General features: G+C 40.6%; 5 protein-coding genes and 1 long non-coding RNA gene across 8 annotated transcripts; 2 read left to right on the top strand and 4 right to left on the bottom strand.

Moving 5' to 3' along the window:
• Positions 1–31,885: 31,885 nt before the first annotated feature.
• On the top strand, positions 31,886–89,880 carry LEF1 (lymphoid enhancer binding factor 1). The gene is made up of 11 exons (XM_062574129.1): positions 31,886–32,119; positions 32,761–32,824; positions 34,147–34,280; positions 60,894–61,026; positions 64,463–64,553; positions 68,673–68,795; positions 69,533–69,695; positions 73,006–73,113; positions 77,285–77,333; positions 77,994–78,034; positions 89,798–89,880. Exons 1-10 carry the CDS (start codon positions 31,886–31,888, stop codon positions 78,026–78,028), a joined length of 1,134 nt encoding a protein of 377 aa, XP_062430113.1. The 3' UTR covers positions 78,029–78,034; positions 89,798–89,880.
• LOC134139568 (uncharacterized) lies at positions 84,953–94,409 on the bottom strand. Its single transcript, XR_009958209.1, has 3 exons — positions 94,287–94,409; positions 88,730–88,831; positions 84,953–87,042 (listed from the first exon to the last, which is right to left on the bottom strand). It is a non-coding gene; the product is annotated as an uncharacterized LOC134139568 (long non-coding RNA).
• Positions 94,410–103,523: 9,114 nt separating this feature from the next.
• On the bottom strand, positions 103,524–125,651 carry HADH (hydroxyacyl-CoA dehydrogenase). The gene is made up of 8 exons (XM_062574131.1): positions 125,465–125,651; positions 121,739–121,867; positions 120,079–120,236; positions 114,858–114,984; positions 111,825–111,914; positions 110,182–110,254; positions 107,235–107,351; positions 103,524–104,813 (listed from the first exon to the last, which is right to left on the bottom strand). The coding sequence occupies exons 1-8, from the start codon at positions 125,600–125,602 to the stop codon at positions 104,695–104,697; spliced, it is 951 nt and encodes a 316-aa protein (XP_062430115.1). The 5' UTR covers positions 125,603–125,651; the 3' UTR covers positions 103,524–104,694.
• A 327-nt stretch (positions 125,652–125,978) lies between these two features.
• On the bottom strand, positions 125,979–140,774 carry LOC134139570 (cytochrome P450 2U1). Its single transcript, XM_062574132.1, has 5 exons — positions 140,329–140,774; positions 133,434–134,063; positions 129,260–129,421; positions 128,024–128,191; positions 125,979–127,600 (listed from the first exon to the last, which is right to left on the bottom strand). Exons 1-5 carry the CDS (start codon positions 140,768–140,770, stop codon positions 127,422–127,424), a joined length of 1,581 nt encoding a protein of 526 aa, XP_062430116.1. The 5' UTR covers positions 140,771–140,774; the 3' UTR covers positions 125,979–127,421.
• An 8,933-nt stretch (positions 140,775–149,707) lies between these two features.
• Positions 149,708–184,984, bottom strand: SGMS2 (sphingomyelin synthase 2). 3 transcript variants are annotated; one of them, XM_062574135.1, is made up of 7 exons: positions 184,950–184,984; positions 184,428–184,664; positions 158,793–159,453; positions 157,786–157,903; positions 156,360–156,513; positions 153,771–153,937; positions 149,708–153,002 (listed from the first exon to the last, which is right to left on the bottom strand). In XM_062574135.1, exons 3-7 carry the CDS (start codon positions 159,245–159,247, stop codon positions 152,799–152,801), a joined length of 1,098 nt encoding a protein of 365 aa, XP_062430119.1. In that variant the 5' UTR covers positions 159,248–159,453; positions 184,428–184,664; positions 184,950–184,984; the 3' UTR covers positions 149,708–152,798. The 3 variants fall into 3 exon arrangements, with proteins under 3 accessions (XP_062430119.1, XP_062430117.1, XP_062430118.1); XM_062574133.1 differs by lacking the exons at positions 184,428–184,664; positions 184,950–184,984 and adding an exon at positions 184,279–184,393; XM_062574134.1 differs by lacking the exons at positions 184,428–184,664; positions 184,950–184,984 and adding an exon at positions 180,725–180,776.
• A 39,227-nt stretch (positions 184,985–224,211) lies between these two features.
• On the top strand, positions 224,212–269,876 carry PAPSS1 (3'-phosphoadenosine 5'-phosphosulfate synthase 1). The gene is made up of 12 exons (XM_062574136.1): positions 224,212–224,430; positions 230,689–230,803; positions 233,335–233,570; positions 234,025–234,163; positions 236,040–236,158; positions 243,102–243,215; positions 243,997–244,108; positions 246,561–246,766; positions 248,998–249,133; positions 250,579–250,847; positions 256,930–257,159; positions 266,427–269,876. The coding sequence occupies exons 1-12, from the start codon at positions 224,371–224,373 to the stop codon at positions 266,563–266,565; spliced, it is 1,875 nt and encodes a 624-aa protein (XP_062430120.1). The 5' UTR covers positions 224,212–224,370; the 3' UTR covers positions 266,566–269,876.
• Positions 269,877–288,358: the final 18,482 nt, after the last annotated feature.

Raw genomic sequence — 288,358 nt, forward strand, 5'->3', positions numbered from 1 at the left:
CATGACAGTCCAAAGGTAAAACATACAGCTGAATTCTGCTCAATTTCAGGGGGAGCAGATGCAAGGCTTTCATCTTGACCCAAGCATAAGGGTTTTGCAAATCTCTGTCCAGGGCCTATGTTGCTATTTCTTCAGAGTAGAGCATTTCTACAATGACTCTTCTCAGTACAGCTGCTACTGAGTTTTAGCAGGGTAGCCAAGATCAGAACTTGCCCTTGGGTATTTAGAAATGAAATTCCTTTACTGATACTTTCTCATTCTATATGAGGAATACAAAACACGCCTCCCATTTCACACACCGCCTTTGTGACAGTACTACTGTTCCCATGCTTTAGCACCAATTAAAATGCTGCTACCAAAAAGAAACACCTGCTCACTTCTTTTATTTGTGTGCCATAGATGGATGCTTTACTGATTCTCATCTCCCTTCACATTAAATATCCTGTTAACTTGCATTGATCTTTGCACAGATTTAAGTTACTGTCCAAAGGAATGACGCAATGTTTGCTAAGGCTGGAGACAAAATGGTTTCAGTCTCTGAGACACAGGAACCTCACTAGCATATCCACACGAGCAGCTGACAGCACCTTGTGCTAGGAAAACCCTGGAACATATCATCCCCGGGACAAGAGCTGGACTCAGAATGACACAATTCAGGAAAGCATATGAGCAGATACAAGCTGCAAGCCCTTCCCCCTACAGAAAAATTGGTTCACAGTTTAATGTCTTCCTTATTAGCCACCATTCTCTACATACTCAGAGACAATATACATGACTTCTCTGGATTAAATTAAGGCCTTTAACAACGTAGTTAAACATTACCAAAATCCTTGATTAGAATTAAGATTAAAAAATAGAAATCCAGGGATGCGGGGAGGAAAAGGCAGACAATGACGTTCAGTGGAAGTTCCCAAACTTCCTTACTATTCTCTGTTTTTCACAACTTATCAGCTGCCTTTTTCTCTCTTCTTCTCTTTAAATTGAAAACGCTAGCTCTTTCATTCATTTCTCAAACAAGAGTTTTTCATGTCTTAATATCCTTCGGAGGTATGTTACAGACACTGTAATCTTCAAACTCAGGGAGAAATATTTTTGAGAGAGGCAGACTTCCAGTTTAGGTGCTCTGAATCCCTCCTCTGAGGAGTCTGCCTCTGTATTCACTATGGGGAGCTTGAACTCCTAATCAAAGCTCTTTAGATGCCTGAAGCCAGAGGATGCAAAAGCTGCCCACTCCAGCACCGCCCCTGCCTCGAGCGCATCCTGTGTGCAGCGCTTCACATGCCATCTTGGAAGGTCGCGAGCGAGACCTTCAGCTCTCCTCCAAAGAGGCGATTTAAAGCAACACTAAGCACTTGCTAACTTGCATCTCTGAAGGCAAGGCAGAGGGACTGCTGAAGATCATTCTAACACAAAATTATAGAAAAAGCCTTTAACATGGCGCTGATGCAACTGCATCTTGCAGACAGCAAATGACACCACCAAGTTCATATTGTTACAGCTGCCTGGTGGGTAATGCAGAAACCACATCTCCCACCAAAGCCAATGGCAACAGCTCTTCTGCAAGACAACAGAGCTCATGCAAGGAGACAGCCTTGGGTTGCTTTTAATTTGTTTAATATACAGCTTGCCCTAGTTTACACACACTGCAGCATTAGACAATTAGACATGCTGAAGTATCATTATTCGCCTGATTCACAACTGAGCATCCTGTGTCTTGGCTTCCCTTCTCTCCCCTGAGTGTGGACCATTATCCTCATTTTTGCAACTCATGTAGAATAGCTGCCCCACAACTATAATTAGTCCACTGTTTCTCTTTTTTTTAATGGCTATGTATTCTAGACTAAAATTGGTATTTTTTTTCCATAACCTTGATCATTTGCAAATTTTTGCCCAAGATATTTCTTTCAATCAGTTTTCCTTTATTTTCACACCTTTGTGAGGGAAGGGAACAGGCTTAATGGAAGTTAAAATTGCCAAACTTAACTTCTGATCTTAGGTGCATTATAGGAGTATGATGTTCGCATTTTCAAAAATTACTGATCTTTTGCGGAAAGTATCAAAAAACAGAGGAAAAAAACAGTTTGGAGAAAAGGTATTTGCAGTTGTTGTTTTATAAAGCAAATCTATTGATAGTAAGGCTTACAACTCTTTCCCAAGGTATACAAACATTGCTTCCCCAGTGACCTTGAGCAGTATTAATAGAATGGATGCATGACCAACACTAATGTATATGCAGCCAGATACTTGTAAAATGTCTAACTGTTGGTAAGTTTTGCCAGAGAGATGGCACAGGTAAAATGCAGTACAAACATGGATGGAATACTTGAGGATGTGCATTGGAAAATATTTTTATGACATTATTTTGAACACTATCATACTTTAAGGTAAAGATAGTATCCCAAACTCATGCCCAAAAAATCAGTTCATATGATTATATATTCCTGTTTATTTACAATATCAGATAATGTTTGAGAGACTTTTAAAATTGCTTGCTGGGACTACTTTTTTGTCTAAACCTACACTGCATTAGTTACCATTAATCCTGCTGTGTAGCTCCCAAATGGCAAGAAAAATAGCCATTTATTTTGAAAAATGTCTAAAAATGACTCTACTTTAACATCCATCATCCTACTTCTTTCCAGCCCTAAGGAGTTCTTGTGCAGTCCTTTGGTAAGCTTGGAATACCTATCACTAACAATATAAAGATCCTATTTTTAGACCTATACGCTTGTGAGATATAATTCCTTAAACCTAGCTTCAGTTTATCCCTAAATATTTTCCTTCTGCACATCAGGCCTTTGTAATATTTAAAGAGGCAGGGAGAGGAGAAAATACTCAGGCTACAGTTTTTTAGCTAGTTGCCTAAATTCTTTTCTGAAGATTTGCTAGTAAGTTCTGGAGACTTTATTAATGAGAGGGCCAAAATAAAGCAAGTACAAATAAAATTTAATATATAATAAAATATAAATGGAATTTATCAAATGGAATTTACCATGACAAGCACTGGAATCTATGCTGCATTAAAACAGAGAAATAATTTAGCCTGCAAATTTACTATCTTTCCCTGCTCACAGAATAGTATTAACCTGCAACTACACTCTCCTCATGTGAGGGTAAACATAACTTTGTACACCTTTTCTGAGATGACCTATGTGTGAAGGCACTATCACTTCTGAGGATCAGTGTTCCTAAAACTGGAATTGATCTAAGTTTCCAAGCCACTGAAAGTGGCAAGAGTAAAGAGTAATTCAGGGTATCTGATCCAGATAACTTCTTCAAGAGCTGCTCAGGATGTATTCAGGAATGTAGGACTGAATTAATTTGTGGATCTGTTTAGGTAGTTAAGAGTTTTTCTGTCCAGAGGGAGACTGTATAACTCATGCTCTGCATAGCCTGAGAGAGGACACCTTGTCAGGTAAAAGCTGCTGTGCTTGCTGCAGCTGAGCTTAACAGTTCAGAGCCTCCTTATTTCTCAGAACCTCCTCAAGCAGGACACGAGTATAGGGTGTTAAAATATGCAGGGGTTGCTTTTTTCAGCTGAACCACTGAGTTGCTCTGAAGACCCATGCCATTTTTATTAGTGTATGCTCTATGCTCTTCTGTCACATTTTAACAGTAAAATGATCACCGGGGTATATTTTTCCCTGAATTCAAGGCAGAAGATTTTCAAACTGGGGACTAACATGGTCAGCCTCAGAAAACTGCAACACTTGGTTAAAAAGCAGTCAGGTTCACCAATGTTGCAAGCGTCTGCGAAGCAGCAGGAGCTACAGGCAGCCGTTCCCAGTTTCTGAGAGCTCTGCACTGTGCTGCTACCACTAGCAGCACAGCAGAAGTGGGCAGGCCGACCAGCCTCGCGCTCCGAGTTGCCTTGGTGGGGGCTGACACGCTGTGGTGCATCCATGCGCTCATTAATCCTACGTGGACTTCCTGTAGCAGAAGGGAACAGGCTGTTCCTCATCACAGTGGGTTACCATCTGTAGCTAAAACATCAGATGGCAACAAAATAAGAGAAGGGAGTTGCTATTCTCTCCTAACCCTTTTTTTTCAGCAAGATGGAGTCAATGTCTGAGACTTGACATGAAAGGAAACAGGATGACTGTGTCAGAGTGGAATTGCAATCTAGAAATTCAGGTGGCCAAACCTTCTTGAATCATTGGTCAGCCTTTTTTTCAGATTCAAAGACCTCTCAATATTCATGTACATCCACTTTCAACTGGTGGAGCAGGACACCAGTGCTGGCCTGTTTGATGACACAGTACCATAATTTGCAAATTGGCTTCACCCTAGTTAGTACAAAGATAACAACAAAAGTAAACTTTGAAGAATTGTGTTAGCTCCAGACTTACACCAGACTGGACAACTGGGAAGAGCTACATTATCAATGAAACTTAGAGACAAGAGAGACCTTTCTGAGTATTTAATTTATTCCTTTACACTTTTCATATTTTTGAATGTTATCGTTAAACTAGTTTAAATATCTCAGGCCATGTGTACATTTTTTATGCATTTAATGTGTTTAATGCAGCTCATTTAGAGTTATCTCTATCATGTCTATACTGTGCTGCAGTGTAAACTAACCTGGAGATAATCCAGCTCTTTCACATTCTTGGGAATGTAGAATAAAGCTAAGATGTTTTCAGGAAGCCTTTTAGGAAAGCCATTCCACAAACGAGCTGATTAGACTATGGGAAATCATGAGTATTGCTCTCAGTTGTACCTTTTGGTCTATCTCAAATATTTTTTTCATTCTCTTCACTGAACTAGTAGATGTTTATCAAGTGTAAAAGGAAGAATCATTAGAATTCTGTTATAATGATTAGGATTATACATATATGCAAAATTACAGATGAATGAAATAGAAAAATTAACATTGAGCAGATACTGTATGTAGCATCTAAAAATATCTCACTGCCAAATTGCAATGGAGATGAATAAAGATAGAGCTTTATACAGTATTTAGCTATGGATAAATAATGCAATTAATCATGTGCATGTAAATTCGAAGAAGAGAGAAAGAGAATATTATCGCTTCATATTCTGTTACACTGTCAGCCTTAGGTTAAATATCATTTCAAAGTGTTCCTTGGCTGAGCCTAGTATTCCACTCTTTTGAGGAAAGTTGTTGGATCCCACTTAAAAGACTGATAATCCTGCAAAGAGGAAGACCACATTACCACAAGTGACTAAGAAACCCTCTGACTATCAATTATTAGACAACATTCACCAACATTAGACAATGTTCACTGACAGGCTCTAAAATAAGTTAACATTCTCTTCTAGTAATTGCAGGATATGCTGCTGCTTAAATACACACTAAATATGAGAGATCAATTCTCAGTAACAAAAATCTCTTAGGTGCAAACTGCAAATCCTTCACTCACTATAATGAGAAGCTTCATGATCTGTCCCATACAAGCTGATATTATGTCTGAAGCTGCACTATGCAAATAACTGATCTTCCAGGTCACGACAACCAAGAAAAACATTTCATTGGCCACAAAAGATTTTTTTCAATATGAAATATTTAATTTGTGGGTGCTTAGAGGAAAAGCCGATGAAGCAAAGGGCCAAGCCCACAAAACTGCAGAAGACCAGCAGTGGCTGTAGGTGCTGCCATATCCAATTGCTAAATAAAAGTGATTAGAGCACTCATTTGGGATGCAGGAGAACCAGCCCCAAATCCCTTTTCTGTCCGAGGGGACATGAACACTCATCACTTACCTCTCATTACAGTATGGCAGTGAGAGGCCTTTAAGGACACCCCAGCAATACAGGAGACAGGACCCTGGAAGATGGTCCTGGTGGGTGCTGCTCCATCTAATATAAATATGGTACCATTCAGTGAGGCCAAGAACAGACCTCGCAGCTGTGTGTCCTACTTACAGGCTTGCAGGATTTGAAAGTGGGGGTAACTCTGCCCCTGAAGTGCTTTGCTTGCAGCTTTCCACAAATCACAAGTCACAGGAAAAATTACAAATTACATGAAAAGCTGTATAATAAACTCTACCTGAGATATCAAAAAATGTAATTTGGGGGGGGGGAGCCTTTTCTTTGCAATTCTCCCAGCCTCTTATGAAGGAAAAGTAAAGTGGCTTCAGTTGTTCCATTCTGTGAAGATGCAGTTGGGCTAACAAAGTGTGACTAATTTGGAGGCCTGTTCAGCCCAGGGAACCTGTGCTGCAGGTTTGCCCTCAGGGAAGCTGCTGCCATTGCCTTCAAGAGCAAACTGTCTGGAGGCTTGCCTGCTCACACAGTCTGTCTGTATTTCTGGGGTCTTTCGCTTCTGTTCTCACGGGAGAGTAGGGATCGACCCACTTGCAACACTGGGAGATTAAGCCTTAAGGGTTAAGACTGTTACATTATTGAAAATACCATCTTTCCAGCTGTGTCGCTCATTACACTAAAATACTCCCATTCTGGAGTTCCAGCGAGTTTTCTGTGATCTTCCTTTGGCAGCTCTGCTCTCCGGTACTCTGCTCCCACCAGATAGCATTGATGTCCACTAATGAAAACAAGCCCTTCTTTTTCCTGACTGTGAGGCAGACTCTGTGTCTTAGCAGAAGCTACTGTGTGAATAAACATGGTGGGCTAGATTCTCCTTGTCATTCATGGCCCTATCACACCCTTCTGTCAATGCCAAAGGGCCCTTGATTTGATTGTGAATGTGCTTTATGTCCACTTTAAGGTCTTGTTGCAGTGCCACGGATGTGTAAAGAAGCCTCAGAATAAATGAAATCAGGCCCTGTAAGGACAGAAATGCTACAATGACATTTCTATGGGAACTTTCCCAAAAGTCATCTCCCACTGAAACTCTACTCTAGACTGATGCTCATTCTGTTGGTCACATGTGGCTCCCAGATCTTTTTAGTTCATCAGCCTCTGAACATATGTGATGGCGTCTCTGTGTGGTGGAAAAAAAAAAAAAAAAAGGTGGCTCTGCTTCCAGCTCCACAAAGGATATGAGCAAGCTGTGTATGCTTCTGCACTCCATGTCAGTCAGTAAAATTAGATCCTTATAGCCCTCTCTCTTGAAGACTTGTAACTAGTTACACATCAGGCTGTACAGAGCTGTATTTGTGGCATGACAGCAGCAGCAGAATGGGAAGAAGAATGCTGAACTGGTTTCTGGCATTGCCAGGATCTTTCCATTAGCTGGTAATCTCAATGAGAAAGCAGCATTGAACAGACTGCAAGGACTGTGTGCAGGAGTAATAGACACTTCTCAAATTATTACCCTTTTTCATGTAATGCTTTCATTTTATTGTGACTTTCTGATGACCTCATTTTAAGAACAATGCAATAAAACAGCTGCACATTCATAATTATTTAAAATTACAGATTCATGGCTTTGTTTTTTCTTGCTTGCTTTTGTTTGAGATGAAAGTAAACAGTCCAAGATTATCCTGAAGAAAACCTAGGTATATGAAACCCTTGTTAATTTTGTCAATAGGGAAAAATATGTTGCTTCTCTTCAGACCTTCAAAATAATGTTTCATACTGCTATGAATGGAAAATAATGAACTGATTGATGATTTGGAAAGGAGAGGCCAGTTTTGCACAGCGATGGCCAGTACTGCTGATGGTGCAATACAGTACCTTTGAAATGCGGAACATTATACTCACAAGCCTTTTGCAGTACTGCTGCTATTCCATGCAAATTCTCTTGCTAACTTTATATTAGAAATATTCACAGTGATTTCTGTAATCTCTGTCTATGTATCCCCAGCAAAAGAGAGGGTGACTGAAAATGCAAAGAGACCAAAAAGCAATCTATGAAATTTAAGCTCCTAGGATACCCAAAGATGTATTTGTCACTTTGGACATTTGCTGACTTTTTTCCTTTAAATTACAAAAGTCAAGAGCTTTAAAGAAAAGATAAGAAATTAGGAAAAGGATTCCCAAAAGGGTTAAACTTTTCCCCTACAGCTTCTCTAAGCGGAACTGATATTCTTAGTCTGACTTAAGGATATGAAATAGAAAGGCTGCCAACATCTGTTGTGGTCAGAGACAGATAAAAGAGACTAATTCATAGCTGGAAGAACCCATGTACAGCATTCTGTGTTGCATTACCCTTTTCACAAAAGCACGCAAAATAGCATTTGATAGTATGGAAGATAGATGCTCACCTAAACTTCTTCTCTGTAGGGACCTAGGAGTTTCACATGTGTATATGCACCTTCCTCACTACACTGCAACACAGAGAGAGAATACAACATGAAATATTTAGCTTCTAGCTGGGGAATTCCACAGTTAAGAATATTTCAGAAACACTGAGTATATAACCACATTGCTATGTAATAGGAATGAATGAAAGAAACAAACAAAAAGAGAGAGATAAGAAAAAGGTGATTTGGGAGCTTAAAACTATTGGGAGCAATACCGAGTTAGCTTGCTGATTGTGGGAAAGTTAGCACAGAATAAATTAATATGTTAATTAATCTTGGAAGTGGATTAAATCCAAACTCCATGAAGACACTCAGAATAGGAGTGTCCATATAGAGACTTGAAGAAGAGTTAATGTGATTTACTTTCACACCCCAATTCAGTTGTTACAAAATGCTTCATGTAGACAAGCCTTTAAATTACTGTAATCAGCAATTACTTCCAAGAAGTCAATTGCATTACGTCAGTGAAGAATAAGCAGACAGTGAAAATCAGGTTTACTGAGTACAAATGGCATAACAATTGCGTTATTCTATATTTACTTTTGCCAGGACTGATCTCGCTATGGGAAGGGAACTTTGTTATCTGAAGTAGATTTTGAATGACAGTCATTTTACTGTAGGAAGGGAATATTTTACAGGCAGGCAGCTTAATTACATTACAAGTGAGACTACAAGTGACACCAAATGTGTAATGTTTAAATGTTCTTCTGCTGTCCTTATTCCAACCAAGCATCCAGGGAAGTCATTAGGAATTCTGCCTGAGAAAGGGCAGCTGACTTCCCTGTTTTGTAGTAAGGCAAGAATTATACCTCATCATTATATGTATGCATCAGCAGAAAGAACACAGGCACAAGAACTAAAACTCCCTGGCAATAGGATCATGGTGTGCTCTGCACTCAAGGGTTCAGGAGAGGCCATACAGACAGGGTCTAGTGGCCCAGCTTCTGAGAGAGCAAAACCTACAGAAGTCTTACCCTAATTTCTTCTTCCAGGAGGTGGTCCAGTCCTTACTCCATTGGATGACTGAGCTTAACAGTGCCACCTCTTACCCTCTGACATGCCCCTAAAAACATTTGCCTTAGTTTTTGACAAAGACATAGAGTGTCACTGACATATATAGTAACGTCAGTAAAAATTCCGCCAGTTTAGAGAAATTCTCCTTTAGCTACCTCCATACATTTTAAAAGTCACCTTGGACTTCTTAGTTTTCATACCCTAGAGAGTCTGGCCAAACATTTCTCACTTGATATAACGAAAGAAAAACAGATTAGGAAGTACTAGTTTGATTCTGCACTGGATCAGTAATCAGGGATTCTTTAACATAAACACCACTTTCTTCTCACGTGTGAGAGGCATGTGTATGCTTTTCACAAAACAGGTGTAAACTTAAAAGCTGTTTTTGTGAACTCATTCCCTATTGCTTAACTTAAAATTAAATCTGTTTTTCCAACTCAACAGGATGTTTATGCGTTAAATATCCAAAGAATTATTAAAACATATTTATTGAGGTTTTGCTGCTGTTACACACATATATTTTGCACCATTAAAAGCCTCTAAATATGTTTTAAATTATTTGTAAGTATTTATTTTGTCATACTGTTATTTCTTGAAAATATAAATATGTTTTGAATAACTGATTTTTACTTTACATGCATGGAAATCAATTATTTAAAACATTTTTGAGGTTTAAACAACTACATCATGATTACCTCTTCCATTATCTCAGGCTACATATATCAAAATCAGGATGCATGTTGCCACTTATTTGAAGGAGATCTTGCTACAGCTAAATGAAGTATCTGATATAGCTCTCAGATCCCCACTGCACATCCCCCAGTTATTAAATAATGTGCCTAGAAAGCTAATAGCAGTCTTTGTGTAAATCTGATCCTGTGAAATTTTGTCATCCAGCCTCTATATAGCGCCTGCCAGCCTCTATATCCATATTTCTGTAACTATGCTAGCAGCTCCCTGTAAAGAGACAAGGTTTGGGCAGGAAGTAGGAAGATTTAGTACACCACACAAGTTCTTCATGTTCCACTGTCCAAAACAGACTTATCTGGAGCCAATTTACTGAGTGTAATTTATATCAGACCCTTGTTGGAATGACTTGCACTCTTGTGGCTCTTCAGATGTATACCCAATAGGGAGCTGTCACTCTACAGGAGTTTTAATTCAGAGGTCCAAGTACAAAATCCAGTACCTGGAGACACCACGTGGCTTCATAGCTCTCCTTGAGAGAAGCTAAGCCAATAGCTCAACAGCTAGGTTACACACATCCATAGTTTTCTTACTTGTGACAGGTAAAACGTGGATTATTTTCTTCCTTTTAACATTTGACAGTGTTCTTGAATGAATAATTAAGCTCAAAAATTATAATCAGTGTTTCAATATAAGAAGTTTCTGTTTTTTAACTTAGCTGTTATTTCAGGACAGGCAAGGTCCTTAGAAATACTCAGCATTGACTACGTTCATTGGAATAAATGCATAAGGAATAAATAATTGCCTTTTGAATCTATAAGGCTCTAGTAGCATAGATATTTATGAGCATGAAGTTCAAAAGGTACTCTAAAATAATCTTCTTTATATTTCATGTCCAATGTTATGTATTACATGCATGTAACCTGAATCACAGCTTGTACATGATTAATTAAAGCAAATCTGGAATCTCTTCACTACGAACAGGTCACCTGCACATAATCTGGAACAACACACAGTAATCTATCAAACATAAATAGAATAAATTGTACTCACTGACAGGAGCTGAGTGTTCTTAGTATTTATTCCTTAACACAATACAAGCTACTTCAACGCTGATCCATCCTGCAGCTGAAAATAAGAAAGTGAGAAATCAGTTTTCATTTAAGTGACCAACATGAAGCCAATAGTAATCACTAAGGCCTATCTGCTATATTTGAATAAGTAATGACTTATAATAAGCAGACTTTAATGCAGACTTTGTTGCAATTACAGTATCTGGAAATCTTCAATTAAAAAGTAGGCTGACACTTTTGTTATTTTTTTCATCAAAATGGAAGAAACAGCTTTTGGACAACATACTGCGAAGTTTTCCAAGTACCAATATACAAAAACTAAATTATATTCACCTATATGCATACTTTAGAACATGCCATTGGTGTAATATCAAAATATAATTCTTAGCAGTCTCACAACACCAATGTGTCCTCACTCCATCCCTATTTTACAACAGGTGGATGAGGCAGCACAGGGAGGCTAAGCCTAATTGTCACATGGGCAGTCAGTAAAGGAGTAAGCACCTGCCAGGTTTTAGATCAACACCTTCATTTCTAAAACATTCTTTTTCCTTGAATACATGGGAAAAAAATGCCTTGCACTGTGTGGCACACTGTTCCTAAATCCTAAAGCAACACCTGGAGCCCGTGAGGCAGTGCAGTGCTGGGAATTTCACTTCACTGAAATTGAAACAAGAAATTTTTCCTTGGTTAAATACCCAAATGGATCACACAGTCAACACGGCAGGGTCTTAGTCATTCACTTTAACAGGCCTATTGCCCACTGGGAAAGTACTAGAGATATTTCCTGGATATTTGTGCTAAAATAGCTGAAACTGTTATAACACCAGTATTTCAGGTCCTCATATTGCAAACACTCGCACACGTACTGCAGACCCTTGTTGGAATGACTTGCACTCTTGCAGCCATACAGCAGTCTCACCTGCCTTGATACTTAGCAATGATAAGAAAGTTCTTTTAAATTCTCCAAATTCTTGTTAATTTTCTAAACTTTCAGGCAAAACAGGGTAATTATCCTGAAGTCTGGGAAGTGCAGTAACTGAAGAGCAGCAGCCCGAGAACACACAAGCCATCTGAGGACTTTGAGGATTTATCTCAAAGACACCAAGACACCAGAAAGGCTTTTTTAGCTAACCTTGCGATGGTTTTCTTGAACACATCGACACCTCGCTTTAGCACCCCGTCTGGCAAAAAAAGTTCACTGGGGATGTGTCTTATTTGCATTTTTCTGCCAGCAAACTCCATCCTCCAGAGATTGCTGCAAGCGGCGGGGGGAAAAAAATTACAACACGGGCCCTCTCCTCTGAGTGTCCAGGAACTAATTTCGTGTTTTGAATCCCATCCGGCTGGGTCCGCGCCCCGAGGGCCCCACTGGCCCCCTCAGCGGTGGGTCACAAGATGGCTGGGTCGCGAGACGGCCAGGTCACGAAATGGCCGCCGCCGAGGCAGCCCCGTGCCGGTCTTGGCCGGTTCCGGCCGGTTCCGGCCGGTGGTGAGGAGCGGCGGAGAAGCCTTGCGGCTCGCCGAAACCCAGCCAGCCACGGAGCGCTAGCCAGCGGGGTTTTGCATTAACCAGCAAAAAATAAAGTAAAATTCCCTGGCCCGAGACGGCTCTGCCTGTGACGCTGCCAGCCAGCCCCCAGGAGCTGCCGCCTGGGAGACCGGTTTGCCAGCCACAGCCACCGCAGCGCGCTGCCACCTCACACACCGTTCACCGAGCGTCTGAGCGCTGCTTACAACAGCGTGATGCAAGAACAGCCCTCCTGGCCGCCGAGTTTGACATCTCGCTAGCCTAGAGACAAATGTCACACTTGAAGCGCTCTTTTCACACGTCTACCTTAAATCAGGCGTTGATCGATTTTTTTAGAGCAGACCTTGCCTTCTGCTAGACATTTTTTGGGCAGCGACTCAGAAATGGTCGCCACATCCTGCACAAGGGAGGCTAAGCGAGCAGCGTGGCACATTACATCCCGGGTGAGGGTGTTTGAATTTGCTGTGCTGATGACGTACCCGGTGCTCCTTGATTTTAAGCGACGAGGGAGGCAAATGCCTGTGCCTGGGCACCCGGACAGCGAGGCACTCGGGCACGAAGGTGCTGAGTTTCGAGCGCATGTTGAAATGCATTTCCGAATGCAGATGGGTGTTAAGCTTGTGCTGAATCGGACAAAAACCAGAGCAGGCCTGAAGGATACGGAGAAAAGAGGATGAGGCTGGATTCGTTATTACTTTAATGGGCCACTCTTTCAAAGTAGTTGATACTTCTGAAAGCTGTTCAAGTGGTAGAACTGTTTCTAGGCTATTAAGTTGGTGTAACTATTTACTTTGAATAGTATTTTGTGATTCAGCTGCCAAATCTCTTTCATCTGTAGCAATTTCCAGTTAGTAGGTGTCATTTGCACGTTGCTTTACATATATTTAAGACTTTATGGATTAGCCGTGTGCTTCCCAGCTTTCTAGCAGCCTTCCTTTTATGACTTCCAAGCCTCTTGCAGCAATGGATACAGCAGGAGGACACGACAGGTGATGATATCACCAAACGCATCTTGGGCGACGGATACACACTGGCTTTATTCCTCACACTGCATCTGAGGTGTTTAAATTACTAGGAATGATAGCTATAGGAAAATAGCAGATACTGTTGTTCTTGTAAGGTCACGCATTTAATGTACGGGTCAGTAATGGAAAACATATCTACTGTTGTCTGTGAACTGTGAACATTTTAAGCAATTAAAATGAAGGCGTGCCTTTTAATTCTGTAGTCTTTTGATCCAGTGATTTTAAAGCATTTGTTACAGTCTGTCTCTAATGCCACCTCTGCTTGGCACCAAGCAATCACAGAAGATAAGGACCCTGCCTCAGGCTTACAGTTAAAAACATGAGAAAAATAAACTGATTTAAAAACACTTTGCAAGACCAATAACTAGTATGCTCCCATTTCATAGACGGATAAACCTCTCTGTGCTATCTTTAATAGACATATATGAGGCCTGCACAGTAAAACAGCACAAATGCTAACAAGGCTGGGTATTAGAGTGAGTCAGAAAATACGAAGCATTTGCCTGAGTTTTTCATCTAAGTATTTTAGCAAAAAAAAATAGTATTTCTATTCATAACAGACTTAAACCAGCTTAGATATCTCCTACTCCCTCCTCCTTTATAGCCTCAACTTTCTCCGTGGTGCAACACATTCTCCCTTTACCGATGAAAGCAATTCCTGGCTGTAGCACAGCAGGGAGACAGGGATTCTCATGCCCAGATTCCCAGCCCCTTTTCACAGAATCACAGAATGGTTGAGGTTGGCAGGGACCTCTGGAGAACATCTAGTCCAACCCCCCTGCTCAGCAGGGTCACCTAGAGCATGTTAGACAGGGTTGCATCCAGGCGGGCCTTGACCATCTACAGAGAAGGAGACTCCACAACCTCTCTGGGCAACCTGTTCCAGTGCTCTGTCACTCTCACAGTGAAGAAACTCCTCCTCATCTTCAGGCAGAACTTCCTGTGGTTCAGTTTGTGCCCACTGCCCCTAGTCCTTTTGCATGGGACAACAGGAAAGAGTTTATCAGCTGATATGTGACAAAACCAGGATCAATCTTCCAAAATTACTCCACCCCAAAAAATTAGCCTGTGTAATTCATGCAGGCCTCATGACTGTCAGATTGGGAGCAAGAGTCAGTCAATCCTGCCATGCAGCAGCAATTTGGCCCGTGAAATGGAGTAACTCTTAAAGAAGGCCCAGAAGAAAAGCTTAGCAAGCCCCTTGCAAGCTTCCTGCAGGAATCTTTTTTATCTTCTTCCCTCTCCTCCATTAGAAACACCTTCATAATTATGTGCTGCTCACAGTCAAAATGATACTGGTACACTGTTTAACACTGATCTTTCATGAACAAAGATCATAAAAATATTTGTCAGATGATAGGGAAGTGCGAACATTTCCTCATGGCAAGAGAAAAAGCAATCAGCAGTAGCCTAAGAAGAAAAGGGTAATTTTTGTTTACAATACTTGCATGTGAGAGCAAACTGGGCCACCCATTTAGAGCTGGATTCTGCTCCTAGATTGCACAGCTATTTTTAACTTCTATGTCTTTATAACAAGTCTGGCTACAAACTTTGCTACAGTCCCTCACACAAAGAGAATTCATAGACTTTCAGCAAGACTGCCTCATTTTAGATTAGATGGCAATTTTATTTGAAAAGTGACAAGAAAAAAAAAGTGGCTTCTCTTACTTGGCAGATCTGCTCCCTGTGTGTATGCAGTTATAATTTATTCATGCTGGTGATGAAATACATTCCCTTAGTTTTCACTCGCTCAGTCCTGCAGAGCTGGTAGAGCTCACAGAGAGAAAGGGATAAACCCTCTTCAGGGCTTCCCAGAACACAACCCCTGTCCTGTCCAGCCATTTTATCTATGTGAAACTTGTAACATTTGTGACTGGGTTTTTTTAGGGGGTGGGAGTGGGTATTTTTTGCTAGAATTTCTGTAGGTAGCACAAGTGCAGGTGAGGCTCCCCCACAGCAGCCCAAAAGAGCTACTATGCGTCCAGATGTTTCTGCCATCCAGACTTCACAAGCTCAGCACTTCCTAGGATTGTGGCATGGACTGCAAAAGCTCTGCACAACTCATGAACAACCTCTGAGCTCCCTGGGAGGCTCCAGACAGAGCAGTTCAGTGGGTACAAATCCACCAGGCAGAGGAGGTACTGCACCATCAACGTACTGTGGTGAGGATGTCGTCAACCTAGCGTCCCTCAGAAGGGTGGGCCTACTTCTAACCCTTGGGATGTATGCCAGTTATCTTTCCAAGGCTTTTTTCCTGCAAACCTGAAGGCTAGAAATTTACTCTTTTTTTAAGGAAAACCTCTTCAGCCAGCAGTAGGTAAAACATGAGATTCACCAATGAGTAAAAACTGTGAGATTTTCACATAAATCACTTGTCTCCAACAGCTAAGTCTTCAAACAAAACTTGTAAGATTTATGATAAAAATCACCAGGGTTGTCAACAAGGCATATAAAAATGCCACTGAGCTTAAGCAAAACTTTTACAGGCGGCGAGCTTGCAAATGTAGCCAAGGGTATATTTTGGCCATAGTACCACCTCTGTCATTCAGGCCACAACGGTCAGCTTTGCCTCCTCCTCCTCCTCGCTTGTAAAGCCCAGTGCAAGCAAATGTGTCACAAAGTCACCATTTTCATCAGCTACCAGGTATACTGCATAATCCTTAGGCCTCCCCCATTTCCCACAATGCAGGTCTGTTTCTCCATCTGTTGCATCAGGGGAAAAGGCCCATTTACTCAAGCAAGCAAAGTCTAAACACGTCTGCAAGAAAAGCTGTAAGAGGTGGTAAGTCTGGTCCCAAATTTTAGAAGTATGGCTATGAAAGGACACATATGGAGGAAAGGGGCCCTCCCTGTCTAAAGATGTGTGAGACAGGCTGTTTTGAAGAGAAACAAAACTTCTGCTACATTTGTTAAATGTATTCGGTGGTACCTTAAAGTGGTATTCTGCAAAGGCAGCCATCAGGTAAACAGCACTGATGACAAAGACGCAGCTGAAAAAGTTATGGTGGCTCCCTCCAGAGCCTAGAGTTTAGCTTCCTGAACTTTAGGAGGAAGCTTTATTCCGAAGTGGGTGTTGATTGTTTTTTTCATTTCTACATAATTTCAGCAGATTCCCTAAGACAGAAAACTTTGGAAATCAATCAGCCAAATATATAAATAAAAGGAGAGAAAAAAGAAAAAAAAAATGATGTCACCCTCAAGCAGTTCCATCAAGGGATGACATTTTAAATCACATCATGTCTCACACCCATTTCTTAGTGCAAAATAAATCACTTGAACAGAGTGCAGGCCAATTTTTACTTTAAAAAATGTTGTGTCCTAAGGCTCTCTTCTTGAACTTCAAAAGCATACTTCATAATTACTCTACCTATCAAAGGAAACTCAATATTTCACCTCCAACCTCCCTCTGCTTGTGTTATAATTTTTAATTGTTAATAAATTATATTAATTTTAAACTGGTTATTCTCTCTTGAAATTACATCTTTCAAATGAGTAAGGAAACTTATTTTAAATTAACATATTTACCTTAAAATTGTATTTTAATAATTTGTTTATGACATTTCTTCTCTATTAATTCTTCTATTAGTAATTTAATCTTGGGATACCCCATGTAATTTGATTTGAGTACTACTGTCTTGATGTAAGAGTCAAAATCTATTTTATAGAGCTTGAGATTTCTAGAAAGCAAATATTTTTCTTTTTTTAGCACGTTTTAGATATTTAGTTTGGAGGCATCATTATACACTGCACAAGCTTTTATCATTTGCAAGCTTAAAACACAGGAGAGAAATGTGGAGGCCATATTTACAATCTGAAAACTGCCCTTACAGGTGCATACACGCACTATGAAAGAATATACCACATTAGGGTTTCTGATGGGACTACATTATTTTCTTTAGCTAGCATGTGTATTGATTAACACTCAGTCCTTGCAAATACATTCAAGGTGGCTAGACACAGCCAGCTTCACGTATTATATCTTCTGTAAGGGTAAGAGTGCTTGTGGAACTGGGAAGCAAGGTGCTTGTGCATATTCAGGTTTGATAACTAAGGCACCGTTCTTCATAGTGTGCAACGTTCAGCATTTAAACATTCTCAGTGACTTTTCAAGGCCGGTCACATGCCTAAGTGAGTAACTAACCATTGCAAACAGTAGAAAAATGCTAGTACACTGCCACTAGAACATAAATCAACGCTCTTAAAACTCTTGCTTGCAAGAACAACCCTTATGGCAGAAGCAACTGAAACAGGTTGCAAGTCTTGTGCCAGAGGGGAAAGAGTCTGCAAGTCTTGTGCAGAGAAGTTCAGACCCAAGCAACACCCAGGTTGCTTCTGAGGCTCCAAGGGTGAATCAAGGTGTAATAGAGAGAACTGCAAAGAGAAAAAAGAAATGCATCCAGTTGGTGAACTCAACTACGTGGCTGAACAAACAATTCCCCCATTGAAAGAAAAACCTTCCCAGAGATGCCTCTGGGATTCCTGGGCAGCACACAGGGAAGAAAAACAAAGCAGAGACTGTCCTGGAGGGTGTGCTGCAAATGTTACATTAAGCACAGTGCCTACAGACTCTAGTCAGTGCCAGATGGATACTCCTGTAGTCTGCAGTTTCTTTAAAAAAAAGGAAGGCCAGGACTATTTCAAGATCCCAGTAAGTTGTACAAACGCAGACAGAATCTTTTTTTTTTTTCCATAGTATTAGTAGACATCTGCAAATTGCCCATTTTAAAAGAACTCTGGCTACCAAAGGTGTGAGGCAAATAGCCATGTATGCTATGCATGAAACCTGCCACATTTTGTCATCTTGCCTTCATTACTCTGTCATGCACAACAGTCCTCTTGAATGAGACAAATCTGGGTCTTCTGGTCTTCTTTCAGCCAGCTCTCTGCACAAAATCAAAGTCATGGAGTCAACAGCTTTCTGTGAATCCTGACAACATCCATTGCTGGCAGATCACAGGAAGACATTTAAATCACAGGAAGATGGAAGAAGTACAAGCAGAATAAAGAAGAATACTTTCAGACCAAATTCAGTCTTGCATAAATCTCAGTGCACACTCCCAAGTCCCAGCTCACCAAGATGAGAATGTAGCTCCTAATTATTTCCATATGATTTAAACAAAATGTTATGAATGAAACATGGATCTTCTTCCCAGTCATTCCCTTGCAGCGCAACCCACCCAGCTCTGCATTAACCCGCTTAGGTCTAGTTTAATCCCCCTTGCTTTGTCAGAGGCGTACCATGGAGTACACGGCACTTTTCCTTGCAAATGGAAGGGGCGCTGAGGTAGAAAGCAGCATACGTTGGAGAACTCAGATGTCAAAACACGTGTTTCTCTCCAGCGAAAAGAAAGAGGGAGGGGATGTGTGAAACGGGGCAATCGGTCTAGGCCGTCTCTTTCACGCTGCGAGGGCTTCCAAAAGAGAAGTTCTTTCAAACAAAAGTGCGGTGCAGTCACTCGCCGAATGTTCTAATTTATTTCTAATAGTTGTCTTCATTTAAGGAGCAACGTGTTTTCTCTTGTGTCTGGCATAGCCACTGGCTGAAGCAACAGATGTAGCTCGCTGATGATCCTGAAGAAGGGAAAAACATCTGTCTGCAGTAGCTTTTTTTGGACTCTGAGGACTCAGTGTATAAGCCTATGGGAACTTCACAGACACTTGAAATCCTAATTTATTCATTGTTGATTTATTTATATACCTTTATGCAAAAGCCTTGGTGATGCACAGTAATGCATATAGAGAAGTTTTAGCATATAAATTAAATTTGTTCCTCATTTTAAGATGTTGAGCCAAAAAAAAAAAAAAAGGCTTTAGGTATCTGTGAAGTGGCATGTTACTAGGTATTTGCGTATTGAAGCGGGCATCTAACGTTTTATAGTATACACAATGGACACATGTGGGAAAATGCACACCCTGCCAGCTGAAATGCCTCCTCTCTTCTTTAGCACATCTGTGGTTCAATTACAAAACCTAGCGAACAATTAAAATTCAGGTCAGCACACAGCAGCAATACCATCCTTTGATGTGGGGTCAGTATTGGTCACAGTCCTGTACTCATTACACAGGTTAATCAACTTAGTGAAGTAAATATGACAGGACTGACCAAAAAATCTATGTAATTACCATTGCTCTGGGAGCGTTGGCAAGCAGGCCCGTTTTATTTGTGGGCTACACAAGTAGTATTTCTTCTAAATAAATCACAACTAAAGATCACAGGTCCAGAGCTGTAATTGCAAAGCAGATTTGTATGTTCCAGAAACAACCGCTTTTGCTATTGCTGCCTGTCTGCATGTATGTGCACAGCTGGGTGGGCGCACGCACGCACACACACCCACACACACGCTCCTGCAAGCACAAGCCCACGTGCGCTAGCCTTAGTCTTGTAATCAGGCTTGTAGCAGTGACTACTTCTGCCCCTGCAGCATCCCGCTGACCGCAGCTGGTTATGGTCCACACTGATTTGCAAAGCCACCGCGCTGATCTAGTTGCAGTAATTTAGTATGAAACAACACACGCGTTATTTTTCGTCTCAGAAAAAGAAAGGCTTCCGTGTGACAGTGACACCGACACGGATTCACGGCAACGTCCTGGCAAGTGCCCCAGCCACTTCACCCACTCGTCCAGCTCACGAAACCTACTTTTTGTCATTGCAAATTTGGGGCCAATTTTGGAACAGTAACAATTAGTAGAAACTTAGTGCTACACCCAGATTGAATATTGCTGCCTAAATGTAGATACTCCTTGATCCCTGAATACTGTAAACTCGAACCCCAGACAGGTAAGATTCAGTCCAGCCTGAAAGACATAATTAAGGCCAAAATGTCAAAACCCTCTGCACTAGGAAAAGGAGATTCCTGCTGGCTCTCGGATATGATGCACAGAGCTTGCCTCTCGGCCCAGAAAGCCAGGAGTTATCAGGCTGTTGAGCCTGGGATTTCCGCAATAGGCACCCAATTCCCCCTGAAGCGAGAGTGACAGTTAGGAGGGTTGAGCTGGGATTTTTGCAACAGTTACCAAACTCCCAGGGAAATTCAGTGAGAGCTGAGAGTTTTGATCCCTCCCATGAAAGTTGATAGGAAATTAATATGCATTGCGAGGGGGGTAGGAGTTGGTCCTGGGTGCCATGCTCCCATAAGCTCTGTTGAGAATCACAGCCTTAAATGGTAATATGCTGATATTTTGAATATGTGAGGCTAGATAATTTTTTCTAATTCTTAAAAATGTATTAGTTATAATTTTCTTTTGCCTTTCAGTCCCTATGAGATAAAAGGAGCCGGGTTTTATGAGCAGCAAGATTTACCAAAATAGCCTCAGAGAAATTTTAACCCATTTTCTAAGATATTTCCAAATTATTTTCCAGTTTTTCTTCCTGAAAAAGGTGTGCTACACAGGCTCTGGGACTGAGCCCGCTGTCCCGGTTCAGCGTCTGCCCGGGCCGGTGGAGGTCTGCTTGTGATGAGCACCAGCCCAGCGCTCTTGATGCCTTCGTGGCAACCTCACTAAGAGCTGCGAGTCAAACAAAAGCGACAACTAACAAGCCGAGGAGTCTACAGAAACACGCTGGAGGACACACACGGCCATAAAACACATGCCAGCCCAGCACGGCACGGCCTTGTAATGGCACGCTGTGCTTTCGTTAGGGTGTGTCAAAATATTAAAGCAGGACAATAAAGACGACAATGTTATTGCAGTAATCCATGGGTCATCCTTTTTTTAAAGCAAAAGTTTAATTGCTGTGGAGGCAAGGACTGGGTTTTATTATGTTTTTATCTGGTGTCCATCTCAAAGGCCTCTTTATGTACTATTGAAATAGCAATAAATAACAGAAGCCTTTAAGTGTTGCCACAGTGCTAATATTTACAGCTAGAAAGAGGCACTGATGAACAGACCTTCACTGCTCATCTTCTGCTTGAGCCCTGCTCCCCAAGACGCTCCGCTCGCTCACTCTCCCCACCCACTGCATTTAAACTAACAAACCAGGTTTCCTTTCTGTCAGCCCCACCATCCCCAGAGCTTTGATCACCAAAGGGAACATGCCAGAGCTGGCTCAAACGCAGTGTTCGCATTCTAGGGGAAACGCTGATGTATCGAACTTGTTTTTGTTGTGTAGCTGAATGCCAGCAAACAACTTCAGTCGCTCCAGGCTTCCAGGAAAACGAAAATTCTGGCCAGGAGAGCTTATTTAAATTAAATTTAACACATCATTTACATTTTGCCTTTTTTGTTTTTAAAAATGACTTTTTAACTGTTTTCTAAAAAAATATAAAATAAGCCTGGAACAGAAAATTGCTTGGAAACAAAACATCAAAGCTGCTTGTTGTGGCAGCAATAAACACAACTTATTGGCATTTTGCTTTTATACTTTGAAAAGAAATTCACCGAAATGGACACCAACCCACCAAATGTTCACTTTTTTTTATATATATATATTTATATATAAATGGCATTTTTGGTGGAAAAACAAGATTTTTCATTGACTGTTTGAAACTACCATGCAGAAGCACAATGTCTTAGTGCTGTTTCTCACCTCACTGTTACCAGTTTTACGGCCAGCTGTTTTGTGGACATCAGCTGTGTCAGCCGGGGTCACTGTGGACATCTGGGAGCTCTGTAAGATGCTCCTGAACTGAGCTAGTGGAGTAACAGTACTCCACTATGGATTACACACACGCGTTTGCAGCAGATTGGGTAGCGACAGTCAGCAGGGCCATCCCTCTCACCACTCACAGCAGCACAGCCAGGCCTGCTCAGGTTATTTTCCTCTGTATTTTAGGAAACCCCCTTGGCTTGCTTGTTATTCCCAGGTCTGAAAACCATGAAGAGCAGTCCATGGGCAGTGCTGTGCAGAGCCAGCAGGAGGTGCTCCTATAGCAAGGAAAGCTGTCCAACAAAACAAATCATTGATACGAGACACCAAATTTCTCTTCTATACATAAAAAGAGGGTTTTGTAACAAAAAGAGGGCATAAATAAAAGGAGGGTTTCAGTATAGCAGGGAAAGTGGCTTAAGCTTTCGTACTGCAGAAACCTAGAGAGATGCAAAATTTCTCTCATTTTTAAGCTATTGTCATCAAGCATATTGCAAAAGAGGAAAAAAATAAATGAAAATACGTTATTTAGTCCTAGAAGACTGGCAATTTGTGAATTTCTTTTACAAATGCCCATAGAATATTCTGTCTTTATCCTCCCAAGTCACTGAGAATAACACATCAAAGAGCATGTTTGCATTTCTATAATAGATAACAGCATTGACATAAGCTTCAGGGTTCATACAAACTATAAACTGAATTACCAATCTCCTATCTCACATATTTATAAACTGTAAGTTGAGCCTGGAGAAAAAAAAATCCAACGCCAGGTGAAATAATTATTCTGGAGCTTTAAAAGAGTCACTTTTTCTTGAGCTAAAATCTGGACACCAGCGGACAACAAATTACCGTTTTGGTTGGCACCAGCCCCTGCTCGAGCAGCGGGAGTCGGACGGTAACCCGGACTCTGCTGGTTATGGCAGCAGCAAGGTTGGGATCTTCATCTGACCACGAGGTTTTTGCGACTGAGCGCTTGCTAAACGTTTGTACGCAAGCGAAAACAGTCACAGCTCAGAGGCAGCTGAGGAGTTTCTGGGCAACAAGGAGGCGAGGAGCGCCGAGCGGCAGGACCACGGCTGGAAAAGCCGCAGGTCTCTAACTCTTCCCCGGCCGACTGAGGAAGGAAGCGATCTGCGGCTGCGGCGCATCGCGTTGCCTCCGGCGCTGCCGTCCTGCAGGGGCTGGCGCTCCCCCCAGGGTGCCGCCAGGCTCCCAGCCCGAGCAGAGGAAGCTCCTGTGGCCCAGAGCTCCTGCTTACGAACCTCACAACATTTTAAAACGTGACAGCTTTCTCCTCGCACCTTAAGGAGGAAGAATATCGTTCCCTGTATTTGGACAAACCAGAAAGCTCAGGAACAGAGAAGGGGCCTGTTTCGGTCAACTCCACATGCAGGAGGCCCCGGAGAACATAGCAGGCAGACCTGGCAGTCCCAGCAAGGGACCACGGACAGCCCAGCGGTACATGCGGCAGCCCAAGGCTGGCCTGGCGTCACCTCAAGGGCCACAGCAGACAAAGCGGGCGAAGGCTGCCTTTCTCCCATTGCCAGGTGCTGGGTCAAGCGTGACTCACCCAAGCAAGCCCCAGGGCCGAGACCGCGTTGTCTGGGTGAGGCAGGCTTGAGTGCAACACAGGGTCTAGGGACAACGGGAGTCGTTCACGCAGCAGCTCTCCGTAGAACCACGCTGAGCTCTTGGGCGCTGTATTGTCAAGAAGAAAAACGAGGCTAAAAGGCAAACCCTCATAAAAAAAAGGTTATCATACTGTCTCATGCAATTACTTTAAAAGAGAAATCAAACACCTTAAGCCAGCAACACTTATGGAACACAAATACTGATCTGAGCCATCAGTTCCCAGCCATTACTCCCCAAAACACCCCCTTCTGATGTTGCTACTGTTTAACACGTACAAAAACAGAGGAAAGAAAGGGTGCTCGAGGAAATAACGTCGTGGTATCTGAGACAGGATGTTCTTTTACTGGGCCTTACAACAAAGAACAACTGGATCTAAACAGACAGCTCTGTGCTACACCTCATACCAGAACAGCACGCCCACCTTTTAATGTGAACTTCTCAGAAGGACACGAGTGCACTGAGCGTGTAACAGCGTCTAGGCCCTTAAGACATACAAAATCAGGCGTCCTTAATCACTACGGTTTTGTTTTGAGAATTCAAACCTGACCTCTCGAGGTCCTTAGGGAACCACTTTGTCAGAAACAGCTGCTATTTTTCACCTTGAAGACTTTGCATTGTAGCAGCCCCATAGAAACAACCATCTTCCTTGCAGCATCACCTCTTGTATTATCAGAGCACCAGAAACCCATTAAATCCCACATTATTAACTCATTGGCCACTGAGATTGTTAAATACTTTAATTTCAGCTGTAGGATAAAAAAAAAAAAAAAGAAATCTCTCTCACATGTTGCTGGCTTACTGAGCTTGAATTTAAATGAAAGCCTTTTCCTGAAGGATAGGGCTGCGGCTTCCAAACCAGACCGGACATCACCTGCCCAATGTTTTGCTGCTCGGTGACAAAACCCACCTATTAAACAATTTTTTGGAGACTCCCTTAGCCTTGTGAGCCCAATCAATTCCTGTTCACTTACTACTGCAGCAATGAGCCCAAAGTTGGCCGTAGGATTTGAGGTGGGAGGGGAGCCACAGTAGGATTCCCGCGCCGCTGGCAGCATTCACGAGGTCTGTCAACGCCGCACGGTTTATTTAATTCAGCAAACACTTGGCTTTGGCGGCAGCGAAAGGCAAAGCAATGCAGACAGAAATATTAAGGTAGACGGGCAGAGAAATTTTCTGCTGGCTAGACCAGGTCTGGATTCAAAGGAAAACTGAGGGAGGGAGAAGGCAAGGGATTGGATTTTTTTTGTTGTTTTTTCTGGGTTGTTTTGCTGAAACAGAGGCCCGTTCTTGTGCAGAAACAGGAGCATTAAGCGATGAAGGCTCTGCGGCCGACGGGGTGCGGGGACGGACTCAGCTGGTCCTCTTCGGCTTTTCTCCCCTGCAAACCCAGACACCGTTTTAGCTTTCTCTTTGGGGACGTTATCTAAGGGGATCGATACATTAGAGAGAAGCAAGTTCACCCTCCTCAGAGACAGCGAAGCAGCCCTGAAAAGACACTCAAGAAGGCAGTGAGAAGTACTTGACTCTTGAATAGGTTAGTATGTAAAAAACTGGATGGTGTAAGAGGAAGATGAAAAACGGCTCCCACAGAATATGCAGCAACGCTCCGAGATGGACGTTTACAAACAAGAGCCCCTTTGTCCGGCGGCGCCGTTTTGGCTTTGGAGGCTTTTTTGTTCGTTTCTGGCTCCAATTTGCCTCGAAAGAAGCTGAAAATAAATCTTGCTCCAAAATCGTGCCGAAAAGAATATTTCTAGGTTAAAATACGCAACAAAGCGCCCGAATGTGCTGAGATGGAGGTGTCTGAGCAGCTCTCCTCGCTTGCTGCAAGGCTGCTCCATCTTCCTTCGCAGCCCTTCCCAGGACAGCGCCGTCACAGCCGGTTCCCTCTCCCGACACACCACGAGGGATACATATATATATACGTGTGTGTGTGTGTGTGTGTATATATATATGTATATGTATGTATAGGCTGCAGTCAGCAGCAGCGGGTTTCTGAGACAGAAGCTGGACTTCGAGTCACGCAAGTAATTTCGAGGCCTTCTAATAGCTTAGTTTGGCTAAGGGATTTATGCCAAAAGGCCCTACAGACTTAGGGAGAGCTGCTCTCCCTGCAGGTTTTTTTTGGGGGGGGGTGCAAATGACCCGGTGCGCTCGGACACGCAGCACCAAGCCCGCGAGCACGGGTCAGGGACGCACAGGAAACAAAACCAGGTCGCTGCAAGCCTGCACAGCAGCTCCCCTGAAGCGACCAGTCTAACACCCTCCCCCCCGCCAAAAGCTGCGTTGCGTCTTCCCCGTGAATCCGCCCCTGCGAGCTACGGGAGCGGCTCTTCCCAACATCTGCAACAGTTCCTAAAATATCAGCATTTCACTATCCTCATACAAAAACTCCTGATGCGTTGGGTTTCGGCGAGCCACAAGCTACCTTAAGAGTGCACCGTAAATTTAAACAATTAGCGATTCACAGCTCCCAGCAGGGAATCCAGTAATTAATATACGGCTTAATCTACGACTTCTGCTATCCTTATACAGCTGGAGCACTTTGGCCTGCAGCCCCTTTGTTTTAATTGCTCTCGCTAACGATAGAGCTCGTCTAATGCAAAATAATCTGGTGAATTCTGCGCCTGTACAGGGCTACTGGAGGGCTCGTAAGAGGAAAAGAAAGCAGCTCCACACACCGAGGTGTTTGCTTGCATTCAAGGGAAAACAGAAAGGTTTGCTGAAAATAATGTATTAAAAAGGAAATTAAATCTCATTAAAAACTACTTTTTCTAGTTACTGAAGATTACTTTTGTTACGGTGAGGCACTTCACGGGAGATCCTTTGCTAACACACAGTTCTGAGGCACAACCTGTTTGCATGCTGCATGTTACTTTCTTTAAAGAGATATAAATACCCAGCAACTCCTATGGTCTTTCTGTATCAAGATTTTTTTATGAAACACTATTTAGATGCTTCATGACCATCAAACATAAATAAGTGTTATCAAAAGCAGTTTTGGCTGAGAGAGAGGTCTGAAAGACTGAATTCTTTGAGGAGGAAACAAATGTAAAAGGGACAGTTTTATTTATTTCACTATCAGCGTAACAGTGCCATATACATATCAGCTGGTATTGATCTTGGTTATAGCTTGAGGCTAGTGACCGACGGCATGCTGTAAATTCAAATTCTGAAGGGGAAAAAAGTGATCTTGTCAATTAATATATTAAATATTACCCTAAGTGAGATTGGATTGCAGACGTCTTGACTTTTACATCGCAAAAAGCCCCTGGATCAGTTTCTGCAGTTTTCATGTTTCCGCTCTGGGTTCTCCTGCCCCGTTGCCTGCCTTGGGTAAGGAGAGGAGGGAAGAAACCTGCAATTGCAGGGTTGGGGACTTTTGAAGCCGGAGCTTGTATCTAGACTGTCACGTTTTGCAGCCAAAATGACTTTGCCTAACCCTTTTCCTGAATCCATTTATAATTTCGGCCTCCGTAACATCCTATGGCAAGGCACTTCACGGTTTAATTACCCACTCTGTAAAAGGCTACTGAGCTTACTGAAGGTTATCCAAGCCTTCCAGCCGAGAAGAGTATCATGCCCCCTGTTTCGCTGAAAAGCCTTGCTTGGTGGGGAAGAAAGGTTGGCTTTGCTGTTGGAGGTCTACCCAGATACACAAGTTTTGCTGCTGCTCTTGCTTTTGGTGGTGCCAAGCAGGAGACCTTTAGGTCCTGGCTCCAGCGAAATCCAGGAAACGCCCGCCAGCAGCCCCGCGGCTCTTCACGTGCCCGTCGCCACGAGGACGCGCGTGCTCGGGAGTCTCCTAGACCTGACACCACAGGCTCCTGGGCGTCTTCTGCAGGCGCTGCCCTGCCGAGCGGCGCCGTGCTCACCTGGCGTTCATCACCTCGGCCAAGGCAACGAAAGGTCGGGAAGCGAGAGATGGCGCTTTCAACGCAGAAGCCCACCTCCAGGTCACCTCCTCGGGCAGCAGGAAGACTCGCCAGCTCGCCGCGAGCGGACCGCGCCGCTTCTCCCGTATTTTACACGGCGCTTAAACGACTCTGGAGAAAGCAGCTCCTGAACGCCGAACTCTTTTAATCTTGCAATAAGATAACCTAAAGCACTTGGGAGGTGTAAGCCACCAAAGCCTTCATCTAAACAAAAGTTCTTACCGCAAAACTACTCCGGTGAGATTTGCCCGTTCAAATCTCGCAAAGCCCACGGTGCCACCCGGGCTAAGGAAACAGCTCTTTAATATATAGTAATTCCTGCCTAAGAACATTAGTGGCGTCCCAGAACTGGAAAGCGGGATGTGTAAATTAAAAAGCAAAAATCGCATATACACTCTTAATATCCTAATACCTATTGCATGTGATCGCTTTCAAAGCGGCTTTAAATGAGAAGCGCGGTTACGCTTTGGCGTAGTTGCTAGAAACTGAGCCAGAATGCCCTCTATTACAATTTTAAAAAACAAAGGTTTCATAAAGAATCATAATAACAGAATTGTTAAAAACAGCACAGATTACTCCACGTTTGGGTTGTTTTCTTTTTCTCCTTTTTCTTCCTAAAGCACAGATCTGGGGCATGTATGGACCTTTCCTGAACAGCATCCCCCTGACCCATCACCCATGTGCAGGGTTTCTGTAGAGGGGAAAAAAAAGAAAAAGAAAAAAGAAAAAAGCCATTTTGGCCAGGACCGGGCAAGGCCCGGTGGTCAGGTCAGGTCAGCACCGCGCATACCCCCGGGGCCGGCAGCCCTGTGGCGCAGGCAGGGGGGCTGTGGTGCAAACCTGGCTCCCCAAACCTCCCTGCTGCCAGCGGCACCGAGACAGCTGGGGTGGCCTCTCGGCAGCTGCGTGCTCCCTCGGTATGCAGGTACAGGTTATTTTCTCCCCACCCCGGGGGGCCGGAGGCCTCCCTGAGCCCACAGACCTTTTCCAAGCAGAGCCCGCTTGGCTCCACAGACCGGTGGTTTATACAAAAGATATTTTTTTCGTTTTCCTCAGAAAAATCACTGCAAACAAAGTATATATATGTGTGTGTGTATGTGTATATATATATATATATATATATATTTTTTTTTCCTCCCAGAGAAAACTGGCTCCTTCGCACCGGTCCCTGTCCCTCCTCACCATGTGTGTAGCACTCCCCCTGTGCCTCCAGGCTGGCATGCAGCCAGGCACAATTATTTTTATTTATTTATATATATATGTATATATATATATATACACACACACATATATATATATATTTTTTTATTTCCACTGCATACTTCGGCTCCGGCTCCCCAAACTCTTTGATCCCCCCCCCCCGGGTGTCTCCTTACCCGGAAGAAAACCCGGGCGCGCTCAGCTGGGAGCTGGGCGCACACGTGGGCGCCCTGGCGCGCCTCCAGCCGCCTCCGGAGGGGCCGGGGGGGGGGGGGGGGGGATCAAAGGGGCCGCCGCCGCCGCCGGCACATCAAAGCCGCCGCCGCCGCCCCGCCCCTGCACCCGCACTGTCCCGTGTCTCCCCCTCCCCACACACACACTCAGCCCGGGACCCCCCCTCGGGCTGCGCTGTGCAGCCGCCCCGGCTGCGAAAGTGGGTTTCCCCTCTCTGCTAGCCGCGGGCTCCCCGTCGGGGAAAGCTCCGCTCGGGGACAGACCCCCCCCCTCCCCACCCACCCCTTCCTCCGCGCTAAAATGCAAAAGGGGGGGGGGAAGCCAAATGCAAAAAAAAAAAAAAAAAAAAAGTGAAAACGCGCACACCCGCTGAAATGCAAAAAAAAAAAAAAAAAAAAAAAAAAAAAAAAAAAAAAAGAGGCAAAATAAGCAAGCCGAAGAGCACAGGCGCCGCGCTAGGTGCCGGCCCCGGCGGCGCGGGGCTGCGGCGGCCGCCGCGGCGCCCCCGGGCCGGCCCGGCGCTGGCGTCCGGGGCAGTGGGGGGGTCCCAGGGCGGCGCCCCCGGCCGCCCCCTGCCCGCCCAGCGCCGCGGGCTGCGAGCAGCCCGGCAGCTTTGTGTTGTCTCCAGTCAAATCTGGCGCTGGAGCTGAGGTTTCCTGAGTTTATCCTCTTGTCATAAATCATTACGGTCTCCACCTCCCCGCCGCCACCGCCCCCACCCCGGCCCTTTACGGCCTCCAAAATACTTCTACACACACACACAAAAAAAAAAAAAAAAAAAAAAAAAAAGACACGGAGCTGGGAAAAACTCCAGCCCACATAAAGGGGACGATCCCGGGCCGGCGGTGAGGGTGCTCTTAAAGCGGGTCCCGGCTCCTCTCGCTTTAATTAAAACACACAGCTGCCCCCGGCGCAGGGCTCCTTGGGCGCCCAGCGCTCCCGGCCCGGCCCGGCCCGGCGGCAGCGCGGCGCCCCGCAACCCGCCCGCGGGAGGAAACGGGGCGCCGCGGGGGCGGCTCCGACACCCTCGTCCCGCTCCCCATTTCCCAGCAGCCGCTCCTTAACTGCTCTTCTCGAACCGCCTTCAGGAAGGACAGCTGGGGCTCTTCCCCCTTTTTTTATGTCCCCCTTTTTTTCCTTTTTTTTTTTTTTCCTTTTTTCCCCCTTTTTTCGCACCCGGGGAGCACCGACAATTCAGCGCCCGCCGGGGCCGCCCGCCTCCCGTTCCTCTCCTCCCCGGTTATTTCCTTCACGCACTTGCTCGCCTTGTCCAGCCTGGCGCCCGTTTCCCGCTACCTGCTTCCTTCTCAGCGTTTGCGGGTCTCGGCTTCCCAGCTGGAATTTAATTACTCGCTCATGGGGAATGAGGCAAAGAAATCACGGAGCGTTTGGCCGTTTCGGCTCGACTTGCCGCAGACAGCAGCGCGTCGGGGCCGGCGACCCTCGCACCGCGCTCGGACCAGCATCTCCCTAAAACGGATCGAGCACCCTCCCGCTCCCGGCCCTCCCTCCCCTCCCGCCTCAGCGTTTAGCAATTTCGCAGGCCACGTGCAAAGCACGGACCGCACTTTTCCGATGCCGAAATGCTGGGAAGTTGTTTCCTGCAAAATGCACCTCCAGCGCACCGCATGCACAAGATAAAATAAATTGCGGATCCCTGGCGTTCCCCAAATATACCGCCCGCTTTTCCTTTTTTTTTTTTTTTTTTTTTTGGGGGGGGGGGTGGGAGGTATCTGAAGCCCCCTGCCCCGGGGAGATGCTACTCCGGGCTGACAAAGCCGCGCGACTTCCAAACTAATGGGACGGGCAGGAGCCCGCTGCTCCAAGCTGTTATTAAGCCGGAGCTTTAATCCCTCAAACGGGGGCTCACCCCGACCTGCTGTTCCCACCGGCCACAAACCTCCCCTCCGCGCCCGCACCCCCCGCCAAAATAAAACAAATAGAACAAAACTAATAAAGTAAATAAAAAAATAGATAAGAAGGGGGGGGACTCTTAACAAAGCGGCCCCCAAAACGACCCAACGCCCGCGGCCAAACTTCGCCGCGGGGCTGCGCGGCCCCGCGGTGTCAATCACGGCGGCGGCTCCGCTTTCATCCCCCCGCCCCGGGGGGCGGCGGCGGCGGCGGGGGGCGGGCGCGATGCCGAAGTTGCGCCGCCGCCCCGCTGCGCGCCGGCCCCGCCGCACCCGCGCAGCGCAGCGCAGCCCCCGCGCACCGCGCCCTGAGCGCGGAGCCGCCGCGGCAGCAACTTTTCGCCCTGCTCCTGTGTTGCTTCGCCCTCAATACACACACACACACACACACACATATATATATATATATATGTAATTTATTTTTTTAATTCAGTTTCTCCCCCCCCCGACAGGCAGCGCGAGGAGGAGGGAGGACGAAGGCGGGAGCCGCGGTGGGCTGCGCGCTGCTGCGCGGGCCGCGCCCCCCCCCCGCCCCCGCTTTAACCGGGGGCCGCCGCGGCGCCCCGCGACTTGGGACGGCGCCGCTGCGCGCCCCCCCGAGCACCCCCGAGCCCGGGGCTGCGCCGGGCCCCGCTGCCGCGGGGGCGGCGCGGCCGGTGCCGCGGGCCGGTGCCGGGGGTGGGTTTCCTCTCCTTTTTTTTTTTTTTTTTTTTTTTTTTTTTTTAGTTTTCCCTCCCTTTTTTCCCCTCCCTCCCTTGCTCGCTCGCTCCCTCCCGCCCTCCCTCCGCCCGTCCCTCCTCTCCTCTCCTCCTTTTTTCTCCTCCTGCCTCTTCCCGCGCCCGGCGCGGCGCGGCGCGGCGGCCGGAGCAGACGCGGCGCCGCGGCGATGCCTCAGCTCGGCGGGGCCGGCGGCGGCGGCGGGGCCGGCGGCGGCGGCGGCGGGGGGGACCCGGAGCTGTGCGCCACGGACGAGATGATCCCCTTCAAGGACGAGGGCGACCCGCAGAAGGAGAAGATCTTCGCCGAGATCAGCCACCCCGAGGAGGAGGGCGACCTGGCCGACATCAAGTCCTCCCTCGTCAACGAGTCGGAGATCGCCCCCGGCGCCGGCGGGCACGAGGTGCGGGCCGGGGGAAAGCCCCCGCTTCCCCTCAGAAAACACACTCCGGAAAATACCCACCCCTAAAAAAAAAAAAAACACCCACCCCCAAGCTGCCCCCGGGCGGCCCGGGGCTGCGGCGGGGAAGGCGCGAGCGGGGCTGTGCGGGCAGCGGCGCGGGAGGCGCTTCCCGGCGCTGCGGTCCGTCGTGCCGCGTTTTGCTGCGTTTCCTTCCCCCCCTCCCCGCCCCGAGACCTGGTAGCGAGGGCAGCCCGGGGCTCAGTATCGCCCTCGGTGTCACTTGAGCAAAAAGTGGTTTCGATCGCTGGAGCGCAAAGTGTTTTCCAGAAATAAGCGCCCCCCCCCCCCCCCCCCCCGCCAAACGCAGGGCGCTGCTGCTGGAAAGGCTTCGCAAGAGCCACGTAGTTGTTAACGCCGCAATAAAACGGCCGCTTGCACGAGCAAACTGGTACAGTTGCCTTCAAAATGACTAAGAGGAAAAACAGAGATGCTTATCTCTGGCTGTAAACCCCCCCCCCCAAGAAGATCTAGTGTTATTAACAGCAAACGAACGTCCATAAAATGACTCTCCTGCTTTTGTTTTGTTTTGTTTTTCTTTTCCTGCTTGCTTGCTTGCTTAACGCTGGATTCTTTGTGGTTAGGTTTCCAGGCAGACCCAGGCGCAGGACTCCTACCACGATAAAGGCAGAGAGCATCCCGAGGAAGGTGAGAGCCGCGCGCCGCGGCCGGCCGGCTGCCGCCGCCGCCCCGGCAGCGCCCTGGGACGCCTCCGCGCAGCGTCCGGACCCGGCTGCGGTTTCTCTGGGAAAGGACAAATCCAGTCTCTCTTTGGGAGTGGGGGGGCGGGGGGGCGTGCAGTGCTTTCAGAGCCGGCTCAAAAAGGAGACGGACACCCAGCGCGTTTATCTTGAGTAACCAAATGGTATTTTTGTTGTTTAGAAACTGATAAGTAGGCCAAATGGATCTTTTGCTGAAGAAATAACTATTTTTAGGATATCAGCTTAAGCACATCTGTGTCTTCGCTCGTACAGCGCAGCTGAGTTGTGGCAGTCAGAAGTGGTGTGCTTTTTTTTTTCCCCCCATAATCAAAGTTAAGATTTTTAACTATGTCATATCATAAATCCCATATAAAGACAGACCCTTGCAATTCGGTCCTGCTGCTCGCCAGGACTCTCTGGTGGTCTTTCTCAAAATTTGCCATTAAACTGCCTAAAAGCAATAATGTCCGCATATTTTGGCAGGCGGGGAGGGAGGAGATCAGCTTTGTTTAGCTGTGTTTTCATCCTTGCATCTTCTTAGAGGCTCATCTGGGAGTTGTAAACGACTAGTAGAGCATGTGGGTGGGGGACCTGTTCGCCCCCGTCCCTGCCTCTCTCTGCGCAGAAAGCAGAGCCAAATTACTTGTTTTCCTGCAAGATAGCATTCCTCCCTGGGCTCCCCAAGGGTGGCCACGCGTGGTCACCAGCCTCTGCCCCAAATCCTGGCCGCTCACTGTCCCCGTGGCCAGAGCAAACCTCTGCTAGCGATTGTTGCCCAGGTCCTCCCCTTCCTGACGGCGCTGTCGAAAATCCATGCTGGCAGTGCTTCTGAATCCGCAGGTCCTGGGGGAATATATAAAATGGGGGAAAACTGCTACTTGAGAAACGTGATGTCATTGCTGATGCTGCTGCCCCTTTGAACAGAGGCTAGCAAAATAAATGGGTTGCTCTGAGGTTTTTCCACATTTGAAGTGTAAACTCCTTGCTAAGCACGCTTACTCCTCTAAGAATTAGCTCGTGTTTAAAAAAAAGAAAATAGAAAAAACTTTTTTTTAAAAAAAAACTTTTTTTAAAAAGTTTAAAACTTTTAAAAAAAAGTTTTTATATATTGCTGTGGACCGCTTTCTGTCAGAAGCAGTTGCCCTGTGAAAGGCGGCGTTTGCATGCAGAACATTTCTGGGAATGCCCCATGCCTGTGTGAGCGCTCCGGCTCGCGAGAAACACGTTATATGCAGGGAATAACGTGATCCTTGTTTCCTCTTCCCCTAGGAAAGCATCCAGACGGTGGCTTATACAGCAAGGGACCATCGTACTCTGGTTATTCTGGGTATATCATGATGCCAAACATGAACACCGACCCCTACATGCCGAACGGATCCCTGTCGCCGCCCATGCCCAGGACAGTGAGTTATCTGCCGCGGGGCCCCGCTGGGGCTCCTGCCCTCCCTGGGGTTGGTTTGGTTTTGGGGTTTTTTTTAGGTAGCTTTGGGGTCTTCAGAGCCTCCGTCCTGTGGCAGTTTAGGGCTGTCAGAGGCGTTGGCCGCGATGGTGGTGGAAAAGCAGCAGCCTGCGCTTCGCTGTGGGGTCTCTGAGCAGGGCGGGGGGCGGCAGCAGGGGGAAGGCCCTGCTCTGCGCCGGGGGATAACGCGCCGCGGGATAATGTAAATGCCGGCTTTGCAGGGACGAGGGCAGGTGCGAGCTTGCGGGCTTTAATTCTTCTGCTTGTGGAGGAAAATAGGGGACTGGATGTAGAGCTGCTAAAGTTGCTTGTCGGCAAGGTGAAAAGATTTGGTGCTTTTTTTTTGCCTTCGGATGTGGCATTGCTCTTTGCTGACTGCTGTTTATTTGTGTCATCGGCGGCTCTGTGTAAAGGCCGTGGGTATCTGCGGGTACAGCTTTGAAACGTGCCCTGTAACTTCGTCCACAAACTGTTTTGGGCAACTTGCTGCCAAGCCTGGGGCAGAGTCGCAGTCGCCGCTTTGCTTTACTTCGCGGCGGGCGCTGAGCCTTCCAGGTTGGTGCCTCTATCTGCAGTGGGGTGGATGCACGTCCGGGAGGATCTTAAGGGATTTTTGGTTTTGGAGAGTCAACTCCCCTTTGTTTTTGTAGACCTTTTGGTATACGGATGGGGTGATGGAGAGGCAACGCTAAAATTAGCCGTGGAAATCGCATTGGTAGAATTGGAGTGGAGCAGGAAACACATTTGCTTGTGGATGTCCTCTGGCAAAGGTGTCCCCACAGCTGCCTATGCTGGGATATCAGAAGTTGCGTACAGGTATTTGCTGGTGATAAGTTGCTTTCCCTCTTATTGGCTCTTAGATAGCGACTACCAAATAAAAAAAACTAACAACTGGCTTCATTTTGCTCTGCTGTAGCCTTGATTTTTCTGCAAGGTTGTGGCTTTTGGTTTTAGGAATAAAAAGACGAGGCCTAGTCTGTGCTGGTGATTTAACAGCAGTAAAGCGTGTTAAAACGCTGGATGTTGGGATTCAGAGCGATGCTGCAGTGTGGTTTTCTGAAGGCGGGGGTTCAGTGCCAGACCAGTGGTTTTTCTGTGTCGCTGCCTGCGTTTCAGAGAGCCCAGCCCGACGCAGCGCATTGCTCTCAGCAGCTCTGCTGTTAAGAGAGGTCTCGTTAGCGTGTAAATGGCCGCGCGGAGACCTGCGCTCGTTTGGCATGGCGTGTCTGCGCCGTAGCACGCGTGGTGCTCGCGGGTGACGGCCCCGGGCCGTTGAAACCCGCCGCTGCGGACGCTGCTCTTCAGAAACCTTCGGCGCAGATGTTTTGGGGGCAAAAGCGTGCAGCAGCTGCAGCAGCACCGAGGCTCAAATCCCTCCTTTTTGGAGACTGGGGAACTTGATAAGACCTTTTTTATTACTATTATTTTTAATCCCCCCCCCCCGCCCCGGCTTTCCTGCTGGCTGTTCCCAAGGAAGTGGCTCGTGCAGGGCTTTGCACCGCGAAACCGGCTCCAGCTGTGTGCCCGAGGAGACAGCCCGAGCGGCTGGCCGGCTCTCCCGCTGCCACGGGACGCCCCCAGCACGCGGGGACGGGTCCGCTGCGCCGGTGTTCGCCCCTCGGCACCCACCTGGAGCCCTCTCCGAGTAACCCCAAGGCTGCACGCGCGAGTTGTTAAATACTTTCATTTATTTATTTATTTTTCTTCTTTAATTGCGCTGTAATCTCTGCTGGGCTCCTAGCTGACAGCTGTGCCTCTTCCTCCTCCTCCTCCTCTTGCTCCTCCCACCCCTCCTCGTGGGGGTTGGGATGGGAGCCGGGGGTCTCGGGGGTCTGGCCGCCCGCGGAGGGAGGAGCAGCAGCCCCGTGGCACTGTACCTGCGCCTTTTTCAGCACAAAGCCATCGCTGCTTTGCTGCCTCTCTCACGTTGCTTCGAGGTGCTGGGCAGGATTAAAACACTGCCCCGGGGCACCAAGGCCTTTTCCTTCCCTTCCCTTCCCCCCTCCCCTCCCCTCCCACTCCACGCTGTGCAAACCATTTCAATGAGGCTGGTACGTGCAAACAGCACCGGCAGCACCGCAGCTGGTAAAACACGGTGAAACGGAGGGCACGTGCCCTTCCCGATGGGCACAGCTGTGCCTGCCTGCGTACGTGTGTGTGTGCATGTGTATATACGTGTTTGAATGTATGTATGTATGTGTATTGCTACGGTAAAGCACTGCTTTTTGGGACAAGCACATGGGGCCCGGTGCTGGGACTGTCACATCAAATGGCACATGAGGCCTTTCTTTTTTTTTTTTTCTTTTTGCTAATCGAAGCTGCTCTGTGCAGGTCAAGCTTGTAGCTGGGGTGGTGGGAAGGCTTTGCTAGAATGGGAAAAAGTTACTTCCAACAACACATTTGGAGAAAAAAAACCCCACCCTTTTCTGTTTTTAAAGGGCAAATGCTTTAAGTTCTTGCTCTGTAAACTAAATACAAAAATGTATGTGTGTAGTCAGGCCTGGTCTATCTAAAAAAGCCTGAAAGAAGAAAGCCAAAGTGTAGTTCTGGTGCAGCTCTCTTGTGGGAAGGATGGATGAGGAAGAGTTCAAATTGCCCTGAATTCACTCTTGTTACAGCAGTCTCATCCACCTTCCCCTCTCTCTTTTTTCCTTTTGACTTTACTGGTAACTGATTTGCCTTTTCCAAGTTGGATTTGTAGGAGCGGGAGAGTGTTAGTTACAGGTTTATGTGGGAGCCTTGCGTAGCAGCGTGCGCCCTTATCTGATAGCCGGGCGAGTAGGAGAGCAAAGCAGCTGGGTTAGGTAGCTGCAGGAAAAGTGGCATGTGATAGTACTAAAGCCACAGCAACACCTGGCAAACGTGCACCCTGTGTGCCTGAGATAGCTCTTGGTGGTTTTTCAGCATCGTGTGGGTACTGAAGATGGGAGCAGGAGGCAGCTGTTTGTTTTCTAACTTGTGGGAGTTTTTCATACTTTTTTTTTTAGCACGGGTTTTGGGTAGCAAACCTTTCTCATCTGTGCGGTGGGAACGTGGGGACAGCAGAGGAGACAGAAGAATCGTTTTTGTTTCTCAGATTCGTCCAGAGAATTATTTTGTCTCTGCTCCTCACTCTTCTCCATGAATGAGACTTTCCATTGTAAGACACGGGATTTCTGCGACCTCCCTTTTGTCCGTTCTCATTTGTTCATGGGGTCTGAGATTATTTCTTAGTGGTTAAACTGTTTCTGTGTTAGCTGCTGGAGTTGTTGTTAAATAGGTTGGAGGATACAACCCATACAGGAGTACCTTACAGGTACTTGCAAAATACAGTGTATCTATTTGGAAACGGTAAGAAATTCTGCTACAAAAATCTGAATGCAAGGAAGAATTGTAGTAAGCAAACTGCCTCCCCTCACCCCCCAGGTTTGGATGTTATTTGCATGCATCTGCATGGTGAAAGCCACGCATGGATACAGTTCCTGTCTTGAAGAGCTAGCCTCCCAGGAAAAACTGCGTGGGTAAAATGAATAGGAGGAAGGATGAGGGTAGAAGTAGCAAGCGTGCATGGATACAGCGTCTGAGTCGGAGGGTTTTATTTCCCTGGCTGAAAGTTCTGCAAGCAGGATGGTTGACTTGCTCGTGGGAAATCTTCGGGAGCATGACTGGACCCTAGCGAGAGCCTCAGCCTTCCCAGCCTGGAAACTGTGTCTGGCTACGCCGCAGGCGGCCGCGAAGCCGGTTTTGAATAAATGCTCTCTTTGCGTGGGACTTGGCTCGTGCCGCGTGTGCGAACGCCGGCGCTGGCGCAGAGGCTCGGCCTGCTGAAAGCCACCTGGCACCTCGTGGCTCCGGTGCTGGGGCTCCCCTCCTGCTCCCGTCGCTCCTCAGGACGCTCTGCACTAGTTTCTCTGTTGACTTCAAAGCGGGGAAGCGCCAGGGCCGACGAGCATCCCGGTCCTGCTGCCTTACCCCGAGCCACACGCACCTCCGTGGAGGCGAGCGGCGCGGATTAGCCCGTGAGATGGCTCGGCAGCAAGGTGGGGAGGAGCAGAAGACTTCCCAACCCTGTCGGTGTTTTCCTGCAAGAGCAGGACTCGTCCGGGTTCCTGGAGGCGCGCGTGCGACCGCCGGGAGCTGCGGCAGCGTCTGCCCGGCAGCTGAGCGAGGGGCGCTGAGCGCCGGCGCTGGCGGAGGAGAGCGGTCCGTTCGGCACGGGCAAGCGAGCCGGGCTGCTGCAAACACGTCCGGGTCCCGCCGGTCGCGGGCATGAGCGAGGTTTCCTCTGAGGTGCCAGCGCCAGGCCAGGAGCCACCGTGGGTGCCCTCTTGTTTCACCAAGGGGGAAAAAAAGAAATATGCATATATGTATACATGTGTGTGTATATATACGTATCATCTGCTTGGAAAAGGAGGGGCCAATAAATCTGGCAAATTGTGGACGGGCAAGAGAGAGAGCAAATGCTCCTCTCCTTGAGGCTCGGTGCAGAGGCGAGGATGACGTGCGCGTGACTTCAGCCGCGGCGTGCCCAGAAACCCCTCCCCTGGCAGATCGCCGCGGCTGGGGCTTCACTGCACAAACGTGTGCGTGTGCGTGCACGCACGCGTGCCCTCAGTCTCCTTTCCCTGCATAGCTATTTCGTTATCACCCTTAAAAGGTGGAGCTGCTGCTTGGCTTTGGAGGCAGCTCCAGAGGGAGGGCAATGCCGTTCCTCCCGCTTCGGTGCCGCGCCGCCTCTTCTCCGGCCTTGAAGCAGGTTAATAAGAGCAGCTTGGCGCGGGCCTGCCGTGCCGGCGAGGGCACGGCTCGAGGAGGAGCCCCCAGCCCCGCAGGCTCCGGCGTCCTCCGAGGAGGACGAGGCCTTCTGCAGGCCGGCGCGGGGCTGCGGGGGAGGAAACAGCCCCCACAAACGCGTTTCACTGCTTCTGTCGTATTTCTGAAGTCCTGTTAGAGACACGTGCCTGTTTTTTTGGCGTAAAATATTCCGTCTTCTCTGGCTTAGGAAAAGACGTTTATAAAAGGGGCTGGCTTAACTAAGAAAGTAAGTGTGCTGTTGACACCAGCTCCGGCACCGAAGCTTAAAACCGAGAGTCCTTCTGGCCGGGATTTACTCGGCGAGCCGGCTGGCAGCGGCGCCCGCGCGTCCGCGGCTCCGGCTGCGCCCAGCCGCCGCGTCCGCCCGGGGCAGCGGGCGAGCGCCGCGGGCTGCCTCGCTGCACAGCCGCTTGCTCCCCTCGGGCACCGTTGCCCTTTCCCGGCCCCGAGGCTCGTGGCGGCTCGTTTCCCGCAGCCCTCTGCTAGCGAGGAGCGCCGAGGGCGTCCCGAGGGAAGGAGCCGGGCGTCGCAGCCGCAGAGCCGCGCTTTGGAAAGCGTAAGCACGGAAAATATTTTGCTCTAAGAACACCCCTAGGGCTGTTTCCCTGGCCTCCAGCCGTTGAATATTGAGTTATATTTGTGGTGGTCTTTCCAGCCTGGTTCTTGCCTTCTCACATGAGTGTAATTTAACTTAAAAAAAAAAAAAAAGAAAAATCTGTGTTTGGAGAGCTGGACTGAGCGTGCTGTGTTTGAGAATTTTGTTACTCAAAATCCTCTTTCTCTGTCACATCATTTCATGTCTTATAATACTCCCATGTGCAGGGAGAAAAGAAAGCTGTACTGGATTTAAAGGAAAAAAGAAAGAAATGGGAGGAAAAAAAAAACCCCAAAGCTTAGCTCTTCAGTGTGTGGAGCTCTCTGGTTGTGTTGTGACTTTTTTTTTTCCTCCTTCAGTTGTTTTGAGAATAATTTCTAAGAAAGTAGTACAGAGACACTGCTTGAGATGTAAATCTTCAGAAGGAAAACTCAGAACAGGGGAAAAATTAGCAAAAAAATGCTAATTTTTTAGGCCACTTCATACACTTTGACAGCATTATTACAGACATGCTTTTTAAACTGGCAACTACTAAGCTTCTTATCAGAGTGACCTGTAAAAGATGACTTCATACTTTGTAATAAGGAAATACCAAGAGATTCTGGGAGAGCTGATCAAAACGGTGTTTTGTTCAAAACTTTTTTGGTTAAAGGGCCTTCCCAAAACAATTCCTATTTTTCCCTGAGTCAGATGAACTTTAAATTCTTCCTTTTTTTTTTTTTTTTTTGTTTTTTTTTCTCTTCAGGAGTAGGTGTGCTTGAGTGTGTGTATAGGGGAAACAAGAATGTTAGAGACTAATGGGACAGAGTAGCAAATGTAATTGAATCGGCAAATACTGTGTAACCAGAGCCATTTGAAAGACTCTTGAATCTGGGGCAGAAGGGAGACTTTTTAGGAGAAGGAGATTTCCAAGGGGTTTTGCGAAGCTCGTCTCCCAGCTCTGGCTCCAAAATTGTAAGTAGGTCTGTTCTGTTAGTTAAACAGTTGCAGTGGCTGTAGAGAAAAAGCCTGGCTCCATTAAATGAATCCTTCTGGGCAGCGTCTTCTGGACAAAACTTTTCGCCAAATTCAGGCAGCGGAGCAGCCCGCGCGATTCCTCTGGGGTCTCGCGTTGTGCTTCTGGAGGCAGCGTTTCGCCACCAAGAAGCCCCAGCTCGGAAGGGAGCTGCGGGCCGACTTCTGTCACCCCATCCCGTCCCCTGCATCCTGCGTTGTTTTCGGCGCCGGCTGCTTCGTCTTGGCCGGGGTCGGAGCGCGGGGGGTTAAGCCGGGGCCGCGAGAGCCGCCTGCCGCGGGGTAGCACCGCCTGGATATCGCGTTCCCCGGTGGGGGGGCGGCGGCGAGGGTTTGCGCCGGTGCAATTTGTCGTGAAATAGGTAAATTCCGCGCGTGGTCAGAGGACGCGGACCCCGGCGCGAGGACGTGACCCGTGGCGATGGCCGCGAGCGCGCCGCGGCAGGCTCGGCCGCCCACGGCCGCCGCCGCCGCCTCTTCTCCCGCCGCGGCCGCGCCGCGCTCGCCCCCCTCCCCGAGGGTGCTTCTGCGGGCTGGGCGCCGATGAGCAAACCTCGCTCGGGGGCTGTGGGGAAGGTGGCGGCACAGCTGGGGCCAAAACCCACATTTCCTGAGTTCGCTTCAGGAACTCACTGCAAAGACAGCTCAGGGATGAAGATACAGGGTTTTTTTTTTCCGGAAAACAAACCAAAAGTTGCCCTTCTTCGGTGTATTTGTCTTATTTGTATTATCAGGCTATCGTGCGTGTGTGTAACTCCAGCAACGCTGTGGTTCAGCAGTCACTGTGGCTGTTTCACACGCTGCTGTCCAGTTACAGACCAAAGACCCGTACTGAAGATTTTGGGTAGAAGCAGGAAGGAGCACAGGCTGCAGCCGGTATGTCCTGTGTATCCCGGCCGCCACTGGTTTTTTCAGGTCCCCCAGCCCGCTCAGATACAAAGTCACCGCACAGTTCGATGCGAGGAGAGGGCTGCTGTCTGCCGGGACACCGAAAACCGCTGTTTGGGTGGCGTGATGAGTTATGTGGGATGGAAAGCCGGCCCGTAGCCTCCATGGGCTTCCCGTGGGCCAAAAGCCATCTCTGAAATTCCAGTGAATACCTGCAAGTACCTATCAAGTTTGATAGTCTCGGATTCATGAGTCCTCCGTAAATGGAAAAAAAAAAAAGAAACAGGAAGGGAAAATAAGCAATAATTCACAGCGGAAAGCCCCTCTTTCCTCACGGCCATGGTCTGAGCCTCGCAGGTAGGATGGCCAAGCTTGCAGCCTCTTACAGAAGTGACTTCTGCCCCTGTGCTGCATGGTGGAGGGTGCTGGAGACCCTTGCAGCCCGGCACATTTTGCCTGCAGCTTGCAGGCTGGTGTCCGCTTCCGCAGGCACCGGGGGCTCCTGGTGGCACAGGCAGAAGCCGGAGTAGGGTCCGCCAGCACGGCAGGAGGTGCATTGGCTTGTAGTGACTGCCCTGGCTCCCTCTCCAGGTCTCTTCCCTCTTTTCTTGGTGTCGCTCTATGGGGATCCAGGTTCCAGCAGGTCTCCGAGGGACCGGCTGTCAGAGCGGGCAGCAGCCCCACTAAGAGCTGCTCCTTCTTCAGGAAAGCCAGGCTTGCAGAGCAGGCAGTAAATTTGCTGTGGGGAGGAGGATCGGGGCAGTGGGGGGGAATATATTAGAGCAGGAGAGACTTCTTTCTTAATGCTACTGAGAAAAATCAGCTTTTGCTTCTTGGTGAAGAGCGTGCTGCGTTTGGCACCGGTTTCAGCCTCAGTACGGCGTGTGTGTGTGTGCATGTGTGTGTTAAGGAACAGTCAAAGTAAAACCAGGATGGTTTTGCAGCCTTGAAGTGACAGGGACATAAGCGCTGGGTCCGCAGGGAGGGAGGGCAGATCCCGCCGCTGTGCTCTTTGAGCTGGGGTTTTAATGACTTCAGGGGAAAAAAGGAGTGGTAGAACAGCAGAAGAAAAATGCAATGGCTAAGAGGAAATTATTTTTATTGCTAATACATGGGTGCTCATAATGTTTAATTCTTTGCAGCTTACAGCGTTTATTTTTTTTACAGCTTGTGCTTTATTTGCACATTCTTCGTTCCTCGCTGTTCTGTGCGTTGTAAGTGGCAGCGACCATATCGCTGTTCTTAAAGGCTCCTTTTCCGGGGTCTTAATTTAAGTAAACGTATTTGCTGAAGCACCCGTGGTGCTCGTGTTGGTCAGGGCACAGGCAGAGAGCGGTTCAGCTGCTGCTTCTTCCTTGCCTCTTCTTCCTGCGCTTGTTACGGCCCCTTCCCTTTCCACCGTTAAGTTTTGAAAGTCGTCCAGGAATTTTTCTCAGGACAGAAGAGACGCACATTTAAAGTTCAGGATGGGCTTTCTCGCTAGAGCTTCGCTTTTGTTCTGACTTGCGAAGGCAGGTGGGGAGGGAGGAGGGCTGCGGGGGCGTTGGACCCCCCCGTAAAGAAGGCTGCGGCAGGGGCGGTTTCAAGGCAGCGTGAGAGTTGCCTGTGTGGCTGGAGATCGGGGGATCGTGGAGGAAGCCTTGTGATTTTGATTTTGATTTTTTTTTTAATCTTTTTATATCATTAGCTGCCTTTTCAGATAACTAACGGGAATTTAATGTTGGTTTGCAACGTGTCGTGCGTCCGTTTTCGAGAGAGCAAACTGCTGCCTATTTATTATAAGGAGCTGCAGAGGGGAGGCGACTCCCGGGCATCTCTGTTATTTTGCCTTGCATCAGGTGCTAAAAGTCACTAACCGCACCGCGAGTCACAGTATTTTTCCCAATTTGACTCGCTTACCCAATCATATTTTTACTTCAGCCTTGAGGCTTGAAAAAGCATGTGCATAATCAGTTCATTTTGTGTGGTCTAGGCTATAAAAATGCCCCCTCTGTTCTTCCCATATGAAAAACGTGTTTTTAATTTTGGGGAACTTATATAATTTTCTGTGCTCTCTTTTGTATTGCAGATTAGAAACAAATGCCGCCTTCCCCTAACTTTGCATGTTCCAATTACTGAGTTGTGAAAATAAGTCGTCCCTCAGCTTTTGTTACTTTAAAGCAGCTATCGGTGATGTCAGAGTCAATACTAAAAGCATTAAGAATGCTGGCAGAATGTAATGCAGCTGCAATCCAACATGATGTTGGAAATGGGGTTGCGAGCATAAAGGCTTTCCATATTCCCAGGGCGCACAACTGCTCGCGGCCTTGGCTTTGATCTCTTCAAAGGCGGCTGCCTCCTCCTCCTCCTCCTCCTCCTCCTCCTCCTCCTCCTCCTCCTCCTCGGCGGAGAGACTTGGCTGCCGCTCGCTTGCGCTGGAGAGGGAAAAAAAAAAAAAAAAGGCAGAGGTCTGTATTCAGGCAGAAATCAATCACAGTGCAGGAACAATTATGTGTAATTCAACCATCATGGCAACGGGGCGAGATTATGGGTTTGTTACCTGAGTGACTGCGCGGAGCCGGGCGGCGGCGGCCGGGTTCCCGCGGCCCTGCCCCGGCGCGGGGGCCGCGGGGTGACGAATGCCGCTCGCGCCGTCCCGCAGAGCAGAAAACGAGGTTACAATCGGCAGATAATGTTGGCGTATGTAACCATATTTCGGCGGGGAGCCGGGCGACTCCGGGGAAGAGGGGCCGGAGCGGGCTTGCGCCGGGGCCGCTGGCTTCCGCAGAGAGTTCGGGTGCCGTTTGCGAGGAATTGGTTGTTTAAAGCAGCCTGGCAGCGTTTGCAGCATGTAACGGCAGGGTTTGGGTGAGGGGAATTACCGGATTTAAGGAGAAATCCCAGGGGTGGGGACGGGTGGCCGAGCAGTGGCGTGAGCGCCTCCCTGCCCTCGCGAAGGGGTTTGGGGTCGGGCTGGCGGCGGGGCGGCTCGAGGGCTGGCGGGGCGGCTCAAGGTGCTCTCTGTACCGCGACACCCTTCGCAAAATATCCTCCGAGGTGCAACGGCCTCCTCTCGCTAGGGACTTGGGTCTTTTTTCCCCTCTCCGAGTAGTGAGCAGTAGCTTACTGTCCTTAAAAAGAGAAGGAGACGGGGCGTATGTAGCATCAGCCAGGAGAAGATGTATTTAAAGCATCATTGCCCGTAAAGCCTTAAAATAGTTTTCCTCCCCAAAAGGCAAAATAAAACGCAGATGACTGATTATAAAGTGGTATCCCTGCTCGGGCTGGTACGCGGGGTGAGCGTTACCTTTTATACTGCTCAGGCTTAGATATCAGAGGCGCAAGAAGCTGCTTTGAGTTACAGATCTTCAAACAATAAGTCAAAACAAAAAATCAATCCCTCCAGTCCCTGGGTGCAGTTAGCTAAAGATAAAAGAGAAAAATAAAGTTATGCTAAAGCGGCGAGAGGCGAGGAACGGAGATGCCAAGGAAACGCGGAGGACAAGTGCAGAGTTGAAGTGGGCCTAGCGTGAGCCAACATCAATGAATTTGTGTCTTATCAAAAAGTTTTTGGGTTGCTAGTTCTTTCCAAACTGCATCCACTCTGCTCCAGGGCTGCCTGAAGCGTCGTCTTCAATAAAAGTTGTTTCTTTCCCCCAACTCCGCACACCTTCTTGCTCTTAAATACAGTCGCATAGGGATTGGGCTGCACCTCGCTCGAGGTATGGAGCTCCACTGCAGACTTCAACAGTTAATTAAGTCTCTGATAATCCCTTGTTATTACAAATATGTTTGATGAAAGATGTGTCATCTCAAAAAAACCCAAAACAAAACAAAACAAAACAAAAAACCCAAAGCTGGTTGCTTCTAGTGTTTCCCCCTCCACCTCCCAACAGATATAAATTACAAAGAATTCTTTTTTTAATGCAGGTAAAAAAGGGGAGTGATCTTATTTACCCCTTTTGTCGGCTGATTCGTGCAATTTTTAATGCTGATTAACTATTTTGATTGATGGAAGTACGTGACTTAAGCCCCAACCTGCCAAGAAGCGAGCAGCGTGCACGGAGCCGCCGCGTGCGGGCTAAGCGCAGCCCTCCCGCTCTTCAGGACGGACAACTTGGGCTGCAGGCGCACCGAGAGGCCTTTCCCTGCACCCGGCTCTGCCGCCTTGCAGGGTCTTCCAGGCTGACTGCAGATTTTTTTTTTTTTTAAGAAGTAAAAATCTGCAGCTTGATAATTATTCCCATTTATCTCTGGCTTGATTGCACCTTAAAGATAATTTTTTTAATTGCTTTAATAGTTCTCCTTAGTGTCGTCCTCTTTGAAGTGAAGAGCAGCATGGCACGAAACCTTTCATCAGGAGCAGTTTGGGTAAAACCAAGGAGCTGAGCTGAAGCTGGAGGCTGCCCAGCTAAGCCAACGGTGGTGGTGCCGGGCAGCTTTTGTGGCTGCACCTCTTGGTTTCCTCCACTCCTCGCTGCAGGGAAGGTCTTGTCGTTGGTAGCTGTTGGTCTCTGGGAAGAAACAGCTTGTATATTGGAGAAGCAGCTGTGCGTCCAGGGCTTAGTGTGCATAACGCTCGGTATGGGACATGCGACCTTCTCGTCTGGGTTTGCTCAGGTTGGTGGGGCTGAGACGGGTAGCGCGTTGTGAAAGCTGATGCAAAGGAGAGAAACATGAAATTACTGAAACATGAGAAGTCCTGTACAGAGACGGGAGGCACATGAGACTTGCAATACACTGGGGTCTTTTCTGTTTTCTTCCTGGAGGATGCTAAGCGCAAGCTCCAAAATCCATTGGTTTGCATGAGGATGAACTAGGAAGCTTATTATGAAGTGCAGGGCTGGAGCAGCCAAATGGGAAGTGGAAAGTGCCTTACCTGAACTTTCAGTATATTTTGCTTTGTGAGTCTGAAGTTGTGTTGAATGGGAACACAGAAATGAGCAAACACGAGTGTGAGCCGTAGCCAGGCCAGTCCTCTCCGCTGCTCCTCCTCACGCCACAGGAGAGCGAGTCCATGCGGAGCTGTTTTGGGAGGCACCAGCAATGATCTTCTTGTGTTTCAGGAGTGATGAATGAAGGGATGGAGATAAATGTGTTGACTAGACCTTGTTCCTCTCAGTATGAGACTTTTATTCCTTTGCTGGTTTTTGATCTGGTCCAGCTGAGCATCCCAGCGATGGCAGCGAATGGATTTAGCCTGTGTCAGCTCCCTGCGGTAAGGGGAGTCAGTTATTGTAGCTCTTCCAGGACGGCAGGCAGGAAACAGTAACCAGACCACAGGCTGGGACTGGATGGGGCTTCCAATGAAGAGGCCAAACTCAAGTGAAGGGCCTGACCAGGGAGCTGTCTCGCGCCGCAAGCGTGGCACGGGGAGGAGCTGGTGCACCGGGGCAGCCTGCAGGAGCCGACCGGGAGCTGGAGCCGGCGCGATGGCAGGGCCGGCATGGGTTGTGCAAGCTGGCTTCCTTGCACGTTAAAGTAAAGACCAATTTGTGGTCTTTTAGTAGGTTGTGAGCAGTTCCGTAATGGTGGGATAACTTTCTTGCCAGCAAGGCTCTTCGTTTAGAGTAGCATTTAACATAATCTAATTGGGGCGCTCCACGTTTCGACAGCTGGCTTGCAAAAATGGTAGAAAAGCTGAATGTGCCGTGTGCTTTGTTAGGTGCCTGATGCTACCCATCCTTTATCTCTCTGGAAAAGATAACCCCTCCCTGGGTCCTCCTAAGGGCAACAGAGGCTCTAAAAGCTGCTTTTTTTTGTATGAGCAGGTACTTTTTGCATGGGCTGGCAGGGGAAGGTAAGAGACTTTCCATGCCGTGAGTGGGAGCATTAGCACTGTGCAACACCCGGAGAAAAGCGTGAAGCTGGTTGTGGCCCTAGCAGCAAGGGGCGAAGCTCTTGAAAAACACGTTTCTCCCTGCCTTAGCTGCAGTAGAAGGAAACCCTGCGTAGACCTGCTGGCTCAGAGATCTGCCCTGTTCAACTTCTGTCCTGGTGGAGCAGAGTTTTAAATAGCAGGCAGATGTTTGCAGAGCATGTGTTATGGAAATCAGACCAGTCATAACTTGACTGGTTGAAAATAATGCATGTTTCTTTAGAAGAAGAGTGGTGACTTAGCTTTTCTTGGCTAGAGGACGAGACAAATGTGTGTGTGCTAGGCGGTGGCATGCACGCTGCGGGCAGGGCTTGTGCTCGATGGGAGGGCTGTGCTCCTTCCCACTCCTCCTGGCTTTCCCCGTGGCTCTTCCCTCCGTGCCGGGAGCAGCCGGCCCAGTGGCGAGGGCAAGGCTGCCAGTGTGGCTGAGCAGCTGCTGATTTACATGTCTGCCTACTTGGGGCAATTTTTGCGTCACTGTGCTGTCCTCCCCTGGGGACGCCAGCGCGTGGCTGTCCCCGTGAGCTCCTACCTACGCCCCGGTGGGCATTTTTGGGCATGCATGTGACACGACTTCTTCCTCCTGTGCCCTGCAGAGGTGGGTGCAGAGCAGCTACAGTTGGCCTTGCTTTATGGGGTAGTTCAACACATGCTGGATCTGAAACCTGCTGCTGTGTTAGAGGATATCGCTTCTCCTGGTCCCCACGAGTAGTTCCAGGCAGAGCGGCTTCATCATTAGTGACTTGAGCGCTGTCACTTCGAGAGTAATTCAGTTGTAGAAGTAAGCCTTAATCTCGTTATTGGAAACTGTTTTTTTTTTTCCAACACATTTCCTCCCTTTCTAGCCAACCCAGGTCCTGCAGCTCTTCCCCTCGCCTCCTCTCCCAGAGCAGTTAGTGACGCCGAGGAGGCCGTCGCCTGTCCTCCCGCGGAACAGTCTGATCAGCCGGACCCAGCGCAGTATTGAATTAGCTGTATTATGCTGCTGATTTGAAGTCATTACTGGTGTAAGCCGATGCAGTTCCATTATCGTTGATGGGATTGCGGCTCTTCGTGCCGCAGGTGGATTGGACTCAATTAACTGCAGCCATGGCCTTAATTAGAAACTCGGCTTTTGACGGTCCCTACCGAGCGCCGGCGGTGGGACACCCCCTGGCTTTGCCTGGCCGCCCTGGAGGACCCCGAGCTTGAAGGTAGCAAAGGCCACTGCACTGGGCTGCCTCGCGGTCCCAGTAGCGGCCAGTGCTGGGTCCTCTCTCCTTTTTCTGTGCTGGGGCTCGCTGGTGCAAGGAAACCTGGAAGGAGCCACAGGAAGCGCGGAGGAGCTGCCTGTTGCTCCTCAGCTCGCCGCCACGCATGGTGGGACGTGCTGCAGGCTCCCCAGCTGCCCCCATGGTCCAAACGGATCAAGCCAGGGATGTTTTGCTGCTTACTTGGGCAACTGGTAGCCATGGGTTTTGGCAGATGCTTGGCTTGAGAAGCTAAGAGGGAGGTTTCATGTTTTTCCTAGCTGATGAAGTCACTTCTGTGGACAGAAAAACCTGGGCATAGGGGTGGAAACCACTCGCCTGACGCTGTGTGAGAGGCCAGGAGCACAAGCGCCAGCGAAGGCCGGGCCGCCCGGTCCCGCTCGCCTGCTCTGCGGGCGAAGCCTGGTGAGTCAGCTCTCGCACCTGCCTTCTCTCCCGGCACCTTTTCAGAAGAAAACAGACTTTTGGAAATACACTTTTCCAAGCCAGTTGCGCCCGTCCTGCCTGCCACTGTGTGCTGGGTTCGTTTCTTTGGCAGCCCGAGCACGACGTCCCGGTGGGACCGACGCGTGGGATGTCCCAGCCCGTCTCGGCGCGGTGGGCAGGCTCCGTGCTGCGCTGCTCCCCGAGAGCGCCGGCGCTTCCCAAAGGCAGCAGCTGCGCCGGCTGTATTTTTAGCACTGGTTTCAAGCGCGCTTCTCACCGGGAGCCTTGAAGGACCTGTCGTGCACGCCGCGGCGTGAGAAGCACTGCTGCCAGGGCTTCGTTTCCGGCGGGTCTGTGTCCTTTCCTGGCCAGGAAGGATGTGCCGGGGACGGGCAGCTCGCTCGGCGCTGGCCCCGCGCGCCCGGCCGGCTGCTGCGGAGCAGACTGCGTGACAGCTGGTTTCTGCTTCCTCTTCCCCTCGGCGGCCGCTCGCTAGGAGCTCCTTCCTCTGCCTGGTCGCTGGGTCTTTTTTTTTTTTTTTTCCTCCCCTCGGAAAGCTGCTAGGAAATCAGTTATTTGGGGACTTCTGTGAGGCTGGGCTGCCGCTGGCCGGTGGGCTCAAAGGGCAGAGAGGAACCAAGCTCTGAGCAGAGGTTAGTTTAGTGCAGAACGTCTGTTCCAGGTCTCTTGCCCCATTTAAGCTGGGATTTCACGCGGCCGTGGTTGCAGCCCATCACACATCTACCCGGGGACTGCAGCGTGGTCCATGGTGCCTGCGGGGACTCGGTGGGACCCACTGCAGGAGGCTTGTTTTGAGCCCTTGCCGCAGGCACTAAGCCGAGCGCAGCAGGTCCTAGGCTGAAGAGCACCTGCAGGAGGTCTCTGTGCACCTTTCCCATAAATTTTCTCCTACCTTTTCAGAGGCTTTTTGTGGGATTACCACGTGGTGGTGGTCTAGGCAGCACCCAGACTGGGGGGTAGGGGATGGTCCTGTCGAGCCGTGCCCCTGCCCGGCTGCACTTCCAGGCCTGACTCTGACCTTGATGAAGGTTTTCCCATTTTCCCTAGTGGAAGCTGGGTATAAGCTAACGACCAAGAGCTCGGTGCTCTGCGCCCGAGCGTTTGGGATAGGCAAAACGCGCTTCTTGCCGTTTGACAGGCCCGTACTGGCAGTCCCGTCCTGCCTGGGGCCGGTGCTCGGGGGCAGGAACGGGAGGAAAAGCTGCTCCTGTTTGCCTTCCCGTGGTGGTGGTTGGCGATGCCTGCCTCATCGCCTAGGTAGCCTGCGGTGGGTGGTATTCACATCAGAGGCTGCCCCACACCCGAAAAAACCCAAAACAAACAAAAACTGAGATAAGCAGTACTTTAAGGGAGATCAAAAACGCGTCTGCGCGTTGCTTCTCCGTGGGCGAACCTGGAGCCCTCCTAGCGCGCGTGTGTAGGCAGGGCTCCCGGCGGGCTCCCTTGCTGCCCTTCGAGAGCGGCAGGTGAGCGCTATTCCCACGGGATGCGGCGCGTTTGGGGTTAATCGCCGCGTACGCTCGCGGGGAACGCGCTCGCTGGGAGGGTTACTTCGGCCTTGCTGCCTGTGCCCTCGCGGGCTCGTGGGGACGGTGCCCTGCTCGGCGGCGCCGGGGGCCTAGCTGCCCGCCCGCCGGCGCTAAGCGCGCGGAGCGGGCTCCTCGTCGCTCCCCTCCCTCGTCCGGACGGCGAGGGCGCACCCTTGCCGGTGCATCGCGCTCCGTCTCGCCGGGCGCGCGGCCAGGCACGCGTTAGGTATTTAACTCGCATCTTGGCGTCGAAGATCTTCTCGCGCCGCTCCCGAGCGTCTGCCTCGCTCTGCCTGTTGGTGCGGGCGGCGCGGGGGCCCGCGGCGGCGCGGGGGGCTGCGAGGCCGACCCCCCCCGGCCGAGCGCGGCCCCGTGCCGGCTGGGCGGTGGGGCAGAGCCCTTCTGCCCCCCGCTAGCGGTCCTGCGGGTCGGGACGCTCCCGGGACGCGCCTCTCGTGCTTTGCCAACCTGCTGCTACGGCCGCTTGTCAAAGTTACCTGTTGTGAACCGTCCTGAGAGAGATCCCCTGCCCCCCTTGGAACGACAAAAAGCAGCCAAAAACACCCGAGGGAGGCAGCCCTTTACGGAGAGGGCCACGCGTTCAGGCGGGAGCTGGGGATAAAGGCTTTCGGCCCCTTCTGCTCTCGGTTTTACTGTCTTATTTGTGTAAGATGCAAAATTTCCCCTCCTCCTCCTCTACTTAGAGCTTAATTGCGTACTAATTGGAGATCGTGTTTACTGTTGCGCTGCTTGTTTCCCTGTGTTTTCTGCGGGAGCGATACCCACGTCTCCCCTTCGGCTAGGAGAGATCGGGCCGGAGGTAGCAGCTCCCACACGAAAGCTCGGGGTCGGCGCAGAGGCTCGGCCGGCAGCGTGCGTAAGTAACCGTTTCCCTGCAAAATCATGAGGCCTTTTCTTTTCTTCTTCTTTTATTTTTTTTTCTTTATGGCCTCCAGCTTGTGCCGCAGGCTCGTTATCCAGAGCGGCGCCATAGCGGGATCAAAGCCCTGGGAAAGGCCGGGCGTTCCTGGCGCAGCGCGTGCGGCACCACGCCGGAGCCCTTTATCTCGGCAGCGCCCGAGCCCGCAGGTTAGCCGGCCTGGCCCTAGCGCCGCGGCGGTAACACCTGGCCTGGGCTAAAAAGGAAAGGAAAAGTGGTGTTCTTTCTTTTCTTTTTTTTTTTTTTCTAATTTTTGTGGGGGAGGCAGCGTTTCCTTCCTCCGGCTCGGCACGAAGGAGCGTGATGCCGAGAAGAGGTGCCCGCGGCGCCGACGGCAAGCGCCGGCACTTGGGGCCTCTGTGTGTTTTGCGCGGCTGGCGCTAGGCGTTCGGGGCCTCTTGTCCCACGCGAGCAGCTCGCGCGCCTGCAGCCGAGTTCGGGGAGGAGAAGGAAGAGAGGATGTTCAGCGTGACCACGTCCTGCCTCTGCTTCAGCAAACCCAGCGTAGGTTCGGGGTTGGGGGGGTTATTTATTTATTTATTTATTTATTTATTTATTGCATTTCTTCTGCAAACGGGGCTTTGGGTGAAGGGGCGCGCTCGCCCGCCGCGCTGCTCCCCGGGCCGGGTTTTGCCAGCTTCGCCTTCGAGCGCGGGCGAAAGGCTTGGCCGCCCGCTCCCGGCTGCGTTTCGCGGGGGCGGAGGGCGCTGGCTGCGCCGCCGCCGCGGCAAACCGTGGGAGCGCGGCAGCGTCCGGGGGCAGGGACGGCACCCCGGCCAAAACGGGGGCCCTCGCCTCCCCCCCAGCTCCCGCGGCGGCGGCCTGAGGGGCCTTCATGCTCGTGTTGGAGCTTTACAGCTGTGTCGGAGGTGGAGGGAAGGGGGGGGATCTGTGTCTAGCTGTTAAATACCTTATAAAGCTGTGGTGGCATAAGCTAATTTTCTGTCTGATAAATTGTTTAGCAGTGTTGCACCGAGTCTAATGCGAGTGCATTGCTCCCCAGAGGCGAGCTTTATTGCATCCAAATTACTGAGCTGGAACAACGTAGTTATGGCCCCCAAATAAATAAATAAATAAACAAACATAAGCGAAATAAAAGCTCCCCCCCCTTTCCCTGCCATGCGTAGGGGAGGAGTTAATTGCACCGGGGAGTGTTAACTGCACGAAAAATCCAGCTCTTTGTAACGGTGGGGGAATGGAAAACTTCCGAAGTGCCTCTAACGAAGTGAGGCATAACTCACGCGCCGCGTTTGTCGGGTTCAGCAGGACTGAAGCGTAGTCGCCGGGCAAGCCGTTGCTGTTCGCAGCGCTCCCGGTGCGACCGTAGCACCATCTGGAAGGGCGATTTGCTAAGGCTTGGGCAATCTGGCAATTTAGGCTCTTTTTTGTGATGTTTAGGGTCGAACCCCTGTTATAAGTCCAGAGGTTTTTATGAGGACGTAGGTGCCTGCTGCACAAGGTCGGGGGCTGGGGAGGCTTTTAAGAGTTATTTTAAATTTTAAAAAGGCAGCTTTTGATTTTTTTTTTTCTTTTTTAAACCCAAACCTAGCAGCAGGCAGAAAGATCCTACGCGGAATTTAAAAGCCATCACGTGTGTCGTGCATACCAACAACCTTCTTTTAAGCCCTCCAGCCAACCGGAGGAAGGAGCTTAGTAGTAGCAGAGCAAATTGGCCGGGGTGAGGAACGGGAACGGGGCTGGAGCCTCGGCCAGCCCCGAGCTTCGTGGCGGCCCGGCCCGGCGGGGACACGGGCAGCTGCAAACAGCCGGGCCGCCCGAGGCCGGTGAAACTATTACCGTTGCTGAGCGAACAGGTTGTCAGCCACGGATCTCCCTCTCCGTCCCGAAAAGCTTGCGGGCTGGCTGCTGCTGGTGCCCCTTTCGTAGCTCGTGAGGTAGCGCTTGGTAAATAGGTCTGAAACGCACCTAGGCAGCTTAGCGTTCGGTGAGGTTTTGCAGAAGATAACTGCTGAGCTGATTTACACCAAGTTCAGATAAAACTGTCAGCAGCGATGGAGCGGGCCAAAAAAAGCATTTGAAGCCCCGTTTCTTTGAGCTCATACTTCTTCCAAGTTATTCTTTGCTCCTGTTTAACTGCATACTGTGATTTTTTTTTTGTATTTTTAGCTACATGTAAATGTGATTTTAAGGCATGTTTTTTTTGTCTTGTTGGTGTTGTGAACCCTGGTGGGACTATTTTATAAAGTGAAGTTAGTAGCTTTTCAACGCTTCCAGTTGTACTGAAGTCATCTTACACAATGTGGTAGAAGAATAATTCCTGCTGTAACCTTCTATTGATGGTTCAAATAACCTGTCTAAGAGACATCCTGTTTCTGGAGGGCCCTATTGCTTTAATTCCTTCCAAAATTGGTTTTGCCTTCTGTGGAACAGTGCTGTAGAATTTAAGTACTTGCAAATGCGTTTTACCTCCAGATATATGTTGCAGTTTGCATTTTCAATCCTAGTGAAGCTTTAGCAGACTGCTACTTTTGGCCTAATCATTTGTACATTTTTAGGGATTTTTTTTCTTAGTTTAAAAATGAATATTTTATTTTAAGCCTTTGGACCATCTTGCCCACATCCAATGATGGATGTCTAATGAGATGACTTTTTACCTCCACTAAATGGTTATATTGTTTGCACTGATGTATGCTAAGACTTGATGCATTAAATCTTTGGTCATTAGCAGATGCCATTAGCGGAAAAGTCCAAATCACTTAGAGCTGTGACTTAAGACTTTTCTTTAAAACCTGAATTTGCATGTTATTGGATAAATCTGCTAATACGGTTTAACTGGACTCAGAGAAGTTACTTGGAAACTTTTCCCCATGTACACGCAGGTGCTTTGGCATCTAGGAGCCCTGAATTTCCAGAAACTCTGACCCTTTGGTGCTTCCTGTCGTACACCAAATTTTGTTAATCCCACTGAGCGCTGCCGGCTCCCGAGATCCTTGGCAAGCCGCTGGCAGCGGTGTTGTGTTGGGCTTCCAGTGGGGACAGATCTGCTCCGGTTCTGCCGTGACATCCCTGTGAAGTGGCTAAAAATACAGGGATGGGGGCTCCTGCCCCTTTTGCAAAACGTGGATGGACCCTCCCATGACTTGATTTATCCTGTGTTGGTAAATCTTTCCGTTTCTGGGAAAAGCCTTCCCAGGGGCTGCTGTCCGCCAGGGTCGGCTTCAGCAGGGCTCGTCCCGAGGAGCGTTTCGGCAGTGACGGTGTGGTGTCAGGACACCTTGGCAGAAGCAGAAATCAGCTGAGCAATAGTAGATGTGCTCAAATTCATCACTTCTCCATTCCCATGATCATCTCTTCCTATCTCTTTTCCCGGTTTTCAGAAAGTGTGGTGAAGCAAGCAAGGTGGGAGCTCGTCCAAAAACGCGTGGCGCGTTTGGCAGTGTGGGCAGCCCAGCTTGACCTGCGTTTGGCTGCAAGCAGGCAGTTGCTGCCTCGTCAGCCTTTAAGCTGTGAGTTCAGAGGTAGCAACCACAAGTTTGAAGCCCGTCAGCGTGTGTCAGGTTCTTGGATGGGGGCATCTGAACCGTTGCCCTTGCTTTCTGTAAAAGGAGGCTAGGAAGCATTCCCAATGCGCATGTGCTCTTGCATTTTCTAAGTCCGGAGTATTTCCATTCATTTGGGCTAAAAGCTTGCTGTTCAAAGAAACCTTGACCTATATTCAGTCTTCTGAGCCTCTGTTGGTCTTCGTTATGGTATTGTAATATGTTTAATGTAAGCATATACGTATTTAAGTGCTTCTTTCAAACACGTGGTACATGCGATACCCAAACGCACCTTGCCATCAGCTGGCTGAGGGTTTTGCTGTCTTCTTCTGGGGCCCATCTCCTGAGGGACATATGAAGGTTGGTCAGGGAGAGTCGCCTCATCCCGGGACACATGTCGGCTGCCACAACAAATCTTGGAGTACTCAAACAGCTTGCTACAGCCGTGCGGTGTCTGTGTTGACCGTGGCCAGCAGCAAAGGCACCAAGCTGTGCGTGGACATGGCAAAACAGGAAAAAACTCCCTTCCAGCCGCTGGGCTTGGCCTGTGACTTACCGGGAGGGCAGGCGGGAGCAGGGAGAGGTCGGGGAAGCCGACGGAGCGTGTTGCCCTCCGGAGAGTTAAATATTACCCGTTTTTGCATTCCCGTTTCCCACGCGTTATTTAGTGGTGCAAAGCATCAATGCACTGATACTTGTTTGCTGTGGGTTTCTTAATATACATACTCACACCGGGGAGAAGATAACCCGGCACGGGTGGATGGGACTGAAAGGGGCCGTCGCGTGGGAGCGGGGTGAGCTCGGCTGAGCATCGGCCGCCACGCTCCGGAGCGGGAGCGGGGAACGGGGGCCCGCTGCAGAGGACCTGCTGCCGGGCTGGAAGAGCGAAGCGAACCGGTTTGAACGGAAAGAGAGCTGTGCCTCTAGGCGTGCGGCGTTGCTGGCGATTTAATGCCCTGTCGGTCCCTACTGCCTCGGTCTGAAACCGCCGGGCTGTGCAGCGGTAGGCGCGGTCTGTAGAGGCGAGCTGGCAGCGGGTGAGCGGAGACGGGCTTGTCCCCTTCCCGGGGGGAGCCTGGCGGGAGCTGCCGCGCGCGGCACCGCAGCCTCGCCGGCCGCCCAAGCAAACACGGTAAAAAGTCACGAGAGAGAGAAGAAAACGGAGATGGCAGGGGGCTCCTGACCAAGCCGTTTTGATGCTGGGTGCGTTTTTGCCACATGTTAAATGCCAGTGCTTAACGAACGCTTGAAATAAAGCATGTTTCTGTCAGAGATCCAACACCGCTGTTTTTAAAGCGGTCTTGAGGGAACTCGCGTGTTTATTACAATTACAACTTTGCAGCAAAACTGCCCTGTATTAATTTCCATTATTTAAAAAAAGAGTTGCAGAAGGACCAGACCTGTTCTTAAGACCATAGGCAGGCCGTGAGGGTGGTGTTTTCTCTCCAGTGTCACAATTATCCTGAATCCGGTTACCAGTTGTAATCCAGCTAGATAGATGCTTATCCTCATCTTTATCAAATCCCATTTATTTTTTTCTTTGCAAAGCTCCACTACCTTTTTTTTTTTCTTTTATTTTTTTTTAACTGTGTACTGGTTCTTTGGGCTTTGAGCAGAGCAGCTGGCCTTTGCTCTTCGTTTGTCCTCATATGTTGCCTTCATATCCAAGCTTGAATCCCAGTTTGAGTCCTATGCTGAACTTTGTGGACCAAAAGATGCTATCTCTGGTCTTAGTAATAAAATACCGGACTGGGGCACACCGGCGGCGAGCAGGTCCAGGGCTGCTGGCGGGGCTGGTGCATGCCCATCCTGTCAGCCCATGTTTAGTTGCCATACGTAAAACTTTGCTAGAAATCAATGGTTTGGGGATGAGGAGGGGAAACAATAACCTGAGTTCTCCATATATCGAGTCTGCTGCGTCTCAGCTGGGTTATCTGCAGAAAGGCATCGTGCCATAGCTCCCAGGCAAGGGGCACGCTGTAGTTGCAATTATTGCTGGTGGTTGATTAGCTTGTTTTATCTATGGGTAACCAGTTCTTGCCAAAACACCTTGTTGTTACCTCTTGTCTTTCCACCTCCGGTTCCCCCATGCTAAAGCCTTACCCCCAAGGAAGGTCTGCAGGTGGGGGCCTTTTTTTTTTTTTTTTTTTCCTCCATTGCTCCAGAATGATGTTGTTCTTGGTCTTTCCTTTTGATTGCAACAACTGGTCTTCCAAAGCATAAATCCAGCATTAGTTTAGCCATTAAAAGTCTGTCGCTATTTTGAAAGGAAGACTGAAGTTGCCATCTTTGGGGTTTGCTACCTCCTCCTGCTTAAAAAGGAATTCAGGGCTCTGAGATGTTAGACAAGTAAACAACTTAGCAATTAAGTTAGGTAGAAAGGGATGGAGCTGGGGTTTTTTTTGCTTGTTTGTTTGGCTTTTTTTGGTCTCTTCTAAGTGTCCTCAGGTGTCCTCAAATCCTCCAACAAGTCGCTGGTCCTTCTGTTTTGAAGTACTGCTACAGCAATCGCAGAAAGTGGGGTTTTTTGGAGGAGCTTATCTGACTTTTCTCCCCCCTCCGCTCTTGAACCAAACATTTGTTATACCAAAAATTTGAAACCGTGTTTTCAAAATGACCCTTTCCTTTGGAAACGAGAGGCAAGGCGCGCATTTGGCGGCGTAGGTCTGTTTTTCTCCTTCCTTAAGTTTTTTTTCATTGTCATATTTTAGTTTGAATCGGCCATCTGCTAGTGCCTTCACCCAAAGCAGAAGCTGCTGCCAGGAGAGGAGGAGTAAGGAGGCTGGGGGCTTCACGGCAAAAAAAAGAAAAAAAAAAAGAAAAAAAGAAAAAAAAAAAGAAAAAGAAAACCCCACGCCGGCACCTCTCCGGGCATCATTTCCGATTCTTCGCCCTGTGGTCTGGCTGGAGTACGAAACCCTTAGAAACCCTCGTGACCTGGCGAAAACCGCCGCCGAATGGCGACGCTCGCTGTTGGGTGGGGAGAAGCGCCCGGCGCCGGCCCCTCTCTCCCCGAGCAGCTCCCGGCGGCGCCGGCAGTTCCCACGCTTTCGCCGAGGCGGCGCGGGGCCGGTTCGAGCTGAAGCGTTAGCTAGCTGCTCGGTTGCTTGCTTTTTGGTTTTTTGATTTCCCCGCCCCCTCCATGGTATCTGGCTTTTCGTCAGAAGCATTTCAAAAATGAGGGAAAACTGCCAGGTTTCGAGCTGGGTCACGGATCAGCCGTCCCTCGAACCCCCCGTTTTCCGGACGGGGACGCTCTCGGCCCTCCGAGGGAGCTGTCGCCTTCGCGTAGCTCTGCTTGGCGCGCCCCGGGCTGCCTCCGTGGGCTCCGCCGTCCAGGAGCTTCTGGTGGGAGCTGCCGCCCGCCGAGGGAGCAGCAGCTGAGCCCGCGCCGCGGCCGGGGCGTCTGCCCCCGTCCTCGCCCTTCCCGAAACGCCGGAGCGCGGAGCAAGCCCAGCACTCGCAGGCCGTGGTTGCCGTCCCTGGGGCAGAAGTTCGCCCTGCTGCCGGCTCCGACCGGAGGCTCTAGCTGCTGGGCACCCGGTTTGCCCGCTTCCCGGCCGCGCACCCCGGCTCGCGGGGAGCCGCCGGAACGGGCGCCGCGGGCGAGCGCAGCGGGGACGGCTCGCGGGAGCCTTCTCGCGGGCTCCTCGCTTGGACTTCCGAACGCTGTCGCTCAACCAGAGCTGCGGCCTCGCCTGCTTCTAGCCCTCCTGCGAGCTGCTTAAGGACCAGGCTGCACCAAAACGTTGCGTTTTTGATGGGTTGGGTGAATCACAATCTCCGTGCTGAGACACCCGTGGCCCTCGCGTAGAGCAGCGGGTGATCGCGTGATGTCTCCGCTGCAAACGCGCGGGCCGGTGAGGTTTGGAGGAGACGCTTCGGGGAGAAGGGGCGCCGGGCGAGCCCGGCCTGCGGAAGGAAGAGCTCGCCCGGCGGGGCTGAGCGCCGCGGGGCCGCTCGCTTTTCCACGTGCTTCTCGCGCTTCCTTCATCCCCGAGACGCGCACGTTGCAAACCGCTGCCATCAGCTTAGGAGATAAGGTGCCGCGGTTTAAAAAATAAGATGAAAGCTCTGGGGTGCTGCCGAGCGAGGCAGGGGAAGCCGGGAGAGGGTTGCCAAAAGTGCCGACAGATAATTTCTAAAAGCAAGTAACCCTGATACCATGAGCGTGCAGGATAATTATATCCAGTATAATACAGAATGTTAATTACCAAATTTTGAGAAATTAATGCTGTTTAGCAGCTGTGTGTGACCTAAATACATCTACTGCTTGATCTTTATTCATAATACACAATTTATTGCTGATAAAGTAATTGCTGAATGGTGGGTTGGCCCCCAAGTCTTGTAGCTAAAGACCGAGGCCTGATCTGTAAATCATCTGGAATTTGTTGGCATCTGGTTTTGTTGAATTTTTACAAATAGGGAAGATGCTGAGCAGCCTGAACTAGCGCCTGCACAACTCTGCTCGTACATATTATTGAGAATTCATACTGCTTTTATTATTTGCTCACAAAAATGGACCTAATGCTTGTTGGCTTTAAAACACCTACCAGGGCTGCTTTCTCTCTCCATCTTGCAAAATATAAGACAAGGCCAAAGCTTAAATTAAAATCCTCAGGTTCTTATCTCTTTCCCACAGGAAAGCAAATCTGTGTTGAAAACCGTAAAATTAAGAGGAGAGCCAGGATAGCATAATTTAGCAAAAATTCATGGCGCCAGATTCTGAGCTATATGACTGGAGGGATAGGTCAGACATTAAGAAGATACTGCCTGCTAATGCAAGTTCCTTAAGGTGGTGCTCTGAAAACAAGGAAAGCAGAAACCGCTGCACTGGCTCCCATTTGCTCCCGTTCCTGTTCTCCTATCGGCCTTAATAATAAATTGAGTTGTCCATTTAATAACCCTTCTAGTTCTCGCAGTCTAAAGAGATCCTTGATTTATACTTGGAATATTGTCCTAGAATCTATTTTTGTGTCAGGATTTGAATATCGAGATTCAAATAAAATTAATTTCATTGAGGTCTTAGTTTTTTTTTTTTTTTTTTTTTTCCTGTCGCTCAGTTCCTAATATTTGACGGGCTGTCCTTGCTGAGCTTTATCAGTATTTTTGTCTGAATGCCTCTTCCTTTCTTTTTCTTTTTTTCTTTTTTTATTAAAAACCTGTTTTTAGCATGATTACTTTTGCTCGTGGGCTGCAGAGCGGCAGGGTAGAAATGGGCATTGCGTGCTAAGGTCCTTGCCGTGGCCAGTCCCACCATGGGAAGAGAGACTTTTTGTTTCAAGTAGCATTAATGTGGAAGTATTCTGTGGAAAGGAACAAGTCGTGTTGTCTCACAGCCTTGATTTCAGAGCCGTGAGAAGGACGAGCGACAACGAAATGCTTCCTTGGTGCCCTGCCCTCCGCCATGCCCAGCTGCCTCCCTCCCCCTCGTTTCTGCACGGTGCCGGATGGAAAGCGTGTGTTTTATTTTATGGGGATGGTGCTTTGTAGCACCCATTTTGGGATGCTGCCGGGTGTTCTTAGCATTTTTAATCTGCCCTCCATGTCCTGTGGCACTGGGCTCCCCAGTCACTCAGTAGGTTTCCTTCACGAGTGACCCCTCCTGGCTGCAGTCCACCAGCTCCCATGTTGCCGTCCTTTGCAAATATTTTTAAATTACATTTCAGAAGTGTCTATTATATATTTTTTTTAATGCAGAAACCACGCCCTGCTAACGCTTGTTTTTTTTCTTCTCTTGCAGTCGAACAAGGTGCCTGTGGTACAGCCCTCTCATGCGGTTCACCCCCTCACCCCCCTTATCACCTACAGCGATGAGCACTTTTCCCCGGGGTCGCACCCGTCTCACATCCCCTCAGACGTCAGCTCCAAACAAGGTGAGCCCGGCCTGGCCAGCGGGGACACGCAGGGACGGGGACGACGCCAGGGCCTCCCGCCCTCCCTCCCCGCCACCGCGCGCTGCTCCCATGGCTTTATTTGTAGCACTTGCAATATTTTCTAGTCGCGTGTGCCCACTCTCAGAGATGCTGATCCTGCCGTGATGCTGATATTTGAATTGGCTGCTTGAATCTTTGTGCTCTTTTCTAATGTGTTAATTCTGGCTTGTTTTACTCGTCAAAATCTCTCAAAGTCTCAGTAAACAGCAGCCCGTTCTCGCCGCCTCCTGTTGTGCCCGAGGCTTGCAGCGTGCAGACGTGGAAACGGCAGTCATCCCAAACCTCTCCAAAACGCAGAGAGGAATACTCCTGTACTGCTGTTACTGAAACTGTTTTCTTTCTTTTTTTTTTTTTAGTTGTAATTGTATTTTATGCCCTTTATTCCAACTGTCTGAATTCCTCCGTATGTCAGCTGGCATGCCTGAAGGGTATCCTGGAAAACACAGAGGGGCTGGTTCAGAGCCCGCACAAGTTCAGGCCTTGCAAACGTGGCATTTTTAACCCTCTCATGCCTACTGTCTTCTGCAGCGAGCGTGATTTCCAATGGCCTTGTGCTCCTAGAAAGCCCGAAAAAAAAAAAGTACTCACAATACTCACTGCTCCCAGCTGCTTGGGGAGGACAAAGCTGGCCGGTGTAGTCAGGACATCTAGTTTGAAAATTTGTGAAGCTCTGTTTTACCAAGCAGGAGTCTTCGTGGAGAAGTGTCCCATTTATCTAGAAGAGTGTCTAGCTACTGTCATCCAAGGAGAGAGATTTTTCCTTTTTATTCGTGCCTTTCCCTGAATGCGTTGTTTTTATTTTGGCCTTGCTATGCCAATAATAGCATGGGCTACATCCAAAAAATACCGTGGCCTTGTGGCTGTGTATTTAATAAAAAAAAAAAAAAAAAAGAGGAGAGGGAATACTTTCCAGGTGCTCTGCCTGGAAAGTCTGACCTGTAAATACATGCATAGTTTTTCTCTTTTTCTTGAAAGTTGGAGGAAGCAAATGGAGACTCACTGTCCTCATCTGTCTTCCGTCTTTGCGTCATTGCGCAGGAGAAGGGTATTTGTGCTCGTTTCTTGAAATGCCGCGGCTGCAGTGCATGCCAGCATGTGGGATTTCTACCTCTTAGTCAAGCTGATTGCAACTCATGGGCACACTCTGCTGCCATAGCTGGTGAGCTCAGAAGGTTTTGACTTTCTTCAGGATGGTTTTTGCCCTTCTGCACTCTAATTATCTGCTTTTATCTCTATTTTTTTTTAATCCCTGATCTCCTGTAGACCCAAACTGAACATCTTGCCCTCCCTACCCAGCCCCTCTCACCTGCCCCGTGACTCCCAGCACGTCGCATCTCCAGCTTCTTAAACGTGCCTGGCGCTGGTCCGAGTGGTGTGCAGGCTGGAGACATCCCCTGCGCCCGGCTCCTGGCCCTGTGATGCTGGGGAATCGGCTCCTAATTCCTCTGCTCGGTATCTGGCAAGGGTGAGGACAGACAGTGCAGACTGGAGACTTCTGGTTTTCCCTTTGCCTGGCTCCTTGATGTGTGTGGTCTCTTCATACCCCTCATGTCAGCGCCGTTAGCGCGTCGGAGCAGTCCCAGGGAAGTAGCCCATGCGGTTGGTACCAAGAGAGGATATTTTTTCCCCTCAGGTCCTCTGCCAAATGCCTCCCACAATTGTTTCCGTCCTCGGCTCTGGCGCTGCCTCCGGAGCGACGTGGCTCCTGGCTGCCCCGTCGCTGTCGCCCAGTGGCGCCGGGGCGCTCAGAGACCACCTTGGCTCCTGCCACCCACAGCCCTCGCTGCTGCCAAATTCCCTGGTGGTGGAAAGAGGCAGCAGGGAGCTGGGTTTCCCACAGGGGCCCCAGCCTTGGGGGCTCGCAAGGAGGCCTTTTTACAGGTGGCTGGTTGTTGCTTGCATTTTTTTTTTCCCAGCTTCTGGGGAAGAAAGAGCCCAGCTCTGTGCAGAGGTTTTAGTCCAATAGAGGCGCTGTCACGTGGTAACTCCTTGGGTACATCAGCTGTCAGCAACGATGAGATGCTGGACCTGTTTTTCACCTTTTCTAAATGCTTTAGAAGAATGTTCTCTCTCACTCAAAAATCCTGGAATGCATAAAATGTCCTCTGTCCTGTCAGCCACCCACTGGTTTACAACTTTGAAAAGAACTGGCCACAGCTTGGATCTTTAAGTTGCGCTCCTGAGTCTTACAATTTAACTTTTCCTGAGAACACCAGAATAGACAGAGCCAGCAGTGGCACCAGGAAAACTGGTTTCTATCCTTTCCTGTACTCAGTCCCAAAAGGTGTTTTTCAAATCTTATAATTAAATTCAGAAGTTCTAATGTGAACTATGGGGAAAAATCAGTAGAGTCAGTCTATAAGAGGAAGTCTCAAGGTAACGTGCACTCCATCTTGGACATTTGGAGTGCCACTACATAAATATTTAATACCCTTTTAAAGCAGCTGATTTAACATGTGAAGTAATCTTAACAATTCCTACTGTTTCAGCCCCCTCTTCCCCAAACACATTTAAATAAACCAATGTCTTTGTGGCCTCTGCAATCATAATTCCATGTCTCCTGGGGGCATGAGTTTTAGGTGAAGAATGGAGACGATGGATCCTTTTGGGACCAGGATTAGCTTTAATCTTGAGGTGATTCTTACAATTGTAGGACTCCGTGTTCTGGGCAATGTGAGCTGATGGATCATTTCTGATGGGACTTTTTATTTTTTCCATGAAATACTACCAATGCAAAACAGATTGACCTTGGAGCCCACAGGAGTCAACTTGATGAAGAGCTTAGTTGGAACTGGAGTGACAATTGGAAGCCAAATGAATCATATCAAGTGTGACCATTACAGGCCTGAAAATGATTCTTAATTAACCACTGATCCTCTGTGGTAGCAAGTTTCCAAAATCTGTGAATCCATAAGGGAACCAGCAAAAATGTACAAGTAGCAATTTACCTAATCTAATAGCTCTGCTGAACTGCCTGTGTGACAATGCTTTTATTTTCCCTGTTTCATGCCGTATGTTAGATGGTTCCTCAGCATTCGGTCTGGTTTGGTGAAACCACTTAGAGGACAGTATTGCCTAACCACTTAGCAGGAAGCCTGAACTTGTGTGTGTGCTGACTGATACGTTTATTCCGTCCTTCCACTTTGTTTTTCCAGCATTTTCTTCTGAATTGTGAAACCATTAAAGTATGCAAGTTATTTGTTATTTTAATGGTGCCGTGGGTAGTCCTTTGCTTTTAATGCTAAATAAAAAGGTGGTTATTTCTTATCCAGAGCACTAATTTCATTGTAGTGTTGGCCGTGTTAGCTGTGAACCTTAGCTTGCATTTGTAGTGTTTTGAGGGGAAAGTCACTCACTGTGCTGTACTCTTTAACAGGCATGTCCAGACATCCTCCAGCTCCTGATATCCCCACCTTCTATCCCTTATCTCCAGGGGGTGTTGGACAGATAACACCACCTCTTGGCTGGTAAGCGCTTTTAGCTTCTTTTCAGACAGGCTGCATGTTCATACCATCCACTGTTGTTCAATCAATGGCAGCAATTACAAAATAAGAGTGTCGCGGTAGCAAGAAATTACTATGTTATTTTAGTTTAAAAGATCAAAAAATGTTGATCTTTGAAATGAATTGAATCTGGTTTTTGAACACAGACCAAAATTGAAGTGTGAGGATTTCACTTTGAAGTCTATGTATTTCTTATGGCTCGGATTTGTGGCTCTTGGCATTTGGAAAGATAGCAAAAAACAGTTCTCAAGGAATTAAATGTAAATTTTTAATAAACAAAATTGCAATTATGGAGGCGAGGGGAGGTAAGAAAGAACTTTGAAGTGCGTGTAGAGGGGATATCTTGAAACTGCATCAAAATGGAGAACAAACTTTTGTAGTCTGCTTTTTACAGTTTCTGTATGGAGGAAGACCTCAATAAGTGGGAGATTTTGCAGTTCTTTTTAGTATTAGCACTCTAAGGATCTTTCTCTGCCATTCAGAGTTGTTTCCGTTTGGAGAAGCAGCACAACATTCTCAGACTGATCGATTCTGCAGGTTGCTTCATGTCTGCTCAGGGTAGATCGACGTTGACCCCCAGTTCTGTAAGGGCAGGGCCTGAGCAAGCTCAGCAACAATTCTCTTGCTTCAGAATCTGCTTTTTAACTAATCTGTGCCCTCCACAATGAGCGCCTTTTTTTTTTCCCCTCCATGTGTCTCTGTATGCCAGGAGTGCCTACTCTAAATGATAAGGGCAGAGAAACTAGAGACAAAAAGATGGTAAAATGCTATATTGCTGGAGAATCTCTCAGGAAGTGTCACACGCCTTTTTGGAGCAAATGATATCAGATATGGAACTAAAATACAGAAGCACCTGACTGCTTTTTTTTTTTCCCCTTCCTTCCTGTTCATTGCTGCTAGGCTTACTCACCACCTCCACCAACTACCAGGCAGTTTCTGGCACTCGTTTTCCAGATGTGGTCAGTCATTGCTTTTAGAATGATTGAGGCAGCAGTGAGGGGGGAGGGAAAGGAGTCTTTAATGGGAAAGAGAAAGGAGAGGAGAGATGCACTCCAGTTTTGCAGAGTTTGGAAGTGTGTTTAGTAGTGCTCGCTTCCCGCTGAACATAGCCCACCCTCCCTTAGCTCTACGGCTTCCAGCTCTGTTCTGGGTGGTAGCATTGCTGAGGCTTCCTCCACTTTTTTTTAAAAAAATTTGTTTATTTTTTCCCCTTCCTTTTGAGCACTGCTCTCTTTAAATAAGGTAGTAAAAGTGTGGAAATTGTATCTGAACCTTGAAAAGGCCAGAATCCCTTTTGTTCCCCTTAGAAACCCTGATCAGTCAGTCCGTAAGTTCAAATAGAACTAACGCATGCACGATCTTCCAAAACTGGTCCAGATATTCGGTCCAAATGTGTATTTCTTTACATCACCATAGCATGATACTTAAATATGCTAATTCTGGTCAGGACCTGACCAACTGCTCATTGGAAGTGAATAAAATGTGGTGATAATAATAAAAGCTAGGGTCTCCAAATTATATGGTGGTGATAAAATACTTTGTGAATGTGCAAGTGTAAAGGAAGTAAGGATTTCATACGCGATTCTTCTGTTGGTTTGCAGAGTTTGAACTTTAAGCAGTTGTGGGATTTTTTTGGTTTTTTATTTTTTTTTTTTGTTTTTAAATCAGATAAGCTGTAGTTCCTTAGAAATGTTGGCCACTTGTTCCTTACCATAGAAGATGCAAATGAAGAGAGTCCTAATCTTTTAAAGACTTCATCAGACAGTCCAAAAAGTTTTCTAAATTGATAATTCATATTCTGGTATTCTTGCACTGATCTACACTGGAACTATTTGGAATAAAATGCCTCTTTTTTTTAAGAGTGAATTAACTGGATCTGCTTCCAGTGCTTTTAAAACTAGGTTCGGGAGAGGGAGTGTTCATATGTGTGCTTTGGGGGAGGAGGGCTGGTTGTTCTGCTTTCCTCCTCAATGCAAACTTAAATTGGAAATCTTTTGAAAGAGAGGGAGAAGGTCCTAAGTGTTCAGGAATTCATTAGCTTTGAATCTAGCAGAACTCTTAAAATTTTACCTTTTTTTTTTTGTTTCACTCTGAGTTCCCATCAAGTGCTTATGACTCTAGAGTAACTATTTGATACCGTATCATGTTATTGATGGGTTCCTTTCTTCTGTGACCTCAGGCAAGGTCAGCCTGTATATCCCATCTCGAGTGGATTCAGGCAGCCCTATCCATCCTCACTCTCAGTCGACCCTTCCATGTCCAGGTAGGTGTAGGAGGTGAATGACTGACTGGGGAGTAACTGCTGGCATTACAGGGCAAGTTGCTCTTCTGCTTGCATCTTGGTCTGTCTTTGCTTGCTTTTCAGTCAGCTAAAACTTTATGCATACATTTTTATTTAACACATTTGTGTATATACAGTTTGCCTGGATCCCATACTGGCCTCGTTCAGCGTTTTCCTGGCAGTCTCTGAAGTATTGCAATTAGGAACACTGGAGACTTGTCAAGGATTAATTGAACTGTTTCATCTGAAATGAGATCATGAGTTCACTTCTAGATGCCATGTATAGCATGCATCTTTGGGTTTTATTCATGCAAGTATGAAAGCAGATAGATTGTCACTGTAGTCTGGGTTATATAGTTTTAATTCCAAAGTTGTTCATAATTAGTCTTGAATCATTTAGGTATCACTCCATGTGGAAACTTGCTCTCAAGTAGGTATTTCATAGCCCAAAGCCATTACTGGGAAGGGATGCCAGCACAGTGTGTTCGTACTGGTGTGTGAATCAGGCGCTGTGTCTTTATGTCTAAGTGCAAGCAAGAAATGCTAACTGAGACTTGGCCATGACACACTCCAGACCTCCTCTCCTATGCTTTTGCAGTCTATAGGCAGCTTCTGCATCTTGTGCTTGGTATACACAAGGTTGCAATAGACCTTTTTTTTTTTTTATGTGACCTATAGAAGAAAATCCTCTTGGATGGGGAATTAAGTTAAGCCCCTTGATAAGTAGTAGGTCCTTTTGGCTCTGTTGGTGAGGTTTCCTTTGGATTGTCACTGTCCCTTCACTTCTGTAAAGGGGAATGATAAGCACATGCCCGTCGGTGATTGGGAAGGAGAGTTGTTCTTTTTCCATAACAAGATGACTCTATTTTGGTCTCGATGTTTTGAGCTTGCTTTGCTTTGTTGGAGTGCAGGAGGTGGGCAAAAGAATTGGGGAAAGGAGAAGAGAGAAGGTGGACATGATTCCTCAATAGACATTCACTCAGCAAACCATTGGAGCAAGAGCTTGCTTTTCATGGTACTGGGATCTTCTGCTGCAATGGGTTTGCAACACTCGGTGCCTTGAAGATCCATCTCAGCTGGCCTTAGGGATGAAATGAGTCAGTAGGGTGGGATGGAGTTAGTGGTACTTTGTTTTTTTCTATTTTCCTTCTGGCACAAATGAAAGGAAGGTTTACTTAGGATGAGAGTCTCTGTCTTTCTCTCTCTGTCTTCCCCCCCCCCCCCCTTTTTCTTCCAGGATACAGGAATATTATTGTTCAAGTATTTGGAGGAGGTAGTTGAGGTGAGGTGATGTTAAAATCTTTAAGTGCTTTGAAAAGCGAAAGATTCCATGGAGAGGTATTAGGGACTTCTTAAACAGATTCTTCTTCTTCCCCTGCATTTTTTTTCCCTGCATGGCAGTTCTTCCTTTGCATTGGCTGGTGGTGGATATTTTAAGAATGTTTGTATCTTGGTGTGGAAATAGAGTTTTTGGTTAAGAAATGTGTATTTCTATTGCTAGTTAGTGTAACAGTACAATAATTAAATGTTTCTTGTGTGCATTGCTAAAGCTATTTTCCTGAAAGGGAATAACATAACTTCTTCAAAACCAAAATGTTGACTGATATTTGTATTTCTTGAATAAACCAATTACAATGCATGAATCTTAGCCAAATATTTTTCATGCCCACTCTTAAAGAATTGTCTTTCCATTGCAAGTTCCATGGTGTTGGGGCATTCTTGGGGCATCCCACTGCTGTCATGTAAGTGTTTGAGGCCTAGCTTTGATACTGTTATAGACCTTTCTTCGTTTTCTCTTTTAGGTTTTCACATCACATGATTCCTGGTCCTCCAGGCCCTCACACAACTGGAATCCCTCACCCAGCTATTGTAACACCTCAAGTCAAACAAGAACATCCACACAACGACAGTGAGCTAATGCATGTGTGAGTCTGCCTTTCTGCACTAGCCCTTAGTCTACAAATGCTTGAGAACTCTATTAAAAGGAGAGTTGAGGAGGTTAAAAAAAAAATGGTGGAGGGGACAAGTGCCTTTCATGAGCTGTTTGAATTTTAACTCTTCTCCTATAATTGAAGTGGGAGATGTGGGCTGCTTTGAGGGAAGAGTAATGAGACATGAAGCCAGTATTCAGTCCAGCACTTACTAGCCATCAGCCACAGTCATCTTCATTCAGACACAGTCATGGAGCTGTCTTCCTGAGGATGTTGTTTGAGAATGAACTTTGGAGACTCTGTTGGATAAAGTCTTAACTGCAAAATCTACTGCTAAAAAGCAGCATTTGTGCTTAGTATTTGAAGGCAAAAGGCTTAAGAAATCAGTGACTGAGGAGCTATCCTCCTGTCTGTAGCAATGGCCTTCTAGGGGACTATGGATAGCCATTGAAAAAGAGAACTGAGACACATGATGCATTTGGATTGGCTTCACAGATCAAGTGTTATTTGCCTACCTGACACCCTCCTAGAGTATTAAATTATTTTCTAAAGCCAGTTCCCTGAAAAGATGTAAAAGTGGATGAGACATGGCCATTGGAATTCACATTCTTGTTAATTTTATGCTATTGTAACTGCAGCTTGGAAGTTTTCTATTGGGTGCTTTTTTTTCAGACTGAAGGTAAATAGATGCTCTTTTTTCCCTCCTTCCCCCTTCCCCCACCACGTTTTAGGAAGCCTCAGCACGAACAGAGAAAAGAACAAGAGCCAAAAAGACCTCATATTAAGAAACCTCTGAATGCTTTCATGTTGTACATGAAAGAAATGAGAGCAAACGTTGTAGCAGAGTGTACTCTGAAAGAAAGCGCAGCTATCAACCAGATTCTTGGCAGAAGGGTATGTATAGCAGGGTGTGTGTGTACTCACGTGTGCTGCTAATTTGTGTGTGTTTCCCTTTGGCGGGTGTGATGGCTCACTTTCTGCTTGAGGTGCTAACTAATGTGCAGCTATCAAATTAGCTATAGAAGATGAAACATGCGACTAAAAATAAAAGCAGTGTGTTGATTTTCTTTTCTCAGTATTACCCACATCATCCGATTGGTGTGTCTGGCCCATTCATGTCACTGAGTCTGTACCTCCAGCATTAAATATTCTTGTTCACACATGGAAGGATCACTGCCTAGGTCCTTCTAGAGGTTGGTGTTTATCAGAGCACGAGAGGCTCATTTAGGTAGGAACACTGAATGCTGATTGAGATAGATCTCAACAGTGAATATAACGTGGGTCCGATCACAAAAGCATGTAGGTTGGAAGGGACCTCTGGAGGTCACCCAGACCAGCCCCAGTCAGAGCAGGTTGTTCAGTGAGTTGTCCAGACAAGTTCTGCATGTCTCTGAAGTCACCAGCCCAGTGCTGGTCATCCCAGGGCCCATCCCAGAGCCACACAGCAGCCTTGCTGAGAGCATTTGCTTTTGTGGCAGCTTTGTGGCAATGTTCTTTCTGGAAAAAACGCAGGCCAACCCACAATTGCAATCCATGCTCACTTGCCGTATTGCTCTTCTGAAGGGAAAGTGGTGAAGATAAACACGCCTGGCCATCTCTGACTTCAGCTGTCCCAGAAGTGGAAGACGCCCAGAGGTGACTTTTATAGTAGTCTGAGTTTGAGATTAGATACTCAGAACTCCTCTTTCTGAGGAGTGCCTCAGCAAGAGACACTGCAACTCTCTGGGAAAAAAAGCAGTGTGCTTTTAAGTAGGAAGTCAGTACACAACATTAACTGCTACTTTCCTGTTACAATCTGAAGACTGTTTTCCCTCAGTTGGATTAGACATGTTTTGTTTCATGTCCTGGTTCCTGCAACCTGTTACTTCCTCTTAAAGGACGTCTTGGTGCTTGCATTTTCCATTCTTTCATGCAAGTCTCACTCCCTCAGTAACTAATCTTAGTTTTTAAGTAGGCCGGTCTCATTTTCTTGGCCCGAATGATGGAAGTGGCTTATTTATCTCCATTCTGCCAGTGAATCAAACCTCAGTACTCTGTTGTCTGCTTTTTCCACAGTTTTGACTCTTCTTTCCAAGTTACTGTTCACTATGAAAGTACCTGAAGTTCCACTTGCCCAGTGGTACAAACAACGCATGAGTTATCAAATATAATTGCTCGGAGATTAATTATTATCAAATGTTTTGTGTTCAGCCATCCTGGTCACTGTTTACTATACACTGTGCCACTTTGGAACGGGAACCACCTCTGCTCTCCAGAGCTTACATTTCCCATGGTGCTGGGCTTTCTGATGCTACTGCGTAAGCAAGGCCAGTGTTGGAAAAGTTCTGCTTTAACAGAGAGCTTTTTCTTCTCCTTCTCCTCCTTATATGTCCTGATCTTAAATCAGCAGTTCTTCACACCCAATAAGCAAGTGGTAAAGCATAAAAAAATGACTCTCACTGAAATGGCAGCTTTATGGACCTGTCGGGTCTGCAGTATGGAAGGATGCCAACCTCTAAGAGATGTGGAGTGGAAAACTTTTTCTCTGCATGTTTGGTAGGGTTTAAGTCCCCTATTTTGCTATTGCTAGCCCAGGAGTTTTAACTGTGGGCACTGAAGCCAGTGAGAAGTGCAGGTCCGGCAGCATTGCCACATGCAGGAACAGTTACGTAACTTGTAGGAACAGGTGATGCTAGAAAATGAAACAGGACATGCTGAGCAGTTACAGGAAAACGTCGTGTAACCTATAAAAGCTTCTAACAATGTTTTGAGTGGAAAAATAAGTTTCCATTCTTAGACTTTTTACTTTCATGTTTCTGCTAAGGCAGCTGATCTCAGTATATCCTCTTGCTATCAGCAAATAATCTCTGCAGAGAAAGGGGCTGTCCCCTTATCTTATTTTCTTAAGATTTTTCACTTCAGTTGCAGTGAGGCAGAAATGTTCCACCTGGCAGCCAGCTGAGGCGGTCTGACCCTTGTTGTCCAGCCGCTTGCTGTACTGAAATTTGGCTGCCTTGGTCGGCTCCTCGTCCACGCTGTTCTTTGTGTAGAATTTGTTCCACAGTTAGTACTTTGCTCTTACCCAATTTCCTGATGTAGACTACTTAGGTGCAAATGAAAAATGCTAATTCCTTCCAGTCTTGAAGTGCCATGTGTGGAATATCGGAGTTGCAAATAGGCTGAATTGCTGTGCTTTCAGTAACACATCGAACTTGCCAAATCTAGACAGACAAGCCGTTTTGTTCACATCTTCTGACATATAACAAAGCGACATATTAAATCCTACAAATATGATCTGATCTGAAATCCTGGTTCTATAAATTATTCTTGCTTGAGTGTCTCACTGATTTCATGTCTGTCTTTTTATTAATATCTTCTCTCTTTTTGCTCGCCTTTCCACTCCATGCATGTTGTCAAGGTCAAATAAGAAAACAAGGCTAATGCTGCAGTGGAAGCTGATTCTAAAAACAATCCCTTTCCTCTTATTGGTTCGGATCTATTATAGGTGTTTCAGCAAGAATAAAATGATGAGATACCGATACGCTTGGGGCCTTTTCAACTGTGCAGGTTTTGTTTGTTTGTTTCTTAAAGTAGATAAAGCAGGAGATCTAGCCTTACTTGGCCACAGAGGTCAGCTCCTCTAATTTGGAAGACAACAATTCTGTGGCTTGCCGATGTTAGAAACTTTTCGTAGTTGCCGTTTTCTTTTCTCCTGTTACTACAAGGAGAAATCAAAATGCAAATACCTTGAAGCTCGACACTTCCAGGGTGATCTTGGAAAAAGAGCCTGCTGGTGCCCTGTGCCTCTGTTGTGCCTTTGACATGAGACCTGAAAGCCAATGTGTAACCACTTCTTAAAACTAAGACAGCAAAGTCTCCGGTGGGGAGAGCAGACAGTCCTGTAGAAGCAGCACGAACACCATCTGTTTTGTCGTGAACTAGAATTTTTTTTATGTAGTGGTGGAGAGCATGGTTCTGTGAGCAGATTATTTGGTGAGCCCTCTTTTCATAAATGAGTTTTATCTTGCTTAAGGCGCTTGGCAGTTGTAGAGCTGACAAATGCCTCAATGTTGGTTAGTAAACAGGGGTGCTTGTAGTTGCTAATGAATTGCATTTTTGCAATAGGAAAGGACTGAATCAAAATCACAAAAACACTTGCTAATGTCATCTGTTGCCTAGGTATGAGTTATTTCCTCATCTAATACTGCGTTTATTTTGTTTGCAGTGGCATGCTCTCTCCCGTGAAGAACAAGCAAAATATTATGAACTAGCTCGTAAAGAAAGGCAGCTACACATGCAGCTTTATCCAGGCTGGTCTGCAAGAGACAACTACGTAAGTCACTCACTTGAAGGTTCTTTTAAAATTAATTTCCTTTACCTAATGTGTGAGGTTTGGGGTCTTTTTGCCCCCTCCTCCTTCTCCCCCTTTTTTAACTGTGGAAAGCTTTGGAAGGAGGGATGGTGAAGAAACATACGTGAGCATTATATTTACTTGCACTTCAGCACTTCAGGCATCTGGAAAACTTTGGATTTTGTTGTTGATGGTGCAGTGCATATTATGAAGGACACATTTTTTAAGGGGAAGAAAATAGCACATAGAATTTTTCCAGGACAGTCATCACTACTGTCTGAAAGCTTATATTGTACTGTACAGCTGTGAATTTTTCCGTAATTTTCTAATTGATCACTGCTATCCAGAAATTTTCTTTAGACTTGAGCAGAACAGGGCCCCTCTCTTTTAGGAGAACCTAAAGCCTATCTGTCTTGATGCAAACTGAACTTCAGTTGAAAGTAATTCAGGATGGTTTTATTTGAAAGAAAGCAAAATTTATATAAGTAAGCTTTGTGATAAATTCTGGTTTTATATAGTTCAGCGAAGCTACGAAATCTTCTGACAGTAGCTCTTACTTCATTATTAAACATCAGCTGAAAGTTAATACCAACAGTGCAGGTATTAATAACATTTTTGGCATTTAAATGACTCTATTACTAAAATTGTAGAGAGGCAAGGTCTTTTTTTGCTTTGTAAAACAGACCATAAGATCCTTGCACTGGTGGTACAGTTGGAAACCAGCTAGTGCCTTGCAGCCTGAGAGGTAGCAAAGCCCAGTTGCCAAGACTGGACTGCTTTCTGTTGATGTAAATATTCCAGGAGCATCTTAGCAGTGCAAGAACTAAGTACTCAAATTTCTAATGCTTTGGCAATGTAGACTTAGGAGTTTTCTGTCATGCTATATGTAGCCAAGTATCTGTGAAGAATATATGTTAATATATGTTAGCTATATGTTATGTAATAAAATTTGAAGGCTGCAATTCCTAAGAGAGAGATCCTAGCCTGAGATCTAGACTCCTTTCCTTCCGCTGTCAGCTGTGACAGTATTTACTTTGCTAGGAAGTGGGCATGCTATATCTGTCGCGCTCTCCCATCTGCAGTAGGTGGGCAATGGAATTTCTCTGACTCAGGGGTGTCTTGTGGGCATTAAAGATTGTGAGGCACCAAGATACAATGCTAATAGAGACTGTAGAAATACCTAACATTTCCAGTGCAGCACGGCTGTTGTTCTGTTCAAACAAAATTTTCTTTGTGAGTCACAGTCTCTTAGGCAGACTTTTGGCAAGGGAGGCATCAATGCAGAGACCACGTGTTTGTCTCCAAAGCAAATGCTTTGGTTTTGCTGACAGCCGTGCCCAGTTTTGTGAGTACAGATACTACTGTAAGCCCTGTCAGCTTGTTCCTGTCTATTTATAAAATCTTCTTTCCTAGCAGATGAATTGTGGACGTACACAGGGAGGGTTTATTTCCAGTATCCAGGTGATGCCAGCAGAGCTGTCTAGAAATATACCTGGAAGCAAGTAAGGCGTTAGTGACACACTCCTTGAAAGTAAGGGGATTTCTATTTCCTTGAACTTTCTTGCTGGAAAATCAAACCACATTGGAGCTGTGTTAGCTTATGCTTACTGGAATTAAGCCTTCAATACTGTGGTTAGCCTTCAAAGTACTGGAAAGGTATCTTTCAGTAGTATATATTTACTTGAGGAACATTTATTGTCCTGTGACACTCAGGCACATCAATTTTAAGAACCTGATGCGTTTTGCCACAGCTTGCCATATAGCACAAGTATTGGACCTGAAGGTCTTTAAAAGCCACAAGAGATACTTAGAGCTTATAAGCTGGCATGTGCAATTGTATTTGATGTGCCTTGCTACTTAGATCCTGTGTAGAAGTATAGCTCTGAAGTATTTCAGTCATGTATGTTACAATGGACAATTTTCTTAGCTTTCCTTTTGCAATACTTCTCTCTCCAAGAGTGCACGCATTTGTCGCAGCAGTAGCGAGCAGGTGAGACAGGTAGATCATAGTTTGTCACTGAAACTTTTTCCAGATGTAAGATATCTTTTTCTTTCATATCTTTTTCAGGTTGGTCAGTCTAAAAATGCAACTGTGTTAATTTAGCACAGATATTACTGCAGTATTTTTAGAGCTGTATGACATAGAGGTGACTTTTCTTTTTGATGCAGCTGGATTTCACAAAACTGATTTAAAAAAAAACCAAGAAAGATCTCTTAGTTTTGATTCTTGTATTTTGGTTTGTCTGGTTGTTTAGGCTTTCAGCAGCCTCAAGAGAACATTAAGCATTGCTGTTCATTTGTTGACAGTATCTGTGTACTTCTTATTATGTTCTTGTTAGCAGCATCCAAAGCGTTCATGCAAAGTTGCGCGATAGCCAAGACAAGAATAATGTCTTCATAATGTAATGTCAGCGTATGCTGAAGCTGTCAGAAATTACTTTGTTTGGGATTGCCGACAACTCGTTTTCAGCCTAGCCCTTTCCTTCCACTTTTCTGATGTTGCCTAGATGGATCTCAGATCAGCTTTCAGTAGGTTTAGGCTTTGGAAATCAGAGTGCTCTAGAGAATAAAATAGAATTGTCCTCACATGATTTCTTTTCCTTGTTAGCAGCTGCAGTAATGCTGTGTAAAGAAGCCTTGTCTTGGTGCCTAAGTGATAAAGCACGTTGCTGTGAACCTCCCAGAGTTCTTGAAATCTGTTTTGCGATTCCTAGTCTTGGTCCTGTCTTTGGGAGCTCATGCGCAAAGTGTTGCCTGGCCCTGTTGCCAGCCTCAGGGTAAGAGTCAGGCAGGCCAGGACAGACTGGAAACTACTTAAATTTCTCTGCCAGTGCTTGGAGCTGTGACTTGGTGTCCATCGGTGACCACTGCAACGGTTTGAAGTGGTTTCTTGCATCACCTGCTCTCTGTCCTGTCCCCAGGCAAAACTTGCAGAGGGAAGACATCTCTCTCCACTCAGTGGCTCCAGTTTGTGGCTGGACACAAGCACAGATCCTCCCTCTGTGCAGTCTGCACTGGTGTGTCCAACTGGGAACTGGCTTGTCCGAGGCCAGGGCACATGCTGGTAGCTGCTAGCTGTGCCAGATGGGATAACCTCTGGCAGGGGCGGGGAGGTAGGATGGCCCATCAGCTGCACTTGTGCTCAAAACAACTGCAGCAGGTTCACCAGAGCTTGTCTGCTAGAGCCCCTGCTGGCAGCTGGAGGGCTTCAGGGCTTCTTAAAATATACATGCATATGACTTTTGGGGCGGGGGGTGAGGGAGGGCAGGAGAAGAAAAACTTTGACTGATAATACAGGGCAAGCAAGAGAAGTCATGTGGAGGAATAACCAGATGGCAGTTAGAGTGATCCAAGATGTCTGAGATTTAAAATTGTGGGTCTAAACTAATCAGTAGGTTTCTGAAACACTGTGCTAACCGGGAGCCCTGGCCTTTTCCATAGGCAGGGGAGCAGGGAGAAGGCAGAGTTTGTGGGCTGGCATGATGAGCGTAGGCTGATGTGCTGATGCCAGGGTGGCGTCCAAGGAACAGACGGCTGCCTGACATCCGTGTTGTCCTGGACTGCGGTCACGTTGAGGTTACTCTGCCATACAGCAGTCTGTTACTTATTACACAGCCAGTTCTCCAGGCAAAGCCATACAAGACTTGGCTTTTTTAGGGCACAAGCTTTATCAGAACAAAGTTTTAGCTGGCTGGTTTGCACCCTGGGGACAAGTCATGGTCATCTTAGGTACTTTCAACACCCTGTCTGCTGTTGCCATGTACGCCAGTATTAGTATCTGAATGTGTGAAGGGTTTTTGTGAGAGCTGTAAATTATGATATCAACACATGTGTCATCAGTTTATTAAGCATGAGAAGTCTTCCTGATGCTTGCAGTTGCCAATGTTAGTTGAAAAACAGCCAGAAATAGTAATTTCATGCAGATATAAAAATGTATATTGCTCATGAATATATTTCTCCATAGATGAGGGAGCAAACCTTGCTACCATTGAAACAGTTGGAATTGGGTTAGAAAAGGCTTTAACTACCCTGTGCTTTTTTTTCCCTAACTTGATGTGTGTCATGCTGGCTGTCTTTTGTTTCTGTGCTGTGAGGTAGTGGGGAGAGACAAAAACAGTTGCATCTGAGTATGGTGAAATTGCCTATTTTTCAGGGGAAGAAAAAGAAGAGGAAGAGAGAGAAGTTACAGGAATCAGCATCAGGTAGGCTGTGTGACAATTCTTTCTTACCATTCATATTAGGTGTATTTTAGAAACCAGGGCTGGTGCTATTTATTTTTTACATGCTTTTCTCTTTAACACCTGCTTCTTGTTGTCATCTTTTTAGGATAATTCATTTTGAATGCAAGCGTGTACGAATGTGCACAATACGTGTTTCCCTTCCCTTGCGCCTTTCCCCTATAGGTGTCCTAACTCCTCAATATCTGGCCAAACTTATGCATTGCTGTCATCACTGTTCTACTTTACCTTTGCTTTTCTCCTCATTCAGTATTGCGTTATCCTTACACTTAACTATACGTGTCAAATGGTGTGTGGAATTATTGGATGCTGGAAACTTTACACTGACTTTTCTGTAGCCATTACAGTATTTCTCACTGTATTTTACATTTCAGTGTACACTAACAGCTGCCTAGTAGGTTGGCTCAAAGCATCAGTGAGGTCTCCTCTTTGCTTTTTAAAATATATAAAAAGAAACATCCTGTTTTTCCCAACAAAAATGGCTGGTATAAGAACCATAAAAAAAGAAACCCAAAACCAAAAACACACAAAAAAGATCCATGTAATATTATAGCATACAGACTTATTTGGAATGTGCAAAAACTCTGTAATGGAAATTTGTTAAAGGAAAACAATCTTCTGCAGGTACAGGCCCCAGAATGACAGCTGCCTACATCTGAAGCATGGTAAGAACATCTCTAAAGCTTTCCTGCTAGAACTGAATTGTAAAATAAACTTTCTTATAAATTTTATGCAATGATATGAACTTAGCAAAAATTGCAGAAGTTTCATGGTTTTTATACCGGCTATCTATTAGGTGTTCACCATTTTATTTTCTTACCTTAACATTTTCAAACTGACCATACCTCACTGACTCGCTGCAAGTCTGCCTGTGAAGCACAAGGATGGTTTTATACAGCAATGCAAACCCTCCCAGCCAGCAGATTGTCAAATTCAGAAAGAGCAGGTTAGAAGTTGGCTTCATAGTACAGTTAATGTGCTGATGTCTTCAGGATGCTGGCTGGCTGGGTACACTTTTTAAATTTATTTATCTGTGTACTAACAAAATATCAGTTACGAGGATGGGACTGTCTTTTAGTTGTATCAAGTATTTCTGTCTTGATTGTACAGTGGTATTTTGTGTGTGGTGTGGGTTTTTTGTAATAGTTCCAGTGTGTGCTCTACATCTACTGATTTTTCTCCCTTCATGTCATCTTCATGAAAGGTGGAATGACTAGTTATTACACATATCCAATAACAGCGTCTAGTATGACTGTCAGTGCATGCTATACCGCAGGGAGATTCTTATTTCTTAGTGTTAGAAGACTGGTGATTTTCTTCCTCTCATAGTAGGAATGCAGTTCATTTGAAATAATAATTCCTTTTATGCATTATAACTAACCCAGACTATACTTCAGAGATCCTTGCAAATTCCAGGAACCATGCAAAAAGTAAAAGTTTGTAAGTTTAACTCTGCCTTACAATGGAAACGGGCTTTTTTTTTTCTCTCTCTCGCTCTAACTTGTTTGGCCACATGATCCCCTTGCCACTCAAAATAGGCAGCAGAGCAGCCTCCTGTTGGCTCTCCTCTCTGCTTGGACTTTCAGCCAGAGAAATCCACGTTAACTTTTCTCTGCAGAGTACGTCAGTAATCAGCCAGTCAGCATGATTCAGGGCTCTTCTGTAGTTAAGCCATTATGTTGGTTAGTCTAAACTCGCTTGAGTTTAAGAGTTCATTGTAAAATACAGAAATAAAGTGAAAAGAGGCAAAATACGCGCACTTTCTGCTAAGCAAAATGTTTTGGGCAAGCTGACAGTCTTGCCCTTTACAATATGGTGGTCTTTGCTTGCTCATTTTAGATGTGGATTGCAGCATTTGGGTTCTATATAACCTCTACAACAAATGTTTCTGTGAAGTATTAATAGTTACAGGGACTACCCTAAGTTGTATAGCCATAAAACAAACAAACAAAAAAAATGCATGTGTGTTAACCTCAAGTTTTATAATTAATATTTCAGCGTAGTGTATATGTTTGTGATGTGAATATTTTTTCGTTTGGTGTGAGGACAACACCAATAAGCAAAACATATAATCTTACCTGAGTGGATGCAGAAAACCTAGTTAGGCTCAGAAAACAACCAAGGTTCATGCGACAGTTAAACACCATGGAATATTTGGTTTCTGGGATGTTGTACAATCTAAGGATGCCTACACTGACCTACTTTTGTCAGAGTTTCTCTGACTGTTTTCGTTCTCCATAGTTGAGAATGAGCTGAAATACAAGAGGATGAATGTTCTGAGAATGTGTTTTTCTTTCTTTACATTTTACTTCTACACTCCTTTCTTTCCCTTCTGCTCTGTAATAGTATGGAAGCTGTGGTATAGCTGTCTCTCTGTCTACATGCAGTTTATAACATGGAGTATCAGAGCCGTAGGAATGTTACTTTTGACTCCGTATATGCACACGTAAGCAGCTTCACTAAGCGTTGCGTGCCGAGCAAACGCTCTCCACTGAAGATGTACAGATGTACTCTAGCTGGAAGTAAAATGCACAGAGTGATTTAGAGAACCTGAATCAACCAGACTTCAAAGTAACTTCTTAAGGTTAAGACTCTTGCCCTTTGCAAGCCTAATCCAAGGAATGTTTTGCCCACAACTGTAATATTTTACCAGGCCCACAGCAGAGCTGTTGTGGCCTTTACTGGATGGAGACAAGAAGTTTGGGAATGCCTTTCAGTGAGTGCAGCGAAGAACTCTTGAAGAGAGGGAAATGCTAGCTTTCCTACTCATACGGATGGTGCATGAGAGAGCAGTATGGAAGAGGAGGAAGAAGGGTGGGAGGTCTGAGAAGGAGACAAGCGCTCTGTTATCTGAGAAGAATCAGAAATGAGTAGGTGGCAAGACCAAAGAATGAATCTCTAGATCAGCACAAAGGAGATCAGCCAGAGTTGTAATTATGGTGATGTAAGTGAGAAGGATGAAACAGTGGGAGGGTTGCGTGGTGGGATGTTCAGAGGAAGCTAACGGAAGAGACATGCAAACAGAAATGACTTAAGAGATGGTGAAAGCTTTTGTCCATAAATGTTTCAGCATATAACTGATCTTTAAGATGGGCCTCTGACCTGCATTTTGGCTGGTACGTTGTTTGAGCAGTAAAATCAATCTGGTAGCAGTAAGTTGCTCCTCTTTGCGGGTTGTATACACAAGCAGGCTTCTTGTGGCTTCCCTACTTAGGATTTAGCAAAGGTCCTCTCTACCCTCTGTTCAGCTGAACTGCTGGTGAAACATTAGAACACTTTAAGAATACTTTGAACTGATGCACCAGTCCCAGCAGGATTATCCTGGGATACTCTAAAGCATGTGGCAATTCTTGAAGAGTTCTGGAACTGTCCCCAAGTGGGGTTTTGTCTTCAGTTGATGCAGCGTAACACAATGCTTGAAATAACTATTATTTATTCTCTCCTTTTGAAATCAGTTGGGAGTGGCACAAGACCTGTTAATGCTAAAAGCAAGTTTGGGATAGGATAGGAATAGGACAGGAAGAAAGGGAAATGAGAAAAACTTAGATCAAGGACAATATAATGCTGTTGAAAACCTATCAGGGAACTGCGCTGTTTTGTTTTTACTTTAAATGCAACCATTTAGAAGACTTGTAAATGAGAGCAATTCTGTGTCAGAAGTAAAGATTTCTGATTTCCTATATGACTTGACTTCTGAAAGAAAAAAAAAAGCTGATTTTAGCATCTTATGATTATTTTTAATTAATTGAAGGAATAGAAGGATGCTGACAAAAATCCCCTGGAGTGTTCAGCAACATAGAAATAGTTAACTTTTATGACTTGCTATGTACAGTAATTGCGAAAGGTGCATCAGCTGACATATGGCAGGATGCAGTTGGGAACTCCTCCTAAGCTATATAATTTAAAACTGTGTTCTGGCATCTCTTCAAGGGCTAAAAAGAGCGATAGAGAACTTTAATAGACATTTGAAAATGTATGTGAAGAAGTATGTATGTGGCTTGCAGAATTCCGTGACAATTAACATTTAGTTCAGCAAAGTTTTAAAAAATGAGAAGAAAAACTTGACTAACAGTGATTTACAATCAGAAGCACTTAAAAGGATCAGATTAAGACTGTTTAAACAAAGACTAATTATTACATTTTAAATCTCTTGCATGGAAATCAGAGCCAAAATCCTGTGCAGAAGTGATTTTATATAGTGTGTAACAATCGAAGACTGGATTATTTTTGTCTTACTATTTTCAAATAAGATAGAATGACAGTATAAAAACAGACTATAAGGTGGACCAATCTACAGCCAGAATACTGTGGAAAAGAACTGTGTGATGACTCTGGTCATATTGGACCACTGCTTTCTGGCCAGCATCCTAGAAAGTAGATGAAAAGGGGATGTGCTGCACTGCTTTCTGAAGGATGTGTTTTCTGACATGGCTTGTTCGGTGCTCTTGAAATTGGTGCTGGAGTAGTTTAAAACAAAAGAAATGCCCTATCCATGCCTTTGTTCAGAGGTTATAAATGGAGCCCGGAGGATTTGTGCAGAAGTTAGTACATGAGAAATTGTGTGATGATGGTGGTACAGAGACATGTCCTAATTTGCTTTAAAATTTACACAGTTTCTGTGTGACCCATGTTTCCCTGGCCAGTAAGGAGCAGGTCTCCATTACAGGCAAGGCGGACAGAAAGCAACACTAGCAGCAGCATCAGTCGCCTTCTGTGCTGTGGGAGACGAGCAGAAATGGGAGCACAGGAGTAGGGCTTTCCTGTGTCCCAAACGTGACTAATTACTGGAAGCAATTAGTTTGCTGCTTTCCCTTTCAAATCAGGTAACTACCATAGGATTATTTTTGAATATTAAAAGCAGTCAGGGAAGTACACAGCCTCTTCTGAGATTTAATGTTGTATAAAAGTGCTCTCAGCTTAAAAAAAAATAATAATCACAAGAGGCATTTGGGCTCTGTTGGCCATAACATTTCTGTAACAGCTGAAGAATCAGGGAAATTTTAAAAAGACCAATAAAGCGAGTGAAAAATGAACAGAAGGAAATTTGTTAGATTGAAACAATTGTTTGTTTTATATGATCAAAACAGATGTGAACTTCAGTGTTTTCAGATAAGCATGGAAATTTCGAAAGACAAGGGTACAGCCCTCACATAGAGCCCTAATGCAATGAAATTCTGTGCCTGATGTTGCTGATCTGTCTGAAAGCCAGAAAACTTCTTTTCAGGCTTTTGGACATCAAGAAGCAAGAGTCAAAGGAGCAAACGTGGGGGCGCCTGTTTCGGTGGCAGGTACAGGAGGGCACTGACACCTGCTGGGAGAGATGCGGCAGGGCACAGAGGCGTTCCTCACCTGGCTTTAGCAGGCTTGCAGAGGAGCCTCGGAGAAGTGCGTGTGAGAGAAGGGTATAAACGCTCTTTTGGGGTGAAGTTAGTGACTACCAGAGGGCTAACTTAATCAGAGTTTGAACAGCCACATTTGCAAGAAACTGAATAAATAATGTCATTTCACTTCTAAGGTGCAAGTAGTAGGAGACCTGGGCTAGAAGGAATAGTGGGAAAACTACTGTTCTAGTCCTGTTCCTGCAGGATGGGGTGGGGAGGGGAGTAAACTGGTGGTGCTCCATTCTTATCTTGCTGAAAGTTGTACATTTTAGCAAATTTAGTAAACTTCACCACCAGATTGAAAATTGTGAAGTCATGAAAAGCTCTGGAGAAACAAACTGTTTCATAAAGAAGACCGTAAGTTTTTGAAGTATGGTTTCATTCTGAATTGGAACAAAACCTGAGCATTTTAGTGTCAGTATCGCAGCAATTCATTTGGACTTGCATTTTCATTTTGTAGTGTACTTGTATGAAAAATTTCAAAATGAGAAGCCGAGACGACTGTATTCCAGAACAGCTAAAAAGCAAGCTGCTATGACATTGCCAGAGTCTCTCTCACATGTATTTTGAGACTAAATTTGGGTGAATTTCAACAGAATTGTATTCGAATGCAGTTCTGCCAAAGCATTTCCAGCAAGCTTTAGCAATGAGTTTGTTCTTGTTTGCCTCTGACACTCAGGGAATATAACTGAATTTAAGAGGTATTCCGACGTAAAGGAATGCAAAACCAACCACCCTGAAGATAAAATGAAACAAAACCCCAAACCAAAGACTCGCAGATTCTGATGTGGCAAAAGATGCTGCTAATAGAGCCAACCCTCTAACACTAGTCGGTTGCTTAATTCTCTACTTTAATACTTCTCAGTTAAGTCATCCTTTAAACTCACTGATCCTTCACCCACTTGTTAAGACTTTATCATACAAAAATTTTGAAACTGTGCAGGACTGGAAAGCTGTACAAAGAAGGAAATTCAGAGCAGGACAAGCTGAAGTACTGCCGACGTTTAGTCAGTAAAATACAAGACTGACAGCCTGTTGAACAAAATATGTTTTAGTCTAACTTCTTGGGACACTAGCTTTCTGCCATTGGTTCGAGGGGGGCAAATGTTGGAAGCATTTGTGCAGAGAAGGTGTCACTGGGTACTAGTGTGTAGTGTGTGAGCAGGGTCAGATGCAACTGAGGGAAACGGTAGCAGTGACCATCTCTCCGAGTTCATGTTCTTGCCAATGGTATCACCAGAGCTAGCTCAGTGGGGAAGGGACCTAAGAAGACTTGACTAAGCAGAGACTTAACTTCTGAGGTTGCTTCTTCCTTGCAAAAACAGGTATGGATTTCTTCATGGATGTTCAGTTGCATCAGAATAAAACTCAGGTGTTTTGGGAGCCCTGTATTTTTCACACTAGGATGCCTGAGATTACATGAGGTAAAGTGTTATTGCCAAAATAACTGCATATCATTAGTTTTACTGTGCTTGCATTGCTTGAAATTAGGTGAGATTTAGAATAGTTTTGTTTCTTCCCATATATGTGTCTTTTGAGATATAGAACAGGAGGCTTGTGTATTTTGGACCACTAGAAATTTTCTGCCTTAATTGCATCAAAGTGAAGTTGATGTGTTTGAGTTTTGCAGTGGTTTCTGTGTACAGCTATTTTTTACAACAGTAAAATGTACAGATGCATGTATGTAGATGTGTTGCTGAAGCTCTAGAAGATACTCAGGTTATACCTATTTAAATTATTCCATATATAAGCAGCTTTAAATGTTGAGATGGTCTTTCATAGTGTAAATTCTAAGCTAGGTTTAATTGTGGCAGAAAAGCCGATCTACAGAGGAAATTTTATGAATGTTATCTTTTTTTTTCTTTTGAAAGTGTTTTTACTTAAGATTTACTAATTCTTTTCCAGTACCTCATGTCTTTGCTGCTACAGCAGGTGAAGAACTGAAGTAGGTATTTCAGTGCCCATAGAACAGATGCATCTGTCTTTCCAACTCTTATTCTATAAAATAAGTAAGATTTAGAGTTAACAAAAACAGTTATGAAGTCCTGGCTAAATGCCTTTTCCCTTTCTTAGTGCTTTAACACTTAAAATTGTACCATTACTTCAGACAGAAATGAGACTTGAATGGTTCATTTCTTTCTTTCAGAAAACAAACATGAAACTATCTTAAATAGTCTTTTGAATATTTATTACATACCATGGTATACAAAAGAGGTGCACGCTCTTTTATTTTTGCTTCTCTTGCACATCATTTTTAGTATATTATCCTTCTCTGAGGAGCTACTAGAGACAGCTGTCTAGAGTTAACCTGTTTATTATTTTAAGTATGGAACCTCCCCATCCTCCCAAGAGGAAAAACACGTCACAGATCGTCCAGCAGAATCATTTTAGATTGCTGCTCAGCGACAGAGCTTCCAGTTTCATACTGCCTATGCTGGGGTCCTTTGGTAAGGGGTGATGCCTGTGTTGGCATCGCTAACTTCAGCTGTACAAAGTACCAGCCTTAAAATACCTGGGTGTTTCCAGCACTGATACTAACCTGCACTGAAATAGGTCTCTGACTCATAAGAGGGAAAGAGTATTGCTGCTGCTTACTCAGTGCATCTAGCTTAGGCCCAAGCAAGCAGGCAGAAGTTAGGACACGAGGCTCTGTCTGTAGTCGGTGCAGAGGTATTTTCGGGGGGAGCTACTTCAAGGCATCTTAAAACACTAGTCGATATTTCGACTCCTTCCACAGTTACCAGCAACGGGCTGAGGTTAACAGTAGCAAGGAAAAAAAAAATAAGAAGAATTATTGTCGTTGACATAGCTTCAGCACAGCAATATCTGTTAGAGTTTCAGGGTAGAGTTTTATGTAGTTTCTTTGGCAACAAAGGCAGCTTAAAAGGTTTCCTCTGCTGCCTGCTCGTATCCAGCTCTTGCAGGGAGAGCTTGGTCCTGTCTCCCGTAGGTGTCTCTGTCCGTGTGCTGTAACAGCTTGCAGGACCCTGCAGCAAATCGGATTACTGAAATGATTAGGGTTTTGTTGGGAGGTGGGTTTTTTTTTGTTTAAAAACAACAAAGGTTATGGAGTGTTTGTTTTTGTTCGCCCAGAACATTTTAAGGATTTGGTTTAGGCTAACCCCACAAACCATGGCACAGCTGGGCAGGAAGGGGAGCAGACTGCAGTGCCTGCATCCGTCTTGTGCTTGAATCTCTTTACAGCTCTGCTGCTTAAGAAAACACAAAGGGGCTTCACACACGGAGCGAACCTTTCTGCTACATAACGGCCTGGTTTTGCATACTCAAGTTTCTGCAGTATTGACTAAATGCTGGCACTACGCTGAACTTGTTTGTTTTGGACTTCAGAAGAAAATGATGCAGTTTTCAGTCCAGTCGTTGGGCCCCTGAGTTTGCCATGTTGTTTGAAGTACTGGATTAAAAGCCAGGTTTAGTCTTTTTTTAAAAAAAAAACCCCACATATACACCTATCTGTCTTCCTGACTCTCTTTACATCTGTATGAAAATAACCAATAGTAGGAGAAAGGTGAAGAAAATAAGGCCTGTTTTGAAGTTCTTCGTCTTGCCTTCTGTGAAGGTTAGCTTTCTCTCTTACTCTCTACTTGCTCCTTTACATACCCAGACCCTTTTAAGTTTCTTCAGCTAGCTCTTCCAATTAGCATGACCTGGATGAAGCTGCATAATCCTCCCTAACTTGTTCCAGCAAAATGCAGATGAGTTAAAGACTAGGGAAGAAGAGAGGAGGAGCGTAAGGCCTTTGTGGACCCACCCTTCAATCCATCTCATTTCAAAGAGTGGGGGAGGAATTTTGATCCCTCTCTAATGCTCGCCCTCAGCCACTGAGCCCTGGCTTGTTAGGAGGCTTTATTCTTACTGCAGCGATTCCTGAAATCCAGTTTATCATGTCGGTAGTGAGGCTTTTCTTCTTACACTGAATTATTGTTGAATTTATTTCTGTTTCTTATTCAAGTTTTTTCTCTTCCCTCCTGCAGTCATGTACACTGCAAATGGCACAGACAGTGCCTCCTATTGTGGCTCAGGCTCAAGACTTCACATATGTAAAATGTGACTTGCAGCACTTTCTTTGAAGCCTAACCACAGCCAGGGAGCTGTAATTGCAGTCTTTGATTGTGCCGACCTCACTTGTGGATTGGGCTTTGCTAGGGCATGCCTTGCTTGGCGAGACTTCAGCTACAGCCCCCCAGTGAAGCCTTAGATGTGGGAAGTCTTCAGTCTCCTTAGCACATGCCTGTGGTTTCTTGAAAAGAATCCTGATTTGACCTGTTTTATATCTGTAAGGCAACACCATCATCATTATTATTTTTTAGGTATTATTTGGTTTATCATCAGCAGAAGCAATTTCCAGTGTGTAGCCTTAGTGGGCAGCTGGGAACAGGCTGGGTTCTAGAAGCTGTTTTCAGGATAGCTACTGTGTAATTTTTCGTATTAGAGTATTCTGGAAATAAAAATACTTGGGGCTTTGCTTTGCCTGCCTCCATACAGAATTATAATAGTGTTTGCAACTTCTCTTCATTAGTGAGGGGGGTTAATTAGGGGTAGGGAGAGGCTATGAAAACGAGGTAGAAGCTACATTTGGATCAAGCAAGAAGTGATGGCCGCTCTTTGAAAAAGCTGAGGGCCAGAGCAAGGCTGTGGTCGTTATTTTAACCTCCTGACTTCAAAGACAGCTTGCTGGTAAGAGAAGGGGGAGGAGGCAGGGAATCATCTCAACAGAAGAGCATTTCATTTCCTTCAGTGAAGTAGACATTCCTGGCTGCTAATGGGGAGTAGCTCTGAATCACAGCACTTGTATCAGACTGCTGTGAACTACTGGCCTGGCGCCTCAAGGCCATTCCTCAACAGGAAGCTGAATGTTTTCATGTAAGACTGAGAGGAAAACCTTCCCAGGAAGAGCAACCTGGACCAAACCTTTGAAAATCTGGGATGAAAAGGCACAAAATAAATATAAAGCTGCAGGGTGCTCTCCCCAGTGTGCCTCTGCTGTTTGCTTGGCCTCTCTTTCGTGCTCCTTGGAAAGGTAGAGCCCTTCATAACTCTTTGATCCACATGTGTTACGGAGCACTGTGCTACTTTAAAAAAAGAAAAAAAAAAAGGCAGGAAGCTAAGAAGGCTTTTTTTAGTTGGGACTTGGGCTGGTTTTATGAGGAAATAGGAACTGAATTAGTCAATACAGACCACCTGTGTTGAAACAACTGGTTTTCCAGTGGACTTCTGGCTGTGCTGTTTAAAAGGCCACAGTGGCTTTAAATGTCCTTTTGTGGCTATCAGTAGCAGGTGAAAATTACTCATTACTATCAGGATGGTGGTATTTGGTGTGGGGGGGGAGGGGCTCATTCAAGTTAAAGCGATGCACTATAGTTTAAAATGAACTTGTGCTTATTCTTTCTACCTTAGTCTGCAACTAAACTTCTTGATTGTCCTCAACTTTCCCTTCCACTAAAAGCCTTGTCTTGGGGGGTGGCCTCTAATAGGGATTTAGTATGATAGTGAGAATTTAGGGCCTGATCTTGCACTTGCCAAAATCAAAGTGTCTTGATTTTGGAGCCTTTCTACCCTGGAGTGCATTAGTTTGTATAACTCCCTATTCAAGAGCTGGACTTGACCAGTGTGGGCAAAGTGCTTTGTACTGTAATGAATTAAATTGAAACTGCATGAAATTGGGGGTTGGAGGGGAAGAAGGGGGCAAAGAGAGAACGCACATTAAAAATGGCCCTTCGTTAAATACTGCTGCTGTATTATTTGTTGCGTACCAGCTCAAGGAATCAGTCTATTATGATTAGTCTGACAGGATGCATTCAGCTGGCAAATTCTGGTAACAAGCTGGAATGGTGGTTGAAACAAATCTGTTTCTTTACAAAAGACTTGTTATGTCTTGCCATGCATGATTAGAGGTGTTAACAGCATATCTTCCTTGTCTGAATCAGTATTTAGTGTTTGTTCTGGTGAAGATTCTCTTACCTTCTCCGCTGAACTGCATTCCTGGTGCTAATTTTGGTCGTTCTTTAAAGCTCTGTTCACTGAACCCTCAACTTGTTTGGCAGTTGGATAGCGTCTAGAGGCCTAGAGGTTAGAGTAGATTTTTGAGATACCAATAACTCTGAGACCATTACTGGAAAGCATGTGTCCGTCCCTGGGAAAAACGCCTGACTCATTATGCCAGTCGCTGGGTGGAGCCTCCCTTGCAACCGAGTTGTCTGGTTCAGAAGGGCAGGGGTGGCTTGAATCAGCAGTTGCATAAGCAGGCCAGTGCAACCCTCACGTTCAAGAACAGTTCCTCTCTGCAGAGAGGAGGACCAGTACCTATAGGCTTGCACTGTAGACCTTTCCACATGCCGTAAGAGCATAAATTCTCCCATAGTCTCAGGAAGCTCAGCTGCCAGGTAAGTATCTTGCGTGGCTCTTACCCAACTGGAAGATGTTTCCTACCTCACTGAAGAGTAGACCAAATCCTTCTTAGCAGTGTGGATGCGCAGCAGGGTCAGCACACAGAAACCCCTTATTCTGCTGGCCATCAGATTCCTCTACCCAGCTGCTCACAGAAGATAGTATTTTCTTTGTTTCTGGGGAGAGAAGTGCTTGAGCCTCCAAGATAAAGGTTTACCTATGACCTCAACTGCCATAGTATCAAAGCCTGAGGATGTCTAAACTTGTAACAGATGCCTGAGTCAAATGTAGATAAATGAAACCCACTATAAACAGGGATTACTTTTGTAACATGCTGAATCTCTAAGGTTCTCCTTTAAAAGACGATTTCTAGTGAGGGGACATCTATTTACAGTTCAGAGTACTCTCTTGAATGAAACAAAGCCATGAATATTCTTACAAACTTCAAGCATGAGCAAGTAGCGACACTTTGCGCTTGATTTTGGCATTGCAAAAGCAAGTTCCACTAATACAGTTGTCACAAAGTTACAGTGACCCATTACCATTTACTTCCCTGAGAACAGTTTCTTTGAAGGACTTGTTTAAAAACAAACAAAAAAATGCTTCATGTAAACTTTATCACTCTTTCGTCTCTCTCTGTAGGTGGGAAAAGAAACACTTTCTCAACTTGCAAAGCAAAGGCGGCGACACCAGGACCCCTTCTGGAGATGGAAGCTTGTTAAACCCTAGGTGTGTTCTTCATCCATGCAGACCACCCCAAGGAGTCTGTCTAGGATGTCATTCACCCTGATGTCACTGCTAGAGACACTGAATCATAAAGACAATCACTGCCAAAATCCTTCACTATCACAAGATCCAGCCCTGGTATAAAAAGAGCAAATGAGCTCCTGGGTCAGCAGAGCAGCTTCTGTCATCACTCCATCTCTGCCTTGCACTCTTAAACCCCTGTCTCATCTGTGTCCATATTGAGTCAGCATCAACGTAGCATGGCTGTCTCTGCCTGCTTCATCCAACAGAATATCGTAGACCACAGCTACCCCATATTGAGGAATGGAATTTGCCTGGACAAGGAAGACACGCTCAAACTTCGTTTTATTTAATGGTGCGACAGGATCAATTTTGGTTTTAGCTTTTTTAAGAAACTTGAATGCTTTTATATTTTAACTTTTAGTTTTTAATTTCCTTGGTGTATATTTCACTAGGTATGAGCTTTTAAACAAGTGTCAAAAATCTGAAATACTTTTTAAATAAAGGGTGTTTTTTTCCTTTTTTTTTTTCTGCCAGAGGAAAAACTGTATGGAAAAAGGTGGCTTTTTTTTTGTTAAACTATTTGTAACAAATAGTGGCCTCTCAGCCTATATAATACAGTGTCCTCTAGAACTAAATAAATGTAACAACAGTCAGCTGGTCAGTAGACATGTCAGTCTTGCATCGTCTATTCTGTAAACATAAGCAATACATCCAGCAAATCTGACTGCAGTGAGTTCTCCTTCTCACCCATTCCCCTTCTCCTTGTAAAAAGCCCAGCACTTGAATTATTACTTCAATTGTTCTGTATTTGTATCTGTTTTTGTTAGCCTGTTAGTGGGATTTTATGCCAGTTGTTGAAATGAGCATTGATGTACCCATTTTTTAAAATAGTAAGGCACAGCCTTTGCCAAAAATACTGTCTTTTTTTTTTTTTTTTTTTTTTGTCATTCCAGTTTGAGTTAATGTGCTGAGCATTTGTTTTTTAATAAAAGCTTTGTAATAAAACTAAAGTGAATTGTCTGGCTTTAAAAAATAAAAGTAGCTTGCACTTGAAGGAGCAGAATCCCTGGAAGGCAGGAATAAGCCCACCAAGGCAGTCATTTCTAAGGCTGCCCACTTCTGGTGCATGCCACGTATGTGTTTGACTGCAAGCAAAACTCTCCCATTCTCATCCAGGGAGCAAGGAATGGGCAGCTCAGGCTTCCCTCACACTTCCAAGTTAGAACTGGGCTAGCTGGAAGTATTAGGCTCTTTGATCTCTCCCGCTACCTCCAGTTTTCTGTCAGAGTCTTGGTGAACACTGTTGCTGTAGGAGTGGTTTTAAACTGATTATTAGTAAGATGGCTTCCCTTCTTTCTGAATGCCATCCATGCCAAATATGGGGTCAGAGCCTAGAGTTAAATTTCTTACAGCTGTATAAGTTTCTCCTGCAACCAGGGTCTGGAACTAGCAGCAGAATGAGCTGTGCAAGGGCTTGGTTCATGTAGTCAGTTCCAGAGAGGTGGTACTGCCTCCCTTCCACAAACAGTGCAATGAGGTACTGCTGCACTCTTCAAAACTGAAAATACAGACATTTGACCTTTCCAGCCCCAACACTACCAGAATCTTCTCTGATACATTTCCCCATTTGTTCAGGGACTGGTATTATGCAGCTTCCAAACAAACACCACTGTGGCTTCTACTAAAGGACTGCAACAGGAAGAGCAAAACAGAACACTGTAGCTACAACAAAACAGTGTAGCTACAGGCCAATTGTTCCAATTTCTTGCGAGCATCACTGCAAAAGAAACACTATGAACTGTAAGTTGAACCAACCTACCTTGCATTCTAGCTCCTGAATCTTGTTTGTCGTGGGTTTGGAATGAGTGAAGCACTAAACTACAAGGAACTCATATAGGTGAGTTTATTGCCTAAGGAAGTTTTGTGATTAGATTTTTTATAACTAACCTTTATACTTTGTTGCATAAGAAGAAATTTCATAATTAAAAATACTCTATAACAGCTTCCTTTTGAACCAGCAGGCAATGTACACAAATCCAACTGTAAACATTCAACTAGCCTATTAGTCTTTGTAACAGTTATTTCTAGCAACTAGTGATGATTACTTTTAAAAAGTGAGCAGGCAAGGGAATAATCTCAGATAGAAAAGACCTCTGAGCAAACAGCAACCTTACAATGCAGTTTTCCAAGGCCTGGTTACACTTCCCTTCTAGTCAGTTCTTCTAGTTTCTCTTGGAAATCTGTTCAGGTTTTGCTTTTTTAAAAAAAAAAATAAAAAAGACTTCAGTGCAGTAATTGTGCTAAATTAAGCATTACTGCAGCAAGTTCTATAAAGTACATGTTCCACAGATACCAAGTCTACAACTTTTTAAAATAGGACTATTTTCTTTAGATTTTTATATGGCCACTTAAAAAGCCACTTTCCCATGTTGCAAAAAACTGTTCCGAATGGAGATGTTTTAGCCTTTTGTAGCATGTTTTCCCAGCTAAGCTATGTAGTCAATAGTCGCCTACTTGGAGAATGGAAGGTACTTCAGCTCTAATTGCGATGGAAAAAAAGAATTCATGAGCTAAAAACCCAACATCTTTGCTGTTAACATACAATGAGCAAGCAGCATGCATTGGACTCATTCAGAAATCACAGTCTTCTCACATAGACCAATTATGGGAAATGTTAACTTACATGCAAGGCACAGGATTTGTCCATGAGAATATTTGAGAGGTGCAAACTCTGCTATCCTGGAATCCTCTCTGTGACTTGGCTCAGTGGCTGCTTCTGCCCCACAGTGCTGGTAGGCATTTGCTCCTGCACTATTCAAAGAGCAAACCGACCTGTGCCCTCACTGTGCTATACTGGCTTGTTAGCGGAGACAGATGAGCGTGTTAAAATGGCCTAGTGAAGATGGTGCTAACCTGAACAGCAGGAAGACTAGGTAGGTTTAAAACCATGTGAAATTGAGTAAATTATTCAAGGTGAGACTCAAAAACAGCACCTAAACTCCTTACATATAATTCAGGTAGAGATCATCATCTAACCATGCCTTTCTTGGGTGTTAGAAGAGATGAAGCCCTTATGTTTCCCACAGAAAATATCTTAAGGATTTTAATGCTCCTATCTAATGGCTGACTTAACTACCCAGATGCTTCTGTATAAGCATTCATAAACGCTCTCTCTTCCTCCATACATTGCTCTATGCACCTCATGTCTGGCATGCACCAACCAGTTTTGCACAGACCACAGTACTAGCAATCCCATCCATAAAAAAAAGTTATCCTAGTAGCGAGGGCACAAACATATCTCTCCCCCTCCTCTCACCAACAGAACAGCCAAAGAAAAAGCAGGACACAGAACAGGGCAGCTGAGCCAGAATTATTTACGGCTAATCGGACCAACATCAGAGGACGGCCTGACTCCTCAGGCTTTTGGCTAACCTGGACCAGAGCCATTTCCCCTCTGTTGCGTAAAGAACAACGCCCTGAGCTAACGTGGCTCCTGACTCAGCACGTGATGCCAGATTCACTGGTTGTGCTCATAGGGCCTCTCCAGCTCTGGAGTCAGTCTTCTGCTGTAGTTTCTGCTTTGGATTTACTAACACAGAAAAAGCAGTAAGTTGGTTGTACAAGCAATAGCTTGATGGTTAGGTGAGTTTGAAGTGAGTGCAAGAGCTTAAGGACCCAATCCTCATTCAAGGCTGTACAACAGCAGAATCCAGACTGTCAGTCACAAGGCTTTGAAGCAACTATTTGCTTTTCTCTGATGGCCTCTTTCTTTTCCCATTCTGGACTACAGTATTTGCCAACCAGGCTAAAGCAAGAAAGCCAGAAAATGAGGGACACTACAGAGGCCTTCCTAATAGTTTAACTTTTTTCCCCTTGCATTCACAGAGGGGCCGGTATGTCAGGCAGACTCCCCCTCCAGCAGAACTAGCTAATACAAAGTAGAGCATTACAAGGGGGGAAAAAAATGCATCCACAAATAGCCAGGACACTGTCAAGCTATGAATACATCTCTCCTAAGTCAGGTTAGTGAGAAAACTACTGGGCTAACATGGAAGTCAGTCAAAATGAGAGCAACTGTAACAGGAAAATGGCCTGCTGTAAACATAGACATGCTGAGATGAAGCCAAAAACCTAGAAAGTGCCTGAACACACTGATTTTTCGACATGACAGACCAGTAAGAGAACCTCTGTATTAATGTATGAATTTACCTTGTGGGTCTCCTTGTGGATACAAAGATCTGCCTCAGCAAGAAAAGAGAGACTGCAGCCCCCAAAATAGGGATACATACACCAGGAATATGGGACATCAAACTTTTAACCACCAGCTTTCAGCCAGATCAAAGCAAAAATTCTGCTCTCCTTCCCAGCTAAACACTCCTACCTTCAGGCCACGGGCTTTAGACACTGTCTTCCCTCTGGCTGGCACACTCCTCCTGCAACTACTGTAACTGCAGCTGAGCCACAGAAGCCGTATTCGCTTGATGGAGATAACAGCCACTGCTCACCTGGCCTGAAATACCAAGGTTCACATACCTGTGAGTGACATTACTGAAATACATTCCCTTTTATACAGAAACTCTCCCATCCCACCTCCCAGATACCCAGGACATACAAATAAGTGGCAGGTTTGTCTATCCCCCTCAGATATGGAAAACCAACATGAACCAGCAAAACTAAGCACTTCCACCTACTACATACCAGCAGAGCAACTGGACTAGGAACTGGTATACTGGGCTTGCTGTGCCAAGAAATGGCAACTATGACAAAATAAAATCTTCAGCAAAATAAGGAAGACAACACACTCCAGAACTTAATGGTGACCAAGGCACTTATTTGGAGAGGCAACTCTTTGAATTTAGACTGATTTCCCACAGCCAAGAAAAATGACTAACAAACCCTGAAGATGCTGCTTAGGCAGGGGTAAGATGATCTCTGTCTCTTCCATTGGCAGTTTACATATTTTCTTTTCTTCACAACTATAACTGATGTAAACTGTTTCCCATGGAAACAGGGACTCAGATCTTGACAAAACAATATGCTAAATAAGGTTAGCTTTTATTAGAACTTGCCTGTGAACGTGAAGTGCTGGATAATACAACAGGAGACAATACAGAATATGGTAGTGACTACACTACTTTAACTGAGAAAAAAGTTTCAAAGCTCAGGGCAGCTAGAATTCTTAAAATTTAGCTGCTTCTTTTGCTACTCAGAGAGGTGGTCCCTTCTTACTCTCTTCCTGTGACATCTATTTTATTTTGTCACAGCTAAACACTATCAGCAACAACTTCCTCTCCCGCTCAGTCCTAAATTAGACCAGTAGTAATCATATCTGCAAAAAACCCCTCATGTCTGAAGAACCACAAGAGAAAGGCCGTTGCTTTTTTTCAGGCCTGTAAGAACCTGCCAGCTCAAATTCTACTCAACTTTTTAGTAAAAATGTCCTGAAAGAATTCACAATCAAAACATCTTAATCTCAGGTCCATCAACAAATTTAAAAACAGGATTTTTCATCACTGTTTGAAAGTTCAGAGTTTTATAAGGAATATTTTGACATATGATCCAACAGTCTCCACTGGTTTGCAGTTTGGTATAACTGCATGACTCAAAACCACTCAGTTAACCACTAAGTCTAGTCCTGCCTATGCTGGTATTCTAAATCAGTTACTCCACATCTTTTTTTCTTATAGGGGTGTCCCTTCTCCCTCTGGTCCACTCCGCTTCATTCCTTCTCTAGGGTTTCTCTGTCTCCCACTTTTCTCTTGTATTTCACTGACTTTTCTGCTCCTGCTTTATCCTCGTAGATAGCTGGGACTTCTCTGCTGCTCTCCAACAGAGATGTGATGGAACAGCACTGCTAAATGCTCCCTTCCACTGCAAAGTGGTCTCCTCTTTCCAGTGACCTGATGCTCTACTTCCTGTGAACATAAAAAGATGGTATTTAAATCTTGCACAAGACAATAACCTGTTCTACATCTTTATCCAGGCAAGTTTGTAAATAAATACCATTTGAAAAAAGAATGTGGGAAAAGACTGTTTTCTTTTCAAGTCAATCTAAGAAAGAATCCCTCTGAATTTCCCTGTGTATCTGTTCTCCAAATGCACTCTTGGGATGATACTACTTTAGCTCACGGATATTTTATTTCTTCTTTTCTTCACAACTATAATTGATGTAAACTGCCAACAGAAGAATTAGGGGATATCATAAATGAGATGTGTACAACCACACTACAAATTTAGGTATTAGAACTGCTACCACAGTTACATAAACATGGAATATACTACAATAATCTTCCCACATCAGGAGGATTCTTCAGGTCTTCTTAGTCCAGTAGATGCCTCACTAGCTTAACCCACTATCATTTTTTTGTTTGGGAGTTAACCTCACTTCTAGAGGCAATGATAACTCGGGGAATAGCAAGCAATACAACAGAGTAAGATGCTGGCAGTAGATTTAAATATTTTACCTGAACTATTTTCTATTGTACTTTATTATAGCATTACCCTCCCTGGATCCCAGAGAATTTTGGGAGAGACTTATACTTAAATCAAGGATTGGAACTAACAGCTTACAGAAGAGAAGAAATGGAAGATAAGGCTGCGTAACACCAGTACCTCCTACCCACCCCTCTTGAACAGTCCATTCCCTAAAAACACAAATGAATGGGATTTTTCAAAATCGTCATCTTTACTAGACACAGTTCCCTACTTGTAGTGTTAGCTGCCACTGTCAAAACACTCTGTCCCCTGCCAAAAAGCAGTAAGCTGCGTGGTGAAGATCACGGCTGTTGTACAATCATTCGACATACTCATCATTGTTTGACATTATTCTTCCTTTCCATCAACATGATACCTTAAATGCCACCTGCCAATAAATTAAATGTTTTCAGCTGTAAATCTCTGCAAATGATCCTTCAGAGTTTTACTCTGGCCTAGAGTTAAACTAAATGTTCAATTTTTATTCTAAGAGAACTGAATGTCCATACAAATTTAGATCCAGTAACAATACTGGCTTCAGTTCACAGATTTGCCAGTTTATTGTCAACCTAGGCAACATCAGGCTTTGTCTTAGCCCAAAATGAAAGGAGACGCCAAGTCTCTAAGAAAGAGAAACAATTCTTCCACAGTTCCAATTAATGCTTTTGTTAAAGAAAGAAAGAGGGGGAAGAGATGATGGTATCAGGAAAACCACTTGTGACATTAAAGGCAACCTTTTCCCCTCCTATTAATTCTCTCATTTTAAAAGGGAAATTTACCACTTTCAAAACCTCATCTACCTAAATACTAAAGCAAATTAACTTCTATAACTTCTTCCTGTCTCCCACCTTAAAGCAAGCTATTTAAATATTTTTCATTGGTCTTACCCCACACCGATACTGCCATTTTCCTAAAAGCGTCCTGAACAGGTTTTAAAATCCACAGCCTCATTCACATTTGCTATCTCCTGATGTATTTTCCTATAGCCTCATTCACCCATGCTCCTTCCTCAAACAATACTGCACAAAATTTTGGGGGCACTTAAAACCTTGTCTGGGTACTTACCTTTGCTGCTCTTCCTCTGACACTAATTTCATAATAGTCCCCAGAAATTAATCTGTAAGCAGCTGTCATAACCCTTTTGGTCAATGGCAAGTGAGGGTGGAGAAACCAGGAGGCAGCAATTTTTCTGCTCTCAGAAGAATGTTGCCATTGCTATTGTCTGAAATGACTAATTAGCAGCACTAAGCAGGGTTTTATTCTTGTAATCGATTCTGTCCAAAAAAGTAAATAAACAGCAGAGGGGAAAAAGGCAGAATGCTGCTGTTCCCCTTTATATTCTCTCAATATTTGTATGCAGGGGACTTGTCATAAAAATACATGGTAGCTCTCTTTTAATAGTCCCTGTTCTTTTGAGGATTAAGCACAAGATTTAAAGAGCACTAAGGCCCTGAAAATTAGGCTCTTAAATAAATCTTCTTTAAATTCTGATAGGCACTGCAGTATCCAAAAAGTCACCGGAAGCTGAAGACCACACCTGCTTGAGATACTCTGGAAAAAAAATACTAGGCCTTCAACTAAAATGAAAGGCTTTTAGAAATCTTGCCCTAAATTGTAAAGGAGGGATAGCTGTAACATCAGCTGGAAGGAACCCATTAGCCCTCCTGTCATATTCAGAAAAATGAGGACTTCAAGTAAATGTCAGAGATGTTTTACCTTTTAAAACTTCTTTTAGAGAAAGACAAAAATTAAAAAGGTCTATGAAATATAATTACAGTATATCTTACACCTGCTTATGTTTGCAGCTTTGCATTGTTCAAAATAGCAGGTCTCAAACAAAGCTCATGTAAAGTAATAGAAAACTTACAGAGCAGGGCTTCCAGAGCACTTCAATCCAGCTCAGGACATCGCTGCATGCTGAGGAGGAGGAGGCAGGGAAGAGAGTAGTCCTTCATCAGATCACAGACCATTACAGTACCTACATAGGCCCTGCCACTAGCAGGGCAGATGAATCACAGTCTATGCAAAATCAAAAACCCACTTTCTGTAAATGTGTCGTTTAACAAATTTCTATTGCACATTTAAAAGAGTCATTTGAGAATGCAAGGATAATTAAGCAAAAAAGGGGATTTTATTTGGTGCTAATTCACCACATGCAAATTCCAGCTGTTTACTGCAGACCTACCGCCAAGCATACACTTCTTCCCACAGCTCATCAGAAAGCCTCTTACTAGTGAAAGTGGTTAATCCACAAGATTTTTGTTGCTGAAGCCAAGACTCCAAATGGGGGGTTTAGGTTACTAATGACAAAAATTTTGCATTCTTTATCCAGCAAATACTGTAAGGGTTCATCTATTTACAGAAAACCACCCTAGAAGTGGTTGCTGGCAGAAAAATGGGACCAGAATAGCAGAGGCTGTTACTAGGCAGGACAGAGATGTACCAACAAAGCAGCACTAAACAACAGGCTGGGAAAAAATCCTGTTATCTGGCAGACTAGAACAGCTAAAGTAAGATACAAGTTCCTCAGCGCCCGCCAAGCAAAACCCTTGTGCTAAAATATCCTCCTGTGCCCTGGCCAACTGACAGCATCTGACCCAAGGCTGGAAACAAAACCTGGCCTCATGCCTCATTTTGATGCCTAATGCCACCACATGGTGAAAGAAATAACTAGGCTTGGCATTTTATATTATTTCTGCTCCAGAAGCAACCAAAGAAACCAGCCAGGGTTACAGCTTTATAGTGCTGGTTTCCGTGCAAAGAATCCATGGCTGTAAGTTATTTGCAATATATAGAAAACAAAATAAAAAAAACCCTAAGGGAACAAAAGAGAAGAGGGAAATTAAGAAGTACAAAGCTGCTATATGGGCATGCAATCCTAAATCTGATTAATATAATATCAGTAACAATCCTGGACCTCATTACATACATTTTAAGGGACTCTGCCTTTAAAAATGTATAAGTATACTGAATAGGGAATGGTATGTAAAAAGGGATTTAAGTTTTAACAAGAACTTTGAGAAGATCATCAAATTCAAGACAGATCTTTCTACAAATCATCTTAAAAATTACCAGCTGCTACAGGGAGCACAGAGTGTGCCTGTGCTTAACCCTTCTTAACAGAATTCAGCAGAAGGCTAAATGCCACTTCCTCAGGCTGCAAACAGGCAAAGCTACTAAAGGAACATGTAACATGAAAAGATCTAGCTCTCCAAAGTGATCACTGCATCTGCTTCAGCTGCTGTTCTTAGCTCTTCCGTATAGCACAGAAAAACAGACATTATTCAGGTCAGTTTTACAGTTGTTCACAGGGTTACAAACTGTTATGAATACGAACACTGACATATGGTTCACTCTGCCCGTTAGAAGTGCAAGGACATAGTATGATAGCTATAGGCACAAGAAGACCATGTCAAGTTGCCTCACTTGAAAACTGACTCCAAAACCATAAAGGAATAATTATTTTTTCTTTTTTTCTTTTTTTTTTTTTTTTTTTTTTACAGAAACTGGCCACTATAAACTACAAGATAGCTTCTGGTCTACCCACACCCTTAAAGCCACTGGCTACTGGCTAATTAGATTTTGATAATTACACGTTGATATCCTTTAGTTCATTCTTTCCGACATTCACGATAACTATCACTTAATGTATCTACGAAAATGGATGCCAGCTTGAAGAGTAATACTCTGAGACACAGAAAACATTTCCCATCTCATGATCCTACATAGTATGTAGAGAATACTTACGCAAAGAATTCACTAGAGAACAGCAAGCAACTGCAGTTTCATACAAATTCTCTTATCTATCTGCAAGGAGAAGAATTACTCATCAAATACAAGTTAGCAGCATATTCACAAAGCAGCAGAAACTGAAACATACTTTCCCATGGCTCATCATCCTCTTTATTTTCTTCCTAAGGAACAATGCAATCCCATCATCTATATGCTACTACACTGCACACACTTAAAGGACACTGTGCTCAGGGATACCAGATCTCAACACTGCACTGCAATTTAGAAAGAACAAAGTAACAGTTCAAAAAATAGGAGCAAGAGAATGTAGGTACTAGCAGGTGATCTCATCTCACATTCTCTAGTACCTGCTTTTCTGCCAACAGGAATGTGTTATACAGAGTTACCTTGAGCCCTACTCATCTGACGGCTTTATTGACCCAAGTATGGCATAAAGTCAAGAACACACAAGACTTTTCCACCACAGGGCACTGGTTCTGCTGGGTATGCTGCAAACATCTATTTTCAAGTTCCTTTCTAACTGGAACTACAGATGTAATCAGACTATTGTATCTCACTAACTAAGCTTATGTAACAACTCTCTTCCTTTTTTTCTTCTCCCGGCTGATAAATACATAGTAATTTATAGTATGCAGATCTGCAGAAGAGATTGACAGACCTCTGAAAACTTCAGATACCCAAAGTGCAAAAAGAACCTTATCCACAGAACAAACATCAGGATTAAGAAGAACCACCAAGTATGGCACTCAGAAAAGAAAAATATAAAACTCTGAATAACTCTGAATTTAGTGATATTGAAGCCACTATCCTGCTTTTCAGAAGCCTGACTTGCTATTGGAGCCTTGAGTGAATAGTACTGGATCTCTAGCAGAGATAAAAGCCCCTTAGATGCTGGAGTTAACTCCTCTCTTGTCAATAGCCTGCCACTTAGAACAACTGATTTTTGAGGGATATATGCACTGCCACTTCAAAACCCTCAGGTAAAATGGTCTGGGGACAAAAATCTGACTTGTCTAAGGAAAAAAAGGGGGTATCTTTTCAAGTTGCTTCCTTTAGTTGCTTAGTTAACCCTTCTTTCTGTGGAAAATAGGGTATACGTTCAAAAAAGTCCCATCTAGATACAGCTGGGCTATTCACTTCAAGGAAGCTACTTATTTCCAGGGTCTATATAACATCAAAAGACAGTAAGCATGCATTAAATCCTTTGGCTGTGCTGTTTTCCCTACTGAAATCTTACCAAGCTGATGTTCTGCAAATCCCCACGTTAGAGAAAGGAGGTAGCACAAGCAATAAACTCCACTTTCGACTGTGATCCACACAGCTTGGAAGGCATCCACATGTCCATTTTGGATTCAAATCCATACTGCCAGTTGATATCTGTATCTTCTAAGAAAACTAATCTGCTACAGTAACATACCAGAAAAGCTCAATGACTTTTGCAAACACTCACACTTACTACTTCAGGACATCTGCACTCAGCAAACAGGCGGCTCTTATTATTGACCTATTCCGCTCAGTGACATTAACGGGTAGAGTTTCATTTGTCAGAATAAAGCCAAATTTTAACTTCTACATCAGCCTTAATTCCTCTTCAAATCAAACTTTATTGCCACCTCTTGCACTTTATAGTCTACAAGCTCCTCATGCAGAGCATTCCCTTCAAGTCCAATTAAGATTCTGCTTTCAGTTCTACCTGTGAAGTTTGCTGTGCTCACGTTTTCTCCCCACCCACATCAGCAGCTAGGATGGCCATACATGGAGCATGTTTGGCAGCTGAAATGACCCAGACACTGAATCTGGAGCCATCTTCCCAACTGCAGTAGCTGGGCTCGCATCCGACTCCTCAGCTGTTGACTGTCAACTGCCTCCAAGCTGTGCCAAGCCTACATCTCAAAGCTTTGATGGAAGTGGGGCAAATGCTCTTAAATCTGGGAGGTCTGCTGACAAAAAGGATAAAGACTACTAAAGGTTTTTAATGCAGGCAGTGATGGAAACCAAACATTCTTATTTCTTTCTTTTCTATTCCTGTTTTTTTCACAATCTGTTTTCCCCTACAGAATAAAATCCAGGAAAAATAATAGAATGGTGAGAGCAGTATTCTGATGCAACGACTGGCTAAAAGATCCCTGTTTGTTAGTCAACACTACATGCAATGGAAGGTAGCTTCTGTACGTCAGAATCAAGTCACAGGCATAGCTAGAAGCTGTGAAGCAATCTTTACTGAGGGAAAGGTGCAGAAAGACAATTGTTTTATTTCATTCTGTAAGCCTCCAAGAAGTATCTTTAAACTACCTGCAGTCAAAGTTGCAGAAATTCTTCTACAAATGAGGAGTGACTACTAAATTTGCTATTTTTGACCAACTTGAAAGTTCTTTATGATCTTGAACCCAGTAAGAGACCCAGTAAGAGACATATTCCATGCCTCATCACTGGGGAGTAAAAGAAAAAGCTTACCTTATTTCAATGGCTTCAGTGGTTCAAATACAGCTATATACTCCATTAAATCTAGATCAGCGTATATTTGAAGTTTTGGCCCTTTACTTCATCTCCGTTCTTCCTGGCACAGTACACCGCATGCTGATAGAATAAACCATCCATGCCCACCAGTAAAGTACCTCCATGTGTCCCATTTGCTACAGAGAAAAAAAAGTCTCTTCTGAAATAGCAAGCCAAACTTGCAATGCTTCTTTCAGGTTTCCTGTACATATTACATACATACATACTGTACCTATTAGGCCTCCTGAAAGGAAAATGCTGTTTTAGAGAAAGTTTGTTTTTCTGAAGTATCACATTTATTAGAGAAAAATATTTTGCACATTTATTATTAAATAGCCTAACCGTGCTTTAAACTTAAGACCTTCCCTATTAAAAAGAAAGATGACCTTCTGAGCAAAGGGAACAAGAAGCCAATTCTGACCAAATCTTGATTTTGTAAAAAAAAAAAAAGTATTAAAAAAAAAGTATTTTTTAAGATACAATAATATGTACTCCCACTCTTAATTAGTAATGAAACCAGCAGTTCTGAAGCTAACTTCCCCCTGCAGCACTGAAAAATTCACTCAAGTGAATTAGGGGCACTAAGAACCTTCAAGTGAAATAGATTTTAGGTGCAAGAAGTGGACTTTGTTTTAGGAAAACCAATTCAATTTAACAATACATTAGAAAAAGAAAGACTGTCTACAGTATGATTTCTTCCCTTCGATTCTCTTTCAAGGCAAGCAACTGAAAAGTAGAAAATCTGGAATGAGGATCCTGGATCCAATAAAACAACGATCTTTATTCCCCTCTCAGAGACTTCTCGTGTGATCATGTGCAACAAAATTAGCATGTAAATCTCAGTTTCCATACAGGTAATCTGTATCGAGTGTCGGAAGAGGGAGGAAAAGGCATATGAGAGTTAAATATTTATTCATCATTTCTTTAATTAAAAAATATATATAAGCACTCAGTTTACAGATCCAAAGTACATAAAATAGAAGAAAGTTACTACTCAAATAAACTGGAGCTCCAAACCTCACACCCATCTGCTCTATAATAGCTGGAGAAAAGGCAGGCCTTGCAGTACTGCCATCAAGAACAAATCCAGACTCTGCTAAGCCCCAAGGAAATCGAATTGCCAAACAGAAGGTGCCTCACACAGTCAGCCACACCTATTTGTTTACACAGCACAGACTCCAGTTTCAATCCCCGGAAGTACTTGACTACAATAGTAGAGTAGTGCTGTAGTGAAAAATGACACTTAAAATGAAGTGCCACTAATTAAAGGCAATTTATAGGACTCTAAAAAGCATATGGAAACTTTCATAAGCTTCCTAGTCTAGTTATTAAAAACAAATCCATGTACTAAATTCATCATGTTTCTACAGCAACTATCTAAAGGTGGCCCTTGACCTGCAATTGAAAATGCCAGGAAATCCCAACAGAAATTATGAGTTTTCCTTTAAATGCAGTATTGGGACCCTTCTGTGCAGGTGACAGCCTGCCACTGCAGAGTGGATATATATTTTCAGTATGACACTCAAAAACATAAACTTGTTCAAGGCATTGTAATTTATACCTACGATTAGCACTGTGTTTAAGAAAAACCCTAACAAAACAACATACTGCCTTTCCACCTCTACATCTGCCAGTGTGCAAAAAGATTGCCACCCAGTGGACTACAACCAAGTATATCAACTGAAGTCATAGCATTCAGTATAGAATTGTTTAAAATTTTATTTTCGTGAAAGTGTAGTTATTGTTTGGATTTCTCCCTTTTTAATACAACAGTGTGTTCAAATACATAAATCCACTTGCCATTCTGTCCTGCACCTGATAAAAATCAACATTTGCATGAAGGCCCTGTACATGTAAAGCTTTTCAGAATTACAAGAAAAATTAATCTACCAAATCAAGCTTTCAGCACAGAAATTGTTAACTAGTGCAACCATTCAGTTCAGAAGTGGGTTATGCTCTAAATGCAATTTGTGCCATCCTTGGGAGGGCTCAAACAGAATTCACCTGTAGTATGGGAATGCTGAATAGCATACACAGATAGTTTAACAGCTCCCAAGGTCTGGAGTTCATTTGTATTTGTAAAATCCTTCTCCAGTCTTCTTACCAAACTTCTTCTCTTCTACCAGTTTATTCAGGAGTGGGCTGGGAGCAAAAAGAGGATTGTTGGGCTCTAATGAATGCCATCCTGGTGGAAGAAAAGAAGAGGATGAATTAGTAACGGCCTGCTGATATGCAAAGATAGAGATCTGCATCTCCTTGGAAAAATCTTAGGAGTTTAGCAAACTGAAGGAAGTTTGAAACTTATTCTAGACTCCCAGACCCTTCAACATGGTTTCATAAAGCACAGATCAGTATTCATAACCATAAGCAAATCTAGCAATTAGTTGCTACACATAGTCTACTCAGAAGACTCATAATCTCTATATAACCGGGGATTTTTAATACTTTAAAAAGTAGAGTGTTTAAAATAGAAGAAAGCTAAATGCTAAATAAAAAGAAATAAAAGAAAGGTTCAGCTAACAAGAAATTCAAGTGAAAGGAACTTCAATTTGAATTTCTGGCAGTGCATTGGAGTTCTGGCTATGAGTCAGAGAACATAACCTTGCTCCACAGTACTTGCTGAAAGCAAAGTCATCTAATTGAAGATGTAGTTTCATAAGTGACATGTGGCCTAGGGAATGCTTAAGCCATTCATTATCAAAATAACGCAATAATCATCAACAAGCTGCCACCAATTGTATCTTTTTCCTTTAACACAAGTTTCCTAATTCTGACCAGGTAGGCAGAACAGTTCTCACACAGGCATTCATTCAAGTACCAACTGAAGTGAAAGGATGATGCTATACTTTTGAAGTATCTTTTAATTGGGTTTCTTAGAAATCCAGAATGAAAATAGAGCTTAAAAAAAAAAAAGTCTCAACATTTGCAGCTTTTCATCATAATTTTTTAAATTCCAGTACATATCTCTCTTTCCATGTCTTTTTTTTTTTTCATTATGTAAGGTTCCACTGACATTATTAGTATTTTCTGCTGCAGGTTGCTGAAGGGGGCAAAACAGTTATTGCTATGTCCCAATCAATAAGCGGGAAAAGCATGAAGTACAAATGCTGTTTTCAAAGAATGTTCTAAGAATTTCATCCTATGTTTGTACCGGACTTTGAAGATGGACAGCAATACTTAAGTGTTGTGTCTAACACTTAAATACAGCATGCAATAATAAATAGTAACTGTGGAGATAGCATAAGAGCTGTAATATGAAATGATGAATAATTAGCTGGAACCTGTTCTATATATTTGTTACATAAGGATGAACATACAACATCTACAGTACAATCAAAAAAGAGAACACTTTATCACATATCTACCATGCTCCTTCTATAAGCTCCTACCACTAAAGACAAAAGACTGACAATTTTCCAGCTTCCTTGGTGAGATCATTCAGAATCTACTTGGAACAAATCTTACTAGTCACCTTCAATTCCCCCTCACAAGTATCAAGAAAAGAATCTTAAAAAAATAAATCCAGCCTCTATCCCTTTCCGTTTTTTCTCTAGGCTTCCCATGTCATATTTTCTGTAAAATCTCTTCTACCATTTTCCTCCCAGTTCTCCAAATGGGCACAATTACACATTGTTTAACTGTCTCTGGTTAACATATGTCTGCCTTCAAAATATGCACATACTGCTGCCATGTTTGTCAAATACCTCAAAGGCAATGCTATCTTAGACATACACTTTTATGCTGCTCCATGAACACTTCTGACCATCCTGTCATTAAATGTGGCCAACTTGCTTTTCACATAGTACGCAAACCATACTTCTAATTCATGGCTGATACGAACTAGAGTAACTATACTAATTTTAAGGTAGATTTTCCAAAAAGATATGTAAATAATTCAGCAAAGCACCTCCAAAAAAAAAACATAGAAAACTGCTCGACTGAAGAGTTTCTTTCTTCACTTCACGTGCATATACACTGCTCTCCAAAGAAATTTAAGGTGGTATAGAAAGCTAAAAATGACAGGAAGGACACACTATTTTTCCCTCATGTACCTTCATGGGTGTGCAAAAGGGAGAAGGGGAAGAACAGTCCAGCTGGGCTGCCTTACTTCAAGCTTTTTTCATTTTAAGACTCTCTCTAGTCCAGTTTCCACTTAAGAGGGATCTGTATTTCAGCAACAGTTTATGATTTTGCAGTTGCTGCAGCGGTAGCCATGGCAAGAATCAGCATAGAAAATAGGTCTTGTCTGTAGAAAAAAAAATTGCTCAGTGCCCTGGCCTTATCTACATAAGCAGTTCAATGCCTACGCTGCCTCATCGGTACTGTCTTTTAGGTATGCCACTGTGCAGTGAGAAGACCCTTGGAGCAACAGCTACTTGATAAATTTATCCTCAAGGTCTTCCATACGCACACTATTGAAAGCCATGAAGTGCACCACAACTGAGGCCAACTACTCATTGTGATTGGATTCTTACTCCTTTCTCCTCAACAGTTAAAAGGCTGTGCCATAAACATTTGATTTAAACTAGTCAGGAGTCAGATTACAACATTCACCTACAATTTAGCTTAAAAAAAGTAAACATAAAAGAAAATAAGCAAGCAGTACCATCTATAATGTATTTACTGGTATCCAATCCAACATAGTCCAGCAGTTCAAATGGACCCATGGGATAGCCAGCCCCAAGCTTCATAGCAACATCAATATCTTCCTTTGATGCATCTCCTAGAGAAAAGATTGACAGTTTGATGAACAGAGAGGATTCTGCATTTATTTGCCACCACTTATAAATAATTAACAGGGTGCTATTTCATGCCGGTGCAGCTCTTCACAGAAATCTCTGCACGTTTCAGAACCAGAAAAAATGGAGTAAGCATACACAATAAAATATGTGCTGGAGTACAAAGCTGATTCTCTCCCACAAAACTGGAAGCCTGCTTCCCACTTTCCTAGCTTCCTCTTGCATTTCAATATATCAGACTCAATCTATCAGAAAGACCAGAGGAAACATCCATCGCTATAAAGAATCAAGGGTTTTTAATAGAGGCAGAAAACCGACACCTTCTACTTCAGTCAGTGTCTATGCAGTTTATAAATCCTGCACTGCATTTGTCACAGTAAATTTTTTCTTTTGCTGAAAATAAGTTTTATACTGCAGTGGAAGCAGATGCACGTCTACTGCTTATTTCTACTACATATTTTTGATAAAAGCAATGCATTTTGGTGCAGATCCTACAGGGAGAGGATCAAGCTACACAAACCCCAGAGATACCTGTTAAGTGCAAGTACTCTTCACTCTTCATGAATACAGGCATTCAAGGTGTCTAGAAGCTTAGCAGACAAAGCCTGTACAATGTATACACCTAAATCAGAGAACCTTAGAAACAAATTTTCAAAATCTCCTGTAAGTAGAAAAACATCACTGATAACCTTGTATTAAATAACAGTTTTAATGCACCTCCCTTTACTCTTTACTATTGTCTTTTTTTTTTAATCATTTCATTTCTGAAAAACTGGGAAAACTTAGCCTTTAAGTTTCACTTACTTCCAATGTAATTTAAGTTCCCCAAAGTCAAATACATGTAAACACACAACTCATTTGAGGTTAATGGAGTTGTATTTACTTCTCCTATCAATGGATTTGGCACACACTGTTTGTTAGAATTGGCACTTTGCCATCTTACAGCTAACGGTAATTCACAATTATTAATCATCTGCAGGAAATTAGTAGCATTACAATACAACTAAAAAGGGTAAAGCGGCAAACAAGAACTGTACCCTAGCTCATGCTTAGATCTACTAGCATATAGCAGACTCAGAAATCTGGCTGACTTTGCTTTTTTGTCTTTTCATTAAAGAGTGAAAAGAGACTATTACACATTAATATTTATAATACGCCCCGTTTAAATCTCTGTTAATCCACTACATGTATTTTGCCTATGCAAAAGCAAGCTCATCTTTAACCATTTAAACCATGCAGATTTTGCAAAAATAAGGACTCCAGGACTGACCCAATATAATGGTATTTCAATGCTCAGTATTGTCAGCAAAGAGACCTAAATTTCTTATTAACATAGATGACAATCTGGCTCAAGTGCCTAGTCTAAGAATTAATGCAAAGAAGGTGATAAAAATTTAACCTGATTCAACAGAAAATATGAACCATAAGATAGCTATCAGGCTTTTCAAAACATTAATCAGCTTTTAAGATTGCTTTCTTAAGAGTTAAGAATTCATAAATGCATTTTAACAAGTTTGGAAATATCCCTCTGTTGAACAAAATACCAATGGAATAAAGATGAAATCAGAATACTGATTTGCCTGGACAGATAACAGTCAGTTTTTATACATAAATTCAGTAACTGTTTTCGTCTACATTTAACTAAAAGTTCTTTTGTTTCCTAGAGTATACGTAATGATACGTGCTATTTAACAACGGCAACTCTTTTACATACAGTAAGAAACCCTCACATCCTATTCAAAATTGTGCTTTTTTTAATGAAAGAGTAATGCCCCCTCACATCTATGCCTTGGCCTTTCAAGTCACTGAAATCTGCACTTTTCTCCCTTTAAGATATAATTAGGTACATCTGTTGATGGATAAACAAGTAGTGTTGGGTTTATATTTTTTCCTAGAGATCAAAACATCCCTCCCATGTGCTATAAAAGATATTTTTAATATTTAAAGCATATTTGGTGGAATTCAGATAATGAAGTGCTTTCATCTGCAAGAAAGTGGTGCTTTCAAAAACAAAACGTTTCAAATAACATTCTTAGTAGCACGCAGCCATGAACAGAACACTTGAAATAAGAGCAGTTACACTCTGTAATTTTCTCTCTATTCATTCACATTATAAGCTTGTTTTCCTTACAAAACAATTATTTATGCTTTGTAAATTAAGTAGTTTGGAGATTTGTGATTATTTCTACCTACCCTCAATATTAATGTGAAAGAAACCAGCACTTAAATGGAACTTCCTAAAGAATAAAGGCCTAAAAAATTTAGAAGAGGAACAAGAGGTTTTAAGGGCAACAGGACTGACCCCAATTCACTTGTATTCCAACACTTCTACATGGTGATAGAGAATATTATACCACTTACCCGAAAATTGTGTGCGAATTGGTGTTTTCACTAACAACCCTTATATAAGTGACCTTGGGAGAACTTTCCTAATGGTTCCTTGATAGAATTTCCAGGTACTTTCATATGGCTTCTTGGTGGAGGGAGAAGGGATTTCCTGATCAGTTGGCTGAAGATATTTTTACAATAGCATTACACTCACCTCCCCATCTCCAGAACAGAAACATTTTCCACTATCAGAAGTTTCCTACACAAGTAATTAGTGACTTCTGACTCTGCATACACTGGCATTTCAAAATGAAGACAAGGTCCTTCCAACTACACACACTGGCTGATATTTAAAGTACACTAATTCTCAGTTACATCCTCTAAGGTATGAAAGTTATGAAGGAATCCCAACACTTTTCTGAAGGGATTTAGTATTTAGCAGAGTAATATGTTAGCCTCCCCTGAAATAAATATCCCTACAAGTACCTCTCTCAAAAAGTCGAACAGCTTCAAGCATATATGGCACCAAGAGACGGTTAACAATAAACCCCGGAGTATCCTACAAAAAGAAAAAGGGGATTCTAAATAAACATTCTTCACCAGTTCCATACTCAAACACAATACAACAAATTAAACAAGGGCATAAAGACATTTCTTGAATCATTAAGATCTGGTATGCTCTAAGCTGTAGTTTTTATCTATTTATCTGCTCACTATTAAGTAATAAAGGATAAATTTCACAAACAAGAAACAGCACATAAACATTTGCAATTGAGAGCAGTAAAACCACCACAAGCCCAGCTCAATTAATCTCAAAACAATTTAGTGTGGTCAGTTGACATGTAACTTTTCTTCAGCAATGTTCTGCTGACACGGTATCTGCTGTATCCGAGGGATACAAAAAGAGCAGTTTTTCCCTAATGTTTTTTTGTGTGCTTTCACTGCTAGAAAGTTAGTTGGTTAAACAGTGTACTTCCGCCCCACTGCTCACTGCTAAACCACACTTCTGGAAGTTAGGATCGCTTCAATAGCAAACACTAATGCTTCCTTGAAAAGATAAAAGTAAAAAAGGTTTACTGTTAGATGAAGATAATACCAAACTGATACAGAACATCTTCTATGGAAACTGTAATCAAAATATAAAGAAGAGACAAAGAGAGAGAGCTTTGCAAATACAGTGTCATTTAGTATACTACTACTGTTCCAGATGGTTATTACTCATTCAATTTTTTCCTCAAAATTTAATCCAGAAAATTCCAAGCAATTTTCCTTCTACAAACAGGAATAAAAAAAGTAAAGGCTCAGATATGGAAAGTGACCATAATTCTATAGTACCATCTATCCAAGCTAATTCATAAGCAATAACTTTTATGTGTGTGTATATATACATTTGTAATTTTATACAATTTCCTCAGTGGAAAACTGAGGCAGAAACATGAAAAAAAAATCACCTAAGATTGCAGAGTTATTTAGCAGCATAGAATGAGTTCAGCATCCAGATGCTGAAATACTGGAAACTACCAGAAAACCATGCCTTCTTTTTACGATCAAATGTCTCCCACAGGTTTTGAAACACAGCAATAGCTTCCATAAAGCTACCCAGACTACAACTTAATGGATTTGGAAAAAGAATACTTAGGAAATTGGATGTTCTTCTAGAGACAAGAAACAAAGCTCTGAAGCAATGAAAATTAAGGTGGTCCTGGGCACTGCAGTGTAAGAAAAGCCTGGAATGAACATACACCATAGAGGATCCAACTGCCTCACACCACAAGATTTAGCAGTCCTATCTTGAGTATGGCTAAAGAGGAGCTGCTACTTAAGCTCTCCAGTTCGTGCCTCAGTAGGACTGAGAAAAATTAACTATAAACACCAATGTCTGTGAGGTTTGCTGTTTCCCACAAGATGTCTAGAGTCACCCTACTTATAGCAATTTTGATAAAGAAAGCCTCCACATTTACCACAAATGTTCTAAATGGAAAAAAGACAATCTGGGCTAAAAAAGCCTGAATATTTTTGATGTGCTCCTACAATCTATTAAAAACTATCACCTTAAAATGAATAGTTTTAAAAGAGAATAGATCTTCCAAACATGGCACACTCTTCCCCATGATCCACAATGTACTCACCTTACAACTGACAGGACTCTTTCCTACAGCTTTGCTGAAATCCATAAGTGATTCAAAAGTCTTTTGGCTGGTCATTGGTGTCTTTATGACCTAGACAGGGGAAAGAATAGAAATACATTTATAAGCAGAATCTCTTTCACTTCATGGTATGTCAACAATTAATCCACAATTCAGAACACTATTGCAAAAATATACAAAATATTTATGTTGCAAAAAACAAATTCAATGAATAGATATGTAACAGACAAAGAAAGATATTTTAAAGAGAGCAAAAGCATTTTACATATTTTGAAATTAAATGTTGGTTTGAAATACTTCTCCATCTACCTGGTACGGATGGTAAAAGTGACCTTCTTTTCAGAATCACATTGAGACACTATCGTATAACAGAACACCTTTAAAACTACATAGTCTCTGCTGCCTTGGGAGAAATATTGCTATTATTCTAGAGAACTGTATTTACAAACACAGTTCTTGATGTAAAGAGCACAACATTACTTGCCGAAAGTAAACATGAGCACAGACAATTCTAAAGAAAACTTAAGATCTATTTTTCAAATTTGGAACAGCCTGTTAGCTTTCAAGTAATATGTTCCTACGTTCATTTTCTTCATAATTGAATCTTTTCCTTTCATCATGTGTAGTCTTTTCTAGAACATTTACTGGAGTTTGGATGCATTAAGTTATTTAGTAGGGACCCAGCATAAAAAGGAAGACTTGCAGAAGCTAAACTAGTTGTGATATTTGTTTTGAAACTTGACCTCCACACGCAGTAACTGGCAAACTGCTATATGTAAGCTGTTATGGTTAAACTCCACTTTGGAATACTTTTAAGTCTCTTAAAAGTTCTCTTCCCAGCCATCCTGATGACTAATGATGAATTGTTTCTCAGGAAAAAAGAGATAGTAGTTTTTACTTTGAAGTTACATACAAATATCTGAGTCATATTTACATAAAACTGTAACAGTTCCTAATATACATTTCAGGATTTTCAAATCTTAGTTCCAGCCTTTCAGATTGTTAGAGAAAGAACTGCCCTCAAAGCTATCTTCTAACATAAGATCAACAATCTATGAAAACTGAGATAAGATTCAAAGTCACTGTAGAGTCGTGACCTACGAGGGACAACCTCTGTGACAGATGACTGGCAATTGCAGCAATATCTTTTACAGTTTTGACATTCCCTTGAAAATTTTTCATTATTTCTAACTGAAACATTGGTTTTTTACAGGAAATGTTGCTCTATCATGCTTGTCAATGCAAATCCTGATTTATAGCAGTAGAACTGAAACAAAAGCAAAACCTTAAAGACTATATATTTATGTATTAATATTCTCACTTTGCAAGATCAAGTAACTAAAAACACACCTTCTGTATCTTACAATTGTTCAAATACTGCTCATCAGCTGCAATGACTTTAGGCTAGGACAATCACAAGTCAGGTAAAAAAAAACAAATTATAAAGACTGACCACAGCAGTCATATATGGAAAGAAAAAACATAGATTGTTTTGTTTTGTTTTGACAAAAGATGGTGGATATCTTTTGTATTTTTCAAACATCATAAAAGCTCAGTTTTAATTTCTAAAGACTATCAACTGTTTTAGGTTTATAACGCATATAAGATTAAAATCAAAAATAATAGATTACTAACAATAAGTAGTTCCTAGCACAGAAACTAATAAAGCTTATATTAGCCTAAGGAATTACACCAAGATTTCTGTTAACCCTGACAACAACTATAAAATTCCTCCTTTTCTTCTTTACAGCCTTTCCACACAGAATACTTGGTCACAATATACAGAATGCAACATTAAACTAAAAAAATTCCAGAGGGGAAAGAAGTTAGCAAGAGAAAATTTGCAAGCATCTGAACCTTTATTAGATAACCATACTCTAAATCAAATTTGTTCATTTCAGCTAAAAGGTTCAAATGCTTAAAAAGGATGAAGGAGAGGGAAAAGGGAAAGAACACATATTCCAAGACACAGAGCAAGCAACTGCCTATGTATTTTCATGGAAAACAAGCCAAAAAAAGTGTAACAAAATGAATCTCAGTTCAAAAGGAAGGCAAAAGATATTTTAAGTGTTTGTCATCAAGGGAATACTAGAATTACTCAGCTATGGGACACAGGAAAGAGAAAGATATGCCGCATTTAAGGGCATAAATTGCAGGAAATAATTTAAGGCAGAGTACTGAAGATGTAAAGTTTATTTCGAGACTTACTCAAGAGCTTATAGGTTCTTGCTGATCAATGTCAGCCGTAACGTTCGCTCTCTCCCCACGTGTGTGTATGTATGTATGTGTACATATATATTGTCCTTTTGTTGTCTAGCTCCTCTCCATTCCTGTTGCATAACCATCCAAAGTTAATCTCTTGATTTAATGGGAAGGAGGGAAGGGGAAAAAGGCAGAGAGAGACTTGGCAGTTTTACTGTGACATGACCATATTTTTGACCCCCAGGTAAACTCTGCACCAGATTATTAACTGTTCTGTTCTACATTGTTGCATTATTACAAATCACATAATGTAGCTGAAGAGAGTATATTTAGAAAAAAACATTCGAAGAGTTACGTAAAAAAAATACTTTTTAAACATCTCTAAAAGTTGAAAAACATTGTAAAGTTAATGTTAACACAAATAATTTCAATACTTCCAGACAAATCATCTAACACTGAACAAATATGACTGACTGTTTCAAAAGCCACAATGCAGTGAAATTTCACCTGTACATCACTTTCTATCCTACAAAGCAGTTTTTATTAATTGGCTTGCCTACATCATTGAAATGATCATTATAAATGGCACTTCTGTTGGCAGTTTCAGGGGAGAATTTTGGAGCCCTGGGACAGAAGACACCTCTGTCTGTTCAGCCTGCCCCTCAGCAGACACTGCATCATCCTCTTATCCCCAGAGGTAGCTTATTCCATGTCAGAAGAGCTGCGAACTAAGATCTGTTCTTTCATCTAATTGAATTCTTAGTGATAAGCAACTGTAGTATGGTTATTATTGTATTATCATCAGACAATTACCTCTACAAGCTTCATCACAGGCACAGGATTGAAGAAATGGAGACCACCAAATCGGTCCTGCCTGGTGGTTGAGTTAGCCAACTGCGTAATTTGCAGTGATGAAGTGTTGCTTACAAATATTGTATGCCTGAAAAAACAAACATATGGATTACATAAATGACAACTATCTTTCTGACAGTAGGAGACCGGTGTACTAGACATAAATAGACATTCATTGGCTAACCATCCATAGAATTCTTAGAAATATCCCTGTAAATTAAACCTGTCCTTTTGCTGACGTACAGATACAGCAATAAGAAAAAAATAACCATTGAAAGAGCTGCGTGAGCTTCCAACTCCATGGAAAGTATGTTGAATACTTCAGTAGGTCAAGGAAAAGGATTTTTAAGTAGAAAACATCATTAACAGCCCAAATCTATTCCAGAAAATCTCAAAAATCCTGGAAACTTAATGAAATTTTTTTTAAATCTTTTAGGCATCTATGGAAACTCAATCTTTTGACATTTCATATATGTATTTTGGAGTCTAAAAATATCTAGAATCTTTTTAATAATAACCAATGGGAGACCTCATAAGCAAGCTTACTACCAGAGGAAAGAGCTGATGAAAAAAGCAGGATAAAAACTGCTACATATAACACACTGCAAGGGATATACACACACACACACACACACACACACACACAAAAAAAAAAAAAAAAAAAAAAGAAATTATACTTCCTTTAATATATATTTGAAGTCCTTTTCACAGACATATAACAGATTTACTAATTGCAATTCATAATGCTTTATTTCAGAAATATCTCAGAGCCTCCATAGCCCGGTCGTATTGTTATCACACAGAAAACTCACATGAGTGACATTTTCTCCAAGGCGCACAAACCAGAAGCTAAATTAGACATGAAACTCTATCTTCCATTTTGGACTATATCCTATCTACCTTTCAAAAGATTATCCTACTGGACTGGTCAAATGTTAATCTGTATTAGTATTTCATTTACATTCTACCAAGATATAACTGAGCTTCACAACAGAGCTTTCACAGTTATGTGAAAGTCATAGGGACATCTCATAGGGCCATTAAAAGAAAACATTCAGGGATAAAAAACATGCTCTGACTTCCAGTTTTTTTATTTATTTATCATTTATTTACTTATATATCTATTTTTATTTTATTTATGCTTTCTGAGCTTTTGAGAATTTGTTAAGGAGAAGGTAATAAAAAATCCTAAGACTTTCTATTTACACTTCTTACAAATATCCTTTTGTTATTTCCCCACTGTAAAGCAAGCTGTATTTTGAGGTGGAGTACTAAAAAGAGCATTCTGTATTCCACATTTTTGACCTCCCATACGATAGCGCTTATTTTCACTGAAAATCTGCCACTGCATACAAAGAACTAAAATATTTACATAAAAATATTTTACTTAAGTGAGCCCAAATCTAAACCTAGCAGAGATTACATCTCACAAAATACACTTAGAATAAATGATTTTACTTCAGCACTTGTGGGTAAATACTGCAACCTCACACAATGTCTTATGAAAAAAACTTCATTGAATTTATACTGCACACAAGGGCATTTTGTTTACTCTCTCTGTTCTGATCAATTGATTGATTTAAATTGAATTTACAATGGAAGATAAATGCTTCCATGGCTTAGGTAAACAATCTAAGCTTCAAGGAACAGCAGAGTTGGAAGGCTTTTGAAAACAGTAATATTAGTAAAGCTCTAATAATGCTTTTCCGGGTATCAGTGTGTTTTGTTTTGGTGCCATCTAGTGGGTCATAGGAAGAAACTAAAAATAGAGACCAACCCAAGAGAAACATATCTATGTGATAAAACTTACCCTTACAGTTCATCTCCTTCATACAGTGAATATGAAGGACACTTCATAGTCAGTTTTATAGCACACTGATTCTGAACATACTGAAAAAATCCAGGAATACTAGCCAGTTCCTAGCTGAGTTTCCACATCTGAAGACAAATCCTAGACCAAGAAACATCGACATGCATTCCCAACACCCAGAAACTAATAGAAGCAACATTAACAACTACCATGTTAGGAGTGTAATGCTGAGGGTAATGCTGCACCCCAGAGTTATCTTTGTTGCAGAGGTCACTGTAAACCAAATATAGGAGACAAACACATAGCTGTTGCATCTGAAGAAGCACGCTGGACACAAGATACAGTACAAAGGAAGAAAAGTACAAGGTTTCACATACTTAATTTCACAAGCATAATTCATTATATTATCTGACCAACGGTAATGCACAGGCCCATAGGTTTCAATCAGCTACCTCTTTGGTAAGCCCAAAGATATAAATTAAAACACACCCTCACACCTCTGTAGGGTGATCTTTCATGATCTCTGCCTATAACATACAGTTCAAAGTGTAAACAATGTCCAGGGCCTCCCAGAAACAAAACTCCTCCCAGGACTCAATTAAAGTCATCTTTATACAAATCTCGTCTTAAGAGATCAATCAACCTCAAGACTACCACCCCCAAATTGATGCAACAGTGAACTAGTCTAAAAAATAATTTTGAAGTTTTTAATGTTGAAATCTTACCGAGGCTGTATGGCAACTGCATTGACACACATTGCTTTTTATTCCATCACGATGACACATGGGATGAATAAAGCCAACACATCAGTCTAAGCATGGAAAAATACTGACTGGACATTTCTGCTTTCACCCCATTACTCACATGAACTCCAACTCCCCATATTCCTCACATAATTACAAATTGCCATTTGTATCTCATAGCTAGTATTTTAAATGGTTGGCTACTATGTTCCACAATTTTATTGGCATTTCTTTCTTTCAGTTATGCTGTTACCCCACAGCTTAAATGCTTCACCATTTACTTCCATTTTCTTTATCCTATACCTTCGATATCTCTATTTTTATTCATCATTTCCAATTCTCCTTTTAAAAAGAAGGCTTCTTGTCCAATGTCGCTTTTCCCAGCTCTGCAAAACAACGCCTTTGCAGCATCTAGGAGCAGATCTGAACAACTCCCAATACCTGTTAACATTCTGCAGTTTTAAATGTCATGTTTCAAAGTAACTATGAATAAAAACAGTTCAATCCCAGGGAAAAAAAAGGTGTTCCAAATATGCAAGCTACTAAATGACAGCGAGTCCCTGTGCCTATCCTTTCTTGCTTTCTGGTTCTATTTAACGGTCATTTAATATTCTATAATTTGTTCATCAGCTTTCTCTGTCGAAAATGCACATACTCAGGTGACCAGTGGTCTGCTTTCAAATGATAAATGTAACCTAGTCGTGACTAGTTATCTCGGTTCAATGCAAGGCCTTTCGTGATCATCTATTGTTTTCAGAAATTACAGACAATTTGGTCACTAACTTTATCAGATAGCCAGAAAATCCCCTTGGCTGAAGTCAACTAACGAACATTTTTTTTTCTCCTTTGACATTATATTCATGTTGCACCTTGTTCAGTTTGTTTATTTAAATTAGACAGCTCAGAATAGCTGTTAGTCAATACCTTCAGATTTAGTTGTACTAGTTAGAACTAGTAGATCTGTCAGCAGTCAATGTCTTGTTATTCCAGGTCATCAATTACAAGGATCAAGCTCCTGAGACTACATACTCAGTTTGACAGCATCTTTGTTTTGGACATAATTCAACAGTAACTTTCTAAAGTTATCAAATACACAAAGAATGTTCCAAGGACTGTAAATAACTGAGTTAGTACATGCTAAGAAATGATTTATGCTTTTAACCTGAGCACTATAACTGACAATATGCCATTTCTAAACTCTCACAATACAAAGTAGATTTTGTTAACTTAAACAAATAAGCTATAAATTATTTATATAAATAAGCTATGACTTAAGAGGCTTCTTAAATCTGTTCATATTAAGGCGAACTAACAGATAGTTCATCATCTCAATTCTCAATTTAAATGTGTATCTGTACATTAGTCATACTCCATCTGTATCAGGACTAGCTTATTCTACATTTGCATTTGGTTTTGAGCTTGGAGAGATAACTTCTATTACAGTTGCCTTAGCAGACAACTCCAGCTGAGCAACTGATACTGACACCAACTCTAAATATATTACAGGCCACTCAGCATGTCAAAAAATGCAGATTTACCAGCTACAACGTTGACATTTGCTAATCAACCTGAAATTCTGCAGTTGTTAAAAAAAAAAAAAAAGAAATTGTGAAAGAAATTTGGAAGCATATTCTTACTCCTCCAATCTCCTGAACTATGTATGAGCTTGACAAAGTTATTATTAAGACTCCCCATCTTAGAATAGATGGAAGATCATTCAGATTAGAAAGGATCACTCAGATTTTCATTCTATAGCAGCAGTAAAGATCAACTCTCTTTAGTGTGAGCAGCTCATAGTTAAGATGCAGATGGTTTACAGACGTATATTTTTAATCTGCTCACAACCAGGCTCAAGAACTGTTCCTTCTTTCCTTCAGAAGTCTATCCCTGTAACTTCTGCCTCAAATGCTGCTGGATCTCCTGGAGTGAAAAATATGGTTCAGCTCATCACAATAACTTACATGTGAATTGATATGGGAAAAAAAATGCCACCAACTTCTAGATCAACTGCAGGATTGAATCTTACTGAGAATTGAATCTTAAAAAGTACACTGAACTTACATAAAAGGAGTAGCTAGTTCATTTCAAGCTGCTTTTCAACTGTGCTATAAGAATATTACCATGAAAGGTTACAGAAAGTGCAACAGATGTAAAATATTAAAACATAAATAAGCTGGACAAAAACATTTTCTATTTAGCAGTTTGCCAGGCTTATGCAAGCTAAGTAAAAGAAAGTTAATCCATCACTGCAGAAAATCTCAGTCTTCGTCATACTTTTCTTTGGTATGAAAAGCTTATTGCTAGACTGAAGGCAAAACTTACAGTGGCTTGGAAAAGGAGACTCTGAACCTTTCGAGTAGATGGAACCCATCACAAACCTGTTTATATTCAAACACACCATGAAACTCCCTACATGAAGCAATACAACAAGTAAAATAAATCTAGTCAATGCATCTGAAAGTGTCTGGAACTGCACATGTCAAGTATTCCCTATTACATGCCAGTCTGGAGTTAGCCTAAGAGAAAAATACTCTTGAAAAGAAGCTAAGAAAATGTAGAATTAATGTTTTAAGAAAAAATAGAAGATACAAAGATGTATGTTTCAAAAAGTAACATAAAATATACTCACTCTGGAGCAAACTTATCCAGCCTCTTGAAGAGCTCATTTTTAACTTCCTGGTTCTCCACAATGGCTTCTATCACCAAATCTGTGCTGTGGACCACCGCTACTGCATCAGTGCTTGTTGTCAGGTTCTTTAAGGTCTTCTCAATGAACTCGGTGCCAGCCTGAAATATTCCAAGAAGTTCCATGTCTATTTAAAATTATTTCATTTATTTTTAAATAAAAATCCCGATACATCCTCTGAGGTATTTTTAAGCCCTCAAAACTTAAGGCATACTGCCACATTTCCAGATTGGTGAGAAAGTTCCAAGTATGCACAATGCTTTCCCTGATGCACAAAATTTTCCAAGGAAACTTTAGGAAGACTATTCAATCCATTCTGTAGTCCAACCTTCAGCACAAAAGTCTGAACAAACAACTGGTTTGTCATTCGGTACTTTGAGAGACCCTGGACTTGCTCTCGGTAAAGATGAACTTTCTCAGTTTCACACCCTTGCACTGTTTTCCTTCAATGAAGTAACTATCTGGTTTTACAGCACACTGCTATGAATGGATACTTGCTGGTTCATGGACACTTCAGGAAATGAAATGGCTTACAAACAACACCTACTACGTTTTTGCTAGGAAGGGGGGGAGGGGGAGAATCTATTTTCTGACTAGCAAAGCTGCCGATCACTGACTGCGAAGACAAAAAACAAACAAAAAGATAAGCTTTTAAACAAGGGAAAATAGAAACCTAATACAAGTAAAAATATACCTGCATACTAAAAACACAATGTCATACTTAAAGTATAACCATCATGTGGACAATTTGCTTCTGTTTTAAAAGATTCTCATAATTATGTGTGGGGAATTACATTGCTCTAGTTATACTGGAATTACTACCGCTGTTCTTCTGCACTGCCTCAGGCAAACAAGCCCTTTTGCATTTCCTTTATATGCTGCATCATTCATGCTGGTAATCATCAATACTAGTATACATTATATATAGAAAAGTTGCATCTGCTGTAAAATGCAACGTTATGCCTTCCTCCTTTCTTCCCCAGCTGCCAAAGAAATTTAGGGAAACAGGCAGAGCAACAAATAATCTTTAAGATACAAATTTAAATACAGAAATTGCTACACTCTGGTTTGTATGTAAATCTTAATGTAAATGCTAAAGTATCTTACAGCTCTAATTCATGTTCAAGGTAGTTAAACCTGCACTCTCATTTCTTTTGCAGTACTTGGTTTTTGTGCCCAAGCTTTTAATCAACAAAAGAATCCTTACCTAGGTATTATGACAATTTTTGTAACGGTTAATTTCAGGATAAAATGGATGGTTCCCAGTTAAGTGCTTAAAGATAGCTTGCTATTGAGATAGCTATTATTATTGTTAGGATGAACAATTTAGCAGCAAGTTTAGCATTTGTCTTAAGAGATAACCAAGTTCTTTTAAATCTTTATCTTGAAGCTGAAATATAGAAGGGAAAGAAAGACTTCTTTCTCTCAATCTGAGTCAAAAAATCCAAGAAAATTCAAGTTCTTCCAGAATACCAGAAGAGGTTTTCTTTTTAAGCTAATATATTAACAAGCTCTATAACGCAGCAACTGTCAGCAATCAGAACTTCAAAATGGGAATTATATTGCCCAAGTTTCCCAAAGGTATAAACTCAAAGATGTCAACCTCAGGCTTATCTGCAAACTTCTTCTTTGTTACTCTTCTCAAGCTCTCTTCAATTCCTTGTGTAGACTTTTTAAGGATTTCTTCTGTCTGGTCTACTAACACCACAGTGTGACCACTGGCTGCTGCAACCTGGAAGTCAAAAAAAGATTTGACATCAAGATCATTAAACAACTGTATTGATTTGTTTTGGGGGAAGACAACTCTCGAGAATCAAGCGGAAAAGAACCAAAGAATATTAAATCGACCTAAGAACTATGCACTTAAAAACAAACAAACAAACAAAAAACAGTGGAAACATTAAAGTCATACACCTTAGGGACTTGCATTCTGCAAACTGGTAGTTTACATCTAACTTGCACTTAGAGACTAAAAATTTTCAGTGTCCACAAGACCAACTGCAATAAAGCTAGCTGAAGTTAAATCATAATACAGAACTGCCTCCCAAAGACAAGACTGTTACCACTCTCGCTCATGCTTCCCCACTAATCCAGCAAATAAATACCAAGTTATCTCTAGAAAGCAGCAGTATAGCTTTAACCCAGTGTTGGTCTGCAGCTGGTCACTGATCTTTGAGTGTTTATTTTCACTATTAGACTATTAATCAAGACCCTCCACCTTTCTGCAGAAAAAGCATTACCAAGCACATTTACAGGAGATGCTTCAACGATAATTCATTTATAATTATATCAAACCACCACCGAATAGTTGGTAAAGAATTCGAATCCTCCCCACCTCCAAATCTCCTTTTTTTCAAGCTCAGTCTTACCAGAGATAGACTTACAGAAAAGGAAAAAAAAAATCGAGTAGTCATATTACCTCCTTGCAATTAGGATACACATGCATAGACTATTCTGTGCAATGATCCTAAGATTTTACAAATGTTAAGAAACAAAAACTGCACTAGAGAGTTGATTAATACTTTTCTCACACAGAAATGCTCTTCATGTGGCAGAATCAGAATTGATAAACTCCTGGCTTTCAGCTGTACATTTTAGCAGAGGTTAGCAATTCCTGCCAGTATGAGAATTCCCCTTTTCCTTCTTTTTTTTCTTTCTTTCTTTTCTTTTCTTTTTTTTTGGTTTTTTTTTTGTTGTTGTTTTTTTTTTGTTTCTATAAAGGGAAAAAAATAGGGAAGAGGAGAGATGGTTTGTTCAATGCTCTAAAGAGGAGGAAAAATATTAACAGAGTTCAAAGCAGACTCCACCTGGTGCTACAATTGCTTCTGTTTTGAGATTATTTGGATTGATAAATCAGAGGCATATGGCCAGTAAACCAAACCTCGGTCCTTAACAGTGGTAGTAGACTGCAACCCCAGTTGGGGAACTGCCAAACATCATTTGTTTCTTCTGACAAGCTGCTCTCTACAAATAGAGACCAATCTAACAGAATGTGCATATTAATCCATTTTCCCTACAGAGGTATAACCTTTAAATAGCATATTATGTTCCTCAAACATGACAGCAATGACCTTCTTTTATAGAGACCAACTTTGAAGGTTTAGTGGAAATCTCAAGTTCTAGTATCAGGTACAGAGAAGTGTTTTTACCAGACAAGTTAATGAATGACTAACTAATTCCTTAGCAAAAACCAAACAAACAGAACAACCCTCCTGCTAGACATTGTCAGGCACATGAAAAATCTTCATTTCTTAAAAGGAAATCTATTAAGTCATTAAAATAGAATATTGCTATCGATGAACTCAAGGTTTTACTGCCTACATGTACAATGAAAAGGAAACTGTGCTACCTCCTTGTTGGTTTACTGCTTGAAGAAAAAAGAACCAATCTGTAGGATTGTTGCATGCTCCAACTGCTATTTGTGATATGCCTGAGTAGCTCAGACAACAGGATCTTATTCTGTAAATTCAATAAATATCTAAATCTTAAATCATAGAGAGGACTATTCATTCTTTTATTGCAAAGCTATCAGGTTAAAAATGAACTTGAAAGCCAAAGGCTAAAGATAAAATGCACTTGGAAAATAAGCTTCATTTAAATATTAACTACTTCATAATACCACAGATTATTATTACACAGCTAAATTTTCACTTATCTACTGTATCCTGTTTATTAATTAATAAACAATAAAATGTTATTTGATCTGCTTGCTCCCTTTCCAAGTGAGAAGAAACTTCTTCCTTAGACCAGTGTTTACCAAACATTACTATATACTGCCTGATCTCTAATTTGCCCCCGCACAATCTTAAGAATCATCTTAATTAAAATAACAGACCTCAATTCTTGCCTGCTTGTCTGACCTGAAGACATGTGGATTAACAAGAGAATAAAAAGTCAGGCAATTGAGCAACTGGACAGCAGTGGTATGGCAGCTGCTTCTGGGCTGAAAATTGTAGAAGTTTCTCAACAGTGTAAAGGAGGTTTGTCCCTTTGTGTGCCCAGCACTCCTTACCCTCCAGGTAAGATGTCTACAAGCTGTCAGTGTTAGCTTCCCTGTGTATCTTGGTATCCACAGGCAAAAAACCCGGTAGGCTGGCTGAAAGTCATCCAAAGCATGCTCTAGCAGGTCCACCTCTCCAGTGGATTTGCGGACCAGGACTGTTAAATCATATTGCTGAGCACACTCCCTCCAGGGTAAGAACAGCCATTAACTCTAACACAAATATATTGTGGAAAAACATGGAATGGAATAATAAAACTACAATATATTCAGACAGGAGATTTTTAAAGTAGCTTTTGGAAGCTTTCCTGCAATTAGTTCTAACACAGCAAACTTGAGCAGCTCATTTCAAGACTGAGGCCGACAATTATTGGAATTAAAGATAAATACATTTACTTTTCTAATATTTACTTCATACACATAACATTGTTTTATTTATAGTCAATGTTTCCTTCTTTTGTCTTTCATAATTAATAACACATTAAAAAATGTTTCAAAGACTAGAAAACCATGACTAATATAAAGCTGCAAGGCTAAGCCAGCAGCTAGCACACAACACGTGACACTTCATAACTAAACCAAAGTACAGAGTTACTGCTCGTCTTTCACATTCTCCCTTTCTCAAGTCAGTACAGGTAAGACTTGAGTCTTAAATCTGACCTGGATTTAACATTAACTGAAAAACATAAATGGGGGAGGGAAAAAAATGATAAAACCGTGGAAGGAGCAGAGAGTGGTAGCAGTTTCTTGTGTTGTCTCAACTGGAGAGGGGACTTTGCTTATTCAGACTTACCCCAAAACGCGCAACACAGTCCCTGTTAACGCAGCGTTACAGACATGCAAAGCTGCCGCAAAGACTCGACAACTTCAGGCAGTCGCCAGTTAGTTCAGTCAGCGTGTAACTGCCCAGACCAGCCCCTGCAGGTATTTCTAAAGCAGCCCGAGGCCAAGAGGCGACCTTGAGACCCCCCCACCCGCCGCCCGAGGCGGCGGAGCCGACAGCACCGGGGCCCGCCGTGCCCAGGGGAAACCCGGCGCGAAGGCCCGGCGCCTCAGGACGGCTCCTCCGCCACAACCCGCTCAGAAAGTGGTTTTTTTTTTTTTTTTTGTTTTGTTTTCTTTTTTTTTTTTTAAAAAAAAAAAAAGGAAACACAAACGCAACCGGGCAAAAGCGCAGCCCCGCGCGGCGGAGCAGGGCTGCAGGCCGCCGGGGCTCCCCGCCCGCCCCGTGGTCGCCAGCACGCGCCTACTAACGGCCGCCCAACGGCCGCCATGGCGCCCGCCGCGCGCGCGCGGCCCCGGCCCCGGCCCCGGCCCGGCAGCGCTCACCTGGGCAATGCCGGCGCCCATGAGCCCGCCGCCAATGACCGTCACATGCTTGACGATGAGCTTCTTGGCGGCCGCCGTGGCGGCGGCGGAGGAGGACGAGGACGCGGCGCGCACGAAGCAGCGGGTGGCGAAGGCCATGGCGAAGGCGCGAGGCGGGCGGCGAGCGGCGGCGGCCCCGCGAGGCGAGCGCGGGGCGGGGCGCGGGGCGGGGCGAGCGCGGCTCGGCCTGGCCCGGCCCGGCCCGGCCGGGGGAAGCGGCGGGAGGCGGCGCGGCCGCCTGCGGCAGCGTGTCCTTCCCCCCCCATCCGGTACCAGGGAGAGACAACGTGTAACGCGGCAATCTCGATTTCAGGCGCTGAATTTTCCTTTAGAATTTAGGTTCGGTTTCTGCTGCAGGCTACCCCGTTTCATTTTGCGGCCCATTTCACACTACAGTCTTGTAATTTTAACAAGACCAGGGCTGCTCGCCTTGTCTCTGTTTCCAAGGGGAAAAGAAGACAGAAATACAACTTCCTTGAAGAGTATGTATGGATTTATTTCCTCTGAAGTTTGCTAGATTAAAAGGTGTGTAGAGACTGAAAGATGACTAGGAACAATTACTGAAAGGTGAATTGTTTGAATTGTTGCCCGACCCGCAGAAGATTACATATTCAAGAGATCTTTCAAATAAAAGGCAAGCTTACGCAGAGCAAGCGTTCCATTCCGATACACTTAACCATAGGCTTCTCCAACAGTTAGTTAATACTGCTAAAAAGCATGAAAACTCTGCATGAGAGAAGAGTAAGACACTGATACAGTATACCAACTATAGGTCTTTTTACTCCATATGCCAGATAACCAAAGAGAGCACCTCTACAGTCAAGCCGCAAGTTTGTCAGATATTTTCCATGCCTAAATCTTCAAGACTTCTGTCTGCAGTGCCTTTGATGCCGTCTTTGAAATACGACTCCAGCTCTCAAAGCCAAACAGGACAAAGGTGGCAGCTGTGCACGCACTGCCCACAAAGGCAGAACCTGAGCGCAAGGCCCAACATTCATATTATCCACATACACACTTCCCCAAGGAGCAGGCTGTCGGCCTGCAGCCAGACTACAGGCTGCCACCACCGGCGTGGGACCCGTGAGGAACTTGAAGTGACAGCGCAGAGGTACTCTTGCACATCTGCTTGGCCACTGTGAAGAGCCCCGAGTCAGTCAGCCAGAGAGAAGAGATTTCTACTGTTTCTTTCTTGGGAAATCTGCTCATTTCTACACTGAGATAAAACATCTACACATCCAGACTCCAAAGCACTCCTTTCATGGCCCCAAGCCAGCAAATATGGCATGGACTTTTCCATCTGGTACCTGCATTTTTACAGTGAGCCCTGATCCAGTGATCCAGGAATCAGAACTGACTTGATCCAGCCTGACAGTTACTTACAAGAAAAAATCCTCTAAGATTAAAAGAAGTGTCATTCAGCCATTTTTTAAAAGTATTTGTCATTATTTATACTCAGGCATAGTGTATAGTGTTTCTTTATGCTGAAGATGCTAATACCCTCTCCTTCATTAATGCTTTGGTATTAGATTATGTCCTTCACTCACTTGATAAATGCTTATGCACTGCTTTTACCAAAATAATCATTATTATTCACTAGAGTATTAACATACATTTTGGATCATTCTCCCATAATTTGTATTTGACAAACTGACAGTCATAGCTTACAGATGGGGGAAGGGAAGGGAACCCAACAAGTTTCGGTAACAAACTGCAAACTACAGTGTTGTCAGTTCATCTGTGGAATGCAATAGCTGACATAACAAAATCTCTTCCTTCCAGAACAATCATTCTCACCGATTACGAAAGTCTATGCAGTTGGTGTTTTTCTGAAAAGGAAGTAGCATAATAAGCTGGAAACATAATAAAGCTGAATTTAGTAAGTGCAGTATTTCTTCATTTACTCTTTTTTGATGTTACATCATCTCTTCAAAGCTCTTAGTTTGAATGGACACGGAGCTAAAGTTAGACCAAACCTTCCCTCCATGGATGGCTTTGTGGCATTTTCAGGGTACAAAAATGTAAAACTTTGCATGAGACTTGCAAAAATTAAGAACAGCTCCATTTTTGCCAACTGCTCTCCCATGCACACACGTTTACCTAAAGAACAGTTAGAAGGAGACATATTATTGTTTTTATACTGCTGATCCATTTGTTAACACACACAAAATTCCTGTATCATCTTCTGAAATTGAGAGGGACTCAAACTACAAGTTACAAATTTCCAAAGCTTTGGTCTCCTGTATTTGAGTCTGAGCCTTGCTCAGCTTTACTGCTTGATGCGAATAGCATTTACCTCCATTATCAAAGTACTGTTAATCATTTCTCATTTCTGCCAGGCAACTGGAGCTTTTAGAAACCCAACAACTTTGTTTTGCAAATCACCAATTACAATAATAAAACAAGTTCTATAGTTAGTCCTATGAATACCTTTTAAAATTCATGCCTTCAGGCCCTACTCTTCAAAAAATACACCTCCCTCCCCCCAAAAATCCAACTAATGAGTGCATCTGGATATCTTACCCATTCCAAAAGGAATGAAGGTCTCCTTCTTAATTAGCTCGCCGTTTTCATCCAGAAATCTTGTTGGTTGAAATTCATCTGGTTTCTCCCAAATATTAGGATCTCTGTGCACTGACCACAAGTTGGGCACAATCACACTGCCCTTAGGAATAGTATATCCTTGCAGCACTTTAAATAAAAGCACAAAGACACAGGATCTGACAGGTTGTTAGAAGCAAACAGAGGAGACTTTTATACTTAAAGCAGGACTAGACTACTTCACAATAATGATAGGAATACCTAGCTGTGCGGTGCAAGCAGAGCAGGAGCTTAAGGCAGAGGTACCTGCAAAGGTGACCTCTGCTGCCACCTGAATTCTAGACCTGCTGGGTCAGCACATGGCAAGTCAGAACAGCTGGAAAGATACCAAATTATGCCAGCAGCTCCCTGCAGGCAAAAGGGAGCAGAGAAACCTCAATTGCATTACTATTGTCCAAGGCCCCATTCAGTGTGCCAATATCACAACAGCAGCAATCATGAGAAATGCACTCAGCTGAATGGAAGCGCTATGACCAAGTTTTATCCTGTTCCTGTGCTGTCACAGTACTCCATCACAGTGAAGACAGAAGGGAAGGATGAGGGAAAAGTAATCTCAAAAGGATTTTGAGGCAACTAGCCTAATTTCAGTTGCATCTCACTGTCCTGTAACTGAAAGAGTTAAGTAAGCATATCAATTCAGGATTGCATTTGAAGGCAAAGCACTGCTGCCTCTCAGTGACTTCAGCCAGTGCTCAACCATATGGCAGCATATAGCCAACATAAAAACATTGGAAAGGGTATTTATTATTGTTTTCTGTAGATGTGGAGCTCAGTAGTATGTGCCTTCCAAGCTTAGCAAACTGATTACTCCCAATTAATATTTTAAAGGCTCTATGGCAAATGACCAGAAACTTCTCTGCTGTTTAAGGTACAAAGGCGGAATCTCAGCTTTCAATTACCACTGAGCAAGTCAATCAACAAAATCCCACCCCCAGAAAAGAAAGCTCTCTAAATTTGAAACATTACGGATATTAGGTCAAACATACTGCTTAACTATGTGAGTATCTCAAGCCCACCTATTCGCAGTAAATGACATTTTACATACCAGGCTTACCCGTGTTAAGACATAAATGAGGTCTTTGTACATCTTCACTAGATGTCCCATCAGATGTTCCTCCACAGAAGAAATACTGTATTAATATGTCTACAAATGCTTACCAGCAGTTTCTGAGGCCATTCGAGGGACAGAAAGAGGAACAACTGCAGTCATCCTTTGCACTTCCATAATAGTTGCCTCTGTGAAGGGCATTTGAGCCTTGTGGGCAAGAGAGGGAACTTTGTCACGTCCTAGAACTGCTTCAATTTCTGCATGAACCTTCTCTATTCAAAGGGATTGAGAAGAAAAAGATGCACAGTAAGTGAGAAGGTATTATCTCAGTTTCACTTGTCCATGCACCATTGTTTACACAGATCTGTCAAAGATGACTGCACATCCCTACCTAAAATAACTATGCCAACAGAAGCCTTAAGAACAGACTCAGTCAAGAACAAGGCAACCAAGCACACTCTTGACAAGTGTCTAGAGTAAAACAACTTAGATGTCAGACACTTGTCAGATACTTTCAGTTCACTGAATCTCTAGTCAACTATTTGTCAATTATCCAGGAAGGCAAGAATAAAATGCTCCTTCCCCCCAGACAGACCTTCTGCAAAGGAAAAACAAAGAGTTAGAGACCTAATTTCCACTCTTGTTCATTCAAGGCAAAGTGTTAAATTATTGGTTAGTCCCTTTCATCTCACTAAAGGCTCAGCACACAAGCAATTCTCTTTATATACAAGTTTCTAAGATGCAAGATTTGCCCTTGTACAAGACAACGTTAGTTTTATTCTAGCTAACTCGGAATCTGGCTGCATAAGTAAAAGACAATCTTGAAAGAGAGGCACATATCAATACTAAGTGTTAAATCAAAAATCATCCAAGTCAGTTTTCATTTTTCATTCTCGATACCCTGCATATTTTGTGGTTGCCTGTTTGCTGGTTCTAAGATTCAGAATCTAGGCTGCTTGTACTTCTGAGCTTTTGTTCTCCTCTCTCCTAGCACTGATTCGTGATTAAACAAAAGCTAAATGCAAAAAGTTTCTCTGTTTTTGAAAACATGGAAAGCATTCAAATATAATGTACTGATTATGCTCAACAAACAGTTGCTGCCATCTATTGGGCTTGCTAGGGAAACAAGTTCTCGTATGAGGAACATGCAGCAAAAAGAAATTTGCTAATGGTGATGGCACTGGTATCTGGTTTGGGTTTTTTTGTTACTCTTGTCACTGACAGATTATATCCCTGGATTCAGTATGTATATCCTCAGGGGTTTAAATGAGTAAAGTTCTCTATATTAAAAAAAAATAGTAATAATTAGAAAGACTGACTGTCTCATGCCAAATGTCACGCAAGTCTTATTCTGAATAACATTTCCTAGGACTTTGCAAAGATATGTGGAATCATACAGAAAACAACCAAACTGCTACTAGCATTACTAACTGCAAAAATCGAGTCTCCACTACTCCTCAGCTAATAGCATGTTATTTGAACTGCTCCACTACATACGTATACGTGTGTGTGTGTGTGTGTGTGCGCGCGTAAATCTTATTTATTTCCACAGATCTTCGTAACTCAAGGACCAAAATTAAGTCGAGGAAAGACCAAATCCAGTATCTCATTTCTCAATGATTTCCTATAGGTGCTTGCATGCACATGTCCCCTTCCCCCTTACCCTTTCCATGTAAAAACCAAAACTGGATTCCACAGACAAAGTCTGTTTGTGCTCCCCCTCCCGCACCGCAATAACCCACTGTGCCTTTCTAGAAAGTGTTCATCTGCAACATTTGCTAGTGCTGAAAGTTATGCAATTCTGGTATTTCGTTTAGGAGCTAACAGAAACTTATCATCAGAAAAAAAAAATGAAAGCCATATCTGATTCCCAAGCACTCACAATACCTAAGGAATGGGATACTAGAAATAAGAGAATTCCATGACAAAACTGAGTGATGCACATACCCTGGAGTACTGCGCTTAATCACATTATTTGACAAGAGCCACAGCATGAGGAAAGGATGATCAGAGAGGTTAGAAGCATTAGAAATCTCTCTCAGCAAGAGAGAGAAATATAACAGGCACATGTATAGTAGCAGACAGTAGGGGTTGAGGTTAAGAAAAAAGACAAAACCTTTACAAATCTTATTTGGGTAGTTTAGAACAGATCTAATACATGTAATTACCTAACCATCTAGTTAAGAGTGATAATACAGCACGATTAAAAATACAAGAATAAGCCTATGCAATAAAATACTTGTACAAATTTGTCCTCAGGGAACTCCTTATCTCCTATATACTGAACTGACGCCCTATTTTGGGATCTTTGCTCAACCATTTGCGTTGACTTTGTACAATTAACTATGATCTTGACCTATTCCAGATAGATATCCATCATTCCAGACAGATAGATACTGTAAACAAGTATCTATTTGCTAATTTGCAGATCAACTGCAATATCCTGGAATCTAGAGTGCTTGATAAAAGTATTTCAGGTTTATGGCGTTCTCAGATAACTTAAGGTTTATCCTTCTTCACTCTGGGTTTGCAGAAAGCCTGGCTAAAGCAGTGTTTTCTGAGGGAAATGTTTCACTAGCATAATCTGTAGAAGAATTACGTAAGTAGAACTTGTCTATCCTGCCAAGTTTTCCAGTATGCATACACCTGACAATCTTTTTAGTAAGGATTAGTTGTTGTATGCGACTTCAGGAGCAGCTGTTCCTAAATTAGTTCCTTTATTTTCATTAAATTCAACTATCTAAAATTTCTTCAAATACAGTTTTCAAATCTTACTAAAGAAAATGCTATCTTAGCAACCATGTGCACTTTTAAAAAACTGAGTATAAAAAAATTAATCAAAATTAATTTTAAGTCTTTGAAGATGGAAACTTATCTAAAGAAATCCTGAAAAATAACTCTCTATCAAGCACTATTTTAATATTGTAATGTCTCCCATAACACTGGTATTTCTGGTATCTAAAACTCTCTACAAGCCATTTTCTAGAATTCTATCCCAAATAGCAAGCTGATCATAGCACCATAGAATAATCTGGGTTGCCAGGAACCTCTGGAGATCATGTAGTCCAAACCCCCACTCAAAGCAAGGCTAACTACCAAGCTGGATCCAACTTTGAGGTTAGATCAGACTACTCAGGACCATATCCACTTGAGTTCTGAATACCTCCAAAGATGGAAATTCCTAACTCTCTCAGCAATTTGTTCCAGTGTGTGACCACCATGAAAAATTTTCTTAGTATGTAATCAGAATTTTCTTGCTGCAGATTGTGTCTGCTGCCTCTCTTCCCTTCACCATAAATCTCCAAGAGTCTTGCTCCATCTTCTCTGTATCCTCTGATCAGGTAGTTATAGCCAACTTACAGTCTCCCTTTAGGCTTCTTTTCTGAAGGCTGAACAAAGCCAGTTCCCTCCTATGTCACCTGCTCCAGTCACAGCCATAGCGGTGGCCCTCCAATGGATCTGCTCCACTACAGCAATGTCTTTCTTGTACTAGGGAGCCCAGAACAGGGCACAGTGCTCCAGATGCAGTTTCAAGCGCCAAATAGAGGGGAATAATAATTACCGTTCTTAAAGATGGGCATGACGTTTGTGTTTTTCCTCACCAGCAGCAACCTAACCAACTGCCATGACCTTTCAAGACTGATAGGGAAAGGCCTTGCAACTATATCAGGCAGTTCCCCCAGCTGCATCCCAGTTGGTCCCATGGATTTGTGTAAGTCAAATTTGCTTAAGTTGTTCCTAATTTGATCTTCCTCTACAGTGGGTATTATTTCACTTCCCCAGACTCTGCCACTAGGCACAGAAACCTCCCTGCTCAGGGAGGCCTAAAAGCAGACCTTGTTACTACGTATTTCACATGTCTTGTATAACTTACATCACTACTAAATAATTTGTAAAGCATCTGACAAATGATGATTAGAAGCAACTACAGACCCAAAATGTCACAACTGCCAAAGCTTTTAAAACATGTCAAGCTCCCCTTGAACTACTGAAAAAAGATGAAGTTGTCCCAAAACTGGAAGAAATGCAGAGACGTAGCAAAAAGGTCATTTTAGATTGTTAATACACAGCAGTAATCTAAAGAACATCATAGCAGAGCAGGACTACAGATGTTTCATTACATACCAGCCTTTCAAATTACACATACACGTGCATGAACTTCAAATAACCTCTATATTCATCCTGTTTATCTGTGTGCTTCCATGTCTTCCTGCTAAAATATACCTGAAAATCACCAGAAGTTTTACAGTTTGGAATAAAACACCTCGAACAAAATAGTGTTACCTTGTACTTCTGGGTAGAGAGACATATAGAGCAGGCACCACAACAATGTATTGGAAGTGGTGTCTGTGCCTGCAATGAAGAGGTCACCAATGATAAAAAATAGGTAGTCTTCATTAAAACTGCTCTCCTTGTTCTTCTCTTCTTCTGCATGGAGGAAATACATATCAATGAAGTCCCTGGGATTTGCTGCATCCAGTGTGTCCCTGTGCTGTGCAATTATTTTCTTTAAAAAAGCAGTAATATCTAATTCTGTTTGTCTAAGTTCCCTGAAAGGTCCGAAGGGAAGATAGTACAGCCAAGGGCAGATATTGACCAGGATCATAGAGCTGTTCACACTTAGCTCTAGTGCACGGGCCATGTTCTTCAGCATGGTCTTAAACTCAATGTCTTCATAGTTAAAACGCTTTCCAAAAGCCATAGAACAGATAACATTGGACACTGCATTGCGAATAATCGGAAAGGGATTAAATGAATCATCTCCATGCTTTAGCATTTCTTCCTTTATAAACTTCAGCTCTTCGATGATTTTAGGTTCTAAGCTGTGTCTTCCTACTCCAAAATGACGAAGCGTGGAGAGAGAGAATTTCCTCTGTTGCTTCCAGACAGGGCCATAAGGTGCAAAAATAACACCTAGAAGAGAAAGGGAGAGTCTGAAACCAAGCTGTTCTATTTTCAAGTGGGCATAGTTAAACAGGCTTGGAACCCAAGAGCCACATAGAGGGAAAAGGTATATGGCAAATGTGTCAAAGCACAGGACTAGGAGACAGAGAAAGAAACCAGTTCTTCAGAACTTCTTTTTCATTCAGCCTTGGGAAATCCCTCCCTCATTTTCCCAAACAATAAACTGAATATAATAGCTACATTATAGTTGCAAGGCACTAACAGATGGGAAAAGGGTACTACAGAGACTTTATTACAAACAGTAACAATTCTGTAGAAAATTTTATTTTCAAAGTCTTGAGACAAATTCCATGAGCAGGGCAGAACAGCAAGATATTAAACACAATTTGTTTTGCATTTCTTTTCCCCTTCATGTTACATAACTTCTCAATACTGTTTGTGTGTGTATGCGTTTCTATTACTAGTAACATGTTTCTTTAACTATCATTAAAGTACAAGATATGTATGCAGCAAATAAATTGTAAAGGTGACGGCAGATTCAGAGCAACTTGGTGAAAACATATTTGATTTTCATCTCTACATTTTTTCAAGCCTCTAGGCAGATGTTCTGCATGAATGTGTCATCATGATGTACAACTTGAATGCAATGCCTTAGCTTTGAATATAAACATTGTTCCCTTACAAACAGGAACATCTTGTTAGATTAACAAACTGCACCAGAGATACTGCTACACAACTAAAATACACTACGAGCTATTTGTGACATACTCCAGTCACGGATATCTGAACGCAGTCAACCTGAGAAAGTTTAAAGCCATCAAAGCAAGTTAGTCTTGTTTTTGTTTTTTGGTAAAGTGACATCACATCAGTTTTTTTCTTGAAATAAAAAATCATTTTGCAAAAGCAACATCAATTCTTCTGTCAACTGCAGATCTTAATGTTAAGTTTAAATAGAAGAGAAGAAAATAATAACAGTAAGTATTGAAAAATGGCATATCTTTAAGTGACCTACATTATTAATGGGAGTGGGACTTAATGTTCATATGGGAGTGGGACTTAATGTTCATAGCCCCAATACAAAAAGGAGAATAAATAAGAAATCTATAAAGATGTAAGATAAGTAATTTACGTAATTTAAAAGAGAAGGATATGCCAAAGGAGATACTATAATCTGAAGAGTCTGCAATCCAAATGATATGAACAGTCAATTGTAACAAAGATAGTACAGTATCTTTGTAGTCAGATTTTTCTGGAGACATCTATTCATAACGGATATTATATATAATATTGTAAAAATATGAACATATGGCCTAGTTTCAAAAGTCCTAAACAAAACAAGCAAAATATTTTGATGAGTCAGTACAATCTGAGAATAAGCTGAACTTCATTTTCTCTGTACAACAAACAGAGAACTCTGTACAAAGAACACACTTTAGAAAAATTTATTCCAATGTCTATTATCTGTTACTAGCACTTTAAAAAAACTGAAGAAAAAAATTTTCAGATCACCCTTCTCTAGTAATGTTTCCTGCTAGCACCAGCATCATCAAGTAGGGTAGGTGAAAAAAACAGGCATATTTTGGACTGAATTTAACCAAGAACCAACCTCGATTTTCAGGGTTTTGTTGGCGGTGGGGAGGAGGATAGGCAGATTTTTTTTTGGAACAAAATAATGTTATCACTATTTCTATCCCACAACAAGTATTTCCAAAATATTATCCATCCACACCCTCTTCCCCTTCCTGTCATTAGGTAGATTAGTTTTAACATCCAAATACTGTCACAAAAGAAAACAGGCCAATTACATTGAAGGCAAAGGGGTCCCCCCCCCAATCACAAAGAACAGCTAACAGCAACAACAGTGCATCAGGAGAGTCCATCCAGCCCAGCACAGCACAGAGCACTCCAAGGCACAGTACCTTCTCAAGTTACGAAACCCCAAAACTCTTGCAGAATGCTAATAACTGATTTGTGAATTGGAAAAAAATAACACATGGAGAGAAATAGATTAAGAAGGAAGAAGAGCATAAGGTTAGAATAATAGAGATAAGGGATGAAACTGAACTGTCAGCTGGATTGTCAGGCAACAATAACTGAACAGTGTGCTCACAGAAAATCCCTGCGTGACGTGGAAAGTCAGATGTTAGATACAAAAGAACCAGTGAAGAAGATTTTTGTTCTCCTTTTTTGTAGGAAAAAAACGAAATTCTTGTTAAAAAAGCAAGTTCTTGCTCAGGCTAGTTTCCCCCTCACACTTAATTTCTCACTGCTTCTTTTAGTGCTGCTGCAATACTGGGGACACTGACAAACACAAAATCCATGACAGATGTTGATGTCTAGATCTGCATAGGATAGGACTATAAAAGCTGAGGACCATCCAAGCTCCCAGAGCTCCCACCCTATCGCCTGAGTCTTCGCTACCCCTCCCAGCTACAGAATACAAAACCATTTTGCTGAAAAGAAACTCCAATATTTCTCCTTCTCCACACACGCTGAAGATTTAGCACACTTGTACAAAAGTTCTTCGTTAAGATATCCACATTCTCCTTTAAGTTCTTACTGCACTTCCCATCCAGTCAAGAAATCTGCCCCCCCCCCCCGCCTTGCCTCAGGGTGGCTGAAATTCTTTTTGACTTTCTCTAGGCAAATGTATTATCTGCATCTTTTTCACAATACAGCCACACACAGCTGAGATAAGCCCTTCCCTGTTTCATAATATGCTCAACAAGTCAACTCAGGGTGAAGAAAAACTATAATAGCAAACGTAGTTTAAAAGAAAATCCCCCCATAAATTTATACTGGTTAAAGAGGTATACCACAGACCCCTTTATGAGACCTTCGGTTGTGGTGTGCCCATTGCAATCAGATTTCACAGTTGCAGCTGAAGTTGTGTTCCTAGGCTGGATTAATAGAAAGGGCAATAACTGCTGGAACTAGACATTGAACATAATTTATTGGTTTATGATTTCAGGGTTAACGTTATCTGAGAGTTACGGAGAGACAAGGAAATGTTTAATATTATGTAGTTTTGTTAATCCAAATCTGCATTATAAAAATTACACACAACATTTTCTGGACTTTTCTTATTTTCTTATTTTATACCATAAGCCAAAACCAGAAGCATACACTTATACTGCTGTAAGTAGAAGAAATAGTAATAGTTAAGAATAATGGATAAGAATAATAGATTGCTAAGAATAAGCTACACTGACTTGAAACCTATGCTTTTTAACTCTATCACACTGGAGTACATTTATGAAAAAAAAAAAGTATTAGTCAGACAGTACAGTGTTGAAAATGGTAAAATAGGGTAGCCAGCCACTAACTTTAAAAGGGAAAACTACTTGAGCAGATTTTAAAAAAGGAGAGGAAGACAATTTGAGTATCTGTAAACTTTAAAAGATTTTTTAGGTTTTTCTTGTTCCGATAAAAATTATTATTGTACAAAAAGCTATTTTTTTTTAATATATTGCCTCTTTTTGTCACATTTCCTCTTTCTGGCAATTTTTACATGGGTAACCTGGATTACAGTAAGGACTAAAGTACTTCTTCATGATAGGATGGAGTAAAGACTGGAAACCAAACAAAAAGCTTTTTTTTTCCCCTCACAGAATGAAGATCATTTCTCAATCTAAATTGACTCTTACTGATTCAAAGTGACCAATATTGTAGAAGAAAAATTGTGAGCTGTAGATCTCAAGTTACAGAACCCTCTTGCTTCTATCACTTCCTTTCCTTGTAAATAAGGAAACAACTGCTGCTATCCAGATCTATAGTGAAGCCTAATTCATGAGCTATGGTAACCAAACACAGGAGGCTCCCAGCTCAAACTAGAGGCTCTGGCTAGAAGTTGTAACTGATCCATCTTCCCTATGAATTACATACAAAGGAAACTATAACACATAGCTCATATAGTTTTAATGGACAATATCTGAAAGTTGGGTTTTAAGAGTCATATTGTTCCCACACTATACAAAATCAAAAGTCCAAAGCTTTCAAAAAACACACATCACCTTCAGCCCTTGGTTCTGCATCTACTGCCTTCTAAATAACGTATTTCTGTTTCAAATCCAGGTTGAGTAGCCTACTATTTGCCACAATTAAATTCAAAACAGCCCATTCAGAGTGGTTGTTGTTTCCATCAGTTTCTGACAAACCACTGCACACTAACGATGGACACGCTCACACAACCACTGCTCCAAAACACAGAAGCAGGAACCACTACCTTCAGCTTAATAGGGCCACAAACACAACAGCGAACACCAGCTCAAATCCCCCAGAGTTCATTACTTCCAAAATGATGCTATGCAAATACAGCTATTTCTGCCAGACCTTAACTGGGCACTTGCAGAGCTAACTCAAGAGTCCTTGCGTGGCATCCCTGACCATGGGAGAAGCAGGCAACTAGCAAAAAGATTTCTTATCTTCAAAGCAGAGCCAGTTCAGATCTAGCCCAGTTTGGGTTGCTGCAAGCCTTGGCTCAGCCCAGGCCCCAGACTGGTTCCTGCAGAATCACTTCCACAATCCAGGTCTCACTCTCTCTGAGCCTCGTCTTAGGCTTGCACTGATCTGGATTTAATAAGCACTCTGGGACCACAGCGTTGCGTGGGTGTTGTAGAGACATCTGTACAGTTCCATGTCAGTCAGTTTAAGGCAGGCAAGACTCAAGCTGAACTGGGGCTTACTGGCCTTCCGGAACCTGAGCTGACTTTCTCCACTGAGTATTTTAAACTACACTTAAGGTTTGTTCTACAGTACTATTGTATCTGTGGTAATCCAACTTGATGCCTTGGCTAACATAACTGATATATAGCAGCTTGATGTATTTTGTGGATAACTGGATGACCATCACACAACTGTCTCCTGAACACAGTTGGGATGACTGTCCAAATAAAACCAAATTTAAAGCGGCATAATGTCGCCGCAATAGCACAACACAGGGAGCTATGTTCTTTCCACTGCTCTTCTTTCACACAGCAGCAAGCTCAGGACAAGAGACTCCTGACCCTTTAGTCTCCCCCGGGGCATCCACTCACAGAGGCTGTTAATGGATTATCAAAGATTTTATTTCAGTACTTACATGAATTCTTTGTAAGCGGTATGTGTTGACAGTGCTGGATAACTCCTGTGTCAATGTGACCAGACAAGGCTAATTTGGAATTGTCTACAGAGAACCCTAATTTATAGCACAGGAGAGAAAAAATACACCACAAGCCTGAATATGCAGTTTTACAACACAGTTTAAATTGATCTAATGTCCAGCTGCTCTTCACCTTTTCTCCCCCTCGCCCTGGCTAAATGTACTGTACAACCTAAAAATATTTAGGCACTGTAATAGCAACCGCACCCTAATAAGATGTGCATCTCACTAGTATCTGCTCAGTTAAACTAATTATAGTTATGCTTCCTGATTGCCTTTTAATAAATACAATCTAGGTCACTCAATTCCCTCTCAATTGTACCAGTTATTCTGGCACAGTATGGAATTGAAGGTAACAAGTTTCAGGCACTCAACCAACAGCATAACACAAACAAGTTTCATAATATCATAAACATATTAACAAGCCTATCTCTCTTCTCCAAAACTGAAAAAGGAAAACAAATATTATGCAAATATTGCAGGCTATTACAGACCTAAAGTCTAAACAGGAAAAAAATCTAACTGCAGTATTCCCATTGTATGTGTAAACTTCCCATATCCTTTCGTGTGTGCGTGTAAGCTACTAAACTCTACCTGTAAGGCTTTTTATGGACGCGTGCTTGGTGTATCCAAAAACCAGGGTACGCTCACAGAGTTATGACAAGCAGACCAGCTAAGTGCCAACACCGTAGCAACACCAACTCGCACGCAGGCTGCGCATCTGCCGGAGTCCACCAAAGCCCACGTTTAACCAGCGTTACCTTGCCAAGAACTGGGCAAGCATGCAGTTATTTTAACCACTAAGAAGACATTTGAAATTTCTCCTCGTGATGAAGACAAAAATCAGAAAGGCTCGGGCGAGAGGCTTGCTGCTTCCTAACACTCCTTTACTGCAAAGGGAGATGAAACGCCCGAGTCTCGGCGGCATCGCTTGCCGCACAGCCACGGCGCCCGCAAGGTTAAGCCCTTCGCAACGATTTCACGTGCTGCCCTCGGTCTGCCCCAACCTCACCTCAGCCCGGGCCCGCCGCGGCCGCGACCGTTAACGGCGGCTAACGGCCGCCGCGCGGCCAGGTGCGCCGACGCCGCCGGCTCTGAGGCGGGGGAGCTGCCGCCGCGGGCCGGGCCCCTTACCCTTCTTGCGGGTGATCATGACGACGATGGGGACGGTGGGCCGGTCGCTGAACACCTCCGCCTTGTGCACCAGCGCCTCCCGCACCGCCTCGAAGGTGTTGAGCACGATGAAGGGCCGGCTGCCCACGAAGAGCCTGAAGATGCTGCCGTAGATCTCGCTGAGGCTGGTGAGGAAGACGTGTGGCGAGGAGACGGGGCAGCCCTTGCGGCTGCCCCCCGCCTCCAGCGCCCATTTCCGCAGCAGCGGCGACGGCAGCAGCGCGAAGGCGAAGTTGCCGACGAGCGGCCAGGGCGCGGGGCCCGGCGGCAGCCCCGGCGGCGGCCGCGGCCGCCTCAGCAGCCAGTAGCAGCCCAGCCAGCACACGGCGAGCAGCAGCACCTCGGCGGCGCTGGGGCCGCGCAGCAGCCACGTCCAGGCGCCCGAGCCCCCCACCGTCACCATCCTCGCAGGCGGCGCCGCGCCGCGCCGCCCCGCGGGCCGCCGCTTATAGGCGCCGCGGCCGCCCCGCCCCGCGGCGGCCTAAGATGGCGGCGCGGCCGTGGCCTGCGGCCCGCGGGGGTCGGCGCCGCCGGGCTGCTGCGGTTAGCTGGGAGAAGCGGCTGCCTGGCGATTCCCGGGCATCAGCGCTGCGGATCTGCGCGCTCCGGCAGCGCCGCTTTAACCCCCGCTGCGCGGCGGCTGGCGGCGGCTTCCCCCTCCCTCTCCCCCGCCTCTGCCTGCTCGGCTTGGGGACGCGGGCCAAGCCCCCGGGACAAAGATTTCAGAAACATCTTATTTCATCTGCATGTTGCAAGAGCAGCCGTGCGGAACACTCATTTTGCCATTCAATTCTTACAGGGAAGACAAAAACCGACCTCAAGCTTCAGCTGAATCCAAACCACGGGGTGCCTCAGCTTAACAGGATGCTGACCTACCACCACAGAAGAGCATCCAAAGATCCAGTCAGTAAAGTATCTGTAATCACACTAATCAAATTGATTAAGAGCATGGTAAGGATAGCTTTTGTTAAAAAATCTCCTCCTCCTAAAAAAAAAAAAAAAAAAAGTTTCAATAAGTAGTGTATCTGGTGTATCTGACCATTCAGTAATAAACCATTACTTTTCCTTACAACTCTTCAAATACCACTTCTGGAAACACTTATTTTCATTGAGATTTTAAAAGCTTGAAGTATGGGTTTCTCCCCCTTACCAAATATGAAGCTCACACTTCCTAAGTGATGCACCAAAATTCTTTGACTATGTGAAGTGCTGTTCCAGCTCGAGGCTTACCAACTGCCCCTGCCAAATGCAGAATAGGGCAGAAAGGCTCCTCAGCTCAAGGCCTAAGGCTGCCATCAAAGCCTGCAGAAATTTTACAGGAAAAATTGCAGTAGTTCTTATCCTTCCACACAAAGGCTTAGGTGTTATGGTTTATTCTCTTTAAAAAGTACTTGGATGTTTAAAAAAAGTTACTGCATGCCCTGCAGAACTGTTTGCTGCAGCTCAGTGATTTTAGGAAGTGCTCCTGATACCTCCTCACCAAAAGACAGAAGCACTCTGGGCAAAATATTGCCAATACCCCACTTATGAAAGGATTCCAACAAAGAAAAGCAAAGAAGAAAAAAAGTTAAAAAAAAAAAAAAAAAAAAAAGTTGAACAATAAGTATATAATGAAAAGTAGCTCCAAAATAGTTGCTGAAGTAAATAAAAAAGGTTTTATTGCAATTATACAGAAGTTACAGGAATTTTAGACATACATATACAGCTTCAAACTATCAAGATCAGTTTTTCTCCAGTTAAGACAACTGGAGGCAATCTCTTTAGTATAAACAGCAGGAGGATGTTTTACTAGGCACAGATGAAAAAAAAAAGTCACAAATTTAAAATCACTTTGAAATAGAACAATACAGCTTTTTTGTAAGCATTTGCCTGAAATTCAGTGGCTTAACCATAATGATCACAAAAGTATGCGTCTATAAATAACTTGAACAACTATTAGACAAATACAGCAAGAGACAACTGGTAAAAATGTAGCTAAAGACATTTTAAATCTGAATCTTAAGGAGAGTTCTGAGGTCTGAAATAAGCTAAGCTATTCTTTTTTTTTCTAGATGGAAAACATCAGTTATTACTTATTTTCTTTACATAAAAGTAACCTAGTCTTCACAGTACTTGAGAATTAACAAGATAAAGTTCTCTCCTTCCCTCCCTATGCAGTTAAAAGATTGGTTTCAGTGGCATATGGCTAATTCTAGGTTGTACAAAGATAAGTTTTCACGCTGAATTTGATCAGCATGGTCACCTGAAATTATGAAAAAACAAAGGTCTCATTTTGATAAAAATTAAACTTTGCTCTGAAATGTGATTACATGGATGTTTCTACGTAACAGAAGTTATTGCAACATTAAAATCAAGGTTTTTCCAATTAATATTAAAATCAAAAAGCCTCTTTTTAAAGCATAAAAAGCAGCAGTAAAATATAACCTGAATAGTTTGTAATATTCTATATATGCCTAATAACTACATAATATAAGCTTTAGTACTCTGCTTTCCTCAGAAATGATTCTTCCCCAACTCTAGTGTAACAAAAATGACCTTCTATTTACTTAAGCACTTAAACAGAATCTATTCCTCAAGCTGTTTTGGCCTACATTGAGTAATCAAAGAATTCGCTGATTTAATTCAAGAGGAGGAAAAAAAAAAAAAAAAAACATGAAACAAGCAAACAGAAAACCACCGCCAGAACAACGTTTACCATTACAGGGCTTTAAAAAAAACAGTTCAAATTCAAATTAACTAATTTTTCTGTGAAGATAACCAAGTTACAAAATTAGGGCCCAAGCCAAAACATGAAGTTTTTAAATTTACAAAGTAAACTCAAAACCAATATAATATTTTGTATTCAAACTTTATCTGAGCCTTTGAATCTTATCAGCACTTACACTGTTGACCAGTTATTATTACACATAGTTTTATCCCATTCTCGAAGTATGGGCTGTGTTTCTGTATGCTTTATTTCAGTTTGTAGGCAACTTTTGGACTTTGTTTCCATAGGCACTTTATTCACAAAAAATGCTTTGTCATAAGTACATTCCAAATACTTGAAAGTTCTCTAATTAAGACTAGCACACTTACAAACATGTTTCTAACTGATAATAGATGCAGTAAAAATTTGCGCTCAGTGGTCCATTAGTCAAAACACATGTCACATGCTCACAAATATCTTTTCACAGGGCATTTATACATGCAACCATTTATTTCTGTTAATATTGCACTTTCTGGTAAAGGAAAAAAGATAACCAATTTTCCCTGAAGGATGCATTAATTAAAATACACAGAAGTTGCATTTTGCTGTGGCTTGACTGTGCTACAGATGACTTCCTATCTTTGGCTCTTCCAAATTCTCTCTTCTTAAAACAAGTCCTAAAAGTAGTAGGCACATGGTTCAGATTGCTGTTACTAGATTATCCATCTTCATTCAACAAAAACCCTGCCAGCTCAGCTTCCTAGATAGTGTGTTTATTTTAATGAAGCGATTCTAAACTGGGAATATTTTTTGCGCACAAACAGAAGTTCCATAAAATATTGTTTATTTCTCAAAATACTAAATGCAAATGATCCAATTATTCCAGTATTTGAAAAATAGTAGTTTACTGGTTGAAACCTTATGGTGTGATTACTTTAGACCACAGCCAAATACATCGCTACTTTCCAGATGGTATTTTTGTACATACAGCCTGCTAGCCAATATGTATGCATACATGTTGACCATTATGGATATTCATGTGTCCTGAAGCAGAAAGATTCCCTTGAACCAAAGGAGCATCATATATACTCCGAAGGTCACTGTGGCAGGATTTCCAAATATTACAGGCAGACATTTTTACAATTTTAAGTTGAAAAGTAAGGGACATTTAACAGCAACTAAAGGTTTTGCATCCTCTTGGAGATAAGATGTAGTTACTACTGCTAATACTGCTGCCTTGAGAATGTCCTTATTTTAGCATAATTGAGAAGATCCCTCTTTTAAAAAGACTAGGAAGTGCAATGCCTTTCATTACATGCAGCAGAACAAAAAATGATCAAAAGAAAGTGAAAAAAAACAACAATTTCTGCAACAGAACACAAAACAGTTTCTTCTGGTGGGTGCTTGTGGAAGCTTAAAACAGAAAATTTGTGACTTTTCTGTTCTACAATCTAAACAATCTTAGTTTAAGGCACTTTCAAAAGTTCATGACCTAGAAGATCCAGTACTAGAAATAACATTCACAATTAGATCTCAAATAAGGTATCTGTTCAGCTTAGCTAAAAAAATAAGAGGTAATTTAGGAAAAAAAACTTCGCCTGACTACCAAGGCATTTTTTGAAGGAGTCAATGTCCCACTCTGCTCTTTAAACATGGTTACTTGATTATCTTCCTTCACAAGTCTATTTTTCAAGACTTTCAGAAAAAAAAAAAAGGAAGAAAGAAACTACATAAGTGTTTTGTTTGTTATGATTTTGTCCACTTCATGCACTCCTCTCTCTGGCTTCAATGATGATAAAACTAGAGAATTACTTACACACTCCCTCCCAATGCCAACCACCACCACCCTCTCAATCAGTTATCTTATGCCATAATCCTACTCAATACCATCCTGCTATTTTAGACCAAATTTCAAATAGTTAGTTGTCCTTCCTAAGCACATAAGAAAATTAAGTCTTGGAGATCTAGTTTATTAAGTTAAAACTCATATACACACCTGATTTTTCCCGGCATTAAAAATTAATACTTACTCTAATACATTGCAGATTTTTATATAGAATAGAAAATTTAAAGGGATGTATTTATACGGAAAGCATTTGAAACAGGCTGAAAGAGTAGAAATCTTGCTTTATTGAAAAGGTGCATCACAAAAAACTGCTCAATATTAAAGGGTGAGAAAAGAATACCAGCTCTGGATAAGAGATTAGCACCACATACGGACATAGGTTTTTGATTTTTGAAGATGTGTGGCCATGTAAGGTATCCAAAGTATTGCATTTGTTTAGTACATAGGCTGTCAAGAAAGAAGTTTCAACTTGTTTGTGCCAACTGAGTAAACTGCATAGAATGAGTTTGATGTGCTTTTACCAAACGCATGGTCAGCAGTGCAAGTGATCAAGATAGCACCTTTCGAGATACAAGCTTAAGATGCTCGTGTTATTGTGCAAGTGTTTTGCTTTTTAAACAGTTGAACATAGATTGCAACATCTTGCAAATTGCTACTGTAGCATCTCATGACAAACAGAAAACCACAAAACTCAAGTTGTCATTCACTTAACTAAAAAGTCTGGCACATACTGAAAGTATCATAATACCCTGGAAGTTTTGCAACGCAAGAGCCTACTCTTATCAACTCAGAACATTCTACATAAAGAGGAGGCCCAGTCTGCAAGCACTAGTAGAAGGTACAGCACAAGAGGTCTCAGTTAAGCAGTAGCATGCATTATTGTAGTGTCACACCATACAGTGTTTGCAGAACTGGACCCTAGACCTGTAAAAAGTTAATAACCATATATTAACTTATCATGCGAGCATTGTAGCATTAACATATCTTATTACGATCAATAGTTCCTCACCATCAGCAAACAGCTTTTCTTGAGTAATTTTTCCTAGGTTGGAGTCTTATCTCCAATTAACATACAGAAGCACAGAAACAGCACTGCATTTGGGAGTGACATCCTGTATTGTTTTTAATGGAAGTCTTCAAATTTCTCCTCAAAGTCACATGGAAACAGTAAGAACCACAGCAAAATCATTATTTCATGTTTCGCTTGGTGTGACCCCAACCTTGCAAAACAGCCAATCATCTCATACATACTCTCCTGAATTAGTAAAATAAATAAGTGAAATACTGACATTTACAGAGCAAGAATTTCTCAAAGCAACTGATTCCTGATATATCACAGATACTAGAGATTTTGTACTTGAAAACAGTTTCAAGTTTCAAGTTGAATAAAGATGTGTCTAACTAGAACACCTTTTGCCTTGAGATTTGATAAGACCCTAAAATTAACGCTAGGTCATGTGCTCTTCTGCATCAATCTACTTAGAAGTCAGTTAATGGAAGTAGATGAAGGAAGAGGAGTCCAGACCAGCCCAAGTTAAAATATAGATGCACCATTTTGGGTGGCCACAACTATGAAAAAATAGAATGCAAACCCAGCATTTACAGAAGTAACAAGATAGAGATGACAAGTTACCCAAAATGGAAGACGAGTTGAAGCAAGCTTAGCAATACCCTTGAAGGCCATACATACACTTCAATTGGTAGAGTTACCACAAATACAAAGGCAAATTCATCTTCCTGCTTAAGAATCTTAATACTCCTGCCTCCTCTAATTAAAAACAAACATAAAAAGAGTATGTGTGAGTGTGGGGGGGAACACACTCATTTTAAGTGCTAATTACAAGCTTAAAGTGTAGCACCAGTTTACTATACTCTGAATTAGGACACAGCTCTCAGATGACTGTTTTTTACCGTTGCCTGCCTTTTGCAATAGAAAGCTATTAGAAAAACTGAAATGATCTTCAATACACTTCCTAGCTTTCTATTCCTATCTTTGACATTGGGTCCTCAATCTGAACGGCTCTCAATAGGACAAGGAAGATGGCGCAGCCTGTTATGTAGATTCCACTTTATCCTCCCATGAAATGGAGGAGCCTGACCACTGCATCCAATATTTTGTATGTATTGGAGACCCCTCCACACACACCCATAGTGCCTGGGTTCCTTGCTCAAGATGCCTCTATTTGAGCTAGTTTGACAACTTTGCTTTTTTAGCCTTTGTTTAAAAACAGAAGCAGAGAACCCTACCCAAACCTCTCAAACATATTTCAAAATAATAGTATGTTGTGAAAATTAATCTCAATTGGCACACATAAGTTTCTCCTGTAATAAGTCTTTGAAGTTTTACAAATGCTAGCTGCCTACGAATATTATACAGAATTAAATACAAAATCTGAAATTAACAGCACATATACATGGCTTATAATACATATTTCTGATAGAAGAAACTCATACATAGGGACTTAAAAAATCTTTTCACCTTAAGCACTACAGATTAAATGGATCTATTTTTTTCCCACCGATGTTTACTGAGAGTAAAACCAGTTGTGATCAACTATACAGCAAGTAAAAGACATAAAAATTCACTCCTCATATAGAGGAAGGGCAGGGTGAACCAATATAGCATCAATATTGTATAATCAAAAAAAAGGGGGGGCGGGACCATCACCAAATGTAATGGTACAACATATTAACTTTGTTCACTATAGTATGACAAAGGCTGCCTGTAGCATGCAGCTGAACAGTCATTTGACTTTAGAAAGTCAGTCTAGTTCTTCCAGAAACAGCTATCTTACTCTCTCCTACGTGGGCTGGAGCTTTAAGATAAACATTAGTCCGTAGCACACAACCACAAAAAATAAGCTTCTCATACTATCTGTTAAATTTCAGGTGCTTCAGAAGTCAAGTTTTCACTGAAAACCAATCAAGACTTCATGTGATAATTGGGATAAAAAAAAAAAAAAAACAAGGTAAAAAAAAATCTTCAACAACAGGTAGTACTTAAGAGCCACAGAGGAACTGATCAATATCATTATTTAATTTTAATAGATCATGCAGGCACTTTGAGGGGTTTGTTAGGAAAGATTATTTACTGAAGTATGAACTTTCCCCCCCAATATTTTGTAAGTTATCTATACCTAGCCTGAAATTCTTGCATATTGTGATCCAGGTAAGTAATATTTGAAGAAGTTGTAAAACCTTTGCAAGCCTCAGCCAGCAGAACAAGTTTTTATCACATTTAAGCATCACAGCAGTTCATTCTTGCATCAGAAACTGTTAGTGACAGCTTGGAGGAAAGGCATATGAAAATTGGCTAATCACAGTTAAATAGTTAAAAATCTGCAAGTATCTCAATCTGAGTTTTAAACCAGAGGTTATTCATGAAAACCAATGGACTCCAGGTACGCAGGTGCACAGCTGTACTATAGAATGAAGCACTTAATATAGCTTGCTACCTTCCAGCCATGTTTTTTGCAGCACTAGCTAGTACACAGACAATTTAGTTCTACATTAACTGGAAGTTAGTATAGTTACAGGTCAGTTTTGTTTTAAAAAAAAAAAAAAAAAAAAAAAAAAAAAAAAAAAAAAAACCACACACACACACACACCCCACTATCACCATCTATTCTAATGTTTTCATCTTCCTTCTTTTAAGTTCTAAAATAAAAGCCTTTGGCCTTCACTCCCAGTGCCTTGGCAGAAATTTTGAAAGCTAGGAAGCAGCTTTTATATACTACGCTTATGATAACTTATAAACAAAATGATTTTAATGGCATATGGGGACATTTACATGCACTTAAGCAGCAACATTCATCTGAATAGTGTCCAACAGAAGTATTTCTTTATGACCTCTTTTTCAGTAACTAATTTCGAGTCCTCAATGTGTTGAAGTATTATATCAGACACTATAAAATTGTAAGTATCCTACTTTATAGTGTAATTCTGATTGTGGGTTCATATATCAAGAAAAAAAATGGAGCTTTACAGCTGTGAAATTAACCAGTAAAGCAACCAAATTCTAAATACTTGCTTAGTACATCTGATTAGTTTCAGAGTAATTAAAAACTATACGATCTAAGATGAGCTAGAATCAAAGTCATTTAAGTAAAAAAAAAAAAAAAAAAAAAATCCTTTTAAAGAAATGAGAAGACTTCGTCTTGCACTGCAATTAATGGATTTGATTTCTAGAATCACACTTCTTGTCCACTGAAAAGGACTTGCACATGCACCAAATAATTGATATAACTGTTCAGATACTCATGGTGGGAGAAATCAGAGTTCAAACTTTCAGATTTTATGTAACTGGAAACCTTAGCTGTATTTTATCAGGAATATTCTCTCTCATCTTTTAAAATACATCCCAGTTATGTCTTTCACTGAGCTTTATTTCTCATTTATATGAAAGTAGTATCATCTTAACATATAAAGATTACTAAATGTTGATTTTTGTCCTTCTCCCCTCATTTTTTAGTAAGGGGGAAACAAATCCAGTAATGCTTATAGTACTGCTTTTTTGCTATAACTGTAGCCGTCTTTCCAAGAAAACACAAATATTTAATACCATTTACAGCCACAGGGGAGTGCTAAGCACATACCATAAAAATTTAAGTGTACATTGGTTTCAAAGGTATGTTATTTTTTGAATTGGCTATTAAGCATCTGTAGTATAATCATGTAGCAGCATTTTTCTTTAAATGTGCAAGTTAACCTTTTAAATCCATTTTTACATTTGAATTCAAGCAACCTTGGATTTAAGTGAGCCATTAAAGCAAGTGAGTGTGTGCTGGAAGAAGGGCTGGCTGAGAAGTTCCACATAAATGCTCTCCAGTAGAAAGAATGAAGATTTTATTTATGATCACAGTACAGGTGCAGTTTGTGACATCTGTAAGTAAGGATTATTATTGTAACTCTAAGAAAAATAATTACATTAACATACTGTAATAAAGTGGGCAGATACAGCCCAAATAAGAGCTTACAGTCAAAATTGACCAGTACATTAAAGTGATTCTTATTTTCTCCTGGTTTCTATTTTATCCACTGCAATCCTTTTCCCTCTTCAGATAAAACCATGTTTTCAGCTTCATAATGTTTAAATACAACAATTAGTATGTTCTTAATAGTTTTCATGTGCCAGCTGTAGTTTGTATTGAATAGTCTACTATAGAGTAAGCATTAGAAAAGGGCCTTACTTACCCCACTTCATCACCTTACACATAGGCTTAAGCAATCTTCAAACTCATCTATACTATTTAAGACAACAAGAACAAACTAAAGCTGTTGTGATCATGTTCTTATCTACAGTATAGATAACTACACTATCTATACTTTCGCAACAGTGGAAAACTATGATTTTTGGTCACACATATACCCACACCTCTTTTTGAGGGTTTTGATACAATGGAGAAAGTTCAAGCACTTAAAGCAGGGCTGAGCCAGAACAAGAATTAAGTAGGTTGAGTTAAGTAGCTGACATTCGAACTACAACAGAAGTTTCTACCAAGTTCAGAAGTAAAATGAAAGCTGACAGCATCCGATGGGAACAAAATATTACTTGGTTCCACTTCATCATTTCCATATTTTTTCTTCCAGAAGTAGGAATTTCAACTGTTAAAAAAAAAATTGAATGAGGAAACTATACTAATAGATTTAAAAAGCCCCATTGAGACACAGCAATGGTTATTTAATTATCTAGGCTATCAAAGTGTTTATTATTTAGCTACCAGATGAAAACAACAATTTCAGATCCTTACTGGAATGCTTTTCACCATGTTAATTCAAGGCAAGCTTACCACTAATGAAATTCATCCATATTTTTAAGATATTATATTAGGAGTGGCTTAACACAACTATGTTTAAGATAACAAGGCCTACAATTCAGCCTGAAAAATACTATGCTCTGTGAAGTTGTACTGATGTTATAGCAAGTGTCTTGGGAGGCATATAGACAGACATTGTACTGATTCATTTGTAAGAGATGGAAAAACTACTTTCATATAAATGTTTTGATGTTGGCTTTAAGCTGCTCAAGTTCTGCCAGGAACAATCAAATGAGAACTTGAGTATGTCTATACACCCACAACTTCCAGGGGCATGTTAAAAAAAACAAAAAACAAAAAACCCACAAAAGAAGCTCACTTTAAATAACAAAACCAAACATCAGTGTAACTACTTTCTTTTCTAAGTTTTACCAAGGATGTTTTGTAAGGAACATTTATTGTATTATACTTGATAATGCACAAAAGTGTTTGAAATGCACATTAATATTTTCATGTACAACTTACAGTAATTGATCCCCTTAACTGAAAAAACATTAATACTATATTGCATTTTATTACTTTAACTGGATTCTTTTTAAAAACAAGCTGTCATTATTTAATCTGCGTTCACATTTGCCACTCAGTTCAAGACACTTTAAAATAAGCAGCATTTCCTTTATATTAATATCACTTCAACTCTGTATGCATTTTTTCCTCTACTATCAAGTTTTACTGAAGATTTGGAAATAAAATAATTAACTGCAGAAATGAATACAGAACATGAACAAACAGTTAACATGGTATGCTAATTTTCTACTTCACTTCCCAACAATACAAAACAATAAAAACCCAACAACTAGGTAGCTGTTAATCTGCATTTTTGTTACATGTTTACACTATGGTAACTTTCTACATTCTCAACCAATATGCTTATATAGCCATTCTAGTTGGACTAAAACCCTGGGAAAAAGGAAGTTGCACGCGAGTTAAATCAGTGTCATTTTATATGAAATTGTTTCAGGTGATAATTAAAGAAATGCTTCTGTTGTATGTATTCACTTGTCACTTTGTTTTTAAATGAATCACAGAAGTGTGTGCCAAGAGGTTAAAAATGCAGAACTATGAATCCCAATCACACTTTAAACATAGTTTCAGCAGGAGAGCACTACTGAAGTTAAAAAAGAAAAAAGCCCCACTTAGGACCTGGCCTTGCATTCCTCAAGCAGGTGAGATCTACAGGACTTCTGCCTGAATTAAGCACAGTCTGAACACTTCTCAGTTTAGTTCTGTTTAATGTGCTTAACTACACAGCAGTGTATGCATTTTTGTGCATACATACACATACACTGATAGGCACTGTATAGCTATACACAAGCCCAAACTGCAATTAAAGATTTAGACTTTGAAACTGTATCCTTTTTAAAAATAAAATTTTAGGCTCCTTGAGCTCTCATGTTAGCAGCTATTCCTAATTTGCAAATTCACCAGGTAGCACAACAATTTAAATATAAAATTTAATAAAAATGTAAAAATTGGTATATAATAGAATACATGGGATTTGGTGGTGGTGGTAGTATTTTAGGGTCATAAGATATTCATTCCCATAAAGTGTAAAAAAAAAGTCAAGACTCACTTCCAGCTGTACCAGTCATGCAAGGTCTTACCTTCATTAGCAAGAATAATGCAACAAAACGTTTCCCACCATTGTGTTATTTTCTGTTTATCTCAATACACAGATATTGTGCCTTTTTAATTAACATATTTTTGCCCTTATACTCCAGAACCCTGAAGATGAGATTTTAGGGTGCTTTTGTGGATGAGTGACAGTTAGTAATGGAAGTGTTGTGTTCTTTGGCACCTCTATCTCATTTGTAAAGCAAAGTCCTGCTCCATTTTTTCCTTAAGGAAAAATCCCATCAGTGGTGCAATCTATTAGCACTGAAGAGCAGAATAGGCCTGTATAGTGTGGTGAATAGGAAAACATATGAAACGGCAATATATTTGTCTACAATTGCCTTTCCAATCAATTGCACGGAAGTTTGGTCCACTTCTTCAGTTACAGTGTAGTCCTCTTGAGAACTTTGGTTACAGCATTAGTTTTGGTAAAAAATAGAGCAGATGCTTGCAGATGCTTTTCTTCTCTTCAGGTAGATTTTTCATTGTCCTCTCCTGTCTTCTGAACCCGTGAATACTTTTTGCATGAAGATTTGAAGCAGCTGGGAGGCCAAGATATCGGCCAGGAGAAGCTGCAAGGAACAGAGCCTTGCACGTTCTTCTCAAAGAAATAAAATATTGGATACCACCATGCTCGAGAGAGAAAGTTTGTCTGCGAAGAGACCTTTAAAGTCTGTATTGGTACAGGTAGATAAGGAGGAAAAGGAAACAAAGACAAGGTAATCAGTTTAAAGCTTAATTTGACTAGACTATAATCAATTAAGTTGAGGCATAAGGATGATTAACAGTTGCAATATTTTAATGTGCTTATGCAGAATAGGTATATTTAGCCTGGAAAACGTGGCAATATTGAAAGAGGGCATATCATAGTCCAAAAGTATGCTGATAACTGAACATCTTAAACACAATTAACAGGATACTTTGGAACTACATAATTTAAAGAGACAAAGCACTCAAGTGTTTTGAATGCAAGTCCTCTCAGGCATGTGCCATGTCTAGTTGAAAACTAGGTTAAAATGGCTTGAGAGCTGACATGCTATGTTCCTACTCAAAAGTATACTTGAATCAACTGAAGTAGATACCTCTGAACAGATACTTTTAAGTGACACTTACAGCAGAGCTTCCACTAGAGTACTTAGTAATTTAAGTTGGACAGAAATTTTATTACAATTTATTCACAATCTGAGATAGTTATGGTCTATTCTATAGAACAGCAATAAAACACTTAAGTATTTTAATGCCAAAATGCAGAACTTTTTCTTGATTTGGGACTGTTAAGTCAGTTAGACGACCTTAAACTATAGCAGTCAAGCTCTTTGCCTAGTTTATTAAAACATGGATATGGAACATCTGTTTTTATTTCAATTTTAATAACTTTGGTGTTTTTGCAGAACTAACAAATGCAGGCTATATATTGATTATAGACATATTCAGTACTCACCTTTTCATTAGCCATTGAGTGGTACCACCAGAAGAGCCGTGTGGTAATAAAGTAAGCAATGACGACATCTACAGTGTAGTGTTCATGAGCAACAAGGATGCAAATTATACCAGCAGCACTCATCAGCCAACAGATTAAGTGATACCACCAGAAATGACGTGGTGAATCTGTCAAATGGGGAGGTGAAGGGAATCCACAGTAGGGTGGGAAAGAAAAAAAATAACTAAGGTTGCTAAATTTTGAAACAACTGGTTCACAAGCACACACAAGAGCTCTAGTTTTTGCAAAAACAACTACATTAACTTACTGAGGTCCTCTTATTTTGCAAAATGAGCCTAACATGAGTTTGCAGTTAGGTGGATAGCACCATGACCTGTTTTCTAGTCAAATTAAGTTTTCTAGTTAAGTCATAGGGTATGTGGAAAAGGGACAGAATGGCAGTAGGACATACACGCTGGTTATTTTGCTAGGTGCTTTGAGTCTCTGCTCTTTACAATCTGTTAACTTGTGTTCAGAAGTCAAATGTCTAGAATTTATGTAAGCTGAGCAGAGAGCGTGGGTTAAATGAGAAACTTATTGATTCCTAGGTTTTAACTAATTTACATGAGACCTCTGTGAGGCAGAATACAAAGTATTTGTACTCTTCAATTACAGATTAGCAAATGCAAGTGAAGCTATCCTTCAAAATTCATTTAAGCCACATCAGCAGCTAAGTCAGCCAGGCTCCCCTCACTTTTCCCATTGAAAAAGTGTCTTAGGTGTCACAGTGACCATTCATAACTTTTGACAGGCTACTGGGCTGTGTTTTACTCACAGCAGGAAGCTCTGCCCCCGCCTTCCCCTCTGGCCCAATGGGCAGACTGACTTTTTACCAAATACAGGCAGACAAGTTACTGCTCTCAGCAAGCCTGCCCAGAACTAGTTTGAGGCACAAACTGTGGACTATAGAAGGACTTCAACTTCAGCAGAACTTCCAAAATAGTATATTCTTTCAAGCCTCCCCAAAACATTATAGACAAGTCCACACTTACCAATTAAAAAAACAAACAAACAAAAAAAACCACACCCCACACAGAATCAAGAGACAAGTCACCTCAATAAGTCGATAAAACTAGTCACAAACAAGAATAGTGAATTGCATTTCTAGCATTGGCACATCATTCTGGCAAAATACTAGGGTATGGAGAAAGGAAGAAAAATCTGCTCTGCACTTCTCTGGATAAACAATAAATGCATCAAAGGACAAAACAGAGAGGAACCAAGCAGAACCAAAAATCCACTAAACCAGAAATAAAAAACTACACATATATCTCATACTAAAGACAGACCTAACCGAAGAGCAGAAGAGAAAGCTAAAAGCAACCTCTAATTCAGAACAGTTATACAGCTTGAGTCCTTGCTCAGAGAACATTTTGCTAATTGTGCAAGAGATAGAAATGGGAAAACTATGTATTTGTCATTTACAGAGCAGCAATTATATTTCAGCAGAGTCCTGCTTTATATGGCAAACACTTTGACAATTGCCTAAGAGGCCATTACAAGAGTTTGGAGGATAAAATTCTTCCAACTCCGTATCATAACAGGTACATGAATGATGAAACTTTCTCCCAAAATACTCACTTATCTTTGTTTTTAAGTACTGAAGATAACGTGACCAGCATTAAACTGCAACAACATACACAAAACAAGGTAGACAACTGTATTATGCTACTTCCCTAATACTGTTCTGGTGATTCTGATAAATTACATATGTCATTCTCCTAGCAATGATCACTTAACAAGGATCTAGGCCTAGGAATCAGACTACAATCAATTATCTTGAGTGTTTCAAAAAGTACATCTTGTATCAGCAGACACTTTTTTTGTGCATATGGCTAGCTAATTAATGAAGGCTTCAAGTCTTCATTAAGCATGTATTTTTATATAGTTTTTAAGGTAGAATGTAGCACTGTAACAACTCTCTTCCTCAGCATTTTAATAAAGGAAGGCATTCCACTGATACAGACCAGTCTTATTTCTGTTTCAGTGAGATTTATACAGTCCCACAAACCAAACTAGCAATCGCATAGTTTGGGATGTGATCAGTAGGAGTAGATTCTAATTCCAAATATATGAACTGGAAAAGAAATTCCCCACTCCTGCAGTCATGAACAGTCAAGCTCCAAGGGCAGAAGAGTTGCTTATCATATATCAGATTCAGAAGTGCTCAAACCACAAAAATCCTCTAAGCCCTAAGATATGAGAGGCACCTGCACAGAGCTAGTTTGCGTACCTAGAGTATGTTTTACCCATAATTTGAATAACCTGTTAGTGAATAATGAAAATTTGATTTGCTTCAATTAGTAATCACAACATATATATAAACAGGAGTGACATGTCTAGCCATATTAAGCCCTTAAAGCCCATACCACTCTTACTACTCTATATTCCATTTTCAGTCTGAAGTCAAATGCATAATTTTACATTTCAAATACGTAGTCTGTACAGCTAACAGTAACCTTTGGAAGATAAGTTTTATATGCACTTCCATCAAGTGTTTTCCTAGTATAACAATCTTGAACAAAATTATATTTAAACTCCATAACTTACACTCTTTGATGAATAGGTAGCTGAGTGTTAGTACAACAGTGTGACCACTAAATAGGAAGTCTCCACACAATATGTGTGATCCAGTTATGGATAGACCACCACCAGAAATCAGTCGCAGGATCCTCTGCACCTTTGCCTGAGAATCTCCATTCAACTAAAACACCACAAAAAACAAAGAAACATGGAGTTAGAAAGATAGAAAAGGAGATGTTTACCTTCTTTGTTTTTTTCCCAGCATTTCTCAAAAAAGTAGCATGTATGCTTATAAAGTTGACAGCTACTAAAGATCAGCTTGGTAACACCTTAACATGCTGTCTGTGCCTTCCCAGGCTATTTTGTATTAAAATCTACTCATTTTTAAAATAGGCATTATATGAGAATGAGATGCTAAATATACTAGAAGGATTAACACATTATAAACTTGTAATACTAGTTATCACATAATAGTCACTGATGGAATGGATAAAGATCACTAAAAACCGGTTCCAGTAGTACAGCCTTGTTTACCAGTTCTGTCACTTTATACAGAGTTGAGCAATGTTTCCATAAGACAAAAAAAAAAAAAAAAAAAAACACCCCAAAAAACCACACACACAAGCTTGCTTAATTTTACTATTTTACTTTTGGTTAAAAATTCACTCCAGGATTCCTTTACAGGAGATTAAGCCTGCATTAGGATCAGTTTTTGATTTCCTCACAGATATTAGGCAAACAGCCAGTTGTACCTAGCTATTCAAAATTAAGTCTTCGGAAAAAACAGGTTAGAAGGGTAACAGTCTTCTAGAATCAAAAAGAAAAAAATTCATATTGGACAAAAAAAAGCCATGATGTTTTTCCCATAGTTGCAGCATGCATTTTTTAACACTCTTTCAGGGTAGTTCATCTTGTTTTGATGCCAGTAAAATAAATGAGTTTTCAGCACAGAAAAGCTTTTCTTTGCTGCACTTGGGGGGGCACCCGCAATACAAGGTCTACTACAGGCAAAGTAGTACGACAATAGTTTAGGCTTTACAATAGCGATATGCAAATAAAGTTTTTTTCAAATAGATGTCGATTCAGAAGAAAGGAGCATGCTGAATAGACTAATCTGTCCCAGTCTGAAAGAATAGAACTAAGCAGACTTAATGCTATACCCCAAGATTGATGAGATCCTACCCAAGTAGTGAAAAAAAAAATATCTCCTGAACTAATTAGCAATACTTTTAAGCTTAAAAGGTACTCTACCTTGAAGCATCTTAACAGCAACAACAGCTTGAAGTTGTTACTTTCATGCAACTTTTGATTTATTGCTAGAGATCATACCTACATTTCTGAAGATATCAACTGAAAATTGTTTTTGGATGTCATCTAGAATGTATCACGTATTTGTTCTAAGGAGCCATAAGGACTCAGACTAAGCCAAGTATCATGAGGCAAAGGCTCTTACCTTTGGCGCACACTGAAAATGCATTCCAGGCACAGGTAAGGTGGTAACATACATGGTAATACAGCGGTACAGGTACAAAGTTCCTATTATGAAAAAGAACCTGCGTCCCACTATTGATCTGAAAAGGAGAACGGGAAAATTCGTATGTAGGATATACATGTATAATAAACAGAAGTCCAGAGCTCTAGGTTTATTAGATGGCTAAATCCATAGAGTTAGAGCAGATCTCTAGAAAGAGCTCCAATCCCTGATCCTCACTGCACATTTGGCTAAATCAGATACAGAAAAGTATATTAAGATGCATTCCTTGCACACAATGTCTTCAGGTTTTAGTCTTACTTGACCATGGCAGGTCAAGATGGACATGGTAACTACTACAAAGTTCCTGCTATGTCTATCTAACCCGATTAGCTTTGTCTCAGTCAAATTTAGTTGTACAGTTTAGCTGTGCTGTCAGATATAATCATTTTGCTTGGTTCAGTGATCCATTATAAACAAGCAGACAACTAAAGTCTCTATAGTTTAAGCAAATGAGAAAACAACGGAAAAAGCTTCTAGTTTAGTACTAGTGGACTATAGATTCCTCCTCAGATTTGGAAGAGGGTTCTGTTTTGTCTTCTTTAAAATAGCACCAGAGCTTCCTGTTTAAACATACAGATTTCAATAAACATGCTGTGAAGCCCAATCCCAGAATAAATTTGAATAGTATATGCAAGTGTCAGAAATTCAGGTTTAAACACTACTATTCAATAATTAGGGGAAAAACCTCACATCTACATATTCAACGCAGACACTGCGACATTTTCAAAACAAGACATCCCTCTGTCATTTTACTGCCAGCCCTACTCTACCATATTGCTAGATTCTACCATAAGATTTCTTTCAAACAATATGGAATTGCTTTCCTTCTAAGTCATGCTGAGACTACTTAAGTTAGATCTACCCAAAGTAAACAAGCAAAACAAGATTTTCAAAGCATGCAGCAGAGAAAATATATAGCTACTTACTTATATCTAAGAAACAGCCACTGGAATATCCATAATCCAACTAGTATCATTCCATTTATTTCTGATACAGAAAAAGCCCAATTCACACGATCAATATAATCAAAAAATTTATCAGGCAAGGGAGGGCTAAGCTCCTTTGGAGGTACTCTCTCATGGACCACAGTGATCATGACAGTTGTTAGAATCAAGTTGAAGAGAGCATAGACAAAGGCAATGCCTGTCTTCCACCATTCCAAAGGAAATTTGTTTCGAGTTTCAGCAGGCATAGCAATCTGGATGTAGTCAGGATACTTCTTTGTACTTTTTCGCAGGCCATTGGACAAACCCTTTGGTTTGCTACTGCCATTTTTGTTCTCTTCACTAACAGAGAGAGTAGGTCGTACGTAGCCATTAGAAGTGTCATTGTTTTGGCCCTCCATATGCTCTTCAAGCTTTGCTGTCTCAATGGTATTCATTCCTAAGCTGTTCGGCCAAACCAGGTTTACTAGTTAGCAGTACCCAGACTCCTTAATGCTTACTCCTTGAAGTCCAATGTACTTGTTCCTAGATGATTTTTGATTTCTGGTAAAATCCTTAAAAAGTGTTCATTGTGTTTTCGCTACTCAGATACCGTAAAGCAAACCTTGGAGACAAGTCTTTCTTCCCTCTAGAGCTGTATCATCTGAAAAAAAGAAAGAAGTACTTAAGACCTATGCAACTGGAAGTGTACAGTAAACAAATCTTAAAATGCTTGTTCCAAGTTTAAACCAATTCTGCTTACATATATATGCATTAAAAGGCACACTACAGACAGGTGGGTACTGTGAAGTAATTCAAAATCAATGTCTATCAAGTAACTCTCGACAAGTCTGATAAGTTTAGGGGCTAGTATCAATGCAGGCTTTTTGTTTTTTCTAAATATACAGGATATAGAGACCTTAATGAGCATAATAGCACTTGCTTCATTGGTTGTTGGAATTGAGAGTAATTCATGTTTGCAGCAATATTTGAGTTTTATAACTCACAGGCACTCTCCACAAATTCTTGCCTCCTTAACCATGGGATTGCTACAGATGTTAACAAAGTTGATCCACACAGATCAGGCGGTCTTGTTAGTCCAGGGGATGGGACAAAACAGAAGATTACTACAGGATTAAGGCATAAGCAAAAATTACATCCATCTAGAAAATTCACTCAATGACTGACTCCACTATTATTTCTTAGATCTGAAAGTGAAATTTCACCCCAAAAAGGTAACAATGCATCTGTAACTGCTGTAGTATACACTAAATAAAGTTTGAATTTTCAGAACACTAAGAAATATACTTCTGGATTAAATCCTCAATTACGGTAATCCATGGGTAAGACAATAAAAATGGGTCTGTATTTACCCCTTAAGTTTGTTAAAAATGGGCCTGTACAGATTCTAAAGAACAGGAACAAGTAGCCAACTTCATTATCATGCAGGATTTATTTCAGGTTGCATTTGTGAAATTCAGTAAAATCTGCCTATTGAAATTTTCAGATAAGTGCATATCTTCTGTAACATTTTCTCCTGAGGAAAAAAAAGGCAACTCACATCTACAGCGCATGAACAGCTCTTTAAATAATTGCCATTTTCAGCCTTTGTAGTGCTGTAATACTGCTTACTTACCATAGTTGTGATGTGTATTTTTATTACTCTGTTCAGCTCTTACAGAAAGCACTGTATAATCATATGCTAAGTGTTCCTCTTCTACCAGCTAATTATAATTCTTTCTTATCACTTCTCTCTGAGAAGTCTACCACCACCACAGCTTCCTGCACGCCAATGCAGGCTGCCGCAGCACAGGCCACCTCCCGTGCAGTTAAGTCATTATGACAGACACTGGAGTTGCTGGTCTCCCTGACCATTACATCACAGAACTTTGCTTAAAACCAACCCGTTCGGGGTTTGTTTAGGGAGGAAAAAAAAGTGTAATAACAGCTCTCTTGCAATCAAGGACAATCTAAAACCAAAACAGTCTGAAAAGCATTTAAACTCCCCAGATGTAGTCGTGTCTTTAAACCTGAAGCCTGTGTTGTTATCTCCCAAGGTTCCTTCCTCTCAAGTACTATTTCCTTGTAACAAAAGGACGCAATTCCACTCTCCTGTTCAGAAAGGCTACACATTCATTCAGCCAACTCGTAGGTGTTTCTTTATGCACTTTAGGAAAGGAAACCTCTTGTCAAATTACAAAATGCTGGTAGTTATCTGTCTTCACAAGTCACTTTACACCTGTAGTTCTCGATCCTGTTTAAAAAGTAGCTAAGCTTTTTTTCTTTTTTTTTAAAAAAGAGGAAAAAAGACATTTAGTATAGTCAGCATATAAATCCTACTGACATCCTTGCTGCTCTTCTTACTGCTCAAAGAGTGAAAAGGGGCTAAAAATCCTAATCCTAAATAACATTCATACAAGTAGTCCTAAAATACTCAAAAAAAACCTTCTAAATTAACTGCTCAGTATCTCTGGAATTCACTGTCACCAGTTACCTTTTTCTAAATCTTTTTAAGTGTATGAAAATGGAAAAAATACATAAACACACCACAAAATGACAAGTAATAATTCCTGATAGAGTCTGGTAATAAGAGGAGAAAAAGTAAATTCTGCTTCACTAAAAGAAGGGAATACTTTACCCAGCAGCTGGGGAATGACTTCTGTGATGCTTTCTACAACTAACACAAATATACTTCTGGAGAAGCTACAGAAACAGCCTTACTTAGTACAGAAATAGGACAACACTCCAGCTTTCACAAATCCTTCTCCAAGCACACACATTCTTCTGCTCCTCAATCTACTAGAAATAAGCATAACAGAACGCTATGGAGAAAATATAGAAAAAAGTGCTTCTGTTTTAATTTCTCATCTGCACAGACAAATGGAGATACAGCTAAAGTTAAGATTTTCTAACCTTTGTAATTAAAGTAGCAAAGTTTTCTGTAATGACTAATTTATCAATGCCTAGAAGAAATATTCTAGAGTAATTGCAGATTCTTCATACTGCTCAACTGCTTTTACATGCATGTAACAGTAAAACTGTGCTGACATTTTCCTTATCACCAGGATCTTTCTTCACTCCAGTTCACATGTTTCCAAGAACAGGTTGAGGAGACATGTTTTGCTTAGGTTGTCAGTACTTCTGTAGAAGGCTTGCCATCTTCTGTTTCAGAACCCAAATTTGAAGTAGAAAGATTCACAGGCATGGAACCATCCACAAGCATTTGGAAGGAAGATCAAACATTGTTTTCACATAGTCAACACCTCATTTGTAAGAGCTATATTGCTGGAGGGGATTGACATGTGGGAACATGCTACAACTTCTCCCTATTTTAACCTGGTACTTCGTTTTGATCAAATTATCACCTGCTCTTCAGAATCAAGAGATTCATAGTCATCAGTTGCACTGAAATAAAATAAAACTGAGTCAAGCAAATGGGGGGGGGGGGGCAGGGGACAAACATTCAACACCTGTTTCATGAGTTCATCCTCAAGTATTGTTTACTTTCCTGTTTATGAGACCTGATCTCAGAAGCAAGTCATTTCAATTAAGTTGATTATTATACAGCAAGCACCTTTACGTCCATCTCCATGTCTACTCTATAACTAAACAGCTTAGAAATAGTGTTCCATTTCCTATAAGAAATGCCCAAAGGCCAGCAATAGAAAACAAGCTTTTATACTCTGCTCCAGCAAGCATTAGTTCATAGAAGAATCAGTTTCATTAAATAAAAATACGATGACATACAAACATGACATTGTTTACCTACTGCATGTCTCTGGATTTATCTATAAGAACCGCAGCTGAACCATTGATTTGTCATGTGTTTCCATTAAATGGCTAGAAGAAATAGAAGTGGAATGCAAACTGTTTCATTCCACCCCCAAAGCAATACAAAGAACAGATGATCCTATCCCAAAGTAGAGATCACAGAAGTCTCCCAGAGCTTTGTCCCACTTTTACTTACAGCAAGAAAATACCGTACTGACAGAACAAAGTACGCTGCTAAGCCTCTTCATTTATAAAAACTTACTATTCCTTCACATTCTGATTCTCAACAAAACATGTACATACACTTCAGAAAGGTATTTTGTATCTCCAACCTCAAACCAAGTATGAAACATGCTTTGATTATTTTTTATATAAAACACAATAGTGCAATGAAAGCTTTAGTTTATTCCAACACAGCCTTTTTAACCCTCAAAATAGGAAAACATTAAATAAAGTTTTAACAAGTGAAACTGTCTGGCTCCAGCTTTTCCCTCCAGAATTTTAATGCAACACCAGATCTTAATGGAACATTATACTAATGCAACATTCATAAGTGAAGCCACTTATTTTGTTTCCCAGAATTTAATCTTTATTTTGTATATCCATTTCAAGGATCACTAATCACTGCAAACAGTCTACTTCACAAGACATTCACCTTTTGATCACTGAAGGCCAAGGGACATAACATCTTGAAGTCAGCACACTTAAAGAGACAAAGACATGGGTCATAGTAAATAGTCAAAGTTTAACCTCACAGCTGTATTTAAATAAAAGACTCTTAAAGAAACAGCTAAGCTTAGTTTCCTATGGTTTTCTGTTGAGCTGTACTGTGCTTCCTTTGAGGTTTAATGTTGCAGTATGAGAGCCCTCTTCCCATTTATCTATTTACCTGTTTTCAAGGATACAGTAACAGCTTAATATCTTCATAATATCTCCCTCAAACTGGAGAAACGAGTTTCTGGTTGAAACTGGACTGATAGACAAGACACACATAATGACTGCATTACTCTCACTCTCTATAGAGGCCAAACTATAAATAAGCAATCAGTGAATTACATTTATTTCAGGATTCTAAAGGCATAAGGAATTAAAAACACCACCAACCACCACACACCACTATCAGTTCATCTAACCAAGAGAAGATAGCAAGAGCAATTTCAAAGTTTTACATTGCTATAAGATGACACAAGTCAAAACTGTCACTGTTAAGGATAGTTTCTGGAAGCAATATTTATGTAAACACAAAGCAGTATTTAAACAGTTTCCTTCAGTGCAAAGGCTAGACATACAAGTAAACAAAAATGTAAATGCAAGGAGCAGCTGAACATAGGCAATAGCATTACTCCCTAGGTCTCAATTGTGTATAGCCTCCCTATTCTTTGCCAGTCTTCACATTTTGAAAACACTGAAATCTATCAGCTGACTTTAAAGTTTTAACTAAGCATTAGACTAAAATGGAAAATACAGAAGAGTGTTTCACTTTTACCACATTTGTAGTTTATTTTACCTTTTCTCTTATTTTAAGCTATGCAGTTCAGCTTTGCTCCCCCTTCTGTGCTTGCTCACCAGGAACACTACAGTAGGAGGTTTGTTTTCATTTCCTACTCATATTTTTTAAACAACTGGCATTCTTAATGCCAAAGCAAACCAATTGCTGTAGTCCTTTCTGCAGCTGTGCCTCCACTCCCAGAAGCCTGCTCCCAATGTGGATAAGATTTTAGTTGCCAATAAATTATAAATACATGCAAGCAGTTAGTTCTCTCCTCTCCTCCTAAGATAGCTGTTGTATGAAAGCCACAGAATTAGCATGCATCTGTTTGGGATTGGTTATTAACAGATATACCCAATGACAAAAGTTACACACAAAAAAGTCATTATGCTTATTTAGCAAGAGTGTACCACTAGCCACCTTTACTGGTCTGGTCTCCAACCCTGGTGTTCCCAAACACTTCCTACAAGGCCAAAGCAACGTGCACAATCTGGTCAGCACCTCCCACGCCCAAGCAGAGCCAGTATCAACACTGCCACATAAGTGCTGAGAGCTCTGCCTTTTATCTGGTTTTTTTGTATGTTCAGCATTTCCTAGCTAATTTCCATTCAATAAATGGATACACTGACCCTGAAGCAGCAAAGTGTTTTAAGGATTTCAGAAGTGAGAGTTAAAATAAATTCTCCACTCTCTTCTCAGCTTTGCTGCAATACAGATGAACAGTCCCATGCAAGTTATTTAGAACCCTATCATTACCACCTGCGGGAAGGTTCCCCACCCAGAGCAAGTCTTTGCACAATGCAGACAAGAAGATTACTGCTCACTTTTAAGGGCCCCCATCATTCCACAGGCACTGCCCATGTGCACCAAATAGGCAAACTCTGTTTTCTCCAGGAGACAGGGCACATGATGTCTTTAATAAGGGAGTAGTAGTACTCTGACCTTGATATTTTAGTAGAGATTATTGGGGCAGAGGAAGTACCCATATTGTGCTTGAGAAAAATCAGCATCAGCTTGAAGAATCTGTAGCCTGTTGCTTCAGGGAAGTCAGCTGCCTTGATACCACTGAGCTTTCTCAGAAGTCTTCTGCTCATACGAGCTCCCCTTCTCTCCTGATGAAGGGCTCTACATATCTCACAGTGAAAAATTGTAGGCCCCTCTAACATTCCCCTTACACTGTATTCTTCTCCATCCTATGACAAGAATTCTTACTAAGGAAGCTGATCTTGCCAGAACAGCCTTGGACAAATGCTGACAGCAATCTGCCTTTACTGCAACTTCCCTGTACAACTTGGTGAGCATAATGCAATTCCTTCTTTGAAATCTCAGTATTTTCAGAGGCATCTCATCTACTGAAGACCAACTAAATTCAAAGCATCTAATACAATTCCGTGCTCACCCTAAAACATCTCTGCATTCATAAGTCAAACCTTCTGCATGCACAAGGCGTGTTTGCCTCAGTACATTACTGGCAGGTAATTTACTACATTTTAAGCAAGAGGCAATAGCAAATGCTATTTGCCTCTTAACTGGACATTTTAGTGTTATGTCTAAGTAAAAGCTGGAATGTCTCAACATGCAGTTGAGAGAAGACTTCTCTATGGATGTCCTTTGTTTTTAACCTATTAATACCTTCTGTTATACTACTTACACCTCTCTGAGCTGCAAGAGGGCTGTATAATCTCTGAACTAACAAGCTGTCATTCAGAAAGTATCAGAAAACAAGGAAAAAAAATCTTAAAGTTCTGGCAAAGAGACATCCAGAATTTAAAGTTTTGAGGGAAGTTCAAATACTGAAAGAGAAAGTTGAATGTCAGCAACCAATTGTGCCCATAAACTCAGCCATTCCCCTTGCATACTTTCCTCCACCTCCCAATAAGCGTCAATGAAAATGTTCCACTACATTTTTTAAACTTAAGTCAATCATGGAAGGGAAAAAAAAAAAAATTAAAAAAAAAATCGCAGTTTGAAAAAGCTGTCTTTTGGAAGACAAATGATAATTGTTTTGTATCCTACACTAAAAGTAGTCACCAGAGACACCAACTCTCCTTTAAGGTGCCATATTAAGAGCCCCAAACTGAGAGTCAAGCAAAGACACAGTAACAAATAATTTGAACCTAGAAACAGCAGGTGTTTTAACCAGTTAAAGCAGCAAGCAGTTCTTTCATTTCTATTATTCAAAATAATAAGATATACTTTAATGATGTTTTAAGTAAAACAAAAAAAGCACTCAATCTAGCTGCCTCAGCTTCACTTAGTGACATTAAGAATCATTATACTTTTAACCTTATGGAAATACATTGCTGTGTTATATCAGCTCACTCAACATTAAGTAATTCAAATTGTGTAACTGAAATTCTAATAAAACAAAGATCTTCCTTGAAATCCACTATGGTATTAGGCAGTATTTTAGGCTGAAGCATTTTTCTAATCTACTTTATACAGTTACAAAAATTTAAATAGATTTCTTCCAGGTGCTACTCTTCAGAAACAAGGACTGAAATTCTTTAAGCTCCCTGCACACCAAATTTTCAAGGAGGTCCAATCAAGTAAGTTTAACTTTTTATTGTTATAAAGGATGAAAAGACATGTTCAAGAACAGCATTCTATACTTCTGACAAGTTGGTGGTTAATCAGACCAGAAATGCAACACAGGAGTTGAGAAGGTATCTTCCAAAAGTGGCCAAGAGATAGATCTAGGGCCAGACTACTTGCCTTACAACTTACAGATTAAAAACAATCCTACAAATTAAATAGCTTTGCCTTAGTGTAATTGTGTGTAAAATTTAATACCTACATAAGCTTCAAAAACAGTAGGTGTATTCCCCCCTCCCCAGTTAATTCTTCAGAGTAACTGAGATGCTTCTAGCTTTACTTCTACATCCAGGGGTCAGAAAAGATTTAGAGATTCCTCCCCAATATACCCAACACCACTAGTAACATGACGCCAAATGAAATTCTTCTAAATATTTAATGATATCCAATTAAGCCTTTGAGATCAAACAGCACTTCAACTGCAGATGAACAATAACCTAACAACCTAGAAGAGTGGCATTCAGATTTGTATATGTCTAAAGCTTGCAGAAGAAAGTCATGTTCCTTCCTGGCAACTTCAGAAGACTGTAAAGCATATTGATCTACTGCTTCTGATAAATCAGCAAGGTTATTTCAGGCTGATCGCATACTGGTCAAAACTTTGTTTACAGTGATAGCTTTAGGCCTATATCCATCTGAGCAGTAATACACAAAAACAAAGGTTTTTCCTTTGCAGTGTTTTTTTTTCAACCCCTTTCCCCCATATTCTGAAAAAAAGTAGAAACTATTAGAAAAAAAAAAAAGAAAGAAAGAAAGAAACCAAACACACATGCTGTCCCTTACTGCCAGTTGACTGGCCAGAGAAATGGAAGGGGTAGACGGAACAGCCCAACACCACCACCACTCCACCCTAGCAGAAAAGGGACTCCAGAGTAGCACATAGCTTTTTCATCTCATATGTCCATATTCCTTAAGGGCAGAGCACACTTGTGGTTGAAGAGACTTACACTGCTCCTTACAAGGCCTATGTTCCTTTTTAGCTTTCATGTTGTCCTTACATTACTTTGGGTAAAAGAACCTATTTCGCCCTTTATGGAGTCTGGAATGCCCCTATATGAAGAAACAGATGCCTATCTACTGCCTGATAGCTGGACCTAGGCATAGCACAGGTACGGAAGAAGCCTAAGGCCTGCTATCTTACAAGCACCCAGGACCCTCCCCCCCCCCCCCCAAAAAAAAAAGAGAGAAAGATTTTTTTTTAATCAGACAGTTACTGTAAGCTATGGAGCATCCACTAGGCACACTTGACAAAGACTCTTGCACAAAACTCGCTAAGTAACAGAAAGTTAAAAATAAAAAAATCCTTTAAGGGATGCATCCAGGTTTTAGGGACAAGTTTTCTTCTTGGAACTGCTTCAATGTTTTTTAAAGCTCCTTGTCAAGGAGCAGAGCTTCTCAGCTGGCAGTATTACAGAAGTAGTAATTGCAATCACAAACAACATGTCAAGAAGGAATACCTGAGCGTGAAAGAGGCAGAACAGGGGTGCTAAGAGTTTATTCTAAGCTAATTGCTTCAAGCAAACAACTTTAGTTTTTTACATCCTCATCTGAATATCATTTAAAATAAAGCAATTGGCTGGGGGTGCAGCTTTAAGACAGTTTAAGAAAGCACTTTCACGTCAGGCTCTTTGCATTAAAATTTAGGAATAACAAGCATTCAGCTTGTCAGTCATTTATTTTCACATAAAAGTAACTTTCACACAAAGCTCATTAACGGTGCTTCTTATCTAGCATTTGGAACTTCTATAGCCTTTCTCAAAATACTTTAAACTTTAGGTTTTATCAAGTATTAATTAGTCAACATTTGTACAAGCTTTCCAAATTAGTAGTTCTTGATCTGCTGTTCCAAATATGAACTGCACTATTGGAACAAGACAAAAGTATTTGAAATAATAAGACTTAGCAACTTAAACATTCAAAATAGTCATTTATATATAAGACTGAAGAAGTTCATGTAGTCTTTTTTGTTTACATTGACTATTACAAAGCTAGCTCATCATTTGATTATTTTGTATCATTTGATACAGCTGTAATACATTTTCATATTTGGTAATTGCAATAAAAGGGTCTGGAAATAAAGTACTGCAGGAAAAAACTCTGCAACTGGAGATTATGTGAGAGAAAGTTATAGTAGCATACCCCTATCTATCACATATAATCATTAAAAACACTATAGCTATTACAGGTCTTTCAGGACATGATTATAGTCAGGCATGATTATAATCATTAGCTAGTTCGAAGCAAATAGATTAAAATGCATGTACTGTATGAATCAACAACCATTCAGGCTACCCATGGAACCAGAACTAGGGAAAAAGCTGGGTACCCTCTGCTACTTTGACAGTAATGAGTGAGAACTGGCTTTTCATTGTTTCTTCAGTTACAAGCAGCATACCACCCAAGACCCCACCAATCCACAAGCATTCCTGGGTTCATTTTCTTCCCCCCTTTAAAAAACAAACAAACAAAAAAACCCCCAAACAGTCTCACTACTTCCATGGTGTAGGTATGCCTCACATGAAACATTTAACCATGTAGAAGTAAGACTGAGCTTAATAAGTTACTTAGTATATCCATTTCCTTACTGTAAATATATGTTCAGAGCTCTGTTCATCTTTCAGATATACACTGTTTATGCTCATATTATATACATACATCCAAAACTGCAGTTTGACAGTCTAAAAGTTAAAAGTTTCTCAATTCTGTAATAGCCTGCCAACACTGTTCTTGCTCATTTAATTCTCAGCAAGCACTGGTAACACAGGCTTATTACAGAAATAGTGTTTTCAAATGCTCTCAGAACTGAGATTGTTTATTAACATTGTCACTTGCAATAAATTTCAACTTTCATAAAAAACATTAACTCCTTATCCTTTGCAAAAGGATAACAGTCCTTCCTAGAAGAAGGGCGCAGAGCATGGTCAAAGTACAGTCACACCTGCAGAATCAGAAGTGATAACAGAATAATTCAGGGTGGAAGGGACCTCAGGAGACCTAGTTCAACCTCCTGCTCTGAGCAGGATCGAGTATGAGACCAAACTAGCTTGCTCAGGGCTCTGCCCAGCTCCATCTTTAACATCAAATGTGCATATCATCTCCAAGCAGCCTCTTCTACCACTTGACTGTCCTCATGTCCTGGCGAAAGTTCTTTTGTCCCTGCTGAACTTCAGAAGTTCCTGGTGGCCCATTCCCCTGGCCTGCCTGGGTCTCAGAAAGGCAGCTCTGCCCTCTAGTGTACTGACTGATCTCTCTGTTTTGGGGTCACCTGCAAACCTGATGGGAGTGCACTGTTGCTTCTTCCAGGTCTTTGCCAAAGCAATTAAATAGGTAAGTGCCAGGACAGACCCTTGCAGTACTCCCCTTGTTATTGACCTCCAGGTAGCATACACCCCATTAACCACAACCCTCCAACTCCAAAAAGCTTTTCAATACAAGTTTCTATCCACCCACATAACATCCTGGATGGAAGACTATGCAAAATTGCTGCAAACACTAACCTATGATTCCTGTTCAATCAGCTCTTGACTGCATATGTTTTGCTAGCTGATGTCTCTTTCTGAAATACATACAGACTTGGGGCTCTGTCCACACCTGCTTGGAAGAAAAAAAAAAAAAAAAAAAACTCTCAACCAAAATCCTAACAGTCACAGTTACTTGACTTTCCACTTAGAATCTGGCAAAGATTAACTTGATCTTTTGCAATCTGATGGCTTTTACTCTAGATCCCACTTACAGACCTGTCTCTTCAGTTACTCCAACTTTTGCCCCACTCCTGCACAAAAATCAGTTTTAATCAAAGTGCTCTAAAACTTTTGCACATTCACTCCCTAATCTGACAATACAGGAAAAAAGTGAAACATGAATATATAGAAATTAAACCTTGAATAGCTGAATACAGTAAATCTTCAAAAGCAGCGTACAAAATCTTTCAGTTCTAGTCCTACCTGATCTCGCTAAACATAGCTCATGCTAAAACTCTGCAAGCTTCCTGTATAAGAGCATTTCAGTTTTAAGTTACAAATGTGCTCTTGGCTACGGAATCCCTCTGATATTTTGGGTTTTTAATCCATAAAAAGATAAATCTTTGCCTTCTTAGAGTTTTACAGTGCTTAATTTAATAGATTATACACTCTGCTCAAGACATTAACATAAGTATCCCGTATTTCTCCTCTTATTTTCTGGCTTCATTTTATTCACTGGTTTCAAATTTCCTTTGGCAAGAAGTCACCACTTAAATTAAAAGCTCCCAGAGAACTTGCTCTGTTTCTTCTCTTGAAATCCTTAGCATCAATGTACCCTGACAAAGCGCTATTGAGAAACATTCACCTTTTTGCAAACAGGTTAATGACTCCATCACAACTCTCCACTCTAGAGAGTGAGACTACTAAGAACTTTTCTTCCTACTTAATCTATCCTCTCAAAAATGAAAAAGCTTCAGTGATTTAGATCTGAACAGAAAAGTGTGCTAAGCTAAACTAGTCATTAAGCTGGGAGCCAGCTGCTTTTGAACAAAAATTAAAAAAAAAAAAGCTTAATCCCTGTATATTTTGTAACATTACAAAAAATACAGAGCTTACACCTTTACACCTTCTTCCTCATAATGACATTCATAAACACTCTACAAACATAACAGTGACAGTCACTGTTCTACCTCAGTCCTATCAGGCAAAATAATTCAGAAAAAAAGCACCAGAAGAAACCTCTCTGGAGTCCTAAGCTTTTATGTAGTTTGCTTTCGCAGAATCGCAAACCTTTCAACGCAGGTTACTTTCGCTTTTGCCTCAGCTTCACGGACACCATCTATCACTCTCTGAAGAGAGACTCCTCTCAGAAGACAGAGCAGTTTGAAGATTTGTTAGCAGACTGGCAGCACGTGTCCTCTCTCAGCCGCACAAGAGTTGCGGATTACCAGCTCGGGTCGGGGAACAGCTTTAGAATGTTTTCTAAAACCCTCCACCTAGTTACAGAGGGTAAAGGTTGTGCTTCATAATGCAAACTCCGATGGAGATTAGTCACTACTTTCAGTGCACTGACTCATGTATGCTCTGAAGTGACTCTGCTACAGCGTATCAGCCATCAAGTGGTTCAAAAAGGAAGTCAGAGTAAATTTAATCAGAGATACACCCTAAAAATATTCAAGTAACTTAGAGCACAACACCCCTCAAGTTTTTCCTCCATGCTGCTCCCAGGAAGAAGCATAGTATCAACTCTAAAACAAGAGTCCACATTTGAGCATTCTTAAATACTTCCTGAAGCAATAAAACACCTCTTTCTAAAAGCTTAAAGTGAGAAGATCATTTTTTATCTGCAAAGTATGTTTACAATGTTAGCGGGTAACAAATAAGGAATATATATACAGGAACAAGCTGTACAATCCAGACAAGATTTCATCACTGAAGTGCATACAGATTTCCTAACTCAACTTTCATATTTAACAAACACCTAATACAGACATTATAATGTCATATGCCTTGCAAAGACTAAAGACATTCATTGACCATATTTCTCTCATTGGATAAGGACTATCAGATGCATTCTTAGAACAGGGCTGATTTTAAACTGATGAACTACGGCTTGATGTTTAAGTTAGTCTCCTATAGCCCTCAGTTCTACTGGCATTCCACACACTCCAAATCAGACCTCTACACAGCAGTAACGCTCGCTGTAGTATTCAAAGTCTCAGGCAATGAAAATATCCCCTTTTAAAAGGGTAGAGTTACAGATGATACAGATGCTGGATGCCCTCTACCAGTGCCACTGTCCATGCAGACTATCATGAAACAGACCTGTAAGGACTGAGACCTGACCATTCGGATCACCAAGTACCAACACAGGACAAAAGCCTGGAAAGATCTTAGCGCAAGAGTGTTAGACAAGCACTAAGAATGAACACATTTGTGATCAAGCTAGAGTACAAGGTGATTATATAGAAGAGCTTTCCTTAATATTTTCCACGCTAGCTATTAATATACTTGCATATGCTTGGGTAAGTCAGCATGCTTTTCTGTCATTCTTTCAGAAGTAAAAGAAATCAGAAAAAAGTCTAACATTGAGAAGCTAGATCATAGAGCAACTTCCACAAATACTGTGACCAATGCACGCAAATGTGTATGTGTAAGGGATTAAAACAGCACAGAATATTTTGATAATATATTATTACAGCTTCATGTTTGTGATGAGCAAGAATAGTGTCAGAAATACAAGAAGTTTCCTAGATGCTTTTATTTATTTTTTATTTTTTTTTTTGGAGAAGTTACCCATCAAGTTTAAGGATTACACAGTTAAAACTCCCTCTTAAAGGGAGAGTTAAGGAGTTAAAACTCCCTCTTAAAAAGAAGCAATTAAACTTCGAACATAGTTCCATGTCTTCTTTAAACTTGTATTCCATTAGCTCAAGATTTTCTATTAATAGAAGAAAATATTTTCCACATTATGCCAATAAGAAAAAATATCTCCTTTTTTACATTAAGGAAGATGACACTGTTTAGCTTTAAATACTAAACACTTCAGTTCCACACATTTCAACACTTCCTTCTTCAATTTTGTTTCTGGTAGAGATTCATGAAAAGAGAACTACATTTCCTTAGGATGATCTATTCTTTTACTTGTCACACTGCATCCCTGTAACACCACGTATCATTGTTAAATAAAGTTTCAAGTGGTTGGTAATGGTGGGGCAGCAGCAGCAGTAGTTACTAATTTATCCCAAATTCCTTGTGTAATAACTTTTTCCAGACATGTTGCTATCTCTATTTGAGACATCACCCTGGAATTCAGCAGATAGGTTGAGGGGAAGCCAAAAATGCTACTGCTGTGACTGTCCCTCACAGAGCTATTTACGTCAGTATCTGTTGAGCCATCTCCAAAATACTACACACCTCTTCCCATTATTCCCTAAACTACAGCCTTTTATAAGAAAAATTTTGTCCTTTAACACCTAACAACCCTGCATTAAACCTCACTACAATAATGAAATCTTCCTACGCCAAGACTCATGAGGCTTGCCATACAGGCTGTTATTGTTCACAGCAAATTTTTATCTTCATCCTTTCATTTTTCTCCTCCTCCTAACAGTTGGAGAAATGTATCACTTTTTAAAAAGCTTTTAGAAATGATTTAAAGAATCAAGTTAGTGATGTTAATTCTTAATTCCCATTTACTACCACTGCAAAATTGAAACAAACACTGCAAGCAAACAGCTGAATAAACGAATACAAGTCTTTTGCATCACTCCTGAAAAATCCACTATTATATTTTTCTCATTGCAGCACTTAAGAATTCCTTTGTAACGTTTACATCTTGTCCATATACACAGTGAACGTGTGCCAGTTAAGCTAAAGAGGTACAAATGAATATCTTAACTGCAGCAAAAGTGAAGTGCTAACTTAATAAATGAATTTCTGAAGTCATGCTTATCATCTCCTACCAATAGCTAAATGTGGGGTGAAAGTGGTAAGGTTACTCCAGCTCTACACAGAATGTACTACAGAAGGATTCTACAATGTGCTTCGGGTAGAAGCTTCCACCTGTTGTATAAGGTACTACCAAGGGAAATTACTAGTTATCATTGCATCTGTTACCTTTAGAATTACAGGAAAGTAAATGAACACTCAAACTGATCAAAAAAGGACAAGCTGCACATACAAGCTGACCAATAAGTGACTGTCAGTTATATAGTATGTGTTCCAGTTGAATATTAGTTTCCATTTCTTAGTATTACTGGTCAAATTTTTCAACAATCATTTTAGATTTAGAATCAAGATAATATTTCCACAGTTATAACCAAAACAAGCTAGAACCCAAGTTCAATTCTTTCATCTTACTGTCCATGAGAAAGACCTCAAATTCTGACCAAGGAAGAAGATCTGGAAAAAGAATTCAACTGATCTAACACTGTTTCAGAAAGGAGACTTGAAAAAAAAGATATTTTCAAAATAGTTAGTTCAATCACATTTTCATCATAGGTCCTAGCACTCAGGTTTGTCTCTTTTTAAAAAGCTTTTTAAAAAACATTTTAAACATCCTATCCCCTGCACAGACCGATATCAAACCTTGCACTGATTTAAGAGAGGGAAAGGAGGATATAAAAAAGTCTCACATAGGTTAGCTGAAAGGGGGAAGGACAATAGCTACAAGGTGTTAAACAAAAATTCTGTAAGCTGTTTCCCAAAGAAACTACACAGCAGCAGCCAGAAATGCATCTCTCAAACTGTTTAAGAGAATATGAAGTCTCATCTACAGACTCACTAAGACAAGTGATGTTGTGAACGTGCACTAAGTAACCGTGGCACACAATAAATAAGAGGAGGGCGGAAACAACCAACTGTGAGATCACTCTAAGGAAAGAACTAAATGTTCAACTGGAACCACTGTGTGGTCAGTTTTAAAGACTATGCAGAACTCCAGCAAAATGAAGGCACAATAAAAATAACTTTCTACCAACTGGTATCTTCTCATAAAGGGACACTCTCACCCCAAAGGCTTTTCACTCTGTGGCTGTCTGTAACACAGCTTTCTAAGGCTCCTCAGTAAGTATGAGACCAGCTTTCATACAGTCCACTGCACAACGTTTCCTTAAACATTGTGTTGTATCTTGGCACAATTTCAAAACAAAAAAATCCACCTCTATAGAAACAGAAGAAACAATTCAATACAAATTTTTGGTGAAAAACTATTCCTTGAAAAAAAAATCTACTGCAGAATAAAACACGGCAAGTTACCAAAAATTTCCCAGTTTTATAAAGTAGTTGGAATTGCAGAAAGGGTTGTTTACTTCAGTGGCATACACCATTTTTAAGTCTATTAGACAAGCTCTCATTGTAAAGATTTTTGGATAAACTAGTTTTCCTCCATTATACAACTTCAGTATAGGTACAATAATATTACAGGAGTTCATATAATAGAAAAAATTTCATTCTTTAAACATAGGGTAGCTGCAAACAGAACAATATTGACTTTAGAGAAGAAAACCACCATCTGTGCTTGAACCTAACTATTGAGAAACACCTTCCTATTAGAAAAAGTTATGAAACTCATTTAAAAGTCAAAGTGGCTATTCATCATTCACAGGTTGAGTATCACAGGAACAGATCAAAGAGTTGCAAAAGCTCTTTATTGCTCTTGGACTGGATCAAAAAGTACCACACCATGCTCATTTATAGATGATTCCTCATGATCATCAGTTGCTCAAGACACACATTCTTAAAAGCGATTTGTAAACAGTAAATGCCAAGCAAAAGGCTAGGGGTTTTGTTTGTTCACTAGATTTTTTTGAGAGCACAGAGAGAAGCAGCAACTGCAGTGAAAAAGATTTATGCACCTGTAACTGGAGGTTGCCATTCACTCAAAAACTATCAACTCAAAACCTACAGACACAAGATTCCAACAACATAATTTTGAGTTCTAGTATCTGTTCTCTCTTTACTCTAGCTGAATTTATTTTCCCCTCCTCAGAAGTCCACAAATCAAGAGTCAAAGCAATAATCTCATTCTTAAACACTAAGACTTTCTGGATTTATCTGGTCTCTGACATGGCCTGAAAGAAATTTTTTCATCATCGTTAGATTAACATATGGGGGCTAGATTGTAACATGGAGTGCTTTACACAGAAAATTAAGTGATGGTTATGTGCAGCATTATCATGCACGTCTAAGCTGAAAAAAACATTTGCTTATAGTTTGGTATTTCTGCTTGAATGCTGCTCCTGCATGAATCTTCCTCGAAAAATCCCAGTTATCCCAGAAGAGATTTCCATGCATCAATAAGACCAGTCCAAGTACTAGCTTGGAACTGATTTTATACCATTAGGGCAAACTGAATAATACCTAAGAATTACTGCCTACGGAAAAACCTGAAAGCCAGACACTACAGTATCTTGGATTTTGGGATCTCTCCAACACAGCACTGTTGTAATCCAGGCCACTTGTTTAAGTGCCTAAATGCAGGTCAGCACAAGGGCTCACAGAATCTACCCTCTACTGAAGTCAGCTGTTCTGGGAAATGTTGCTATACAGCCCTTTAGCAGCTAATGCCATTGCACGTGGCTTCAGTCCTCCCTACTCTCCGTACGAAGGATATCATCTTGCCACAAGCAGGACAGCAATCCAAATACCAGTGGGGCCCACACTACCTTAGTCATTCGTATCTATTCTAGAAAGGCAGCAAAGGGGGTGAGGGGAATTTACATACAGACCTGATCTAGAAGTTGGATCATGCTAACTTCACCTTATATACATCTATTTTAAATAGTGACTGACTTCTCAATTTCATAGCTGTGTAACTGAAATGCAGAAGATGACACTTACCTCAGCACAAAGCAAGCATAATATTAAATAAGTGAATACTCTTAAAACTGTTTTACTGGAACTAGATACAAACACAGCACTGGTTTAGGACTTGCCGTACAAGCCACCATTTGCAAAGGGCATCATTTATTTAGCTGAACACAGCAGCCAAGCTTTTTTTGCTTTAAATGGTTATACTAGTAGATTCTACCTCATGTTTTCTGGTTCCATTCTCTCAGTGCAGCAGTAAGCATGAGAATTAGTCCATGCACACCTTGAGGGGTGCGCACACATGCATCTGTGCATGAATACAGAGCATCTTAAAGTATTAGCCATGACAAAGAAAAAAAATTGTTCTATATAGCTAATGCATCTTCTGCAAATTAAGTTTAAGTGGGCTTTACTCCCTTGAATCACATTGTTAAAGACAACAACAAAAATACAGTTTACAGGTCTTTTAATCATGAGGAAAGCTTACAACATGATTCTAATCGAAAACAATATAGAATCCCTCTATAAACATGTGTCTAAGTAGATCTTTCATGTTCCTTCTTAGCAAGTGACTAAATTGTAAGCTATGCATTATCAGTCTAATACCTGCTGAGTAATACAACCCATTAAAACTGGATTAAACATTTAAGAAACATGAAAAAATATTGCTATTTTTAATAATAGTAAGTGTTGTGGAAGATTAATCAGGATAGGCCTCACATGATTTGCTGAAAGAATTAGAGTACTTCCTTCAATATTCATCTTGCAGCTGTTCTTATAAACTTCAATAGAAACTTCCGTAACCAACAATCTTTTCTGCCTATTACACATATCAGTCAAATCTTGAACATGTGTTTAAGGCCACACAGCTCGTAGTGAAAATCAGAGTAGTCTTTCTAAATCAACAGGACAGTGGGGAAGAACAGGAAGATTTACATGCATGTATGCTCAGAAGTTGGGGGTACAGCAAAGAACATAGCTCCACAGCTGCAGAATAAACCTAAGTTTTGCTAGTCAGCTATAGATCTTGTTCAGACTGTCTGAGGAATAGGGAAGCATAAACTGCCTAGGATCTATAGGTTAATTATGCTTTTCTTTTAAAAGAAGTCCTATATACCAACCAAAATTTTGAGATCAACTGTGATTACTTAGATGTTTAAAACAACAAAAAGAAAACTTTAGACTAACTAGTTATTACATTTGACAGGCATGATGCCTTGTTGCATGGTGTTCAGCCTTGATGTTTATTTCCTCTATCTTTCTAAGTTTTAGAGGTCAATACAAGTTACCTGGACTTTTATTAGACACATACATTTACTGTATCCTACTCTACACAGACCAGTCCTCCTATACAGAAAATTTGTCACATTACTTTATGCCTACTTGTGCATATGTAAATAGCTTCAATTTTAAGAACTACATAGAATAAGCTAATGACCATAGTTATCACACACAAAAAAAAATCTCAGTCCAGAGAGCTTGCAGTTCAGCTATTTATCATATGTAGTATTCAATTTCAGTTTTTCCATTTTAGTACACGATTGCTTATAGTAGTAAACACAGGATTTCAGCCAATTCTCTTTTTACAGCATGGGAAAAAACAGAACAGTTCTGTATTTAACATTCAGCTTCACTTTGGAGGACTACCTCTACACTGCTGGCACATTAAACAGCTCTACATGATGTGAAAAAGAATAATTTAACTTTCAAGAAAATCACTCCCTGTTGCTCTGTGCAAACTATACATACACACCAAAACAAAACCATTCTGAAAACACAGCAGACTGAACAGTGGTACTTCTTCACTAACTGCAGCTGAGTAATAGTTTAAGTTGGCCTTGTTATTGTTAAGCAGAGCCAAATCCAGGGCTCATAATCAACCTCTGCTAGAGCTAGGTGATGTGCCGTAAAATGGGAATAGACTCTTGTCAACCAATATATTCAGGTGAGTACACAAAATCAGAGTGAATTCAAATGAAGACAAACTCATGCTTCCAAGAATCAAACTATATATAAAAAAGCTTTAGTGTGACACTTACATAGCATTCTTCTGGATTAGTACAGTATCGTGAAATTATCAGGGAAAACTGGTAGGAATTTTGTGAGGCTAATACGTAGTAATTAGAATATATATATATATATATATATATATATACACACACACACACACACACGTTGGAGGTGCTGATAGTTCCTATATGCCCCTGAAGCAGGTAAGTTACCAGAAGTGTTAATTAAGTATGAACCAAGCCCAATTAAGTGTAACACAAGAGTTTCCCTTGACATTAAAACTAAAACATATTGCTTTCAAAATATAAGTTGAAACGGTTTTAATCTTTTATGGTGAAATAATACCGAAACTTATACCAGAATAACTGGCAGAAGATCAGACTACAAAATTCTACAATATGCATTAAGCATGTATTTAGCACTAAGACAGTAATATAGCATTCCAATTTTAAAAAAAAGTCCTTTGAAGCAGCAGCAGTGATGAAAACAGCTTGCTTCAATACAGTCTGCATTCAGTCTCAAACTGAGCACAGGCAATGGTATTTGGCACCCTTATAAAGCATCTACAAACAGCAAGTGCTGTTTCCCATTTACAAGGTTGACATGGGGGAAGGACAAGAAAAGCTGTAATTGTTTGAAAAAAGTTATTTGAACCATCAGCCAGATATATGGTAATGAAATGCCCTCCATATGAATGACAATTTTAATAACTCTACGGCACAATCTTCTCTGCTGTTTTTTTTTACCAAATTATGTTATTTAAAAATAAAGCAAATTTCTACAACTGCTCTACTAATCAACTGTACAGCACTTGAGTGAACATAAGCAGGAAGCTGGAAGTATGCATAAGTAAACATTTTGTCACCATCATGTACATTTCCCATAACTGAAACTAATTGTGAGAGGCCATTCAGCACTCATCAGGTGGCAATTAAAGATCTTGGGAAACTTCACACAATGAGTTCTGAATAAAAAAAACCTAAAAAAAAAAAAAACTCTCAAACATTTCAACTGGAACATAGGCGACTTCTCAATAAGGGACTTCTACAGGTGTGGTTTATTAAATATAGACTGGGGAAGCAGCATATGCTAAGACAGTTGTAATAATATTTCAATGAAGGAAAACCATGATCTTTTGCCTAGGGCATTAAGCTAGAACTTGCAATATCTGGATTCTAGACAGCTGCCTGGCAGAGAATTCTTTTTTGATGCTGGGCAGACCTCCGCACCATGATAGGGTTAAAAATGACTGCTTATTTTACAAGGAAACAAGATAATTTTGGTTTGGGTTTTGGAGGCAGTGTGTGTGGGGGGTGTTAAGATCCAGGATTAAAGGCATGAATGCCAGAGATCTGAGTACAAAAACCTCCCTGAAGTTATATTCTACAAATCCAAATTCTGCTAAGTTTTGCAAGCTCACAGCAAGGCTTAGCCATCAAGATTTGCATAAATACAAAAACTGGATAAACAAACTAGGATATTATTATATTTAGAATTTAATTCTTGGAACATTTGGGTTTAAGAGTAGCAAGATCCACTTGGCCTAAGATATCAACAGATGACATCTGGCAAAAAGTCTCCTATCTCAAAAGAGTAAAAGTTAGATTTAAATGACAAATTGATTTTATGAAAAAAATAGGTAACCCAGGCTCTGAAATTCAGTATTTCACTGAAAACATCAGCCACTTGGAAAAGTTCTGAAAACCAGTAATTATTTTGCATACAGCTGTAGACAGTCTGTAAATTCTCAGATAGGGGGATCAGAATGAATGCCTTTTAAGAAAGAACTTTATTACCTTCCCAATTTTGTTTTGCCCACTTGCTTGATTTGTTTCATGATGTCATTCTCTTTCACACTCAGAGCAACACTACTGTAATAGAAAGTACACATTTAGCCACAATCTGTACTCCAAACTCTATTTGGTTTCAGCCATGTTATGCTTAAACCATATCTAAGATGAACTGCATTGAATTCTGGACACTCAGAAAAATTAAGGATTGTGTTTTATTTAGCAGTAATAAATTCAGAACCATTCTTAAGCAAAAGTGTCCACAAATGCTCTGCATCAGTTCACCCTAAATCACTTGGCTAAGCTGATGCAACTTTCCAAAACATTCAGCACTGCACCTAAGAGGCTCAGCATCTTCATTCAATGATGAATTCAAGAAAAAGTGCAGAACACTGTATGTTGTTACTGATGTAAAGTGGACTAAAAACACCAAAAAACTTGGTGCAAAGCTTGTTGCTTTGACCAAGCTTATAGCAAGATCTAGCTTTAAGAAATCTAACTATATGGAAAAAAAGAAAGGAAATAGAAGACTACAGAGGAGCAGCAAAAAAACCTAACTCTAAAAGCCAGCAGCAGGAACACGCTACTTCCCATAGCAACAAAACGCACCCTTTGGAAGTCTCATAGATCCACTGATAGCAGAGTTAGCTTTTCTTTACTAAGTTTATAAATAATTTTAGTAGGATGTCCTTGAAACTTCTACATTGCTGTGGCAAGTTACCCACAAAGAAATGAGAAGATGAGTGAAAGCAAGCTTGGCTTTTTTTTGTTCAGATGTCTGGAAGTGACAGGGGGTAAATTCTTTTCTAGAGTTATGCAATTGGTAAAAGGTATTTTATCTGGACAAATAAACAGTTAAATATCGAGTAAATGCTTACTGTAATAGTCTTGATAAGAGTTTCTCATGAACATAGTTATGAAGTTTTCCTCTGAGCAGTCATATTGAAGGCTTTCCTTCAAACCCCAACAAGCTATTTTAATTTTCTCATTTATACAACATACTAGACCTCCATATTTTATGCTGTCAAACTGCACATAACAAAAGGACCTGCACTCAAGACTGCATGTTTTTGGAAAGACTTACCAGAGTACAGGAAGTTTCACTCATCCAGTAACCACAAGCATCACCTTAAGACACAGCAATCCCCTGCTGTTACAAACACTATGTGTATGTTAGTTGGAGGGCAACTAATAAGTTTTCCTAAAGCTGATTTAATTTCAGTGTAAGGTTTAGTCCTATTAAAATTCAATTCACTAACTACAGACTTTTTAAACCAACTGTATCAGTAGAAGTTACTCTATTTTCTATATGACACATCCACATAACAGATTTGGGAAGAGAAGTAGCAATAACATAAGCAAGTGTCCTGGTACAGGAGACCAGGATTATTAATGTTTCAGAGCCTCATTAAAACAGTAGGGTCCAGTATAGTTAAGAAACGCATTTTAAACGGATGCAGAATAGATAAGACAGAGCCATCTGTGCTACGTAAAACCTTCCTATCAGCAGTTCTTACGGTCTTCAGCATCTGCTGAATAGTGGTGCCTGGATGCCTGAGATGTAGTGTCCTGCAGCATCACTGGGACAGTGGTGCCTATGGTACAAATAATTCTCCTAGCAGACAAAGATCTCCTAAGACAGTAGAGCTAGTGTTATATTAATCTTCCCAGCATCTGTTTGGACTACGGTAATACCATACCCATACTAAATGAAGTGCCACAGCATCTGTATTGTCCACTTCCCACAAATACTATTACAGCACCTTATAGTTCAACAGCCTGTCAAAACTAGAAAAAACAAATCAGAAGATGCAAGTAATTTTATCCCAAATATCTGTCCTCATAGTCAGTTCCTATGCTAGGAAAGCTAACTGTAAAAAGACATTTTTCTGGAAACTTGGTCCTAAGAACCAGAGAATATACAACAGGACAAACTATTTTGTCCTTCATTTGTTTCAACAATTAAAGACTAATGGCATGAAAAGAATAATCAACTTCTTTCTCTTTCCAATTTTTATACTTACTACATGTATTAAACTAAAAATGAATTATTTGCTTTTTGAATGGCAAATTAGTTCAGATGAAATCTCTTATCGAGCTCTCCAAATACAGGGAGTTTTTTTTTTTTTTTTAATTGATTTGGAAATGAAGTCTTCCACAATATTGTATGCATAATATTTCTGATGTCTACTTGTAACTGAATTTTTAATTCAGAAGGGAACTAGTTTATGAAAATAATTTTTCATAATTTACTCCTAAAATTTAACTTCTAGAAAAGTCACTAAGATTCAGATTAACATCAGAGTATTAAAAAAAATTCATCTTTGTCCTATTCAAGTTCTGATTTCTCCACTGAATCAGTTCACTTCAAGGACATGCATGATGAGGGGCCTTTATCTACATGTCATTGTCATCACCTTACAGTTTTCATTCAAGTTTCCCCCCCCACACACACACTTCAGTTTTTCCCAAGTATCACTAGTGACTGCACGTATCATATACAGTACACTTGAACAATACTTTTAAGAAGGACAGGGAAACAAACATGTTCTGCAGTAAAGTCAGACTTGATTTATAAATTCTTACTAGAAAGCATGAAATTTATACCCCAAAGAAGAAGTGGAAGCAACCACACTAACTTCTGAAATAAATCAAGTCCTAGAACACAGCAGTACAATTAATGGATACTAAAGAATAAAGCTGTTGGTTTCATTACGTGAACCATAGCCCCATAATCTTAAAAACTCACTGTCAAATAATAATACACAGAAGCAACACTTAAATACAATAAAAAACAATGAATAATTAAAAGGCAACGTTTTCAGGCAAACTGATTAGCAAATAAAACTTAAATTGAAGGTTCCAAGTACTCCTGTAAGCTCTAGTCTCTCAAAGTATTTTCTACCTGCTCAACTTATTATGTTAATACCTCTATGGAACCATTCACCTGTGTAATTAACTGTACAAATTAATAGCTATTAAGTGGTTTGAGGATAGTTAGATATTTGCCATGGTAAAGTCTTTATAGCCAAATACAGGATTAAAAATGAATTAAACTGAACAGCAGCTAGTTCACATTCAGTTTATGCCTTTTATTATCTTGCCAGAAGATTATACATTAACTACTTTTCACTGGGATTTTAAGCTACATTTAAGACAAACTCTGCAATGTTAAAAATGAATCACCAGCCAGATCAAGAAGTTTAATTTAGTTGCTCTTCAAGAAGTTTACAAGAATGGCTTCAGTGGAGGAGATGTGGGTGTACAGCAACAAATAAAACTACTGTAACACACCTTTACAACACCATTATGATTCTTAAAGTAACCATTTACCTGTCAGAGCTGAAATCAGGCATTTAGAGGTTCTATCTTGTTCAGCTACATATGCAGTACTGCTTTAAGGAGTACTCAAATTGCCCACATTAAGAATGTACAATTCCAATAGCAATCTGTTTACTGCACTATGTATTTGCAAGACAAACCAAACGAGCAGGTGCTCGCCCAAATTAAAAGGGCCTCTTCAACAAGAAAACTACAAATATTCCATGGGTAGCACATACCTAGAAATGGAAGAGCCCCCCCGTGCCAGATGCTCTCGCACGGTCTCTGTCCAGTCCACGGCCGGGGGTCTTCACTAACAGCCTCTCCAGCGGCGGATCCGCAGTGAGCCACAGAGACTCCTGCTCCACCTGTGCCGGCCCCAACTTACCTGCTCAGCTGTGCAGGCAGGCACTTGCACTGCGGGCAGTTCCTCCTCGGAAGGCAGCTGGCAAGTCTTCCCAGAGCCTCAGGGCTCTAACATTTGGACTTTGCAGTTCCTTATGGCCAGGGACGGACACTCCCACCGCTGAGGCAGCGGCACGCAGAAGCAGCTAGAAAGTTTGCCACAGCTGCCTTGCCCTGCAGTCCTCTCCTCTGCTCTCGCAGCCTCCGGCTCTTCTCCTTCCTGGCAAAAAGGACCAGCCTTAAAGCGTCAGCGCAGGCGACGCTTCCCGGGGAGCTGCGGGCGCGCAGGCCGCCTCAGCAGTGCCGCCGCTCGAGGGCGGCTCCGCGGCGGCGCCCCGGGGACAGCGCTCGCCCCGCGCTGCGGGGCCGCTGCTGCGGGGCCGCTGCTGCGGGGCTTGCGGCGCGGCTCGTGCTCGCCGCGCTCCGCGGGAGCCGCGGGCCTCCCTGACATCGCTCCCCCTCCGGCTCACACGCGCGCCCCCTCCATTTCCAGGCAGTGACTCACCCGGCGCCGCCGCGGCCGGGCTGGAAAAACTGGCAGGGCCTCTCCGAGCCGCCGCCCCGCCGGGGCACGGCGCGCGGGCGAGGCTGCACCGCCCGCCCGCGGGGCCGCCGCCGCCGCTGCCGGAGCGCGCCGGGGAAGGCGCCCCCCTCCCTCCCCTTCCCCCTCCCCCCCGGCGGCACGCAAGGTCGCGGCGGACGCGGAGCGCCGGTGCCCGCCCGCCTCTGCCTGCCGCCTCCCCCCGGCCCCATCGGCGCGCCCGCAGCCTTCTCCGCCTCCGAGCGCGTCTCTGCCAGGGGACGGCGGAGCCCTCTCCGACGCGCCGCTCCGCGCCCGCGTCTCCCCGCGGAGAGGCCGGCTCCGCCCGCGGGGGCCGAGGGGACGCGCGCTGCGCTCGCCGCCGCCGCTGCTCGGGCCGCGGCCAGGCGCGAAGCGGCAGCCAGGGGGACCGCGGGGGCCAGGCCACGGGGCACGAGCACGGAAAGCTTCCCGCTTCTGCCATGGCATTTAGATTCCTCACATCGGTCCCCAAACGCAGCCCGACCGTCACCGGGAGCGACCTGCCGCCTTACTGGCTTTGCACTTGGCCATGCTCGCTTTTTCCTGAGGAGCTCCCCAGCGCCTGCAGCAACGACGCTTCGTCGGGAGTCTCCCGCTGCAACAGGCATCCCAGGAGGATGGGGGGGGTGGGGGGGGAGGAGAAGCAACTCATCCACATCAAAGCTAGCTTTGGCTAAGATACATTCCCTCCTGCTCCAGATTTTTTCAGTGGCCAGGACCAGGTTTCTAAAAACAAAACTAAGATAAAGAACCCTCTTAAAGTAGCTTTGGCAGCAAGGGTACTTACCTGAAATGAGGAAGACCTGGCTCACAAGCTTGTATTCAAAGAAGGCACCTGACCCCACGTTTGTGCACCCCTGAAAAGCCCCCTTCACCCAGCTCTTGGCTATTGTTTGGGTGGCTCACATGCTTTGTTTTTTTCCACAAAAGCATGGGTGGAGGAGGGGAATCCACTTTATTCTAGCATAGAGTGGAAACATTTTTTGCACTCTCCAAGTTCCATGGAACAGGCAAAAAAATCTGTATCCTGCTCTAATAGCAGCAGCCAGAGTCTTGCTACAGACAGGATGCCACAGTAAGTATTCACTCCTGCAGACCTAACATGAGTAGTATATTATAGCAAGATAACTTAATTCAGCTAGGCCACTGCTATTCCTGTTGCTAGGGGAATGCACACAAGCACCAGTGGTAGTGAATCACTGAGAAATCGGGGTGGGGGAGGGAAGCACAGGTAGTCAAGAAAGCTATGAAGTGCAGAACAGTTTCTGGAACTAGGATTCTTTAAAAGAGCTTTGAAAAAAAGGTTAGGGGTTTCATACCAGAGGAGAGTCTGCCTTTAGCTGCTTACAATGATAACATGCAAGTGCTTAATTGCATACCCTCAGTTACATGCAAATCCTTGCAGAATTGAGTTTACTTGAAGACAAAGAGGAAACAGAGTGACAGGTGAACCATTCGAGAATAGGGATTACAGTCATGAGCATAAGGAAGTTTCAGAGTTTCTACAGGCAAAGGCATACAGCAAACCCTAGAAAGAAGGTCATCATCCCCCACTGTTCTTCTAAAGTATTTAGATGGAACAGAAAGTCATCTGAAATACAGTACTTTGAAGAATAATATTTTAAACTAAAGAAATGGGAGTATTTGAGAGAGCAGAATATAACAGTACATTAGCTCACTCTGAGGCTGCACTTCATATCCAAATCTACAAGCCCATCCTTACAGGTGGCCCCATGAGCCTGTGTATGGCTCAGACACAACAGCTCCTGGTCAGCTCAGAGGTACATCTAGGGAGACCAGCTTGCAGGAGTTGATCTGTGTTTGTATCTATTGTTTGCACCAGTCTTGCAGAGCAACAAACATAAGCCAGAGCTTTTGAGAGGAGTAGCATATTCGTGAAGTCACAAAACTTGGCAGAAAAATTAGAAGTACACCACTTGATCATTGCTTGTAAGTAACTATACTAAGTTCACTTGGTTCCCTCAAGACAGGAATAATGAGGAAGATTATCAAAATAGTTTCATCACTATGAGGAAAAAGAAACCTCTCAACATACAAAATTCCACGAGGAGACCAACACCCAAGTCCTGCCTTCCCCACTGCCACCACCCCTGGAGAAGAGTTTTGAGAAAAAAAAATACTCTTCCTTTCAGTTGGAACAAACACAGCATCTTTTTCATTACTGTTTATTTTTTGCTCTTTCATGAGATCAGCAGAGATATTATTGGAAACAGTAATTCTATAAATGAACACAGCCAGCCTGTGCATTAAAATTCTGACTATTTTCAAAAAGACACACAGGCAGTTTTCAAAGGCAGTGCTACCAACAGAATCCTGCCTAGAGTCCACAGGACAGAACTAAATACACAAGACAGCATATGAAGGGGAACCTGCATAATAAGAACCATACAGGAATTCTCAGTTCAAGCCATTTTCACAGTCTATAGACAGAGCAAACACTGACACACAAAACTGCCTACTTGTGCATCTAACTCGCAGCAGTCACCTACACAGAAGTTAATCAGGCTACACAAATACACAAATCAATCTAGTTTCAAAATTAAGAAATAAGGTACACATGTATTTAACTAACTTCACAGATCTGCAGCCTTCATCACAGAAATGCAAGCTACCTGTAGGTATTTTGCACTGCTTTGCCTTCCCCCCCCCCAAGCACAGCCCCTCATAGTTTTTCTTTGCTCTTTCTTCAAGTAACATAAAATCAAAGTAATCTTGCACAGGCCTAACATTATATTTCAACTATGTTCTAACATTATAGCCTGGTTCTCCCCACAGCCCTATTATATCTGGTAGATACTTGCTATTTGCTATTCCTGCTTTGAGCTAGATGAAGTAAATCCAGAATAGCTTGTTTCCCTCCACCTTTCCCCTATATTATAAAAAAAATAAAGTGTACTCAGCTGAATGGATATAGAATATCAGTTCATAAGGATATTCTTCATCAGTATACACACACAAAATACCTAACACCACCCCCAAAAAATAAGTTTCACAAATTTGGAATTAAGCACAGTAGCAGGATGAGCTCTACATTTCCAGAAAACTTTTTAATTAAGTAGATTTTACCCCCCTCACACAGTGTCAAGGCTAAGGAAAAAACTTACCTCATAGGCTCACCGTTAATAATTCTCCTCTTATTTGGCAACTGAACAAGTAAACTAAAAGACAATCCAGAGAAAGATTTAAGATAAGTTTTTCCACTGCTTTATAAACACCACAGCTCTTAAACTACAGAGTGCTACCCTATCACCATAAAAGCTCATGCCCTAAGAAACAGCTACTCATATATGATTACAGTCAGTATAACCCAAAGTTCAGATGCTCAAATAAGAAGTCTACCTCAAGAAGTCAATGGAAACCAATCTCAAACACTCAAAGAAATACAGGGAAAAGAAAAACCACTAGGCACTGCAGAACAACCCATTATTCTGACAGGCACTGCTAAACTCTGCATACAAACTTGGAAGGCTTTGATTCACACTACCGCCCCGCAGAAAACCCACGAGGAAAGAGGCCTCGGCGAGATTCACCGAAGCGCGTTAAAAGCGCCCGCAGCCGACGGCAGGAGGCGGCCCCCGGGGATTACCTGCGGCCTCCCGCTGCCGGCCGCCGCCACCGAGTGCTGCGGGCGCCGCCCGCCGCCTCCTCGCGCTTTCAAAGGAGGCGGGAAGGCGCCGCCGGCCAATGAGCACGTGGCGGCGGCGCGGCGCGGCGCGGCGCGGCCCCCCCCCGCCCCGGCCCGCTCCCCCCGCCCCGGCCCGCCCGCGCCTCGGGGCGCCGCGGGGGAGGCAGCGCCCGGCTCCCGGCGGCAGCGGCGCGGGCCTCAGGTGTGCGCTGTGCCGCCTGGCACGGCTAGGGCTCTCTGCGAGGGACACGAGGCCTCCTCGAGCTGCTCCTGTGTGACCTCCGGGACTCGAGAGAGCTGTAATTATTTCCCATTTTTCTAATCTTAGCATTTTATATAGTCTAGGTTCCTCAGTGATTACTGTATTAGCTGTCTTTGTTACTATTTGCTTTAAGTCTCACATGTTGCTGAGATTATCCTTAGGTGACTTCAGGAAAAACGCTGAGTTTTGCTAAACTTAGGCTCCCTGTTAAAATCCATGAGAACCTGAGAGAAAAATATATTGATTTAGATTACAATGTTTTTTAAAACAAAGCAATAATTGAAAACAAACTTTGCATTTTCCTTTTCAGCTACATAAGCAGAAGCTGTATCAGAAAGTTCCCATATTTACTCCTTTGGATTCTCCTTCTGTTTTGGGGGAGAGGAGGAGTGTTCCTGTTTGCTTAGTTTTGGTCACAATTTTATTGTTCAAATTCTCTGAAATCATATATGCTTTAGAAGCTGCAAAATAAAGGGAACTGGTTCAGTTTCTTTAAACCAATTTCTCTTATGACTGAAGCCAAAGACTGACTTTATATGTGCATACATACAAATCACTCACTCCACCCTCAGAGCTATTTCTACACAACAATGTTGTTTGAAAATACACTTCTCTTATATGCAACAACACTTCAGAACAAAAAGAAAGAGTAGGAGTGCAAGTACTTGACTGAGGGTGTGGAAGGGACACTGGAGACTGAGGAACACAAAAAATCAGTCCTAACTTGTCTTCTAAATCTGCAGGTTTGAAGATCAACATGGTTCGAGGAAACTGCTTCAAGCAAAAGTCTGGAGAATATTCTCAACTGCTTGGAAAAGAGGTAACATTTTTGGAAAGAGCTAGTAGATCAGAAGAATGATGCTAAGCAGCTCAAAATGGTTTATTAAGGCATTTCTTGAACATCATAAGAATGTCTGGATATGACATTAAATAGATGAAAACTAAGCTGTGTACAGCTAAGCTGTACACAATTTTTCATACAGTGAGCTGGCTGCCAAAGTAATTAGCCCATTTGTTTTGCTACTCAGCTTTATCTACTTTATCTTCTCTTCATGCTTCAGAACAGTTTTCCGCTCTAACTTCTCTGATCAAATCTTTGTCACATAGCTTCCTTTTAATTTTCCCCCACTTTAATGGCTTTTTGCAGCAGGCCCAGCTGAAGCAGAACAGTTCTGCTAAAGCTTGGAATAGCCCTTTGAAGATGACTGCTAGCAACCATCCTCTTCGACAAAAAATGTACAGCTTTCCCCCACCCTCTAGTAATGCAAAACAAAAAGCACCTGGATTTTAATGCAAAATAACAGTAACAGAACATGATCTCTTTCTGCCTGTGCATGTACGTCTGCTTTATCTAAGAAGGAAAATTTTATTTATCTGAGAAAGGAGAAAAAATAGAGGGAAAAGGAAGTACAGTTGAAATATGAATAGAAATCCCAAACTGTTAAGATTTTCTCCTCCCCATTTAATTTATAAGCAATATAATTTTGATCTCATTACCTTACATTTTAAGATTATATTAGTATGAAGGCTTTTTCTTAGCAAAAATTATTTTTAAACCTAAGCAGCTGACACAATTGCAGGAGGGACAGGTGGCCTACTTTAAAAAAATGTGACTGCTGTTATCACCTGAATGTCAATTCAGTATGAAACATACAGTGAGAACTATCACACTATGATACTCTCTTATCTAAATTGCAGTACGGGCTCTGACAGTAGGCACTGTGAGAAGCCTCAGAGGATATAATGACTATATCAATACAAGCTGGGAAATGGCTAGGAAGGAGTAAAGGAGTTATCTTTCTAGTTCTAGCTGCTGATCTACTTATCTTTCCAAAGCACTAGATTTTCATTTTATTTTTCCCCTGGATAGCATAACAAGAGATGCTTTTTCTTCTTTTAAATAAAAAATTCCAGCACCTAACAAGTAGTGCTTAATAAAGTTATGCACTGAACAACAGAAGATTTCTGCCCTGGGGTCAAAATTTTTATAAACGTGTGATGCTCCTCAAATATGTTAGGAGATCTTAACACAATTCAATGTCCATTTCTCCAAAAGCTGAAAAGACTTGAGGAAAAATACCAGAAGGTACACAAATAGCCTCAAATAAAAAATTAATATTATTTGGGCTAGACTGTAGAGTAAGTTCGACTGTGAAATATAGGCTAAAGTCATCCTGACAGTAAGACATCCTTCAAGTAAAGGAGTGAGTCATGAACCTCAGAGGTCTGAAAAAGCAAAAGACAGAGTTGATTCATGTATTAGTTCTGAATTTCAAATCTGACATACTTCTTTTGATATTCTGCACATTAGTAGGGCTTTATCATGTCTCCTTTTTTTCTAGAAGGCTCAAAAGATATATGAGTTTGGGGAAAAGATGCATGTAGACCTCTTTCCCCCCTGTATTTGAAATGTACCCAGAAGTAATCCTAAGCTTATTCTTATGCAGTAGCAAAATGGCCTGGTTCTGCTTACTGGAAGTCAGAGCAAAGAGATTTTGTGTAAAGACCCCATTTGAGGAAAAAAGTTGATTAAGGGATGATTTTTTAGACTGAGAAAGTACTTCCTTATGAGTCTGTATGCTGGTTCGTATGATCATCATATGGATGTGACTAGATGGCTTACAGTAGGCATGAAGCCAAAGTAAAGGGATCTGGGTAGTGTTATGTCCTGCCAAATGTGCATGTACTATGGTAAAAATGTGTTCTAAAGTGCTTTCTCCTTTGATTCAAATTTTTTAATTGATTTGAAGGAGGATGCAGAAAGCGTGAATCATAATACATGGAGAAGGGTTCTTGCTATAATCTAATCAGAAAAAAAACGCAAGAGTAAAGTATCTTGAGAAGAGGGGCAGATCTCAGAGGAGATGAGGCAGCTGACAGATTTCCATGAAATGTCTCAGTAGAAATCGCCATAGTATAATCTTGACTTTCAGACTACAAGTTTATATGTAGGGAGACCTTGAAGATGTCTTCACTGTTAATAACAGGGAATTCTTGTTCTGCTCATGTAACTACACAAGGAGTCACAAATATGGTTGTCTCCAAGACTGCACACATTAGGAAAGGCAATTGAAAATAAGATGGCAATGGAAGATGGAATATTCGACAATCTGAAGCTGATAGGACTTTTGTATCTAGTAAGAATATAATCAGTTCTGATTAATTATGCTCTGAGCTAAACTGACATTGTGCCAGTTCACAGATATGCATAATTATATAAAAGTATGAAAAGATCTACAGTCTGGGTAAACTGTGAAGAAGGAAGCAGAAATATGGAACCAGAAATATGATGTTTCTTAGCTTCCTCTCATAATATGAGGAAAGGCAAAGAGTATTGCGCTTTGGCTGGAGACTAGTGCTCATTTCTGAGTCAGCAATAACTAAGTAACTTGCGGAAACGCTGCTGATCGTATAATTGCTGTGAGAAAAAGTGTTGGCATCCACAGCCCTGGCAATAATTTCCCTAGTGAGTTACTGACCAAATGTAATTCATGAAGAGAAGCATCTTTTATAACATGTTCCCTGAACAAAAAGTATCCTCTGCTGATCACCTGATAGACATAAATTCAGACAAGCACTTTTCTAGTCCATCTGGAAGAAAGCCCACAATACTTGTGCTCTTATTATAAGGCACAAAAGGCACTGTAACTATCCAGTATGCCCTGCTCTCTCACTCAAATATCTTATTCTTACTCTGTTCAATATTTGGATTTTCTAAACATTATTTTAAATTTGTATTTATTTTGTGAAAAAAAGTTGAGCAAAAGGCTAATCAGAATCACAATAATTATTTCAACAACAGAGAACTATGCTGTAGTGGACAGTCATGGCTAAACTGGATATTGTAGCTGTAGAAAGAAAATAATGACAGTCAATTAGGATCCTCTTCTATGCCCTTCTTCTGGGGCCTGGGACAAATGGAGGCTGTGGGATGACATAATTCACAACACAGTGAAAATGTGTTTTCTCGTTGCCTGAAAGTCTTAGTTGTAGTCTGTATAACGATTCCTGAAGACTATGCTGCAGTGATTATGAAAGTTAGTTAAGATTGTATTTAGAGATAAAGAGATTTCTTTCTCTTTTAAAATCTCATGTTATTTAATTTGAAGTATCTTTATTTACATCTTTACACATTATTTTGCTGCCATATGGCGGACTAGGAGAGGGATAAAGTGGAGATCCTCTCTAGTACACATATTCTTGGTTAGATTTCTAATGCTTGTTACAGATAGAAAGATGGGTAAAACAGATTATTGAGCAGGCACAGGATACCACCTTCTACAGCAAAAAATATAGAACCTGGGAGATAAGATAGAAAACAAGTGTTTTGTACCCCTTATGTCTCCAGAAGTGCTCTTGCCTAAAAGAGCAACAATGCCTACACTGGGCATCCAGAGATCAAGAGAACTGGAACACACCATTGGCCAATGCTATTCACTTCCATTCCACTTTTTTCCTATATATCACTACATTCCACATGCTGATGATAATAGCTGTACAGTTATGCAGTTTTTTTGATGCAGATGCCAACTCCTAGGACAATTTTTGCTTCCTGTATACTTCTCTTAAACTATCAGAACATCTAAAAGTCATTAGTACAGTTGTATTTTAGTCTTTATAATGGATTTGTGAAAATTATTTTCTTATATGGTGAAGTTTTTATGCTACTATAATTCTAATAATACCAGACAGATAGGGCAGAAGAGAGATGCATGCAAATATTGCTGACTGAGACCACCCAAAGAGGTTTAAAAGAAAACTGTAGCATGTTCACTGGTTTCCAGTTCAATTACTGGAAAGAAGGTGAACTGCAGTTTGGATACATTTGTTATATTTAGCTATATTTCCCTGGAAAGTTGTGTCTTGCCTCGTGGCCTAAACTCTTAAGCAGAGAGTACTGCCTCTTAAGAAGCTGTCCCATTCAGTGCCAGGGTTAGCTGCAAAGGGAATCAGAGAATCCCTCAGGCAGGAAGGGACCTCCGGAGGCCACGTAGTGCAACCCCCTGCTCTAAACATGGTTGAGGCCGAGTTCAGGCTGGGCTGCCCAGGGCTTTGTCCAGCTGTGTCGTGAAAACTCCTGAGGCGGAGATTCCACCGCCTCTCTGGGTAACCTGCTTCAATGCTTAATTAGTCTCACAGTGAAAACTGTTTTCCATATATCCAGTCAGGACTCCCCTTTCTCAGTTTCTGACTGTTGTCTCTCACTGTCTTGCCTACCCCTCTGTAGGGAGCCTGGCCTTGTCCACTTGGTAACCTTCTGTTAAGTACTGGAAGGCTGCTCCTTGGTCCACACTAAGCCTTCTCCTCTGACAAATTTATTCTCTACTATAACTGACCAGCTACTTAAATTTTGTAAAGTGTTTGGGGAGGTACTAGATTAAAAGATTCTGTTATAATGTAAAACCATGAGGTTCTGCAGGTCACTGACAAAATCCTAGAAATTCCACTGTATTTCTACATGATAAAATATTCTGAAATATTTTTTGTGGATTTTATTAAAAAAAATCAAAAAAAAAACAAAAAAAAAACAAAAAAAAAAACAAAAAAAAAAAAAAAAAAAAAAATAACTTTATTTCAGTCCTTAGGACACAAGTAGGCCTGGAAGTGATGGATCATAAACTCCAGCTCTTCTTTGTATTTACCTAGGAGGAAGTTTCCAAAATCAAATGAAAGAAAAAGCCTTTCTTCTGTAATTTGTGATTAAGCATGAAAAAGGCTAAGACCCACAGCCACTTTTAAAATGTGAGATTGAAAATTGCTAGTTACATCTTATTTATCTAGAATTAAAAGCTATAGAATAAGATATTTGTCTCACATTGGCTTTTCAGTATGTAACTAGTTTTAATTCTGACCAATGGTAGAATTCAAGCCAGTCAGGAGTTACCAAACTCAAGGTATTGAGGCATATCATAGAATCATAGAATCAGTAAGGCTGGAAGGGACCTCTGGAGACCATCTAGTCCAACCTCCCTGCTCAAGCAGGGTCACGTAGAGCATGTTAGATAGGGTTGCATCCAGGCAGGCCTCGAATATCTCCAGAGAAGGAGACTCCACAACCTCTCTGGGCAACCTGGTCCAGTGCTCTGTCACTCTCACAGGGAAGAAATTCTCCCTCACGTTCAGGCAGAACTTCCTGTGCTTCAATTTCTGCCCACTGCCTCTTGTCCTGCCACACGGGACAACTGAAAAGAGTTTGTCCCCATCCCCTTGACACCCTCCCTTCAGGTACTTGTACTCATTGATAAGATCCCCCCTCAGTCTTCTCTTCCCCAGGCTGAAGAGGCCCAGCTCTCGCAGCCGTTCCCCATAGGGTAGGTGCTCCAGCCCTCTGATCATCCTCATAGCCCTATGCTGGACTCTCTCCAGTAGCTCCCTGTCTCTCTTGTCCTGGGGAGCCCAGAACTGGACACAGTACTCGAGATGAGGCCTCACCAGTGACTGCTTCTCTTCTACTCAAATTTGCTATAACTTTCCCTGTTGGTTATTATTTCCATCATTCTCTTCTGTTACTCCTTCCCTGAGCTCAGCAAATTTTCTGATGTTTTCTGTGTATCCTCCCATGTGTTCAAGGTTTGCATGACCTGTCTTCTGTTCTTAATGAGTCCCAAAGTTTTTAAGTGACAAAGAAATTTGGAGTTTGTTGAAGAATAATAATTTAAACATTTAGATCAGTAAGACAATAAAGATATATATACATAACTTTAATATTTTCCATCCTATTTGAAATAATAATATATAATTGGTATAGAGTTGATTCTTCCATACATTCGATTATTAGTAATACAATATTCAATATTTTTCATCCATATGCCTCCAGGGCTTTTTAGAATGGAAGGTATGTATAATTATCCAAATTATCAGATAAAAATAGGATTGAACAGTGATTGCTTTTCCAAGATTCAGCTGCATATCAGTAACAGGATAAGGATTCCTGACTTCAGCTCACTGATCTATATGCTGGAAGTAGACTTCACGAGACTTTCTATCAATAGGAAGTCTAGTGTGTCTAGAATAAATAAATCTTGGAAAACTGAAATAATCTGAGAATGCAAGTATATTAGTGGTAGAGGGAGTGAGTATGTACACACATATACAGATGCAAGATAGATTATGCTTCTGATACAGAAAATCTCAGAAGGAACCTCAGAATCACAAAGGCTAGAAAAATCCTTGTAACATGACTACATGTTGTAACATTGTTCCAAACATGCTACACAGAAAGAAAGCTATGTAAGCCTAGTGTTATAATGAACTTTGTTAGCCTGCCAAAAAGAAAACTGTGCAGAAGATGGGAACCCTGTAAAGAGAGTGTTTATCTTAGGATTTTTAAATAGAAGAATGGGATTCTATTTCTAGCTCTTCATTGTGATGTTGGGTAAGCTGCTTTTAGCTAAATTTTATGGGTATTCACTGTTTCTGAGGACCCATTTACAAGGGACCTGAAACCAGCCCCTTTTATTAGAGATTTTTTGAGTTCAGGGCTGTATTTTGAAACACCCAAATAAATTCCTAGATACATCTGGAGAAAAAGCAAAACAAAACAAAACAACCTCCCCCAATCTTCCTCCCCACTTCTTGGCCTATTTTTTAAATAACTTTGAGATTATCACCAAAAGTGAAAACCTTCTGGAAACCTGGCTGTACGTCTGCACGCCTGTTACTGAGTATCAGTGAAAAGTTAAGGTTGTCTGTATATATTTATTGACTTTCCAGGATTTTGTCTGCATGATTATATGCTAAATAGATTGTTCTTCTATACAGGTATATTGCTTTTATTGTTCCAGCTTCTGTATAGGTTGTAATCACTTTATCTGCTTGAAACCCTCTTATCAGTTTACAGAATTTAACACTGTAAAATAAATTGCAGCAGCCCCTTTATGTTTCAACAATATATCCTATACAATTTCTAAAAAGAAAAACCTTGACATGCCTCCTACTAAATGCAAATAATGTCAGTAGTAGCAAAGGGAACAATATGGACTAGAATACTTAACTTTAAATATTTTAACTTTAAAATTCTTAACTTTTAAACTATTTAAATATTTCAGAGGTTTCCATCTGAAGGCTTGTATGGCATGGGGTTGTGTGTATTTCCTAAAATTAGACTGACTGAAGCACTGAAAAAAAAATATTCACCTTGCTAATGACCTCTGGTTTTGTCAAGGTAATAAGCATGAGTAAAAAGGAAGACCCGTTCTCACTATAAACAGGAAAACAAGTTTTACAACAGCAGCATTTGCTAGCACCTCTAAAATTAACTCTAGGCCAAGCTTTCCGTGATAAATGTCTTTTTTCGGAGTTAACACAGAGGAACTCAACCTATAAAATAGTACAAGTGGAAACAAAAACATAAATTTATAACAGAAAATGAATACTCTGTATAAATTTTCTGGCATATAGGATTTCCATCTCTTCCTATGATGGAAACATCATAGTAATGTAATTCATAGTAATGTAAATCATAGTAAAAGTAATTTAGGGCACAAACAGATAACTATAAATCATAGCAGAGCTTAGGTTTAGAAGGCACCTCTGGAGGCCATGCAGTCCAATCTCTTATGAAAGCAGGACTGAATTCAAAGCTGTATTATGTTGCTCAGGGCCTTGTCCCATCAAGTTTTGAACATCTCCAAGGATATAGATTCCATAACTTCTTTAGTCAAGAAGTTCCAGCCCTTAGCAACCTCTTTGGAACATTTTTCACCTTCTATCTATTTGGTCTTTTCCACTTTTACTTCTAAGAGTACCACTTGTAATCATCACCATAAAATTCCAATGTGAACTAAAACTTATTTTACAACATCTTCCATAGTATTTTATACAAATTCATTTTACTAAAAATTGCAGCAGGCCAGGAACATACACATGATAAGCTATTGCATTTTTGCTGAATAAGCAGTAAATCCCGTAGACCACACTAACCACTGCCAAATCTCTAGTAAATGCCAGATCAAAACATTAATTGCTTTTGATCATAACCTTGTTCATGCAAAACAGCGTAAGAAAACCCCACTGTCAGGTAGTTGAAGTTGAAGAAATAGCTGTGTTAGATAGTTTCAACATTTTATAACTGATTTGCTTTCTTATTTAAATTGAAAATATTTGTTTGGATGCAAAGCTTTCCTGAAGTGGCTATACAACAAACACCACAAGAAAATGTTAATATATACTAAAAATATAACTAAAAGTAGGTATATACAAAATTAACTGTATATACTCTGTGTATATTTTGCATGACACATCAAGTGCAGAAAATAATACAGGTAGGGAAAGATGATTTAACTTTTAAAATTGATCAGTTTTAAGAGTAATTTATTACCTTATGTATGTGACCAATATAGTAATTTTTTGGTTTTGATTCTTTCAAGTTTTGTCAGCTTCTGGAGACAAGTTGCATCTCTACAAAGTGGATACAACAGAGCGGTAAAAATGCCTTTATTCTGAAGAAGTAGCATTTTATACCTTCAATTAAGTTTGACATTACAATTTCCCTGATGCCAAAGTCAATTAAACAGGTTCCTGCACCCCTCCTTCATTTTCACCTACATGCTACAATATAATGCTGCCTTTCTTGTGCCAGTACAACTGTTTGTGGCTGTCCTGTAAACTAGTTCAGTGAAATGATCCAGGTTAAAAAAACCTTTTAAACTGGATTTGAAAATAACAGGTGTAAGAAGAACATTATCTTCATGCCAAATTCCCTTTGTGTGAAAGTGACAGTGGGTAAAAATGAGGGGAAAATGAAGCTCCTTTCTTTAATAAATTGAGGCTACTTCTTGTGCCATTCAAGCCAAGTTCACAAAGAGAAGATTCTTATTGCAGAAAACAAGCAACATTACCAGTGCTAATGTCTGTATAAAATTTCCACATTTCTTTTTCTAAATTATCAACTTCTTTAGTCTTTACTAATACCAATACTTCAGTCTTTACCCTCTTTCTTCCTTTCCTATTCTCTTGACTATTACAAGTAGCGTTTGGATGCTACATGACATTCTTCTGACAGAAATGGTGCCAAAAAAAAAGCACTTTCATTAGGGTTCACTTCACTTCTGAAGCTGAGCTAACATTAGCATTGCATTTTGAAGAAATATCCAGAATTTTGTTAGGCATTAGAGATATGTTGTGCTATAGTGCCTAAAAACATGGTTTCCTGAGATGCAAATTTGCTTATATTGATATAAAAACACAACGCATCTTAGAATAAAATGGGGCAATATTTTGTAACTAAGTTTAAGCACTGCAAACATGGAAGGGAAATCAAATATGAAAAGATAAAATACATGGACACAAAGGAATCCAGCTTCAAGAGAACTAAAAGATCTATCAGTGTTCTGTGCAAGAATTGCCAATTCACTTAATAATGATTTCCCTATTCTTCTTTCATGTACCACTGCAATTAGAAAATGTTAGGAAATTACTTATTCTTGATACTCAAATAACAATACTGAACAAACTTACAGGCACTGTACTTAACTATATTAGTAGAAGGTAGTTTAGCATACTGCAGCAGTAGAGATCATCAATATACTTCGTTATAACTCAAGTGAAATACAAAGAACTTCATAAAAACCTACCAGACTATGGTAGTGTGAATTAAAGACTCTTCTAGTCCTATCCCACCTAGTCTTTAAGAATATTCACAGTTGTTCTAGCAGAGCAGCTGTGAAACATCAAAAGATAAAGTTTCTGCTCTATCTTTAGCACAGGAGTTTCTAGTAGGAGTTTCTGTGGTACATGCACTGCTGTTGCTTAATAAGCTCCTTCAAAATGACACAAGCAAAGGGACAAGAGCTGTCACTTCCACTGGTGGCCCTGCTATCACTGCTGCTGTTGCCGTAGCTAGCAGTATCTCCAAACCCCTAAAAGTAAAAAGGAAATTAACTAATACTTTCCAAAGCTGTGACTTTTCTGCTGATACTTCAAATAAAACTGAACTATTCACAGTGAAGAGAAGACAGTTTGAGCTTTTTTTTATTTTTCTGTCCACTGTAATAGTGGGAGTAGAGAGAGGTAAAATTGACAAGTGATTCGGAAGGGTATTTGTAAGTTTTAAAGGAAAAAGTACAAATTAGACACATTCCCAGATCCTAGCAATAGCCTTGCATACTAACTCTCTAGGTTTTAAGACCCTGTACCCTACTGCTGAGTCATTCCAATACTACACAGAATACCCGCTCATAAGGGCAGTTGGGTGATAGTAGTTTTAATGCAGAACACAAAATGCATTTGAAAATCTCCTCGGCACAGAAGGAGTAGAGGAATGTGGTTTAAAACACTGAAAGCAGCCAAGGTCAAATGGAAGTGTAAGTGTGTATTGCTTTATTATTTAAATTTTAACAATAATGGCCATACTTAGGAAAGGGACAGTTTGTATTATATTCCAAATAACCACATATTGGACATTATACCAACGGTTTACCCTAAGGGTAAATCCTGGTTACTTCATCACTGAAAACAAGTTTGTAAATAAAGAACTAGCAAAACCTGTCAGACTCGTAGTTTGGCAAAATTTATGCGTTTGATAATAAACTAAGAGTAATGTCTAAATATTTATTTTCTCCAAGCTTAAAGAGGTCGTAGAAAGATACATTCTATGGTATTTTGGGAACTAGGCAAATCTTGCCTATGATGTTATCTTATATTGGTGGGTGGAAAACTCTGCATATATACATTCTAGAATAATTTTTTGAGATTTCACAGTAAAAACCATGAATGCTGAGTGTGTGGTTGACATAATGTACTTTCAGAAGATGTTGCTGTTTACAGCAACTAACCATATGCACTGGTCTCTGCACACTTCTTGAGATTAACCAACTAGCTTCCAGTTAGATATCTATGTAAATTTGAATTTTAAGATACATACTGGGGCTTCATGATACCCTAGATTCTCCCAAAACTTGTTAATTATGTACATTGCTTCAGTTACATGAGTTATGTCTCAAATATACTGCTTTTTGAATCAAGTCCAAATCACATAGACAAGTCCAACTGTCATCATTCATATCAATATTAATTTTTAAGGCCTAACTGTAATAGTATAAAGACTGATCTATGCATTTTTCAGAAGTTAGATGTTCACAAATAAATTAATTTCTATGCATATTGCTAATCATAGAGTCAAATCAGTATAGGCCATCGAAATAACTGCATTTCCTGATGTCCAGTTTTCATTTGTGCTTAGTAAGTACACAAATGCATAAATATGACAATGCATATGAAATATCTCCATTATGGAAACACAAGTCTAACTATCAGCATTGTTCAATATCTTAATTTATCTTATTTTTTCCCAGAAGAAACTTCTAGCTGTTAGAGATTATGGACACAGATTTAAAATGGAAATGAACCATGGGAAAAGAATAGCTGTTACTGTTGCCTAAGCTTAGCATTGAAAAGCAACTTTTTTTTTGATTCTTACTTTGTAGTTATAAGAAAGATAAAATAGCTAAAAGTGGCTATTAGCCTGTGAATTAGTGGGTAGCCTGTAAGATTTAAAGAAAATAATCTGTATTAAATTGGTACATACGCTTGCAATTTGTTCTTCAAAAAGAACAGCATGGCATTTTGCAATAGCTGGCATATACATAGTGGGTATGTTTTATATCTGTATTGATCCTTTGTGGTGTCTTGTAAAAGAAGCCTGTAAATTATTAATGTCTAAAGCAAATTAGATATTAGGAAAAAAACTTTACTGAAATCCATTTTAAGGGCACCAGAATTGTAATGTCAGCTGGCTTAGCTATAGTGATTTCTAACAATCATTTGGTTGCTAATAATACTTCACCCATCATGTAAAAACTACTTTTAGCCACTGAATATAAAAGCACTGGTGCAAAGTAAGTTCAGATGACAGGCCTCAGAAGGCACCTTAATGGGATATTTGTTTGCCCCAGAAGTGCTAGCCTGTTTATGTCGTTTCAGGGCAGGAAAGAAACCCATGCGGATATTAAATGACCAGTCCTAAAGGCTTGAGACTAGTGTTCAATACAACGAATAGTGTTTTACCATATGCAGAGTACCCTGAATTGGGGCTGCACTGTAAAGCAACTTAGCAAATACTACGATCTAGGTTTGAATTTTCAAGGGGAATAGAATCAGGCCTTAAATGGGTTTTAAGTGACTATGGTAGCATATGGAAGGTAGTTCTGAAGAAATTAACAAACCAGTGAAGATGCAATTGAGAAAGATTTTCAAAAGCGGTTAGGGATTTTCAGTATTGCAGTATGCATCCTGGAACTATTAAAGGGTTCTGATTTCAAGAGGTAGATGCTTGGCTCCTTTTTAGGACCAGGACTCTTTCAGCTGGGCACTATAAAACAGTATGACTAAAGTCACTAGTCTAATTGGGCTCCTCAATTTAGCAGCACACAAACTAAAATAACTCTGTACAGTGATTATCTGAATGATTAATTTGTAAAAATCTTGTTTATAGAAAACATATAAATACAAGAAAGAGCAATATTCTTTGGATACACTGATAATTAGTCCTCTGTCCTGATTATGAGGGATACTTGAGTTTCGGGGAGGGAAAGGTACTGACAGCTATAGGCTAGGAATAAGCATCTGTTACAGTCTTTCATCTTGGACTAGGAGATTACTACACTGCCATTCATACATAACTGGTATATATATATTTTTTTCTTGTTCAGTTCTTGCAAGCACCTAGGCCATCATGCCAGGCACTGTTCAACCAACAGATACAGTTACGCTATATTCTTAGGCTGAGGTCATTCCTGAGTGGCATATAAACTAGGTAGCTAGTACAACTGTTGTAGCACAAGAGCTCAGTGCCAGCAAGTTGTCCAAATATTTACCTACCTTTACAGGCTGATTTTACAGCTGACACTGAAGTGCACGCTGCCATGGCTACACTGCTTCCATTAGCTGACTTAGTTCATTTGAAACTAGCTCTAGCGTCTCTTCAAAGCACCACAGACATAACTTCACAGTTCTACAAAGTATACGGCTTGAGTTACCAATACACATTTTTCTTTTTCTTTTTCTTTTTTTTTTTTTTTTTGTTTACTTTCTCTAACATACAGGATGTTGGTGGATCAGCCTAACTATATTAACAAAGGAAAAAGGCTTACACATAAAGCTCAATTACCCCATGACAATTGTGAAGGGATAATATGCTAGAGTATGCAAAACCAACTGGATTTAAAGGTGCTTCTCAAAATGCCTTAACACCCTTAACTTCTCAGGAAATGTCACTGCATTCCAACATTTTAATCTGTGTTATGGAGAGCCTTTTGGAATTTAGAGTCTGCAAGTAAAACCTGCATTGTTTTATTTTTTACCTTCTCGTTATATATTGCTTTAGATCTAGCATAGCCTTTCCTATTTCTTTAAAATATTACAAATCCTGTTGTTACAATTAGAACTGTGCCATTGAACTGGTAAATGAATTACAGGCTAGAAAACGGTGTTCAGCTTTAGACTGTCCGCTTTCAGTTTACTACTCTGTACCAAATTCAAATACACATGTATTTACTCAACCTCCATTTTAGTGCAGCATATCCAAAAAGACATGTAAAGAGGGAGACCAATAAAATGTATTTTAATAATTACAGTACAAACCACTATTTTTCAGTTGCCCACAAATTCTCATGTAACTTGCCTTTCATTCAAATGGATCATATTTATTAAGATAAAAATAGATCTAGCTTATTAAAATAGAGATGGTTTATCATTTGACTTAAATGTCTTATTGCAAACTTTCCTTGGATTGTCTGATTCCACAGGTCCTTGACTAAAACCTCCTGAATATTTAAATATTAAATATTATTTATTACTAAGCATTAAGATATGTATATACATTCATGTAGCCAACTGTTGAAGGATTTTTTCTAAAGCTGTGCTCCAAAATTATTAACGTTTTGTAAGAAAGAGATGCAGACAAGCATCCATTTCAGACTATGAAATTCATCTTGTCTAGTTTGAGCTTTCTAAAACTTCAGTATTTACCGTCATGCAGGCTTCCTTTAGACAATCTAAAAAAGAATTTAATACACCTAATCCAAAAGCATCTTGGATAAATCAATCACTTCTCTCTCTTGCAGCTATAGAAGTAGACTAGACAGCTAGCATAGTTTAGATATGTAACCTTTAGACAACTACAGTTAAATGAGATGAATCCCACCCAATTAGGCAGATTTGAATTCTCTGAAGAACATGTTTAATGTAGGTTTAATGTAAGTTTTTTCTGTGTCCTGAAAGAAGTACTGAAGTCTAGCTCCATGTTAAAATAATTTAACACTAAAATTAGCTAACATTAATGAGCACTCTGTCATTTAAAATTTAATCTGATTTTTTACTCACAGCCTTGGGCACCCACTAAATTGTTGGTATTGGGTGGAGTCTCTTATAATATGGATTGCTGTCACTGGTGCTTTTCTGAAGAAAGAAATAAAAGCATTTCTCTTGACTGTTTTTAAAGTGGTGCAATCTACAGATATACACCATGTTGTGTTTTGTTGCACTGATTACGATGTTAAGAATTTTTTAGGCTAGATTACTATTTGCAGGAGTATTACTTGAAATAAGAAACCACAAAAAAGCTATCTAACAAGTAACATTCAAAGATACAAGGACAATATTCCTGAAGCCTTCCTTTCCACTCCATTCAGTGTCTTTCTCCTTTCATTTTCACTGCTACAATTGTAAAAGCTCAAATATTCTCAAATTATTTTAGAAAGTGAACTGATATGCATGACATACCATAATTCCATTAAACCAGTGTTGACTATAAAATATATGGTGTAAAGAATATGCAATACTATTGGAAAATTCCACTCAGTTCTTTTGAAATTTAGAGCTGCGATGAGAACTGTTATGGGTATGATAAATCATATGGCACACTCACCAATAACCCACACATACGCTCTTGGATAATCTCAGCAAGTTACTCAAGTAATTACAATTGGCTTGGAGGTTTTAACTGTTTCTAGTATTGTTCCCTTATCTTAAATTATAGACGAGGCAAATTGTGTGCTCTTTGCTAGTTGCAGCGTTCTTTTGCAGAAGCGTTGAACTCCAGGTTAGCATGCCTACAAGTAACTACTTTAAAAAAAAATTGTAGCATGTTCACATAGAACAGACTTTACAACAGTTATCTCACAGCTTATTCTGATGTTTGAGGCACATTATCTATCAATGCTGCTACATGCCTACCTACATAGCACTAAGATTTTGCTTAATTTTTAGATACATGGTACTTAATTGAGGGATGAATTATTAAAACTGACTAAAGTGAGATAACCTAGCTCCTCTAATATTAGGAATAGATTATAATGTAGTACTGTAGGATTATCACTGAGAATCCCATCCAATGCATAGTAGCCACTTCAGAAAAACGTTTGAAATTTACTAATTTCTGTAGACACAAGGGCTCAAACAGGCATTACAGACTCAGTGTGGTTTCTACTGTAATTAAAAATATTTCCATTTAATGGCAAGATATTTTTGCTCGTGCTCCAAAAACACACCACTGCAATTCCAGTGTCTTACACCAATTGTTTTGTTTTAGCTTTTCACAAATCTTAAGCAGTGAAAATACACGAGATTTCGGCAGATTCTATTCCATGTTTCCTATATAAACTAAATGACTTTCTTATAAATGTAGCAAAGAAGAGAAACTGCATTACATTATTAAGTCCTCTCCTTCTGGAAAAGTTTACCTCTTGTTTCTGAGAAATAAATGTCTTAGACCTTCAGTTAGCACCTGAGGTATTCAGATGCATTAAAACAGTCACATAAACTTCAGTAGACCCAATTATACGATGAGAGATCTCTGGTCTGACTAAGTATACTGATAATGCTCTAAAGGAAAATCACAATACAGTATGTTTACCTGAAGTGAGAGTACAATTTTGGTTAGGGTGGGGACCTCATAGAGAACTGCAGATACGATGTACTTCAGAAAAAAAGATGCAGTAGTCAACACAACCTGACAAATTTTTAGCACCAAAAAGAATTGGTTTTCAGAAATAATTCCATCAGCTGCATTAGCAGAATCTGGTTTTGGAAGGCATGAGACAGGATAATCCAGATGATGGAGAATTTAAACAAGGAAAGGAAATCTTCCTAATCCCCAGTATTGGTTTACTACATCATTTGGTTAAATTAGATCATCTGTACCAACTGCTACCTTCTATGCAATCCCAAATGAGCACAAATACTAATCCTGATCTGTCTTCCTTTGTGTTTTGTTTGTTTAATGTGATTCACTGTTTAAATTACTTTTAAAAAAAGTTTCTTGATAGAATCATAGGAAAAACATTTAGTGGGAGGAAAATAATTAAGAAGAAAACAAGTATATGAGATCAAAGGCTTCCTTCCCCCCTCCCCCCAAAAAATAGATTAAAGCGGATCTTGATTTTATCTTGTAAGTACAAGTCAAAGATATATTGTTAGCATGATTTTGCTTTCATTTAATGTTTTTGTATTACAATTAACTTGAAAATACATCTCCCTTTAACAATATCTATTTCTGTATAGCAAACATGGATTTTAAAATCTTGGTGAGGGAGTGGTAGGTGGCTAAGTAAATACACAGAAACCTCAGTGTTGTGTCATGTAACAAACTGTAATAGCGCTTCAAAGTTTTGGACAGATTTCCTTATATTATTGGTTTAGGGTGTAGCTGTGTGGAAAATTGTAAATGTTGTCTTTTGGTATTTACTTTACAACCCTTTGTAATCTTCGGTTATATTTATAGTTTACACTGAGAAGAAATCAAAATTAAAGAGGCGTGTTTGAACATCCTTTGTAATTGAGTGTTCTTCCCATTTCTGCTTAAAATAAAGGCAAAGCCTGCGTGTTTGGTTGTCCTAGGAGACCACCCGAAGAGCTGACAAGTCATGACCTGAAGTGAAATTGGAAGACATCTTTGTGGAAAAGCAGAAGTTTTAGGACAAGGCAAAAAGAAGCCATGGCTAAATTGGCTCGTTTTTGTGAGGGGAAAGGGGGTTATTTTGTTTCGAATTGGGAGATTTAACTAGAAAGAGGAGGGAGAAAGGGAGTTTGTCTTAGCTGGGGATAATATACTAGTGATCAAAGATTTTCCTAAGGCGCTGGGGTTGCCACTCACTCTTACTTCAGCGGCGCAGCGGAGCGGTCCATGCCCATAGCCCACTCCCGGCCAGACGCAGGCAGAGGTTTCGGGCCTCCGGGCAAGGCCGTGGCGGCCCCGGGCCCCTCCGCCGCCGGCTCCTGCTCTGCCCCGGGGCTGCCCGCGCCCGCCACGGCGCTGCCGCGGTGCCGCTCGGCGCAAGTCCCCAACGGCCGCGGCGGCCGCGGCGCGGGCCGGGCCCACAGTGCCCTCTGCTGCCCCCCGCGCGCTGCCTCGCCCGCCCAACGGCCGCCCAACGGCCGCCCAACGGCCGCCCCGCGCTAACGCGCCGCTCGCGGGAGGCCTCGCAAACGGGCTGGCCGGGGCCCTGTGCGGCGGAGCCCAGGGGCCGCCTCAGCAGCCGCTGCCGCAGGCTCGGCCCCGGTGGGGATGCTGGCCCAAATGAATTCTGCCTGCTCCGGCCGCGCCGCGGAGATGGGAGAGAAGGGCGTCCCCGCGTGCTGCAGGAGGTCCCCTGGGTGCCGGCACCGGCATGGCTCCGCCACCAGCGTGAATCCTGTCAGCGGCAGAGGCAGCGCATCTGCAGAAGCCACGTAGAGCCAGAGCTGGGCCTGCGGGCAAACAGGGGCACCAAAACGCGGAGCCCCAAACGTCGTGAAAAATAGGCCTTAAGATGCTTTATATTTAGGCTTTGAAAATTGTTTCCACCATGAATAGGACGACCCAAGAACTGCTTTTAGATGTTAACTTTCCTCTGTTACTTACAACATGCTCAGGGAAGACTTACAGAGATGTTTTTATTAGACCAACGACAGTTGCTGACGAAAACAGCTAAACCTTAGGGTAAACGAAAGCTTCAGGTGTGTGCAGCTATGGAAAGGTGTCATAGGTATGTAAGTTATAGGAGCTCCTTCCCATCCTGCCACACACTCTCCAGCTAAGGCTTCAAAGGTGTCACTACCTAGGGAGTTCCCTGAGGAACAAAGTGTATTTTAGGGTGGTATATAGGAGCTTTAGTAAAAGAAGTTCCATCTCCAAACCATTAGTATGGTGAAAACAAGCCCTCATTTGCTATAGTGGAAATAGAAGTAGAAATGGTCAGATAGAAAAATAAAGATTTACCAGCCATAGCAGCTTTAGAAATGTCCCATAACTGTGTAAGAGCAGCTGAGTACATGGTAAAAGAAACAGAGTAGTCGTGTTTTCTAAAACTTCAAGTACGTAGACCTTTATCACCAGCTAAACTCCATCCAGATAATCAGGCAGATCACAACTGCATTTCATTTAAATTTTATTCCTTTATATTTGGACCAAATTCTTGTCATTCTCTTTTGCTTCCTTCAAGGCTTAAGCCTTTTCATCTGTTTGATAGAACACAGGATCAGAAAAGGTTTCATGAGCTGTGGAGTCCAGTTCCTTCTTGCAGCAGTTCAAGAGGTCGTATAATCCCATTTGTAAATCTATCAAGCTTTGTCATAAAAACATGTTTCTTTTTTGCCTCCATACTCCTATTGGGAAGCTGTTTTGGTTTCTAATGTCCCAAACAGTTGGAAACAGTTTTCTAATTTCCATGCTGTATTTTCATGGCAATCTTACATTCCTGTGATCTTATGCTAATAATACTTTCTACCTTAAATACCTTTCTTTTCAGTGTTTTTTCTTATTCTCCTTTATCTACGGTATATTTGCAGAACAATAATACTCCTTTTCTCATTTTTTCCTTACTATACCAAATAAAGTAAACCCCTTTAATCTCCCCTATCAGCAGTCTGCCATGTTACATTATTCTGGAAAGGGACACACTGGAGTCTTACATAATAGATTGCATACTTGCCTGTTTCTAGGAAAACCTTCCTTTTTCATATTTGCATCTTCCTGGTAGCACATAGTTCTGCTGCAATTGATGAATATACTGACTTTTTTACCTAAGTGTCTTTTCTAAACCATGAACTGTTAGTGAATAGCAGAAAATTCCCGGTGCTAATTCCACAGCATAACCTTGTTCTTTGTGCATTTTAGCTTCATACCCTTTCTGTAACTGAAGTTCAGTGACCTTTATGATACTCTAAGCTAATTTTCTAGTTTGACACTGCCTCTGAACTTTGTAATCAGAAAATGTCGTCAGCACACGCTTATGCTGTGCCAAAATTAGCTATGATACTGTTTACTATTTTTAGTCTCCAAAATAATCCTGGAGAATTCTGTTGGTAACTTTCCTCCAAACATACGCTTTCCCTTTCAACACAAGAAGTTGAATCTTTATATCTTTTCCCCAGTAGTGAAGATAATGCACCCAGAAATTTGTGTTTTTCTCTCGCTTTGTATGTGATTTAACTCTGATTCCAGTTAACTTCCTACCTGTAAATTCTTACTTTCTCTGACATTGTATGCTTCTTCTCATCGTACATTAATTTTTGATGGGCTAATATATGAAATGCTTTAATAAGCTTTTTAATAGGCTTGTTGGGCTTGCCTTTACTAGAAAAAGATGGGATTGTTCTGTATTTGCCTTATCTGGAAAAAAAGATTACTAGGTAATTCTCACATTATCCACTTTTGGTTAAAAATCTTACATTCTTCACTATTTCTCAGCTTTCTCTGCTATATTGTTCTTCTTTCATATGGTGTATGTTATAAAACCTTGTAAACTAATACAGTGAGTTTAATCTTACTGTTTACTTGGTTACTTCCTGTTTCCTCCCCACACTCCTATTTGTTAATCTTCAGTAAAATGATACAATACTTGCCTTGTTCCCTTTATTAACCTGCCCTCTGCTTTTCAGTTCACTATTTGAAATCAGGAGCCACAGTTATGGATTTTTCAGATTTTGTCATTCCAAAAATAAACTCACAGAGAAGTAACCTGCTATTAGAAGCAGAACTGAACTGCCTAAAGGAACAACTGTACAGGCTAGTTATGCCAGCAGATCTAAGAGGAAAGATTACTTTACTTGTAGGTGGTGAGAGAGAAGGAGGAGTAGAGAGAGCAATTGTGTTCTCAGAAAATGTTACCTTTTCGTTGTTCATGTTTGGCCTTCTCAGACATATTTTCTAAATAGCACATGCTGGTTTTCCTTGTATCTGCATCAAAATAGGAAAGATGCATGATAATTCCTTAGCTGATTCACCCACCACTTGAACACCCTAAGCACTGAACTGCTTTAACATCTAGCAGTCGCTGAACAGGAGAGGTCTGGCTTTCTCTTCTTTCTTTCTCCTTTTCTCCCTCCCATTGCCTCCTCCTTTTCTCCCTCCTCACCTTGCTCACGGCCAGCTTGTATTTGCTGCTTCCTTGCCCTTGTTCTGGTTCCAACTAGACTCTTCTGTGAGCTGCAGCTGATCACTAACATAGCAAAAATACATCAAGTATGTATTCTCTGCCATACTCCTTGCAGTAGCATGTGTCCATTCTAAGATCCAAGAAATTCACCTTATCTTTATTAAACTAATTACTGTGTTGGATTTTTTGTGGGAACTTAATTTCAAAATTAGATTAGAAAGACTGGAGAAGGCACGTACCTTATGTTACAAAAACAGTCATTTAAAATTTTGTTAAAGGTAGACTTTCTACTAGTGGTGATGACATTAATGTTTTTAAAATTACTTTGGAACTACTACACTTTATTTAAAACTCATTTGTTCTTTTTGAAAGGAACTTGCTCTGTTTAAATCAGTCATGGTAGAAAGGTTACCCTCAGTGAGTGGAAATCAGGAACATAAATAGGACTCATTTGGGATGTCTGCCTAATAATCAGCAAACCCACAGAGGGTAGATCTAAACTAGGGTATAAAAGGAGGAGCCTCACTATAACTGTATCTCTTTTAAGTTAACCACTGAAATGCCTGTTTTTTCTTTGTCATTAGAAGTCACTGTGATTTACCTTAACAATTACTAATCAGTTTAGTCTGAATCATTCTTCCATGTTGTATACTATGTTCTTAAAAGATGTTACTTTTTCAATGAGGTTATCTTGGCCTTCTCAGATAAAATTTCTAATCAACATTTGATGTTTTTTCCCCTGTGTCTACACCAGAACAGGAAAGATGCATCAGCTGCATGGCATTCTGACTGACCAACATTCTGGAGAACGTTGACAGAATTTGACAATGACACAAGCAAAAAGATCAGGGTATTCCCATAAGGACTGGTACAAATCCAACTGCATAACAGATACTTGAAATGGAATTTTTCCCTGTTGGCAGAGCACTGGAGAACTGAAACTTCTAAGGTCTCTGAAACTATCTCCCTCATAGCCTTTGCTTTACATGAAATATAAAGCCTGTGTTTTAGATTCTCACAGCATCCACCTCAAACTCACTTTTAAAAATACCTTTCCAAGGTGGAACAATATTTTCATTGTTTGTCCTGTGCTGTAGAAAGTAGTCATGAGGGAGAACTGCAAGAATTCCGAGAGAAACTGAACTCCTGTTTCTTGAGTAGGGAACCAGATTTTTATTTGCAGTATCCACTGGAAGTGAAGTTGTTTAGCATTCCCAGTAGTGACTCCAGAGAAATGTGATTTCTACTTAGTAAGAAAAGCACTTCAAGCTAATACTTCAGTAAAGCATGGATTTAAAGTTTGGCTCTCTACCTGGAAATACGGAAGGCCTTCATATTTCCCATTAGGCTCTGACTTTTCCATAATTGTATGTCTTGCTCTCTAACACTCATACAACAAATCCTTGCTTACATTTACTTTGGAGTTGTTTCTCCTGAAGCCAGAGCATCTGAAAAGAAAGAGCAGCCTGTCTGATGCCTTCCTTTTTTAACAGTGATATTTGGAGAGATGCATTAGCTTATTCTTCATCTGTGAAAACAGTGTCTCTTGGTTGCTGTTTTTTTGGTTAATGTCCTCCTTAAATGTAAGTAGTTGGTCAATGGGTAGCAAGTCTGGTATTTCAGACATTAAGGCCTCAACTTTCCTAGGCATCAGATAGACTGATGAAAAGGGCCAGAAGCCTGTGCATTCCCTTATTGCCAAAGACTGCATTTTGCTTCAAAGTTTTTTAAACCACAATGAATGAAGAGCTTCAAAGACCTCTGAAGGGATTACAGATTCTGAAGAGAGGACTATCTAGATATAACATAAGGGTTACCATAAATGCTAGTTCTGTAATAGAGTCTTTCAAGCTAGTGGCCTGAAAATTATGGTCTTAGATGGAAAGGGTGAGGCTGAAGTGAGGAGCTAAGGAAATCATCCAAATTTGCCAAAATATATAGATTCTGGTAAGTATAGCATGTAGAGGAGTGTATGTGAGTTGTTTTGTATGGGGACTGTTGATCCTGTGTTTTCATTCACTCAGAAGTTACTTTGCTGTATTGTCCCAGAACAAGATGGGTGTCTTTTTTTTCCCTTTGAGCTGCAAACTGTATCCAGTGGGAAGCCATGGAAAACCACCTGATGAATCTCAGCTACATTCTTCTAAGGAAATAACATGAAAAACTTCTATTGTTTGAAGTGCAGGGGAAGGTGGGAAAGTCTAGGAAGAAAAGTTTGTTTGTGTTCTACATGGTGAACAAATTGTTCTTCTGTATGAACAAATTGGCAGCCAACACTGTGCTTTAGGCCTTTCGTGACATAGTATCTGAACATAAGAATCAACTGGTTTTACATTTTCATTTAATATAAGTGTTCAGTTTCTATACCTACATTTCCTCTATATATACAAACAAAGATTGTTTAAAAGACAAGTTGGAAAGTGGCTCATCTCGGCTTTCTTTTCATTTTTCTCTTCTTGTCTTCTATTTTTGACAAGTTAGCCCATCCCTGCTTAGTTACATCTCTGGGAATGACCCAGGGAGCCTACTAAATTCTCTGAGAAAGAACATGTTCTCTGAGCTAAAAAAGATAACATTAAACTGTACTTTTACAATTTCAAATTACCTAGGAAGATTATGGAGGATATAATCATATGTCAAATAAGAATAAAATTTTATAGGGTGCTGTGTAAATATACACAGACTGGTTCTTGATGTGGTTTCCCACTATAGTTGCTCTAGGTTTTCATCTGGTGCAATTTTCACTGACATTAACTACAGGATCCACAAAACCCTTTATTCATTTTAAGCTCTACAAAAAAACAAAACAGAAAAAATCATAAGAGAACAGTCAGTAGCTAAACACAGTCTCAGAAACAAGAACTTTCGCTGCTAAATCTTGTCTCCATACACTGGGGAATGGCCACTATGTTTCTTCTGAAAAATTGTATATGTGTAGACAACTATTTAGGACACAGGTAGATGAAGATTGTTCTGGGCACATGAGGCAAGGTGAATGTGTGTGTCAGCAAGAAATAAAGAAATTTTGTGATACAGATCAGTTTAACCAGTTCAAAGGTACTAAACATCTGAAAGATGATTCTGCTCAGGGTCACATGGAGTTACTCCAGCAGCAGGTAGCCATTTGTTCATGTTCAGCTTTGAAACTCTATTCTGAATTAAGTCAAGTAACAAATTTACCAAACTAAGGGACTAAAATCATGTGAGTTGAAACAAAGTCTAATGAATCTGCTGTGAAAATACTATCGTAAATCAAGGAATTTTAGTAAGATGGTCAAGATACCCTAAAGGATAAAGAAAAACTTAATGAGCAGAAATGAAATTATTCAGCTAGAGGGAACTTTATTTCCATCCCTACCTGAATGATATTTTGGGTTAATTAGAGGAGTTTGAGATCAGAAACAGTAATAAAAGAAAGAAAACTGTATTTCCTATCACGACCCTTCCCCGATCATTACAGGTTACCTTTCTATTATATGATTCCACAAGACAACCTTTTCCTTGCCCTCCAAAAAAGGGGATTTGAAATATGAATAAAATAGTCCTTTTGCAATATTCCACCTTGTTCTAGTAATAAGACTACACACTTCACTCTGCTCCACTGCCCAGCTCCTGCAAAGAGAAAGTTTTACCTCAAAGTAGTGAATGTAATTATTAGACAAATAAAAGAGGCCAGAACTCTATTTAGAAGCATTTTGGCTTAGAACCTAATCAACTGAAGTCTTATGCTGTTACTCTCCCTATTCTGTAGATTGAATTCAGATAATGATTGATTGATTGATTGCAGATTGAGTATATAGATTGTGTTTATAAGAGCTAAGCTAACTCTAAATGTAACTATTGCTTCTCGTCAAAACAACCACAGTTTTTATTACCCTAAATCATCAGTGACTATTTTAACACTGGAAGTGTTGCAATGATGTTTATGGAGCACTAACACTTGTCTCTAAAATTTACTTGGGAAGAACAAGTTTACTGAGAAGATGGATCTGTATATGAATGGCTTTACATTTCAAGTAATTTCATTTTGATGATCTGCTTTGATTTCCAGATTCATAGAAGAATGAAACGGAAAGCTTTGTATAAAGGAAAATTTGGACGTGAATATGGTGATGATTCTGCCAGAGGTACACTCACTTCACAAAATCAAAGATTGCTTTGTTTTCTACCTGATTTCACTTCTTCCTTTCTGCTTCTTTGTCCTTCCTATCCAAATGTTCTCTTTTTTTCAAATTACTATGGGCTTTATTTTTCTTTCTCTCCTAACATCTTGAAAGATGATTCTGCAGCACCTTTCTCTTGAGAACAAAGGCATACTGTTGAAATGTTCTTTTTGCTGCTTGGCTGTATTTTATATCATTATAATCCAACTCTGAGTAATAATGGTAATATGTAAAATTATTCCTCAAAATAAAAAATCTCCCAAGAGCTCTTTAATTACTATTAGGCATTCTGTTGCACATTACTTGAGTCTTTTGTATGAATTAACATAATACATTTTAGATGCTGAACTTGGATTTTCAAGACCTCAGACAAACATAACATTTCTAAGGATTTAGAATTGCCAAACAAACTGCAGTCACATCTGTCCTGACCAAATGAAACAATGCAATAAATGACTTAATGCTGCCACAAACTGGGTCAGTCTGCCCTTTGGACACTTAACAAATTGTGCCGTTTGCTCCCATCCACTGGGCCTAGTATGCTTTAAGCTTCTGGAGTTTGAAGACTCCAGGTGCTTCATCTAAATTTGTATTGTGAATTGCAATGTTTTATTTAATGCTCCCTTCTGAAACTGAACGTACAGTTCCACAAACTGACTCCGGTGCTTGTTGTTGACTCTTCAGATTTCTTTGTTGTTTAAGCACACTTCCAAGAAGAATTCTAGTTTCAAGAACATTTTGGGCAACGATTTAGTTCTTTGAGCATACATAAATGTGAAAGAAAAGAGTGAGCTGCAAAAGAACTAAAATATGATCTCTCCTTACCAAATGTATTGGTTAGAAAACAACATTCAAACGCAACATGCTTTGCTTTTCACAGCACAAGAAATCTATCTATTCAGTGTGACAGGATTCCTTTCTGCTATTGATCTACCTAGTTTGGGTGAAAATGCCAGAGTAGATGAATTCTTATCCTTTTTAAGCTTTCAGAATCTCTGCCATTAGGCTTCTTCAGCTTTGTCATCAACTTCCACAACTAGGTGATATGTGGCTTAAATGCCACATCCTTTTTCCAAGATTTGAAAAAGTATGCTATATTGCGAGTATCTCCTTGTCCAAAGATAATAGTCAAAATGTTACGATCTTGTGCCAACTTCCCTTGGAATTCTGCTTCAAAATGCAGGTAAAGAAATGACATACAGACAGAACCGGTGTTTGAACTCTGAGATGAATGCAGTTCATAATCAGACAGATTACTTAAAACTTTGTAATTGCTACATGAGTACTAATGTGTTCCATACAGACATAGTATATTCTTAACAATGTTTAACAATCATCTGATTTATCCAGTCGGATAGAACTGGATAGAATTGGAAGGATTTGGAAAGAAATCTGAGTTTCTTCTTTCACCGCTAAGAGAATGGTAGGATGTAAATATGCCTTTATTTATTGAAGAATTAAAAAATGGCTCTAGGTGGATAGTGAAACTGAAGTTATCAGGCTCCAGCCTTTGGTACTTTGTCTCTTTTCCTCGATATGAAAGTAAGCTATTGCATTTTATGCAAGTTAGCCAATCTGTATTTTTTGCAAAAATCTATGAAGAATGATTAGGCGTTCTAATTTGAAGGCAATGAACTGAAAATGTGCTGTTTCCTAGAAATTTCTGAATGGGAAAAAATTTAAGTTTTGCTTGGCAGACAGGTATTAGCCAGTATTCTTCTCCAAAATGCAAGTTGCTATGCTGGGACCTGCTCTCTGAAGATGTCTGATTTGACCAAAAGGCTATGCTTGCATTGCGCTCTGCAACAACTGACTGCTGTCCTCGACCTTGTCCCAGTATTGATTGGGTTTTCCATTAAAAAGTTACCCCTTTTTTAAACCTCCAGTGGTGGATGCTCAAACTGTGCAAAGCCAGATACACTATCTGCTCTCCCTGAACGGAATGTGAGATTCTGGCAGTAATCCCATCTGGTCTGCTCTGTCAAATGGAAGAGTTGGCTCGAGCGATTACTCAGTCTACTTCAGACAGTAACAACAATTCCAGACCTTTTTCCAGGGGTGACTCTTGTGATCTCTTGTTTAGCTCTATGGGTAGGGACCTCCACTGTTTCAAAAGATTAATCCAATCAGACTGCAAAGCTCAAAGGGCTTGAAAGATCTATTTCAGAAACCTTTTTCCAACAAAGCTCTCATTCCCACTCTGTACATTGCTTAGAGTAATAAGAGAGAACTTTTGAGGAGTCAAGAGAGGAGCCTAGGTGACTAGACAAATAGATCTCACCAAATATGTGTCCACAGGGAAGAAGAGCAAAACTCTCTAGCATTTATTTTGTTTTCTACTCTTTCAGCGTTGCTGCTGTGTCTATCAGCATAGTGTATTGTTCTCAAACATCAAAGGGAATGAAAGGAAATAAAAAATTACTCTAGCACTTAGAGATTGATCCTGTTAGCTCCTGGGCTGAAAGCCTCTTAAAAAGGGCTAAAACCTTCAGCTCCTTTTGATTGAATTAACAGCACTAATCATCTGTTCCAACTTAAGTCAGTGAGAGGTCTGGGTACAAGCCTGCCACAGGCCGTGTTCTGTATTGCTCTGACCAAATCCATGCTAAGGTGAAGCTGAGAAAAGCATCTCAGTGAGAAAAGTGCCACTTAGGAAGTAAGGTAGCTGTTAGTTAATTAACCAACCAACTATTGCTGCTACCACCTTTAACATGAAGACGGGCTGCAGGAAGTGACCACTTCTGGGGGTGAAGTATTACAGAAATGGCTTGCAACAGCAACAGCTGTGCTCATAATCCCAGTTGACAATGAATCTCATTGCAGACTGAGGCAGTTATGCTGGGAAAATACAAATTCCTAAATTTCTTAGAGGTGTCTTAGAGAAAGCATTTCAGTTAAAGCTGTTTCAAGCTTACACGTCTGGCAAATATTTCCATATTTTTAACCTTCAGGAAAATGTCTGTGGTTTGATTAAATATTTAAGATTAGAGAAGAGTTTAGCCTGTTCTTCACTTGAGCCACTGGCTTTAAGCACCTTATGAGATAAAATGGAAATATGTGTTGAGTTTCTGCCAGCTTTGACCCTTGGGTGTTCCTCACTGAAATGTATTTTATAATGCAATGGTAGTAAATGCCATCATGGTAGAATAACTGTACTTAATGTATATGAAGTAGTAATGCATAAGATATATTAGTCTTTGATTTAAAGCATTTTGCTCAAATTAAGTAGATATAAAACAGTAAAAAGTGATTAGTCAAGTAGTAATTTTTGGAGTAAATTTTGGAATAGAGAGTACTCTATTTTTCAAGGATGGTGAGCATCTGCTCACTTTTTTTTAGGAGTTCTGGGTATTGCTCCAAAACTTATGTCAAAAGGTTTGGAACAACAAATAACGGATGCATGATATATAAATGTCTTTTTCCCACTAATACGCATTTCCCGATGTTTGTCCTGTTTTCTAACAGGTAGACCATACTCTTTCTAGAAGCCTTTAATGTACATTTTTGGTGATGATTCTTATGAAGCTACCTTTCCAAGTTTAATGATTCTGTAGTAACTCACCAATATATCTTTTAGAACCCAAGTGTTCAACACTTATAGCCTGTAAAACTTTCCATACAGAATGTTTTTTCAATCTTTCAAAGTTATGGGCAACATTCTGTTTATAAATTATCACGAACCTGTTGCTAGTTCCATTTAGAAAAAAGTAATTAGAGCTTGAAAGTCTGTGTATTTTCCAAACTGCTAAAAACAGTTGAAATATCTTTTCTGAAAATGTTTTTAGAAGAAATAATATTTGGGATAAATATCAGTTACATTCTTAAAATGTGCCATAGTTGCACTGGTAAACAGATAGTCAGGCTGCTACAGTTGTTTCCAACAGGTAGGTAAGCTTGTGATACAGTCCTCTATTTAGCTGTCCAAAAATCTTTCCAAGATGAGATTGAGATTTTTCTCTTGAACTGTACTTAGCAGACGGATCTGCATATTGATGGATAAATTATTAAAAAGAACTCTAATGGTTCACTTTCTATTTGCAACAAATCAAATGACTGAGGAAGAAATTATATTATGAATATTTTTGAGAAAGGGTTTTCCTCATTAATGAAAATCTTTGTATTTTAAGAGCAAAACTATTATTAAGTTAAATGACATATGTAGTGAGCACCAAGGGGGAAGTGGTAGAATACTTGTACTTGCTAAGAAAGCAACTCAGTAGCACAGAGACATCAGAAAGTATTCTGTAAATCTTCACGTACAAGATACTTACATTAGTTAAAAACCATCTGCTAATGGGAGGAACATCCCTTTCAACAATCCTCGTTTCACAAAAACAGTCCTATAAACATTACATCCTGAGATTGTTGACAAGTGTGAAAGTACTCTGTGGTGTCCTTTTCTGTAAGAAAACAGTTCAAGTTCACTTTGCTTCTCAGCTTGTCTCTCCTACTAGGCGAGATATATATCTGTTATATAGATATCATATAGATAAATAATATTTAAGTTTTGAACATCGGAATTAGGAACAGATTTTTAAAGTTTTTAGGTTTTAAAGATTTTTTTAGATTAATTATCTAAAGACATAGAGAAGCACATAACAGATTCCAGGTCTTTAGGTGTATGCCAAGTTCCCAGTCCAATTATCTATAGCTCTTTTGAAAATGTCTGCAGTCGTTTAAGTGTGTAGAGTCATTTTTTTTTTTTCCAGAAAATCCAGTGCTTAGCCTTCTTGGAAAGTTTACTCTTTATCTTGTTAATGAGACAAAACAAAACAAGTAAATCCAAAGCAGAAAAACCCCAAACTGAACAGCAACAACTTTAAATATTTCTTATTCGTTGATTGACCTCTAGTGGTCATTTTGGATTTTACATCAGTTTAAATGTCTGCTCGGAACATTCTGGAGATGTGTTTTTATTGCAACACGAGGCACAAGAATATCAAATTTTTCAACACTTCGCATTATGCATTTTTAATCTGCAGCTGGAAGGCTTTCTGGGTTCACCATTAAAATTACATTTTATTCCACTTTTCAAAGGGAACATTCTATTAACTCTGTAACAGTTTAAGTCAGAGGTTTAGTATCTGCACTGCCCCTTGCAGTCTTTCTTTGCAAGCCGATACCAAGCCTGAGGGTAGTCCTCCCTCAGCCTACCTCTCCTGAACTTTGTCAGAGACAGCCTGGGACAGCTGCTGGACAACACAGCACTGCTGTGCAGACTGTTAGCTTGTAAGGCATCTGTACAATTGCTCAGAACATCACTGTGTTACCTGGCAGCAGTCACCAACCACAGTCTCTCGCTACTGGCCAGAATAGACCACGGCTGACCACTTCATTCTGAACACTGGTGGCATAACCTAGGGCGCAAACTCTGCAGATGGCATACTGGCAACATAATTAGGAAGGGAGTTGTAATCCTCAGTATTGTGGGACATGGAAGAGATCTGAGTTGAAAGTTCAGCTGTATTTCAGAAATGCTATTCTCATCACTAAGAATTTTTATTAGCATTTCTGCTGATCTTTCCTTGGCTTCTTTAAGCAGCTGGGCCAGATTATTCTTCTACTGGGATGTATGTGTCAGTTCAAAAATCAGAGAATTTATTAAAAGCTTTTGCTAAAGATACCAAATGGGTTTCCAGAAATATCTCCTATATTATGATCTTTCTGAAATAGTGAATTATGCAGGACTTCCTGCATTTGAGTATTTTGTATATAGATGAGCGTATTTTGTTTGCAAACCCAAGTGGCAATGCAAGTGAAGCATCCATACATTAATTTGGTTAATCTCAAGTAACAATTTAGAATTGTTTGTGGCTGCCATCTCTTCCACCATACAAACCTTGTGACAGAACAAAAACAGCTCCTCCAACAGTAGGCCATTGAGTAAGAGATTAATAGTTTAGAGCTGTTAGAAAGAAATTGCTACATGGTCCCACTTCCGGTGTTGAAAAATATTTGAGAAAAGTTTGAAAAACTGCTTCAGCTGTTTAAAAGGCATTCTGAAGTTCTCACTAACCAGAATGATGTCAGAAGAAAAATGATTTATGTGAGAAATAAAGTTTGGAAACAATCCTTACAGAACAGTCAAGAGCCTTTTCTATATAGGCAACATCATCTACATTAAAGATTATATCTTTCTCAAATGAAATGAAATGGTGCGAACAGCCTGTATGACTGCCTGAAATACGCTGTGTTTTTTTTCCCCCAGTAAAAAATTATTGAATAGATTCATGTTCACATGACCACGACTTGTAATCAGCATTTGATCAGAATGCTTACCAGAGGAACAATTACAATATAAAAAGAATTTCTATCCTAACTGTTCATTTAGGCAAAAATGGCAACAACAGATGGACTCTACAGAATGCTCCATATACTGTTCTTTTTCATAGAAGTACAGGGCTACGCATCTTGAAGATAATTCTATGTAAGGGATCTCTGTTTTTTTAAGTCAGTCATCTACAAGAAGACAGTCAATCTTTAACATCAGAATATTTTGACTTAAACTGTAGTCAAGTCTAATCTTGAGAGGCATCTGTAGCTTTTGGTCTCGGTGCATTTTGCTGTCGGTTGTCATTGGATGATATCAACGCTGATACTTCCCCATGTCAAGAGACATCGATGCCTGTTGACTTCTGTACCTATCAATAGGGATCGGTATTGATACCCATCGATACCTAGGCACTGAAGACTATCAACACGGGCTCTTATTGAGAGGCTTTACAGAGTGTCAATTTCCATGCGTATCACTAGAGAACAACATCCATCGATATCAATTTCCACTGATATGCATCGATACCTCTTGATCTCAACCAGATCAATGCCTATTGATTTCCACAGCTATTGACAGGGATTGGTATCTTTAGGTATCAATACTCATCGATCAATACTGATACCAATCACTGGTGAAAGCTATTGATAGTTCTCAATCTTAACTGGCATCTCTAGCTTTTGCTCTCAAACTGATTTTGCTCTCAGTAGGCATCAACAAATAGCAACATCGACTGTTCTCAATACTGAGAGGCCTTAATGAGTATTGATTTACATACATATCACGATGGAACAATGTCTATAGATATCAATCCCTTTTTGTAGGCTTCCATACCTCTCAATCTCAAGAGGCATCTACAGCTCTTGGCCACAGGCTGCTTTACCATATAGATAATATTTTAGTATACTATGTACACATATGTATATATACACTGTTTTATAAGTGTAAGCATACTCATGAAAGGTGATCTGTTTCAGGAATGGCTGTTAAGGAATGTTTTTTTTTTTTATTACTTCTAAGATCACGTCATTTGTCTGACCACAAGTGTGTGTATCTGCGGTTGTGCTTCATATTTCATGAGTATATGGTCCGTTCATCAGCTTTCTTGCAACGTTTTATGGAAGGAACTATGTAGCAGACTTTGCCAGCAGTCTGTTTTGGCAATAATGTGTATGCGTTTTAATACTTAATTGAATTTTCTTCTCTTGTGATTCTCCAAACTGTAAATACTTAAGATAATGCCAAAAAATTCCCATGCTAGGTTAGAACTCCTTGCAGTCACACAGCTGACCAAGGCTAAAACTCCTAAGCGACCTTTTAAAAAAAATTCCAGACTGTCTTACTCTAAGTCAATACATAAATATTAGAGGGATAGCAAATGTGTCTATAGGAAGTCATTCACATAGTTTAGCAAGCTGCCTGTGTGTGTTTTTTGATTTAATTTACAAGTCTTTTGCAAAATACCTTCCTGTCACCAGTGTCTCACAGACTGCAGAACGATTTATACCAATCTGTATTAAATACAATGAGAACAAAATAGCATAGAATTGAAAATAAATGTGCAATGACAAATAAGATACCTAGAATTAATCTGAAGCCATATAAAACAGTATTATTCAAAGCGCAGTTAACCAGCCCTGCTTTAGATATAATTGAATAGTCAACAAAGAGAGGCTTTTAACTCACAGTCCAACAGCAGCATCCTAGTTCTCTTTCCATGCTTGAGAATGTGTGTGCGAGAACAATTTTGCTAATTAAAATCCAGGCCCTGTCTCTTTCACTGTTTGTCATGGTCAGAATGTCCCTATACAACAAGGGATCATCTGTTCAACAGTTCTTTTCAGAACTGTACAACCTTATTCAAGTCAAGCCTAAATAAATAGCTGCAATGATTGTATTTCTCAAGTTATATTATGTTCATTCTCTCTGAGTTTCAAATTATCTGGGCACATTTCTAATATTCCTTTCCGCCTTCAGAGAGGTCATCTATGTAGGGGGCAGGTTTAGCTCAGTTGGTACAGCGTGGTGCTGCTAATGCCAAGGTCATGGGTTCAGTCCGCGTATGGGCCACACTGAGGGTTGGACTAGATGATCTCCAGAGGTCCCTTCCAACCTTACCATTCTATGATCTTGCATAAAGGCTTTAAGCTTTTAGCTTGAATACAAAAGAGTACTTTAAACTCAACACCTTTGGAAGGATATCTTTGTGATATAGCAAGGGCAACCATTCGGTTACAAAGAATGCATTTTGTTTCCTGGTTGAAATATCTGTGAACAAACAATCCATAAATTGATTACAAATTGGTTAATATTTACACAGTAAATACAACTCATGTTAATCAGTATGGCATCATCTCCGCCTTAAGATTAGCGCATGAATGCTAAAGCAGTTCCTTTCTGGAACCAGGAATCTGAGAGCTGCTGATCATAAATTCACATGAAAAGCTATTTCCTGGAACACAACACAGCATTAGCTTAGCGTGTTGGGGAAACCCTTGCAAGGTGGGAGATCTAACTGGAGCAATCCTTGCCTTCCAAGTCACTCCGCGACTCCACCGCCACCATCTCCCGCTCTGCTGCTTCTTGCAGTTTCATTATCTCCAACTAAAGAGGCACGGCAAAGGCCTGGCTTTCCTCAGAGACTGGGAAGCAGCTCTCGACTTCAGCTAGGTCTTCGGCTCCAAGCTCTGCCAAGGACAAAAGGGACGAACCAGCCACCCCGGGGCTTTTCTGGGTGGCTCCAAGGGCCACGCCGCCTCTCCTTCTGCCGTTGTGAGCTACCTGGCAGGGAGGGGAGCTCGGGGTTACTGGTGCCAGCCGAGCCAGCCGGCGCTAGGAACAAGCACCTGGCTCCGCGTTACGGAGCTGTCTTCTGGTGGCCGGAGTGCCATCAGAAGGGCTGCGTGCCCTCCCGGCCCTCCTTGCTTGGCGATTCCCGGGGCTGGCCAGCCCGCACAGGGCCTTCAAGCGCACAGCTCAACACGGCCAGCGTGTCCTCTGCACGCTGGGTTGCCTGTGTCTTGTTCCCCGCCTGGGAGCTTCCCTGAGCACTGCCGTTTTACCAGGAGGTCTCCAAATAAACACTCGGAGGAGAAGAGGAAACGTTTTTTGTCTTTTAGGCACAACCGGAAGAGAGCTGCCAGGTCTGCATTTCTTTTCCACGGCACCACACGCCAAGTAATAGTGATTTCATGATGCTGCCCAAGCGCAGTGCTGCACCGCAGCGGATGTTGGATGAAAGCGAGTTTTACTCGCACGCAAAACACCCCGAACCTGAGGCAGGGGCTGGCGCGCGCCCTGCGCGCTCCCGACGCGCCCGCGCCCGCGCCCGCGCCCCCCCGCCCCGGCGGCGGCAGTAGAGAGCGCGCTGAGCCGCCCAGAGCGGCAACGGCGGAAGTGGCTGCGACCCGCGACCACCTCCCACCCTGGCGCGTGCGTCACGGCGCTGCGCAGGCGCGCGGCCCCTTCCCTGTGCGCCGCTCCCCCCGCCCCCGGCTCCGCCTGGGCGTGGCCGCTCGCGGCGCCGCTCTGGGGCGAGCCGGGGCGGGGCGTGCGCTCGGCTCCGCTCTGCGGCGGCTTCATCCGGCCGGAGCATCAGCCGGGAAGGCTCGTCCTCGCCCCGCCGCGGCTCCTCCCTCCTCTCGCCGCTCCCGCACCGGCCCCGCGGCCATGGAGGTGCCCCAGAGCCAGTGCAAGAAAGTCAAGCTGAGCAACAGGGCGCCGAGCTGGGTGAGCGGCGGGCGGGGGGCGGCGTGCCTGTGGGCAGGTGGGCGTGCGGGGCGGCCGCGGGGCGTGCGGTGGCGGCGGGAGGGGCTGGAGGAGCGGCCGAGGCTGAGTGATGATGTGGCACAGCGGGCTGCGGTGGGGGACGGGGCTGCTCTGCCCCGCTCCCTGCCCGGAGCCGCCCGGGCGCCCGGGGATGCGGCAGGGCGCGCGGGCGGCTGGCGGTTGGCGGCGGCGCGAGACCGACCGTTAACGGAGCGGCCGCGCGGGCTCCCTGAGGCGCGCGTCGCTATGGAGCCCGACCGTTGACGGAGCGGCTGCTCCGCGGCCGCACTGGCTGTCCTTCGCGGGCCTCGGGGAGCGGGGCTGGGCGGCGGGAAGGGCAGGCATCCTGTCCGGGCGGCGCCGCGGCGCTGGCGGCTTCGTCCGTGCTTCTCGCGCCGTCAGCGCTGCGCTTCCCGAGCTTCGGATCCCGGTCTACAATGTGGCTATTCATAAACCTGAGATGGCCAAACACTGAGGTTCTTTGTGTTACGGGTGTAATGTGGAAAACTGTCGAGGCAGGACTTTAAAAAAATTAACCAAAGCCCTCATTCTTTTTGATAAAGATAGGGGAAGATCAGTTTACAGTGAGGACCAAAATAGAGCTATTTAGAAGACCAGTTGCAGGCCTTTACTAAGAACGTTTGATGTTTTTGGTAAGGTAAAAACAGTTGAATGATTATTTTCAAATGATGCTGAGCAGAAGCAGGTAAGAGATAAAATGCATAAAACATTTGCTATGAAAGTACCAGTGTAAAGCAGTCTTTGAAGCCTTGCTGCAAGCAGTATGTGCCACAAGTTTCATATTAATATAAGAAATCTATGAAAGAAAAAGTTTTCACTTTTTACAGCGAAGTGAGGAATTTGATATTATGCTAAAAAGGGTTCAGTAGGTATTGTGCCATTCCAAACCTCTGCCAGTGTGTGCAAGTTCAAACTTGTAAAAGAGTAATTGGTAAGTTTAATCCTTTGCTTTTCTGTGAGAAATCAGATGTTATGAAGAAGATAGTGATATAGGTTGCATTTATGGGACTGATGAAGTATACTAAAAAGTTATTCTATGTGATCTAATTTGCCGGAAGCAAAGCCGTGATGGTTTTGTCCAAACCAGAGAAATGATATGTTTAAAAATTAATTAAATGTTAGCTTGTTTGCTGAGTTTTGTTGAAGCTGACAAGCTCTGTAAGTAATGTTAAGCAATGGAGAAAGTCTTTCACTTCTCCGTTTTTCTGTAGGAGAACTCAGCTGAAGTGCCTTTTTTTTTTTTTTTTTTTTTTTTTTTTAACTCAGAACTTTACCAGAAGAAAAATCCTACAGATTCACATGCTCCCCAAACAAATGTTCTGGCTCTTCTGTCTTGATGTCTGTTCACATGAGAGCAAAGTCAGGGCAACATTTTTTACCCTGGTGGACTCAGCAGCTCCTAACTAGAGCCTTGTTCTCCAAATTTTCTATAGGCATCTAGCACCATTCACAATATACCTGTGTCTGCGGAAACACATGTTTTTTCTGTGCTTGCCAAGCCCACCCAAGCTGCAAATATTGCAATTACATGAGCTTGGTAGGAAGATTCATGGAACATTTTTAAAATTTCTTAGCGTAGCTCAAACTATGGAAGTGCTAGGAAATGATGCAACAAGAACTTGCTCCAGTTTCTGTATCTGCCAGCATATTCGTCTGAGGCATTTCTGGCTTTTAATACCATTTCTTATAGTGTGCTGTCACTGAGCTGCTTGTATCTGCAGTTACTGTAGAAGGTTCTGGCTGCTTTCTGTTGCCATGATTTGTGAAACTGTCCCAGGATTAGAACATCTGGCAAAGAGCAGCTAGTTTGTGTAAGTGGCAGGGGAGTGTGCAGTTGGCAGACTGGGTGGTGCTACATGCAAAACCGCTTAGATGATTTATTGCATCAGTATCACTGTAGCAAACTGCTTCTCCAAAGCAGTTGTAAGGATAGAGGTGAGAATTCTCCCTGTTGTAAATATAGGTGGGAGAAAATGTAGTGTTGTAGGCTACTGCAGAATTGGTGATTTGTAACTTTTTCATGACTAGAACATCTTATTATTTGGATATTTTTTCTGGACTTGTCCTTCTTTCCCAAGCGCAGATATCCAAACTGAAGCACAAATCTTCAAACCAGAATTTGATCAGTAGTCACTAGAAAGCATTCTGGGCAGATCTTTTACAAATAGTTCCCAAAACTTCATTTAAATATGTGAGAAAACAGGCTATCAGGTGAAGTGCAGCAGTTCCAACATTCATAGTAGTAGAATTTTATATAAGAATTATGTCTGTTCACCTTCTTCATGTAGACTGGATATTTCCTGCTTCCTGTGTCTATCTGAGTTGCTGTTTGTCTACTGAGGAGAGCAGTTTGAAGGGGGAAAAATCCCCTATACTCTCTGGTGGAATTTACATTATTTTTCAGTAATGATAATGTCATGCATTGTCATCAGGGTATTCCTGGCTCATAAGAAACACATGGTGAACAAGTAAGCAAGTGGCCTAGAAAATACCTGTGACGACTGGGAAATGAAGAAGTCATTTGTAACATAGTCTTATCTTTAGTATGACACTCTGTATTGCTATTAGCTTATGGAATTTTTTAGCTTGGGGAATAAATACTATGTTATTAGATCTATGTTGTTAGAATATGAATTTGGTCTCCACTTCTTGAGTATATATGACTTCTGTAGAAATTGTGTCTATTCTTCTCACAGTTTTTTTTTCCTGATACTTCCTATCTCAAAGCTGTCTGTTTCATGCGAGTAGCAAGGATGGTATGTCGGCCTTCTTGGCTGTGCTATTACTGCCATAATGCAGCACAGTGGGCTGAAGCAGTATTTAACATGATAAAGAGGGGAAATATTAAAATGCGATGTTTTTGTAAGTACTACAGAAGCACTTGATATGTAAGGTGAGGAGGAAAAATTACTTTTTGGGCAAGGCAGAGAGGAAGCTTCCGATAGCTGTGAAAAAGCAGATAAATAGACCTTTGAAATGGATTATTTTTTTTTCATTAGGAAAAGAAATTCACAAAACCTCCCTCCAATGTATGCTTTCAGTAGAGATTATTATAGTGAATGTAATTAGACTGAGAAGAAGTTTAAGTAGTTGAAAATAGCTTGTTTTCTTTTAAGTTTTGTTTCTTTTAATGTTGATTATATGGATCTACAAGAGGAGCAATACTGTGATTATACAGTGTGAAATGAAGCAATTCTTTATTTCATGCTGGTCTCCAAAAAAAATTTGATATCAGAATGTTCCACAATATCTGCACTCAGCAAGATAGCTAAGTGTGTGCTATCAGTTATAAGTTCTGTTTCATTCTGTCTTTTTGATAATTGTTAATTTCATCAATTGATCCTCATCCAATTTTATGTACAGATTATTTGAAGATTGCCTAAATAACTTAAGAGCACAGCTGGTGTCAACCACTGATTCCTGCTCCTTGATGTTTTTCTGTGCCACTGCAATACTTACAGTGATTGTGTGCATTGGGGACAGTAGATAGAACTTAGCTGTTCAGGATCTGGTGTCCAGTTTCTGCTGCTCTGTGGTGGTAGTGAGCAGTCTAGTAGCAAAGTGTTCACGATTAGGAAATATTACTAGTTTTGTTGCAGCAACTGAAGATGACTTGCTAATTTATTAACTCTTCAGAGAACTTTTATAAATAGCTGTTTTCTACTGGAAGATGAGAGATTTTGCTACTTCCTTTCATGGGAGTAAGGTGGAACTGTCTTGTCTGCATGCGTATGTGCACATACACAAAAGGCTGAGCTGCTGGGAATAGGTGTGTTTTCAATGGATACAGACTGTGTGCGCACTCCGTTAGTGTTTTTTTCCTAACCTTTAGTTTCTAGATGCTTGCTTCTGAAGTACAGCTATATTATCCCACTGCTGAGCTTGCTGACTGATCTATTGCACTTGTTTCTCTTCTGCTCTAGCCATAGATTGGCCTTCTCATTGTGATTTATAGTCTCTGCTAACTGATGCCTTACCTGATGCTTTTTTCTTTTCTTTTTTTTTTTTTTTTTAAACTCAGAATTCCTGAAACTCTTTTCTGTTTATGCAGTGCCTAGTATAATATGGTACAATTGGAATTAATGATGAAACAGCATTGTTGTTAATGCATAAATTTGGATTGTCATTTATGTTTATTATCACAAAGCGAAAACTGTGTGCATCTCTCTTTAAATTGAAAGTTAAGCCAAAGTGTTGCCTGTTCCCTCTCTCCTTCATTTATGCCTCCAAAATTGGTGAGATTGTCCCGAGTTTCCAGTGATACCTAGCGCAAAGACTTTCTACTTTCTTTAAACGTATGTTTGCAGCAAAAGCATGGGCTGTTGCTCGGTGCTAAAAATGAGTTCTTGGTTCTTTCCCTGAAACCAGTCTTTGCCATGTTTGTCTTTAGAAACCTTATGATTGTGTGCTATGTTTTGGCTCTGAAAACATATGTTCCATTTAAGTTGCTATAAAATGACCATAAAATGGTTGAATTAAAAAGCTTGTTTATGTCATTGTGGTGGGTAAGCAAATTCTGTGTTATTTTTCAATGTTTTCCTTTTGCAGTGCATTTCTAGTATTTTCCTTGTTTTTAATCCCACAGTGCGCATTTATTCACTGAGATCTCTGATCTTATGTAGTACGTAATTGCTTCTTTTATACGGAGAAATGTTTTTTTAACTTTTGGTTTTAGTTAGCTCTATTGCACTGACTTTATCTGCAAAATAGTTTTGTTCCAGGAGACAGTTGTTCTTGCTGGTTGTGTTATCTTCAAATAACTTTGTTTTATGTGGTTATAACCTGTTTGCAGATGGTGGTTGCTTGTGGGTTAATAGTCAGTCTTCCTGTCATTTTAGATACTGGTTCTTCACCATTGGGTCACAGAGAGTCCATAGTTAAAAATTTGAACATCTGTTTCTAGCTTGAGTTTCTGACTGCATCAGCTACAAGCCCAGCTGTCTATATTAGTTTAGACATACAATCACTCAAATTCATATATCCCAATTAAATAATGGATAAACTAAATTTCGAGGTTCTAATTTGTAGAAGGAAGATGTATTGTTTTCTCCAGCATTTACCGAAATCATAAGATCATAAGTAGATACTATTCTTTTGTTAACCCTGTTTTGTAATATCTCCTCTTAAAAAACAGTAGCTCTCTGTTAGTACTCTATGGATAGTGCCTTCCTTTCTTTTTTTTCTGATTGAATGTCATAAATATCTAAGTTTTACTGTGCAAAAAATGCTCTCCTTTCCAGCTGCACTGATACAATGATGGAAGAGCAGGTAACACAAATATATTACAGTATAGTAAGCAGGTAGAATGAAAGCAATGTCATGTATGCAGCTAATCTCTACCCCCTCTTTAAAAAACTTTTTTTTGTATGTTTCATTGCTTATACTCTGTTGTCTGATTATCTAAGATCTTTATCTTAAATGAAAAAAGCTTATATGTCTAAATTCCCATAGAACTTACGGGAAGCTGAGAATGATTTTCCTGTGGATTCCTGGCCTTAGATGGTGAAATTTCAATGATAGCCATGTTGTGTTACTTAAAACGTCTATACGGCAGTTTATTATGCTCAACAAATACTTTAAAAAATGTCCTCAACATAATTTGTTTTTAATAAAATAATCTTACAAAATCCCAGCTTAGTAAATGTTTTTTAAAAAAGTCACTTAGAAATATTACTTCCTTTAAACACTCAGGACATATGGTAATTGTCTATATTTTGTTGATTGAAGATACCATGGGTAAAGGCAAAGTAGTTAAAGGTGTGACTGCTGAGCTGAAACTTGGACCACACATGCATAGCTTGCAATGAAAAGGCCTATTTTTATGGCTTAAAAGGAGCCAATGTGTAGCCCTCTTAGAGGCCTTTAGCTCTGAGACAAGAATCTATTATCCATTTATTAGATTTAAATGACTTAAATACGAGTTTTAGCAGTTCATCTCAATGGATTGATTTTCTTAAAGCAGTGGTTGACTAACCTGGTAACTCCAAGTTTCAGAGAAACAGCACAACATGTGTGATGTATATTGAGTGGGTTTTTCTAACTCTTTGTGCCTGTTGACTTACGCTGCAGCAGATAGATTGATATTGTCTGTTCTTTAATTGGTCTGTCTCCAAGTGTCTCTTTGTGAATAGGTTTTAGTGGGCTTTGGCAGCTGACCCTTCCAGAAGTCAAAGACCTGATCAACAGTTTCTCTTACAGGGAATGCAGAGGGCAACCAATGTCACCTACCAAGCTCATCATGTCAGCAGAAATAAGAGGGGCCAGGTGGTAGGAACAAGAAGTGGTTTTCGTGGATGCACAGTCTGGTTAACAGGTACAGCCATGGATTTGAGGTTCCTTGTGTCTTGTTTTAGTTTCTTGCTTGAAAAACTGCTGAGCTATAGCTCTTCTGGTTAGCTGAGGAGCTCTGGAGAAGTACAGAAAGGAAATACGTTTTCTATATTTTGAATACCTTTCCCCTCCCTGCAGCTGCGTTCCCCCTTCCCCCCCCCCCCCAATTTCTCCCCTTTTTAAGGGAACTTCATACAAAGTTGAATTTTCAGAGTATCCTAGACCTCAATGCTTTTCTTATTCTTATCTTTAGGCAGACTAGTGAGAAATTGCTCTGGGACAGATAGTGACTTTGGAATCTGTTTTGTTCAATTGTATGGGAACATTAAGTTTACTTGGCACTGTCCAGCATGTAGTCCTGTCTGACATTTGGAATGGTGAAATGGTAAGGGTCCCTTCTCTTCAGCTCTTGTCTCCTTGAGTTGAAATATTATTTCAACATAAGCCTATGTGTTTGGATAGCAATTGCAAGCTGAGGCAGTGCATTTGGGATTTTTTTTTTAAATCAGCACAGTGTTTTTTCCACTGAATTCTTTTGGTTGTGAAAAGAGGTAGGGGGAAGAGTAAATAAATTGAGAGAATTGTTTCATTACAGTGGATTTTGTTCACTCTTTCAAAGTGATTTGGAGCCGTAACAGACTCCCTTTAGAGTCTTAAATGAAAATAAAGTGATAAATAAGAGCTATGTTTAAATAGTTTGCAAACTGTTTAGTGCTTTCTTTTATTGAGATACGAAAGATATTTGCAGAGTATTAGAAATTCACTACACTAAAATTTGTGTTAATGAAGGTGTGGTAAAAGAATAATAATTACAACAGCAGTTGGTAAAACATTATTGGGAGCCCAGATTTGAACAGAAGCCTGTTGTCATACATTTCTTTGGTAACAGAATGGAGCCCTTTCTCTCCCTGTATCTGTCACATAGCTCTAGCCTGTGTTCTAATTCTCAAATGACTCAGGAGGCTACTTCTGTTTCTCCTGCCAATTCATTACTATCCTTTTAAAAAAGTGACAATAAAAATGTATTCTCAGCTGTCTACACGATAACATCTTCTAATCATTCTTCCTTTTAAAGAAATGTAGCCTTAATCCCCAATTGTCATTTTTAAGGAGAAATAAGGGTGCGAGAAAAGCACAGAAAAGTAGGAAGGCTAGGGTATTAAGAGTGTGTTTGGGAAGTTAGATTATTAGAGATGTCTGAAGTGCTAGTGTTAGGAATTGAGAGGAGCCACTGGGGTTAAAATAATGGATACTGGCCATTGTAGAACTGTGCAGACATGATTCTTCAACAACCTTGGTGAATTTTTACAGTGAAAACTGAAATGGTGGTTTATTTCCGTGAAGATTCTCCCCTGGATCAGAAATCGTGGGATATCAGTATATTAGAAAGTTATCACTCTTCATTTTTAAACTAAGTCTTACTTGAGAGCTAAATTCTAGTGAATGATGTATGCTTTTGAGTCACTGAGTCCTAATAGGTAAAACTGAGAAATGTATCAAAATATGGGAAAGCATGACTCTTATGTGTAAGATAATATGCAATTTTGAGGGGATAAATTATTCTAAAGGATTTTTCAGCCAAAATGTTCTTTTTAAAGTTTACTATTATACAACCTTGCCTTTTGTATTTCATTACATAATGAAATGTGTGGAGCCCAGGTGTTGCATAGACAGAATATGCATTTGAGTGAATGGCAGACTAGACACAATGATAAAAGTGCAAACCAAAGGCAGAATCAATGAAAAGTAAATTATGAAATTATTAAAATTCTGAGATGCAGGTACACTTAATTGCTGCCCCCCCCCCAAAAAAAATCTGTTCCCAGCCTTGTTACTCTCTTCCCACCTTGTGCAAACTGTAGTGGTTGCCCAGCCCAACCTTGAGATGATTCAACTTGCTAAATCATCAGCAAACTAAACAATCCAAAAAACAGTGATTAGTGAATTCGATAGACTAATGAGCACCAAAGGTCGTAGAACAGAGGAGGTAGGATGTTGTGAGCAGGGAGAGAGAGGCCAAGAGAGCAGGACCTCCTCTTTTAGCAAGCTGATACTGGCCTAAGTACTGACATGCAATTTCACATATATATGTTGCTCTTCAATGTAGACAGGTAAGTATTCACATGAGAAACTCAAGCTGTCTGAGGAAGAATAGATAATTTTTTTACATGATAGATCATTATTCACAACTACTGATTTTTTTCAGAGTTCTAGGTGTGGACCAAACCATACTGAAATCCTTAAGATATGTGGGGTGTTTTTAGATTTTGTTTGTTCTTGGGCTTTTTAGAGATAAGGTCCTACATTGTTGTGTAGGACTCATCCTGGGATATGCATGCCTGGGTAAAAGGCACTTACTTGTATCTCAGCTAGGTATCTCCAGAAAAGCAGAATCATGCATTGCTGCTGATGCTTGTTGCTTTATCTTTTGTACCAACAGTGGTAAGTGTACTACAATTTGCCCTAACTTGTTTCTATGCTTACTCTGTGTATTATTCTTTTAAAATATTTTAGGTCTATCTGGTGCTGGAAAGACTACAGTTAGCATGGCACTGGAGGAGTATTTAGTATGCCATGGCATTCCGTGCTACACGCTGGATGGTGACAATATTCGCCAGGGCCTTAATAAGAATCTGGGTTTCACACCAGAAGATAGAGAAGAAAATGTCCGTCGGATTGCCGAAGTTGCTAAACTGTTTGCAGATGCTGGTTTGGTGTGCATCACTAGTTTCATCTCTCCCTATACTCAGGTAAATGACCTACTGTATTCTGTTCTTGCACTGCTGCAGTGCATGGTAGTGTATGTGCGTTGCAAATGTGAGAAATATCTAGCTAAAGCATGGGAAAATGCAAAAGACAAAACATCACCTAGAACTTAGAATTCCAGGAATCGTTCACAGAACTTAACTGGGGTGAAATACTTATTTGTATTTTATTTGGGACATTTACACTATGTAGAGATAATTCCTCAAACTTCAGAGAAGCTAAACTTAGAGTCTCCACTACTAAAACTTGAATTGCCCATCAGTCTGTTGGGCAGAATTACAGATTAGGAACAAAAGCAAAAGATAGCCCAAGAAAGACTCTAAAATTGGGAAGAAAATAAAATCATGCAGGAATGCATCTTCCCCCCTGGTCTCCCCCCTCCTCCCCCATTGCTGTGAGGGCAGTCTTCCAATATTTTTTTTTTCTGTATTCCTTCAGGATCGTAATAATGCCAGACGAATTCATGAAGGTGCAAGTTTGCCCTTTTTTGAAGTATTCGTGGATGCTCCATTGCACGTCTGTGAGCAGAGAGACGTTAAAGGACTCTACAAGAAAGCCAGGGCTGGAGAAATTAAAGGTGAACCTCAGTGTGGTCACATCCTTCCTATATAAGCAGGTGTTGTAGTTAAACTTCTCATAAATGGATGCATTGAAGTCTGTGGTGTATCACCTTGAGAAGCAGCAAGGACTAGGAACAGGACTGAATAGGAAATCTGTGGCTTTTAGCCAGGGGCAACTGGCTTGTTTAACTGCACAGGACAGCAAAAGAGGCAAAAGCATCTATCCTCATGTAGATGCCATGACATCTGCTCAAGCTTGTTCAGTTGCAGGCTCTTATGAATGAAGATTAATCTGTTTAGTTTTATGTGTCCATTGATAGAGAGAATCAGATTCTTTTTTAAACTAAGGTCTATAAAGGATTGCAATGATAAGAGTTACTAACTCTGTCCTTCCAAGAGATAAAGTTCAGTCACAACTTTCCTGTAAAGACACTAAAGAATACCTTTAAAGATGTCTGACTTTTATTTTGAGATTAAGGTTCTGTATTAGTGTCCACAAATACGATTTATCCATCCCCAGCCTCAAACAACGATTTATATAAAGCTTACCCCCCCCCCCAAAAAAAAAACCTAAAATGTATGATCACTCAATATTACTATTGTTTTAAGCGCTTCTTTGCTATTAATTGTATGGAGTTTGCAGAGGTTGATGACACTAATCTTTACCTGTATTAAAAAGCAATGCAGTTTTGAAAGGAAATGAAGTTTCAGGAATGTTTCATTTTTTTGAATGGAGTTTGCAGGTGTTATAACAATGATGTTGCTGTTAATCAAGGCTGATCTAAAACTCAGTAAATCTAAGATATTCCACATAATTGGTTGTTTGACGTTTCCAGGGCTATCAAATACATAGTGTGAAGAACTAGGAATAAATATAGCTGAGGTGAGGTTTGTTTGGAATCATAGAAGGACAGCTTGAGATGACAAGATTACAAGGATGTTGTGCCTTACAGAATCATTATTGATGCTACGGCGCTTCCTTAACTGTTCTTGTTAATTTTCCAGCCCTGTAATGCTTAACTTTAGAGGTGGTAGTGAGAGATAACATGCCTAGGTAAGTTACAAGGGGATATAGCAGTTGCTGTGTCTTGCAACCTAATTAATCTGTAAAAGAAGAAACTTAAATGACCATGCCTCTTCACAAGGAGTGCCAACAACTGTTATCTTTCTTTCCTATAGGACAGGTAATATGATGCTTTCTGTTCCCCTACTGTCACTCTCCTCCAGTCATTGCATATGCTTAAAGCATACAGTTTTGCAGCAGATACTGGCCTTTCTTTATAACATTCAGTATTGCAGCAATTTGATCTTTTATCAGCTGGGGAATTAAGCTACTAATTTAGAGAATATTTAAGTCTCAGTTGCGAAGTTCATACTTTGCTTTCTGCATTTGCAATTGTGAAGGATACAAAAGTTCATTTGCTGCAGCCTAGCTGATGTGTTTACTGCAGATCTGATCCTGTAGTGCTTGTGTGCTTTGCCATTGGTTCCTTGGAATGTGACTGTGGGTTTAATTTTTCCTTTGTGTTTATGCATAGCTAGCTAGAGGAGATTACTAGCTAAATAGGATGAGCAGCTGTCACTCTAGCTTATATGGGCCTATAGAAGTCAGTATTTACAGAATACTTCTCTACCTTAACTTGTTACATTAGGATGAGTATACTTGCCAGGCTAATACAATAGCTGATGTACGTACTGTAGAATGATGAAGCTGGATGCAGTGATGTGACAGGGCTGGCAAATGGCTTGATAAAGCTATTGATTTCCATAGGTTAAAACTCCTTTCTCTGGCCTGTTGTGTTGGATTATATCCAGGAAATTGTATATGAGCAATACTAAGATATGGTCTGTTTTTTGAGGAAGTGACGTAAGACTTTGTGTTCTGTTTTGTAGGCTTTACTGGGATTGACTCGGAGTATGAAAAACCTGAAGCCCCCGAGCTTGTGCTGAAAACTGATTCTTGTGATGTGAATGATTGCATACAGCAAGTTGTAGAACTTCTTCAAGAGAGGGTGAGCAGGAATGCAATTCTATCTTACATTTTTTTCCCCTGAAGTATTAGTAGCTCACACCTGAATGTACCGGCTGGGAAATGCAGAGTGTTCTGGTTAAAACTTGTACCTCTTTATATTCCATCTTTTAAACTCATCCTATTGTGTGTTTCCTTTTTAAACCTAAACATTGCAACAACATTGAACGACATTACTGACGTAAGTTTTGGACAAGAGGAGAATTAATTTATATTCATTGTCATAACTGGAATGGTGTCATAGTTGTTACAGAACTGATGGTGAGTGCTGACTTTTAAATTGCTTGCCAGCATTTTTAAGCACCTCAAAATCTTTCATTTATTTGTCCTTATAGCATACATGTGTTAGTAAAATATATTGGAAATGTGAACAGACCACAGATGCAGTTCCACAGGAGTTTGAACTGACCTAAACAGCGGTTGCTGTGGTTCTGTCTATTCTCCTTTCTTTATACGGCTTTTCTTGCACTAGTAGAAGTGCTTCTGCAATTGTGTAATGGCCTATTCAGGAAGCTGATCTTCCTGACACGACTGGGTTGAGTTAATGGTTTATAGCTTCTATAAAGGTAAGTTTTGTTGTCTGCTAAGTGAAGTCAGCTAGTTAATGTAACCGTCTTTTTTTTTTTTTTTTTTTTTTTTTTTTTTTTTTTTTGTCTTTTTTTTCCCTAACTGAAAGAAAGTAGTAATGGAGTGACTTTATCCTCTTGAAACTGTACTTCCAATTTGTTTTTTCATCCTTTATGTGTTTCAGTTATCCCATGAATCGGTTCACTGCATAGACACGTGAGACCTGCTGATGACTTAGAGAAGGAAGTGGTAATGTGGTTAGGAAGGGAGCAGGTAGCATTTTGATTTAGATTGGATTGCTTCACTTTGCTTCAGGACCTCACCCTTAAGAGTACTGAGACGCAAACATCAATAAAATAAAATGAATGGACAAAGTAACTGTCCTGTCCTCAGCTTTAGTCTTGTTCTGGCAGAGATTGCTACCCAAATGGAGATCATTGTGGACCTTCCTTAAATATGTTCTGAGCTGCTGCTATTCACAGTCTAATGTATGTAAGCTGTATTAACCAGTGGTGATGTCTACTACATTAATATGTTGGTTTTCATTGGAAACTTCAAAGCTTTCATTATTGAAAAGAAAGCCAAGATGAGAAGGTTGATTGGTGGGTAATTTTACTTCTGGTATGGGAAGGACTCTTTTAATGCCTTTCTGCCTTTCTTGCTGGAGTGTGGGGGAGTATATTCTCACTCGTAGAGAGAATAATAGACATGTCAGGGTAATAACAGCTATCTGACTTTAACCTCTCTTTCCTAGTCTTCCCCCCTGTTAGGAAGGAGTTTGCTAATTTTCATGTGGAAGAAACTTGTCTCCTTAAATACTTATTTATAGTCAATGGAGAGAGATTGCATTTCAGACCATGTTTTTAATCTAGATGGTCTGATAGAGAATTATTCATTTCCTTGGAAAGGTGAATTTTCTAGCAATTTAGTATGTAGGCAGTAGGTTGGGTAAAGCTCCAGCAAGTGTTGAAGCAGGTGCGAGTAAGAAGACCTCATCATGTAGCCAGCATCAGGTTTGTCTTAGCCTTCAATAAAAGTATAGCTCTAGAGAGTTTTAGTATCTCATAGCTGAATTTTCAAGAAAACTCTTTAAAACAGGTCACAGCTTGCTGAAGATTCAGGAGATCTGACAGGATGGGAAATGGCAGCAGCATGTTGGACTTGCACCCTAATGCTCATCTGACTTTTGGAGAGAGAAAGGAAAGAGCTAGAAGAGCCCTACCAATGGGATGTGGCAAACTGACTGTGGGAAGCTCTGAGCTTCCTACCCAGAAGGGCAATTCTTCTAAGCTCTGTAATTTAGAAACCAATGTTATGTGTGCTAAGAATTTGTACACAATGCTGTCTTCTGACCATCAGATGTGCTTTGTCCTTTGCTTAAGGCACGCTTACGGCACATTCTAGCACTTTTTTTTTTCTTTTGTAGGAAGTAGTACCATAGATGCCAAGAAGTCTTAGTGATTACTTTCTTTAATCAGAGAGAGTAAAACCAAAGCATGGCTAAACAGGCATGTTTTGTTTTCAGGTCATGTATAACCCAGTGATATCTTGAGAATATAATTTCCATAGATGTGATTTTCTTTATGTGGAACAAGCTGTGATTGTATTCTTCTGTAATAATCCATTGTAATTAGTACGGAAAAGGACCATAGGCAGGCAGCATTGCAGTACGTTTTTGTCCGTTTTGTTTAAATACCTGTTCAAATACACTGAGATGAAATCTATACACAATATTGGTAAACTTTGAATTTCAAGGACTATTTTTATATCAGTCCAGACAATAATGGCGGCAAAAAAGAATGCAACTGAAACTAAATATAGAATGTACATATTTAGATATATACACATATGTGTGTGTTGAGAGACATATCAAAATATATAGATACATATATTCAGTGAAGTTTTAAAACATTGTTCTATCATAGGTAATACAATTATTTTGTACTGAGAGTTAGAATTTTTTTATAATACATGCAAGGAACTCTTAAACGCATTTATCAGATCTTTTCCAAAGATGCATCTTTTGATCCTTTATGGAACAAGGAAGGGTAATCACACTAACAGGAGTAGTAAACAGCTGTTGAATCTGGAAAATTCTTGTGTAACTTGGTTTTGAAGGACAGCTGATTTAGCTTTTCTGCATGTAAATGCAGCATGTAAAACATGGAAGTTCTTAGGGACCTAGAATGTGAGTATCTCCTAAAGCTGCTAAGTCTTGTGGAGAGTCATAAACTTCCTCTTTTTAAACTGCTTGAAGTAATATATTAGTATTTGCTTACTCATTTTTTTCAGTCAAAATGGCATATGTGGCTTTTGAGCTTGATAAATTTGGCTCTCAATCTGCTGATATCTTCCGATGGAGTCACACAAGCCTGATGTAGATGTTTGACTGTAGGGATTTCATTGTTTCTTTCTTGTTTCTGCTGTCAATAAATGCAGCTGATCAGCACAAAATTCATACTGTATGGTAATGAAATCCATTCAGTTTTTAACTAGTGAAATATTCTTCTGAGGAAATCAAAGCAAATTTCTGAGCAGCCTACTGTAAAGGGACCTGCTTTGAGTAAGAAGTTGGACTAGATGATGTCCAGAGGTCTCTGTGGTTTTGTGATAAGGCTAATAGTGTTTTTTTTTTTTTTTTTTTTTTTTTTTTTTTTTGTGAGAGAATTGGGAAGAACGTGTTCTATGTAAAGAATATGTAAGACTATATTGGTAATTTTATACTTCTACACTGAAGATTTAAACACAGAGTAAATACGTAAGCCAGAGTGAGCAGAGACCAGTGCAAGCTTTAAGTGCTATCAAAAAAACTCAACGTGAAACTTTAGTAATTCCCACATCAATACAACATGAATTTCTTCTCACGCTTACAAAAGTAAGCAAGCCTCCTGTGTTTTTAAATTTGTGGATTTCCTAATTCTGAGATGTGTGTTTGGATTACAAGTTGTTTTGTTTTGAAAATATACTACTGAATGTAATATAAATCAAATTCAATACCTCAAACTGATTTATATATATATATATATATATATATATGTATGTATATGTATATAAAAAGCAGGTATAATTTTGGAGTTATTGTTAAAGAAAAAACTTCAGTTACATTGAACTGTATAATTATTAGGTACTGTGGTGGTGGTGCTGCTGCTATATTGTTTCTGGTTTGTTCTCTTTTTTTTTTTTTTTTTTTTTTTTTATTATTATTATCTTCTGTATTCTGGGAAAAAACACAGGTAAACTTTTGAACCACAGCCAGTCTGTTGTTTGCATGGACTCCAGAAAGGAAGCAATCATCCATTTAGATCTGCTGATTATATAGATATTTCGTAGATGATTTCAGTCAAAATGAATTGGCTTGAGTAAGATGTAGTATTTAAGCTGAACGTGGCTTATTTTGACTGAAGCAAATATCTAAAGGATATTTACAGCAGAAAACCAGCAGTGAATAGCTGTGGTCAGAAATTCCTCATAGAGATGCTCCAATTGTGCCAATGGCTTAAATGAATTTAAAATGAACCAATATGAAGAGAGAGGCCTCAAGATGGAAAACCTTACCCCATATGGCAAAATTGTGACTTGCTCTTCATATTGCAGTTTTTCCCCATACTTAAAATACTGACAAACTTCCCTGCAAGCTGTAGATAAGTTCAGTGGTGATTGTACTCAAGGAAGTACTTTTGTTTTTTTCTTTCCATATATAAGTGAATCAGTGGCTTTGCACCTTAATTAATACAAATTGGTAACATCGTGCACTAATGTAAATTGTATGGCACTTGTGAATGCCTATCTACTGGGAATTTACCTGCCCTTTCTTTACTGACTTTAAGTACATTAGCATCAACAAAGAATGCACAGCTGAAGTTCACGTGTTCTCATAAAGCTTCTAGCTTATTTTTTATTGTTTTGCAGTTATTTATATGAATGCACTGAGAAATATTAAGTATTTAACTTAATCTTTGTTGGAATGAACCTTTGAGTAAAGTCACCACTTTAAAGTCAGTAGGTGGCCTGCTAGCATAGCATTTTCTTAAGATTCATATGGTTTCATACCTATGGAATTCATCATATGGATTCATACAAATTCATACCTACAGATTCTTCCTGCAGGCTTTTTTAATCTGAATTGTTTTCAAAATACTATTTCTATGCCTGCTACAGACCCTAGATTTACTAGTTCTATAAATTGTCTAAATGATTAGAGAATTAAATGAGCTTGCATGACTTAGTGCTCTGAAATGACTTTCTGTGCTGTCTCTTTAAACCAAACCCTTAGCAACCTCTTTGCACTCTCCCCTCCTGCCCTCTTCCCCTCCAAAAAAGTTTTGTGATTCTAGATCAAAATCCTGTCAAAATGTCTTAGGTTACTATCTATACTGGGGTGAATTACAAATGTTTGTGTGGTCATGGCTGTTGTGGGTTTCTAACCTGATCTTTTAGATAACAATGTAGAGACTTCAGCTGCTTTTCTAGCACAGCTGGGTTTTCTGTTCTGTATTTCTGGTCTGCTTTTCTTTGATGTTGCTAGAACTGTCTTCAGCCTATCCACATCAAAATAATGCAGTAGACAAATTATTGACAGATACTGCATTTTGGAGCTGCAGTTTTCTCTATTGCTTTGCCCATAAATGGGATACTAGAAACAGGCTAGTATTTGACAGGATCTTTGTAACAGCTTAATTCATTTCAAGCTTTTGATGAGTTTTAAAACTAAGACATTATGGCATAGAAATAAACTGGGCTCTGGAGCAGAATCTTCACTGAAGTAGCATGATGCGTACTTAATCATTACACTTTGCTCGTAGGTCTGCTGTTCTTTACAGCAGGTAATACTTGATTTGATGTCTGGACTTACTGCTGTGGCAGGAATCTCCTAGAGCTCCCCTGGCCATAATTCTGCTGCTCGGGGAAGTGGGGGGGGGGGGGGGGGGAAGAGAAAGAGAGAGAGAATAGAAAATGAGTTTTGCCTTGCTTACTGTCAAATAAAATCAATTTTCCAAATGAGCTCTGATAAATAATAGATTGAGCTTTCCTTATGAAACACAATTTCTAAGTTCTGGTTTCAGTTATTCTTTTTTATTTGTCTTTGGAGATACGACTTACCTAACAGCTAGGCTCACCAGCTCCTTTTTACTCCTGCAGTTGTTTTATCACCTGTTTATTTACATTATCCTGCTTTCTTTGTTTTACTTTCCGTGAAGGTAGTGCCTTATGACTAATACAGTGCTTTTAAAATGCTTGGACAAACTTTTTGTTTGCTGTGGTTTAGGCATAGCTCTCTCGGTGCTTCATTTACTGGAAAAATAAAGATAACTTCTGTATTTTTATTATGGGTCTGTGTATACCTTACTGTAAGAATAAGCTTTCTTTCCCCAAAAAAGAAAAGCATTACTTTTCGGAAGGATTCAAAAAATCTTTTTAAAACACATATGCTTTTTAAGAACTGTCAGCTGTTTTTTTTTTTGTTTTGTTTTTGTTTGTTATTGAATATCAGTGGAATATTTGACTAGCCTTTGGAGGAGACTCTTTAAAGGTTTATTGTGATGGCTTTCTCTTTTAGCAGTCTTTTTGTTCAATGAAGTTGTTCATTTTGTATGTTGGAGTAAGACTGTCTTGTTTAAAACCAAAGTAGGAAATCTGAAATTTTTTCAAATATGCAGTTGATATTCTGGTTATAAAACTAGATTCAGTTCATTGCTTATTTACCTTACATATTTTACATTGCATGTACAAATTACTTCCTGCATTTAAATATGTTTCGCTGAAGTGTTGTTCCACAGATTGGATGTTGGTGTTACGTCATTAGCTGTAGGTAATGTATTCAGTTCATACTTCTGTGTTGAAAAAGTTCTGTTGAGGAGACCTTTACCCTCCCTTTTATCATTGCTGACGTATTTTGTGTAGTCAGTTACTTAGCATCAAATGCTCAGTCTCTAAATGCAAATGTGAAAGAATACAGTATCTCTTTCTGCAATACAGTATCTTTTTCTGCTATCAATAAAGTATACATTAATGACTCATAAAAACTGTACTTAGTTCAACTGTTAATATTTACAGGCTAAATATTTTAAGTGTATGGTGTACTTAAAGCTTGGAGAAAGCTTTTTTTCAGGATATCTCACTCTAATTAGTTACTCAGACAAGCAGTTTAGCTAGCAGTATATCAGAAACTTAGGAAAGTTCTGTATTTTAATTGAATAGAAGTTACCTAATGCATAATCTCTTGCCACAGAACAGTACAACATAAAATTTTACTTATTGACTATGTGTTCAGCAGCTAAGAAGCATTCCAAGCAAATGTTATATTCTGATTCCTCCTTTTTTTTTTTTTTTTTTTTTTTTTTTTTTTTTTTTTTTTACAGGATATTGTACCAGTGGATGCCTCTTATGAAGTAAAAGAGCTCTATGTGCCAGAAAATAAGCTTAAGTTGGCCAAAACCGATGCTGAATCTCTGTTAACCTTGGAAATAAATAAGGTACTGCGTGCTCTGTCATCTCCTATACCCATCGCTTGCTTATTGTCAAGCAAATACATGTTTTAAGCTAGGGAAGAAAATGTGCATTGTAATTGTTTCAGTGTAATTTAAGTAATAAAATTAATCATTCTCTTTGCAAAAGAGCCTTGCACAAGAAAACTCTGTCCTTGCCAAAGACTTCTGACCAAGTCTCGGTAATGCACATGTAGAAATAATAAAAGCCACACACAAAGTCACAGCGTGACAGTTTAAACTCCAAGGGAGGAAATTCCCTGTAAACGAATACTTCTTAAACTAAAATAAATATTCCCAGGAAAACTCCCAGAATTATCCTATAGTAATTTCTGCAGTAAAAAAAAAAATCCCCTTTCTAATCTTTGTAAGATTAGATCTCTTATTATTCACCCCCATAATTCTGATATTCTTGTCATAATTGTATGTGTTTTTCACATTTCACTTTTTCACTTTGTTAACTCACTGTATTAAAAAACATGCAAGTAGAACTCTCCAATTCTACTAAGTTGAACAGTATCACACCTTTAGAAACAGAATGTACTTTTTTGGTGCCTGCCAAAACTATATAAGCAGCGAGGAACAAGGTGTTCCTTTTTGTTACTTGAAGAGAGTTTGAACTAACTTGTTATGATTAAAAATTGTAAGAAGTCCTACACTTAATGTGTCCCACATCTTATGGATACGTATCTATTATGATGGTAATACCTAATACTTACCGTGGAGTTACTTTTGTCTGCTTTAAGTATTTTCACCATTTCTTTACAAGGTGGACATGCAATGGGTGCAAGTGCTAGCAGAGGGCTGGGCAACACCGCTGAATGGCTTTATGAGGGAGAGAGAATACCTGCAGTGCCTTCACTTTGACTGTCTCCTTGATGGTAAGGTATTTCCATTTGTAAAACTAATGAATGTAATTGTATATTATGAAATGTCATTGATGTTCTGCTTTTTAGTGTTGAACTCTGGTAACACGGTAACACTTTATCAGATTTGTATACAAATCTGAGGTAAGAGAACTGGGTAAAAATTCAGATTAAACTTGATATTTTTTTTTTAATTCCTACCGTCATGTCACAATTCGAAAAATCAATCTTTTTTTGGTTTTACAAATCATAATGTATTTTAGAATGCTCTCATTCACTTTTTTAAAAAGCTGAAACTTAGAATAGACATTTTATTCTTGTTTTGAAGAAGTTGATTCTATTATTCAGAACAGCAATTTAATTGCTATTTAGCTCTGTATGAGGAATGCCAAAAGATTTGTTCTGTAACAGTGGTGGAAGTAAGGACAACAAACTGACTTGAATACTGGAGCTATTGCAAGAATAAAACCAGAATTTGAAGAGGCAGATTGAGTATGGACAGCTTTCATGTGCAATTGGATTACTGACTTTATCTTGTAAGATATTATTTTGGAGACCAAATGTTGGAAAAGGTCACTTGTGTTCAACCTCTACGATCCAGTCATCTTTCATCCCTCTTACTTTTTTCAGTTCCTTTTTCATAAATCTCGCAAAAGCTGTCCTGTCCAACAAAATGCAGTCTTCCCCTCCCCCCCAGTATATCCAAGTTTGCAGGGTCTTTGGGAGAATGCTAATATTGTTTTCATTACACCTGCCTTTCATTTACTTGTCAAGATGAAATTTATTCCTCAGATGACATGCTATGTTTTTGACCATTAAAATAGCTTGCAGCTCCTTATATCAACCTTAGTCTTCTGTAAACCAGAATTTCTTAAAGACTTTTAAGGCCTTGTAAAGGTGAGTGTTTGAGATAAGGCAGTATTTCAAGTTTGTAAACTTCTCTTGCATCTGTTTTCATTACCTCTTAAATACAACAAATAAAATACCAGTTAGGAAAAATGAGAATAGGTAATATCTCTTATAATTTTCAGGTCTAACCTTGAACAGAGCAGTTGTATATCTTTAAATGTTGCGAGATCTCCTCTCTGCAGGTATCTACTGTGAAATTTATGTACAAGAACATTTTGGTGACATTTTTAGGAGCATGGATTGATTTAAACCTGCTTTGCTAGTTGAGCCAGTAGCAACAGGGTTAAATCAATATAGTGTCCGTCCCTGCATAGTGTATTAGTGCTGCAGTCTAAGAGCAGCAGTTGTTTTCCAGGGTTTTGATTCTAAAGAGAGGGAAATTGTTAAATACCTTCAATGCCTGCCTGCCTTTGGACCTTGAAAGAAATGTCCACATTGATTTCTACATCATAGAGATCAGTGCAAGCGTGTAGTTATTTAAACTTTTCTTAAATGGTCTCAAGCTGACAGTGCTCAGTGTAGCCTAAAGAACTTACTTAACTGCCTTGCCTTGGTTTCCCAGTTGTACAATTGCTGAAAAAAGATGTCAAAGGTATTATATAATTATTATTACTCACACATGGAATTTTAAAAGCAACCTGATATCTTTTCACAGTTGAAAATTTTCACAGAGTGTTTATCTACTTTGCTCCCAAAGCAAAAGTCTTTTTTTCTTCAAAGGTAGGTGTGTGTGTGTGTATGTATGTGTGTGTGTGTATATATATATATATTTTGTTGGACAGGACAGCTTTTGCGAGATTTATGAAAAAGGAACTGAAAAAAGTAAGAGGGATGAAAGATGACTGGATCGTAGAGGTTGAACACAAGTGACCTTTTCCAACATTTGGTCTCCAAAATAGTATCTTACAAGATAAAGTCAGTAATCCAATTGCACATGAAAGCTGTCCATACTCTCTCTATATATATGTATGTGTATATATATATATATATATATATATACATACACACACACACACCCGTGTTTCTTTTTCCTTCTCTGGCTGTTGCCAAGCTCAATTTTTGATCTAGTTGGTTTGAGTTCAAGTTTGAACATGCAAGACTGATTTTTTAGAAGAAGATATGCAGCACATCCTTCATTTTTGGATTATGAAGGAAGGAGATAGAAAGAGTTAGTGGTATTCTAGGTGATCTGTTTAAAAAGATCAGTTGCATGTTTCTGCTTGCAGTATAGCTTCTTGTTTAAGATTTTCATTGTTTTGGAAACACAAAAATGTAATATATAAGTATTTGTAAATGTAAATATAAGTATTTGCATGCAACTCCAAGTTTGCTGTTTTTAGTAGTTCCTTTGTTCTTTTTTTCTCAGTGGTTGCATAGCCTTATAGCATGTGGAACTTACGCAAGAGTTCTTTCTAAAAGTTGCTTTTAACACTTTGAGATAAATGCTTTAACTACCTGTTGCATGATATAAAGCCTTGGCTGTAACTTGTTAAGAAGGTAGATTTTCATGATCTCGTTGATGGTCATACTAAGAATGAGGGTTGTTTTCACTCTGCAGGAGGAGTTATCAATCTGTCAGTGCCTATAGTGTTAACAGCTACCCAGGAAGACAAGGAAAGGCTGGATGGATGTACGGCAATTGCCCTGGTGTATGAAGGACACCGTGTGGCCATCCTCCGTAACCCTGAATTCTATGAGCACAGGAAGGAGGAACGTTGTGCAAGGCAATGGGGAACGACATGCAAGGAACATCCCTATATCAAGGTGTGCTTTTAAAAGTTGAAGATCTAGTCCTAGTATTTATGCTGTTTATAGAGCTTCAATTTAAGTGGAGATAATGTCAAAGCTGGCACCAGTCCTAGACGTAAAGCTTCGAGAAGCTTTCATTTGAGCAGAAACAAAGACGATTTTTTTGTTCCGTGCAGCTGTCGAATAGTCTGCACTTAGTATGAAATTATAATGTCAAGTATGTGCACATGAAATGAATTCAGAGTGTAATGTAGAATCTGTGCAGCAGAGGAGAGATCTTTGCCCTCTAGTGTATTTAGGAAATACATCCTTCTGTGGACCCAGGTGGGTCATCAAAGCTCCTTAATCAGCAGATATATGCATTATGAAGACAAGAAAACATTTTCCTTGCATGCGGAGCATGTGAGAATTGTCTAGTTTAGATGCCTTTGAAATAGGCCCGCTTTCTAGAGAGTTCATAATTTAACTTCCTGGGGAGTTATTTCCTCTCCATTGTGTTCAGTCTGTCTTTTTTTTAATCTCGACCTTTTGTGTGTCATGTAAGAATATTCTAATTAAAACATACTCATCATACTGCAGTGTTTGGTTTTGAAAACTGATGCAAGTGTTGCATTATGGCTCTACAGAGAATGTGTTTCTCTTTCTGTTTCTGGTCTTTACTATGCCTTTTTGTTTACATCTCTGACTCAAAAATCAGATTAAAAAAATCAAACAAACCTTAAATTGTGAGCTATAAAGAGAAGCCTTTGCGTTCAGAAAGTATCTGTATGACTAATAGCCCTACACATGTGAAAACTGTGTTTCTTGACTTACAAATATTTTTATTGCAATAATATTTTACTAACTGAAGTTGTATTCAGAATATCTGGAATAGGGCATCTCTTGCTAGAGACAAGTAAGTGTATTATGGAAGACTTTCAAAGCTCTTGATGTGTTCTGGGCTGATGAATATACCTTTATTGAAAGCTTACAATAATGCAAAATTAAGAAATTCCAAGAAAATCTAACGCAGCGATAATTTGAGCGACTTGTTATAGTACACAGCAATTACAGAATGACATGGCTGAAACTAATGTAGAAAATGAGGTCATATTCTCTGATCTATAGTGGTGTGTGTAATAGAATCATTACTGTACTTGAATCTGGTGCATTTAAATTCATCAGAAATCTTTCAGTGTTGGAGAATTAAAGTAGTACAGAGTTTTCTCATGTTCCTCCTCCCTTTCTCACACCTTTCCCCTCCCCTTTGGTAACATGTTAAAATATGGTGTTTTCCTTGTGGGGATGGTGGCTGCAGCATCATCTAACCTCAGCAGGTCTTGTATCTCAAAGGAAAAAGTGCTAATTTAAAATTTTAACAGCTCGACTTGTGGATTTAGTAGGTAACATTTTTAATGTTATGTCAGTAATGTTTGGTGTAATATTTAAGTTCCTTAAGACTGAAAAATGATCAGAAATTAATCGGTGTGAAGCTTGGATTTGTGCTTCCAACTCCAAAAGCAAATGCATTTTCGGAAATTAACAATTTCTGAGTGATTTCTATGGCCATTGCTGAAGCATGTTAAGTAGCTTTCCATAAATAGGTGGAGTTGTTAGCTTGTTTTTTTTTTTTTTTTTTGAGGGGAGGTTTGGGCTTTTCTTTTTTTTTTGGAGGGGGAGAGCTGGGTTTTTGATATATTTTAAGATGTTACAGGAAGTCTAGTGAGTGTAGAACACATGTTGCTGTGTTAAAGTGCTATGGTGAAACAAATCCAAAAGTCATCCTATTTCAAAGATTCAAATTTAATTCATAAATTGACTTTGAATGGTCAAAATTCTTTAATACTTTGTTACTGACTGTACTCTTGTAAACTGCAGAGAGATACTGGAACTGCATTAGATTTCACCAACAACTATAAAGCATGCAGCTTTATTATACTTTATATATATAATCAGGCTTTCCAGCCCTTATATGTTTTTGCCATATAACGATGCTGATTGAGAGTAGTGACTGCTTGTATTTCTATATAGAAATACTCATTTTTGAAAGAAAGACTTATACCTACTCAAGACTAATTTTGTACATACCATACATATTTGAACTCTGTTCTAGTGATTTTTTTTTTTAACGTTACTGCTTGACTTAAGACTCTCAAATAAAATTGCCTCAGAACTGACCCTTTGGTAAGGAGATGTGCCGCATTGCAGTGCTCTGAATACTTAGGACAAGCAGAGAGTCAACACTAACAAGGACTTTCTTTTTCTAGATGGTTATGGAACAAGGGAACTGGCTCGTAGGTGGAGATCTACAGGTCCTTGATCGTATTTATTGGAATGATGGGCTTGATCAATACCGTCTCACTCCTGCTGAACTTAGGCAGAAGTTCAAGGAAATGGATGCTGGTGAGTAAGTTTTTCTTGCTTTATGTCTTTCTGCAAAGATTTATCCAAATGCCTGCTGCCTCAAGATTGCAGGGGCAAGCACTGTTTCAGGGATTTTGAATGCTCTCTGTACTTGATGTGCTTGGTATTCTTTGTCTTTTACTGGTATTAACATTTTTAATCTTAGACACTGCCTTGCCTAAGCGCACAAGAGCGGACTGGTAATCCCTGAGGTCTGATTTTTATCTTTGCATGCACACAAGTCATTTTCACTAATGAATATTCAAGGAACAGGGATAATGTAAATGTGGTAGAATATGATTTGAAAATCATCTCTGGGTTTGGCTAAAATTGTAGAGGTATGGTTGAGTACTGCAAACACCTCTTCCTAGGCCTCTACTTCTCAGAGGGTCTGTTAAATAAAAAAGGGAAAGCAATTGGTGAATTGAAGTGAGAGTACAAGAACAGCAAGAAAACAAACCTTGAAATAATTCTTTTTTGCTTTCTTAAAAAAAATAACCACCCCACAACTGTATTTACTAATTCTTTCCATGTCACTTTTATGATGATTCTTTTTTTTTTTTTTTTTTTTAAAAAAAAAAAAAGGTGGAGGGAGAGAAAGAGATATTGTGCATTCAGTTCTTTGGAATGTTTTTGATATAGTTTTCTGTCATCTTTCATGCTCTTCTAAATAGCCTATTTTATGTTGCTTCTGGGGAGCAAAGCTCGTGACAGCCATGCAAGGAAACTGTTGCAAAGTGAAAGATGTTAAAAATTAAAAATTCTGAGCTGGTTGATAGATTTATATTGTAGAAGAAATTAAGGGTGGTGGGTTCTTGTTTTGGGGATTTTTTTTGGTAAAGCAATTGTGTTAGGCAGATACATAGTTCATCTTAGATTGCAGAAGAAGAGAGACATCCTGGTTGTGTCAGGATTCTTATTTGACTGGTTTGAAATACTTTGGAATAGCAGTTAGCCTTATTTTGTGCTTACTGAGTCTAAGGTCTGGAATGTAGGAAGCGAAGGAGACCTGTTAAGGTACATTAAATTGCCATAAATTGTTTTTATCGGAAATATGTCCATCCGTTCTCCTGGTAATATGCTGAGCCTTTAAGATAAGTGGCAGAATTTGGTTTCCTTGTACAATGCTCAAGCAAGTTTGAAATCTCTGAAGAAATTATAGATATTGGAGAAACTAGAGTAGTCGTGCTGAAGTTTCAAAAATGAAGAAAGCTGATATATGTTTCTTTAGTATGTGGGTGTTTTTTTTTTTTAGTTTTGCTGATTAAATAACAGTGCATAGTAATTCATAATCCTTTAATGACCTGTGACTACAGCTAATCTACTTGTTTAGTAGGGTGGAGATGAAAGATCTTACTGTTTGAAGATTTTCTGTGGTTGTATGACTCCTGCTAAAATAATTTGTTTTTATTATATCTTTTTGTCTGTCTGTCTGTTTTCCATAGATGCTGTCTTTGCATTCCAGTTACGCAACCCAGTGCACAATGGGCATGCTCTTTTAATGCAGGATACTCATAAGCAGCTTTTAGAACGTGGCTACCGGCGACCGGTTTTGCTCTTGCATCCACTGGGAGGCTGGACAAAGGAGGATGATGTTCCTCTCATGTGGCGCATGAAGCAACATGCTGCAGTATTGGAGGAGGGAATCTTGAATCCAGAAACAACGGTGGTAGCTATATTCCCTTCCCCCATGATGTATGCTGGACCAACTGAGGTAGATATATCAAGAGTTAAAAACAAATCAAAAAAATGTTTTGTGCTACCCTTAATATGTTTGTGCTTTTTTTTTTTTTTTTTTTAATGGACAGAGGATACTAATATCCATTGGGAAATGAGACTGTAGAGGCTTTCTGTGTGATGAGACAAATCATTCTTCTGTGAAGAAGCTTGTATATTGGAGGGTTTTATGGAAAAGTCAGGAGATGATACTGTTTTCAAGCATTCATTCCCTTTATGGCTATAAGGGCATGACGATGAATTATTCCTTCCTTTTTTTTCTTTTTTAACCTTGGAATTAGAAGATTTATTAACATTCAAGACAATTATTCAGTGTTAAGATACTTCTGTTTTTTGACTCAGTTAAGCAGGCTGTGTTCTGAGGCCATTGGAAATGCGAAATAAAATCAAGAGAAATTTCTTATTCTATTCAAGATCAGGACTGTGGATTTTGTTGTTTCTTATAAGCTTATGAATCTTAAAGAAATAGAAAATTCCCTATTCAAAAGCAACTTAGTTGAGGTATGGTTCTTTTACACCACAGCACCATGCAACTAAGTAACCACATAATAAAAAAACCTCTTCCTTTAATCACATTTTGTAGGTCATTTAAAAGACATTTATACCAGATATATTGCTGTAGCACAAATGATTTATAAAACAACAAACGGCTGTTAATTTGGTATGGTTATCTACAGGATGGATGCGAGTTTCCAGTCTGTAGAGACTTAATAGTCATGTTTCATAAGCTGCAGTTTAGTATTCTGTTTTTCTTCTTTTTAACGTTCCCAGTAGTTAATTTGAAAGAAAGGGAGCAAGTGTAAAAGAGAAAATTCTGCATCAAAATGCAGCGAATTCACCTCCTTTGGAAGGAAACTGTGTTCTGAAGTAGTATGGAGATCCGGAAACTGGACAGGCACTCCTGGTTGTATTCTTGTACCTCAAATATATGGTTTACGTTGTTCTGAATTGTTTGAAAGTTAGTCAAACGCCATCACTTACATTTAAAACAGAGTTCTTGCTTGCTGTTAGCCAAATGACAACATGAAGCTTTATTTTTCTTAATTATGCTAGAACTGTTTGGGAAAGTGTGCTGCCAACTGTAGTGGTATGCTGATATTTCATGTGTATAACTCATTCTGTGCTTACAAAATAAATATTAAAATGATAAACACATCAGAATCCAGATGCTTCCACAGCACCCTATTTGCTTGATCAGCAGTGGAGTCTTTTGTGTCATGTCTAGATGTGGTCAAAATGAAGCCTGATACCAACTGTACCCTTGTAACTCATGGCTGGTTCCTGTTTCCGTTATCTGACTACTGCTTTGCAGACCTCTGTTCATATTAACTGCAAAACTCCCTTCTTGAGTGCTCTCTGTCACTGAGGCTAGTTACTGCTTTGAGAAGTCAGTTTCTGAGCTTCTTAAAGTTTATTAACATAGAACAATATGCACAGTGACTAAATTACAAAACATTCTGATCTTTTAGATACCTATCTGCATCTTCCAAGTATTTATCATCAGCAGTTAGTTAAACTTAATTTTTTCTTTAGTGGAAGGAAAGTGTATCTACCAATCTATGAGTTTACGAGGTAATAGTAACAAATGTTTGGTAAAAAATATTTTGTCCTATAATTTGTTTCGCCTCACTTTTTCTTTCCCTTTAGTGCTTATCAGATGTTTTACTGAAGATCATCTAATTACTGTTTAACTTGCCCAGCTAGTTTACACTATCTAGTTGTTAAGTAGACTCTTAATTTTTCTGTGAAGGTAAGGTTGCACATGCAATCAAATGTGGTGACTTTAGAGTTCTTGCTGCTTGGCTGGTCCCGCACTGAGCCTGTAACGGACTGAATGTTCTATTCAGTGATGAACTTGCAAGTATTAGAAGGGAAAAAACTGTGTCCACAGAAATGCTCATGTATATGCATGTGTGTACAATTGTGGATAAGTATTTAGTATTTATTGGGGTCTATTTAAATTTCCTGTCCTGAACTGTGGTAAGAATGAGTAGTACAAATACATATTTTTGCAAATATATGTAAAAATTTCATTAATGTTAAAAAGATGTTCTGTTTTGTCAACATCTTATATTTCAGAGGAAACTTCTGGAGATCTTGTCAAGGTCTATTAAGTAGTCTAGGGAATTACTGCTATATACTTGCTGGTTCTTAAACTCTGCTCTGAGTATTCATTGTCAGACAGTAAGTATTGAGCTATATAGATAGTACGACCATTCTTTTAAAGAATATTTACTACTATGAGAACAAATTGATATTTCCTGAAATGATCTGTCTTTGTTACTTGAAGTAATGTGATTACAACAGTGTAGTTATTTTACCTTTTCTATACTGTTCAATAATTAAATTTTCTGCTGAAAGTATTGCATCTAAAAACGAATCAAGAAAATTCACCAACACTCACTTAGTGGATAACAAGTCTAAAAATTGTAGATTATAGGCAGAAAAATTCCAGATTCAGAAAGGACCTTGTTCTGTCTTGGCTGTGATTTGCCCATAGCAAGTTGGATGTTGTCCTGCTTATAGAGAAATGTAGCTACCTGCATTCCAGCCAGTGAAGATAGGGAAAAGTAGCTAAAACCTCTGTTGGAAGTGTTAGATACCTTGCACGTTATGCCATACTAAATATTACTAACAATCTTTTAGAGGAAAAAAAACTCTCTCCCCTTACTTAAAAAAAAAAAAAATCTTTTTTTCTGGATAATTTGGAAGCACTTCTTTGGTTGTAGGGTGCAGATATCTGCATAGTCTGTATGCAGGTTTTCCTCTAAAGTGGATTTTTTTTTTCTTTTAAAAAAAACTTTCAGTAAACTGATCTGTAAGGAAGAAGAAGAAAAGTCAACATTAGGATCTTGGCTCTAGAGCAATCATTTTGAAATGTGCAGTAATGTGGGAAAGTCATTTGCTGATATTTAAAATACTTTGAATATTGGGTGAAAGGTAGTTGGCATCCAAGCAATTGTCCAGTAAAGGTAGATTTTTTTGATTTTTTTACTCTTGTTCCTCCCCATTTCATATAGATACCTTGAGTCAAAAATTTGAATATGTTCAGGAACAAGATGACTAAATATTTACCAAAACCCAAGTTACGTTATCAGTTGAAGCCTTCTGGGATTTTACAGTCATAAAAACAGAGCCTCACAGAAATTATTTACATAAAAGAAAATCAAAACTGTGTATTTGTTGATTACCTTGGTTTCTTGAATGAGTTGTTAGTTTAGAAGTAGTAAACAGTGGAGAAGGACTAGACAATGGTAGAGTATTTCTAATGTGCATGCAAGTTTAAACAAGATTGGGTATTGACAGCTGGTAAGTGATTATAGCATCTTCAGAGGATTCTGCAGTGCACTCCCAGCACCTCTGTTCTTGCAGTGACAGTGAACAAATAGCAGCAGCTTGGCTGGGGCTTCTGAATGTGAGCTGCACAGCATAGGCATTCTTAGTGCTCAGAGGCCTGTTTCTAGCATTCGTGTACAGTACACGCCAGGTCTGTCCATCCTTTGGCCTGACACACGCTTAAGCGCTGCAACCCTGTTTCGAGCAACATGCTTAGCACCTGCACCAGTATTTGTGGGGAGGAGTTAGCTGGGTCAAGAGGGTTCTGTGGACTGGATAAGAGGGCATATATGTGAGTTTCATTCAAAGTCTTGAAAATAGATAACCATTTCTCTGCAAAGAGATTTTTTTTTTTTTTTTTTAAACAGGAAGATATTGCTGCATTGTTCTACCACCGAGCTGTTAATGTGTGCTCGATAAGCAGGGGATTTTCTTACTGTATCCTTGCAAAATTCTTCATTTTGCTGCTTCATACTAGCGATGAGTGGGCAGAGCTGTTGCTTGGCAAAATAAAAAAAACTATGCATCATACTGTGATCTCTCTAACAGCTTTTCCTCAGCCCAGCAACATCCTCCAGTTATTTTCCAGAACCTGCTTTGAGGCTTCTCCCTTAAGAAATTTGGACACTAGACTGACTGACAGGGACATACATATGTAAATCAAAATAGCATTCATTGCCTTTAATTGGTTCCTGGAGTATTTCTGTGATTAAGAACTCTTCAGGTGACCTAAGAGCAGAGTAGAGCAACTTTCTGGATTCCCTGCAGATATGAAAGTGGTGCTGTGAGTGTTATGTGATGGATGAAGAGAAACTTCGAAAGGATCATATTAGAAGTTCTGCACTTCAATTTATTTCAGTTACAATCCAAAATGAGTAGAACTATTTTCTGTTTCTCTGCTTCATCTGTTTTAATACTTTGTTGACTTAGAGAATGAGATGTTTGAGAAACATGGTGTTTGCTGGCATTTAGCCTTCTTAGCAGTCACTTCTTGTAAGATATGATCAGTTGATAATCTTATCTCCGGGATTATAAATGCTTCCTGATTTACTTGAACCTCCCTCCCAGCATAGTTTGAAAGGCAAAAGGCAAAATCAGACAGAGAAGCTTTTAATTCTAGCTCAGTTTGGATGCGAAAATGCTGAATCTGAGTAATTTCTTTAAATTGTGTAAATTGATGAGCGCTAGAGTAGCACTTGTGAACACAGTTTTTTAACTAGGCTTTTTTAACATTTTGATATAGGATGTTTGGCAGCTAACTGTTCATCAGGGTGTCTTTTTTAGAGAATAAACGGATGTAATTCAAATAGAGCAATTTAGGGCTATATTGCATTTAAGCTTCCCAAAGCGCTTGCTTTGGCATTGATCCTTTTCTATAAAAGGAAGGGGCTGGAGGGTGAAATATCAAGAACAACTGAACTAAAGAATGGAAGAGTAACAGCTTGCTCATCCTCATTGTTTTATAAAATAATACAGATCATTTTACGAATGAGGTTTTGCAAAAGAGTTTTCTAATTTTGATTTTGAACAGTTTTGAGGACCTCACTAAGCATCTATATAGTAAAGATTTCCAATTCCAAATAGGTGCTGAATGAGCACGACCTTACAAGGCAGACACAGATGGAGCATCAGATTTAGCAGAACGTGGGAGAGAGTTCAATACAGAAACATTCACTGCCATTTCCTTTTTATCTACTTGCAAACTGAATGGCTGTGTGGCAGTTTATAGCACAGAGCTCCCTACTCACAAGTAAGAAAGTGTCATGTTAATTTAGAGAATAACTCAATTTAATTCAAATGTGGCTAGATCCCATTGAGACAACCCAATTACCTTGAGGTTATCCTTATTTTTGTTACTTGTTAGATTACTCAGAATGGTCGGATTAATTTCTGGTTGGTGACTACGTGACAATTAACAAAGGATTTTTTTACATTAAGCACTTACAGGACTTGACAATATTTCTGAAGCTATTTGTTAAGGGGAAAAATGTAAAAGAGTTGGTGCTTGAGGCTAAAAGAGGGGGCTTTAATTTTAACATGAAAGTAGGCATAGACATTCATGAATCTGACTGATGTAATATGGCCAACAAAAATTTAAGTGACTAGTTGAAAGCTAAGCTTTCTTGCTCTTTTGTGGTTGTCATGCCTATCTAAGCTGCAATAACTGTTCTCTAGTATTTTTCTAGGGAAAACTTGATTATTTTACTTAAAAATGTCAGACTTGTGGTTGCTGTTTTTCTTCCTCTTAGTGTATAAACAAAGTATTAATTTTTTTGAAGCAACTTTGTGCACATTTGAGAAGTGAATCTTTGCGATGCGGCACAAACAATTACATTATTTGGTATATCAACTTTAAAATGTTAAGTTTAGGGAATGGGGCTTTAAGTTGCAATACTGTGAAATGAAAAGACTTCTTTAATCCTTACTAAACGATTACTAATATTTTAGTGTTGTTAAGGCTGTTTTAGGATGGCTGGCACACTCAAATTATACAGTTCCAAATGCGGTTCTAAAGTAACTTTTTAAAACATTCTAACATGCAAAAGAAACAGTGGAAAAGTGTGTCTGGACTGTAAATTCAAAGGTGATTATTTTGGTGTGGCTTCATTATAAAACCTATGTTAGTCTGGGGTGGAAAGTGGTAATTATGCAGTGCATGCATATTAATGGTCATATTTCAACTATTTTCTTCTGTTGACTTGCTTTCTCTGTCTGTGTTCTAGGTTCAGTGGCACTGCAGATCACGGATGGTAGCAGGAGCTAACTTCTACATTGTAGGGCGAGATCCAGCAGGAATGCCACACCCTGACACTGGGAAGGATCTGTATGAGCCAACTCATGGTGCCAAAGTGTTGACAATGGCCCCAGGCCTCCGAGCATTGGAAATTGTACCCTTCAGAGTCGCAGCTTATAATAAGAAAAAGAAGTGCATGGACTACTATGACTCTGAGCAGTAAGTTGTATTTAAGTTTTAAAACTTAGTAAGCTTTTTGAGCAATATCATTCCCCCCCCCCCCCAGTCTTACAATGCTTGTTTAGTTTTTAATTAAATTCATATTGTTCAAGGATATCAGTCTCTAGACATGTCTTCAGATCTCTAAAGCAACTTGACTGTAGAATGGTATGGGTACAGTTTCACAGCAGAGCTAGCCTGATCGAACATTAGCTGTCACTGAAAGTTATGCTTTTCCTCCCAGGTACAGGAGTTTGTTTCTGGAACAAGTTGGCACAGGCAGCTAAATCCTCCAAAAACTATTAATTTTCTTTTATGGTTAGCATTCTGCTGGATAACCTTCCTAAACGTGCTTGCTGTGGATCAGGTACGCTTAGGATAGGATAGAAGAGACAGAATGGGAGAGTGCAGCAGAGAGAAGAAAGTGGAAATGGGAGGGTGACAAATAGCCATTTGATCTGTTTAACAATGTTGTGAAATAGTGCCAAAGTTCATTTTATGTCTCATTTTATACCCATTCTGAGATTATTTTTCACTCCTGCATGGTATAACCAAGAGCCCAGGATTCGCTCTGTGTTGCTATGGTACCACGAATGCCACTGCAAAGGGAGGTGATTTGTTAGGTTAGTTTAAACCTCTTCTTCAGGTTATTGAAATCATACTCTTGCTTTCTATAAAGCTATAGTTGAAACCCATACTGGAATACAAACTATCAAGTAAGATGCCTTTTAAAAACCTTAGCATATTGTTTTGTTTGGGCATATTTTGACTGTTTCTTCTAACTGAACAAGTGCACCTGTACATCACAGTTCATCTTTGCAAGCTTGGATTCAGCAACAAGGTCAGGGATGGATGGATCTATAGAAATGAACATGTCTCATCTCTTGGAGGTTGTTCTTCTGTGGCAAGGGTTGAGGAGCAATACCAAATTTCTCTTGTTCTTCAGCTGCTCGTGCTACGTTTACATTGTCTATACAGGTCTCCAAAGATGTCAGTGTGAGTTGTGAAAATTGACCAACAAGTTTTATAAGTTTTATTCATCAGCTGGTCTCTTTTTCTTCCCCCCCCCCCCCCCTTTTTAATGATGAGTTACAATTATCAGTGGATAGTGTGCTGGCTTAACCTTGACTGTGAGTTTTATGTAACTTTGCTTTATGTTTCAGCAGCGAATTCCAAGCACCTGAATTGGGCTGTTTTTATTTTTAATAGCTCCTAAGTGATATTGTCTCTTCCATAACTAAGCAAATTTTATGATATGTTCTTGCATATTTGGAAATTAAATAAAGCAACAAGGGCAAATCTGTTGAAAACTGAGAATTAGAAAAGCTCCACTATATATTACTCTAAAATGTCCATATGTGTTTGGAAATGTGACGATTTGCTACACTGCAGATGTTTTAAAATGAAAGTTAATCAGAGAGGCTTATTAGTCAGTTGTAGTTATGATGATTGTCTTCCCTTCTGTACAGGTAGCATTCCAACCTGAGACTTTCTTCAGTGCTGTGGGGCTTCTCTTTGGACAGCATTACAGCCTTCCCCTTCCCCCCTGCCCAGCTAATCTCTGTTTAATAGCATCAGATTAGATCTATGTGCTCATATAGACAGTACTTTTTTCTTTTTTCCTTTTTAAGGAGGAATAAAACCAAAGTTAGAGGCAAGAGTACTCCTAATGTATGTGACCAGAAGGCTTTTTTCCTACGTTTATTGCCCCTTAGCAAGCTACCTGTTGAACACTTAACTGCCTTTGTGTCATCCACTTTTTGAGTTGCTCCTAGACTTTTTGCTGTGCATGGTAACTAGATTCTGATGCTAGCATGTTGTGCAAGTTTGTCGCCATATACCATATTGCTAAAAAGGCCATTGTAGTAAATATTAAGGGTATTTGTCCTGTTTCTTTATTGTCTAAGAAATTCTACAATTGTTTTAAAAGATAAGTGCGTGAAGATTCAGTTAAAAGTTACTGTTGTATCACTTTTTTTTCCTACTAAGTTGAAATAGTAGGAAATTGAGAAATAGTAGGAAATGTGAGAGACCAGAATTCCCATTGTGTGAAACAAACATTTCATGGCAGAATATTAATTCTGTGATCACTGATACTGTGCTCTTGGGGGGACAGATTTGGTTTAGATTGAGTGGAGCAAAATTGTACCTCTGTTATTAGCTGGAGCAAATGACAAAAATATCTGTAGAAGGTGCTTTTGTCATAGACTCTATTACATGAACCCTGATATCCTTTACGGATGTTTTATGGAGGATTTTTATTTTGAGCGTTTTTTCCTTGTCTCTGCCACTACCTTGGAAAAAAGACCCCACTGCTGTTAATATGCCTGGCACTGTCAGAATGCAAGACTACTTCGTGGATTTCTTCCCCAGATTCTGTCTGCAAGCTGTGGGGTGGAATGCAGTGTGACAGCAATCCTCTAGATGGCAATGCAGCCGCATGCAGGCTGCCTGAACAGAGAGCCTTTATTACTGCTGCTCGCCATGGGCGTCTCACCATAGTAGGCTCGAAACAGAGTTAGAGCTTGGGTAGGTACAGCAGGTACAGCTGGCTGCATTTCAAGGTAATCTGTGCAGTGATGAAAATGTAAGACTCTTGGGCCCTGTGATGTTAGACTCTGTAAGGAGGAAGATGGGGAGTAGAAGGTTGTTTGGAAACATGAGAGGATCTTTAGTAGATAAGGACTTTTGAGGCACAAAAAAGTGATATTCGTGGAAGTCTTTCTGAGTTTTTCACCTGTTTTCTGAGAAAAACAACATTAAAGTGTGTGGAAGAGGGTTGTGTGTATGCATTGCTTGGGTATTTTTTTGGGGGGGAGGGCGGGGTGGGGTATACGTAGCTCTTGATTTCTACTATGGCATTCCCAGTGCTTTGAGGCTTGGAGACGTGACAGCCAGCTATGAAGTTCAGAAACTTACATTGCTAACAGATGCATGGGAGATTATGGCCAGCATTTTTTGCATGAATTTTCCCCACTGTTGAGCTATCTGCCCCTGTGGCCTCTTGTTTCTACAAACAGGCCTTTCTGGACCACTGTAGAAGTGAAATTGTGGTTTCTGGTCTGGGAGAGTTCCTGTTTCCTGAGTTTTACGATTTTTGCCTCATGGGAGCCCTGCAAACTGGATCAGTATGATCCTAGTGCCCTGAAGTCAAAATGAGATCAAAAATGCTGCCCTGCAACCTGATGACTGCACCTGCCCTGGATAAGTCATTCACCAGTAATCTGGTCATTCATAGTGCTATGCAAGTTACCAACTGAACAAATGCTAAGTGGTGGGTGGTTTTTTTTTTTTTCCTTTTTTTGGGTGACAAGTGATGAGGCCCCAAGTTCTGTAACTTCTTTGACATTGCTCTGTTCACTGTGACTTGTGCAATGTTGAAATGTTAGGGGACTATGTTTCAGAAGGTTGGGAGCAGGAAGCTGAGTTGGAGATTGCTGTGGGAACAGAACTGTCTTTCTGGTTCCTGGGTTTTCTGAGATCCAGATTGGCTAACACCATGTGTCTTTCATGGTCTAAATTCAACTACCCCAGAAGCAGGGAGCAGGAAGTGGTTATTCTCTCACCAGGTGGTTGTCATCTCTACTCTTTCAGGCTTCTGTCTTTCAGCCTGTTTCCTCTGGGAAGGTGCTTTTGAGACAGCGATAGTCATAGAGATACTACCTGATTTCTTTGGTATCTCTCTAACTTGACAGAGTTGGACTCACACCTAGCATGTCAGCAAGGACCTCTAGGGTTTCCTGCAGTTGGGCCCTGTCCCAATTATAGTAAATTTCCATTTTGCTCCTGAAGGCAGGTCCAAGCTGTGGGGAGGAGGGGAGATGAACCTTTGGCTAGTAGTGAGAGGCTACCACCGTCTTGATCTCAGTGCCAGAAAGATCTCTGACAAATTGGGGCTGCAACAATGGCTGTGGCATGCGGTTGCTTTCCTTGTGATACCTCTGAACATTCATGAGCAGTGCTTTGCAAGAAAAGTGTAATGCTTGCAGAATCCATGTGTGTCTCAGGAGCTAGGAGTGCTAGACTGGGACTCGTTAGATATATGTCAGAAGATGCTGGGTAACAGTTTGAGACTTTCCTGAAGTGACCATGAACTGAAGACAATCCTGGGAAACATCAAAAAGCCTAACACAGCCCTCCGCTTAGTAAACTTTCGCACTCATTGTGTCTTCCTGAATGCACGCTTTCCTTGAAATTTGAGTAGATCCAGTACCTCTGCTTGGGAACAGCCTAGAGAATGTAATTGTTAATTTTACAGGTGTTTGGGCTGCACTCTGCTCTTTAGTGATGTTGGGCTTCTGTGGTGCTGAGTTGGGGCTGAAGTCGCCTTGCAGCAGGTGTATCTACGTGTACACCTGTGTATAAGGAAAGGCAGAGATAACCTGGTTGCCTTCAGAGCTAATAATGGAGCATTGTGAGTGAGGACAGGGTGTAAGAAAAGACTGAAAAAGCATTTATGCTAGCTGTGTGGTAATTGCAGTTGCACAGTTTGCCCAAAGTTTCATTCTCATGAAAACACATTTTTGAAAAAATTGTGTCTGAAACTAAGATCTAGGAAAAGGAGTTGAAAAATGCATTTTAAGTGATGTGGTATTAGCACAGAGCAAACTGCATTTAATTTTGCCTTTATCCAAACCAGGATAATAAAAAATCTCTTTTATTGCTGCTCAAGTCAAAAAGCAAGCTTAATCTAATCTTCTGTAGGAAGCTTGAGCATTTCCACTTGCATAGAGTTCTGAACAAATAGTACAGTTGGAAACTGTATGTGAATAGTGATCCCTTGCTTATCCTAGCTTTTACCATTCTAATTTCATAGAATTTTGGATCAGTAATTGAATGTGGTCAAACAAGATTTGGAAAAGTCTACAAAAATAATTTTGTTTACGATAAAGTTCCAAATGAATGTCTTATCTGTGAGCTGCTGGTAGACTGAGGTGTTGAAAAAAAACAAAAACCAGAAAAATCCATGCTGAAACTCTTCTTTCTTCCACCCTCAAAGGAAATAAACAGTTTCTGTATTTCTTCATCCAAAAAGGTCTCTCAAACAGGTACCACAGACAAGTGTAATTTGGGGTTGATGGCCTAATAGTAATTGTTTGAGTGTGAAGAGATTCCCAAGACTTTACAGAAACAGTCCTGCGAAATGCAGCTACAGACTACTGCTGAGAAAAAACTCAGTTAAGAAAGGAAATCAATCAGGCAACTAAAAACCCTCAACAGTGTTTGGGAAATTGGATATTTTTTTCTGTCTTGGTAGAAAAAAAAATCCCCAAACTGAGATCATCTTGGCTAAACAAAATCCCTAAGTAAGGTTACTAGAGCAGACTGTTTGTGCTTTCTGTAAAATAGGAACAAAGCATAGGAACAGGAGTGTTTATCGCTTTATTGTTTATTTGAGACCTTTAATATGGTCATCAACGCTGACTTAATACTATCAAGCCTTACTTAGAGGGCAGCTTTTCCAACGAAGAACATTACTTTCAAATATGTTTGATATAATATCTAAATTTAAAGTGATAGTAAGAGACTGAGATGGGCTCATTTAATTGTTCTCCTTGATTTAGTTATGTGAAGTGAGGTTTAACAGCTAATATTATGCATAATTTAGAATATGCTAAAACACTGTAGAAGCTTAAATTTTCCTGCCACTCAGAAAGGAATTTCATTCACAGCAAGTAAAGTATTTGCTTTGCTTAATAACAATGTGCTTAATATTGATATGTTCTGTTTTCACACAAAGTTTGTTTATGGTCAGGTTTTGAACCTAGCTGATACTAGCTAGCTCATTCAGCATGACAGGCACTCTCAAGGCACCATTACAAGGACTGACGCTGTATGGGACAGCAATCCATTCCTCTTCTAGGCATTGTACTCTTAAGTTATGACTTGATGCTCTGAAGCAATTTGCAGGACTGAGAATCGCAGTTAAACTGCGAAGCCAAACTTAAATTCAGTAGAAATCATGAAAAGAATTACAAGGTTAGATTTCACCGCATGTCAGATCCTGTTCAGGGAAGGTCAAGTTGAAGGAGGAAAACAGTTAAAAGATTGAATGCCAGGTAAGGATGTCTGTGAATTGTCCTAGGAATTAACTAGGTCTGAACGTTTGCCAGCTGAGTAGAACATGATGGTCACCTTAAAGTGAAACCAGAGTGAAGTAATGATGTTATTTTGTATTTCCATATGTTTGTCTCCAAAGCACATTCCCCCCCCCCCCCCCCCCCCGAAATAAGCAACACTATGCATGAACCATCTGTACTTCTGTACTTAATCTGGTATTTCAGAGTAATTTTTTAAGACCTTGAGGGCATCAAGCATTGTCCTCCACAGGAATGAGAATTTCAAGAAGTTCATTTGCAAATATCAAATGCCCTAATATAAGGTCAAGGACCCCTAGAATTAACTTGTTAGTACTCCATCTAGCTGAAGTGACTGGTGTGAATGTGGATTATACGAAGTGTGAGTTGGGAAGAGAAGTCTTGCATTAAGAAGTGCTCATCAAAGGCCCTTTGGCATGCTGAAGGGCATACCAACAGGCATGTGAAATTTGGGATTCTCTTGAAATTGTGATAGTGATCTGTAGTGCTCCCGAGTGAAAATGAGTTATGTAGAATCATAGAATCAGTAAGGTTGGAAGGGACCGCTGGAGACCATCTAGTCCAACCTCCCTGCTCAGCAGGGTCACCTAGAGCATGTTAGACAGGGTTGCATCCAGGCAGGCCTTGAAGATCTCCAGAGAAGGAGACTCCACAACCTCTCTGGGCAACCTGATCCAGGGCTCCGTCGCTCTCACAGGGAAGAAATTCCCCCTCACGGTCAGGCTGAACTTCCTGTGCTTCAATTTCTGCCCACTGCCTCTTGTCCTGCCACACGGGACAACTGAAAAGAGTTTGTCCCTGTCCCCTTGACACCCTCCCTTCATAAGATGTATTCAGATTAAAGTGGAAGGGAATAACTATTGAAATTTCTTAGTCACTATTAAGGTACCATATTGAGACTTTGGAGATGTGGTGGAGCCAGGAACTGACAGGTTTTCTATATGTCTGTGGGTGTCTTCATACTGTAGTTTTCCACTTGCAAATTGGAGATAACAGTTCTTATGACAAAAAAAAAAAAAAAAAAAAGAAAGTTAGATGCTTGAAACTTTGTTTCAAACGCTGCCTAATCAGTATTTGGGGCATAAAAAAGCATAAAGAGCTTTCTTCATTGCTGGATTTGCTTGTCATATAATAGTATAAATATCTATTGTATGCAAAAAAAAAAAAAAAAGAAACCCATTTAAAAGGTTAAAATATTAGTCTTTGAGAGGAAGGAAAGAACTGATATATGAATTCTTAGGTTTTTGCACTTAGTTATGTTCTCCTTTCAGAATCTGATGTTCACTTACAGCATGAATAGTTTGAAGAGGAATTGAACAGCACAAAATCATTGTGTTCCTGTGAACAAATCTCTTAAGGTGATTTTATTGAAGCCAAATTACAGGATATGTCTAATTCTTATGTTCTGGTATCTTCATTTCATTTGTAGGGTATGGGAGAACTTCGTGTGTCTTTCTGAAACCTTCTCATCAGAGAGGGCTAATATGTTTTGGTGCTCAGACTTTGGTATTGCTGCCACATTGTAAAAAGCATGGAGAACCTTTATAGCATTTGTTTTACTGTTTTCTCTTCTAGATCAACTGAAGACTTGATTAATTTTATAGTGAAAATAACATTTCAGGACTCTCACTTCCTCCACATCCTTTATGGAAATAGTTTTCTGCAGCAAAGGCAAAATACCTTCAAGTAGTAGTAGTGACTAGTAGGCATCTTCCTACCAAGGAACAAAATTTACAGGCACTCTTAATGCTAATGACATAACTTCCTCCGAACCTTGGCTTACATCCACTTTTTAAAGTTTTCATATGTATGTACTTTATGTTTGGCAAAATTGAAGCATAGTATGGGTGGGGTTTTTTTGGCTTGCTGCCACATTTTTAGGAACCCAGAGTCTTGAATTGGGAGCCAGAAGAAGAAAGTACGTATGGCACTGCTGCTGTGTGAATACATACACTTTAAATAAAAAAGTTACGGAGCTGATAGTTTTGTAAAAGGGAACTGTGGAATGCTTTCTATATCTTGCTAATTTCCATACTCTTCTGAGACTATATCAGCACTTAAAGCCAAACTCTGCCCTCTGTGCACACTTTGCTCTCATTTCCATCTCAGTTATATGCATCTGAGATCAGTATTTGGCTTTTATTTCAAACAGACAAGTAAAGAATGAGTAATGGATACGTGTTGCAAATTGAGCAAACGGCATAAATAAAATTGCCATATTTAATTTAAGAATAAATCATTTTTGCTTTGGAAGTCTTGGTAGGGTTCTAGTATTCTTGTCTGGGTTTGACTGTTTCACTCCTGTGAGAAGTAGGAGTTTAACTAGATTGGAGCTTTTGCTGCTTGTCTGAGATACCTGAGAAGTTAATATTGATTTACATTGTCATATTAATAAATGATAGTAAGCCTGAGTCAGGTTTATTCGTGCATCTTTCTAACTTAGATATTTTTCCAAAAAGGACAGAATTCAAAGAAGTTGTTTTCATTATTTCTTCTGCTGAACTTGTGCTTTTCTTTATTTTGAACTATCTGTTTTGTAAAGTGTATATATACATGCATGTCAGGTGGCTTGCAGTGACCCAGCTGCAGAAGCTGGGGAGACTGCCCCTAGATTCTGAGGCTTTTCACCTTCTCTTTTTCTCCAGGGAATTTCCCACCTGCTTTGCTGTGCTTTTCCCAGTTCTCTGGTACACCGAAATGAGCTTTTTCAGCCAACATGCAGTGCTGGAGTACTGCCTTGGCAGGAGGAGAAGGGAATGCAGAATAGGATGGCTGTTTGGCACAGGGCTGAGATGGGAGGTGGAAATGGTTCTCCCTTAACAGCAGTTCCCTCTTCCCTCATAGAGGAAAGATAGGCCAGATAGAAACATAGACTAAATTCAGCCCAGAGGACACCAGTTGGACCATGCTGCTAACCTCAGGAATTATCAAAGCTGTATATTGTAGAGGATGTATATTCTAAAGATTTTGTGGTATTGCTAGCCAAATGTCTGGAAATGACAGTTGCTATCTAGCTTTGTACTCCCAAGATGAAGTTTTACTCAAATATCAAAAAAAAGGAACAAATATGAGCAAATCTGCCTGCAGATCCAGCTTTAAATATGTTCTTTCTTTCCCCCCCACCCCACCCCTTTCACTCTATCTCCTACCCCCACTTCTGCTCTCCCAGGCATGAAGACTTTGAATTTATATCAGGAACCCGTATGCGCAAACTCGCTCGAGAAGGACAGAACCCACCGGAAGGCTTCATGGCTCCCAAGGCCTGGACTGTGCTGACAGAATACTACAAATCCTTGGAGAAGGCTTAGGCCTCTTATTAACGGCAGATCGATCTTTGACGCCTGATTTCTTAACAAGAAGGGGACCACACAGTCACCATTCGTGTTGCTTTGTTGTGGTGTCTGTCAGGAAGTTCTCTGAAAACACTCTTTCTCTCTAACTTAGCATCATTCTTTGCCTTTCCTTATGGGTTCTGTTATGTCCTGGCACCTAACTAGCTGCTGGTTTTAATGTCTTCCCTTTTATTATAGTTAATATTCTTTCAGTAGGATTTTAAAATCTTACCTTTTTTTTTATATTTTATTGCCTCTGTCCTATGAGTTCTGCAGCTGTTAAATTGATGAAGCTTTTTCACATGTTATTTAAACTGTTGGGTAGTTTTGGGTTTTAATAGTTTGTAGAAGAAGATGCAACAGTTAGGTCCTTTACAATGGATAGATGCTCTGTAAGTGGGAAGAGTTGATAAGTTTTAAAACTATTGTAAAAGTATACTAAATCTTTTTCTCATCAGCATCTCTAGAAGCTGATGAGCTTATTAATTCCTTGCATTAATTTCTTGCAATGTGTAATCAAAAAGCAGAGTTCTTTATGCAGCATAATTAAACTTCTTATTTTTTGCTTTCTTTGTTTAGTTTTGGAGCTCAATGAGTTGTCTGGTACTTTTCTTCTGCTGTGGACCAGTAAAGCTGGAGAAGATGGTTGAGTGATGACTAGAAGAAAACACCTAGTTTTCCCTTTTAATGGATAACTAATCCAGAGTTTATTTTAACTTTTTCCCATGTACTTGCTGACATGGATGTAATATGTAGTCAGTAGGGGAACATTTTACTGATTTGATATAGCTCTTGTCAGTGTTGGGTGCCAGATATATTTTTTTTGATCCGATTACAAATGAAAAAGAGTGGGAGACTGAAAAAAGGAAAAAATCTTAGACCTTGGCAGTTCCTCTGGTACACATTCTTAGTTCTGAAGATTAATGCAATGAAATTGCATTTCTCCCAATGCACTAAAGGAGTAATTTTTTTCTTGATTCAGCTTTGCTTATGTGTAAGACAAAAACCAAGTACTTACAGAATTCTGAAAAAAAAAAGGAAGCTGGTTAAATCAGTATGTGGAACACTAACGGCTAAAAGAAGATACACAAAAGGAAAAGTGAAATACTTTTGTGATTTTTTTTTTTTTCTCATTATATATAAAATACTACTGGGACAGTCATAAATCCCTTTGCCCTATTAGCGAGGAACTTTCCCTTACTCTTTTCACTAAAATTTACTTTTCTGTTGTTAGTGTGTGTACAGGAGAAATTGACTCAAAATTATTTTTAGCATGTTGATACAGGCCTGCTATTGAGCCTGAATCAAACATATGTTCATCTAGCTTTTGGCAGGAATTGTGGTGGGTCACACTGATGTAATGAATGAGGTGAATAGTTCTTGCAGTCTTTGTTTATTTGTTCACAGTAGTATTTGAGAGAAATACTTTGAGTATGATGTTCTTCTCTTCCTCTTGTGTTTCTTTGAAGAGTTATGTAACAAGTGTTTTTTTGATGGGATTTATACCTCTGTAAAAGAGGCAAGAAAGTAAGATGGGGTTGGGAGAAGGCAAGAGGCATACATTTCAGCTAACCACATCAGTTACTTAAGATTGCTTTAGGGATGTGCATCTTACCACCTCAGAATTGCTGAACAGATTTTCATCAAAATTGACTTTCTTGTTTGATTGTATCAATATATAGGATATACAAAATCCAGGAGAAAGAATAAATTCCCTTGTGTGTAGCTGTTCATGCAAAACTTCAAATTTGAAGTACGAAGGTGAACAAGAGTGATCAGCTGCTAAAATGTCATCAGCTGTTGGAAGTTAGAGCTTGGACTCTTTGCTGTCAGGTTTGATTCTTCTGCTAGCTGTGATGTAAGATAATATTTTGGCAGAATGGTAAACAGATGAAAGTTGGCAGAAGTTAATGTTTTAAAAATGCCATTTGCACGATAAGAAGTTAAGTCCAGAAAATAAGTGGGAGTGCTGAACATTAATATGAATCATTCTGTAGAGGTAGTGTAAAAGCAGTAATGCCTGCAGGCAAATAAATACAGTGATGACAAGAAACTCTAGTTTTCTTACTTGACTGATTTGATGCTGAGGCTCTGTTGTGATGGTGCTTTGTGAGAGCTGTCCTTGTGGAGCTCTATATTTAAGAAGCCTTCAGGTTTGTCCCAACTTTAAACCAATAGCCGTGACATCCTAGTGTAATTCTGATTAAGAACAGGACAGGACCATATGGTTGATTTGCAGGCAGGACTTGCTTTATGCAGTAGCACTTTCCCATGGCATATGTATTTTCACTGCACAGTTCTAATTTTCCCTTTTGTCTAACTGCCTCTTGTAAGAATTACATGAAAGAATTACCCCAGAAATGATTTTTGCCAGTGTCTCTCTTTTTTTTTCTGTTTTTTTTTTTTTTCCTACCTTACCTTAGTGGATAGCAGCATCAATTGGCCAATCCTAACATTGTTTTTCATACTTGATTCAACATTAGTAATGTGCTGTGGTGTCTGAGGCTCTTCTGAGACTATAATTGGATGTCTTCCATGAGAAAGCAATAAAATTAATAAGGCAATGGTGGCTGCACCCAACCTTTCTATTCTCACACTTGTCTTTCCACACCTGCACTTTCACCAAAGGAAGTGAAATGACCTAAAGGACACGTCCTGATGTTCCTTCCCACTCCCCACCTTATGTCTACCTTGATCTTCCTTACAGAGGGACTCTTTTCTGCTTTTCCATGTACAGGATAAAGTATTGCTATTATCCCTTGCTTTTTGTACAGTCCCAGGATGATGATCGACTTCTAGATGATCATTCTGATGTATTGAGCATGCGATGTACAAAAGTAATAAGATCCTAGACCCATATGATGCAGGGACAATGTGAAACCAGCTTTCCAAAATACAGAAGGATTAATGAGGTAGGTGGAGATCACCAAACCTTAATCCTTGGGGTTAAATAAGTGCTACATGCTTCACCTAGGTGAAATGATTAGTTCCAGATGACTCTGATTCCCCCAGTACACATGTGCAATTTAAGAAGAAGGCAAGTTTTCTGTAAAGAATCACAAGGCTGAGAATTTTTGTGTCATCTTCCATATGCGTATGTTAAACTAATATGAATATTCAGGATGACATTTCAAGTCAGGATCTGAGGATTAAGATGGAAAAATAGTTGATAAATGCTGAAGATGTTCGCTTCTACCTGATCTTTTCCCCTATTTTTTTTTTTTCATAGGGGATCTAAATGCTACCAACTCAGTAATATCAGACACTGGTAGTATAGAACGAATAGGTCACAGGGTCTTTCATGTTTTTTTTTTTTTTTTTTTTTTTTTTTTTTTTTTTTTTTTTTTTTTTTGACACAATATGGAGATAACCTTCTACATCTGGAATAATTCAATAAAAATTAGGAGAAGGAAGAAATGAGTTGAAGTCTTGGATGTGGGGTGGTGGGTGGGTTCGGAAATAGATCAGGGATATCATGGAGCTGTGTAGCCAGGACTGTAATTGGTTTGAGTGTGGACTTCCCTTGCATTTCTTATTTCTTTAACTTTCTGCAGGTTACACAGGTGGAACACACGGAGGTTTAAACTTGCTGCCTTTTTGTGCTACAACAGGCCAAAAAGTTACCTTGAACGTTCTGACCAAATACTAACAAAATAGTGCAAATCCTTTTTCCTTCCTGAAGGATTAAAGGTGTTGATCAGGATCACCTTCCCTTTTAAAAATTGACAGCTTCAAAGACAAGAGTGTGTGTTTGTGTCTCTTTCAATATTTACGCACACCCCTTGTGTCTCCACTGATGAACTCCTGTGCTTTTGTGTTAGACACTGTAGGAACAGAGAACAAAGCTCTCATCTCTGGTATAAATTAGCTTCCCTGTGAGTCAGAAGACAAGTTTACTGCATCCATGGCACAGACTCCAAAGACATGGAAAGGAAAAGTCACTCCTTTTAATATAGGAGAATCCACAGGAAAAAGTGAGAGGGAGTCTGAATCTGTGTTTAACTTTGCAAGGATGTCTGTTTATCCCGCTACAGTGATTGGATTTACTCTGATACCTGAACACTGGTAAGAAGTGTGAAGGAGTAGTATTTCAGTCCTCAAGGCTGATAAAAAGTCCTTCACCACCACCCATAAAGTAAGTGGGGTTTCAGCCTAGACTGAGTTAGCTAAATTGAATGCTGGAATGAAAGCAATTTGATAGCTCAGAATTATTATTCTGGCTTATGAATTAATCTGAGGAACCTAACAAAATATCTGATTTAGATGCTGTGAGAAAGGAGTGTGACACTAGTTTCATTTCTTTCTTATTTAGAGTTTTATAAGACAGATGAGAGAATGTAGGTTGCCAAGTGTAATTTTAAAGCCTGCCGCAGCCAGTTTGTTGGATGTGGGAGTTCTTTGCTGGCAGGGAAGCAGCTATTAGGGAAATGTGATTTAAAGGGAGACTGTGCTAAGGTTTCTGCTCAGCTCTGGTGTTTTACCTTGAAGGAAGCCCAAGGGCTGGCATAGCATGGCCTTTTTTAAATTTGCTTTCTCATTTCACAAAAAAATTTGTTTTGATTATGAATAAACTTTTTTTTAACTGGCCTTTTGAGGTGTTCATTGAAGGGTTTTCTTTGTGTCTTTTGCAAGCTTTGTGTCTGCTCTTGTGGTGTTAGGGTTTTTTTCTTTACCTTTCATTTTATTTATTCATTATTATAATTGCTTTTTTCTTCTTTATGGGAAAGTATATATATTCATGAGCCAGAATTATTCCTGCAACATTTCCAGAACTGTCTGCCCTACAAACCTCATCTTGATATCATTTTGAAGTTGAAGGGGGAATGCAACCTCACTGAAAGCTAGAAAACAGTGCTTTAAAGCCACATCTGGAATTCTTAGACAATGAAAGGCTCTGACTTAAAACAGAGAATACAGATTTTATATGCCATAAAACTCAAGGAGCCTTGAATTCAATGTGAGGACTGTCATCCAACCTTCATGTTTAAAAACCAACACCACCACACTTTGAAGTATGACTGTAGTCATAATGCTACTTGTGTATGTGTAAAAAGAGGAAAGCCTCATCTTTTTGCATACCCTTAAGTGGGTTATGCAAAGAGTGCCTGAATCTATCTTTTATCCTCAGCAAACAAAACAGTTTTGTCTGGAGTCCTGCAAAAACAACAACAACAACAACAACAAAAAATACTGCCATCTGCACTTATTTTCATCTCATAGCAGCAGTTACAATGTTAAGTAAAAGGCTTGCGGTCCAGTCTGCAAGTCTTCAGTTTTTCCTGAACCCTTGCAGATCTCCAGGTTTTCCATCTGGATGACCTGTCTGAATTTCTGTGGTCTAAATCAATAATTTCTGTAATAAAGATTGATAGTAAAATTTATTGCAGAAATTGTGATGAGATAGATGAGGCCAGTACTCATATGTTAATGCTGTCTGAACAGTGTTGGTGAAAAAAACAAAGCTTTAATTCAAGAGGACAAATCTACGCTTTTTAACACAAACATTTCTCTGATTTCTGTAGCATGACTCAGAGAAAGAGAAAATATTTAGGCCTTCATACTATTAGCTTGATTTTATTAACAGTCTTTTCAAAGGCTTAAGAGGGAGCCAAAGAGACTCCTTGACTCTTAAACGTTGGACTCAAGTGTGTGATCTGTTGTAGAATGGTTGACTGCAATCTGATAGCTCATGGAAGGTTGTTTTCAGGACTGATCATTTGACAGTGAATTTTCTTCTTTCTTTGTGGAATGTGAACGCAATATTCTACAACCTGTGAAAATAGGTATTTTGATCATTTGATTCATTTGCTTTCAAATGATGCAGACAATCATGAGTCAAGATCATGTTTAAGTGTATCTTTTCTCTAGGAAAAAGTTCAATACTATTATAGTTTATATTTAAATGATAAAATATGAAGACTATAAATAAAATATAAACAGATAATTCTATTATACTGTGTGATAGTAGAGTGGTAAACATACCATCAGAGTCAGCATCAAAAGTATTATTCAAAATGCTAAGTGTTATTTACACTTCACTAGAGACATTTCTAACTCCCTTGTTCATTATTTCTTCGAAGGAAAAATACTGCTGCTTCTGAGAACTGAAAATCTATTTGCCTTACTTGGTAGCTAGATGCACTTTGAATAACAGTGATTTTTAGTTTTTACTGTTTTGCTTCAAGTTTTTCTAATGCACGTTCCTGGGCTTCACATTGAAGGAACTTTGTAAAGAATAGTATATGTTTAAAGTTCTTTCTTTGTCAACATCCTTGGCTATTTTAATTATAGTAGTTTGATCATTTTTCCCCTCCAAAAAAAGTCTTATAAAGATCAATCTTATAGAGATTGGGTACAAAATTTTAATCAACTTTGAGCAGGTATAGCTGATTTCCTTCTCATGCAAGCCTTTGCCTCAGTGCTGTCCTTTATTCATGTTGAGTGGATTTCTTGTGAAACTTCATATGCTGGGGAAAAGCATCCTTTCAGAGAAAGATGTTGGACAATTCCAGGATAGCATCATTGAAACATTGACAATAAAAAGTCCCTATCTTGTAATAGCTAATTCTTTCAAAAGAATATCATTCCTTTTCTGTAATCATTGTTGGGATGTAGATGGAATTTCAAAGATACGTAGAAAGAAATGAATGTGCTTTGGTCAGTGAGTTTCTAGAAATAAAAAGGTAGCTACTTTTTCACATTTTAGCATACTTAAATAAAAACAAACGCCCAAAAAACTACCCATAAACCCCCTGATCTACCCAGTTCGTTGCTTACTGATACGACTTAATGGGTAAGAACTTGCGTTCTCTAACTCGAACAGTTACGTTTTCAGTTGGAGCATTTTGGTGAAAGATTTTCAGGCCATTGCAAACAATCTAGAGCAATCTTCTGTAGGACAGTTTCAAACAATGGCAACATCACGTCTTTTTGTTTAGACATATTAATATAATGCTATATATAGACTTCATCTGTATATAAACAGCTTCTCATTTCAGGCTTTTCTATGTAACCCTGTAACTAATAAAATTTAGTCTTGCCCATTCTTGATTTAACTAACTGTTATCCTACAAGCATCTGTAAATCTTGGAACTAATGCTGAGGAAGTAAACACCTTTCCACATTGGTTTTGTGAAGTTAACTCTGGAGAGTGTCAGCTTAACCTTAATCTTTTTAAAATGCGAGCTTGAAGAAAGATCTGACTGACTGTGGAGAAACCATGAATCTGCCTGCATTTAGAGTCCGCAGGGTATGCGCTAATTGAATAGCCATCTGAATGGCTCGTATATTCCTACTTAGATTAAACTCCATTTTATTCACATAACCTACAAGAAAGTTGCTTATGTACATTAGCTGTCTGGGTTTGTACACTACCACAAAAGCAGGTAAGAACCCAGTGAAAGTAGGACAAAAGCTCCAGAAGAGTGAAGACTAAGAAGGCAACATCCAGAGGAATGCCCTTAGGTCAAAGAAGCAGAGCAGAAAAGGAAATTAATGATAGTTGTCTCAAATGCTGACCTGTTCTTTCTCCATTGTTGTGTGTTGTTTTCCCTAATACTTACATGATGAGCAGTGTGGATCAGAGAGATTAAACTTTGTTTGCTATTAATCTCTTATATAAGCAGTGATTCTTTGGTATTTCAAGGTAAAATTATAATAGTGAGGAAAGCCTCCTAGTTTGCAGTGTGATACAATTAAGCTGCATCTGGTAGCACTTCATTTGCAAAATGTTCACAGAACTGTTTTAACATCATCTGTGGTAGTGATGCACAAACTAGGAAGTAATCAAAAAGGCATATTCATTACAGGCTCCAATGGAAACAAAGCAAAAGGAAAGCCTGCTGTTCTCCAAGCAGAAACATACCAATCCTGTAATGGGTGCTGAGGGATGGTAAACATTAAAGCTTCAAACCAACACAGATAAAAGACTAAAGAAATTGTTTTAACTAATATTAGTCTTAATCGAGTTTCTTTCTTCAAGGGTTGATTGCCTGAAAGCTGCAAGATCAAGCTTGTTCAAAGAATTGAGTATCACTGTTCCTTTTTTTAATACTAGCTTTCAATTATTCAAGAGCTGCTAAACTTATTTTTAATTGACTGCACTTTTAAATTGTAAGAGGACAGAAGAGTGCCACATGAAAATGGTAAGCTTCTTATTTTAGCTTTTCCCATATTATCTAATGCAATTAATATTTTCAATCTGGTCTGAAAATGAAAAGCTGAATCTGCAGATTGATAGTTATTATGTGTAGGCATATCTATGAGCTGTTGTCATAGTCTATCTGTGGGACAGTTGTCCCTGTAATAATTAGATGCCATTCCCAATGGGATGATGGTAAATCTGCCCTTATTGCTTATGCTCTGGGATTAATTTAGGGGAGACGGTGGCAAATGCTGCACAGGTCTGTGAGAACATGCTGCTATGGGAACAGCAGGCTTAGCAGGTTCTGGCTTCGGTTGACTTTCAAGCCACTTGGACTTTCTTTCTGCTGCAGTCTGTGCTGGCAGATACACTCTGATGTTCTGAGGTGAATGTAGATCCTGGCAAACTCATAAGTGCAAAAACAGGGCATTGCGGTTCTGTTGCAGGAGTTGTTTCTGGACCTTGTTATGACACTGCTTAACGGGCCTTGCTATCTTGTGTAGTAGAGTGACTTAATTAAAAGATTGGAAGATTGATTGAAAACCAGCAGTTCCTGAGCAGTTTTTCACCTTTGTCTTATTTAGCAAAACTGAACGTTCTCCATAAATGCATGTAGAAGAATTAAAGTTCTCCTTGCAGAGTTCTGCTGAACAAACAGGGCTGTGGTGGTATTCCTCAGAATGAAGTACCAGCCAGATCTGCTATTCATGTCTGATGCACTTATTTGTATTTGCTCTGATCTTCTGCCCAAATAAAAAAGCAGGAACTGCATGGGATTTAATTACAGGCTTATTTAAGCTTTCTTTTATGCAGACAGTTGTAAAGCGTGTATTTATTTGAGTAAAAATTACGAGACACGATCCCTTCTACTCTCTATCTTCTCTTTTTAAGAAAAGTATCTAGCAACCAGTGTTTGTTTTCTTGCTTTTTTGTTTGTTTCCCTCTGGTGGAAATGTATGGTTAGTATAATGACATCAAGCTATTGCTGTTATAAACAAAATAATTCAGTGAATTTAGTTTTTCTTTGTATATATGTCCTAAGCAAAAATATTTGCATACTGATTTGTTTGCTTCTGAGGTACCTAGTTTTATAGTGTTCTGTTTCATCTTAAGGAATTCTTATTCCCCAGGGTATATGTGAAGGACATAAAATTAGACTGGATTCATCTTTCTATTGTTTGATATGATTAGTTTAAATCCTATTGTAAATATTAATAAAAATAAAACAATAAAATTCTGTTCATTTGAAGCGGTTATTTGAAATGATGTAGGTTTAATGTTCAGCAGTTTTTCATCCTTCTTTCTGAAGAACTTGTCACATCCTACTTCTGTCACTTAGGTTCTCTGGATTTATACTTAAAAGATATTTATCCTCATCAGTCATTATCCAGATTGACTTGATTTACTTGTGTGGCTTAACAAGTTCAATTAACATTAAAACAGACGTAAAACTTCAGCAGACGTTTTTTTCAGACTAAATTTGCATTCCGTTTTCACATTATGATAATTTTCTCCTTTACTGGGGATGTGCACCAGAAATGCTAGCCCATTTCCACAGGACAAGCTGCCTTCTGTTGAGCAAGGTGCATGGAGAAATCCTGTTGCTAGATGAGTTTTATCCTAACTTCTGGTTAAGAGGTGAGTTTATTAATAATTCTTTACAGTCTGCAGAATTAATTGAGTAGAGCTCTAGTGCTATATGTTATTTAATAGGAATCACATTGTAAGAAATACAATAAAGTCCTTTTTAAAAAGCGTGTGTGCAATGTAAAGCAAGATTTCTTGGATAATGAGGTGACAATTGAGGCTTGTATTTTTCTTTAATGTTGTTCATGTTCAAGAGGTCTTTAACATATTTGTGTGTGTCCGTATATACATGTATATATACAGCTATATAGAGAGAAATATAAAAAGAGAGAAAGTATCTTAACCACAACATATGTTTCAGTTGTCTCATCTGCGTTCTTCAGTGACAAAGCCACATATGATCCTTTTTGGGATTGCAGGCCAGTGCAGATATGGAAGAAAGAGCTGGATTCCATGCTGCTTACTCAGCCAACCAGTTGCATACAGTCTGATTATTTTGTGTACAGGACAGGTGCATAGCCTCTGACAGAAATAACATTGTATTATTTTTTTTTCTTTGAGATTAAAGGAGCATAGAGAATATTATCTGAATTTCTCACTTTAGTTGTCAAAATTATATAGCTAAACTTCAAGAGATGCATTGTTGATTCAGAATGTGAACTGTCTTGAATTGCCTTCTGAAGGTGATTTTTCTTCTTGCTGATCATACAAGAAGAAAAGAGGCTGATTGACTAATGTGACCTTATAAGTAGGTACCTGTTTAGGTGGTTAAGCTAGGAAAGAATATATTTGTCCTTAAAGAGAGCTGCGTTTTATGTTAATGAGTAGTGATAATCCCAAAGTCAACACACAATGAGACTGATCTCTAAGGATGAAATGAAATGTTTGTCCTTCTTATATCCAATTTTTGATTTTAGCTTGTTTGAAAATTAATTTAGCGGTCTTTCTCCTTCCTTTTCAGCAGTCAAATACAGTATAACGCCTATGGGGTGGAAAATGTGACCTATATGTAGTGTGTATTTTCAAATCCCCAAGTTAATAAATATGTAAGAAACAAAAGATGAATGGATGAAAAGCTTCCCACATCCCAACTGGAAGTTGTAGCATGGATCTTCATTGTTTCCCAGTTGATTTCTCTTAATTTAGTTGGGGGACAGGGAAAGGGAATCTTCTTTTTAGCATAGTGCCCTGTCTGCTCAGAGAAGCATACTCAGTGCGGCTTTGCTTTAGCTGAACAGTGCATGTACAATGACAGAGCAGTTAATTGTGCTGAGAAAAGTTTTCCTGTTAAGCCAAAGATAAATAGACTTTATCTGCTGTTAGCTTTTACCACTATTCAGGATTTCACAAAGGCTGTTTTAAATGGAAAGAAAGCTCTTAATTTCTTTTCTCTTGTAATATGTAGGATAGAAAAATCATGGTTTGAATTACCTTTCTGTTCATGCTGAACACAGTGAGGAAAAGTTTGCTTTTAACCTTAATTTAATCACTTGATGAAACGCTGTTATTTTAAGAGGCAAATTCCACTTTAAATCAGTGGGGAGTTCTGTGAGACCTAAGCTATGAGCTGGAACCGTGTTCCATGCTTAAGAATTTTTTTCTATTTGAACCATTGGCAAACCAAGGACATTACATCCCTGATGATACAAAGGTATTTTTCTCTGTGTGAAGTTTTTATGATTAAGCTATAGCTCAAGATTTAACAGGTGTTGGTTGTCCTTTTCTCTTACGCCAGAGTGTGTTCTGAATATATTAATGAGAAAATGTTTCATACCTGAAGGAAGTGGGAAAGCAAAAAATCTCACAAATGTACTAAGTGCTTTTTTTTTTTCTTTTTTTTTTTTTTTTACTATGCTATGTAACGGAATTGTCATGAATTAAAAATAATCCAAGAACTGAATTGGCAGATCATACTGGAAAGAAAAGGGCCATGTACAATAGACTGTAACCTCTGGAAAAAGAAATTGAGATAGTTGCTGGAATCAGTTTAGCCTGTGATCCCTGTAGTACCTCTGTTTAAATCCATCTATGGCCCTTTCCCAACTTTTCTTGTTGCTCTTCCATCGACCCAATTTCCCTCCCCATTTTAATTTGTTTTGGTTTTTTATTTTGTTCTATTGTGGCCCATAATTGTGTATTCTTGGATGATTATGGTTCAGAGGTACAAAACTTGTCCATGGAACTCTAGTATTTGCTGAAGTAAAGTTTTCTGCACTTAACCAATGTGCTAGCTCTAGATGTCCTTCATTTATTTTACCTTTATTTTTTAATTACTTTAGAATGTATGTCATTCAAATACCTTATTTTTCAGCTCTCTTTTCCCCCTTTTTAAATTTTGTATGTAAATCTTTGGGAATGGATAAAGAAAACTTTATCGATTAACAACAGAGGCTATAGAGCATTTTTAGAATCACAGCATAACATGACTAATGGGTATTAAAAAGGAACTCTTTGCTTAGCAGTGTGATGCTTTGCTAGCTTTGAGTGCAGTGATGAAATCTATCTCTGTACAGAAGGCTAATGCAGGGGTTGGTTACCACTTTTTGGGAAAGTATGCTGGTAGAAATGGATGTTGCTCTACTGACTTCACAGGGGCAAAGCAGACTTAAACGTTTGGATTTGGCTCAGAAACTTGATCTGTGGAAGGTCCTTGCAAGTTCAAGTGAAGAACAGGCCTTTGAGTTTAGTTTTTCACATTAGTGTGAGTTTTACCCTGGATGTATGGATTATCCTACAAAAAAGGCCTTCATCAGCTTTTGCCATATGGCTAAAACATACCTACATATTTTTTCTGTTACCTCCAGGCACTGTGAAGCAGCTGCTATTAATGAATAAAAATAGGCAGCAAAATCATGGCATGTGGTTGCTAGAAGGAACAATTTATAACCAGGAGTCCTGTGGATTACTAGAAAGAAGAAGGGGAAAAATACTAAACATATGACCTCTGAAAGTATATGTGAACTCTAAATTTCATCTGCATCTTCAGCACCTGTATTGCTCAAGGCAACAGAATAGAGGACTGATGAGCAAGTATTAATTCTATTCTATTACTGAAAATTGTGGAGAAGGGAATTTGAGCCTTGGAGTGGTGTGGTGGTTTTGGTTTTCTTTTTTAAACACAACTATTGTAGTTTCTCTTCTAACTGACCTTAGTATGAAGATATTCATAAATTCCTGGAGAGTTTCAGAAGAGATGTTTTGCTTTTTGTGTCTCAGAGTAAATGTAATATAACTAACAAGTTGAGCCTCAGAGGGTGGATGAAGATGACTTACTTAAACAAGAGCTCATGATTTTGCATTTATTTCATAGCTCTGGGTTAGAATTTTACTTTTTGAAGAAATAAAGCTGACCTTCCTTGACTTAAAGAGCAGTGACAAAATGTTGTATTTTAATATTTCAAGAAATGATTTTAGTACCTGTTAGTGTTTCATTACTGATAGTTATCATGCTCAATGGAGGAGCTGCAGACTTTCTTTGCACCTTCACTGAGGCTGTGCTTGTGCTTATTTTCCCTTTTTTAAAATGTGTTTGCAGTTTATGTGCTAGTGAATTTCTCATTAATTTCTCATAAAGGCAGTGGTTCAAATGGGGAGGGTCAATATGGGATGCAAAGCCTATAGAATTGGAATTCTAAACAGCATTATGACACTGTAGTAGAAAAAAGCGCTGAAACTTAATTTTTGGTGAGACTAAAATGGCTAGTGCATTTCTAGATTTTGTAACAGGGAACAGGAGTGGCAAGAGGTAGGGGGTGATTCTGTTGTTCTACAGCCTGTAAAAGACTGGCACCAGAATACCATCTTAGGTTTCCCCTGGCAGGGAAAGATCAAAATAAATGTGGAACTGGAAGATATTTTACAGAAAGATGTTTAAAATTCTCCATTTACTGAATTTATTCTAAAAGAAACTGAGGAGATGCCCAAGTTAGGTTAAAGCTGGGGAGGAACCTGAGCTCCTTGATCTAGAGAAATACGCAGCAAGAACCCGTGTCTCAAAGCTAGTCAGAGAAATTCGAATGAGAAAGAAGGCATTGTTTTGTAGTGAGAGTGGTTACCAATTGGAAAGAAATACTAGAGAAGCAATAGATTTTCTCTCTCTCTCTCTCTCTTTTTTTTTTTAAACACAAAGGTGTTCTAGCCAAGCAAAACTGAGAATAATATTAAGAAAGTGAAATACTATAGTTAAGAGAAGGGGCTATACAAAAGTATGCAGTTGGTCCAGAAGATGGTTCCTCTACCGAATATGTTCATCTGTACTATCATTTGTCCTGAATGAGAAGTTCTCTTTCTACATGTGGCAGTCTGGCACTGAAGCGACAAAGGTATGTGATTTAGAGAAGCATTTAGCAGTAACTAAATTCTTCTTCCTTATAAGGTTGAGGGGAACATAAGCAGACTAATGAGGTCAGAAGCAAAATAACTATTTCCTGAGGATGCTGCTTGATGGAGCTCTGAACTCCGGAAGAGTCAACAGGGGTAAATGCCTAGTGGTTTTGTGGCTTTGTTACAGAAAAGTTCTTGCGATATGGAAATCGTAAACAGCAGTAGTCGGGGCACTGTGATTCTTTTGGCAGGCAGGCAAAACTAATGAGAATTCTAGTGAAAATTTCACAATCAAAACCCCTTGAATTATGTTGCAGCTATTTTAAATTGTTTCAAAGCTCAGTGCAGGGGATTATTCTCAAGCTTAGGTTTTTGTTCACCCATCGCTGTTGGTAATGGCCTATTAGATGTTTGGAAATATATATATTATTAACTAGTATTATCCATTATGCATTTCCATTTGGCAAACATGAAATTCTTGTGTATGAATGGTTCTAATATGACTGCTTTGGCTTTGAGTTTGAAAGAGATGATCACCTGCAGTTCTTGCAGTTTTCCAGTGTCAGTAACTATTTGCTCTGAATGTCAGACTAACCTTAATGCTTGAGTGTCAGTGGGAGACACATCTTGATTTCAAAAAGAAATGTATAAGGACAGGAGGTGCTTTTTATTTAGCTGTCTCTTCAAAGCCTAATCATAATAGAAGATGTACTGGTGGAAAAAAAATTAAAAATTACTTTAAGAAAATTAGTCTTTCTTGTAACAAAATATTAATATGAGCCTTGAACAAAAAAAGCTGTTTATAAAGGCAGAAATATAAATCTGTGGTAGTGAGGGATTTTAAAACTGTTTAGAGTTGGAGTGTTCTTATTCAAAGGTTCTGCATTTTTGCCAGGCAAATTAAATTCCTAAGCTCCCACATGTGAGGCATTTCTAATTATACCCAGCTGAAACTTAGCATGCCAGCTGCCTGCCCTGATTGCTGTGTTTTTGTTACTGGGGCTAGGTTGGAACTTCTGATTTTTGGAAAAATCTTGCCCCACAAATGGCAAATTATTCCTCATTGTGATTTAAAACAAACAAACAAAATCCTTCAGTGTTTTATGTCAAGTAGTACGACTCTTTCCCTCTCTTAATATATTCTTGATAATAATGTTTTGAAGTGGAAATGCTGCATGATAGAACAACTTATAGCGTACAAAGCCTCTCCCAAATTAAAGGGCTTGATCTCTCACTTGCAGAGATCAATGGTGCGAACATGTAAACTCGTAGTAGAAAGCAGTGATGTGAACACAGAGTGCAAGCTGCTCCCTGGAAATTGCTCATGTGCAAGTTCCTAGTTCTGCTGCCTTGTGGTAAGTTACTTCTCTTTCAAGATGAGTAACCTCAGTTAAATGCGAGTATCTGTGGTCCTTTGGGGAGCAGTAGGCTTGCTGTGACCTTGGAGTCCAGCTTATACCACCAGTGTTGTTATCTGGTAGCGGGTAATGTGAGTAAATGTGAGTAAACAATTTCTGCATCAAAATCTTGGGGCCTATCTACTCTGTTATGCCAGTTTGATGGTACTATTTGTTACAGTGAGAGTTGCAACAGTGTCAATAGAGGAAATAAAATAGTGCATGTCCTTGCATGGTTGTGACACATTCCTGTTTGATCCGAGCAAAAACTTCAACATATTTTTGCATTGCAAACACTGTTTACAGGGAATTTAAGCATCTGTGTTGCTAACTTGACTGGCATTATATGTTATCCTCAGTTAATCAGAGCCCTTTATTAAAATCCTGAGAGTTCTGAAGTACAGATCTCAATATCACCATTAGTGCCACTGGCAGGTCAAATTAAAAAAAGAAAATGTGCATCTCAAACCGCCTAAGCTTGGAGATGATAATTTCTTAGAGTTTTTCAAACCTATCATATGCATGTGTATTCAGGCATGTAGGCATATGCATTCACAACTGCAGGATTGTATTGCATTTGCTATTTAAGGAGTGGATAGTTAGCTGGCAGAAAATGAAGGGTATATAAAATTACACTGCCATTTTCATTGAAGGTGTGTATGTATCATATCATTGCCTACTAAAATCTCCTCGCATCTGAACTGGTATCAACTACCCTGTTCTGTATACTTACCCAGAAGGAATACAGTTGGTTAAATGTGCTATTAATTCTGAAAAACAAACTTACTTTTTGACATAGAATCTGCTATGTTATTTAGAAGTACATGTATTAAGATACCTATAAAAATATAGATAAACTATTATATACTTTTCATATACATGAACTTACTAGCCCAGTTTTCTGTATTCAGTCTCCTGTAAAGTCTGTGCAGGGTGAATTTGGTAATATATCTATTCATGCTTTTAAATTATTGCCTGAAGATAACAAGTTTAAATCTATGGTACAAAAGGTGCTGTTGTTATATCAAATTGCTGAAGGTGATGGGAATTACAGAAATCTCTGACTGTTCTATTGCCAGCATACATTGCATGTACCTGTTGAAATGATGCAGTCAGAGTTACCTGGGAAGCAGCCTGCCAAGGCCTTATAGCTCTACTTTCTGAACCATAGAAAAAAAAAAGCAAGATAAGAAAATATGATAATAAGCCATCCTGTGATGAAAGTAAATGCTGAGTACATTTGATATCCTGTCTTTAGAACTATAAAGTTTTTCCTCTGTTTTCTTTCCATGCTTGAAAGAGGACTATGCTCTCGCTTACCCTGAGAACAATATCTGAGGAGCTGATTTTATTAATCTTGATAAGAAATGCTAGATACTGTTACGGCAGGAGGTCATGAGCTGGATCCATTAATCTTACTACAAACTGCATAGTTTTGTTTGTGAATTAATTAACTCAGGAGAACTTATTTGTTCTACTGTATGCAAAATTAATTGAGTAAACAATGTGTAGTCTTCTCTGATACAGGAATTTTATACAATTCAGATGATTTAAAAAAATCTTAAGACTTCTTAAATCTTTTAATGACTAAGGGAGACTCTCTCCTTTTCTGTATGATGAGAACAGTTTAATCCTTTCCCCAGAAAGCCTGTCTTCCTAAAGAATTTCTTTATCAATTCTATCTGTGTCTTGATATTATGTAAGTTAATGAGTCCTTAGGCTATAATAAATATTGGTTAACTGATCTTTTAAAATTACAGCTTAGATAACTTGTTTTCAACCAAAAGTTGTTTGTAAATGAAACAAATATAATTCTTGTTTTTTGTTTATTACTCATGAAATTGATTCGTTTTTTCCATAAAAATCAGATCAATAAGACCTGACAGTGGACTGAGAAGTAAACATATCTAATTCATCATATCGGGTCTTGCTAAAAGAGCAACACGTGCAAGAGTGCTAAAACTTCAATATCATAATATTGAAGATTCAGCTTGATTATGAAGTTTGAACCTTTTAAAGGCATTTCTATAATAAGTAAACATCTCTGAATCTGTGCCTGGTCGTCTTTCTGATTAAGACAAAGCATCTATTAAGACTAAGCATCCAAATCCAAGTTCCTTAGAAGCGAACTGATAGACTCCTAAGACCCTGGTAAAGTAAAATACTAGGATCTCTCACTGGATTTCCTACTTAAAATTATGAATGTTTTTAATTCATTTTTTTTCATTTGGGCTTAAGCTCTTAAGTGAAAAGTATGCTGAAAAGGTCTTGGGAATCCTGGTGAACATCAGAACCCAGAAAGTATTCACATAGAAAAACAATTAAGAAAATAACCATGATCTGTATTGACTTCATTTTAAAAATGTGAATTAATCTTACTCATTTGAATAATATTTATTTCAGAGGTTCAGAAATGCTTTTTCATTACTCAAATAAGTAAACTGTGTACTTTTTTTTTCTAGGTACTGAGCAAGCTGGATTCAAAGTAAGATCTTTATAATTCCTTAAATTCACTAGGACAAAATTGGCTTCAAAGTAATGGATCGGGTCCTGTGTAGTATATATTGTCCATTCTTGTTGAACCTAATAGTAGTAATTCAAGTTATTCTGTATAGTAATAACAACAACAAGTTAATCAACAGATCATCATACATCATACTGATGCATCATACACATACTGATTTCCAAAGGAAATTAAGTTCACATTTTTTTCTGAATGACTTCTTTGAGGTTTTAGCACAGTTAACTGATTTGCCTTATAAACAACTGTTCCTACCAATTTTCTCCCTTTTTACGTGTAAGACAATATTGACTAACAGCAGTTCTTTCTGATTCCCTTGTTATTGTGATCATGGGGAGTATAGCTTTTTTCATCTGGAGGACTCGGACCCCAGTTGCAGATTGAATTTTGCTCTTGAAGCAGGAGTGGTTTGGCTGATCAACACTCATCTCAACCACGGGATAAGAATGTAATAGAAATGTCAGTAGATTAATCAGCCTAAATCTATTACAGCAGAGTTGTATACCTTTTTATTTTTGGAGTTCTTTATATTTCTTATGAGAAATGTAGACTTGCATCTCTGTGCACTGACGTTTGGAGTTCCAACACTAAAGGCTTTGTTAATGGTCACAGAAGAATTTTCTCTCTTGACACCATTCATATCAAGATTACAATTTTAAAGATGACCAAGTAAACTAGAAACATGATCTCTTCAGGGAATGTAATATTCCAGATTTCTGAGGAAAGAGTGAAACTTTTCTAGAAAAGATAAACCTGTTTATTCATTTTCAAACAAACATGGTGCAGAACCATGAAGCCTAAGCATGATCCCCTCTTCCTGAGGGACTGGCTTAGCATATATCTGTTGGTTTTAACACATTTTCTTTTAATAAACAGTCTTTAATGGCCTAATTCTTCAGTTGATTGCTTGACTAAACATAGTCAGTGGGAACTAAACTTGACTTGGAGGAAGTTACTTTGCTAGGCTTGTGGCAGATTAGTTCCTGAGCTCTGGCCCCAAAAAAGCAGGACTAAACTTGAGACCATCTTATAGCTTGGATTTATATTAAGTGAATTTGCAAAGCAAATAGAGACACAACAATAGAGAATCTTATTCTCTATTTGACAATTACTTTCTTGAGTATTCTGATATACTGTGCCAGATACGTTTTGGGCTTGAATTTTGTTTGGGCTGGCTGAACCAGAGAGCAAACTGTGAGTAATGCATCAAAACCAAAGCCATGTTCAGCATTTGGCAGCTTTAAAACACGGCAGAGTTAAACTCATATTATATATGAATATTGAGAATATAGCACATCGGCCATTAGTTATTTCGGCATTAAATAAGGAATAATTGAGAACGCATGTTAGAAATACTGTTACAAACCCTTCTAGCCACCATTTTATTGGGGGGTGGAATTGCAGAGACTGAAAACATGGTGCAAGTGGAGAAGTGTTTAGGAGTTACACTGAAACTTTTCAATATAGCTTAAAGGTGAGAAAGCTAAGGACAAAAGAAGTGAAATAATTTCCTGAGAGGTAAGGCAAAAAGTGAGATGTCAACAAGCAAGATGTTTGGCAGGATCATCCATTTTTTTCAGAGAGCCTCAGAAAGACGTACTGAACCATTTACTTTTTTCACTTTGGCAGGAAGACCTATTTATTCAAGAGCCCATTCATGTCAACAGAAAGATTTCTAGAATTATTTTTTTTCCATGAGCAACAGGACGTGGACATCAGTTGCAGTGAGTAGGCTGTTACTTTGCAAGTGATGTGGAGGATTTCTAGATGAATTAAAGGATAGAATTTAATGGGTCAGGCATCGTTAGTCCATGAAGTTACTGTCTAAGTAATAATTATGCAAGATTTTATGTAACTAGTACAATGAATATTGGTAAACTTTTAACCCATTTTTTGATGGTGAGCCTTAAACCTTGGTGAAGTTTGCATCAAGGGCTTGAACGGTTCATTCTTACCTATGCAGTGTCTGTGGAAGTCCTCTGTACTTACAACAAATGGCCTTATTCAGTGATTTGTGTGTTTAATATGGATTGATACAAGGGTCGTTTGCTAATTGTGGAATGGGAAACAGCAAATATGGAACCAACATGCTCTACCTTTTAATGCCCGAAGCATTTGTTTTTTAAAAAAAACCCCACCAAACAAAAACCAAACCAAACCAAGACCCACCTCAAACCTTTTAATGCCATTTGCAACTGCTCACCCTACCTAAATGCAAAGAAGCCTGTGCAGGCCTCTCTAAGTCATAGAATTAGAATACCCAAGAACCAAAGTGCCCAATCTGTGCCTTAGAATATGAGGCTATTGAGGCTACATTGGACTCCTGTTTAAGAAGAAACAGATCGTAAACAACACTATGCAAATTCAGAGATGTCTTAAGGAGTGACACTGTGTAGCAGTACAATGCAGATGACCAGAACAAGACTACTCAGCTGTGCAACATATTTAAGGGTAGTAGAAATTCTTAACAGTTCAAATAGATGAGAAGGAAATAGAGGAAAAGATGTGATTTACCGATGACACACCAAACTGTTCAAGGTCAGAATAGATCCCAGATACATTGCTTCTCAATCCATTGTCCTAATAATCACTAACTTATAGTGATTATTAATGTATCACATTAATAAAGGACATTAAAAGTAGATATTGTTCAAGAATTACAAGAATGAACCTGTTGTTAGAAAGCCTTTGAGAAAGTTGACTGCCTGTAGCCCCAAAATGCCATAGTGCTGTCAATGTTTGAGATAAGGCAAATAGACTCTAATTGTCTTTGACCTGATATGGATCAGAAGACCAGTAACAAACCCAGTCCTGAACTCCTTTCTCAGGCAAAACTTCTATTGCGATCTCTCTAAATTTTCTCTGAGTGAAGACCAAAGAATGGGACATATGACATCTTTTCTGATTAAATACAACATTTATTTTAAAACCTTTTCCCTCAGTCTTTCACATGGATTTCATTGTAGCTCCTACTGATAGATTTCCTGTTAATAATTTGCATGTAAGAGCATGACAGCTTCTGTTGGATCATTCACGGTATTAGAGAAAGATTATAGCAATGGCTGGGTTTAACTGAAGTGTGTCAAATCATTGGATATCTGGAAAATCTGTATTTTTCAGTATTTGTTCAACCCAATTCTAAACCTATTGGAGTTAATAGTCTTTTTATTAGAATGGACTCTCATTAAGGCATCATCAACTAGCAAACAATGTACCAAAGTTGTGTGTTTAAAAATGTTTAATGTTAATGGCTTGCATTTTAAAAATATTTTAAAATAGTCTTCAGCCAGAAAAATTGTGCTCAGCTATAGCACAAGAACAATTTGCCAAATCATCAGCTGAAACAGGAGGTTCCAATTTTGCAGATCTTCAGGGGCTCCTGGCAGAGAGGAAAGCTATGTTATATACATGCTGACAAATGAAAGATAAGCAAGTTTTCCATTCACTGGGATTTTGTCAGTTTAATTACCCTCTAGTGCCTATTTGTAATAGGCACTTGGGAAGTCAGTGCTGATGATACAAGTTTAAGTCAGATTCTGCTAGTTATTAGGTAATTGCACATTTTGACTGAATAAATAAGGCCTGCCTTAAAAAGGGGGGAAATTACCACAGCAGTAAAACTTACAAGAAACATCTCTCCTTAAATCAGTTTCCAAACTTGTCCTCAGCAAAAATCACAGATCAAAATACCTCTTTGCAGAGTGAGTCAAAGCTCTTTACATGTCAAACGACATTGTGGCATTTGCATAATAGACAACTAACAATTAATTTCTTGTTGTCTGCAGTATTACACATAAA

Source organism: Rhea pennata, chromosome 4 (assembly GCF_028389875.1).
Source record: "Rhea pennata isolate bPtePen1 chromosome 4, bPtePen1.pri, whole genome shotgun sequence".
In the NCBI taxonomy this organism is placed as follows: domain Eukaryota; kingdom Metazoa; phylum Chordata; class Aves; order Rheiformes; family Rheidae; genus Rhea; species Rhea pennata.

Bases quoted from the DNA above. Each gene is read 5' to 3' on its own strand.
- LOC134139570 (XM_062574132.1), bottom strand. From the start codon at position 140,770: ATGGTGACGGTGGGGGGCTCGGGCGCCTGGACGTGGCTGCTGCGCGGC. The intron at 134,064-140,328 runs GTAAGGGGCCCG...TTTCTCTTCTAG, and splicing joins CATGATCACCCGCAAGAAGG to GTGTTATTTTTGCACCTTAT. The intron at 129,422-133,433 runs GTAACACTATTT...CCCTTTGAATAG, and splicing joins TCTCTACCCAGAAGTACAAG to AGAAGGTTCATGCAGAAATT.
- SGMS2 (XM_062574135.1), bottom strand. From the start codon at position 159,247: ATGAATACCATTGAGACAGCAAAGCTTGAAGAGCATATGGAGGGCCAA. The intron at 153,938-156,359 runs GTAAGTTATGGA...CCCATTTGACAG, and splicing joins CTACCTATTCATCAAAGAGT to ATTCACCACGTCATTTCTGG. The intron at 153,003-153,770 runs GTGAGTACTGAA...GTACCAATACAG, and splicing joins ACTCAATGGCTAATGAAAAG to ACTTTAAAGGTCTCTTCGCA.
- PAPSS1 (XM_062574136.1), top strand. From the start codon at position 224,371: ATGGAGGTGCCCCAGAGCCAGTGCAAGAAAGTCAAGCTGAGCAACAGG. The intron at 244,109-246,560 runs GTAAGGTATTTC...TTCACTCTGCAG, and splicing joins CTTTGACTGTCTCCTTGATG to GAGGAGTTATCAATCTGTCA. The intron at 249,134-250,578 runs GTGAGTAAGTTT...TGTTTTCCATAG, and splicing joins GTTCAAGGAAATGGATGCTG to ATGCTGTCTTTGCATTCCAG.
- LEF1 (XM_062574129.1), top strand. From the start codon at position 31,886: ATGCCTCAGCTCGGCGGGGCCGGCGGCGGCGGCGGGGCCGGCGGCGGC. The intron at 32,825-34,146 runs GTGAGAGCCGCG...CTCTTCCCCTAG, and splicing joins CAGAGAGCATCCCGAGGAAG to GAAAGCATCCAGACGGTGGC. The intron at 77,334-77,993 runs GTAGGCTGTGTG...AATCTTCTGCAG, and splicing joins GTTACAGGAATCAGCATCAG to GTACAGGCCCCAGAATGACA.
- HADH (XM_062574131.1), bottom strand. From the start codon at position 125,602: ATGGCCTTCGCCACCCGCTGCTTCGTGCGCGCCGCGTCCTCGTCCTCC. The intron at 121,868-125,464 runs GTGAGCGCTGCC...TTTGACTTCCAG, and splicing joins TGGGCGCCGGCATTGCCCAG to GTTGCAGCAGCCAGTGGTCA. The intron at 107,352-110,181 runs GTACTTGTAGGG...TCTTTTCTCTAG, and splicing joins TGTTCGACTTTTTGAGAGAG to GAGATGCATCAAAGGAAGAT.